Source organism: Danio rerio, chromosome 22, assembly GCF_052040795.2.
Source record: "Danio rerio strain M-AB ecotype USA chromosome 22, GRCz13ab, whole genome shotgun sequence".
Lineage (NCBI taxonomy): Eukaryota > Metazoa > Chordata > Actinopteri > Cypriniformes > Danionidae > Danio > Danio rerio.
The window spans coordinates 26669353-26933525 of NC_141042.1; the positions used below are offsets into that span (position 1 = coordinate 26669353).

At 39.8% G+C, this 264173-nt stretch overlaps 11 protein-coding genes and 1 long non-coding RNA gene across 38 annotated transcripts in view; 6 read left to right on the plus strand and 6 right to left on the minus strand.

Moving 5' to 3' along the window:
* fam20cl (family with sequence similarity 20 member C, like) overlaps nt 1-10748 on the minus strand; it is a 588191-nt gene extending 577443 nt beyond the window's left edge. Inside the window, exon 1 of the mRNA XM_087302077.1 lies at nt 9888-10748. The gene's annotated coding sequence lies outside the window, so the exon portion shown is untranslated. The remainder of the gene's footprint in view (nt 1-9887) is intronic.
* Nucleotides 1-32205, plus strand: part of LOC147838524 (uncharacterized) — a 55435-nt gene extending 23230 nt beyond the window's left edge. Inside the window, exons 2-5 of one of the 2 annotated variants that reach the window (XM_087304489.1) lie at nt 21112-21163; nt 21239-21283; nt 21496-21560; nt 30999-32205. In XM_087304489.1, coding sequence (XP_087160615.1) covers nt 21112-21163; nt 21239-21283; nt 21496-21560; nt 30999-31068 — 232 coding nt within the window. In that variant the 3' untranslated portion in view covers nt 31069-32205. Of the gene's footprint in view, nt 1-21111; nt 21164-21238; nt 21284-21495; nt 22251-22337; nt 22427-30998 lie in introns of those variants that run through there. The other variant, XR_015522091.1, reaches the window with a different exon arrangement.
* On the plus strand, nt 29288-30412 carry si:ch211-12h2.6. The gene is given in 6 exon segments (NM_001089400.2): nt 29288-29358; nt 29473-29562; nt 29701-29748; nt 29869-30004; nt 30141-30244; nt 30326-30412. Coding segments are annotated over 6 exon segments (420 nt in total). The 5' UTR covers nt 29288-29330; the 3' UTR covers nt 30340-30412.
* Nucleotides 32206-42671: 10466 nt separating the features above from the next.
* Nucleotides 42672-55824, minus strand: LOC147838526 (uncharacterized). Of its 4 annotated transcripts, XR_015522077.1 has the most exons (14): nt 55723-55824; nt 53687-53833; nt 53421-53546; nt 52793-52936; nt 52527-52652; nt 51745-51882; nt 51178-51321; nt 50695-51041; nt 50353-50621; nt 50058-50152; nt 49877-49927; nt 47057-47438; nt 46151-46315; nt 42672-44742 (listed from the first exon to the last, which is right to left on the minus strand). XR_015522077.1 is itself a non-coding variant. In XM_087304435.1 (13 exons), exons 1-13 carry the CDS (start codon nt 55778-55780, stop codon nt 44645-44647), a joined length of 2418 nt encoding a protein of 805 aa, XP_087160561.1. In that variant the 5' UTR covers nt 55781-55824; the 3' UTR covers nt 42672-44644. The 4 variants fall into 4 exon arrangements, 2 of the variants coding, with proteins under 2 accessions (XP_087160561.1, XP_087160562.1); XR_015522076.1 differs by having other exon boundaries at nt 50353-51041; XM_087304435.1 differs by having other exon boundaries at nt 50298-51041.
* Nucleotides 55825-76243: 20419 nt separating this feature from the next.
* On the minus strand, nt 76244-89154 carry LOC110438304 (uncharacterized). 3 transcript variants are annotated; one of them, XR_015522082.1, is made up of 14 exons: nt 88826-89154; nt 86536-86682; nt 86270-86395; nt 85640-85783; nt 85374-85499; nt 84637-84774; nt 84069-84212; nt 83333-83932; nt 83092-83186; nt 82909-82959; nt 80703-81084; nt 79792-79956; nt 78165-78377; nt 76244-76519 (listed from the first exon to the last, which is right to left on the minus strand). XR_015522082.1 is itself a non-coding variant. In XM_087304442.1 (13 exons), exons 1-13 carry the CDS (start codon nt 88881-88883, stop codon nt 78280-78282), a joined length of 2274 nt encoding a protein of 757 aa, XP_087160568.1. In that variant the 5' UTR covers nt 88884-88927; the 3' UTR covers nt 76244-78279. The 3 variants fall into 3 exon arrangements, 2 of the variants coding, with proteins under 2 accessions (XP_087160568.1, XP_087160569.1); XM_087304442.1 differs by having other exon boundaries at nt 76244-78377; nt 88826-88927; XM_087304443.1 differs by lacking the exons at nt 84069-84212; nt 84637-84774; nt 85374-85499 and having other exon boundaries at nt 76244-78377.
* Nucleotides 89155-115515: 26361 nt separating this feature from the next.
* On the minus strand, nt 115516-127990 carry LOC110438303 (uncharacterized). 7 transcript variants are annotated; one of them, XR_015522079.1, is made up of 15 exons: nt 127662-127990; nt 125853-125999; nt 125587-125712; nt 124957-125100; nt 124691-124816; nt 123908-124045; nt 123341-123484; nt 123025-123204; nt 122606-122951; nt 122310-122404; nt 122123-122173; nt 119931-120312; nt 119019-119183; nt 117389-117608; nt 115516-115791 (listed from the first exon to the last, which is right to left on the minus strand). XR_015522079.1 is itself a non-coding variant. In XM_087304438.1 (13 exons), exons 1-13 carry the CDS (start codon nt 127789-127791, stop codon nt 117511-117513), a joined length of 2397 nt encoding a protein of 798 aa, XP_087160564.1. In that variant the 5' UTR covers nt 127792-127990; the 3' UTR covers nt 115516-117510. The 7 variants fall into 7 exon arrangements, 3 of the variants coding, with proteins under 3 accessions (XP_087160564.1, XP_087160563.1, XP_087160565.1); XR_015522080.1 differs by having other exon boundaries at nt 115516-117608; nt 124957-125097; XR_015522078.1 differs by having other exon boundaries at nt 115516-117608.
* A 3746-nt stretch (nt 127991-131736) lies between these two features.
* aars2 (alanyl-tRNA synthetase 2, mitochondrial (putative)) lies at nt 131737-167771 on the plus strand. 13 transcript variants are annotated; one of them, XR_015522072.1, is made up of 25 exons: nt 131737-132591; nt 132690-132814; nt 135077-135225; nt 137513-137701; nt 139820-139965; nt 140044-140235; nt 142773-142917; nt 143315-143460; nt 146588-146696; nt 146787-146825; nt 147456-147570; nt 147690-147817; nt 148949-149093; nt 155275-155444; nt 155532-155645; nt 157586-157726; nt 157806-157943; nt 158054-158157; nt 160053-160161; nt 160231-160356; nt 161729-161777; nt 162123-162233; nt 162315-162398; nt 163115-163228; nt 167324-167771. XR_015522072.1 is itself a non-coding variant. In XM_087304430.1 (23 exons), exons 2-23 carry the CDS (start codon nt 135217-135219, stop codon nt 167513-167515), a joined length of 2766 nt encoding a protein of 921 aa, XP_087160556.1. In that variant the 5' UTR covers nt 132535-132814; nt 135077-135216; the 3' UTR covers nt 167516-167771. The 13 variants fall into 13 exon arrangements, 4 of the variants coding, with proteins under 4 accessions (XP_087160556.1, XP_087160555.1, XP_087160554.1 ...); XR_015522071.1 differs by having other exon boundaries at nt 132535-132814; XR_015522067.1 differs by lacking the exons at nt 131737-132591; nt 132690-132814 and adding an exon at nt 133163-133228.
* Nucleotides 167772-171428: 3657 nt separating this feature from the next.
* Nucleotides 171429-190352, plus strand: LOC100536819 (beta-1,3-galactosyltransferase 2). Its single transcript, XM_087304461.1, has 2 exons — nt 171429-171603; nt 187293-190352. Exons 1-2 carry the CDS (start codon nt 171578-171580, stop codon nt 188353-188355), a joined length of 1089 nt encoding a protein of 362 aa, XP_087160587.1. The 5' UTR covers nt 171429-171577; the 3' UTR covers nt 188356-190352.
* A 2308-nt stretch (nt 190353-192660) lies between these two features.
* Nucleotides 192661-193943, minus strand: si:ch211-12h2.8. Its single transcript, NM_001144808.2, is given in 6 exon segments — nt 192661-192748; nt 192831-192934; nt 193066-193201; nt 193293-193340; nt 193515-193748; nt 193892-193943. Coding segments are annotated over 6 exon segments (564 nt in total). The 5' UTR covers nt 193920-193943; the 3' UTR covers nt 192661-192734.
* A 1610-nt stretch (nt 193944-195553) lies between these two features.
* On the plus strand, nt 195554-232924 carry LOC100331460 (beta-1,3-galactosyltransferase 2-like). 3 transcript variants are annotated; one of them, XM_087304459.1, is made up of 3 exons: nt 195554-195606; nt 196244-196306; nt 231739-232924. In XM_087304459.1, exons 2-3 carry the CDS (start codon nt 196293-196295, stop codon nt 232805-232807), a joined length of 1083 nt encoding a protein of 360 aa, XP_087160585.1. In that variant the 5' UTR covers nt 195554-195606; nt 196244-196292; the 3' UTR covers nt 232808-232924. The 3 variants fall into 3 exon arrangements, with proteins under 3 accessions (XP_087160585.1, XP_087160586.1, XP_087160583.1); XM_087304460.1 differs by having other exon boundaries at nt 195554-195602; XM_087304457.1 differs by lacking the exons at nt 195554-195606; nt 196244-196306 and adding an exon at nt 222824-222950.
* On the minus strand, nt 204421-239767 carry LOC148679502 (uncharacterized). The gene is made up of 3 exons (XR_015945672.1): nt 239577-239767; nt 215366-216243; nt 204421-204714 (listed from the first exon to the last, which is right to left on the minus strand). It is a non-coding gene; the product is annotated as an uncharacterized LOC148679502 (long non-coding RNA).
* A 16015-nt stretch (nt 239768-255782) lies between these two features.
* si:dkeyp-98a7.1 lies at nt 255783-261218 on the plus strand. The gene is given in 2 exon segments (NM_001144810.2): nt 255783-255876; nt 258516-261218. Coding segments are annotated over 2 exon segments (1104 nt in total). The 5' UTR covers nt 255783-255847; the 3' UTR covers nt 259591-261218.
* The last annotated feature ends 2955 nt before the right edge of the window (nt 261219-264173 follow it).

The window sequence follows — 264173 nt, forward strand, 5'->3', positions numbered from 1 at the left end:
CTGTTAGTGACAAAACCATCTGTTGCGCCGGTCAATTACAATTTAATTTGTTTAATATATATATATAATTTTTTTTCTTTACATCTCCCACCATGCAAGTACATACACACTTTAAATCCCACCTTTATTTATTCTCATTCTTTCTTGCTTTGTCAGTATATTGTAGTGTATACTGTTTAAAATTTACATTATTTAATAAATAAAGAAATAAATAAATAAGCGGCATTAATTCTCACCCTCTCATGGTTGGTACACACAATGTAGAGCCCTACGGCTGCAGGCGCCACTACTTTCATCTTTCCAACAGAGTTTGTTCTATTTAAAGCGTGAAACTGTGAATTTTTGACTTAAATTTTATTTAGGCAAGATTATTTTTTTACCAAACCAACACAATCTCACGGCAACTTGTGCTTTGTTGCTGAAGCATAGGCCTATAGTGGACTTGTTTTGAAGAACTTCACTTCAAAGGTTGTTCGTTATTCTTTTTATTTAGTAGTTAACTGGCCAACGAAAAATAAATAACAATTAAGATACAAATTATAGCTGACGAAATTCCTTTCCAAAAGATTTTTATTTTTTTTCCCAAGAAACATATATGAATTATATTTTTTTTGTGCCCGTCCAACAGTGCGGTGATGACTTGTTCCACTCCGTGAAAAATAAGGATTTAATTAATTCTTCACTGCTTCACACCTGCTGTTCTTTCATTTCATGTTCAGGCAAGGGAGTGTTTAATAGCAACATTGGCAGAAAAATATACAATTTTAAAGAATATATATTAATATTAAAAAGAAAACATAAAAAATCAATCCTATCAGTGTCATAACAAATGTCTTTAAATAGTTATTAGGCCTAGTTGTCAGCCAGCATCAGTGTTTATTGAGACTGAAGTTAATTAAATTGAGATAAGAAATATTGCTATAGCAACACTCCAATACAAAACTCATTTTATCTAATTTTTAATTGCGACTTGTAAAAAGCATTTACGTCCTCGTCCTTTTTTATGAACCATTTTTCAAAGCTTTAAAGACACCTGACTCTTTGTTTTATAAACACTTTATTCACGACACACACTCTGCCAATTTTAAGTTTTTAAGTCATTTAATTCAAGTCATTTTAAGTCATAAGTTTAGATACAGCTTGCAGAGAAAAGAGAAAAAATATATTTCACATTGCATGTTGCATTTAGTTGGCCTACTGGCCTAAACAAGCTTTTGCTTAAACAAATTTATAATAATTTCTGTTGCCAGTGCAAGTTTTATGCACGCGCTTGAGTGCGGAATAGGCAATAAGAATAGATATATAATTCTGCATCATATCGAAGGAATCATAAGTTTGATCCTATCCTAAGGAATGCCCTTAAATAAAGTAATTAGTTGTCTGCAAGCATCAGTGTTTATTGAAATTTAAATAAGATAAAAAAATTTAATTGAAATTGAGATTAAAAAACTATTGTTATAGCAACATTTGTGACTGCTCTGAAATAACACTTGTCGTAAACGTCACAGGATGACTGATCGTAAAGGAACGTGTCGTCTGGCACATTTGCTACCCACGACAAGTCGAGATTTTCTCAAGAAAAAAAAAAAAAAACGCATGATCTGACATAGTGACTTTCGTAACCGACAATCAAAATCGTGTGATCTGACCTGACTTTGGAGATAGCTGGAATACTCTCCTCTCAGAGGCATCCTTGGTTGCCAATCAGATGGGGGTGCCACCTAAATTTAATGAGGAGGAAAAGAGAAAGATTCTCTGATGAGAACCCTGACCCTGAAGAAAGTCAGAAGCACAGTGCTAACAAAGTGTTTTACAACACTTTTTTTTTTTTTTTTAACTGCCATGGACCACATTATCTGTGATTTGGACATGCTTCCAAACAACTGCAAGCACTGCAGAGGATTTTGCTGCCATGATAAAAGTGGGGCAGATGAGGGACTCTAAAATTGCAACTGTGTGCCAGCCACACATAAGGAAGTATACCAGGGAACTCACACCTCAGTTTGAGGATGAAATCGGGCATCTGAATGCAATACATCATCACCTTCCAATCTGATTTTTCTCCTCTTCCTCTCCTAATTGAAAATCATAAAAAGCAACACCAGAGCATCAACCATGTCTCAGGACAGGTTAAACAACCTTGCTGTCCATTGAAAGCCAGTTGGCTTTAAGTCTGGATTTCAAGGATTTGATTGAGGATTTTGCAAGCAAGAAGGCCAGGCATTTGGCACTTGGAATTTAAGTCACTGTCAGGTTAATCAACAGACTGTTTCAAATTTCTTGATGTTGTGTTTATTTGGTTTGCAGTGTGCTGGATTTTGCACTCTTTTAATATTAATTTGTTTGTTATTTTCTTTTATTTGATTGAAGATTTTGCCAGCAAGAAGGTCAGGGTTTTGCCATTTAAGTAACGGTCAGTTTAAACAAAGAACACTTATTTATGGGTCTCATTGTAATATAATTTTGTGTCTTATAGATTTTTTTCATGTTCCAGTGTATTGCACATTGTATGAGACACCATTGCAGTACAGTCATTTAAATAGTTACACTTTGTGTGTTTAAAAAATGTACAATTTTCAGTGAATATTTGATTACTGTTCCTTTTTTTGTACAACATTTACATTTGAACTATAAATCATCTGCTAACTACAGCCATGGCTGTTCACTTACTAAATACTGTAGTGGACAAAATCAATAATAAAATGCACAGTGTAGGTCAGTACTATAACTACATTGCAGAAAAAGAGTTTGGATAGTTAGCTTGGTAGTAGAGAGCCCATCCTCATATTTTTTTCATGGGGCCCAAAATTGCTTGCAGCACCCCTGTGCGAGGGAAACTGGAGCACCCAGAGGAAACCCACACAAACGCAGGGAGAACATGCAAACTCCACACAGAAACACCAACTGACAAAGGTGAGACTTAAACCTCAAGACCTAGAAAGAACTCTGGCAGCTGCATTTTGCACTAACTGAAGCTTATTAATAGCAGATGCTTTACATCCAGTCTAGAGGTCATAAAAACATGAACTACTGTAGCTTTCTGCTCCTGCAGCGAGAGGGATCTGAATGCAGACCTGGTGCAGTGAAATCTGAGCTGCATCTAATGCTTTTTAATATGCACAATTAAGCCCACTATTAACCCTCAGTAGCCGCGTTTCCACTATCGCGCCTAAATCGAGCGAGACAGGGAGAGCCAAGGTCAGTGGCATTTCCACTATAACTTCTGGGGCCTAATCGGGCCAAAGTGGGGCTTTCTTGGGGCCAGCGGCCGGCCTTTTTCGGCACGCCGAATACCTTGGGCCAAGGAGGGCCAGCTGGGGCTTCGGGGCGGAGTGAAAGAAGAGGCGGGCAGTTTTCTGATCGCACATGAGTACATGCGCCAAACAAATAAATAAATAAGGGAAAGAAAACATCTAGCCCTATAGTCTGGGGTCTTTTTGCGTATGATCACCCTTATGTTTCTCTTTTAAATGTAAGACTGCTGCATAAAATAATAAAGTAGTTTTAATTTATAGTGATGTTCTTTGCTGCGTCCTCCTTTATGTTTCAATAACGCCTAATAATCTTTACACCATAAAAACACAGCAGTCAATAAAGGTTTTCGAGAGTTTTTGTTCAATTTAAAAAATGTGTTTGTGCGCGTTTAGATGCCTGTATGTTTGTGTGAGACCGTGCAAGAGCGCTCCCTTCACAGCTCTGTTGATTCCGCGAGCGGCTTTTTTCTTTATTTATTTTGGAGATAATACACAATATAAATACAACAGAAAGACATAAAACTTAACAAATTACGTGCCCACTTTCGTAGACTTCAAACAATATAGTGTCATATCTTGATATAATAGCCTAACGATATTGAAATATAATTTAAAGAATTATGAATTACAAATATCGGATATATATATATATATATATATATATATATATATATATATATATATATATATATATATATATATATATATATATATATATATATATATATATATATATATATAAAATCGCATTAAATTAACCAATATAAAATTTAAAAAAGCTGGCTATAACAATGTAGGTAGCCTATATACAATACATAAATCAAACCGTTTTAAGCCACATATAGCCTAACTTTCATTTTACAAAGACCTATCTGAAAAAAAAAAGATTTTAGATATTTTCTAAAAACAATAAACACCGGAGAAGGTTTGAAATATTATTTATAAAGTATTTGGATGCGATGATATTAATCAAATCACGCAAACAGAGCATTATTTGGGTGAGTGAAAGCAGAATCTAGCTTACCTTTTTTTCTGTCACCCAGTTCTGTGTAGCACAGCTTTAAACGCATTGGGGGAAAGTCCAAACACAAAATGTGTTCTACATACTCAAACAAGTTTGTTTTTATATGATGTGGTTAAATTTATAAGTGAAACTTTAAATGAAGAGCTTTAGTGAATAGCTGCTGAGCGCAACAAATATGGCTATATTTTATTAGGCTACTCGCTCTTGTGCTGAAACACTAATCACGACGTCTATCAAAACGAGGATGTAATAAAATACATGCCATATCGAGTTATAAAGGAGAATTTCAGTGGCTTTATATTATGGATGTGTGCGCTCACTCTGATGGGTCCCTGCATTAGTGGCGAGAGCACTCGATGCACAATGCCAACAGTCGGTCGGCCAGTAAACAAATGTAATGAATGGAAATACACAGGTCTGTGAGTATAAACATTTCTTGTACTGCTGTACAGTAACGTGTCATTTGTTTGTTTCGGTTGTCTTCATTTTAATGGTTTCGTTTCGTGATGATTCTATGGTGTGCTTCATCTGCCTAAATCTCGCTGAAGTGGGCGGGTTGTGTGACGTTTGATTCGAGGGATGTTCTGTGGGCGGTGTTTGCGTGACGTGCTGTGAGCTACTAGCTGTCATAGAGATTGTATGATTGATATTAGAATTAACCAATAGGATAAGAGGGGGGCGGGAAGGAGAATGTTTACGAACCATAGGATATAGAAAAAGATCAGAACTTGTGAATGTTAATAAATAAGTGCTTAACCATAGAATTGGACTGAGAAGACTTATTTGACATGGTGTCAGAAGTTGTGGAAAGATAGGAGATGGCGAAATTTATTGCACTCCAGAACTTCACCTTCGACAGGCCTCAAGAGTGGGCCGCATGGCGACAACGCTTCACAAGGTACAGGATAGCCACGAAGCTAACGGAGGAATCTGGTGAGGTGCAAGTAAGTACCCTCATCTATGCCATGGGACCAAAGGCAGAAAATGTCTTTAACTCGTTCACGTTTGTAAGAGACGAACAGAAAAATTACTTTGACATAGTTCTGGATAAATACAACGAATACTTCATCCCGAAAAAGAATATAATCCACGAAAGGGCATGTTTTTACAAAGGCCGGGGGAAAAGGCGGAAATGTTCATACGTGCACTCTATGAGTTAGCAGAGAGTTGTGACTTTGGCACACAGAAAACGGAAAACATCAGAGATAAGCTCGTTGTCGGCATCAGAGATAAGGAGCTGTCAAGGAGGTTACAGTTAATGATCGACCTTACCTTAGATACAGCTGTACTGACGGTGAGACAGGCGGAAGACATAGCTCAGCAGGTGAGCCAGCAGGAGGAAGGTGCATCGAGCAGTGTTCAAGAGGTTTTACATAGACGACCTGAAAAACAGAGGTACTGGGATGAAAAGAGACCCGTAAGAGGAAGGAACAACAAAAAAGTTCAGCAGCAATAAATGCGGAAAGTGTGGGAAAATAAAACACAGAGACAGAGTGAAAGGTCCCGCAGCAGAATCGGAGTGTAGAAAGTGTAAAAAGAAGGGACACTGGGAACGTATGTGTTATGCAAGAGCTGTAAACTAGATTAGAAATGAGACACATGTACAGCCGAATGATGAGGATGATACATATTTCCTGGGTACATTAAATAAAACTGGGATGGAGGATATGGAGAACTGGATAGTGAAGTTGAACATGAAAGGCTCAGGAATTAAATTTAAGATCGATACAGAAGCCGACGTAACAGTCATTAATGAAGAGACCTTCAACTCACTTGAGGAGAAAGTGAGATTAAGAAAAACGCTGGCGAGATATGACAATCCAGGAGGAAGGATTACGTGCTTGGGGCAATTTGAAACAACAACAGAATACAAAGATAGAAAGTTTAACCTCGTAATCCATGTCATGAAAGGCGAAACAGTAAATAACCTTCTGAGCAGAAAACAAGCTGTAGAAATGGGTCTGGTGAAGAGGATAGAAAATATCAGCACCATATTTGGGGAACAAGGAACAATGAAAACGGAGCCAGTCAAAATAAACCTAAAAGAACATGCAGAGCCTTATGCAGTTTACACTGCAAGAAGGGTGCCTCTACCATTGCTTCCGAAAGTTAAAGCAGAACTTCAACGAATGGAGGAGAATGGAGTGATTGAGAAAATAACATATCCAGCGGACTTGTGTGCTCCGATGGTGCCAGTAATGAAACCTAACGGAAAAGTGTGCATCTGCGTAGATTTGAAAAAACTAAATGAAAACATTAAAAGGGAAAGATATATATTACCCACGACAGATGAAGTCCTGGCCAAGCTCGCGGGGTCCAAAGTGTTCTCATCACTGGATGCCGAAAGTGGGTTTTGGCAGATACCCCTGCATACTGAAAGCAGCCTCCTCACAACTTTTATAACACCATTCGCGAGATACGTTTGAGTTTCAAACGTCTCCCGTTTGGCATAAGTATAGCACCAGAAATATTCCAGCGGAAGATAAACGAGCTCTTAGGAGATGCAGAAGGAGTAGCGGTGTATATGGACGATCTAATCACAGGAAAAATTCAAGAAGTCAAGAAGAGTACGATGAACGTCTGTCGCTAATTCTGGAGCTGATAGAATGAGCAGGACTCAAACTCAACAAGGAGAATTGTGTCTTCCGACAAAAAGAGATGCATTTCTTGGGACACATAATAGACGACAGAGGAGTCAGGCCTGACCCCGGGAAACTAAGGGCTATAGCAGAGCTATCAGCACCACGGAACGTGAACGAGTTAAAACGCATCCTCAGAATGATAAACTATATGGGACGCTTTATCCCTGATTTGGCAACAGTAGGTAATCCGTTGTTTGAATTATTAAAAGGGAATGCAGTCTGGACATGGGACCACCCTCAGCAAGAAGCGTTTCAAAAACTGAAAGAAAGTCTGATGACGTCACCGGTTCTAGCATACTATGATCCGAGGAAAGCCACAGCAGTATCAGCGGATGCCAGTAGCTACGGACTGGGAGGAGTGCTGTTACAGTTGCATGAGGACAACTGGAAGCCTGTGGCATACTGTTCGAGAAGGTTAAACGATGCTGAAACCAGGTACGCACAAATTGAAAAAGAGTGCCTGGCTGGGGTCGGGGCTTGTGAGAGATTCGAGAAATATCTCATAGGCCTGTTAGAATTTCGTATTATAACGGATCACAAACCCCTCGTGCCTTTGATTAATAAGAAGGATCTGGACACGGTGCCTATACGTTGTCAAAGACTTTTAATGAGACTGAAGAGGTTCACAATAACTGCTGAATACGCACCTGGGAAGACGTTGGTAGTGGCAGACGCGCTGTCATGAAGCCCCATAAACAGTGATGTGCGGAGCAGCACAGCGGAGGAGGTGACCTGTAACGTAGAAGCGATTTTAGCCAGCCTCCCTGCATCCCAGTCAAAGTTAAGTTGCATCGAAGCTGCGACTAAAAGAGATGAACAATTACTGTTAGTAAGTAAGTTCATAAAGCAGGGATGGCCAGAACACGTGAGAAATGTGCCAGAATGTGTCAGAGACTTTTATGCAGTAAAAGATGCGCTATCTATAAGCCAAGGGCTAATAACACTGGGCAAATGGATCTGCATTCCACGAGAACTGACAAGGGACATGCTGGAACGTATTCACGAAGGACATCAAGGGCTAACCAAGTCCAGGGAAAGTGCAAATGTGGCCAGGCATATCGGCGGAAATAAAGAACAGGGATGAAATGTGCACATTCTGCAGAGAAAACAGAAAAACGCAAAAGAAAGAGCCGTTAAAGTCGACCCCGTTACCTGACAGACCGTGGCAGCGGATAGCTACAGACATTTGTGAGAAGAAAGGCCAAATGTATCTGATTGTTTCAGATTATTATTCACGCATTATTGAGATTCTCCATTTGCCAATGACGACCACGGCTCAGGTGATAAACAGACTGAAAGCAACTTTCGCTAGATTTGGCATTCCCGAACAGATCGTTAGCGATAATGGTCCACAATTTACTAGTGAGTTATGGACAGAGTTTAGGGATAGGTATGACTTTGAACACGTCACATCCAGCCCGTATAACCCACAATCAAACGGGCATCCTTGCTTAAGATGACCCGCTCCTCGCTTTGATGAGTTACCGCACAACCCCTCATTCGAGTCCGGGAGTAAGCCCTGCAGAATTGTTAATGGGTAGAAAAATCCGCACCACATTGCCTACTCTTAACAAAAATCTGCTGCCAAGATGGCCTAACAGGATGCAGGTAAGAGAGAAAGACGCGTCTGCTAAAGCGCAACAAACCTTTTACTTCAATCGGAGAAATGGCGTGCGTGAATTGCCACCCTTAAAACCGGGTGACCCGGTTCTGATGAGGTTGAATAGTGAAAAGCTTTGGAAAGGAACCGTACAAATCAAATCAAAGGAAATCACTCCACGATCTTACCTGGTAAAAACTCCAAAAGGAGAGGGCGTGAAAAGGCGGAAGCGTAAACACCTATCCAAGTGCTGAAATAACGGTGCAGACACAACAACTAAATGAGGAAGAGCGCACACAGGAGGCTGGCCAACAAGAGCCGCAAAAGACAATTCAAAAACAGGGAGAAACTGTGACTAGATCAGGAAGAGTTATAAAACCAGTTGTTAAACTAGACTTATAGTTAAAGAAGAAAACTAGGGTCTTGATGTTAATGTTGTGTTGTTGAATGTTTGATTTTTAGTTAAGAGAAATAGTTAAAAGAGGTACAAATGTTTTATGCTAAGTGGTAGTTAATTCTTTGAAAAAAAAAGTGTTTCATTAATAGAAAGTAAAAGGGGGAGGTGTCATAGAGATTATATGATTGATATTAGAATAAACCAATAGGATAAGAGGGGGCGGTGAGGAGAATGTTCACGAACCATAGGATATAGAAAAAGACCAGGGGCCTCATGTACGAAGACTTGCGTGAAAATCTTACTAAAACATTGCGTACGCACAAAGCTGTAAATGTGCGTACGCAGAAAAAAATTTCAGATGTATGAAACACTGCGTACGCCGAATCTCACGCATATTCTTTTGTACATCTGAATGAACGTGAAACTGAGCGCAACATGCACGAGCACAAAACCCCTCCCTGCCTCCTCCCCCGTATGAATATGCTAATGACTATGCTAATGGCAAAACCCAACGAAAAAGCAATGGCAAAAGCAAGCAAAAAGAGAAACTTTGAACAGAATGTGAATTGGAGGTGCTTTCAGAGGTAGACCGGAGAAAAGCGGTGTTATTTGCAAGTTTGTTCTCCGGAATTAACAATAAAAGAAATAAATAGAGCGGGAGAGTTTAGCTGATGCGGTTAACACAGTTGGGTCTGAACATCGCACTGAGTGAATTAAAAAAGAAATGGTGTGATTTATAGGTGTAAAATGTTGCAGCATCCGTAACAGTCTCAGTGGCGCTACTCGTAAGACCCATGTGAACAGGAATTGATACGTTCGAGCATGAACTCGGCTCGAATCCAGCGTCTGATGAACTCCTTCTTGTTTTTTCCCCCGCTACATATCAGATTTTGTCAACTATTTATCACGAGAAAGACAAGTAGGAATCATTAATAAGTTCATATCAATAAGCATCATATTTTATTTGCACATTTCAAGAGTTCACACTTAGCTGATGATTTACAAAGCTTATTTGGCATGCTGTCCCGGGAGAGAGCCCCGAGCTCAAGGGCTCCTCGAGCCCGGGGCTTCCTCCCGTTGGCAGAGCAAGAAGGGAGCCTGAGCTCGGTGGATCTCAGAACTCCCCTGCCGCTGTAGCTAAGGGAACGTAAGGAATTAGACCAGCTTGATTGTTAAGTATGTTGAATGTCTTTGGATGGTGGGAGGAAACCGGAGAGCCCGGGGAAAACCCACGCGGACACGGGAAGGACATACAAACTCCCCACAGAAACACTCACCGGTCCTATCGAACTAGGACCGGCAGTATTCTTGCTGTGTGGTTCACAGTGCTAACCACTGGACCGCCGTGCCGCCCAATTACAGGTAAAGGAGGAGAATAGGGGAGGAGGGGGGTTTCTTCCAAACGAAGATAAAGTGAACTGAAAACTTAGACTATTTATGGTGCCTTAGGGCTCATATGATTGGAAGATTAGTGATTAGCAAATGCGAGACTGGACGTGATAAATCATAAGCACGTGATCCTCTCGAAATTAGTTTATGAATAAACTTCACTTCAAGAGTTCACACTTAGCTGATGATTTACAAAGCTTATTTGGCATGCTGTCCCGGGAGAGAGCCCCGAGCTCAAGGGCTCCTCGAGCCCGGGGCTTCCTCCCGTTGGCAGAGCAAGAAGGGAGCCTGAGCTCGGTGGATCTCAGAACTCCCCAAAATGCAGAAATTAATCGCTCGGGACAGCAGCCGCGTATTCGAAGAAAAAACCCCCCAAAAGGCAGGAAATTTAGAGCTATATCCGGCTGCTGGATATAATAGAAGGAAAGAGGTTAAATGCATGGGCATTAATTAGATAGGATTAATAAGGGTGAAAAGAGGATTCTGATAACTCTTGCTGGAGTTAGAGTTTGAAGGAACCCCTGCGGGGTTCATGGTTTTCGGGGTTAAGAAGAAGGGGAGAATAGGTGGTTTGAAGCAGTGGAAAGAGAACTTTGAGTGAATCTTGTGGGAGTTGGAGCTCTAAGTGACCCCTGCGGGGGCCAGAGTAGAGTGAAGGTATGGAGCAGAGAGTGGAGGAGAGTAGCTCTTACGAAAGATGGAGCTTTGTGAGAGTTTGAGTTTAGAGCGGCCTCTGCGGAGGTTAGAGCTTGAGGGTAGGGTGTAGATAGGAGTGACCTCTGCGGAGGTTAGAGCTTGAGGGTAGGGTGTAGCTAGGAGCGACCTCTGCGGAGGTTTGAGCTTGAAGGTAGGGTGTAGATAGGAGTGACCTCTGCGGAGGTTTGAGCTTGAGGATAGGGTGTAGATAGGAGCGACCTCTGCGGAGGTTTGAGCTTGAAGGTAGGGTGTATATAGGAGTGACCTCTGCGGAGGTTTGAGCTTGAGGGTAGGGTGTAGATAGGAGTGACCTCTGCGGAGGTTAGAGCTTGAGGGTAGGGTGTAGATAGGAGCGACCTCTGCGGAGGTTTGAGCTTGAAGGTAGGGTGTAGATAGGAGTGACCTCTGCGGAGGTTTGAGCTTGAGGGTAGGGTGTAGATAGGAGCGACCTCTGCGGAGGTTTGAGCTTGAAGGTAGGGTGTAGATAGGAGTGACCTCTGCGGAGGTTTGAGCTTGAGGGTAGGGTGTAGATAGGAGTGACCTCTGCGGAGGTTTGAGCTTGAGGGTAGGGTGTAGATAGGAGTGACCTCTGCGGAGGTTTGAGCTTGAGGGTAGAGTGTAGCTAGGAGCGACCTCTGCGGAGGTTTGAGCTTGAAGGTAGGGTGTAGATAGGAGTGACCTCTGCGGAGGTTTGAGCTTGAGGGTAGGGTGTAGATAGGAGTGACCTCTGCGGAGGTTTGAGCTTGAGGGTAGGGTGTAGATAGGAGTGACCTCTGCGGAGGTTTGAGCTTGAGGGTAGAGTGTAGCTGGGAGGAGCAAAGAGTGGAAGAGAGTAACTCTTGCGAGAGTTGGAGCTTGAAGCGACCTCTGTGGAGGTCAGAGCTTGGGGGTAGAGTGTAGATAGGGGGAGATAGGTAGCAGTGAGTGGAAGAGAGTAACTCTTGTGAGAGTTGGAGCTCTGAGCGACCTTTGTGGAGGTCAGAGCTTGAGGGTAGATTGCGGATAGGAGGAGATAGATATCAGTGAGTGGGAAAGAGGATTTGGATAACTCTTGCGAGAGATTGGGGCTCGGAGCGACCCCTGTGGGGGTCAGAGCTAGAGGGTGAGTCATAAGGAGAAGAGAGGTAGTTGAAGTAGAGTGAAGAAGTTTTAGCTTGAGCGGACCCCTGCGGGGTTTGGAGCTTGGAGAAAGAGTCTAGGCGGAAAAAGAATAGGTAACATCGTGAAGAAGAAAGGACTGTGGCCGCTATGGCCGAATCCTGCGAGAGTTGGAGCTCAAGGGGGCCCCTTCGGGTGTCTGAAGAGTCTAGACAGGAGAAACAAGATCATTAGAGGTAGAGTGTAAAATAGATTAGTTGGGAGTGGAGTGTAGAGAAGAAAGGAACGAGAGGCTGAAAAGTAGGGTTATAAGGATAAAAGATTTGGAAAAGTTGGAAGAAGGGAACAAGCACAAATATAATACATATGTACAAACGCAGTAAATGCGCAAAGAACATGTGGATACAAACGTCTGCATCTGTAAATAGCTATTGGTGATTGCAGAAGATGCTAACTGCAATGGCCCTTGAGGGAGTCCTTGGCAAACATGTAAGGGTGCCATGGGTGGACAATTGGGCTTCTGCGGGGTTTGGTTTGGATGACTCTTGCGAGAGTCGAGGCTCTGTTAGACACCTTTTTGAGTTGGAGCCGTGTGAGGAGGTGCTTGGGGGTTGGTTAAAGCCTGTTGGGCTTTCTTGAGGTGGTATTTACTGAGACGTATATAAGATTTGAAAACTTCAGAAGACCAGCGACCAAGGGTCTGGATCTGATGGTGTGAGAGCCCGTTGTAGTGGCTGCGCCAATCCTGAATGAGTGGCTGGAAAAGGGCTCTGGGAAAAAACCTGATAGGCGAAAGATTTCTTTAAGGTGTTTTTGAAACCAGAATCGAGATACTGGACGGTTAGCGTCATCAGTAAAAAGCGGGGCCAGTGGGTTAGCCTCTTGAGATTTTCTAGGCTAAGAGGGTTTGGAATGGGCGTGTAGGTGAAGGAATATTGAAAATGAGGATAGAGTGTCCTCTCTGGAATTAATCTGTTTTGCTTTGTTTGATAAGGAAAGAGATAGTTTCCCTGTCTTGCAAAGCTAGATCTGAGATGGTGGGGTGGAGTAGAGGGTTAAATTTGGATGTAACTGTTAATTCAGAACATTTAAGAAACCCCCCAAAAAATGCTAGATTGAACATAGCATCTAAGGTGCGGGCTGTATGGGAGGAAATGTAACCTTTACAGAGGGTGTAGATGCATGAGGTAAGGATTTTGAGTGTAATGGGTTGTCTAGCATGGTATGGAATTGTTTGAACGAATTCCATGCTGTGAGGTATGCATTGAGGGTTCTGGGAGCTATTGCTTGTAGGATAAGAGATAGAGAAGTTTGATGAAGATTATGAAGTGGGTGGTTTATGGAAATATCGTTACTGAATAAGGAGGGACCGGCGTTGGGTGAGGGTCTGCTTCCGGGGCTAGTTGCCAGAATATCTGCAAAAAGAAATGAGAGAGAGAGAGTCAGCGATTTGGTTTTTGCAACCAGGTACATGTTCAGCAATCATGATAAATTGTTTTTTAGCAGATATCCAGAAAAGGTGTCTTAAAAATGGCATAAGCGATTGGGAGTGGGAGCGCCCTTTGTTAATGCAATGCACTGTAGCTTCGTTATCGCAGTGAAAGAGAATGCTAGATGTAGACCATTCGTCCCCCCACCGGATGGCTGCTGCGATGATAGGGTAGAATTTGAAGAGGGCTGAAAAACATTGGTCTTTGGAATGGAATTACAATTGGGTTGGCCATGTTGAGACAAACCAGTGTCCTTTATATTAGCCACTGTAACCTATTGGAGGGGCAGCGTCTGTGTATGTGTTGATGTCAATAGGGGATGCAATCAAGTCGCTGTAGAAAAAGGAACAGCCGTTCCATTGCTTAAGGAAAGAGATCCATAAGCAAAGTTCATCGCGACTGGGTTTGGAGAGAAAAATTGTTTCTTCTAAACCATGAACTTTGGTGGATAATTGATGGAGGAGGGAAATGAAAGGAATAATGCGCATAGCGAAATTTAGATGGCCGAGAATTGGTAGGAGTTCTCGTTGTGTGCACATCTGTTTTTCAAGGAAAATTTGGGATAGAGAAATTATTCGATTGATTTTCTCTTTAGGAAGGGATGCTTGGAATTTATGCGAGTCTAGATTAATACCCAGAAATTCGATTGAAGTACTGGGTCCTTCCGAGATCAGCGAAAACCTGCTGGGTGATCGCTAGGTGTTTGGCTGGAGGAGATGACGGGGGGGAAATAAGAAAATCGTCTAGAAGGTGAATGAGGTATGGTATTTCGTAAATATTAGACAGAATCCAGCATAAAGCTTCTGACATTATGTCAAATATTTTTTGGGCTGCTTTTGCATCCGAAAAATAGAATTGATTTCGCCAATAAATGCCAAAAGGTGCCAGAAGTCTGGGTGGATTGGCATGATTTTAAAGGTAGGGGAAATGTCTTCTTTGGCTAGCCAGGTGTTACGACTGGCTATCTTTATGAGAGAGATCTCTTGATCAATGTCGTGGTAGTTAAGTAAATATTCGTCCAATGGGATAGTGCTGTTAATGCTAGGAAAGGAGCAATTGTGTTGGGACGAAAGGTCGACTACAAGGCGTTTTTGCCAGAACATTTTTGAGTAGCGACACCAATAGGGCTAATGCGCGAGATATTAAAAGGAGGAGCCTTGGAGTTCCAATCATGAAGTTGTTGTCGATTTCTTTTTAATAAGATAATCGACGGTTTCAGGTTCGGAGGTTGCAGACTGCAGGTTAGGACAGTTTGGATAAAGTGAAAAATGGATTGTATCCTTTGTGAAGAGGATGTGGAGTGTAATAGGTTGGATGAGGGTCAGCTTCTGGAGCCAGCAGTCATGATCTCTAAAATAGAAAAAACAAAGAGAATCAGAAATTAAATCTTTGTAAAATAATACAAGTATGGCAGACATGAAAATTGTTTTAGTTTATATCCATGCGAGGTATCTTAATAAGGGCATGGGCGGCTGTAAATGGAAGCGCTTTTGATAATGCATGGTCCGATGACTTCATTGATACGATGTGCAAGGATGGTAGGGGTGGGTGTTCGTCTCCTAACGGGATGACAGATGAATGGAGAGCTGAGGACATGGGATATGGCTAGTCTGGTGGTCCTGGAAAACTGGTACCCCTTGAAGACTGAGCATGTGAAGTGATAGTGAAGTTTAAATTTGTATTTATAACAGTCAAGTGGGAAGTTTGTTTCTTTGCCGTTTTCACATCCGACTGACTTGCTATATAATCTTATATGACGCTTGTAAATCAACACATGAGTCGCTGGCGTATTACAATTGGACTTCTGTGCTTGATGGCATAATGTTTTTCAATAGCTTGTTAATATTTACTGGTTGGGTAATAATCTTTTCAGAAGTTAAATGTCAAATGGAATTTTTTTTTTTTTTTTTTTTTTTTTTTTTTTTTTTTAACTAAATTTACAAGCGTGTCTGGCCTATTCATTCATAAGGTCTTTGCAACAGAGTCAAGAGAGAGGGCGGGACCATCTCCAGTCTTTTAGCTCATTGGATGGAGACGCTTATCTTTACAGCTATTGGCTTAAGGAGTTTCAGTCAGGCCATGCAAAAGGTGCAAAAAGCCTGGCGGCCATTTTGTTGATCAAATTCAACATTGTTTGTGGCTGGAGCTGCTGCTCTGCTGAACACATTCCAGCAAACAATCTGTTAAACGATGGATAGCATGTGTACTGCTAGGAGAAGGTGAGGGTTCCGTTTTATTGCAATAGCTTTGGAGTTTGGCTTATATCTTGCTGGGAAATAAGGTTGAAGACACAGCAGATGCGTTGTGGAGGCTCTTTGAAGTGGAAGGTTTTGGTGTTGTTGTTTAAGCTGTTGATGAAATTGTTGGAGTTGTAGTTGTTTGAAATGGTAGCAATAGTAGTTGTTGTTGTTGTTGCTGTAGCTTGTATATTGTAGCTTGTAGATTGAAGCTTTTAGATTGTATATTGTAGATTGTAGCTTGAAGCTTTTGTAGCTTGTAGCACTTGTAGCTTTTGTAGTTGATGAGCAGAGCAGAGCGTTCTTCCAAATGAAGATCCTGAAGATTGTAGCTTGTTGCTGCTTTAGTTGTCCATGCTGGTTTAGAGTTGGTTCTTCAACGGAGCTAGCTACGGTGAAGCTGCTTCTTCCAAACGAAGATAAAGTGAACTGAAAACTTAGACTATTTATGGTGCCTTAGGGCTCATATGATTGGAAGATTAGTGATTAGCAAATGCGAGACTGGACGTGATAAATCATAAGCACGTGATCCTCTCGAAATTAGTTTATGAATAAACTTCACTTATTGAATGGAAATGTTTCTGATTCACGCATGCAAATTCATCTTCAGATAGGTATATAAGGTTTCCATACCATACAGTTGACCAGCTAAACATTAAAGCACAATTTGCAGCGGTCGCCTGTTTTCCCAATGTAATCTGAGCGATCTACTGCACGCACATTGCTATTAAGACACTATCTGAAGATGAATTTGCAAGCGTGAATCAGAAACATTTCCATTCAATAAATGTGCAAATAAAATATGATGCACAAACTTATTAATGATTCCTACTAGTCTTTCTCGTGATAAATAGTAGGCAAAATCTGATATGTAGCGGGGGGAAAAAAGAAGAAAGAATTCATCAGACGCTGGATTCGAGCCGAGTTCATGCTCGAACGTGTCAAAACATGTTCACATGTGTCTTACGAGCGCGCCACTGAGACTGTTCGGAGAGCTGTAACAGTTTACAGATATAATAATATTGAACGGAAATGTTTCTGATTCACGCATGCAAATTCATCTTCAGATAGTGTCTTTATAGCAATGTGCGTGCGGTGTATCGCTCAGATTACATTGGGAAAACAGGCGACCGCTGCAAATTGTGCTTTAATGTTTAGCTGGTCAACTGTATGGTATGGAAACCTTATATACCTGCTGAACCCGTCTCATACAGCTGCCATTGCAAGGCTCAGACACTTTGTAGAGAGCAATTTAACACAACTGCCTCTAGGAGTCGCCAATGGAAATAAAACAGACACGCACAAAAAATGTGCGTACGCCTGCCAGAAAGCTGCCGTGAAGTTGCGCACATTCCCACGTTCAGTTCATTGTTAGTAAATCCAAACGTGAGCGATTCTGAGCGTGAAACCTGGCGTACGCAAAGTTTTTGTGCGTACGCAGCGTTGATACATGAGGCCCCAGAACTTGTGAATGTTAATAAATAAGTGCTTAACCATAGAATTAGACTGAGAAGACTTATTTCACACTAGCCCGGCAATGGAAACGCGACATGATTTCGGCCTCATTTCTCAACCTCCCGGGCAGAGGTGGGTAGTAACGAGTTACATTTACTTCATTACATTTACTTGAGTAAAATTATTGGGTAACGTGTACTTTTTGAGTACATTTAAATATGTGTACTTTTACTCTTACTCAAGTAAATTATTAGAGAAAAATCAGTACTCTTACTTCGCTACATTTCGCAGCATTCCTCTGTTACTATCAAATGATAATAATAAAAAAGATCCATATGTTTTGTTAGCAAATATCGCGAGACGCCGCATTGGAGCGGTTTTTGTCGCGAGAGGTTGCTATAGACGCGTTTCCCGCTTTCCCGCTTTCCTGTGTGTTGACGAGGGAGACGTGCGAGTTATACTGCGCTCATGCCATAGCCATTTGCGGTTCCGAAAAGGGCGATCATGCTGTCTGTGTAGTGTTTTTATCGGACCAGGTCACCCGTCTTCAAGTTCAGTCTGTTTTCACTCCAAGGTGTCAACAATAATAGTCTGACAATGCAATGCACGCTGTACAATGAACTGACATCACAGCAGCATATACATAAATTCCAGCTCCAACCTGAAAAAAAGTGGTGGTAAGTGTCAAAATTATCCCAATTTGAACCTTATTCATGGTAACTATGCAGGCCCATAGCCAGAGGGGTTCGGGTGGTTGGAAAAACTCACCCCTCAATGACAAAGATCCAGAATTTTTCCCATACATGAGCTCATTTGCCTTATTTTGACTGCTATGTCATCATAAATAGTGAAATTAATACTCTGAAAAAGGCTTTAAGACCAAGCAAAATGCTATATTAAAATTAATTTGAAAACTAATTTGACTATTTTTGTCATTTATGAATTTTCAATCAAATCAAATGTACTTTTTTTACAATTGAGGCTAGAAAAAATTGTGAAGCTCTTTTATTATTGTTATGTTTTATTTTTTATTATTTAAATAGCCAAATTCTGACTGAGGACAGTTGAATGTTCTGGCCAGTTTGTAAGCTAAAGCTACAATAGGCTACAGTTTTAATTTAAAACTTCAACAGATTCCTATTTTGGTAACACTTTATAATAACTACACACTATAAATCATTTATTAAGCATTATCAAATGGTGAAATCATTATCTGTTAAGCATTAACTCCACATTAGTAAGCCTTAGTAAGCAGTTTATAACTTCAGCTACATATGTTCTATTCTTGACTTACAAACATATTTATAATGTGCTTAATAATTGTACTTTCATGCTTTGCTAATGATTTATTTTTCATTACTAAATTAAGTATTGCATTATTTACAAACCATTTGTATTTAAGAGTAGTTGAGGGTTTTTAGAATAATTCAGAATAAGTTTAATAAACTATTGAAATCAACGTTTATATTTCTTTTTATTCAGGCATATATTAATGGTTACTATGTATGTTAATAAATGTTTTATTAACTCAACTTCATCTAGTTTTGTGACCTAATCTAAAGTGAGGACCATGTATGCTATATAAATCCCTTATAAATGACAAATAAAGGCTCAGTTAAATTCTAAACAGGTAAAATGGCATTATTCATTCCTATTCATTTAAAGATATACAAATGAAACTGTACTTTAAAAGAAAAATAAATCTTTGCAACCTAATCTAAAATAAAATAACTGTAGAGTTTAAACATTGCATCTTATTATATTATTAAATTATTATATTGTTGTTGTTTTATCCAGTTTTATGTCATATTTTGACACTCCTGTAATTTGGCAATGTTTAAACTTTACAGTAATTTTACTTTTTAAAAAAGATTGCAAAGATTATTGTTCATTTGATTCTGAGCCTTTAATTGTCATTTATAAGGGATTTATAAAGCATGAATAGTCCTCACTTTAGATTAGGTCACAAAACTGCATGAAGTTGAGTTAATAAAGCATTTATTAACATAGTAGTTAACTATTAGTATATGCCTGAATAATGAAACATATAAATGTTGATTTCAATAGTTTATTAATCATTTACTAACTCATTCTGAATTATCCTAAAAACCCTCAACTACTCTTAAATACAACTAGTTTGTAAATAATGCGATACTTAATTTAGTAATGAAAAATAAATTATTAACTAAGTATGAAAATACAATTATTAAGCACATTATATAGGTGCTTTTAAGTCAAGAATAGAGCATTTGTAGCTGCAGTTACAAACTGCTTACTAACGTTTATTAATGTAGAGTTAATGCTTAATAAATAATGAATTCACTAGATGCTAATGCTTAGTAAATGATTCATAGTGTGTAATTATAAAGTGTTACCGAACTTTTTTTTTTTTTTTTTATAAAAACATTGACATATCAGAGTACTTATTGCAGATTAGAAATGCCTGCATGAAGCTTGTTTGGGAAATGGCTCGGCAAATTGTATGTACCATAAAACTTAACATTCAACTGGTAGTAATGTTTATATAGATTGTCTTAACTTGATCCAAATTTTCATTCATTCATTCATTTTCTTGTCGGCTTAGTCCCTTTATTAATCCGGGGTTGCCACAGCAGAATGAACCGCCAACTTATCTAGCAAGTTTTTATGCAGCGGATGCCCTTCCAGCCGCAACTCATCTCTGGGAAACATCCACACACACATTCACACACACACTCATACACTATGAACAATTTAGCTTACCCAATTCACCTGTACCGCATGTCTTTGGACTGTGGGGAAACCATAGCACCCGGAGGAAACCCACGCGAAGGCAGGGAGAACATGCAAACTCCACACAGAAATGCCAACTGAGCCGAGGTTCGAGCCAGCGACCCAGCAACCTTCTTGCTGTGAGGCGACAGCTCTACCTACTGCGCCACTGCCTTGCCCCTGATCCAAATTTTCAAAACTTTTTTATTCATGTAGGGCAAGGACATTTACATTGAGGACTTTTATATTGTCCCTGTGTGGAAAACAACTCCTAAAAACATTGTTACTGGATTACCGGTGAGTATACTGTATGTACTGTGGTTACTGTGTGAGAAGTAAAAACTAAGTTAAAGGACATAACTGTCCTGATCAATTCTAGGAAGATGCAGACTTGAAAGACCTGTTAGCCTTTCCAGCATGGACAAATGCCAATGGACCAGACCACTTCGTTGTCTGTGTAAGAAAATATTTAAGTATCTAGTGCATACAATGATTGGTATTGCAATGTGTAAAATAAAACACTGAAAAATCTTGGAATAAGCAATAATGTTCAAATTAAATATTTTCACAGCTTTAACATTGTAGATAATGATGCCGCTTCGAAGAGAGATGGTGTTTTTAGACTCTATATATGCAGAGCATGAATCAGGATTTGGAGATGAGGAATAAAGGGCCATTTTTAGGTCTATCAACAAACTAAGACATGTTTCAGCCTTTATGTGATAAATGGCTACGTTCCGATAGCCATTTCTATATATTTCCAAATCGTGTGTTTTAGTTTTGTCACTTTTGGCTACGTTCGATTAGCCGTTTCCTGAACTTCTGGCTATGTTCATGTAGCCTTTTTTATGCATGGTGTTTTAGAGTTGAAGTGAGCTGTTATTGTCAAGATTACTACTAATATGTTTTGTTTACAAGAAAATTGCTCACCAAGTTGATCATGGGACATGGACTGAAAAGACTGGATTTGATTTTCCAGTGAGGAATCAACTTAAAGAATTGTCATTATTTGGCTTTTACAACAGTTACTTTTTTGTACAATATACTAAAATAAAATTGTTTGCTTTGTCGATTTTAGGCTTTGCCACGTCAGACAAGAGGGAATGATTGTGGTGTTTTTTGTACTCATGGTAAGATTTAAATTGAGTTAATTTATAAAAAGGTTTTGTAAACATTGTAAATGACTGTGGGTTCTCTCTTTTCAGTATACCCTCTCAATGGTGTGTGGCATTGGGTTTCAATTCGAGGAGGTATTTCTTTTTATTATTTATGGAACCTTTATTTTGTTGGAGCTTTTATTTATCATAGCTTAAATGTAACTATTTTAGTATATGTTATCTTGTTTTATTCTAAGCAACATTTCTTTAAAAAAAGGGGGGGCATGCAAAGCAAAGCACACCCAACATCATGTATTAACAAAAACATGTTGGGTAACTGTTAGACTAAACAGTCTTTCTTTCAGATGGATATGCCTGTCATTCGCCAGTGGTGGTGCCCTCTACTCATGGAACGATTTCAAATTGATGGGTATGTCAGTTAAATTTTCTTTTAAATCTGTGAAATTTAAATTTGATATTGTGTCAATACAACAAGTTTGTAACACGAATAACAAAACATCCTTAAAATCTATCTTACCGGTGACCAGTTATTATGGATTTTGTCTTGTCTTGTCTTGCTTGAAAGCTATGGGCGCAGATTTGCTTTCTGGACTGAGGAGGCAAGAAGTGTTTTAGATGGAAAGATTCTGCCCCTTTTTAGGGTGGGAAGAAAAACCACATCCAATCTTCCGGCACATGTCCAAGCAGTTCAAGAAAGGGAAAGGAATGACAAAGCATTAGTGGACTTAATTCTCACATTAAAATCAGCAGAGCAGCATTTGGTGGTTTAGATGGTTTCACTTTAAACTACTCCAGACTCTGAGTATAGTTTACTTAAATAGTCAAGTAACAATTTAACTAATATTTGCCAAATGTAATTAATGACTTGTGCATTTACAAATAAAATATAATTTCCTTCTATGGCCCAAAGGATATACTTGGTGGGAAAAGGTCAAACAGGTTTCCCCTAAAACCCTGTGCTCAAGTGCCTGTCTACATTGAGAATGAGCAGTTCCTGTCAGTCCTTTGTAACCACATGAGCGGAGTTCTTAATAGAACCCAAACGCAGCTGACCTACAATAATGAGGTGGAGTTAATTTGTGGATGTCTCTTTCCAGAGGTAATCACAAAACATGAGCATTGCTTATGTTCAGCAGTGTGTATGTTTTATTTTATTAGTACATTTATTATTTGTATATTTGTACAGGCCATCATTCATGGCCTTTGCGAGTTACAAGGCTTGTCTTGGCAGGAGGCTAAAGATGTTTTCCTCCAGGGTCCTGTTTATCACTCAAGGTATGTTTTACATTTTTTGTACAAAAACTGTTAAGTTTTTATGTTAAATGCAATTTCTGACAACAGCATTTATTTTTTATTTTAGTGAAGTTGAGGAATTTGATAGAAGAATTGCCCGAGAAATGAAAAATCTTCCCAACAAGAATGTAAAGCATGTATATTATTTGATGTTATTTTCTACATAATAAATGGTTATTAATCCAATTTTTCTCTGCATTGTTTACAGCTTGGGGACTTGTAGGATGTCATGAAAAGTACACAAAAAATAAAGTTTGTTGAGAGAAAATTACTCAGAGTCCTATAAATTATTTTATGTAAAAAAAAGAGATTATATTCATTCCCTAAACTCAATACTAAACAGTGTGTCAAATCCTTAATGATTAAAAAACAATAAATGATTAATAAATAATGTATTCAATCATAGCGTAATATTTTATAGTAGAAAAATGGTGTAAGTTACAATTTATAAGCAGTTAATTTCAGGTTAGGCGATCTTTCAAACAGCAGGTGGCACTGTCTGAAAAAACGATAGGTCTGGAGGTGCAGGTCTAAGCGCGCAAGTCTGAACCATAGATATATACATTAGATGTCACCTGGCCTATTGTTGTCTATTGGACAGAATGCGTCAATAGCGCCGCCATCTTGATACAGGGTAGCGCTGCTTTGAAACGAATGTGGCCATCCAAAGCCAGAGATATACACATATACACATATATCTATGATCGGGAGTTTTCCTGGATGTTAGTATGTAATTTTTTTTTCTAATTACGAAAATTATAATTTTACATCACTTTTCTACATTGATAGATCAGTGACCGCACGGGCATTCCTGACAAAAAGCTTTTGTTTGTGTGTACAGAAATGTACTATTCACCCTCCCTGTTAAATTTGATCTAATCATGTCCTGAAACACAGCTCCTCTCCTGCTTTCACTTCTCATACTGACGGAGGGAGCGATTCGTTTGTGAATGAATCCCCCAAACGACTCTTTCACTAGCCGACAATAATACAAGTTTCTGGCAGCGCAGCATCTCGTTTTCATATTTCTTTTGCATTGTTTGCTGATTTTATTCAACAAAACTAGCATAAGCTGAGTGTTTAGTGCGAGTTAATGCTGCTTTGGCTTAAGGTGAATGCAGTAAGTGACTGTTATCATCAATAACGTTACCCGATTAGCACAAAAGTTCAGAACATACAAAAACAGAAAAATACTTAATATTACCTATGAAATGTTCTGCCTTTGTGCTTTGTTTTCTTTGTTTACTCGTTACTACACCCGTAGACAGCGCTAAATTCCCGCATCTTCACGTAATAACACTGTCTTTACTAGAGCAGTTGAATGACATTTGTCCTGGGAGCACTGTACCAATGTGGCGGCGCTATTGACGCATGCTCAGGGTCCCTATGCGATATCTAGAGTATATATCTATGAGTCTGAACCAAGTGTGCTGCAAGCCTGCTATTGAATAAAGGTCTCGGCCGTTAGATCGCTCCCTGGGGGCTGGCTGCAGTACAAGTTATAAAGCCCGCCTCCTCCGCGTTAATAAATGAGACTTTAGCCCAAATTAAAAAAATAATTACAATTGCAATGAAATGTCCCGAAAGATGGTTCTGCTCAATTAAGGCACTGGTTATCATGCTGAAATAGGTGCAGATCTTCCTTTTTGTAAACATTTTGTTTTTAGCAGTAATTTAATGCTGGGCGTGTCATCGTGATTGACAGTTTCTCAAAGCAGACCGTCTGAGATTCGGCTGGAGACTGAAGTGTTATTATTCGATTTTTGTATTATTTTACCATGACTAAATGAGTTCAGCAGAAAACTATACCTTTTGACATACAGGATCTGGTGGAACACAGTTTATTTGATAAGGTCAGGGCTTTTTTCGGCCTTTATTAGTTTGCTGATACACGCCTAGCCACCCAAATAGCAAAATACACTAGGGCCAGTTCCGGTTGGATTCTCGCCTGCCATAGACTTACCTCTTGGCCCGGCTTCGTCTGCTAGACCTACTCGGGCCGGATTCCTATGGACACACTGCCCGATTCCGCCCCAAACAAACGGGCCAAATGCGGCGGCCGATAACCGAAACAGCCGCAGCATCCGAGCCGCAGTCGGCCCGCGAGTATATGCGCTGCGGCCGGGGAGCTGGCGCGATTGAATCTTCATTATGTAAAACCTCACCTTTGTTTACGTTATTACAACCATTTGTGTTGATATAACAGCAAACGCAGGCTACTATGCAAACGCAAAGTGTAAGCACTGAGTTTACCCTTTGAATAAAACGCAAACATAACCAAAAAATTATAAACAATACAAGCGATGTTGCAGCAGCTGACATCAGTTATGCATTAATACTGCCAAGGTTTTTTTTGTACAAATTGATGAATTGGAGGGTTGTGATGTGTAAATATCCTGTTGATATTTAGAAATCTTGCTGTATTTATCTTAAGAGCTAGCCGGCAGCTAGCTCTCTGCAACTCTCACATGGTCGCCCACTGAAGCTAAGCAGGGCTGTGCCCGGTCAGTACCTGGATGGGAGACCACATGGGAAAGCTATGTTGCTGCCGGAAGAGGTGTTAGTGAGGCCAGCAGGGGGCACCCGACCTGCGGTCTGTGTGGGTCCTAATGCCCCAGTATAGTAACGGGGACGCTACACTGCTCAGTGAGCGCCGTCTTTCGGATGCGACATTAAACTGTGGTCTTTAAAAATCCCAGGATGTCCTTCAAAAAGAGTAGGGGTTTAACCCAGGCATCCTGGCCAAATCTTCCCACTGGCCTCTGTCCATCATGGCCTCCTAACCATCCCCATATTCAATTGGCTTCATCACTGTGTCCTCTCCACCAAGTCAAGTGCTTATTACATCTTTTGCTTATGTGTCCAAAAGAAAGACGGCCAAAACAAACACCTTTTTCCTTTAGAAAGTTCAATTTGTCTTTATGCAGCTTGTTTTGCATTTGTGTACACTGCTCCAATAAGTGATCACGTTTGCAGCACAAACATACAACTTGAGCCTTTGATCTTAATTCAGGCTCACAGCATTGAATTGATTTATTGTTGGTGACAACCGTTGTTGCAAAACTGTTTCTAATTTTAGTCTTAGGTTGGGATTTCTGTTGCACAGGCTGGGTACTCTGGATATCACCAAACAAGGGATCGGATGACATTTTGACTTGACGTTCAACAAATATAACAATATCTTTAAACCGTGCTCTCTGCTTGCGACTTTCCATTAACTCACATGCAACAGTTCTCCAATTTTCCCTTAATTTGTAAGGCAACTTCATGATGATGGTTTTCAAATTGCTTGGCATCTCTAGCTCCTCCCTATAGTCAATTTCTTCCATTACATTACAGCATCCACGCAAAAAGAGAGCATAACTCTGCAATGAATTTACATCCTCAGATTTTATTGAAGGCCATGCCAAAACCTTTTCTACATATGCAGAAGCTATTTTGAATTCATTGCCGTAATGTTCCTTTAACAATGCTTTAGCTTTCACATACCCTCTTTGTGCATCCATATGCTGACAACTTCGCACAATCTCCCTTGGCTGACCTTGTGTATATTGTTCCAGAAAGTATAAACAATCTCTACAATTTTTGGTTTTGTCTTCTGTTCCATGCTCAAATGCTCTCATAAAAGTTTTATATTGCAGAGGATTGCCATCAAACACAGGTATATCTCTTTGAGGCAGTGTGTTGGATTGTTGTTGTTGTACAAGCAGAGTGGTAATCTCATTTTGTTTTTGCAAGATACTACAAAGGTTCGAAGTTATTATTCCATCACTGTTCTGCATTACACTTGAGGATTGCATTTGTGACGTGAAATGAGGATCAATTTGTGGCACACTGTGAATTTGCTGAATCACGTTCCTTGAGCTTTCTTGCAGGGAGACTTCTATTGGCACATATGCCTCTGCATGAGGGTTGAGAGTAACAGTTCCTTTATCACAATATGCATTCATATCATCAGTGCAGGTTTTGGGAGACTGATTATTTAAAACAGCAATTTTTGCAGTAGCGGCTGCAATCTCTGCATCAATATCCAGCTGTTCTTGTCTATGTCTCAGCTTTTCTTGTTGTACCTCCAAAGCATGCTTTTCCTTTAAAGCAGCTGCACGAGCCATTAATGCAGCTTTCTCTGCCTCTGCCATGATTCATGCTGAAGCAGCAGCAGATCTCCCACTACGTACACTGCTTGAACTTTTCTTGCTGAACGATTTACTGGATTTACATGAGAAGATGTTGGAAATGCTATCATCTGGATTAACATCCTCTTGACATACCCTTTCATCAACACCAGAACATGAAACTTGACTTTCAGTGCTCAACCATTTCTCAACATCATCTACAAACTCACCGCAAATCAACATCTTTCCGTTGAACCATGTTTGTTGTTTTTCCTTTTCTTCACTGGGCAAAAGAACCATCACGGAATTGTGCATTTCCTTTGTTTCGTCTCTCAATTTGATGAATTTCTCAAAGGAACACTGCACCTCCTTTTCATATTCTCGGTTGGACATAAAATCCTTAATAATAGCCATTAAGTTCTTTGCCTTGCTTAGTTTACACTTTCTTGTCTTTTGCAGAGTTTCCAATTTTTCCAATAAAACCTTAGGAGTAAGCTTAATGAGCCGCTTTTCCCTCAAATGCTCTGTTTCAACCTTCTCAAATGGCACAATAGTCTCTGTCTGTTCACAGGTAGCCGCACCATCATCATCACAATTCATTAAACTCATATTCACAGTTGAAATCGTTTGCCTCCTTAGCAACTTTAAAACTTAAGCAACCAATGCATTGGATTTACGCTATTGTGTGCACACAAAGTCATTCATTAAGTAGCGCTACACATACTGTACCTTTGTTTCATTCATTCAGTTCATCACGGCTGCTCCTCAAGAAAGTCCAAAAATGATGCATGATGATCCACCCAGTGGTCAAAAACAGCATTATAACAAACATAATGGCTCTTACAATAGTATTATTAAACTAAAATACAATAGTAATTTTTAGTAAAAAGGTTTTGAACCATACTAAAGTGTAATAGCGTATTTTTTTACAACTATCTTTAAAGAAAACAACTGCATATCGTAGTATTGTGTTTAACATAGATGATCTGGGGCCTCATGTATCAACGCTGCGTACTCACAAAAACTTTGCGTACGCCAGGTTTCACGCTCAGAATCGCTCACTTTTGGATTTACTAACAATGAACTGAACGTGGGAATGTGCGCAGCTTCACGGCAGCTTTCTGGCAGGCGTACGCACATTTTTTGTGCGTGTCTGTTTTATTTCCATTGGCGACTCCTAGATGCAGTTGTGTTAAATTCCTCTCTACAAAGTGTCTGAGCTTTGCAATGGCAGCTGTATGAGACGGGTTCATCTAGTAGGTATGTAAAGTTTCCATACCATACAGTTGACCAGCTAAACATTAAAGCACAATTTGCAGCAGTCGCCTGTTTTCCCAATGTAATCTAAGCTATCTACTGCACACACATTGCTATAAAGACACTATCTGAAGATGAATTTGTATACGTGAATCAGAAACATTTCCATTCAATAAATGTGCAAATAAAATATGATGCACAAACTTATTGATGATTCCTACTTGTCTTTCTCGTGATAAATAGTGGGCAAAATCTGATATGTAGCGGGGAAAAAAAAGAAGAAAGAGTTCATCAGATGCTGGATTCAAGCCGAGTTTATGCTCGAACGTGTCAATCATGATCACATGCGTCTTACGAGGTGCGCCACAGAGACTGTTAAGGATACTGCAACATTTTACAGATATAAACCACATTATTTATTTTTTTAATGCACTCAGTGCGATGTTCAGACCCAACTGTGTTAACCGCATCAGCTAAACTCTCCCACTCTATTTTTTTCTTTTGTTGTTAATTCCGGAGAACAAACAAGCAAATAACACCGCTTTTCTCCGGTCTACCTCCGAAAGCAGCACCTCCAATTCACATTCTGTTCAAAGTTTCTCTTTTTGCTTGCTTTTGCCATTGCTTTTTCGTTGGGTTTTGCCATTAGCATAGTCATTAGCATATTCATACGGGGGAGGAGGCAGGGAGGGGTTTTGTGCTCGTGCATGTTGCGCTCAGTTTCACGTTCATTCGGATGTACAAAAGAATATGCGTGAGATTCGGCGTACGCAGTGTTTCATACATCTGAATTTTTTTCTGCGTACGCACATTTACAGCTTTGTGCGTACGCAATGTTTTAGTAAGATTTTCACGCAAGTCTTCATACATGAGGCCCCTGGTGAGTACATCTCTGGAGCATCATTCACATAGCCTCCTCCTAGAGCACTCGCTTCCAATGCAGGAATCGCTGGTTTGATCCCTGCTTGTAGCTGGACAAATTGTATTATGATAAACTTTTGAATACCTTGGATTTTACCACAGTCATCAGTTGTGTAATGTAATATCTTGTGTAAAAACTACAGTAATTGAGTAATTTGTTTATATTGCTGTTGTTGTATTACTACATGAATGAGTTGGTCAGTTGTGAACATTTGACATTATGGCAACACAGTGCTTTACCACACTTTAACCAGAAGAGGTCCTCATCGAGCTCTGATTTAGAAAGCTTCGAGTAACGAACCTTTTTCTGATACAATTGAGTCGAGCGCTTCACTGGTTCAGAAAGCTTCATTTCAGTGTTTCACGAAGACTTTTGCCCACCACTACAGAATTTCACACGCACAAACTCTAGTGTGACCGTAGCTTTAAACTGTTTAAAAACCTGTATCCGCTGGTCACTCCTCCTCCTGTTGTCCTCTGTGGGACTGCAGACTGGTGTGGCGCACAGGTGTCGCTCATTACCATTCACACCAGTGGCCTATAAGTATGCATCAGTAAAATCTGCATACATAGTGGAAGACAACAGCAGAACCATGGGCTTTCTCAGTTTTTGTCTTACCAGTGAGTTTCTTGTTGGGTTTAACAAGCAGTTTGCTTAGTATAACTTTTGTGCTGCTAATAATGCGATTAGCAGTGCTGGGTGTCTTGATCAGTTCTTCTTTGTTTGTTTTTCAGTGATTCTTCTGAACTCCAGCCTGCTGATCTCAGCAAATGGTGGTCACGGTCATGATCACGATGATTATGAGCACTGCCGGAGGTCTACTAGTAAGTGTTTCAGTATTTGTTTATCACTTTTTTTTTTTTTTTTTTTTTTTCCATTGAAAAATGTTTAAATCTTTGTTTATTTTGCTCCAGTTATAAGCCAGTATAATCTACCAGTTTAAGTGACTATTTATTTCTCAGACTCTGTAACTGCATGTGAGGGCTCTGTTCTGCGTCTGTCCTGTCCTGGTAAGATGAAGTGTCAACATCCATGAAATCAGTGTCTGTAAAATATGGATTTTAAGGTTTGTGGGTGGGTTTATTTATTTTTTTTAAAATAATTTTTCTCCCTCTGTCACCTCCGTGTAGGACATACTAAGATCAAGATCCTTGCTGCAAACTATGGACGTACAGATAAAAAAACCTGCAATATAAATCTTTCACCTCGTCAAGTCCGAAACACCAACTGCCGTTCATCAAACTCTCTGCCCCGTGTGTCAGCAAGGTATAGATTTAACAGTTATTTGTGATGTGCATTAACTAAGATCTGGTTGTCAAGGAGTCATTTTGAGCATGATTTGGCCACAGCTAGAATGAACCAACTTTATTCAAATCAGTGTCATGAATGAACTCTTGTGTAGGTGTGATGGACGTGAGAGCTGCTATGTACCAGCCACCAATGGTGTATTCTCTGATCCGTGTCCTCGCACATACAAGTACTTGACAGTCAAATACTGCTGCAGGCGTAAGTTGTTAAACTGGGCAAAAATGCATAACTGGTGTTTTGCTTGACCTCATTTAAGCTTTGGTCTAATTTCTCTTGCAGGTCGATGGAGCTGATCTTGTGGATTTGGGCTGATTTCTCTGCCAGTGTCTCCTCAGCATTTACTTTTAATAAATGCCTAAATGGAAATTGTGTGTGGGTTTTTTATTTATTTTTTTTAAATTTATATAAATAAACCAAAGATCCGTTTCAGTAAGCCAAATGTTTGTGGTGAAATTTCACCAGACTGGTTTGAGCTGACAAAGGCAACAGTATCTTAGTTCAAAATTTGAACCCCTTGTCAAGCATTGATAGATGAGTTGCTGCAAGTGAGTCTGTTCTGTCTGCTAAGGTTTACATGTTAAGCTCCAAATTAGGACAATAGAATATTGGTCTGAATAATGATTAAAGTTCTCAAACAAAAATAGCTTATTTTATTTTTTTTTTTCAAAAATCCAGACTAAGCTCCATACGGTTTGTGGAAACTGCTCTGTGATATACCTATTGTACTGTTATTCTCTGAAAGTAAGCACCTTTTCTTTAAAGCTACTGTAAATGAAAAACTTTTTCCTGATTTATGTATGCTGAGCTCTCTGAGCCTCGCTTACATGAGCTGAAAATATTTTTGCTGGTACAAGATCATTTAATCTTAATAACTGGTCTCTGGCTAATTTAATCCAAGTTAATAAATTAAAATGTCTGGATGAATGAATTGATTGCTGTCTGTGTTGTGCAGGACTCTTCTTTGGCTCTTGGCGAAGGCGGTCGCTCTTCTTCCCGCTCCGTCCCATATCTCTCCTTGCTAGCACCTCTTGTCTCGTCTTATTCTATCTCTGAGGCTCTCCTTGTCCTGCTTTCCAAACGAAAAAGGAATTATGGATTTGATCAACTGGTCTCTGAATGCAATTTACACCATCTTCTCAACTAGATCGCTGGGCTCCGGGGAACCTAGCTGTCCTGCGGGGATGCTCGCAGCTGGATATGTGATGGACGGGTGGGAGAAGTGGAGAGTCCTCTGTCTAGCTGCTCTGTCTCTGGAGGATATTGAAGATATCTACCTATTCGGAACTTTGATAACAGGGTTTCTGCTGATGGGCTTATGCGGGGCCCTGGGATATCGGAAACTGATAAAAGCGGTCAGCGCAGCTCAAAACCCCACTAGGCTGGCCGGCTTGATTGAAACACTGATGGGTAGGGTCGCGAATCAGACTATGGTCCTTGACCGCAAACTGGAAACCATCGAGGTGAAGCTAGCGGCTCTGCAACAAATTTTGGCCAGATCAGGAGATGAGTGATGGACATTAAATATCTGTGAAATTGGCAGATATTGACCTAAAGTTGAAGTATCTTACTGTCTTTTTTTCGGCTCTCCTCTTACTCCTGCCAGACGGCCTCGGCTGGAAGTAAACAACTCCCTGGGATAAGCAAGATAAGCGGACGCTCTGAATTCCTGCCACTGTCAAGGACACCTGCGGGACTCTGGACTATGCAGGCTCACACACACACACAAACATATCTACAGATAAGCATTCACCACCGATCCCCATCCAAACGCCTTCTATGCTTTTACCCACGTGGGGCGTGGGCGGGGCTGTGACTTGCGCCGGAAATGGCTGCTGGGCCAGTTGGCTGCCCGCACTCAACGGATTGTTTTCCATTACCCCTGTTCCCATCCCTTCTGTCTATGTTGTGTCTTGCCGGTGTGCTTATGCTAAGATAGGGCTGTTTTTCTCCCTTTTCTCACTTTGTCCTAATCAAGGGCAAGCTGAGGGGGTGTTTTTTAGCCTAACTGTCCAAATGTATCTTTCTTCGTTTGTAAATGCTACCTCCTAAGATCTGTCTCCCCTGAAAAGTTGTTTGTGATGTTTTGTCTATGGTCTGGGGGGTCCAATTTCGCTATACGAAAGTGTAGTGACAAATAAAGGCTTGATTGATTGATTGAATGATTGATTGACGGAACTGATTTTACGAATGGTGTGAAAAAATTTTCAATATTGAATAATTTACAGTCTGTACAAGAGAAAGCAGCGCAATCGAAAAAGAGTTTGATATAACATTCTGCTGATAACATATTCTCTGTATTTTAATATCTGTTCTCTGTCACACAAAGTCACAGGTGTTATAAAGCTGGGTGGTCTGGTTAAGCAGACTAACATGAGTTTATATTTTTGATCAAAAAATGATTAAATTGATGCATGAAACCAAGTTACAAAACATATATATATATACGTGTGTGTGTGTGTGTGTGATTGGGAGAGGGGTTGTGTTGCTTGTGTTTGGAGCATTGTTATGTGGATTTGTTATTTACATTTTTATAAATAAACCTACATTCCCGTTTGTTTCTGTCTCTTTATTTACAAAAGGTAAACATTATTTTCCAACAAAATCTTCTCTAATCTTCTTATATCTAGGTTTATCTAGTTCCTTAAGCATCCACTTCTAACTTTAGCCTGCCAACATCACTATCCTCCAAGGTTATTGACTTCTTTTACCTATCACTGCTTTGCGCTCTGCAACAGTTATTGTTTCGCTCGTTATAATGTTGGTTGTGGGTCTACTTTTGTGTGCAGAAGGTTCTGGAGGAAGTGGAAGCAGAGCTCCGAGACCTCCAGATGAAACGCAAACAGCTGTAGGCAAAAGTATTTAGATGCAGCTTTGATAATGTAAGCTGAGACTGCATATCTCAGTGATGCAATGTCAGACCCAATGCACTCAATTGAGCTAGTGATGTCACTGAGGGTTAATGGTGGGCTTAGTTGTGCATATTAAAAAGCATTAGATGCAGCTTAGATTTCACTGCACCAGGTCTGCATTCAGATCCCTCTCGCTGCAGGAGCAGAAAGCTAAAGTAGTTCATGTTTTTATGACCTCTAGACTGGATGTAAAGCATCTGCTATTAATAAGCTTCAATTAGTGCAAAATGCAGCTGCCAGAGTTCTTTCTAGGTCTTGAAAATATGATCCTATCACCCAAATTTTAACTTCAATACTCTGTTAATTTTTGTATTGATTATAAAACAGCAACGTGGTGGCACAGTAGGTAGTCCTGTCGCTTCACAGCAAGAAAGTCGCTGGTTTAAGTCTCACCTTTGTCAGTTGGTGTTTCTGTGTGGAGTTTGCATGTTCTCCCCGCATTTGTGTGGGTTTCCTCTGGGTACTCCAGTTTCTCTCGCACAGGGGTGCTGCAAGCAATTTTGGGCGCCATGAAAAAAATAGGGGGATGGGCCCTCTACTACCAAGCTAACTATCCAAACTCTTTTTCTGCAATGTAGTTATAGTACTGACCTACACTATGCATTTTATTATTGATTTTGTCCACTACAGTATTTAGTAAGAGAACGACCATGGCTGTAGTAAGCAGATGATTTATAGTTCAAATGTAAATGTTGTACAAAAAAAGGAACAGTAATCAAATATTCACTGAAAATTGTACATTTATTAAACACACAAAGTGTAACTATTTAAATGACTGTACTGCAATGGTGTCTCATACAATGTGCAATACACTAGAACATGAAAAAAATCTATAAGACACATGTAGGGTCCAGCCAGTTGGTCCAATGACGGTATCCAATGGTGGATGAAGGTTCACTGCATGTTCGGTCTTTCCAGTGCACAATGTTGATTTATATTAAACTTAACTCATATCTGACTCCAATTTTAGTATGAGATGGTTTAGAATATTAATATATTTATCCTCGTTTTATCTGACTCCAATTATAAAACATTGATAAGATTATTTTGTTTTCTTTCACATTATTTTAGATTATGATTGAATATTCTTTTATTTTGTTATTATACCTTATTCTCATTTACTCAGATTCCGATAGCATCTCGAGTCTTGCACCGGCCGGGTATACAATCTCTTAATACAAGCTTGTCAGTCTTGGTCATTAAACAGAGGCGATTAACCACTCTCCTAAAAAGGCAGAACCCTACTTACTCAATTTAGGAGATTTTTATGTGGTCCCCATAGATCTGTTATCTACTTAATCAAGACAAAGTATTTTAATAATAATCGCGCAGGATTATACTATTGTAGATGAAGGCCTAAATATCCACATTTAAAGTAGTTTCAACAATATTTTGTTGTTCTAAATAGTTGGCCTTTTACAGTCCAAGTATACATGAATAAATGCCAATTTGTTAGTCGGATCTCTAACAACATTGAATAGCGTGTAAAACATGTTTTAGTCCGTTACTAACCTGTACAGTGGCTTGTAGTGCTATGGACAACAACATTTATCAGTGATAATAACACGAACTCTGTTTGAATCATTCAAAACATAACAATTTATTAGTCAGGTAAATGTATTATGCCAATTCAATCAGTCAATTCATAAACGATCAATACAAAACATCAAATTATCAAAGATAACTCCAAGATGAAAAAGATGCATTCCTGACTTTGAAATATACATAACATGGAGCTAGCCATGTTATGGGCTGATCTGGTTAGGCAGAATCGCCCTGAGTTTTTCTCAAACCTTGCCTTAAATAATCCAAGAATTCCCTCAAGGAAGGGGGTGTGTGTAAAAAGTCACACCCTTCACAGTGGTTCAAAAGATGCCTGAAGTTATATATTTATTGTGTTGATTATATCTATTTCTGAGAGAATGAGACCATTGTACCAATCGCACTGAGACATTTCAGATGATATCAAACATGATAATTAAAGTCAGTTTGGTTAATCTAAAACATTCAAACATTGAAATGACCATATGTGTGAGTTGGGGGGATGAAGCTGAGTCTCAGCATAGTCAGATGCAAATGCAGCAGGAACTGGTTTTTTACGCATTCCCCCCTGGTGGGTTGTCGAGTCCATTGGCCCTGTCTTCAGCTCATGTTTTGAATTGTCAAAGATATCAGAATATTTGTAATATTTCAATTCTTACAACACAAAATTATATTACAATGAGACCCATAAATAAGTGTTCTTTTGTTTAAACTGACCGTTACTTAAATGGCAAAACCCTGACCTTCTTGCTGGCAAAATCTTCAATCAAATAAAAGAAAATAACAAACAAATTAATATTAAAAGAGTGCAAAATCCAGCACACTGCAAACCAAATAAACACAACATCAAGAAATTTGAAACAGTCTGTTGATTAACCTGACAGTGACTTAAATTCCAAGTGCCAAATGCCTGGCCTTCTTGCTTGCAAAATCCTCAATCAAATCCTTGAAATCCAGACTTAAAGCCAACTGGCTTTCAATGGACAGCAAGGTTGTTTAACCTGTCCTGAGACATGGTTGATGCTTTGGAGTTGCTTTTTATGATTTGCAATTAAGAGAGCAAGAGGAGAAAATCAGATTGGAAGGTGACGATGTATTGCATTCAGATGCCCGATTTCATCCTCAAACCGAGGTGTGAGGTCCCTGGTATACTTCCTTATGAGTGCCTGGCACACAGTTGCAATTTTAGAGTCGCTCATCTGCCCCACTTTTATTATGGCAGCAAAATCCTCTACCGTGCTTGCAGTTGTTTGGAAGCATGTGCAAATTACAAATAATGTGGTCCAAGGCAGTTAAAAAAAAAACAGTGTTGTAAAACACTTTGTCAGCACTGTGCTTCTGACTTTCTTCAGGGTCAGGGTTCTCATCAGAGAATCTTTCTCTCTTCCTCCTCATTAAATTTAGGTGGCACCCCCATCTGATTGGCAACCAAGGATGCCTCTGAGAGGAGAGTATCCCAGCTATCTGTTCAGGTCAGATCACACGATTTTTATTGTCGGTTACGAAAGTCACTATGTCAGATCATGCGTTTTTTTTTTTTTTTCCTTGATAAAATCTCGACTTGTCGTGGGTAGCAAATGTGCCAGACTAAACGTTCCTTTTTGATCAGTCATCCTGTGACGTTTACGACGAGCGTTATTTCAGAGCAGTCACAAATGTTGCTATAACAATAGTTTTTTTTAATCTCAATTTCAATTTTTTTGTCTTATTACAATTTCAATAAACACTGATGCTTGCAGACAACTAACTACATTATTTTAGGGCACTCCTTAGGATAGGATGCAGAATTATATGACTTAAAATGACTTGAATAAAATGACGTAAAAACGTAAAATTGGCAGAGTGTGTGTCGCGAATAAAGTGTTCATTAAATAAAGAGTCAGGTGTCTTTAAAGCTTTGGAAAATGGCTTATAAAAAAGGACGAGAACGTAAATGCTTTTTACAAGTCGCAATTAAAAAGTGATAATGGGAAGAATTCAAAGCAGCAGAGCAGGGCTGGGATGGGGAGAGCCATCACAGTTTTGGTCCAAAGCCACAAGGGAGCAGAGAAAAGTTATGGTGGTGGAGATTTCCCCGAGTGGAGCAGGACTGCTACTTTATAAAGGCTGTTGCACAGGGCAAGCAAGGAGCATGGACCTGCTGGGAGGATATCGTGAAAAGGGCCATATACTGGGCAGATATTTGGCGAACTACGCAGTCACGGCTGAGTTTTCTCGTAAGAGCAGCATACGATACCCTCCCCTGCCCCCGTAACCTTTCCCAATGGTTTGGATCTGAAGACAAATGCTCCCAATGTGATAAAGCTAATGCAGGTCTGCAACTTATCCTGTCGGGATGTAACGTTGCACTGGCGCAGGGCCGTTTTAGATGGTGGCACAACCAGGTGCTAAGAAAGCTGGCAGAGCATCTTGAAAAATGCAGAGTACAAGCAAACGCAACATCAGCATGTCCTCTGCCAAATATTAGGTTCCTAAGACCAGGAGAAGGGGGGCATATCACAGGTACAGAGAGAACAAGGTGCCTGCTCATGCCTGGAAAGAGGTGGGAGATGCGCGTTGACTTGGACTCTCAACTTATCTTTCCATCGGAGATCACACAAACATCTTTAAGACCAGATGCAGTGATTTGGTCAGAAGCGGCTAAGAAAGTTCTGGTGATTGAGCTGACTGTGCCATGGGAGGAGGGAAAGGCAGTGGCGCAGGTACTCAGACTTAGCAGCAGAATGCAGAGTCAAGGGTTGGACGGCGACAGTACATCCCATAGAATTTGGGTGCAGTGGATTCGTTGGGAAGTCGGTAATTCATCTTCTCCACGCTGCCGGGGCATCTGGGATGAGTCTGAGGAGAGCTGTTAAGGAGTTGGCAGAGAAGGCTTTGGAGTTGCTTTTTATGATTTGCAATTAAGAGAGCAAGAGGAGAAAATCAGATTGGAAGGTGACGATGTATTGCATTCAGATGCCCGATTTCATCCTCAAACCGAGGTGTGAGTTCCCTGGTATACTTCCTTATGAGTGCCTGGCACACAGTTGCAATTTTAGAGTCGCTCATCTGCCCCACTTTTATTATGGCAGCAAAATCCTCTACCGTGCTTGCAGTTGTTTGGAAGCATGTGCAAATTACAAATAATGTGGTCCAAGGCAGTTAAAAAAAACAGTGTTGTAAAACACTTTGTCAGCACTGTGCTTCTGACTTTCTTCAGGGTCAGGGTTCTCATCAGAGAATCTTTCTCTCTTCCTCCTTATTAAATTTAGGTGGCACCCCCATCTGATTGGCAACCAAGGATGCCTCTGAGAGGAGAGTATCCCAGCTATCTGGTCAGGTCAGATCACACGATTTTTATTATCGGTTACGAAAGTCACTATGTCAGATCATGCGTTTTTTTTTTTTTTTCCTTGATAAAATCTCGACTTGTCGTGGGTAGCAAATGTGCCAGACTAAACGTTCCTTTTTGATCAGTCATCCTGTGACGTTTACGACGAGCGTTATTTCAGAGCAGTCACAAATGTTGCTATAACAATAGTTTTTTTAATCTCAATTTCAATTTTTTTGTCTTATTACAATTTCAATAAACACTGATGCTTGCAGACAACTAACTACATTATTTTAGGGCACTCCTTAGGATAGGATGCAGAATTATATGACTTAAAATGACTTGAATAAAATGACGTAAAAACGTAAAATTGGCAGAGTGTGTGTCGCGAATAAAGTGTTCATTAAATAAAGAGTCAGGTGTCTTTAAAGCTTTGGAAAATGGCTTATAAAAAAGGACGAGAACGTAAATGCTTTTTACAAGTCGCAATTAAAAAGTGATAATGGGAAGAATTCAAAGCAGCAGAGCAGGGCTGGGATGGGGAGAGCCATCACAGTTTTGGTCCAAAGCCACAAGGGAGCAGAGAAAAGTTATGGTGGTGGAGATTTCCCCGAGTGGAGCAGGACTGCTACTTTATAAAGGCTGTTGCACAGGGCAAGCAAGGAGCATGGACCTGCTGGGAGGATATCGTGAAAAGGGCCATATACTGGGCAGATATTTGGCGAACTACGCAGTCACGGCTGAGTTTTCTCGTAAGAGCAGCATACGATACCCTCCCCTGCCCACGTAACCTTTCCCAATGGTTTGGATCTGAAGACAAATGCTCCCAATGTGATAAAGCCAATGCAGGCCTGCAACTTATCCTGTCGGGATGTAACGTTGCACTGGCGCAGGGCCGTTTTAGATGGTGGCACAACCAGGTGCTAAGAAAGCTGGCAGAGCATCTTGAAAAATGCAGAGTACAAGCAAACGCAACATCAGCATGTCCTCTGCCAAATATTAGGTTCCTAAGACCAGGAGAAGGGGGGCATATCACAGGTACAGAGAGAACAAGGTGCCTGCTCGGGCCTGGAAAGAGGTGGGAGATGCGCGTTGACTTGGACTCTCAACTTATCTTTCCATCGGAGATCACACAAACATCTTTAAGACCAGATGCAGTGATTTGGTCAGAAGCGGCTAAGAAAGTTCTGGTGATTGAGCTGACTGTGCCATGGGAGGAGGGAAAGGCAGTGGCGCAGGTACTCAGACTTAGCAGCAGAATGCAGAGTCAAGGGTTGGACGGCGACAGTACATCCCATAGAAGTTGGGTGCAGTGGATTCGTTGGGAAGTCGGTAATTCATCTTCTCCACGCTGCCGGGGCATCTGGGATGAGTCTGAGGAGAGCTGTTAAGGAGTTGGCAGAGAAGGCAAGTTACTGGGTGTGGCTACGGAGGAGGGACAAAAATTGGGGTGTGGTACCACATTAAGGGCAGCTGCAGGGGGTGGCGGGGACGTCCCCACAAGTCACTGCCCCCCCACCTGGAGGTGTACTGGGTAGGGGTGGAAACATTAGTGAACGGTGATACCAGCTGACGACCCTGCAGCTGACCCAAAAGTGCACTGGAGGAGATGCAGCATGCAGAAATGTCAAGCAGGTATTTAATACTTGTAATGGAAAATCGGTGGTGTATTGGAGTGTTGCTATAGCAATATTTCTTATCTCAATTTAATTAACTTCAATCTCAATAAACACTGATGCTGGCTGACAACAAGACATAATAACTATTTAAAGGCATTCGTTATGACACTGATAGTATTGAACTTTTATTAATATATATTCTTTAAAATTGTATATTTTTCTGCCAATGTTGCTATTAAATACTTCCTTGCCTGAACATGAAATAAAAGAACAGCAGGTGTGAAGCAGTGAAGAATTAATTAAATCCTTATTTTTCACGGAGTGGAACAAGTCATCACCGCACTGTTGGACGGGCACAAATAAAAATATAATTCATATATGTTTCTTGGAAAATAAAAATCTTTTTAAAAGGAATTTCGTCAGCTATAATTTGTATCTTAATTGTTATGTATTTTTCGTTGGCCAGTTAACTACTAAATAAAAAGAATAACGAACAACCTTTGAAGTGAAGTTCTTCAAAACAAGTCCACTATAGGCCTATGCTTCAGTGCCAAAGCACGAGTGGCCGTGAGATTGTGTTGGTTTGGTAAAAAAATAATCTCACCTAAATAAAATTTATGTTAAATATTCACAGTTTCAAAGAAGCCTATATTGAACTGTTAATATTATGACACATTTGAATAAGCAGGACAGGCTTTTAATAGAACAAACTCTGTTGGAAAGATGAGAGCAGTGGCGCCTGCAGCCGTACGGGTGTATATTGTGCGTACCAACCATGAGAGGGTGCGAATTAATGACGCCTATTTATTTATTAAATAATGTAAATTGGTTATTAAACAGTATACACTACAATATATTGAAAAAGCAAGAAAGAATAAGAATAAATAAAGGTGGGTTTCAAAGTGTGTATGCATAGTGGGAGATGTAAAAAAAATATATATATACATACAGTGAGAGTAAAAAGTATTTGATCCCTTGCTGCATTTGTTGGTTTACCCACTAATAGAAACCTGATCATTCTGTACTCTTAATGGTAGATTTATTCTAACATGGAGAGACAGAAAATCAAAAAAGAAAATCCAGAAAATAACTTTAAAGAAAATATATTAATTGATTTGTATTTCATTAAGGGAAATAAGTATTTGATCCCCTAGTATGCATTAGGAGTTCTGGCTTTCACAGACCAGTTAGACACTCCCAATCAACTTGTTACCTGAATTGAAGACACCTGTTCTAACTAATCACCTGTGTGAAAGACACCAGTTCACAGAATCAGACAGATTCCAAACTCTCCAACATGCGTAAGACCAAAGAACTCTCTCAGGACCTCAGAGACAGGATTGTTGACCTGCACAAATCTGGAATGGGCTACAAAAACATTAGCAAGATGCTGGTATTAAAGTAACAACCACTGGTGCAATTGTGAGACAATTTAAGAAGTATAACCTGACCATTAATAGACCTCAGTCTGGTGCTCCACAGAAGATTTCACCTCGTGGGGTGGTAATGATCATGAGAACTGTGAGAAATCGGCCTGCAACCACACAGCGGTAGTTAGTGAATGACCTCAAGGCAGCTGGGACCACAGTTATCAGGAAAACAATTGGCAACACTTTGCGCCCGAAAGTTTGCAGTGCCCGAAAGGTACCCCTGCTTAAGAAGGCACATGTGAAGGCCCGCCTAAAGTATGCCAATGATCACCTCAAAGAGGTGAACTCTACTCGTCATGTGTGGAGGAAGAAAAATGCTGCCTATGACCCCAGGAACAGTGTACCCACCGTCAAGCATGGAGGTGGAAGCATTATGTTTTGGGGGTGTTTCTCTGCCAAGGGCACAGGGCTACTTCACCGCATCAGTGGGAAGATGGATAGAGCCATGTACTGTGCAGTCCTGAGGGACAACCTCCTCCCCTCTGCCAGGAAGTTGAAAATGGGCCGTGGTTGGGTTTTCCAGCTTGACAACGACCGAAGCATACAGCAAAGGCAACAAAGGACTGGCTCAAGAAGAATCATATTAAGGTCATGGAGTGGCCCGGCCAGTCTCCGGACTTCAATCCAATCGAAAATCTATGGAGGGAGCTGAAGGTCCGAGTTGCCAAGTGACAGCCCACCAACCTTAATGATTTAGAGAGGATCTGCAAAGAAGAGTGGGCCAAAATCCCCCCTGATATGTGAGCTAACCTTGTAGTTAAGTACAACAAACGTCTGTCCGCTGTGCTTGCAAACAAAGGCTGTGCCACCAAGTATTAGGTGCTTTTGGCTAGAGGGATCAAATACTTATTTCCCTCAATGAAATACAAATCAATTCAAATATTTTCTTTAAAGTTATTTTCTGGATTTTCTTTTTGATATTCTGTCTCTCCATGTTAGAATACATCTACCATTAAAAGTATAGAATGATCATGTCTTTATTAGTGGGCAAACCAACAAAATCAAATACTTTTTACCCTCACTGTATATCTGTTTGTAGGTGCCGCTGCAATTTCAGACTGATAAACCTTACCTCGTTTACTCAAGTATATTGAACACAAGTGAAGATATTTTGAAGAATGCTGCTAGCTGGCACTCATCGACTTCTAGTAGCCCAGACAACATTATAGATGTCAATGAGTGCAGCATTCTTCAACATATCTTCACTTGAGTAAAGGATGACAGATCTTTCATTGTTGGGAGAACTGGGAACACTAGCTAGTTCACTTCACTTATTAGCTAATATTTGAGTGTACTGTGCTGTGTGAATGTAACTCTAGCACAAACTGAAGCATAAGTGTGTTTCCATTACAGTTTCCACAAAACTTTCACAATATTTTTTGAGTGTTGTTAAAAACTGTTGTGAAATGAAGACATTTCCATTCTAACCATTGTTCTGTGGCTAAAGCTCAACATTTGCTGGTCAGACATTGGGAAACCCCTGGCGCTAGTTCAGTGGATATTACAGTAGGATTACTTAAATCACAGTCAACACACTCTTATATTTCACATTATAGTCACACAAATGGCAGGGCAATGTGCTTTAAACATTACAGGATGCATCAATATTGTTCTATAAAGGCTAAATTGAGTCTGCAGTTTGTAAAACAGATCTTCTCTGTGTTGTTTTGTGTTGTGTTCACACTTATTGTCAGATCAACACACAGATAAAGTAGTTCAGGCATGTTTTGAGTGCATAACAGTCCCGTATCACTACGCTGAATGATTTGACTTCTGTTAATGCAAGGAGCCGGTGTGATGAACAAAGAGCAGGAGTCAGAGATACAATTTATTGAAGACAATAGTTTACAGTTTGATCAGAAAACAGCTTCAACACACTCCATGGGGTTCGCAGGCCGCTCTGCGTACAGTCTCAATTTCACAGAAATGATAGTAAGAGCAGCACACATGTGGTCAGTGACCAAATCAGATCATCAGGAATTCATACTTCCATTGTTTTCTGACATGATGCTGTTTTCTGCTTCTGCTTCCCACATTGTGCACTTCCTCCTGCGAGTGTCGCTGTCAGAGCTGCATGCAAATGAGGGCCGGCTGAAGCCTCCCTATTGGCCTATTAGCTCTAGATTGACAGCTCCCTTCTCCAGCCAATCAGGCGAGGAGAAAAGCTGACGTCACTCAAATGACGGCCAATGCGCACAGGCGAGGACAGAGAAGTGTATAATAATTAACAATCGCTCTTAAATAACAATCTGCAGTGATCACACAACAGTGACAGAGAAGAAGAAAGAGGAGAAACTAAATAAACCAAACACAAAGCAAAAAAAAAAAACCTTACTTAACCCATAACCCTAACCAAACCCTAACCCAACCATAACCCTAACAAACACCCTAACCATATCCTAACCCTAACCTAACTCTAAAAACAAAAAGTCAAGTGTTTAGGAAAGAAAGAAAGAAAGAAAGAAAGAAAGAAAGAAAGAAGCGGTCAGGTTTGTCCTCATTAGTAAAGATGATTACTCCTCTATGTTGTGCATGTCTAACTCTAAACCCTAACCCTGACTGATTATACTTCATTAACGAACACGTTTAACTATCAAACCTTTAACTATCACTAACTTACTCCAATATTTACTGATGTTTCATCAATGAGGACCAAAGATTTTCTCCAAACAAGCACGCACATTATCTAAAGAACACAAGCAGAAATAAGCTAAACATCATCAATAATAAGCTTATTAATATCAATAAACATCTATTAAAGTCATACTCTAAACTACACTTGTGTCCATAACTAATATCTAAATATCCCAGTCTTGACTAAACCGCTGTTATTTAGCAAACGCTGCTGTTCAAAATGTCTCCATTAAACTCCTTCAGCTACTGATTTAAGTTAAAGCTCATTTGCAGAAATCCAGCGCTCGCTTGGAGAACAAGTAAGAAGAAGAAGAAAGCAGAAAGGTGTGAGCAGCAGCACTAGAAATAATCCTCATCAGATCTGAGAAATCCACCGCTGGGCTAAAATATGTCTGTGGCAGGAGGCTCTTATATCTAGCGTATTCGCCCATATAATCCTGCCCCGCCAGCGCCATCTACACCACCCCATCCTATCTCTGTTAAAGAGAAAACGCCTTCAAAACCGGCCCACGACGCCCCTGTTATATGCGCTTATCTCACTTAAACCTGCCTAAAGTCCCGTTAGAGCTACGACCACTGTCTAAACTAGGCTTTCTGTCTTTATAAAGTATTGACGCACTACAGTAACGATATGGAGACTTTATCTTTTACTATTACTCCTACAGCTAGAGAAATAAAGCACACTAGTATGCTAATAAATCCAGCAGTTTGATTGATTAATCTGTGACTATTTCCCTTAATATGACTATTTACTCTACAGTCAGTGCTAACCCAGTTGAAATAAAACACTACGTCCTGTCTAAACGTCAATCAACCTGCTTTCCTTATTTCAAACGATTAATGCTGTCCTGCCGCAGACACATTCTACCCCAGCTGAGGATTAGCGCTAACACTCAATCTCCGGCGTCGCCTGTGCGCATCGGCCGCCATTAGAGTGACATCAGCTTCCTTCCTCACCAGATTGGCTGGAGGAGGAGCTGTCAGTCTAGAGCTTATGGACGAATGGAGACGCTTCAACCGGCCCTCATTTACATGCAGCTCTGACTGCATCCCTCGCAGGAGGAAGTGCAGAATTTGGGAAGCAGAAGCGGAAAACAACAAATGACAAACATCAAACATGGAAGAATGAAACCGTTTCCTGCTGCTGATGGCCTCTACGTCATGCTGAACCACTCGTGCTCTAAAATCTCCTCTAAAACAGGTCCTGTTTCAGGGTGGAAACTGTATAACCGCCCCAACAGATCCCGGCACTCTGTGGAAATATTAAAGAGAGAACATGTTAGTCATGGATGCTCTCGATGATGATACAACACAGAGATTTATTCAGTGGTCTGGTGAAATTCTTGATTCTGATTTGCTGGAATGAAATCATTAAATCCAGTTTCAGTCAGTTATAATCAGTTCTAGATGAATGCGCCACATGCAAACATTAGCCATAACCATTTCATTGGATGTGTGCTTTACCTGGAGGCAATGGGGATCAACCAAGTTGCAAATACGGTCAGAAATGGATGAGGTAGCTAACACACGTTACTATGAGCTATAATATCAAACACACATCGTAACAGACAGAGATTCAGTCAAATCTCCTGCAATAGTACTTTAACTTGTCTATGAAAATGACCATGGAATAAGTGGGATTATCAATGCATTACTGTTTGCTTTTGCTTCTGCATTTAAAATCCATGCGGCAATCTACTGACTATACATTACTTGTTTAAAAAAAGATTTGAAATTTAAAGTGAGAGCTTTTATTTAGAGCCATGATGACATATGGAGGCAGTAATGTCCAGCTGTTTCCTGTCCAACTGTTATACATATTATCCTAATAACACATGTTAAGTTTGACGAATACGGCAGGGTTGTACACTAAAGCTGTATTCCATTGTATTTCATAGACAGACATAGAGTTCTGAATGAGTGAAATCAGCTCAACACACCTGTTTACTGTGGTACAAACCACTTTTGTAAAAGTACATTATTTCATGTATTAAATAAATAAAACGCCACTTTTCTCATTCAAAATATGAACATATTAAAGCCGAAAAGGCTAATTTACATATTTCACAATCATATTATAAGTGGAAATAAGAAATGCAACACATGATGTTTACTCTGATGTCACTTGATATTAAAGTGAGTGCACACACTGAGCGCTTCTGTCACTGTTTAACTCTGTGCATGACGGTACGCTTTAGTTAATGACATATGCACTGTGATGAGCTTTATATTTAGAGTTAATTGTGAAATAAACATAGTAAACTGTTTGTTAAGAGTTACATGTTCTCTGGAGGAAACAGCTGTGATGATGAGAGGAGCGTTGAGGAAACTGTAGATACATGGGAAACCGACTGCTCCTCCATGACCCATTGGGGTACAAGTGATACAAGTGTTTCTACAGCAAAGAACTGCAAATATGCAGATATTATACCAATCTATTGATAAACACAGCTTCTGCTCTCACTCCACACAGCTGTGCTTTACTGATTAAATTACTAATTAGTTGAAAACAGAAGAGCTGAAGTTTGCTGCCGCTTTCTTATCAAATTTAAAGGGGACTGAGCTGATAATATAGAAGTGAACCATTTAGTGGGGCTGAGTGAAAATAAGTGGCCCAGCGGCACCCATGAGCTGCACCATGTGTAGTGTTGTTTTCTCACCTGCTGACAAACTGGGGTTAAATTGTGGACTTCCATCTCTGGAGAAACAGCCATATCCGTTGACCATGTATGACAGCATTCGTCTAACAGCCCAGACATGCGCTTTAACAGCAGAAAAAATATAGCTGAAGGGTTCCCCCTCCTTTTTACGGTATCTCGTTACTCCTGCAAGTGAGAGATTTTCATGTTAGTAATTCACAATATCTTTGCCTTCCTGACATCAGCATACATGCACAGCAGGTTACAGATGAAGGGACAGTTCAACCAAAAATGTCATTCTGTTATTAATAACTCAGCCTAAACCCCTGAGACCTTCATTCAGCTTCTGAACACAAATGAAGATGTTTTAGAAGAAACGCGAGAACTCTCTGACCATATATGCCTTCAGTGGTTTAACTGGAAATCATGACTTTATTGAACAGTTTCTTGTCCTCAGTGTCAGTATATTGCGCACACTCAGAAGAGCTCTGTGCAGTGACGTACACCGCTGATGTCCTCCTCTGATTGGAAGAAAGCACATCCGAGATGATACATCAGGAGTGCAACTGAGAGCAACATGCGTGAAGGCCTCAGAGCTCTCCTGAACGTGCGCAATATACTGACACTGAGGATGAGAACCTGTTCAATAAAGTCGTTATTTTGGCTTTATGTGGAAATAAAAGTATTCTCAGAATCTGACAATGCTCTGATTGATCCACTGAAGTCATATGGTCTGTTTTAAGGATGTTGTGGGTCCGTTTATAGACCTTTGCTGTCTATGGAGACTCAAAGAGCTCTCAGATTTCATCTAAAATGTCTTCATTTGTGTTCAGGGGTTCAGGACGACATGAGGGTTTTTCATTACTAAAGCTATCTTCATATGTGTGAACTTTCCCTTTAATAAGCAGCACTAAAAAGCCAACTCACCCAGAGTGGGGCATCTCCAGCAGCCTTTTGAAACATAAGAACTGTAGCCAAAATCAATCAGCTTGAGCTCCAGGGTCTTTGGATTGACCAGGATGTTTTCTAGATTCATGGACCCATGGAATATGCCATGCTCAATGCAGTGCTGTGCAGCAATAATGAGCTGCACGATCAGCTGCCGGGCAACACTCTCACTCAGGCAGCCATTGTTCTCCGTGATGAACTTCCCCAAGGTTATGTACGAGGACGCGTACTCCATGACCAGGTAGTTATTCTTTCCCTCCATGGCGTACTCGTACAGCTCTATGATGTACGGGCAGAGCGGAGGTTTCTTGAGGATCATCATATGACGTGCTTCTGGGATCACATATGTAGAATATCCATCCTAGAGAAAAATCAAGTCAGGAAAAGGTTAGATGTGAGTGTCTCATATATTTATGGCATTGTAATGTGTCAATAGCTGTGTTTCCATCCAAAGATGCTGATTAAACTCATGTGCAAAACTGGCAGATCATATAAAAGAATCAAGCAGCGTTTCCATCAATGAGTCCAAGAGAATTAAATCATCACTGAATTATAAACTGGCGGCAAATATCAGTCAGAGAAATGAGTTTCGCCACAGAAGACCAAGACCAAACACAATGAGCGCGGTAAATGCGGTGACTTTTAGAGACGGGAGCGCAGACAGATGCTCAAGACAGTTCTGGAGGGAATAATAACAGAAGTAAAAGAATACTGAAGCACTATGATGATGGACTGAGGCTAGAGATGGGTACCGAAACTCTGTACTTTATCAGTATCGCAGCTAAATAATAAAAGATCGAAGTATAGGAACGCTCTGACGTTAACGGTTTTGCTATCGGTTCTGGAGAATTATTGCTGAGTAAACATTACTAACAGTAGAATAATTAACTGACCAACCTTTTCTAATTTGTGATATTCGTCTGCACAGTGGGAAATCTCACATGAGGAATGCTCATGTTTCTGCCCAATAGTACAACGGCGAGTGCGTCAAGTATAAAAGCCTTCACAGTTCTCGGCTATGCACGCCCGTTCAGTGGAGGCTCGCGCTGAGCGCACACACATAGCTCACAACATAAGACTCGGGCGCACAAACAGCTCGTAAGCTTGCAGAGTGGCGGAGAGAACCAAACGGGGTGTATTTCCTGAATGGACAGCGCCAATGCCCATCACAACAAACACAACAAGTTGTTTACTTGTATGAGCAGAAACCAAGCAATCTGGTTAAGCGAAAGCGTCTTTCAAAAGTGCATTAACTGCAGAAAGACAAATGAAAAGTTTTCGACTGCTAGTTTAATGTACATCATACACATCGTTATGCTAGCAGTCAATCACATAAAGTCTCGGTAAATTAGTCTCATATTAATAGTTTAATAAACACACATTCAGTTACAATGAAAACAGTATTTCTTTCTGCAGCAGCCTGAATACATCTTAAACATTAAAAAGGCTTTTACATTACTGTATTTCCAAATATAGCCTAATAATAAACTATTCTTATTAGGAAATTGCATTTTGCAACTAAAAGAAGATATTTTCAACTGCAGGAGCACAAGAAACCAAGAAAGATCCTGACTTCTGGCAGAAAAGGCAAACATGTTGATTTTTCTCCAGAAGAAAAAAGGTTAAAACTTTTCTTCAAACCATTATACATTCTTTTACAGGAAAATCTGTATTTATTTGTTTGACATTTATTGGTTTTGCTTTATGTTGCATAAATGTAATATAAAATTAAGTGTTGTTAATTCTGTTCAATTGTTTTTTTTTCATAAAAATAATAAGATTTATAAGAGAACAGTTAAAGTACTAAACTAATAAGTGTTATCGATAAAAGTAGGAATACCAATAAAACCTTAACGATACCATCCCTAGCTGAGGCCATCTACAATCAACATTTCAGATCTGACACACTGGAGAGCTGCAGACCAACATTAATGACACAAAGACCCTGAACACACATTGATATCATCACATGACCTCCTCTGACACAATCACATGACTTGTTTAATCTCCATGCTAGTGTTTATCAGGTAAAAATGCTCCTGATGCAGTTGATGTACTTTTTTTCTTCTGGAATAAAGTTTATCCTAGTAAGTTATGCGCATGACAACATGTTTGTGCATCTTGGTGTTTTCAGCATTGTTATTGTGAGAATCATAAATGTGCATGAAACAGGTGGATGGAAACAGAGCTATGTTCACATATTAACTCAAACTCAACACTACATGTGACCCTGGACCACTACACCAGTCTTTTGTCATGCGGGTTTATTTTTAGGAAAACTCTAAATTCTGACTTTAATTAAAGATTTAGTTTCAGTATATATTTGTGCATTTCCTATCAGTGTAGTATTATTATCATATGTAGTTTACATGGAAATGTGCAGGACTTAGTTTAAGTTATTAACTTTAAAGCTGATTTTCTCATTATTCAGATGTTTTTCACCTTCCAGATGGTCAAACAGCCGCATCTCCATCAAATATTGTTCTAACAAAGCAAACATTATTGAAAAGCTTCTTTACTGATCTTTCAGATGATCCCCAAATCTCAGTTTCAGACATTATGACTGGTTTTGTGCTCCGCAGTTCATCTGCAAAAGCTGATAACCCCCATTATTAGAAATGTCCAGAAACTCTTTAATATTCAGTCAAAACAGGATTTCTGGAAATGACTAAACACGTCCAGTTTCAGTCTTTTCCATAAAGCGTGTTGTTTACACTTGCACCCTTCAATACACAACATAAAAACATGACTAAACATGGAGTTCATCACTTCTCTTCAGATATTTGAATGCAAACTTACCACGTGGTACAACTCTCCATAATAATCCTTAATCACAATTTTTATGGCAACCTGCAAAGAAAGCATAAAGTCAAAACTTTTTCAACCAGAGAGATGTCTGATCACACACACGCACACACACACACATACATACACACACGCACACACACACACACAAACACACAAATGAAGTGAATGTTACCTTCTGGCCGTCAGATTTCCGTGTAGCCAAATAGACAGTGCCATGGCGTCCCTCTCCCAGCTTCTCTCCAAGCACATATCTGTCAAGTAAAGATCCTGAAGAGAAATACATCACATTTATGACATTGCTCACTCCTGTGACTCTTCTGCTCTAATCTAATAGTGAAAAATTCTGTAAAACTCTGAAAAATAATACAAAACCCTGCAGATTAGACAGAAAACATTATGACAGAAGACGAACCTGAGCTGCTGTCTTTAACTGAACTGCTGTCTTCAACTGATCTGCTGTCTTCAACTGATCTGCTGTCTTCAGCTGATCTGCTGTCTTCAACTGATCTGCTGTCTTTAGCTGATCTGCTGTCTTCAACTGATCTGCTGCCTTCAACTGATCTGCTGTCTTCAACTGATCTGCTGTCTTCAGCTGAGCTGCTGTCTTCAGCTGAGCTGCTGTCTTCAGCTGATCTGCTGTCTTCAACTGATCTGCTGTCTTTAGCTGATCTGCTGTCTTCAACTGATCTGCTGCCTTCAACTGATCTGCTGTCTTCAACTGATCTGCTGTCTTCAGCTGAGCTGCTGTCTTCAGCTGAGCTGCTGTCTTCAGCTGATCTGCTGTCTTCAACTGATCTGCTGTCTTTAGCTGATCTGCTGTCTTCAGCTGATCTGCTGTCTTCAGCTGAGCTGCTGTCTTCAGCTGAGCTGCTGTCTTCAGCTGATCTGCTGTCTTCAACTGATCTGCTGTCTTTAGCTGATCTGCTGTCTTCAACTGATCTGCTGTCTTCAGCTGAGCTGCTGTCTTCAGCTGAGCTGCTGTCTTCAGCTGAGCTGCTGTCTTCAACTGAGCTGCTGTTTTCTGCTGCAGTTTTCCCACTGCTGCTGCCGCCATGTTGGATCTGTGCTGTTTTCATTCGTTTTGCAGCAACTGTGTCCTGATTTCTGCTGTCCTGATCCAGACATCCAGCCTTTCTCTTCTGTCCTCTTGGAACTTCTGTGGATTACAGTCAATAATGAATTATTAATAATCGGTTATTTCAATATTGGCATTTATTTTACTCTGGGATTTAACAAATGGCAGCAGTGCTCCAGTTTTCCAGTATTTCTCCAGTCATAAAGAGTGGACTGACCTGAGCTGGACGCCTCTGTGTCGGCATCTACACTTGTGTTCTCCTGCTCTGCAACTCTGATGCGTTTCCGGTGGGCAGATGGTTTGCCTCCACCAGAAACACTCTGAAAAGCATCATCTGCTTTCCGCTTCTCTCCTCTTCCTCCTAATGTGGATGACAACACAATGAACAATACACTCTTCAATTAATCAATCATGTTTTATTATTTCATGGCAGATTTCTGTTGTGCTATCTGAGGATTCAAATATCTAAATATGGAGAAAATCACATTTAAGAGAGTAAAAGATCATTGAAACAATAAAATAAGCTGAATTAATTCACTGCATTAGCGGATTAGAGCGCACATTCATAGTTTTCTTAGTTTAGTTTATTTTTCATAGTTTAGTTCCTGTGACTAAAATAACTCAAAACAAATGTTCAGATAATATGACAGCTTGAAAAATTAAAATAAAACCAACATCACAGAAGAGTTTTGATCAAATCGTGAATCAGGATATCCCTTAAAATATTGTGATATCATCATATATGTCCATATGGCGCCCCTACAGCCTCCTAAAGCACACTGACCTGAGCTGCTGTCTTCTGCTGCAGTTTTCCCGCCACTGCTGCTGCCGCCATGTTGGATCTGTGCTGTTTTCACTCGTTTTGCAGCAGCTGTGTTCTGATCCAGACATCTAGCCTTCCTCTTCTGTGCTCTTGGAGCTTCTGTGGATTACAGTAAACAATGCATTATTAATGCTCAGTTCTTTCATTGATTGGCATTTATTGTATTTGGGGATCTGTTCAAATGGCAGCAGAGCTACTAGTTTCCAGATGTTTTGTCATGAAGCACTACTGAGAAATACTTTGCACAATACTGCATCGTTCACAGTTTTAAAGGCACAATATATGCATTATGGGATAGAGTAGCGTCCACTGGATGCCCACTTCCGAATCTCTCCAGTAGTAGTAGGTCATCCGGGTACTTCTCACATGCTGTTTGTCAAATACTGTGAATTCAGACATACTACTCGGCTCACGTACTGTCTTAATGTACTGTTTAGTATGGAAGTGTGTGATTTTAGACACAGCCAGTGTGTGTGTTCATGCTAATGACGTCACACATCCTCTATTTCTGCTCTGTTTGTCTAGCGAGGTTTTAATATGTTTGTGTTTTATTTGACTGCACAGAGCAGCATTATAACAGAAGCCTGAAATGTAAAACAGCACACCTGATCACGAGCTGAAGAACCAGACGCGGTGGACTGTGGCATAATAAAAGCTCTGCTGCTTATGTCGTCGTGCACTGTGCCTTTAAGCTGACAAATATATGCTCATACAACTGTAGAAGAGTGTGACGGGAGACTGACCTGAGCTGCTGTTCTCATCGCTGGACGTCTCTGCAGCTTTGATGCGTTTCCGCAGAGCGTATGGTTTGACTCCATCAGAATCACTCTGCAAACCATCATCCGCTTTCCTCTTCACTCCTCTTCCTCCTGATGTGGATTACAGTCAATAATGAATTATTAATGATCGATTATTTCATTAATTGCCATTTATTTTACTCTGGGATTTAACAAATGGCAGCAGTGCTCCAGTTTTCCAGTATTTCTCCAGTCATAAAGAGTGGACTGACCTGAGCTGGACGCCTCTGTGTCGGCGTCTACACTTGTGTTCTCCAGCTCTGCAACTTTGATGCGTTTCTGGTGGGCAGATGGTTTGCCTCCACCAGAAACACTCTGAAAAGCATCATCTGCTTTCCGCTTCTCTCCTCTTCCTCCTAATGTGGATGACAACACAATGAACAATACACTCTTAATCTAAACAATCATTTATTTTTTTATGCCAGTAATGAAGCTTTTCAACTCTGAAAACTGGACTGACACAGTTTCAATTTACTACAACTTCTATGTTAAGCTGCTTTGACACAATCTACATTGTAGAAAATAGTTTGGACTGTGGGGGAACCCGGAGCACCCGGAGGAAACCCACGCCAACACGGGGAGAACATGCAAACTCCACACAGAAACACCAACTGACTCAGCCGAGGTTTGAACCAGCGACCTTCTATCTGTGAGGCGAACATGCTACCCACTGCAACACCGCGTCGCCCTATTTAAATGATTTTTTGGCACAGATAAAAGTGGATAATTTTCACACATACAGTGTATTTCTGCCATTGCTTTAGCAGCTAACTGATTATGTATTATGAATTTTAAGTGATGAAACTGTAGAAAAGTGTGATTCTGTAACGGGAAACTGACCTGAGCTGCTGTTCTCATCGCTGGACGTCTCTGCAGCTCTGATGCGTTTCCGCGGAGCATATGGTTTGACTCCGTCAGAAACACTCTGCAAATCATCATCCGCTTTCCTCTTCACTCCTCTTCCTCCTGATGTGGATTACAGTCAATAATGAATTATTAATAATCAGTTATTTCAATAATTGCCGTTTATTTTACTCTGGGATTTAACAAATGGCAGCAGTGCTCCAGTTTTCCAGTATTTCTCCAGTCATAAAGAGTGGACTGACCTGAGCTGGACGCCTCTGTGTCGGCGCCCACTCTTATGTTCTTCCGATCTGCAACTTTGATGCGTATCCGTAGAGAATATGGTTTACCTTCACCTAAAATACTGTGAAAAGCATCATCCTCTTTCCACTTCTCTCCTTCACCTTTAACTGTGGATTAAAACACAACAAACATTAAACTTTTAATCTAAATCATGATTTTTATTGTCATTAATTCATAAAAAATACAAACATTGACAAAATCACTTTTTAAATTGTCAAATTAAGTTCTTAGCGGTGCAGATTATAAACATCAAACACTGAGTTTTTATACATTTACAGCGGCAGGTCTGTAAATAATCTTCATGAAACATGATCATAATATTCTCCTGCTTTTGTCATATTTCAGGCCCGTAGCCAGAGTGGGGGGGTTCGGCTGGTTTGAAAGACCCACACCTCAATGGAAAAGGTGCAGGATTTGTCCTATACATGAGCTCATTTGTCCTATTTTGGCTGCTACATCACCATAAATTGTGAAAATAACCTGTTGAAAAATGCTTTAAGACTGCAAAAATGTCCACATTTTGAGAAAAAAAGAGCCGCCCCTTTCACCAGGCTGGCTACGGGCCTGTATTTGTAATGTAGTTTGGCTATTGCAAACATAAGACCTGGGTCCTGAGTCACATTTTTGTACAATTGAATAGTCATTTATTATTAGTATAGCTGTTAGTGTATTAAAATGAACATTTTCACTATTATACATTATAAATCAGGCCCGTAGCCAGGGGGCGTTAAAGTGGTTTGAAAGACCCCCTCGTCGCTGACATATGATCCAGAATTGTCCCAAGCATGAGCTCTTAATAAAAGTAAATTAATATTATGCTTTAGAAGGCCGAATTCTGGCTGAAGAAAGTTGAATGTGCTGATCAGTTTATAATTTTCCCAAAGATGACAGACGACCATTTCTCATTTAACTCTTTTTAAAAATTACATATAATATCCTCTTAAGGCTCAAGGTGTTTTTACATGCATTTTTTTATTTCTCTTTGCTTTTTGGGCTTAATGGAACCTAATTAGAATAAACATCTAAGTATCATCTTTTGATATGATGTACTTTTAGAGAAACCTGATGTCCATATATGTGGACTCGTGGTCTAAATTTACATAAACACTTTCTCCTGACTGTTTTTAATGCATATATAACATAGAAAAATGACTCTCAGAGAGTAAAAACAACATTTTTTCCCATTTTGGACAGTTCAAAAATAGGGTTTGGGACATTTCATATGCTGCAAAACAGTTGCAGGATGACACTGTATGTCTGAAACAAAATATAAAACATTCAAAGTATTTTAAACAGCCACCTAAGAGCTAAAATGTGCTGTCTATGAATGTGGCCACTCAAGCCCCAAAAGGTTATAATAAATTTGTATTTTTAAAATAATATTTTTATCATACTTCTTCATTCGATTTATTTAGCAAATGCTTTTGGTACCTCAAAAAGTGTTATTATGATGACCATCCATCAAGCTAATCCAGCTCAAAATAGTGCTTGAAATATCACTAAAGTGCAGTATTATAATCTCATTATTAAGAGAAACATACTGTAAGGCTAATAACTGTAAAAAGGTCTACATTTAGAGAAAAGAAAGCCCCATTTCCCCCAGGCTAGCTAAAGGCCTGTATATCATTATATATTCATTAGGAAGAGTTTGACTCTGACTCAAGAAAGACTTAGTAGGTTATCTGCATTTTACTCTGGTGTTTTATAGTATTAGACTGATGTTGTTCTCTAAAACACTGCATCTGCATTTATATTCACTACCGTACCGTCAGGTTATCGACTTATGATCGCCATATTTTGGCTAAACAGCAGCACCTGAATGTACACACAAACAGGTGAAAGCGACCGCCCGATGGGCTCACGGCAGTGTAATATTGCATGGTTGTATTTATTAATCCAAAATAAGTACACAAGTTATTTTAGAGTTTTAGTATCAAAAATCTGACATATAATACAGGCAAATACGAAACACATGTGTTCTTATGTCTGGACTTACCCATCACGGTCTTACAACTTTCCATTTCCGCTAGAATCTTGAAAGGTCTTGTAGACATCGTCTGAAATCGTTCAACTGTTTTGCTCGATGTGTTTATCGACCGAGAGCAACTTTCACAATCAACCTTCATTTCTGGTTCCAGCAGATTACTGAAGCTGAGTTTGCGCGCGTCTGCAGACTCTCTACAACCGTTAGAACGCGTTCTGCTGTTGCTAAGCAACGAGTCGTCTTTCCTGAGGGTCTGTGATCTTTACCCTATAAAGCAGCGCTTATTATCTTTAATACACAAGTTTCTAAGATCTGTATATTATAAACCTGATCACTCTTTTGATTGAAAGCCTGTTGTATAGTCTGATACGTGTATTTTGCCCTCTTGTGGATTTTCATGACACTGCAGGCAGTGGAAGAGCTTTTTTGACCTTTTCAAAATGGCGGCGCTCAGACCAGACCAGCTAAGACCAGGCTGGAAATGGCTGGAAACCAGCCTGAAAATGGCCAAAACCCCTCTAAAACCAGGCTGGTCAACCAGCTAAAACCAGCCAACCAGCCTAGGCTGGTTTAAGCTGTATTTTTCAGCAGGGATTCGTTGCTCTTTAATCAGAATGTGTAAGTTATACAGTGGAGAAACGGCTAGTGAGATTGATAGCTTGATTCTGTTTCATTATAATAGCTATTCATTTTAATAAGCTGAACTGTTTGCTAATGTATGTGTTGCTAATGTACATATTTATTTTTCTTTTGTTAATAATCATTTTCAAACATATTACTGACCATTTAACTGTTTATTTACAATGAAACAGCTCTAAATGAACATATTTAGTAATTTGGGGATATTTTAGGGGGGAGGGGGGGGGGGTGTTGGGGGAATCCCATATTATGGTGGCCATATCCTTTATTTTCACATCCCAATGTTGACAGGCATGGTTCTGTCCCGTATTTTTTATCATTTTTAAATGTATATTTTTAATCCAAATCATCCCACACACGTTTTATGAAGATGCCTCATTTCCTACTCTTGATTGGGTAATACTTTATACGTCATCGTTAGTTTGATTGGTTTTTGTTTCGTGAGGTGGGCGGGTCTGTTGTGCAGAGTCTGTCAAGTCTTGACAGAGAGTAATGGCAGATGCTTCCGCTAACCCTCCGCGTCTTAAAATTTCAGAGTTTAAACGCAGGCGACTGAAAAAATACTGCAGCGAGTGGGAGGAAACAGATACCTGGCTGCAGAGTGTTGGAAATTGTTATTAAGCCAACTGCACGATTTGTCGGAGAGCGTTCTCTGTGGCTCATGGTGGTCGGTGGGACAACATGCCTCTGGAGAGCAGCATTCCCGCAATGACAGAGCTCGCAAAAATCAAAGCAGTCAGACAGTTCTTCGTACCCCAAGTCTCTCCCGAAGCCGGCATTGTAATGGCAGTGTAATTATTATCAACAATATTTAGGTTAATTGATAAATAATGTTAAAAATGTGACCCAGTCTGTGAAAGCTGGAGCTGGAGTCATTTTTTTTTTGTAATTTACTGTTTCATACATGAAATAAAAAACAGGCTGTGAAAATACTAATAATATATGTATTTAATATTAACTGAGTAAAACAATGTCAACAACTGAAATCACAGGGAAATGAATGGCTACAATCAAACTTTATCTCAGAATTAGTTGTGGCCTGGTTTTCACACACTGGGTCACAAATTGTAATTAGTGCAAATTCTGTAAACACAACATAAGTGGATCATAATCCAATGCAATATTATGATTTGTTTGTTAAGGTTAAGTCAGGCACATAAGCATTAATTTAAAACTTTAAACATTTTATTTAATACACTAATAAACAACATAATGCTGCAAAGAAAATGAAGTAGTAAATTACAACTTTCCATATTTTAAAATTAGAAATAGGCTCTATGAAAACTTTACTACACTGTTAACAATCCTGGTTGCCTTAATCTTTTAAGCTTAATCTTAAGCTTAAAATCTTTTTAATCTTTTAAGCTGAATCAAATTAATCATAAGTTCTGACAGTTCTGACTATTGTCTTCAATAAAATGTATCTCGGACTCCTGCTCTTTGTTCTTCACATCGGCTCCTTGCATTAACAGAAGTCAAATCCTTCAGCGTAGTGATACGGCATATTCATTGTACATATCACTGTCAATTTTACGTTGTCCTGTTTTTTTTTTTTTGCACTGTCTGTATTTTGTCTGTCATTTTATTTGCATCTGTATTTTGTACAGTGTGGAGCCAGCACCTAAGCGTTTCACTCATCATAGCACACATGCTGCTGATGATGTAACAATAAAAGTGATTTGATTTGATTTGGACTGTAATGCTCTCAAAACATGCCTGAACTACTTTATCTGTGTGTTAATCTGACAATAAGTGTGAACACAACACAAAACAACACAAAGAAGATCTGTTTTACAGACTGCAGACTCAATTTAGCCTTTACAGAACAATATTGATGCATCATGTAATGTTTAACCTATCAAAGGCTTTAAGACCAAGCGGAATCTGACATAAGTGAAATCATCTTTCACCACTGACCTGTACTGTTGTTAAATAGAGAAAACATTCCACAAGTAACTTTTAGAAGTCTTGGACCTTATTCTTGAAAGAAAAAAAATGACCAATAGAAAAAAGTGTGAAGCACCAAAAGTGGCCCATATTAAAGTTAATTAATAATTTGGCTGTTGTTGTTATCCATGAATTTTCAAATGTACAATTTTTTACAAAAGAGGCTAGAAAAATTATCAAGTTCTACATCCGGGGTGTCCAAGCTCGGGCCTGGAGGGCCGGTGTCCTGGAGAGTTTATCTCCAACTTGCTTCAACTAACTTGCCAGGAAGTTTCTAGTATATCCAGTAAGAGCTTAATTAGCTGTTCAGGTGTGTCTGATTAGGGTTGGAGCTAAACTCTTCTGGACACTGGCCCTCCAGGGCCGAGTTTGGACACCCCTGCTCTACTTTATTCATTCATTTAGTTTATTTTCGGCTTAGTCCCTTTGTTGATCTGGGTCGCCACAGTGGAATGAACCCCCAACTTATCAAGCACATGTTTTATGCGGCAGATGCCCTTCCAGCTGCAACCCATCACTGGAAGGCACCCATATACTCTCATTCACACTCATACACTATGGACACTTTTAGCTTACCCAATTCACCTGTACCACATGTCTTGCCTCAAGACGGTTGCCGGTTTGAGCCTCGGCTGAGTCAGTTGGCGTTTCTGTGTGGAGTTTGCATGTTCTCCCTGTGTTCGAGTGGGTTTCCTCCAAGTGCTCTGGTTTCCCCCACAAGTCCAAACACATGCGGTACAGGTACATTTGGTAAGCTAAATTGGCCATAGTCTATTACTGTGATGGGTGTTTCCCAGTGATGGGCTGCAGCTGGAAGGTTAATAAAGGGACTAAGCTAAAAAGAAAATTAATAAATGATGCTTTAATTATTCAATATTCAAATTTCCAAATTCTGCAATGGTATCTGGATGCAGCCTTTATGATGCAAGCTGAGATTGCATCAATCAGCAATGCAATGTCGGACACAGTGCACTCAATGGAGTGAGTGACGTCACAGTGACGGGTGGGGTTAGGTGAGCGCATTAAATAGCATTGGATGCAGCTCAGATTGCACTGCACCAGGTCTGCATCCAGACCCCTCTCAAATTCTGACTGAGGAAAGTTGAATGTGCTGCTCAGTATATTTGCCTAATAAATGACATTAGGCCGATAATTTAAAACTTTAACAGATCTTTTTTTTCTAATGATATAGGATGTATTAAATTTGTGTTTTTTTTTTCTTCATATTTCTTATTCTAAATTTTTTGGAAATATTTTTACACATCAAATAGTGTGGTATGATGACCATCCGACAAGCTAATCCAGCAAAAAAACAGTGCTGAAAATGTCTTAAAAGGCAGTATTTAAGCCTAATAAATAAATAAAAAATGAGGCGAATAACTGCAAAAAGTTTCACTTTTTTGGGAAAAACAACCACCCCTTTCACCAGGCTGGCTACGGGCCTGACTAAAGTAACTTACTACAACATATATGAAATATTCTCTAACTTGCCCATAATTATTTAGATTCAACAATTGATCATATAAAATTTACTTTAAAAGGCAAAACACTGTTTTCAGAGCTCAAATATACTTGCCTCATGCTATGTGTATCTCTTCTTTGGATAAAAATATTAAATACTAATTTTAAAAAGAGGAAAAATCAAGAGAATATTTGCATTTTTTTGCAATAGTTTGTTTGAATTTAATTGTATTATCTTTCCATTGTCTAAATATGTTCAGTGACTAAAATATTATTATAACATATAACTGTTTAATAAATCTATTTTCTTAAAATGCACCTAAACGCACTGCCCATATTCACTGAGAAATGGAGGAACATACTCATTTTCAGATGGATGGGTAAAATGGAGGGCTCTTCAAAAGTATGTGGTGACATAACCAATTTCTAATATGGGTTTCTAGAAACAAGTGATGTAACAACTTCCCTCTTGACATAAATCATCACTCTCCGATATGCCAAAGAGCATAGAATCTAATATAACATATATAACCATAGATTCTAGGCTCTTTACCTGTGTTTAATTAAAAAGTGCTTATCTGTTGTCGAGATGGAGATTGGTGACCGGAAGTTCCAAAGGTGGAAGAAAGATGTGCATCTTTGAGTAAGCAGACATTTCACTGTCAGCTGTAGACAAGAGAAGTGTGTCAATTATCACAGAAATGTCCTCTAGGAGTATCAAATAACTACTTTGTTCGCTAGATTTATCCAATATTCCGTTATTGGTCGCCGTTGAGACTCTTGCCAGTACGCGGCTCTGAACAGCTACCGTCACCGAGGATCATCGTGATTATTCTGGCTGTTAAGAGGTGAGAAAAAGACACGTCCTAGATAAGGTAAGACCTATCGTTATTATACGACATCCTTAGAGTATGACCTTACTTAAAGAAACTGTGCTTTAGAGTGTATAACGCAAGCTTTAGGACAAACTACCGTTATTCCTCTTTAACGGACTGTTATGTTGCCTAGTTACCAGACCTGTCAATCATCTCCTCACGTAATCCTCGGCAGCAGGATAATTTTTCATTCAGAAATTAATGGCCAAACACATCTTTTATAAATTTTACATTGCTGTTCCTGATCAAATACAACGTGAAAAACGTTGTTTAAATAGTTTCCAATATTCAAATATCTTTACCAGGGGCGGACTGGGACAAAAATTCAGCCTTGGCACTGTAGCCACACCAGCCCACATGACCACACCGACACAGCCCCACCGACGGACACGCACATTTACTACTTATATTGGTGTACAGATGGTGAAATAATATAAGCAGTACCATACATGTAATAGATATTTAAACATTTAATATATGTGACTGGAAGAAAAACAACCCGTTTAAAACAAATTCATACATACAGTAAAGCTAAATTAAAATAATTTAAAGTGCGTGTGCTGTCTGTTTATACCATTTGTCTGCTATTTATGATAGGAGTAACGTTCGAGGTTACAGAAGTAACCCTTCGTTCCCCGAGGAGGGGAACGGAAGTACCATAGAGTGGATTGATTGAAATCCACGAATGGGAGGATTCGGATCAGAAGCCGCTTGTCTGGAGTGTATTGAACGGGCCAATGAATGAAAATGAATTGGCAGCGTAAGCTTGCGCAGGTGTGCTGCATTGCCAATTATCCCAGCATATAAGCACACCTGAAGCGAGCAAACGCCATCCTTTTAAGCTGAAGAGACTTTCAAACAGCTAAGGGACAGTCATTATGGGGACGGAGTATGGCACTTCCGTTCCCCGAGAAGGGTTACTTCTGTAACCTCGAACGTTCCCCTTCGGTTGGGGAACTTCAGTGCCATAGAGTGGATTGATTGAAATCCACGAATGGGAGAATTATGGAAAGCGCCATAATGACTGCACCTTACCAACGCCCCCGATGAGGGCATAGTCAAGCAAGCGTGACGCACCCACATCATGGGAAGCGCGGTCCTCCAACGTGTCCCTGGCCCTAATTTATCCAACTTCAACAGAAGTCTTACGGATTTAGATATATATTTTTGGGAAGTCGTGAGCATCTAGATAATTCTAGGAAAATACGACAGTACGTTGGGAAGCGTGCAATCCCAATAGGGAGGACGCTGCGGAGGCCATCCGTTACCCAAGGGGGGATAGATGGCAGAATTTACATATGGACTAGCCCTAAAAAAAGGGGGAGTACGCATAGCAAAAGAGTGGTTAGCGGAGAGGGAACACACGGGTCCGCCCAGGGGGGGGGACTTAACCGTGGCGGAATAAGCATATGGGATCGCCTAGTGGGGATCACGCATGGCAGGCACCTATACCCAAAACGCAGGCTGACCAGCGGGCAGACCTACAACGTAGTGGGCCAGCAAGTGACTCCTCCGCTGAGTCAGTGCTGGGGGCCATGGAGGAATCTGCAGGGCTCACCTGACGGGGAACTTTATTGACAGATAAAAGGGCGCACGTATCTCCGTGTTAGGGAAAATGGCGCAGCAAGCGTGTCTCAACACCCTACCGAGTTGTTTCCTCAATCACCAAAGGGTTACCTAATACCCTTGAGGAAACCGGCTCCACTCGCAGATTGTAAAACCTTGCAAATGTGTTGGGTGTCGCCCAGCCTGCAGCTCTACAGATGTCTGTTAGAGAGGCGCCGCGTGTACGCGCCCAAGAGGATGCAAAGCTCCGAGTGGAGTGTGCACGCACTCCCGGGGGACACAGCTGACCTCGACTCAAATAAGCGAGTGAAATGGCATCCACAATCCAGTGGGATAATCTTTGTTTCGATACGGCACTTCCCTGCTGCCGACCGCCATAACAGACAAAGAGCTGCTCAGATGATCTAAAATTCTGAGTACGGTCCACATAAATGCGCAGAGCGCGAACTGGACAAAGTAAAGAAAGGGCTGGGTCTGCCTCCTCCGGGGGCAGCGCTTGCAGGTTCACTACCTGATCTCTAAAGGGGGTGGTAGGAACCTTGGGCACATAACCCGTGCGGGGTCTCAGGATGACGTGAGAGAAATCCGGTCCGAATTCCAGGCACGAGTCACTGACCGAAAATGCCTCCAGGTCCCCGACCCTCTTGATGGAGGCCAACGCAACCAGCAGAGCTTCAGGGACAGAAATCTTAGAGATACTGATTCGAGTGGCTCAAAGTGATCTGCTCGCAAACTCGTGAGAACGAGGGCAAAATCCCAAGAGGGCATGAGAGGGGGGCGAGATGGATTAATTCGCCTAGCACCCCTAAGGAACCGGATGATGAGGTTATGCTTTCCCACGGTGCCGCCAGCTACCGCGTTATGATAAGCGTAGATGGCGGCCACGTAAACCTTGAGAGTGGAGGGCGACAGCCTGCTGTCCAACTTCTCTTGAAGGAAAGAGAGCACAACACTAATCTGGCAGTTTCGGGGGTCTTCTCTGCGAGAGACGCACCATTCAGTGAATAGACTCCACTTCAGGGCGTAGGCGCGCCTCGTGGAGGGGGCTCTAGCCTGAGTGATAGTATTAACCACCGCAGTCGGTAGGTTACCTAAGTCTTCCTCGCGTCTAAGGACCACACGTGGAGGTTCCAAAGATCGGGGCGAGGGTGCCAGATGGTGCCCTGTCCCTGAGAGAGTAGGTCCTCTCTCAAAGGGATCCGCCAGGGGAGGGCCGTCGAGAGAGCTCTGATATCCAGGTCCGGTTGGGCCAAAGGGGCGCAACTAGCAGAACCTGTTCCTCGTCCTCCCTGACCTTGCACAGTAACTGCGCGAGCAGGCTCACTGGGGGAATCCCAGCACCGATAAAAAGTGGTGGAGAGCGAGGAACACTGCCAACAGCTCTAGGCGATTGATATGCCAATGCAACTGGGTGCCTTTCCACTGGCCCGCAGCCGCATGTCCCGCGACACACGGCCCCCCAACCCGTGTTGGAAGCATCCGTTGAAACAACAACATGGCTGGACGCCTTTCCTAGAGGCACACCGGCCTGTAGGAACGAGGGGTCATTCCAAGGGCTGAGGGCGTGGCGACACAACGCAGTAACAGAGACCCGGTGTGTGCCCGCGTGCCATGCGCGTCTTGGGACCCGATCGTGAAGCCAGTGCTGAATTGGTCTCATATGGAGCAATCCGAGCGGCGTGACGGCGGCTGCGGATGCCATATGCCCCAGGAGCTTCTGAAAGAACTTTAGTGGGACCACTAGTTTGCTGTCGAGCTCCCTCAGACAGTTCAGCAACAGGCGAGCGCGTTCCTCGGAGAGGTGCGCTACCAAGGTGATCGAGTCCAGCTCTATCCCGAGAAAAGAGATCCTCTGCACGGGTGCAAGTTTGCTCTTTTCACGGTTGACCTGAAGCCCCAGTAGGCGGAGATGCCGAAGCACCTTGTCCCTGTGCACAATCAATTGCTCCCGCGAGTGGGCTAAAATCAGCCAGTCGTCGAGATAATTGAGTATGCGGATGCCCGCGAGCCGAAGGGGCGCTAAGGCACCCTCCGCGAGTTTGGTGGAGACCCGCGGAGACAGAGAGAGCCCGAAGGGGAGGACCTTGTACTGCCACGCTCGACCCTCGAACGCAAACCGCAGAAATTGGCGGTGGCGTGGAAGAATGGAGACATGGAAATACGCATCCTTCAGGTCTATGGCTGCAAACCAATCCAGAGGACGAACGCATTGGAGAATGCGCCTCTGCGTGAGCATTCTGAACGGCAGCTTGTGCAGACAGCGGTTCAAAACGCGCAGATCTAGGATTGGTCGTGACCCACCGCTCTTTTTGGGTACGATGAAGTATGGGCTGTAAAACCCACTCTCCATCTCGGCTGGAGGAACTGGCTCGATTGCACCCTTCGCCAGGAGGGCAGCAATCTCCTCTCGCAAGACAGGGGCGGACAGGGGGTTGACCCTGGAGAAATACACGCCCGTGAACTTGGGGGGCCGTTTCGTGAACTGAATTGCGTAACCGAGTCTGATTGTGCGTATGAGCCACCGCGAGGGGCTGGCCCGCGCTAACCAGGCAGGCAGAGCCCTCGCTAATGGAGTCATCGCTACAATCACTGACATACCAGCGGTGGGGCAGCGCGGAGTGGGTGTGCTGATCCGGGAATCACGAGGGTCCCCCGGAAGAGCTGGAGGAGAGCGATTTGTTCTGGCTCCGCACCCTGACTCCGGAGAGGGGGCTGGAGGGCTGAGGGAAGGGAGACCGTCCCCCGGCGCTTGTGAGCCACTGGCGAAGCACGTAGAATCTGCGAGCCGGAAGGCAGCGCGTCCCGGACTGGCAGAATTCGTGCTGTCACATCCGGGAAAGGGGAAAAGTGCTCTTTGATTGATGTTTTGGTGGCACTGAAAAGTACCGTTGTAATCGGGGCCCCGCCCTCCAGCGGGGAAAGAGCAAGTATCCTCTTCTCCGGATGGCCTGTCTCAGGGACGCTTCGCGGTCCGTCTGCCGGACTTAACGGCGCCCTGGGCAGGGGGGGCTGCCTGCTTTCGAGGTGTACGCCACGCCCGCTTGGCCGGAGGCGCAGGCGGGGGCGGGGCAGCACTCGTTGGCGGGCGCCCTCGGCAAGGAGCAGCGGAGGTGGATGGCTCGGCGGGCGGAGCGGGCTTACGGCCACGCCGATAGATGACATTGCCCATCGAATCCAACTGCTCTTTCACCGCCTTAAATTCCTGGGTGAATTCACCGACGGTGTCGCCGAACAGGCCAGCCTTGGATATGGGCGAGTCAAGAAAGCGAACTTCGTCAACATCGCGCATATCAGCCAAGTTTAGCCAGAGGTGGCGTTCCTGAACCACAAGTGTGGACATCATCCTCCCCAGCAAACACGCGGCGGACTTAGTAGTCCGAAGAGCATAGTCGGTCCCGGTGAGCAGCTCCTGTAATAAGCTTGGGTTAGACCCGCCCTCGTGCAGCTCGGCCAGCGCCTGCGCTTGGTAGCGCTGGTAGGTGGCCATCGCGTGCAAAACAGAAGCAGCCTGGCCCGCAGCCTTATAAGCTCTGGCTCTGAGGAAGGCAGACAACCTACAGGCTTTGGACGGGAGGCGGGGCAAACCCCGCCACGTAGAGGCGTCACGCGGACAAAGATTGACCGCGATAGCGCGCTCCACTGACGGGATCCCCTCATACCCCCTGGCAGCTCCACCGTCAAGGGCGGTGAGGGCGGAGGGACACGCAGCACGGGCAGAGAAAGGTGCCCTCCAAGACTGCGTGAGCCTACTGTGCACTTCCGGGAAGAAGGGGATGAGAGGCTTCGCCTTCTGGTCCTCTACGTAGCACCCATCTAGTCGGTCCGGCCCGCGGTCCGGCCCGCTGCTTTTTTAGAACAGGAGGCAACTGGGGTAGCTCGCTCTCTTACGAAAGTTAGCCGCGATCTTAGCTGTGCAATGGTCATGGCATCGCAATGACGACATGAACCGCCCGCGAGCACCGCATTAACATGCTGGACCCCCAAACATGCAATGCAGTGATCGTGTCCATCATCTGGAGCCAGGAAACCCCCGCATCCAGAAACGCACAGTCGGAGCGCCATCCTGAAAAGGACGTGCTGCACGACTGTGTTGCTCTTTTAGGAAAGTTGCAACAATACGCACCGCTCTGGAGGACCGGACCCAAAGAACCGCAGGCAAGGGAGAAACCTAGTTCGACCGTCTGCCGCCGCGAAAACCCCCTCTGGACCGGGAGACACTCGTTCGCTCTGAAGTGCTGAATAGCAAGAGGAACCCTCATCGACTCACTCAGAAAGGATCTGAAGCGAAAAGGATGGCGTTTGCTCGCTTCAGGTGTGCTTATATGTTGGTGTAATATTGTTCGTTGTTGTTGAGGGAAGAAGAAGACAGGGTCGGCGATTCAGGTAAGCAAATGCTTTTATTAATTTCAAACGCCACCACACATGTAGCAGTGAGTGTGTGTGTGTGTGTGTGTGTGTATATGTGTGTTCTCTCTCTCCTCCCGGCTGCTCCTTCTCTTCTCCTTAAGAAGGGTGTCTCTCCGGCTCAATCACTAGAATAAACAGGTGTTATTTATTATTTCTGATTGGCCTGCTGATTAGCCGCCGGGCTCTGAGCATGCTCTCCCCCCTCATTGGGTGTTTGATCATGCTTACCTCTCCACATACCCCCACCGCCCGCCTCAGGCTCTCTATGGTGCTGTACTTAGCCTCACTCTTACTGAGTTTGCGGCTAATGTACAGCACCGGCCGTTCCGCTCCTGCCACCTCCTGGGAGAGAACCGCCCCCAGACCCCGATCGGATGCGTCCGTCTGTAAAATAAAGGGGAGAGCAAAATCAGGAGTGTGCAATAGCGGCCCCCCGCAAAGTATAGATTTTACCTTTGAAAAGGCCTGTTGGCACTGCTCCGACCATTGGACGGTATCCGGTCCCTCCTTTTTAGTGAGATCGGTCAATGAGCTGACAAGGGCCGAATAATTAGGGACAAAACGCCTATAATATCCTGCCAGCCCCAAAAACTGTCTCACCTCCTTTTTGGTCTTAGGTCTCGGACAGTTTGCAATAGCTGCAGTCTTATCAATTTGGGGCTGCACCTGCCCGTGACCTAAGTGGAAGCCCAGATACCTTACCTCCACTCGCCCAATTGCGCACTTCCGTGGGTTGGCCGTGAGCCCGGCCCGTCTCAGCGCTGACAATACCGCCCTCAAATGTTGCATATGCTAAATGCTGCGTGAGGGCCGAGTATTTTATCCATCAGGCGCTGAAACGTCGCCGGTGCCCCAAACAGCCCGAACGGAAGCGTCATAAATTGGTGTAATCCGAACGGCGTAGTGAAGGCTGTTTTTTCGCGGGATATTGGAGATAAGGGGATCTGCCAATATCCCTTCGTTAAATCCAATGTCGAGTAATACCGAGCAGCACCTAACCGGTCGAGCAACTCGTCAATACGCGGCATTGGATAGGCGTCGAATTTCGACACAGCATTGACTTTTCTATAATCCACACAGAACCGGACCGAGCCGTCCGTCTTAGGTACCAAGACAATCGGGCTGGCCCAGTCGCTGTGGGATTCTTCTACTACTCCCATTTTCAACATATTACTCAATTCTTCCTGAATCACTTTTTTCTTGTGTTCAGGCAGGCGATACGGCCGGGTCCTAACGACCACGCCCGGTTCGGTCTCGATGTGGTGCTGAATTAAATTAGTTCGACCGGGTAGGGGTGAGAACACGTCAGAATACTCTCGTTGAAGGTGTCGGATATCGATGAGCTGGCTAGCCGAGAGATGATCGCCCCCGGTGACCAGAGCGCCCGGCCGCTGTCGGCCGGTGCTCTCTGGCCCCAGGTCATCCTCATTTGTAACCAGCGTAGCCAGCATCACCTCCTCCGGCTCCCTCCACTTTTTTAACAGATTAATATGGTATATTTGACGTGAACCAGCCCTATCCGAACGAACTACCTCATAATCGAGATCGCTGACTCGTCGTGTGACCACAAACGGCCCTTGCCACTTGGCGAGTAATTTAGAGCTGGAAGTGGGTAGCAGTACAAGTACTTTATCTCCCTGTGAAAATTTACGGAGTTTAGTGCCCTTATCATATCGCCGGCGTTGGTCATCCTGGGCCTTAAGCAAATTCTCTGTAGAGAGCCGCCCCAGTGTGTGGAGTTTTGCTCTAAGGTCCAGAATATATTGAATTTCATTTTTACTATTAGAAGGCTCGTCCTCCCAAGCCTCTCTAACAACATCCAAAACCCCTCTGGGCTGTCTGCCATAGAGAAGCTCGAAGGGGGAAAACCCCGTGGAGGCTTGGGGAACCTCCCGCACAGCGAATAATGAGGGCTCCAACCACTTATCCCAATTTTTCGCGTCCTCGTGAACGAATTTACGGATCATTGATTTAAGCGTGCGATTAAATCTTCCACCAGCCCGTCTGTTTGTGGGTGATAGACGCTGGTGCGAATAGATTTAATGCCCAATAATCCGTAAAGCTCGCGCATCGTGCGTGACATGAACGCGGTGCCTTGATCAGTGAGAATCTCCTTGGGGATTCCCACAGGGGAGATGAGGCGAAACAGCGCCTCCGCAACGCTCTTTGCTGAGATATTACGGAGCGCGACTGCTTCCGGGTATCGGGTTGCATAATCCACCAGAACTAATGCAAACCGGTGCCCGCGTGCGGATCGCTCTAATGGCCCGATGAGATCCATACCAATTCTCTCGAAGGGGATCTCCATAATCGGTAAAGGGCGCAACGACGCTTTTGGGGTGGCCGGCGGATTTACCAGCTGACATTCACTGCACGCAGCGCACCATCTGCTGACGTCACCGTGAATGCCCGGCCAAAAGAATCGGGTCATGAGGCGATTTAGTGTGGCCGCCTGACCTAAATGTCCGGCCATAGGATTAGAATGAGCCGCCTGAAAAAGCATTTCCCGGCGGCTCTTTGGTACTAATAACTGGGTTGTATTTTCTTTTGTCTGAGTGTCTTGGGTCACTCGATACACCCTATCATTAATAACCGCAAAATACGGATAGGAGAGGGGTCGATCAGGCTGGAGGATTTTCCCATCAATAACCTGCACTCTTTCGAGTGCATGTTTTAGTGTATCATCACGCGACTGCTCAAGGGGAAAGTCTTTACATCGGGAAATTCCCAGCCCTTCCCCTGAGTCAGCGCGTGACGTCACTGCTTGGGATTCCCCCAGCTGAGCGTCACGTCCCCTATCCAGCGATTTCTTCTTCCAAGAAGCACCCGCACATAAAACTCCCAATAATCTATTAAATCCAGGCCAATTAGTTCCCAGAATTAGCGGGTGTTTGAGGTGCGGGTTAACTGCTACCTCTACTCTTTGCTTTTTCCCCCGGAATTGAATGTCTATTGCCGTTAGCGGGTAGTGAATTATATCCCCGTGCACACACCTTACCCTTACCGTGCGGCTCATATCCAATGCCGGGTCTTGAAGCAGGCTTTGGTGGATGGAGGTCTGGTTACACCCCGTCTCCACCAAAGCTTGATACGTACCCCCTTTCATACTCACAGGTATCCGGTATAGCCCGTCGCGACCGGAGAGAGACCTGACGCTGTTTTAGAAGCAGCCAGGGGTCGAAACTCCACCCCTCCGTCCTGATAGGCGCACCCCTTCAGCGAGACCGGCTGCGGACCCGCCTTTGCGCACTGCTGTCTGGGTGCTGGTGTGGGCGGTCTCCGCACTCTGGGCCTGGGAACAGGACGGGAGAGAGAGAGAGACAGAGAAAGAGGGGGAGAAGAGAGAGAGGTTATCTCGCCGACCCTGGACCTCGCCACCAGGTGATCCTCCGCCAGCTGGATGGCCATTTCCAGATCGTTCGGCCGGTGGCACTGGACCCACTCCGATGTTCGGGAGGGGAGGCGGGCGATGAGGCTGGTTTTCCTCCAGCTCCATGGAGCGAAAGCGCTGACGTTGCTCTTCCGGGTTGCGGCCGGCCCGCTGGATAATGGCTCGCTTTAGGTGAGCGTACACCAGGAGATTCCAAGCCGGTAGCTGCTGTGCGGCGATCTGTGCTTCTCCCAACAGCAGCGGGATGACTCGTACCGGCCACTCGGCCCGCGGCCAGCCACACGCCTCCGCTAACCTCTCGAAGAGGTCCAAAAACACTTCCGGATCGTCCTCCGGAGCCATCTTCTGTAGCGTGATTGGAGGGTGGGCGGCAGATGTCGGAGCGGGCCGGATCTCCTGGTTCAGCAGACTCCGGATTAGCTCGCGGTCCTCCCGCTGGGCCTCTACGAGGACTTGGAAGCGTCGTTCCAGATTTTCCCAGTGGTGATTTTTACCAGCGCATGATGTTGTTGTTGGTGGAGGACCGTGAGCGCCTGGATGACTTCCGCACATGGATCGGTAGACGGAGTAACCATTCTGGCAGCGAAGTTTCTTCTTCTTCCCGGGCTTCGGCACCACTGTAATATTGTTCGTTGTTGTTGAGGGAAGAAGAAGACAGGGTCGGCGATTCAGGTAAGCAAATGCTTTTATTAATTTCAAACGCCACCACACATGTAGCAGTGAGTGTGTGTGTGTGTGTGTATATGTGTGTTCTCTCTCTCCTCCCGGCTGCTCCTTCTCTTCTCCTTAAGAAGGGTGTCTCTCCGGCTCAATCACTAGAATAAACAGGTGTTATTTATTATTTCTGATTGGCCTGCTGATTAGCCGCCGGGCTCTGAGCATGCTCTCCCCCCTCATTGGGTGTTTGATCATGCTTACCTCTCCACAGTTGGGATAATTGGCGATGCAGCACACCTGCGCAAGCTTACGCTGCCAATTCATTTTCATTCATTGGCCCGTTCAATACTCTCCAGACAAGCGGCTTCTGATCCGAATCCTCCCATTCGTGGATTTCAATCAATCCACTCTATGGCACTGAAGTTCCCCAACCGAAGGGGAACCTGTGAATGTGTATCACACACACACCTTTACACACAAATGGACATCCAGCACTACGTTCAGCATACTTTTATTCACAAATAACTATACTTGTCATTCTCTGAAGTGTTGTTCTTTATTGCCGCAGTCTATAGCAGGGGTGGGCAAACTCGGTCCTGGAGGGCCGGTGTCCTGCACAGTTTAGCTCCTACTCTAATCAAACACACCTGCTTGTAGATTCTAGGGATCTTGAAGACACTGATTAGCTTGTTCAGGTGTGTTTGACTAGTGTTGGAACAAAACTCTGCAGGGACACCGGCCCTCGAGGATCAAGTTTGCCCATCCCTGGTCTATAGACTATGTTGGCTTCTCCTTGTTTCTATGTTGACAGTAAACACATTGTCTGATTCTACGTCTTCTCATCCATTTTAACTCTGTAACTCTGCAATTTTAATATGACTGTATTGCTGTCTGAGAGAATACTTGTTACTCACCCTTGCCTGGCTCTTATTGTGTCCATGCTTTTTGCTGGTCTCTGCAGTCACTGTGTCTTCATTATTTGAATCACTGCTTATGCTAGGCTTGACTCATTCTAGTTTTTAATAAATATGTGCTTATGAAACAATTACAGGTGACCTAAAGAATAAATATTAACAATAATGGCCTATTCTACAGTTAAGTTCAAATGTAACTATGTAGACTTAACTAAGTTTTTTGTCATGTGTTCACCTCTACTGTAGAGTTAACTACAAACCCAAAGTACAGTGTGTAACTTTTTTTTTGTTTTTTTCTACCTCTACCACACTCCTCCCTGTCTCTGCCAGGCCTACAGTAGCATCTTTTCTCACAGCACTGGTATTAACAACACCCTAGTTAATAAACACAGTATAGGATGTAAAGATTGCAGCAAAATGTTACTGACTGCTCTTTACATTTGGCTCTTAACATGTGAATACCAGGGTTTCTGCAGGTTTCTTCAAATCAAATTTAAAACATTTCAAGACCCTTTTAAGACCATTATGAATAAATTTAGACTTATACAGGGCTAAACAAAAAGGATTTTTTCTAATGGTCTGGTAACTTTGGTAAATAGTTTTGTATTAATGGAAGAGCATGTAAAGGGATGTGTTGCTTTATTTTTCCTTCCATGATTAGGGAATTTAATTTGGAGGATTTGCTGAAAATAATGTAACAGCTGTTATAAACTGAATCTCTTTGCAATAAAAAAACTGATTTGGCCAGATTGGGTAGCTTTACTTGGATAGAGAGAAATTAAGAACTGTTTAAAATGATTTAAGACCTACAACACAATATTTCAGTGAACTTAAGACTATTTAAGGCCTAATATTTTGTTTTTTAATTAATTTAAGACATTTTAAGACATTTTAGGACCCTGCGGAAACCCTGTATACAAATTAATACAATTAAGTAATAACAGTAGCACCAAAAGGAATAGAATATAAAAAAAAGCAGCAATATTTGTGTGTACCAGCAGATTTGTACATTTTTAATCCTTCATGATATATAGTTATATGTGAAATCATGCTGAAGTGTTGCTACTGCTGCATCTCCATTTGAGTGTAAAAGGTGTGTGTGTGTGTGTGTGTGTGTGATACACATTCACAGGCTCCTATCATGAGGGTTAATTTATTTTTAAATAGAGCCACAGTGTTAAAAGGGCTCACATGAGCTTCTATTTTGAAGTGTTTCTGGCAATCAGTGATCTCATACCCCTTGTTGATTGTACATGGAAGTGTTTTAGTATCTTTATTTGTATAAGGTTTTTCTGATTCCTTAATTTGTTTATTTTAGTTTGTTGTATAGACCACACCAACCCACAATGATACCCAAAGTGATTGTTAGCACTTGCATACTCAGTACTTGTTGGAAACTCTGTGGAAAGAATAAAGAGTCACAATAATTCTGGATAGATTGAATCCCATTTTCCCTGACAATGAGATGATTGTGTACTGTAACCTATGCATGCGTTTAATGTATTATTTTAAAGACTAGCTATGTATTCAGAGTTTACTACAAATGCATAAAGTACTGTGGCTATAGCTTTAGGTTCTTTTGCATGTTAGAATATATTCCTAGTAGCATACAGCAGTCTGTATAGCCGAAATCATGTTATCTGCTGATAATGACATATTAAAATGTACGGGAGTTCTACGCTAAGCTTACAACTGTTAAACACAATGTACGTCACTGTCACAAACTGTCAGAAGTAGCGTGAATGGCGAGACATTTACTTGGTATGTTTTAGTATAATGACTTTTAATGACTACATTTTCTGTTTTCTTACCTCCTCCACCGCGCTACTGTCCTCCGACACAGCAGCTGAATATTCGAGAATATTTCAGTAACTTTATGCATTTGGCAGCGTCTGATTTTAGAGCCCTTATTTGCACTCTTTCTCTGAGTTTCTCGGCACCGCTTTTTCTTTTTACGGTACATCTCTGACAATTAGCTTGTGTGGCACTTATTGTTTGTTTTACATTCTTGCTAGATTTTGATTACATCCGCGTAACCTTAAATTGGGTCGGCCCCTCTCGAAACCAGCCGGCCATCGCCGATCGGACCAAATGCTCAACATTTATTATTATTATTATTACTATTATTATCATAATATCACTTATGATTCCTTCGATATGATGCAGAATTATATGACTTAAAATGACTTGAATTAAATGACGTAAAAACTTAAATATGGCAGAGTGTGTGTCGCGAATAAAGTGTTTATTAAATAAAGAGTCAGGTGTCTTTAAAGCTTTGGAAAATGGCTCATAAAAAAGGACGAGAACGTAAATGCTTTGTACAAGTCGAAATTAAAAAGTGATAATGGGAAGAATTCAAACCAGCAGAGCAGGGCTGGGATGAGGAGAGCCAACACAGTTTTGGTTAAAGCCACAAGGGAGCAGAAAAAAAGTTATGGTGGTAAAGGAGGTTTCCCGAGTGGAGCAGGACTGCTACTTTATAAAGGCTGTTGCACAGGGCAAGCAAGGAGCATGGACCTGCTGGGAGGATGTCTTGAACAGGGCCATATCCTGGGCAGATATTTGGCGAACTCCGCAGTCACGCCTGAGTTTTCTCGTAAGAGCAGCATACGATACCCTCCCCTGCCCCCTTAACCTTTCCCAATGATTTGGATCTGAAGACAAATGCCCCCAATGCGATAAAGCCAATGCAGGCCTGCAACTTATCCTGTCGGGATGCAACGTTGCACTGGCGCAGGGCCGTTTTAGACGGTGGCACAACCAGGTGCTAAGAAAGCTGGCAGAACATCTTGAAAAATGCAGAGTACAAGCAAACGCAACATCAGCATGTCCTCTGCCAAATATTAGGTTCCTCAGACCAGGAGAAGGGGGGCATATCACAGGTACAGAGAGAACAAGGTGCCTGCTCATGCCTGGAAAGAGGTGGGAGATGCGCGTTGACTTGGACTCTCAGCTTATCTTTCACTCGGAGATCACACAAACAACTCTAAGACCAGACGCAGTGATTTGGTCAGCAGCGGCTAAGAAGGTTCTGGTGATTGAGCTGACTGTGCCATGGGAGGAGGAAATGGCAGCGGCGCAAGTACTCAGAATTAGCAGCAGAATGCAGAGTCAAGGGTTGGACGGGTACAAACAAAAATATAATTCATATATGTTTCTTGGAAAATAAAAAATCTTTTTAAAAGGAATTTCGTCAGCTATAATTTGTATCTTAATTGTTGTGTATTTGTCGTTGGCCAGTTAACTACTAGTTAAAAAGAATAACGAACAACTTTTGTAGTGAAGTTCTTCAAAACAAGTCCACTATAGGCCTATGCTTCAGTGCCAAAGCATGAGTTGCCGTGAGATTGTGTTGGTTTGGTAAAAAAATAATGTAGCCTAAATAAAATTTAAGTTAAGTATTCACAGTTTCAGAGAAGCCTATATTAAACTGTTAATATTATGACACATTTGAATAAGCAGGACAGGCTTTTAATAGAACAAACTCTGTTGGAAAGATGAGAGCAATGGCGTCTGCAGCCGTACGGCTGTATATTGTGCGTACCAACCATGAGAGGGTGCAAACTAATGCCGCCTATTTATTTATTAAATAATGTAAATTGGTTATTAAACAGTATACACTACAATATATTGAAAAAGTAAAAAAGAATAAGAATAAAAAGTTGGGTTTTAAAGTGTGTATGCATAGTGGGAGATGTAAAAAAAAAAGATATATATATATAATACAGATGAATTAAAATATTTTCTTTAAAGTTTTTTTCTAGATTTTCTTTTTGATATTCTGTCTCTCCATGTTAGAATACATCTACCATTAAAAGTACAGAATGATCATGTCTTTATTAGTGGGCAAACCAACAAAATCAGCAAGGGATCAAATACTTTTTACTCTCACTGTATATCTGTTTGTAGGTGCCGCTGCAATTTCAGACTGATAAACCTTACCTCGTTTACTCAAGTTTATTGAACACAAGTGAAGATATTTTGAAGAATGCTGCTAGCTGGCACTCATCGACTTCTAGTAGCAAAGACAACACTATAGATGTCAATGAGTGCAGCATTCTTCAACATATTTTCACTTGAGTAAAGGATGGCAGATCTTTCATTGTTGGGAGAACTGGGAACACTAGCTAGTTCACTTTACTTATTAGGTAATATTTGAGTGTACTGTGCTGTGTGAATGTAACTCTAGCACAAACTGAAGCATAAGTGTGTTTCCATTACAGTTTCCACAAAACTTTCACAATATTTTCTGTGTTGTTAAAAACTGTTGTGAAATGAAGACATTTCCATTCTAACCATTGTTCTGTGGCTAAAGCTCAACATTTGCTGGTCAGACATTGGGAAACCCCTGGCGCTAGTTCAGTAGATATTACAGTAGGATTACTCAAATCACAGTTAACACACTCTTATATTTCACATTATAGTCACACAAATGGCAGGGCAATGTGCTTTAAACATTACAGGATGCATCAATATTGTTCTATAAAGGCTAAATTGAGTCTGCAGTGTGTAAAACAGATCTTCTCTGTGTTGTGTTCACACTTATTGTCAGATCAACACACAGATAAAGTAGTTCAGGCATGTTTTGAGTGCATTACAGTCCCGTATCACTACGCTGAAGGATTTGACTTCTGTTAATGCAAGGAGCCGGTGTGATGAACAAAGAGCAGGAGTCAAAGATACAATTTATTGAAGACAATAGTTTACAGTTTGATCAGAAAACAGCTTCAACACACTCCATGGGGTTCGCAGGCCGCTCTGCGTACAGTCTCAATTTCACAGAAATGATAGGAAGAGCAGCACACATGTGGTCAGTGACCAAATCAGATCATCAGGAATTCATACTTCCATTGTTTTCTGACATGATGCTGTTTTCTGCTTCTGCTTCCCACATTGTGCACTTCCTCCTGCGAGTGTCGCTGTCAGAGCTGCATGCAAATGAAGGCCGGCTGAAGCCTCCCTATTGGCCTATTAGCTCTAGATTGACAGCTTCCTTCTCCAGCCAATCAGGCGAGGAGAAAAGCTGACGTCACTCTAATGACGGCCAATGCGCACAGGCGAGGACAGAGAAGTGTATAATAATTAACAATCGCTCTTAAATAACAATCTGCAGTGATCACACAACAGTGACAGAGAAGAAGAAAGAGGAGAAACTAAATAAACCAAACACAAAGCAAAAAAAAAAAAAACCTTACTTAACCCATAACCCAACCATAACCTAACCCTAACCCAACCATAACCCAACCATAACCTAACCCAACCATAACCCTAACAAACACCCTAACCATATCCTAACCCTAACCTAACTCTAAAAACAAAAAGTCAAGTGTTTAGGAAAGAAAGAAAGAAAGAAAGAAAGAAAGAAAGAAAGAAAGAAAGAAAGAAAGATAGAAAGAAAGAAAGAAGTGAGGTTTGTCCTCATTAGTAAAGATGATTACTCCTCTATGTTGTGCATGTCTAACTCTAAACCCTAACCATGCTTGATTATACTTCATTAACGAACACGTTTAACTATCAAACCTTTAACTATCACTAACTTACTCCAATATTTAATGATGTTTCATCAATGAGGACCAAAGATTTTCTCCAAACAAGCACGCACATTATCTAAAGAACACAAGCAGAAATAAGCTAAACATCATCAATAATAAGCTTATTAATATCAATAAACATCTATTAAAGTCATACTCTAAACTACACTTGTGTCCATAACCAATATCTAAATATCCCAGTCTTGACTAAACCGCTGTTATTTAGCAAACGCTGCTGTTCAAAATGTCCCCATTAAACTCCTTCAGCTACTGGTTTAAGTTAAAGCTCATTTGCAGAAATCCAGCGCTCGCTTGGAGAACAAGTGAGAAGAAGAAGAAAGCAGAAAGGTGTGAGCAGCAGCACTAGAAATAATCCTCATCAGATCTGAGAAATCCACCGCTGGGCTAAAATATGTCTGTGGCAGGAGGCTCTTATATCTAGCGTATTCGCCCATATAATCCTGCCCCGCCAGCGCCATCTACACCACCCCATCCTATCTCTGTTAAAGAGAAAACGCCTTCAAAACCGGCCCACGACGCCCCTGTTATATGCGCTTATCTCACTTAAACCTGCCTAAAGTCCCGTTAGAGCTACGACCACTGTCTAAACTAGGCTTTCTGTCTTTATAAAGTATTGACGCACTACAGTAATGATATGCAGACTTTATCTTTTACTATTACTCCTACAGCTAGAGAAATAAAGCACACTAGTATGCTAATAAATCCAGCAGTTTGATTGATTAATCTGTGACTATTTCCCTTAATATGACTATTTACTCTACAGTCAGTGCTAACCCAGTTCAAATAAAACACTACGTCCTGTCTAAACGTCAATCAACCTGCTTTCCTTATTTCAAACTATTAATGCTGTCCTGCCGCAGACACATTCTACCCCAGCTGAGGATTAGCGCTAACACTCAATCTCCGGCGTCGCCTGTGCGCATCGGCCGCCATTAGAGTGACATCAGCTTCCTTCCTCACCAGATTGGCTGGAGGAGGAGCTGTCAGTCTAGAGCTTATGGACGAATGGAGACGCTTCAACCGGCCCTCATTTACATGCAGCTCTGACTGCATCCCTCGCAGGAGGAAGTGCAGAATTTGGGAAGCAGAAGCGGAAAACAACAAATGACAAACGTCAAACAAGGAAGAATGAAACCGTATCCTGCTGCTGATGGCCTCTACGTCATGCTGAACCACTCGTGCTCTAAAATCTCCTCTAAAACAGGTCCTGTTTCAGGGTGGAAACTGTATAACCGCCTCAACAGATCCTGGCACTCTGTGGAAATATTAAAGAGAGAACATGTTAGTCATGGATGCTCTCGATGATGATACAACACAGAGATTTATTCAGTGGTCTGGTGAAATTCTTGATTCTGATTTGCTGGAATGAAATCATTAAATCCAATTTCAGTCAGTTATAATCAGTTCCAGATGAATGCGCCACATGCAAACATTAGCCATAACCATTTCATTGGATGTGTGCTTTATCTGGAGGCAATGGGGATCAACCAAGTCGCAAATACGGTCAGAAATGGATGAGGTAGCTAACACACGTTACTATGAGCTATAATATCAAACACACGACCAAATCGTAACAGACGGAGATTCAGTCAAATCTCCTGCAAAAGTACTTTAACTTGTCTATGAAAATGACCATGGAATAAGTGGGATTATCAATGGATTACTGTTTGCTTTTGCTTCTGCATTTAAAATCCATGCGGCAATCTACTGACTATACATTACTTGTTTAAAAAAAGATTTGAAATTTAAAGTGAGAGCTTTTATTTAGAGCCATGATGACATATGGAGGCAGTAATGTCCAGCTGTTTCCTGTCCAACTGTTATACATATTATCCTAATAACACATGTTAAGTTTGACGTATACGGCAGGGTTGTACACTAAAGCTGTATTCCATTGTATTTCATAGACAGACATAGAGTTCTGAATGAGTGAAATCAGCTCAACACACCTGTTTACTGTGGTACAAACCACTTTTGTAAAAGTACATTATTTCATGTATTAAATAAATAAAACGCCACTTTTCTCATTCAAAATATGAACATATTAAAGCCGTAGAGGCTAATTTACATATTTCACAATCATATTATAAGTGGAAATAAGAAATGCAAAACATAATGTTTACTCTGATGTCACTCGATATTAAAGTGAGTGCACACACTGAGCGCTTCTGTCACCGTTTAACGCTGTGCATGACGGTACGCTTTAGTTAATGACATATGCACTGTGATGAGCTTTATATTTAGAGTTAATTGTGAAATAAACATAGTAAACTGTTTGTTAAGAGTTACATGTTCACTGTAGGAAACAGCTGTGATGATGAGAGGAGCGTTGAGGAAACTGTAGATACATGGGAAACCGACTGCTCCTCCATGACCCATTGGGGTACAAGTGATACAAGTGTTTCTACAGCAAAGAACTGCAAATATGCAGATATTATACCAATCTATTGATAAACACAGCTTCTGCTCTCACTCCACACGGCTGTGCTTTACTGATTAAATGACTAATTAGTTGAAAACAGAAGAGCTGAAGTTTGCTGTCGCTTTCTTATCAAATTTAAAGGGGACTGAGCTGATAATATAGTAGTGAACCATTTAGTGGGGCTGAGTGAAAATAAGTGGCCCAGCGGCACCCATGAGCTGCACCATGTGTAGTGTTGTTTTCTCACCTGCTGACAAACTGGGGTTAAATTGTGGACTTCCATCTCTGGAGAAACAGCCATATCCGTTGACCATGTATGACAGCATTCGTCTAACAGCCCAGACATGCGCTTTAACAGCAGAAAAAATATAGCTGAAGGGTTCCCCCTCCTTTTTACGGTATCTCGTTACTCCTGCAAGTGAGAGATTTTCATGTTAGTAATTCACAATATCTTTGCCTTCCTGACATCAGCATACATGCACAGGAGGTTACAGATGAAGGGTCAGTTCACCCAAAAATGTCATTCTGTTATTAATAACACAGCTTAAACCCCTGAGACCTTCATTCAGCTTCTGAACACAAATGAAGATGTTTTAGAAGAAACGCGAGAGCTCTCTGACCATATATGCCTTCAGTGGTTTAACTGGAAATCATGACTTTATTGAACAGTTTCTTGTCCTCAGTGTCAGTATATTGCGCACACTTAGAAGAGCTCTGTGCAGTGACGTACACCGCTGATGTCCTCCTCTGATTGGAAGAAAGCACAGGCGCATACGAGATGATACATCAGCAGTGCAACTGAGAGCAACATGCGTGAAGGCCTCAGAGCTCTCCTGAACGTGCGCAATATACTGACACTGAGGATGAGAACCTGTTCAATAAAGTCGTTATTTTGGCTTTATGTGGAAATACAAGTATTCTCAGAATCTGACAATGCTCTGATTGATCCACTGAAGTCATATGGTCTGTTTTAAGGATGTTGTGGGTCCGTTTATAGACCTTTGCTGTCTATGGAGACTCAAAGAGCTCTCAGATTTCATCTAAAATGTCTTCATTTGTGTTCAGGGGTTCACGACGACATGAGAATTTTTCATTACTAAAGCTATCTTCATGTGTGTGAACTTTCCCTTTAATAAGCAGCACTAAAAGCCAACTCACCCAGAGTGGGGCATCTCCAGCAGCCTTTTGAAACATAAAAACTGTAGCCAAAATCAATCAGCTTGAGCTCCAGGGTCTTTGGATTGACCAGGATGTTTTCTAGATTCATGGACCCATGGAATATGCCATGCTCAATGCAGTGCTGTGCAGCAATAATGAGCTGCACGATCAGCTGCCGGGCAACACTCTCACTCAGGCAGCCATTGTTCTCCGTGATGAACTTCCCCAAGGTTATGTACGAGGACGCGTACTCCATGACCAGGTAGTTATTCTTTCCCTCCATGGCGTACTCGTACAGCTCTATGATGTACGGGCAGAGCGGAGGTTTCTTGAGGATCATCATATGACGTGCTTCTGGGATCACATATGTAGAATATCCATCCTAGAGAAAAATCAAGTCAGGAAAAGGTTAGATGTGAGTGTCTCATATATTTATGGCATTGTAATGTGTCAATAGCTGTGTTTCCATCCAAAGATGCTGATTAAACTCATGTGCAAAACTGGCAGATCATATAAAAGAATCAAGCAGCGTTTCCATCAATGAGTCCAAGAGAATTAAATCATCACTGAATTATAAACTAGCGGCAAATATCAGTCAGAGAAATGAGTTTCGCCACAGAAGACCAAGACCAAACACAATGAGCGCGGTAAATGCGGTGACTTTTAGAGACGGGAGCGCAGACAGATGCTCAAGACAGTTCTGGAGGGAATAATAACAGAAGAAGAAGAATACTGAAGCACTGTGATGACAGACTGACGGAGGACTGAGGCTAGAGATGGGTACCGAAACTCTGTACTTTATCAGTATCGCAGCTAAATTATAAAAGATCGAAGTATAGGAAAGCTCTGACGTTAACGGTTCTGCTATCGGTTCTGGAGAATTATTGCTGAGTAAACATTACTAACAGTAGAATAATTAACTGACCAACCTTTTCTAATTTGTGATATTCGTCTGCACAGTGGGAAATCTCACATGAGGAATGCTCATGTTTCTGCCCAATAGTACAATGGCGAGTGCGTCAAGTATAAAAGCCTTCACAGTTCTCGGCTGTGCATTCTTTTACAGGAAAATCTGTATTTATTTGTTTTACATTTATTGGTTTTGCTTTATTTTGCATAAATGTAATAATAAAATTAGGTGTTGTTAATTCTGTTCAATTGTTTTTTTCCTAAAAATAATAAGATTTATAAGAGAACAGTTAAAGTACTAAACTAATAAGTGTTATCAATAAAAGTAGTAATACCAATAAAACCTTAACAATATCATCCCTAGCTGAGGCCATCTACAATCAACATTTCAGATCTGACACACTGGAGAGCTGCAGACCAACATTAATGACACAAAGACCCTGAACACACATTGATATCATCACATGACCTCTTCTGACACAATCACATGACTTGTTTAATCTGCATGCTAGTGTTTATCAGGTAAAAATGCTCCTGATGTAGTTGATGTACATTTTTTTTTCTTCTGGAATAAAGTTTATCCTAGTAAGTTATGCGCATGACAACATGTTTGTGCATCTTGGTGTTTTCAGCATTGTTTATGTGAGAATCCTAAATGTGCATGAAACAGGTGGATGGAAACAGAGCTATGTTCACATATTAACTCAAACTCAACACTACATGTGACCCTGGACCACTACACCAGTCTTTTGTCATGCGGGTTTATTTTTAGGAAAACTCTAAATTCTGACTTTAATTAAAGATTTAGTTTCAGTATATATTTGTGCATTTCCTATCAGTGTGGTATTATTATCATATGTAGTTTACATGGAAATGTGCTGGACTTAGTTTAAGTTATTAACTTTAAAGCTGATTTTCTCAATATTCAGATGTTTTTCACCTTCCAGATGGTCAAACAGCCGCATCTCCATCAAATATTGTTCTAACAAAGCAAACATTATTGAAAAGCTTCTTTACTGATCTTTCAGATGATCCCCAAATCTCAGTTTCAGACATTATGACTGGTTTTGTGCTCCGCAGTTCATCTGCAAAAGCTGATAACCCCCATTATTAGAAATGTCCAGAAACTCTTTAATATTCAGTCAAAACAGGATTTCTGGAAATGACTAAACACGTCCAGTTTCAGTCTTTTCCATAAAGCGTGTTGTTTACACTTGCACCCTTCAATACACAACATAAAAACATGACTAAACATGGAGTTCATCACTTCTCTTCAGATATTTGAATGCAAACTTACCACGTGGTACAACTCTCCATAATAATCCTTAATCACAATTTTTATGGCAACCTGCAAAGAAAGCATAAAGTCAAAACTTATTCAACCAGAGAGATGTCTGATCACACACACGCACACACACACACATACATACACACACGCACACACACACACACACAAACACACAAATGAAGTGAATGTTACCTTCTGGCCGTCAGATTTCCGTGTAGCCAAATAGACAGTGCCATGGCGTCCCTCTCCCAGCTTCTCTCCAAGCACATATCTGTCAAGTAAAGATCCTGAAGAGAAATACATCACATTTATGACATTGCTCACTCCTGTGACTCTTCTGCTCTAATCTAATAGTGAGAAAATTCTGTAAAACTCTGAAAAATAATACAAAACCCTGCAGATTAGACAGAAAACATTATGACAGAAGACGAACCTGAGCTGCTGTCTTCAACTGATCTGCTGTCTTCAGCTGATCTGCTGTCTTCAACTGATCTGCTGCCTTCAACTGATCTGCTGCCTTCAACTGATCTGCTGCCTTCAACTGATCTGCTGCCTTCAACTGATCTGCTGTCTTCAACTGATCTGCTGTCTTCAACTGATCTGCTGTCTTCAACTGATCTGCTGTCTTCAGCTGATCTGCTGTCTTCAGCTGAGCTGCTGTCTTCAGCTGATCTGCTGTCTTCAACTGATCTGCTGTCTTCAACTGATCTGCTGTCTTCAACGGATCTGCTGTCTTCAACGGATCTGCTGTCTTCAACTGATCTGCTGTCTTCAACTGATCTGCTGCCTTCAACTGATCTGCTGCCTTCAACTGATCTGCTGTCTTCAGCTGATCTGCTGTCTTCAGCTGAGCTGCTGTCTTCAGCTGAGCTGCTGTCTTCAGCTGAGCTGCTGTTTTCTGCTGCAGTTTTCCCACTGCTGTTGCCGCCATGTTGGATCTGTGCTGTTTTCATTCGTTTTGCAGCAACTGTGTCTTGATTTCTGCTGTCCTGATCCAGACATCCAGCCTTTCTCTTCTGTCCTCTTGGAACTTCTGTGGATTACAGTCAATAATGAATTATTAATAATCGGTTATTTCAATATTGGCATTTATTTTACTCTGGGATTTAACAAATGGCAGCAGTGCTCCAGTTTTCCAGTATTTCTCCAGTCAGAAAGAGTGGACTGACCTGAGCTGGACGCCTCTGTGTCGGCATCTACACTTGTGTTCTCCTGCTCTGCAACTCTGATGCGTTTCCGGCGGGCAGATGGTTTGCCTCCACCAGAAACACTCTGAAAAGCATCATCTGCTTTCCGCTTCTCTCCTCTTCCTCCTTATGTGGATGACAACACAATGAACAATACACTCTTCAATTAATCAATCATGTTTTATTATTTCATGGCAGATTTCTGTTGTGCTATCTGAGGATTCAAAAATCTAAATATGGAGAAAATCACATTTAAGAGACTACAAGATAATTGAAACAATAAAATAACCTGAATTAATTCACTGCATTAGCGGATTAGAGCACACATTCATAGTTTTCTTAGTTTAGTTTATTTTTCATAGTTTAGTTCCTGTGACTAAAATAACTCAAAACAAATGTTCAGATAATATGACAGCTTGAAAAATATTAAATAAAACCAACATCACAGAAGAGTTTTGATCAAATCGTGAATCAGGATATCCCTTAAAATATTGTGATATCATCATATATGCCCATATGGCGCCCCTACAGCTTCCTAAAGCACACTGACCTGAGCTGCTGTCTTCTGCTGCAGTTTTCCCGCCACTGCTGCTGCTGCCATGTTGGATCTGTGCTGTTTTCATTCGTTTTGCAGCAGCTGTGTTCTGATCCAGACATCTAGCCTTCCTCTTCTGTGCTCTTGGAGCTTCTGTGGATTACAGTCAACAATGCATTATTAATGCTCAGTTCTTTCATTGATTGGCATTTATTGTAGGCACAATATGTGAGACTTTTATAATGAAAATCTCCAAAATCCACTAGAGGAGTGATTCATGAATGATCTCGCTGTGCATTATGGGATAGAGTAGCGTCCACTGGATGCCCACTTCCGAATCTCTCCAGTAGTAGTAGGTCATCCGGGTACTTCTCACATGCTGTTTGTCAAATACTGTGAATTCAGACATACTACTCGGCTCACGTACTGTCTTAATGTACTGTTTAGTATGGAAGTGTGTGATTTTAGACACAGCCAGTGTGTGTGTTCATGCTAATGACGTCACACATCCTCTATTTCTGCTGTTTGTCTAGCGAGGTTTTAATATGTTTGTGTTTTATTTGACTGCACAGAGCAGCATTATAACAGAAGCCTGAAATGTAAAACAGCACACCTGATCACGAGCTGAAGAACCAGACGCAGTGGACTGTGGCATAATAAAAGCTCTGCTGCTTTGTGTCGTCGTGCACTGTGCCTTTAAGCTGACAAATATATGCTCATACACTTGTAGAAGAGTGTGACGGGAAACTGACCTGAGCTGCTGTTCTCATCGCTGGACGTCTCTGCAGCTTTGATGCGTTTCCGCAGAGCGTATGGTTTGACTCCATCAGAATCACTCTGCAAACCATCATCCGCTTTCCTCTTCACTCCTCTTCCTCCTGATGTGGATTACAGTCAATAATGAATTATTAATGATCGATTATTTCATTAATTGCCATTTACTTTACTCTGGGATTTAACAAATGGCAGCAGTGCTCCAGTTTTCCAGTATTTCTCCAGTCATAAAGAGTGGACTGACCTGAGCTGGACGCCTCTGTGTCGGCGTCTACACTTGTGTTCTCCAGCTCTGCAACTTTGATGCGTTTCCGGTGGGCAGATGGTTTGCCTCCACCAGAAACACTCTGAAAAGCATCATCTGCTTTCCGCTTCTCTCCTCTTCCTCCTAATGTGGATGACAACACAATGAACAATACACTCTTAATCTAAACAATCATTTATTTTTTTATGCCAGTAATGAAGCTTTTCAACTCGGAAAACTGGACTGACAAAGTTTCAATTTACTACAACTTCTATGTTAAGCTGCTTTGACACAATCTACATTGTAGAAAATAGTTTGGACTGTGGGGGAACCCGGAGCACCCGGAGGAAACCCACGCCAACACGGGGAGAACATGCAAACTCCACACAGAAACACCAACTGACTCAGCCGAGGTTCGAACCAGCGACCTTCTATCTGTGAGGCGAACATGCTACCCACTGCAACACCGCGTGGCCCCCTATTTAAATGATTTTTTGGCACAAATAAAAGTGGATAATTTTCACACATACAGTGTATTTCTGCCATTGCTTTAGCAGCTAACTGATTATGTATTATGAATTTTAAGTGATGAAACTGTAGAAAAGTGTGATTCTGTAACGGGAAACTGACCTGAGCTGCTGTTCTCATCGCTGGACGTCTCTGCAGCTCTGATGCGTTTCCGCGGAGCATATGGTTTGACTCCATCAGAAACACTCTGCAAATCATCATCCGCTTTCCTCTTCACTCCTCTTCCTCCTGATGTGGATTACAGTCAATAATGAATTATTAATAATCAGTTATTTCAATAATTGCCGTTTATTTTACTCTGGGATGTAACAAATGGCAGCAGTGCTCCAGTTTTCCAGTATTTCTCCAGTCATAAAGAGTGGACTGACCTGAGCTGGACGCCTCTGTGTCGGCGCCCACTCTTATGTTCTTCCGATCTGCAACTTTGATGCGTATCCGTAGAGAATATGGTTTACCTTCACCTAAAATACTGTGAAAAGCATCATCCTCTTTCCACTTCTCTCCTTCACCTTTAACTGTGGATTAAAACACAACAAACATTAAACTCTTAATCTAAATCATGATTTTTATTGTCATTAATTCATAAAAAATACAAACATTGACAAAATCACTTTTTAAATTGTCAAATTAAGTTCTTAGCGGTGCAGATTATAAACATCAAACACTGAGTTTTTATACATTTACAGCAGCAGGTCTGTAAATAATCTTCATGAAACATGATCATAATATTCTCCTGCTTTTGTCATATTTCAGGCCCGTAGCCAGAGTGGGGGGTTTGGCTGGTTTGAAAGACCCACATCTCAATGGAAAAGGTGCAGGATTTGTCCTATACATGAGCTCATTTGTCCTATTTTGGCTGCTACATCACCATAAATTGTGAAAATAACCTGTTGAAAAATGCTTTAAGACTGCAAAAATGTCCACATTTTGAGAAAAAAAGAGCCGCCCCTTTCACCAGGCTGGCTACGGGCCTGCATTTGTAATGTAGTTTGGCTATTGCAAACATAAGACCTGGGTCCAGAGTCACATTTTTGTACAATTGAATAGTCATTCATTATTAGTATAGCTGTTAGTGTATTAAAATGAACATTTTCACTATTATACATTATAAATCAGACCCGTAGCCAGGGGGCGTTAAAGTGGTTTGAAAGACCCCCTCGTCGCTGACATATGATCCAGAATTGTCCCAAGCATGAGCTCTTAGTCCTATTTTGACTGCTATGTCATCATAAAGTGTAAAAATAACCCATCAAAGAAGGCTTACAATAAATCTAAACAATTATTAAGTTTAATAATAATAACAATTATAAGCAGCCCAACGTTTATTCAGAATCTTGGACGTTTTTGAAAAAATACCAATAATAAGGTTTGAAGCCAAAAGCAGTCCATGTTAAAGTTAAATTTAATACTTATTAGGCTATTTTTTGTTGAACTTTCAAAAAGTTAAGCTCTACTTTAATATTATGCTTTAGAAGGCCGAATTCTGGCTGAGGAAAGTTGAATGTGCTGATCAGTTTATAATTTTCCCAAAAATGACAGACGACCATTTCTCATTTAACTCTTTTTAAAAATTACATATAATATCCTCTTAAGGCTCAAGGTGTTTTTACATGCATTTTTTTTATTTCTCTTTGCTTTTTGGGCTTAATGGAACCTAATTAGAATAAACATCTAAGTATCATCTTTTGATATGATGTACTTTTAGAGAAACCTGATGTCCATATATGTGGACTCGTAGTCTAAATTTACATAAACACTTTCTCCTGACTGTTTTTAATGCATATATAACATAGAAAAATGACTCTCAGAGAGTAAAAACAACATTTTTTCCCATTTTGGACAGTTCAAAAATAGGGTTTGGGACATTTCATATGCTGCAAAACAGTTGCAGGATGACACTGTATGTCTGAAACAAAATATAAAACATTCAAAGTATTTTAAACAGCCACCTAAGAGCTAAAATGTGCTGTCTATGACTGTGGCCACACAAGCCCCAAAAGGTTATAATAAATTTGTATTTTTAAAATAATATTTTTATCATACTTCTTCATTCGATTTATTTAGCAAATGCTTTTGGTACCTCAAAAAGTGTTATTATGATGACCATCCATCAAGCTAATCCAGCTCAAAATAGTGCTTGAAATATCACTAAAGTGCAGTATTATAATCTCATTATTAAGAGAAACATACTGTAAGGCTAATAACTGTAAAAGGTCTACATTTAGAGAAAAGAAAGCCCCATTTCCCCCAGGCTAGCTAAAGGCCTGTATATCATTATATATTCATTAGGAAGAGTTTGACTCTGACTCAAGAAAGACTTAGTAGGTTATCTGCATTTTACTCTGGTGTTTTATAGTATTAGACTGATGTTGTTCTCTAAAACACCGCATCTGCATTTATATTCACTACCGTACCGTCAGGTTATCGACTTATGATCGCCATATTTTGGCTAAACAGCAGCACCTGAATGTACACACAAACGGTTAAAAGCGACCGTCTGATGCGCTCACGGCAGTGTAATATTGCATGGTTGTATTTATTAATCCAAAATAAGTACACTAGTTATTTTAGAGTGTAAAAATAGAGTTTTAGTATCAAAAATCTGACATATAAAACAGGCAAATACAAAACACATGTGTTCTTAGTGTCTGGACTTACCCATCACGGTCTTAAAACTTTCCATTTCCGCTAGAATCTTGAAAGGTCTTGTAGACATCGTCTGAAATCGTTCAACTGTTTTGCTCGATGTGTTTATCGACCGAGAGCAACTTTCACAATCAACCTTCATTTCTGGTTCCAGCAGATTACTGAAGCTGAGTTTGTGCTTGTCTGCAGACTCTCTACAACCGTTAGAACGCGTTCTGCTGTTGCTAAGCAACGAGTCATCTTTCCTCAGCTTCTGTGACTTTTACCCTATAAAGCAGCGCGTATTATCTTTAATACACAAGTTTCTAAGATCTGTATATTATAAACCTGATCACTCTTTTGATTGAAAGCCTGTTGTATATAGTCTGATACGTGTATTTTGCCCTCTTGTGGATTTTCATGACACTGCAGGCAGTGGAAGAGCTTTTTTGACCTTTTCAAAATGGCGGCGCTCATTGAATTGCTTGCAGGCGTTTTGTCAATCAATCAATATATGTGTATTTTAGGTGTCAAAAAGAAAAGAGGGAGAAAATAGAAAAATAAAGTGTTTTGAAAACATCATCAACATAATAATGGATAGAATTAAAGTGGTTAAGGGAAGATGAGGATAGGGTTGCCACCTGTCCCTTAAAATACGGAATCGTCCCGTTTTGAATCAATACAGGACGGGTTCTGTCCATATCTGTGAACCCTCCCGTTTTTCCCGGGATTCTCCCGTATTTTACAGTTCTTGCTCTAAAACGCGAGTCTTCTGTGCTTTCACTTTGTTTAGGAATGAAAACACTTATAAATAAATATTAAAAACGGCGCGATTCCATTTCCTTTTGATTACAGGTGCCGTCGCTCATCCTATACAATCCTCACAACAGTCATATAACTTAATGGTCCATGACTGTCAGCTGACGTGCTCCATAGTGATAAACAGATGGTCTGGCTTTTATGTGCATGTTTAAACAGACATACACACATAATTAATGATAATAACATATAAAGATGTCGATCTTGGTGGGGGTGGGGGGGTTCCAAACACAACTAATTTCGTCTTAAATGAGCATAAAAAGTTAGGAAAGCAGTCGAATGCTTTCATTATAAGATTAGATGTGAGCATTTTTAAAGTGACACCTCTTATTTAATCTAATAAAAAAATCTTAAATAAATGAGAGATTCATTCGTTGCTCTTTAATCAGAATGTGTAAGTTATACAGTGGAGAAACGGCTAATGAGATTGATAGCTTGATTCTGTTTCATTATAATAGCTATTCATTTTAATAAGCTGAACTGTTTGCTAATGTATTTGTTGCTAATGTATATATTTATTTTTCTTTTGTTAATAATCATTTTCAAACATATTACTGACCATTTAACTGTTTATTTACAATGAAACAGCTCCAAATGAACATATTTAGTAATTTGGGGATATTTTTAGGGGGGAGGGGGAGTGTTGGGGGAATCCCATATTATGGTGGCCATATCCTTTATTTTCACATCCCAATGTTGACAGGCATGGTTCTGTCCCGTATTTTTTATCATTTTTAAATGTATATTTTTTATGCAAATCATCCCACACGCGTTTTATGAAGATGCCTCATTTCCTACTCTTGATTGGGTAATACTTCATACGTCATCGTTAGTTTGATTGGTTTTTGTTTCGTGAGGTGGGCGGGTCTGTTGTGCAGAGTCTGTCAAGTCTTGACAGAGAGTAATGGCAGATGTTTCCGCTAACCCTCCGAGTCTTAAAATTTCAGAGTTTAAACGCAAGCGACTGAAAAAATACTGCAGCGAGAGGGAGAAAATAGATACCTGGCTGCAGAGTGCTGGAAATTGTTATTAAGCCAACTGCCGGAGAGCGTTCTCTGTGGCTCATGGTGGTCTGTGGGACAACATGCCTCTGGAGAGCAGCATTCCCGCAATGACAGAGCTCGCAAAAATCAAAGCAGTCAGACAGTTCTTCGTACCCCAAGTCTCTCCCGAAGCCGGCATTGAAATGGCAGTGTAATTATTATCAACAATATTTAGGTTAATTGATAAATAATGTTAAAAATGTGACCCAGTCTGTGAAAGCTGGAGTCATTTTTTTTTCGTTTCATACATGAAATAAAAAACAGGCTGTGAAAATACTAATAATATATGTATTTAATATTAACTGAGTAAAACAATGTCAACAACTGAAATCACAGGGAAATTAATGGCTACAATCAAACTTTATCTCAGAATAAGTTGTGGCCTGGTTTTCACACACTGGGTCACAAATTGTAATTAGTACAAATTCTGTAAACACAATGTAAGTGGATCATAATCCAATGCAATATTATGATTTGTTTGTTAAGGTTAAGTCAGGCACATAAGCATTAATTTAATACTTTAAACATTTTATTTAATACACTAATAAACAACATAATGCTGCAAAGAAAATAAAGTAGTAAATTACAACTTTCAATATATTAAAATTAGAAATAGGCTCTATGAAAACTTTACTACACTGTAAACAATCCTGGTTGCCTTAATCTTTTAAGCTTAATCTTAAGCTTAAAATCTTTTTAATCTTTTAAGCTGAATCAAATTAATCATAAGTTCTGACTATTGTCTTCAATAAATTGTATCTCTGACTCTTGCTCTTTGTTCTTCACACCGGCTCCTTGCATTAACAGAAGTCAAATCCTTCAGCATAGTGATACGGCATATTCATTGTACATATCACTGTCAATTTTACATTGTCCTGTTTTTTTTTTTTGTTTTTTTTTTTTGGACTGTCTGTATTTTGTCTGTCATTTTATTTGCATCTGTATTTTGTACAGTGTGGAGCCAGCACCTAAGCTTTACACTAATCATAGCACACGTGCTGCTGATGATGTAACAATAAAAGTGATTTGATTTGATTTGGACTGTAATGCTCTCAAAACATGCCTGAACTACTTTATCTGTGTGTTAATCTGACAATAAGTGTGAACACAACACAAAACAACACAGAGAAGATCTGTTTTACAGCCGGCAGACTCAATTTAGCCTTTACAGAACAATATTGATGCATCATGTAATGTTTAACCTATCAAAGGCTTTAAGACCATGCGGAATCTGACATAAGTGAAGTCATCTTTCACCACTGACCTGTACTGTTGTTAAATAGAGAAAACATTCCACAAGTAACTTTTAGAAGTCTTGGACCTTATTCTTGAAAGAAAAAAAATGACCAATAGAAAAAAGTGTGAAGCACCAAAAGTGGCCCATATTAAAGTTAATTAATAATTTGGCTGTTGTTGTTATCCATGAATTTTCAAATGTACAATTTTTTACAAAAGAGGCTAGAAAAATCATCAAGTTCTACATCCGGGGTGTCCAAGCTCGGGCCTGGAGGGCCGGTGTCATGGAGAGTTTATCTCCAACTTGCTTCAACTAACTTGCCAGGAAGTTTCTAGTATATCTAGTAAGAGCTTAATTAGCTGTTCAGGTGTGTCTGATTAGGGTTGGAGCTAAACTCTTCTGGACACTGGCCCTCAGGGCCGAGTTTGGACACCCCTGCTCTACTTTATTCATTCATTTAGTTTATTTTCGGCTTAGTTCCTTTGTTGATCTGGGTCGCCACAGTGGAATGAACCCCCAACTTATCAAGCACATGTTTTATGCGGCAGATGCCCTTCTAGCTGCAACCCATCACTGGAAGGCACCCATATACTCTCATTCACACTCATACACTATGGACACTTTTAGCTTACCCAATTCACCTGTACCACATGTCTTGCCTCAAGACGGTCGCCGGTTTGAGCCTCGGCTGAGTCAGTTGGCGTTTCTGTGTGGAGTTTGCATGTTCTCCCTGTGTTCAAATGTGTTTCCTCCAAGTGCTCTGGTTTCCCCCACAAGTCCAAACACATGCGGTACAGGTACATTTGGTAAGCTAAATTGGCCGTAGTGTATTAGTGTGATGGGTGTTTCCCAGTGATGGGCTTTAGCTGGAAGGTTAATAAAGGGACTAAGCTGAAAAGAAAATTAATAAATGATGCTTTAATTATTCAATATTCAAATTTCCAAATTCTGCAATGGTATCTGGATGCAGCCTTTATGATGCAAGCTGAGATTGCATCAATCAGCAATGCAATGTCAGACACAGTGCACTCAATGGAGTGAGTGACGTCACAGTGACGGGTGGGGTTAGGTGAGCGCATTAAATAGCATTGGATGCAGCTCAGATTGCACTGCACCAGGTCTGCATCCAGACCCCTCTCAAATTCTGACTGAGGAAAGTTGAATGTGCTGCTCAGTATATTTGCCTAATAAATGACATTAGTCCAATAATTTAAAACTTTAACAGATCTTTTTTTTCTAATGATATAGGATGTATTAAATTTGTGTTTTTTTTTTCTTCATATTTCTTATTCTAAATTTTTTGGAAATATTTTTACACATCAAATAGTGTGGTATGATGACCATCCGACAAGCTAATCCAGCAAAAAAACAGTGCTGAAAATGTCTTAAAAGGCAGTATTTAAGCCTAATAAATAAATAAAAAATGAGGCGAATAACTGCAAAAAGTTTCACTTTTTTTGGGAAAAACAACCACTCCTTTTACCAGGCTGGCTACGGGCCTGACTAAAGTAACTTACTACAACATATATGAAATATTCTCTAACTTGCCTATAATTACTTAGATTCAACAATTGATCATATAAAATTTACTTTAAAAGGCAAAACACTGTTTTCAGAGCTCAAATATGCTTGCCTCATGCTATGTGTCTCTCTTCTTTGGATAAAAATATTAAATACTAATTTTAAAAAAGAGGAAAAATCAAGAGAATATTTGCATTTTTTTGCAATAGTTTGTTTGAATTTAATTGTATTATCTTTCCATTGTCTAAATATGTTCAGTGACTAAAATATTATTATAACATATAACTGTTTAATAAATCTATTTTCTTAAAATGCACCTAAACGCACTGCCCATATTCACTGAGAAATGGAGGAACATACTCATTTTCAGATGGATGGGTAAAATGGAGGGCTCTTCAAAAGTATGTGGTGACATAACCAATTTCTAATATGGGTTTCTAGAAACAAGTGATGTAACACCTTCCCTCTTGACATAAATCATCACTCTCCGATATGCCAAAGAGCATAGAATCTAATATAACATATATAACCATAGATTCTAGGCTCTTTACCTGTGTTTAATTAAAAAGTGCTTATCTGTTGTCGAGATGGAGATTGGTGACCGGAAGTTCCAAAGGTGGAAGAAAGATGTGCATCTTTGAGTAAGCAGACATTTCACTGTCAGCTGTAGACAAGAGAAGTGTGTCAATTATCGCAGAAATGTCCTCTAGAAGTATCAAATAACTACTTTGTTCGCTAGATTTATCCAATATTCCGTTATTGGTCGCCGTTGAGACTCTTGCCAGTACGCGGCTCTGAACAGCTACCGTCACCGAGGATCATCGTGATTATTCTGGCTGTTAAGAGGTGAGAAAAAGACACGTCCTAGATAAGGTAAGACCTATCGTTATTATACGACATCCTTAGAGTATGACCTTACTTAAAGAAACTGTGCTTTAGAGTGTATAACGCAAGCTTTAGGACAAACTACCGTTATTCCTCTTTAACGGACTGTTATGTTGCCTAGTTACCAGACCTGTCAATCATCTCCTCACGTAATCCTCGGCAGCAGGATAATTTTTCATTCAGAAATTAATGGCCAAACACATCTTTTATAAATTTTACATTGCTGTTCCTGATCAAATACAACGTGAAAAACGTTGTTTAAATAGTTTCCAATATTCAAATATCTTTACCAGGGGCGGACTGGGACAAAAATTCAGCCTTGGCACTGTAGCCACACCAGCCCACATGACCACACCGACACAGCCCCACCGACGGACACGCACATTTACTACTTATATTGGTGTACAGATGGTGAAATAATATAAGCAGTACCATACATGTAATAGATATTTAAACATTTAATATATGTGACTGGAAGAAAAACAACCCGTTTAAAACAAATTCATACATACAGTAAAGCTAAATTAAAATAATTTAAAGTGCGTGTGCTGTCTGTTTATACCATTTGTCTGCTATTTATGATAGGAGTAACGTTCGAGGTTACAGAAGTAACCCTTCGTTCCCCGAGGAGGGGAACGGAAGTACCATAGAGTGGATTGATTGAAATCCACGAATGGGAGGATTCGGATCAGAAGCCGCTTGTCTGGAGTGTATTGAACGGGCCAATGAATGAAAATGTATTGGCAGCGTAAGCTTGCGCAGGTATGCTGCATTGCCAATTATCCCAGCATATAAGCACACCCGAAGCGAGCAAACGCCATCCTTTTAAGCTGAAGAGACTTTCAAACAGCTAAGGGACAGTCATTATGGCGACGGAGTATGGCACTTCCGTTCCTCTCCTCGGGGAACGAAGGGTTACTTCTGTAACCTCGAATGTTCCCCTTCGGTTGGGGAACTTCAGTGCCATAGAGTGGATTGATTGAAATCCACGAATGGGAGAATTATGGAAAGCGCCATAATGACTGCACCTTACCAACGCCCCCGATGAGGGGATAGTCAAACAAGCGTGACGCACCCACATCATGGGAAGTGCGGTCCTCCAACGTGTCCCTGGCCCTAATTTATCCAACTTCAACAGAAGTCTTACGGATTTAGATATATATTTTTGGGAGGTCGTGAGCATCTAGATAATTCTAGGAAAATACAACAGTACGTTGGGAAGCGTGCAATCCCAATAGGGAGGACGCTGCGGAGGCCATCCGTTACCCAAGGGGGGATAGATGGCAGAATTTACATATGGACTAGCCCTAAAAAAAGGGGGAGTACGCATAGCAAAAAAGTGGTTAGCGGAGAGGGAACACACGGGTCCGCCCAGGGGGGGGACTTAACCGTGGCGGAATAAGCATATGGGATCGCCTAGTGGGGATCACGCATTGCAGGCACCTATACCCAAAACGCAGGCTGACCAGCAGGCAGACCTACAACGTAGTGGGCCAGCAAGTGACTCCTCCGCTGAGTCAGTGCTGTGGGCCATGGAGGAATCTGCAGGGCTCACCTGACGGGGAACTTTACTGACAGATAAAAGGGCGCACGTATCTCTGTGTTAGGGAAAATGGCGCAGCAAGCGTGTCTCAACACCCTACCGAGTTGTTTCCTCAATCACCAAAGGGTTACCTAATACCCTTGAGGAAACCGGCTCCACTCGCAGATTGTAAAACCTTGCAAATGTGTTGGGTGTCGCCCAGCCCGCAGCTCTACAGATGTCTGTTAGAGAGGCGCCGCGTGTACGCGCCCAAGAGGATGCAACGCTCTGGGGGACACAGCTGACCTCGACTCAAATAAGCGAGTGAAATGGCATCCACAATCCAGTGGGATAATCTTTGTTTCGATACGGCACTTCCCTGCTGCCGACCGCCATAACAGACAAAGAGCTGCTCAGATGATCTAAAGTTCTGAGTACGGTCCACATAAATGCGCAGAGCGCGAACTGGACAAAGTAAAGAAAGGGCTGGGTCTGCCTCCTCCGGGGGCAGCGCTTGCAGGTTCACTACCTGATCTCTAAAGGTAGGAACCTTGGGCACATAACCCGGGCGGGGTCTCAGGATGACGTGAGAGTAATCCGGCCCGAATTCCAGGCACGAGTCACTGACCGAAAATGCCTCCAGGTCCCCGACCCTCTTGATGGAGGCCAACGCAACCAGCAGAGCTTCAGGGACAGAAATCTTAGAGATACTGATTCGAGTGGCTCAAAGTGATCTGCTCGCAAACTCGTGAGAACGAGGGCAAAATCCCAAGAGGGCATGAGAGGGGGGCGAGATGGATTAATTCGCCTAGCACCCCTAAGGAACCGGATGATGAGGTTATGCTTTCCCACGGTGCCGCCAGCTACCGCGTTATGATAAGCGGAGATGGTGGCCACGTAAACCTTGAGAGTGGAGGGCGACAGCCTGCTGTCCAACTTCTCTTGAAGGAAAGAGAGCACAACACTAATCTGGCAGTTTCGGGGGTCTTCTCTGCGAGAGACGCACCATTCAGTGAATAGACTCCACTTCAGGGCGTAGGCGCGCCTCGTGGAGGGGGCTCTAGCCTGAGTGATAGTATTAACCACCGCAGTCGGTAGGTTACCTAAGTCTTCCTCGCGTCTAAGGACCACACGTGGAGGTTCCAAAGATCGGGGCGAGGGTGCCAGATGGTGCCCTGTCCCTGAGAGAGTAGGTCCTCTCTCAAAGGGATCCGCCAGGGGAGGGCCGTCGCGAGAGCTCTGATATCCAGGTCCGGTTGGGCCAAAGGGGCGCAACTAGCAGAACCTGTTCCTCGTCCTCCCTGACCTTGCACATTAACTGCGCGAGCAGGCTCACTGGGGGAAACGCATACTTGCGCATGCCCCGAGGCCAGCTGTGGGCCAGTGCATCCGTGCTGAGAGAGCCCTCGGTCAGGAAAAAAAACAACTAGCAATGAGCGTTCTCGGGGGAAGCAAACAGATCGATCTGGGCCTCCCCGAATCACGCCCATATCAGCTGAACAGACTCGGGGTGGAGTCTCCATTCTCCAGGGCGTAACAGCTGTCGTGAGAGCGCATCGGCTGCACGATTGAGCGTGCCTGGAACGTGAATGGCGCGCAGCGATTTCAGCCGCGGGTGACTCCAGAGGAGCAGACGGCGGGCGAGCTGAGACATGCGGCGAGAGCGCATACCCCCCAAGCGGTTGATATACGCCGCCGCCGCCGTACTCTCCGTCTTGACCAGCACGTGTTGCCGCTCCAGCACCGATAAAAAGTGGTGGAGAGCGAGGAACACTGCCAGCAGCTCTAGGCGATTGATATGCCAATGCAACTGGGTGCCTTTCCACAGGCCCCCAGCCGCAAGTCCCGCGACACACGGCCCCCCAACCCGTGTTGGAAGCATCCGTTGAAACAACAACATGGCTGGACGCCTGTCCTAGAGGCACACCGGCCTGTAGGAACGAGGGGTCGTTCCAAGGGCTGAGGGCGTGGCGACACAGCGCAGTAACAGAGACCCGGTGTGTGCCCGCGTGCCATGCGCATCTTGGGACCCGATCGTGAAGCCAGTGCTGAATTGGTCTCATATGGAGCAATCCGAGCGGCGTGACGGCGGCTGCGGATGCCATATGCCCCAGGAGCTTCTGAAAGAACTTCAGTGGGACCACTAGTTTGCTGTCGAGCTCCCTCAGACAGTTCAGCAACAGGCGAGCGCGTTCCTCGGAGAGGTGCGCTACCAAGGTGATCGAGTCCAGCTCTATCCCGAGAAAAGAGATCCTCTGCACGGGTGCAAGTTTGCTCTTTTCACGGTTGACCTGAAGCCCCAGTAGGCGGAGATGCCGAAGCACCTTGTCCCTGTGCACAATCAATTGCTCCCGCGAGTGGGCTAAAATCAGCCAGTCGTCGAGATAATTGAGTATGCGGATGCCCGCGAGCCGAAGGGGCGCTAAGGCACCCTCCGCGAGTTTGGTGGAGACCCGCGGAGACAGAGAGAGCCCGAAGGGGAGGACCTTGTACTGCCACGCTCGACCCTCGAACGCAAACCGCAGAAATTGGCGGTGGCGTGGAAGAATGGAGACATGGAAATACGCATCCTTCAGGTCTATGGCTGCAAACCAATCCAGAGGACGAACGCATTGGAGAATGCGCCTCTGCGTGAGCATTCTGAACGGCAGCTTGTGCAGACAGCGGTTCAAAACGCGCAGATCTAGGATTGGTCGTGACCCACCGCTCTTTTTGGGTACGATGAAGTATGGGCTGTAAAACCCACTCTCCATCTCGGCTGGAGGAACTGGCTCGATTGCACCCTTCGCCAGGAGGGCAGCAATCTCCTCTCGCAAGACAGGGGCGGACAGGGGGTTGACCCTGGAGAAATACACGCCCGTGAACTTGGGGGGCCGTTTCGTGAACTGAATTGCGTAACCGAGTCTGATTGTGCGTATGAGCCACCGCGAGGGGCTGGCCCGCGCTAACCAGGCAGGCAGAGCCCTCGCTAATGGAGTCATCGCTACAATTACTGACATACCAGCGGTGGGGCAGCGCGGAGTGGGTGTGCTGATCGGGGAATCACGAGGGTCCCCCGGAAGAGCTGGAAGAGAGCGATTTGTTCTGGCTCCGCACCCTGACTCCGGAGAGGGGGCTGGAGGGCTGAGGGAAGGGAGACCGTTCCCCGGCGCTTGTGAGCCACTGGCGAAGCACGTAGAATCTGCGAGCCGGAAGGCAGCGCGTCCCGGACTGGCAGAATTCGTGCTGTCACATCCGGGAAAGGGGAAAAGTGCTCTTTGATTGATGTTTTGGTGGCACTGAAAAGTACCGTTGTAATCGGGGCCCCGCCCTCCAGCGGGGAAAGAGCAAGTATCCTCTTCTCCGGATGGCCTGTCTCAGGGACGCTTCGCGGTCCGTTTGCCGGACTTAACGGCGCCCTGGGCAGGGGGGGGCTGCCTGCTTTCGAGGTGTACGCCACGCCCGCTTGGCCGGAGGCGGGGGCGGGGCAGCACTCGTTGGCGGGCGCCCTCGGCAAGGAGCAGCGGAGGTGGATGGCTCGGCGGGCGGAGCGGGCTTACGGCCACGCCGATAGATGACATTGCCCATCGAATCCAACTGCTCTTTCACCGCCTTAAATTCCTGGGTGAATTCACCGACGGTGTCGCCGAACAGGCCAGCCTTGGATATGGGCGAGTCAAGAAAGCGAACTTTGTCAACATCGCGCATATCAGCCAGGTTTAGCCAGAGGTGGCGTTCCTGAACCACAAGTGTGGACATCGTCCTCCCCAGCAAACACGCGGCGGACTTAGTAGTCCGAAGAGCATAGTCGGTCCCGGTGAGCAGCTCCTGTAATAAGCTTGGGTTAGACCCGCCCTCGTGCAGCTCGGCCAGCGCCTGCGCTTGGTAGCGCTGGTAGGTGGCCATCGCATGCAAAACAGAAGCAGCCTGGCCCGCAGCCTTATAAGCTCTGGCTCCGAGGAAGGCAGACAACCTACAGGCTTTGGACGGGAGGCGGGGCAAACCCCGCCACGTAGAGGCGTCACGCGGACAAAGATTGACCGCGATAGCGCGCTCCACTGACAGGATCCCCTCATACCCCCTGGCAGCTCCACCGTCAAGGGCGGTGAGGGCGGAGGGACACGCAGCACGGGCAGAGAAAGGTGCCCTCCAAGACTGCGTGAGCCTACTGTGCACTTCCGGGAAGAAGGGGACGAGAGGCTTCGCCTTCTGGTCCTCTACGTAGCACCCATCTAGTCGGTCCGGCCCGCGGTCCGGCCCGCTGCTTTTTTAGAACAGGAGGCAACTGGGGTAGCTCGCTCTCTTACGAAAGTTAGCCGCGATCTTAGCTGTGCAATGGTCATGGCATCGCAATGACGACATGAACCGCCCGCGAGCACCGCATTAACATGCTGGACCCCCAAACATGCAATGCAGTGATCGTGTCCATCATCTGGAGCCAGGAAACCCCCGCATCCAGAAACGCACAGTCGGAGCGCCATCCTGAAAAGGACGTGCTGCACGACTGTGTTGCTCTTTTAGGAAAGTTGCAACAATACGCACCGCTCTGGAGGACCGGACCCAAAGAACCGCAGGCAAGGGAGAAACCTAGCTCGACCGTCTGCCGCCGCGAAAACCCCCTCTGGACCGGGAGACACTCGTTCGCTCTGAAGTGCTGAATAGCAAGAGGAACCCTCATCGACTCACTCAGAAAGGATCTGAAGCGAAAAGGATGGCGTTTGCTCGCTTCAGGTGTGCTTATATGTTGGTGTAATATTGTTCGTTGTTGTTGAGGGAAGAAGAAGACAGGGTCGGCGATTCAGGTAAGCAAATGCTTTTATTAATTTCAAACGCCACCACACATGTAGCAGTGAGTGTGTGTGTGTGTGTGTGTGTGTATATGTGTGTTCTCTCTCTCCTCCCGGCTGCTCCTTCTCTTCTCCTTAAGAAGGGTGTCTCTCCGGCTCAATCACTAGAATAAACAGGTGTTATTTATTATTTCTGATTGGCCTGCTGATTAGCCGCCGGGCTCTGAGCATGCTCTCCCCCCTCATTGGGTGTTTGATCATGCTTACCTCTCCACATACCCCCACCGCCCGCCTCAGGCCGGGGAGAGTGAGAACGGCCCACCTTATCGCCAAACACTCCTTCTCTATGGTGCTGTACTTAGCCTCACTCTTACTGAGTTTGCGGCTAATGTACAGCACCGGCCGTTCCGCTCCTGCCACCTCCTGGGAGAGAACCGCCCCCAGACCCCGATCGGATGCGTCCGTCTGTAAAATAAAGGGGAGAGCAAAATCAGGAGTGTGCAATAGCGGCCCCCCGCAAAGTATAGATTTTACCTTTGAAAAGGCCTGTTGGCACTGCTCCGACCATTGGACGGTATCCGGTCCCTCCTTTTTAGTGAGATCGGTCAATGAGCTGACAAGGGCCGAATAATTAGGGACAAAACGCCTATAATATCCTGCCAGCCCCAAAAACTGTCTCACCTCCTTTTTGGTCTTAGGTCTCGGACAGGTTGCAATAGCTGCAGTCTTATCAATTTGGGGCTGCACCTGCCCGTGACCTAAGTGGAAGCCCAGATACCTTACCTCCACTCGCCCAATTGCGCACTTCCGTGGGTTGGCCGTGAGCCCGGCCCGTCTCAGCGCTGACAATACCGCCCTCAAATGTTGCATATGCCGCTGCCAGTCATTACTGTAAATGATGATGTCATCTAAATAAGCAGCGGCAAATGCTGCGTGAGGGCCGAGTATTTTATCCATCAGGCACTGAAACGTCGCCGGTGCCCCAAACAGCCCGAACGGAAGCGTCATAAATTGGTGTAATCCGAACGGCGTAGTGAAGGCTGTTTTTTCGCGGGATATTGGAGATCTGCCAATATCCCTTCGTTAAATCCAATGTCGAGTAATACCGAGCAGCACCTAACCGGTCGAGCAACTCGTCAATACGCGGCATTGGATAGGCGTCGAATTTCGACACAGCATTGACTTTTCTATAATCCACACAGAACCGGACCGAGCCGTCCGTCTTAGGTACCAAGACAATCGGGCTGGCCCAGTCGCTGTGGGATTCTTCTACTACTCCCATTTTCAACATATTACTCAATTCTTCCTGAATCACTTTTTTCTTGTGTTCAGGCAGGCGATACGGCCGGGTCCTAACGACCACGCCCGGTTCGGTCTCGATGTGGTGCTGAATTAAATTAGTTCGACCGGGTAGGGGTGAGAACACGTCAGAATACTCTCGTTGAAGGTGTCGGATATCGATGAGCTGGCTAGCCGAGAGATGATCGCCCCCGGTGACCAGAGCGCCCGGCCGCTGTCGGCCGGTGCTCTCTGGCCCCAGGTCATCCTCATTTGTAACCAGCGTAGCCAGCATCACCTCCTCCGGCTCCCTCCACTTTTTTAACAGATTAATATGATATATTTGACGTGAACCAGCCCTATCCGAACGAACTACCTCATAATCGAGATCGCTGACTCGTCGTGTGACCACAAACGGCCCTTGCCACTTGGCGAGTAATTTAGAGCTGGAAGTGGGTAGCAGTACAAGTACTTCATCTCCCTGTGAAAATTTACGGAGTTTAGTGCCCTTATCATATCGCCGGCGTTGGTCATCCTGGGCCTTAAGCAAATTCTCTGTAGAGAGCCGCCCCAGTGTGTGGAGTTTTGCTCTAAGGTCCAGAATATATTGAATTTCATTTTTACTATTAGAAGGCTCGTCCTCCCAAGCCTCTCTAACAACATCCAAAACCCCTCTGGGCTGTCTGCCATAGAGAAGCTCGAAGGGGGAAAACCCCGTGGAGGCTTGGGGAACCTCCCGCACAGCGAATAATAAGGGCTCCAACCACTTATCCCAATTTTTCGCGTCCTCGTGAACGAATTTACGGATCATTGATTTAAGCGTGCGATTAAATCTTTCCACCAGCCCGTCTGTTTGTGGGTGATAGACGCTGGTGCGAATAGATTTAATGCCCAATAATCCGTAAAGCTCGCGCATCGTGCGTGACATGAACGCGGTGCCTTGATCAGTGAGAATCTCCTTGGGGATTCCCACACGGGAGATGAGGCGAAACAGCGCCTCCGCAACGCTCTTTGCTGAGATATTACGGAGCGCGACTGCTTCCGGGTATCGGGTTGCATAATATACCAGAACTAATGCAAACCGGTGCCCGCGTGCGGATCGCTCTAATGGCCCGATGAGATCCATACCAATTCTCTCGAAGGGGATCTCCATAATCGGTAAAGGGCGCAACGGCGCTTTTGGGGTGGCCGGCGGATTTACCAGCTGACATTCACTGCACGCAGCGCACCATCTGCTGACGTCACCGTGAATGCCCGGCCAAAAGAATCGGGTCATGAGGCGATTTAGTGTGGCCGCCTGACCTAAATGTCCGGCCATAGGATTAGAATGAGCCGCCTGAAAAAGCATTTCCCGGCGGCTCTTTGGTACTAATAACTGGGTTGTATTTTCTTTTGTCTGAGTGTCTTGGGTCACTCGATACACCCTATCATTAATAACCGCAAAATACGGATAGGAGAGGGGTCGATCAGGCTGGAGGATTTTCCCATCAATAACCTGCACTCTTTCGAGTGCATGTTTTAGTGTATCATCACGCGACTGCTCAAGGGGAAAGTCTTTACACCGGGAAATTCCCAGCCCTTCCCCTGAGTCAGCGCGTGACGTCACTGCTTGGGATTCCCCCAGCTGAGCGTCACGTCCCCTATCCAGCGATTTCTTCTTCCAAGAAGCACCCGCACATAAAACTCCCAATAATCTATTAAATCCAGGCCAATTAGTTCCCAGAATTAGCGGGTGTTTGAGGTGCGGGTTAACTGCTACCTCTACTCTATGCTTTTTCCCCCGGAATTGAATGTCTATTGCTGTTAGCGGGTAGTGAATTATATCCCCGTGCACACACCTTACCCTTACCGTGCGGCTCATATCCAATGCCGGGTCTTGAAGCAGGCTTTGGTGGATGGAGGTCTGGTTACACCCCGAATCCACCAAAGCTTGATACGTACCCCCTTTCATACTCACAGGTATCCGGTATAGCCCGTCGCGACCGGAGAGAGACCTGACGCTGTTTTAGAAGCAGCCAGGGGTCGAAACTCCACCCCTCCGTCCTGATAGGCGCACCCCTTCAGCGAGACCGTCTGCGGACCCGCCTTTGCGCACTGCTGTCTGGGTGCTGGTGTGGGCGGTCTCCGCACTCTGGGCCTGGGAACAGGACGGGAGAGAGAGAGAGACAGAGAAAGAGGGGGAGAAGAGAGAGAGGTTATCTCGCCGACCCTGGACCTCGCCACCAGGTGATCCTCCGCCAGCTGGATGGCCATTTCCAGATCGTTCGGCCGGTAGCACTGGACCCACTCCGATGTTCGGGAGGGGAGGCGGGCGATGAACTGCTCCAGCACCACGGCATCCATCAGCTGGGCTGTAGTTCGGCCATCCTGCACCAGCCATCTGCGTTAGGCGTCACGGAGCTGCTGAGCGAACACAAAGGGCCGGCCGTTTTCCTCCAGCTCCATGGAGCGAAAGCGCTGACGTTGCTCTTCCGGGTTGCGGCCGGCCCGCTGGATAATGGCTCGCTTTAGGTGAGCGTACACCAGGAGATTCCGAGCCGGTAGCTGCTGTGCGGCGATCTGTGCTTCTCCCGACAGCAGCGGGATGACTCGTACCGGCCACTCGGCCCGCGGCCAGCCACACGCCTCCGCTAACCTCTCGAAGAGGTCCAAAAACACTTCCGGATCGTCCTCCGGAGCCATCTTCTGTAGCGTGATTGGAGGGTGGGCGGCAGATGTCGGAGCGGGCCGGATCTCCTGGTTCAGCAGACTCCGGATTAGCTCGCGGTCCTCCCGCTGGGCCTCTACGAGGACTTGGAAGCGTCGTTCCAGATTTTCCCAGTGGTGATTTTTACCAGCGCATGATGTTGTTGTTGGTGGAGGACCGTGAGCGCCTGGATGACTTCCGCACATGGATCAGTAGACGGAGTAACCATTCTGGCAGCGAAGTTTCTTCTTCTTCCCGGGCTTCGGCACCACTGTAATATTGTTCGTTGTTGTTGAGGGAAGAAGAAGACAGGGTCGGCGATTCAGGTAAGCAAATGCTTTTATTAATTTCAAACGCCACCACACATGTAGCAGTGAGTGTGTGTGTGTGTGTGTGTATATGTGTGTTCTTTCTCTCCTCCCGGCTGCTCCTTCTCTTCTCCTTAAGAAGGGTGTCTCTCCGGCTCAATCACTAGAATAAACAGGTGTTATTTATTATTTCTGATTGGCCTGCTGATTAGCCGCCGGGCTCTGAGCATGCTCTCCCCCCTCATTGGGTGTTTGATCATGCTTACCTCTCCACAGTTGGGATAATTGGCGATGCAGCACACCTGCGCAAGCTTACGCTGCCAATTCATTTTCATTCATTGGCCCGTTCAATACTCTCCAGACAAGCGGCTTCTGATCCGAATCCTCCCATTCGTGGATTTCAATCAATCCACTCTATGGCACTGAAGTTCCCCAACCGAAGGGGAACCTGTGAATGTGTATCACACACACACCTTTACACACAAATGGACATCCAGCACTACGTTCAGCATACTTTTATTCACAAATAACTATACTTGTCATTCTCTGAAGTGTTGTTCTTTATTGCCGCAGTCTATAGCAGGGGTGGGCAAACTCGGTCCTGGAGGGCCGGTGTCCTGCACAGTTTAGCTCCTACTCTAATCAAACACACCTGCTTCTAGATTCTAGTGATCTTGAAGACACTGATTAGCTTGTTCAGGAGTGTTTGACTAGTGTTGGAACAAAACTCTGCAGGGACACCGGCCCTAGAGGATCAAGTTTGCCCATCCCTGGTCTATAGACTATGTTGGCTTCTCCTTGTTTCTATGTTGACAGTAAACACATTGTCTGATTCTACGTCTTCTCATCCGTTTTAACTCTGTAACTCTGCAATTTTAATATGACTGTATTGCTGTCTGAGAGAATACTTGTTACTCACCCTTGCCTGGCTCTTATTGTGTCCATGCTTTTTGCTGGTCTCTGCAGTCACTGTGTCGTCATTATTTGAATCACTGCTTATGCTAGGCTTGACTCATTCTAGTTTTTAATAAATATGTGCTTATGAAACAATTACAGGTGACCTAAAGAATAAATATTAACAATAATGGCCTATTCTACAGTTAAGTTCAAATGTAACTATTGTAGCGAGCCATGTAATACCACGTCGCCCTGGGCACAAATCCACACCAGCTGGATCTCCCATCAACCTCGGATCGCTCACAGCTGGACCTCATCAGCCAGGGAGAGATATAAGCCAGCCCCACGCAGGAGGAAGTGAGCTTCATTTCAGATGACTCCCTGCGCTAACGCTTGTCTCTCTCTGTCTCTCCCACAGCCGAATCCAGCTCGTGACCGATCCAACACCATCCCTCTCACCAGTCTTCACCTTCTCCCCGGAGCACCTGAGCACGCACCTCTAAGAAGAGCACTCATTCACCCCTTTATCACTTGTAAATAAAAGCACCCTCCGGGGCATTGTTTGTAACTTCATCTACGGTGTTTGTGTTTTCCCTCTGCCTCGCTACAACTGGTGGAGAATGCGGGCATTGCAGAGGGAAAAATTCAGAAGAAACACTCACCATTAAGTAGAAAATAACCGCTGAATTTTTCTCTGTGTTTGTTACAGACAGGCATCCGCTCTCTCTCTCTCCCACGCTTCCTCTTGCTCGGCTGTCAACATCCCGTCGCCATGTCTTTGGAAGAGGTACTGCTCCACCTAGCGGAGATCTCCAGTAAACAGAATTCCATCTCTGAGCAGCTTACAGCCAGACAGGATCGACTGGAACAGCAGCTCCGCCAGGCGGCCAGACACCATCCGACTCCCGAAGTGAGTGCGCATCATCATCTCACTAAACTCAGCGACCTGGATGATATTGACGCTTATTTACATACCTTTGAGGTTATTGCCGAGAGAGAAGGCTGGCCAAAAGAAAACTGGGCGAGAATGTTGGCTCCGTTTCTCACAGGAGAAGCGCAACGAGCATATTTTTCACTAGAGACACCTAAAAATGAAGATTACAAAGCGTTAAAAAAGGAAATATTAGCCAGAATGGGGCTATCCACAATCAGCGCAGCCCAACAGTTTTCCCAGTGGTCTTACGACGAGAAACAACCAGTGAGAACTCAAGCAGCTCAACTTTCTCGCCTGGGAAGGCTATGGTTATTGGGAGGAGATCCCTCGGCGGTCCAGGTCGCTGAGAAGGTGATCATCGAGAAGATGATGCGTGCGTTACCCAGACGTTTGCGAACACTCACCAGCATGCGAAATCCTGAGTCACTGGCCACCCTGGTGGAAGCGATCGAGCTGGCTGAAGCTCACATCGCCAGAGATAATGGGGAGAGAGCGGCTCTGCCACCCCGGAGGGTAAGTGCGCCTTGGCGACCGGTGGAGGGCACAGCGCGACCAGGCGGCAGACCAGCGGTCCCCAGCCCGATGGACGAGCCGATGCCCACCGAGCCGACGACGCACTCGACCCCGGCCTGGACAGCAGGGTGCGCGGTTCACCGCAATATCCCTCCCGAAGCTCCCACCCATAAAGTCCAACTAGAGGGAAAAACACAAACGGCCACCTTAGACACAGGAAGCGCCATCACTCTGGTTCACCCGAAGACTTTGAAGCACCGCCAAGAAAGTAAAAGCCTTATTCCAATCACGTGTATACACGGTGATACCCGCCACGTACCCGCCCGAAGAGTGACCATCGCGGCGAAACCAGGCAGCTGGCGCATTGAAGTCGGGGTCGTTCCAGATCTTCCTGTGCCCCTCCTACTGGGCAGAGACTGGCCGGGGTTCGACGAACTCCTCACTCACCACCACGCTCTATCGGCTCGTTCCAAGAAGAAGAACAAGTCACGGGCTCATCGGGACCGCAAACCAGCGCTGATGACCACCGAGAGCGACAGAGGGGGTGAGTCATCAATATCTGCTAATTTATATTTTGATCTATTTCAGCAGATAACCGCAGGAGGTGATTTTGGCAGAGCACAGAGGGAAGATGAAACGCTCAAACACTGTTGGCCACAAGTACGGATCATCGACGGTAATGAGCGACTTCCCAGCCCTCACCCCCTCCCACATTTCATTGTGGAAAATGGTCTGCTGTACTGTGTCGCAGAGAGGCGGGGGGAAAAGAAGACACTACTGGTCGTTCCGAGGACCAAGAGGGAGACGGTCTTGGAACTGGCACATACCCACCCGATGGCTGGACATCTGGGAGCGGCCAACACGGTGAAAAGGATCCGCGATCGGTTCCATTGGCCGGGGCTAGACGGGGAAGTAAAGAGGTATTGCCAGGCATGTGACATCTGCCAGAGAACGTCTCCCCAACGACCACCCCCCAGCCCTCTAATACCACTACCCATCATCGATGTGCCCTTCACCCGAATTGGTATGGACTTGGTAGGGCCTTTGCCGAAGTCGGCCCGGGGACATGAGCACATCCTTGTTATCCTCGATTATGCCACCAGATACCCTGAAGCGATTCCCCTGAGGAAAGCCACGTCATCGGCCATCGCGAAGGAGCTGTTTCTGCTATGCAGTCGAGTGGGAATCCCAACGGAGATACTGACCGACCAGGGCACCCCCTTCATGTCCCGGTTGATGGCAGACCTCTGTCACCTACTCAAGGTAAAACAGCTAAAAACCTCTGTATATCATCCACAGACGGACGGCCTTGTCGAGCGCTTTAACAAGACTCTGAAGCAGATGCTCCGACGGGTGGTGGCAGAGGACGGGCGCGACTGGGACCTCATGATCCCGTACGTGTTATTCGGTATCAGGGAAGTCCCCCAGGCCTCCACAGGATTTACCCCCTTCGAACTGCTGTTTGGCCGCCAACCCCGAGGCCTATTGGATGTGGCTCGTCAAGCCTGGGAACAGGAACCAGCCCCCCAGCGGTCGGTGATTGAACACGTACGGGACATGAGAGAACGCATCGACAAAATCATGCCCATCGTCAAACAACACCTGACCGAAGCCCAGCGCGCCCAGCAGAGATTATATAACCGGCCCGCCCAACCCAGAGAGTTCCACCCAGGGGACAAGGTGATGATACTCATACCTACCACAACGTCGAAGTTCCTCGCATCCTGGAAGGGACCATACACCGTGGTAGAAAGGGTAGGGCCGGTAAATTATCGAGTCCGTCAGCCGGGACGAAGACGGGAAGAACAACTTTACCACGTTAATCTTATGAAGAAGTGGGTTGCAGCTCCAGGTCATCTCGTTGCCTTCGCTGAAGAAACTCTTCCCGTTGTCCACATTGGTGAGCAACTCTCACCAAACCAGAAGGCGGAGCTGCAAGCCTTGGTTGGTCAGTTCAAGGATGTGTTCTCGGAGAAACCGGGCCGAACCTCCATCATCCAACACAACATTATCACCCCTCCTGGCACCATCGTCCGGCAAAGGCCTTATCGAGTTCCAGAGGCTCGCAGGCTGGCTATCGACGAGGAAATCCAGAAGATGAGAAGGTTAGGCATCATCGAACCATCCCGTAGCCCGTGGTCCAGCCCAATAGTGATGGTCCCCAAACCCGATGGCACCCTCCGTTTCTGCAACGACTTCAGGAAACTCAACGAGATCTCCAAGTTCGACGGATACCCCATGCCTCGGGTGGACGAGCTGCTGGATAGGCTGGGTGGAGCCCGATTTATCTCCACCATCGACCTCACCAAAGGCTACTGGCAGTTACCACTCAGTGAAGACGCCAAAGAGAAAACCGCCTTCTCCACACCCGGTGGGCACTGGCAATACCGGGTTCTTCCCTTCGGGCTCCACGGGGCCCCAGCCACATTCCAAAGAATGATGGACATCCTGCTGAGGCCCCACCAGCCATATGCAGCAGCCTACCTGGACGACCTCATCGTCCACTCTGAGTCATGGGAAGAACACCTATCCCGGTTACGGAGGGTGCTCTTAGATCTTCGACGGGCTGGGCTCACAGCTAATCCCAAGAAATGCCACCTGGGTCTAGCCGAAGCCAGATACCTCGGCTTCCACATTGGACGAGGTCTCATACAGCCACAGCAAAACAAGGTCAAGGCACTACAGGAAACTCCACAACCCACCACAAAGACCCAGGTACGTGCATTTCTGGGGTTAGCGGGCTACTATAGATGTTTCATACCTAACTTCTCATCCATAGCCAGCCCTTTGACAGACCTGACCAGAAAGGGGCAGCCGGAGAGGATAAGATGGACCAAGGAAGCCGACGACGCATTCCGAGCCCTAAAGAAGTCCCTCACGTCCTCACCGGTACTGCACGCACCTGACTTCGGCTGCCCCTTCATTCTACAGACGGATGCTTCCGACTCGGGCCTGGGCGCGGTCCTCTCCCAGGTCCACGGCGATGAAGAACATCCTATAATGTACGTGAGTCGGAAGCTGACCCCCGCAGAGACCCGCTACGCAACGGTGGAGAAGGAGGCCCTGGCGATCAAGTGGGCAATCCTGGAGCTAAGGTACTATCTCCTTGGCAGGAAATTCACTCTGGTGACCGACCACGCCCCGCTACAATGGATGGCTACAGCGAAGAACAACAACGCTCGGGTCACCAGGTGGTTCCTGTCGCTCCAGGATTTCAACTTCGACGTTCAACATCGAGCCGGGGCCTCCCACGGAAACGCAGACGGACTCTCACGGCTCTGGTCAGGATGGGCAGGTCTGTCGAAACATTCTACCCCCCCTCTCAATACACTACTCTTCCTTCGCAGGACACCGAGGACCAGGACGACGCTAAGGGGGGGGGAATGTAGCGAGCCATGTAATACCACGTCGCCCTGGGCACAAATCCACACCAGCTGGATCTCCCATCAACCTCGGATCGCTCACAGCTGGACCTCATCAGCCAGGGAGAGATATAAGCCAGCCCCACGCAGGAGGAAGTGAGCTTCATTTCAGATGACTCCCTGCGCTAACGCTTGTCTCTCTCTGTCTCTCCCACAGCCGAATCCAGCTCGTGACCGATCCAACACCATCCCTCTCACCAGTCTTCACCTTCTCCCCGGAGCACCTGAGCACGCACCTCTAAGAAGAGCACTCATTCACCCCTTTATCACTTGTAAATAAAAGCACCCTCCGGGGCATTGTTTGTAACTTCATCTACGGTGTTTGTGTTTTCCCTCTGCCTCGCTACACTATGTAGACTTAACTAAGTTTTTTGTCATGTGTTCACCTCTACTATAGAGTTAACTACAAACCCAAAGTACAGTGTGTAACTTTTTTTTTTGTTTTTTCTACCTCTACCACACTCCTCCCTGTCTCTGCCAGGCCTACAGTAGCATCTTTTCTCACAGCACTGGTATTAACAACACCCTTGTTAATAAACACAGTATAGGATGTAAAGATTGGAGCAAAATGTTACTGACTGCTCTTAACATTTGGCTCTTAACATGTGAATACCAGGGTTTCTGCAGGTTTCTTCAAATCAAATTTAAAACATTTCAAGAACCTTTTAAGACCATTATGAATAAATTTAGACTTATACAGGGCTAAACAAAAAGGATTTTTTCTAATGGTCTGGTAACTTTGGTAAATAGTTTTTGTATTAATGGAAGAGCATGTAAAGGGATGTGTTGCTTTATTTTTCCTTCCATGATTAGGGAATTTAATTTGGAGGATTTGCTGAAAATAATGTAACAGCTGTTATAAACTGAATCTCTTTGCAATAAAAAAACTGATTTGGCCAGATTGGGTAGCTTTACTTGGATAGAGGGAAATTAAGAACTGTTTAAAATGATTTAAGACCTACAACACAATATTTCAGTGAACTTAAGACTATTTAAGGCCTAATATTTTGTTTTTTATTTAATTTAAGACATTTTAAGACTTTTTAGGACCCTGCGGAAACCCTGTATACAAATTAATACAATTAAGTAATAACAGTAGCACCAAAAGGAATAGAATATAAAAACAAAAAAGCAGCAATATTTGTGTGTACCAGCAGATTTGTACATTTTTAATCCTTCATGATATATAGTTATATGTGAAATCATGCTGAAGTATTGCTACTGCTGCATCTCCATTTGAGTGTAAAAGGTGTGTGTGTGTGTGTGTGTGTGTGTGTGTGTGTGTGATACACATTCACAGGCTCCTATCATAAGGGTTAATTTATTTTTAAATAGAGCCACAGTGTTAAAAGGGCTCACATGAGCTTCTATTTTGAAGTGTTTCTGGCAATCAGTGATCTCTTGATCTCTCGATGATCTCTTGATGATCTCTCAGTGATCTGTTGATTGTACATGGAAGTGTTTTAGTATCTTTATTTGTATAAGGTTTTTCTGATTACTTAATTTGTTTATTTTAATTTGTTGTAGACCACACCAACCCACAATGATACCCAAAGTGATTGTTAGCACTTGCATACTCAGTACTTGTTGGAAACTCTGTGGAAAGAATAAAGAGTCACAATAATTCTGGATAGATTGAATCTCATTTTCCCTGACAATAATATGATTATGTACTGTAACCTTTGCATGTGTTTAATGTATTATATTATAAAGACTAGCTATGTATTCAGAGTTTACTACAAATTCATACAGTACTGTGGCTATAGCTTTAGGTTCTTTTGCATGTTAGAATATATTCCTAGTAGCATACAGCAGTCTGTATACCCGAAATTACGTTATCTGCTGATAATGACATATTAAAATGTACGGGAGTTCTACGCTAAGCTTACAACTGTTAAACACAATGTACGTCACTGTCACAAACTGTCAGAAGTAGCGTGAATGGCGAGACATTTACTTGGTATGTTTTAGTATAATGACTTTTAATGACTACATTTTCTGTTTTCTTACCTCCTCCACCGCGCTACTGTCCTCCGACACAGCAGCCGAATGTTCGAGAATATTTCAGTAACTTTATGCATTTGGCAGCGTCTGATTTTAGAGCCCTTTTTTGCACTCTTTCTCTGAGTTTCTCGGCACCGCTTTTTCTTTTTACGGTACATCTCTGACAATTAGCTTGTGTGGCACTTATTGTTTGTTTTACATTCTTGCTAGATTTTAATTACATCCGCGTAACCTTAAATTGGGTCGGCCCCTCTCGAAACCAGCCGGCCGTCGCCGATTGGACCAAATGCTCAACATTTATTATTATTATTATTACTATTATTATCATAATATCACTTATGATTCCTTCGATATGATGCAGAATTATATGACTTAAAATTACTTGAATTAAATGACGTAAAAACTTAAAATTGGCAGAGTGTGTGTTGCGAATAAAGTGTTTATTAAATAAAGAGTCAGGTGTCTTTAAGCTTTGGAAAATGGCTCATACAAAAGGACGAGAACGTAAATGCTTTTTACAAGTAGCAATTAAAAAGTGATAATGGGAAGAATTCAAACCAGCAGAGCAGGGCTGGGATGGGGAGAGCCAACACAGTTTTGGTCAAAGCCACAAGGGAGCACAAAAAAAGTTATGGTGGTAAAGGAGGTTTCCTGAGTGGAGCAGGACTGCTACTTTATAAAGGCTGTTGCACAGGGCAAGCAAGGAGCATGGACCTGCAGGGAGGATGTCTTGAACAGGGCCATATCCTGGGCAGATATTTGGCGAACTACGCAGTCACGCCTGAGTTTTCTCGTAAGAGCAGCATACGATACCCTCCCCTGCCCCCGTAACCTTTCCCAATGATTTAGATCTGAAGACAAATGCCCCCAATGCGATAAAGCCAATGCAGGCCTGCAACCTATCCTGTCAGGATGCAACGTTGCACTGGCGCAGGGCCGTTTTAGATGACGGCACAACCAGGTGATAAGAAAGCTGGCAGAGCATCTTGAAAAATGCAGAGTACAAGCAAACGCAACATCAGCATGTCCTCTGCCAAATATTAGGTTCCTCAGACCAGGAGAAGGGGGGCATATCACAGGTACAGAGAGAACAAGGTGCCTGCTCATGCCTGGAAAGAGGTGGGAGATGCGCGTTGACTTGGACTCTCAGCTTATCTTTCACTCGGAGATCACACAAACAACTCTAAGACCAGACGCAGTGATTTGGTCAGCAGCGGCTAAGAAGGTTCTGGTGATTGAGCTGACTGTGCCATGGGAGGAGGAAATGGCAGCGGCGCAAGTACTCAGAATTAGCAGCAGAATGCAGAGTCAAGGGTTGGACGGGTACAAACAAAAATATAATTCATATATGTTTCTTGGAAAATAAAAATAAAAAATCTTTTTAAAAGGAATTTCGTCAGCTATAATTTGTATCTTAATTGTTGTGTATTTTTCGTTGGCCAGTTAACTACTAGATAAAAAGAATAACGAACAACTCTCGAAGTGAAGTTCTTTAAAACAAGTCCACTATAGGCCTATGCTTCAGTGCCAAAGCACGAGTTGCCGTGAGATTGTGTTGGTTTGGTAAAAAAATAATCTTGCCTAAATAAAATTTAAGTTAAATATTCACAGTTTCAGAGAAGCCTATATTAAACTGTTAATATTATGACACATTTGAATAAGCAGGACAGGCTTTTAATAGAACAAACTCTGTTGGAAAGATGAGAGCAGTGGCGCCTGCAGCCGTACGGCTGTATATTGTGCGTACCAACCATGAGAGGGTGCAAATTAATGCCGCCTATTTATTTATTAAATAATGTAAATTGATTATTAAACAGTATACACTACAATATATTGAAAAAGTAAGAAAGAATAAGAATAAAAAGGTGGGTTTTAAAGTGTGTATGCATAGTGGGAGATGTAAAAAAAAAAGATATATATATATAATACAGATGAATTAAAATATTTTCTTTAAAGTTATTTTCTGGATTTTCTTTTTGATATTCTGTCTCTCCATGTTAGAATACGTCTACCATTAAAAGTACAGAATGATCATGTCTTTATTAGTGGGCAAACCAACAAAATCAGCAAGGGATCAAATACTTTTTACTCTCACTGTATATCTGTTTGTAGGTGCCGCTGCAATTTCAGACTGATAAACCTTACCTCGTTTACTCAAGTTTATTGAACACAAGTGAAGATATTTTGAAGAATGCTGCTAGCTGGCACTCATGGACTTCTAGTAGCAAAGACAACACTATAGATGTCAATGAGTGCAGCATTCTTCAACATATTTTCACTTGAGTAAAGGATGGCAGATCTTTCATTGTTGGGAGAACTGGGAACACTAGCTAGTTCACTTCACTTATTAGCTAATATTTGAGTGTACTGTGCTGTGTGAATGTAACTCTAGCACAAACTGAAGCATAAGTGTGTTTCCATTACAGTTTCCACAAAACTTTCACAATATTTTTTGAGTGTTGTTAAAAACTGTTGTGAAATGAAGACATTTCCATTCTAACCATTGTTCTGTGGCTAAAGCTCAACATTTGCTGGTCAGAAATTGGGAAATCCCTGGCGCTAGTTCAGTGGATATTACAGTAGGATTACTCAAATCACAGTCAACACGCTCTTATATTTCACATTATAGTCACACAAATGGCAGGGCAATGTGCTTTAAACATTACAGGATGCATCAATATTGTTCTATAAAGGCTAAATTGAGTCTGCAGTGTGTAAAACAGATCTTCTCTGTGTTGTTTTGTGTTGTGTTCACACTTATTGTCAGATCAACACACAGATGAAGTAGTTCAGGCATGTTTTGAGTGCATTACAGTCCCGTATCACTACGCTGAAGGATTTGACTTCTGTTAATGCAAGGAGCCGGTGTGATGAACAAAGAGCAGGAGTCAGAGATACAATTTATTGAAGACAATAGTTTACAGTTTGATCAGAAAACAGCTTCAACACACTCCATGGGGTTCGCAGGCCGCTCTGCGTACAGTCTCAATTTCACAGAAATGATAGGAAGAGCAGCACACATGTGGTCAGTGACCAAATCAGATCATCAGGAATTCATACTTCCATAGTTTTCTGACATGATGCTGTTTTCTGCTTCTGCTTCCCACATTGTGCACTTCCTCCTGCGAGTGTCGCTGTCAGAGCTGCATGCAAATGAGGGCCGGCTGAAGCCTCCCTATTGGCCTATTAGCTCTAGATTGACAGCTTCCTTCTCCAGCCAATCAGGCGAGGAGAAAAGCTGACGTCACTCTAATGACGGCCAATGCGCACAGGCGAGGACAGAGAAGTGTATAATAATTAACAATCGCTCTTAAATAACAATCTGCAGTGATCACACAACAGTGACAGAGAAGAAGAAAGAGGAGAAACTAAATAAACCAAACACAAAGCAAAAAAAAAACCTTACTTAACCCATAACCCAACCATAACCCAACCCTAACCAAACCCTAACCATAACCTAACCCAACGATTACCCTAACAAACACCCTAACCATATCCTAACCCTAACCTAAGTCTAAAAACAAAAAATCAAGTGTTTAAGAAAGAAAGAAAGAAAGAAAGAAAGAAAGAAAGAAAGAGGTGAGGTTTGTCCTCATTAGTAAAGATGATTACTCCTCTATGTTGTGCATGTCTAACTCTAAACCCTAACCCTGACTGATTATACTTCATTAACGAACACGTTTAACTATCAAACCTTTAACTATCACTAACTTACTCCAATATTTACTGATGTTTCATCAATGAGGACCAAAGATTTTCTCCAAACAAGCACGCACATTATCTAAAGAACACAAGCAAAAATAAGCTAAACATCATCAATAATAAGCTTATTAATATCAATAAACATCTATTAAAGTCATACTCTAAACTACACTTGTGTCCATAACCAATATCTAAATATCCCAGTCTTGACTAAACCGCTGTTATTTAGCAAACGCTGCTGTTCAAAATGTCTCCATTAAACTCCTTCAGCTACTGGTTTAAGTTAAAGCTCATTTGCAGAAATCCAGCGCTCGCTTGGAGAACAAGTGAGAAGAAGAAGAAAGCAGAAAGGTGTGAGCAGCAGCACTAGAAATAATCCTCATCAGATCTGAGAAATCCACCGCTGGGCTAAAATATGTCTGTGGCAGGAGGCTCTTATATCTAGCGTATTCGCCCATATAATCCTGCCCCGCCAGCGCCATCTACACCACCCCATCCTATCTCTGTTAAAGAGAAAACGCCTTCAAAACCGGCCCACGACGCCCCTGTTATATGCGCTTATCTCACTTAAACCTGCCTAAAGTCCCGTTAGAGCTACGACCACTGTCTAAACTAGGCTTTCTGTCTTTATAAAGTATTGACGCACTACAGTAATGATATGCAGACTTTATCTTTTACGATTACTCCTACAGCTAGAGAAATAAAGCACACCAGTATGCTAATAAATCCAGCAGTTTGATTGATTAATCTGTGACTATTTCCCTTAATATGACTATTTACTCTACAGTCAGTGCTAACCCAGTTCAAATAAAACACTACGTCCTGTCTAAACGTCAATCAACCTGCTTTCCTTATTTCAAACTATTAATGCTGTCCTGCCGCAGACACATTCTACCCCAGCTGAGGATTAGCGCTAACACTCAATCTCCGGCGTCGCCTGTGCGCATCGGCCGCCATTAGAGTGACATCAGCTTCCTTCCTCACCAGATTGGCTGGAGGAGGAGCTGTCAGTCTAGAGCTTATGGACGAATGGAGACGCTTCAACCGGCCCTCATTTACATGCAGCTCTGACTGCATCCCTCGCAGGAGGAAGTGCAGAATTTGGGAAGCAGAAGCGGAAAACAACAAATGACAAACGTCAAACATGGAAGAATGAAACCGTTTCCTGCTGCTGATGGCCTCTACGTCATGCTGAACCACTCGTGCTCTAAAATCTCCTCTAAAACAGGTCCTGTTTCAGGGTGGAAACTGTATAACCGCCTCAACAGATCCTGGCACTCTGTGGAAATATTAAAGAGAGAACATGTTAGTCATGGATGCTCTCGATGATGATACAACACAGAGATTTATTCAGTGGTCTGGTGAAATTCTTGATTCTGATTGGCTGGAATGAAATCATTAAATCCAGTTTCAGTCAGTTATAATCAGTTCTAGATGAATGCGCCACATGCAAACATTAGCCATAACCATTTCATTGGATGTGTGCTTTATCTGGAGGCAATGGGGATCAACCAAGTCACAAATACGGTCAGAAATGGATGAGGTAGCTAACACACGTTACTATGAGCTATAATATCAAACACACGACCAAATCGTAACAGACGGAGATTCAGTCAAATCTCCTGCAAAAGTACTTTAACTTGTCTATGAAAATGACCATGGAATAAGTGGGATTATCAATGGATTACTGTTTGCTTTTGCTTCTGCATTTAAAATCCATGCGGCAATCTACTGACCATACATTACTTGTTTAAAAAAAGATTTGAAATTTAAAGTGAGAGCTTTTATTTAGAGCCATGATGACATATGGAGGCAGTAATGTCCAGCTGTTTCCTGTCCAACTGTTATACATATTATCCTAATAACACATGTTAAGTTTGACGAATACGGCAGGGTTGTACACTAAAGCTGTATTCCATTGTATTTCATAGACAGACATAGAGTTCTGAATGAGTGAAATCAGCTCAACACACCTGTTTACTGTGGTACAAACCACTTTTGTAAAAGTACATTATTTCATGTATTAAATAAATAAAACGCCACTTTTCTCATTCAAAATATGAACATATTAAAGCCGTAGAGGCTAATTTACATATTTCACAATCATATTATAAGTGGAAATAAGAAATGCAACACATGATGTTTACTCTGATGTCACTCAATATTAAAGTGAGTGCGCACACTGAGCGCTTCTGTCACCGTTTAACTCTGTGCATGACGGTACGCTTTAATGACATATGCACTGTGATGAGCTTTATATTTAGAGTTAATTGTGAAATAAACATAGTAAACTGTTTGTTAAGAGTTACACGTTTACTGGAGGAAACAGCTGTGATGATGAGAGGAGCGTTGAGGAAACTGTAGATACATGGGAAACCGACTGCTCCTCCATGACCCATTGGGGTACAAGTGATACAAGTGTTTCTACAGCAAAGAACTGCAAATATGCAGATATTATACCAATCTATTGATAAACACAGCTTCTGCTCTCACTCCACACGGCTGTGCTTTACTGATTAAATGACTAATTAGTTGAAAACAGAAGAGCTGAAGTTTGCTGCCGCTTTCTTATCAAATTTAAAGGGGACTGAGCTGATAATATAGTAGTGAAACATTTAGTGGGGCTGAGTGAAAATAAGTGGCCCAGCGGCACCCATGAGCTGCACCATGTGTAGTGTTGTTTTCTCACCTGCTGACAAACTGGGGTTAAATTGTGGACTTCCATCTCTGGAGAAACAGCCATATCCGTTGACCATGTATGACAGCATTCGTCTAACAGCCCAGACATGCGCTTTAACAGCAGAAAAAATATAGCTGAAGGGTTCCCCCTCCTTTTTACGGTATCTCGTTACTCCTGCAAGTGAGAGATTTTCATGTTAGTAATTCACAATATCTTTGCCTTCCTGACATCAGCATACATGCACAGGAGGTTACAGATGAAGGGTCAGTTCACCCAAAAATGTCATTCTGTTATTAATAACTCAGCCTAAACCCCTGAGACCTTCATTCAGCTTCTGAACACAAATGAAGATGTTTTAGAAGAAACGCGAGAGCTCTCCGACCATATATGCCTTCAGTGGTTCAACTGGAAATCATGACTTTATTGAACAGTTTCTTGTCCTCAGTGTCAGTATATTGCGCACTCTCAGAAGAGCTCTGTGCAGTGACGTACACCGCTGATGTCCTCCTCTGATTGGAAGAAAGCACAGGCACATCCGAGATGATACATCAGCAGTGCAACTGAGAGCAACATGCGTGAAGGCCTCAGAGCTCTCCTGAACGTGCGCAATATACTGACACTGAGGATGAGAACCTGTTCAATAAAGACGTTATTTTGGCTTTATGTGGAAATAAAAGTATTATCAGAGTCTGATAATGCTCTGATTGATCCACTGAAGTCATATGGTCTGTTTTGAGGATGTTTTGGGTCCATTTATAAACCCTTGCTGTCTATGGAGACTCAAAGAGCTCTCAGATTTCATCTAAAATGTCTTAATTTGTGTTCAGGGGTTCAGGACGACATGAGAATTTTTCATTACTAAAGCTATCTTCATATGTGTGAACTTTCCCTTTAATAAGCAGCACTAAAAAGCCAACTCACCCAGAGTGGGGCATCTCCAGCAGCCTTTTGAAACATAAAAACTGTAGCCAAAATCAATCAGCTTGAGCTCCAGGGTCTTTGGATTGACCAGGATGTTTTCTAGATTCATGGACCCATGGAATATGCCATGCTCAATGCAGTGCTGTGCAGCAATAATGAGCTGCACGATCAGCTGCCGGGCAACACTCTCACTCAGGCAGCCATTGTTCTCCGTGATGAACTTCCCCAAGGTTATGTACGAGGACGCGTACTCCATGACCAGGTAGTTATTCCTTCCCTCCATGGCGTACTCGTACAGCTCTATGATGTACGGGCAGAGCGGAGGTTTCTTGAGGATCATCATATGACGTGCTTCTGGGATCACATATGTAGAATATCCATCCTAGAGAAAAATCAAGTCAGGAAAAGGTTAGATGTGAGTGTCTCATATATTTATGGCATTGTAATGTGTCAATAGCTGTGTTTCCATCCAAAGATGCTGATTAAACTCATGTGCAAAACTGGCAGATCATATAAAAGAATCAAGCAGCGTTTCCATCAATGAGTCCAAGAGAATTAAATCATCACTGAATTATAAACTGGCGTCAAATATCAGTCAGAGAAATGAGTTTCGCCACAGAAGACCAAGACCAAACACAATGAGCGCGGTAAATGCGGTGTCTTTTAGAGACGGGAGCGCAGACAGATGCTCAAGACAGTTCTGGAGGGAATAACAGAAGAAGAAGAAGAATACTGAAGCACTGTGATGACGGACAGAGGCTAGAGATGGGTACCGAAACTCTGTACATTATCAGTATCGCAGCTAAATTATAAAAGATCGAAGTATAGGAACGCTCTGACGTTAACGGTTCTGCTATCGGTTCTGGAGAATTATTGCTGAGTAAACATTACTAACAGTAGAATAATTAACTGACCAACCTTTTCTAATTTGTGATATTCGTCTGCACAGTGGGAAATCTCACATGAGGAATGCTCATGTTTCTGCCCAATAGTACAACGGCGAGTGCGTCAAGTATAAAAGCCTTCACAGTTCTCGGCTGTGCATTCTTTTACAGGAAAATCTGTATTTATTTGTTTTACATTTATTGGTTTTGCTTTATTTTGCATAAATGTAATAATAAAATTAAGTGTTGTTAATTCTGTTCAATTGTTTTTTTCCTAAAAATAATAAGATTTATAAGAGAACAGTTAAAGTACTAAACTAATAAGTGTTATCAATAAAAGTAGTAATACCAATAAAACCTTAACGATATCATCCCTAGCAGAGGCCATCTACAATCAACATTTCAAATCTGACACACTGGAGAGCTGCAGACCAACATTAATGACACAAAGACCCTGAACACACATTGATATCATCACATGACCTCCTCTGACACAATCACATGACTTGTTTAATCTCCATGCTAGTGTTTATCAGGTAAAAATGCTCCTGATGCAGTTGATGTACTTTTTTTCTTCTGGAATAAAGTTTATCCTAGTAAGTTATGCGCATGACAACATGTTTGTGCATCTTGGTGTTTTCAGCATTGTTATTGTGAGAATCATAAATGTGCATGAAACAGGTGGATGGAAACAGAGCTATGTTCACATATTAACTCAAACTCAACACTACATGTGACCCTGGACCACTACACCAGTCTTTTGTCATGCGGGTTTATTTTTAGGAAAACTCTAAATTCTGACTTTAATTAAAGATTTAGTTTCAGTATATATTTGTGCATTACCTATCAGTGTAGTATTATTATCATATGTAGTTTACATGGAAATGTGCAGGACTTAGTTTAAGTTATTAACTTTAAAGCTGATTTTCTCAATATTCAGATGTTTTTCACCTTCCAGATGGTCAAACAGCCGCATCTCCATCAAATATTGTTCTAACAAAGCAAACATTATTGAAAAGCTTCTTTACTGATCTTTCAGATGATCCACAAATCTCAGTTTCAGACATTATGACTGGTTTTGTGCTCCGCAGTTCATCTGCAAAAGCTGATAACCCCCATTATTAGAAATGTCCAGAAACTCTTTAATATTCAGTCAAAACAGGATTTCTGGAAATGACTAAACACGTCCAGTTTCAGTCTTTTCCATAAAGCGTGTTGTTTACACTTGCACCCTTCAATACACAACATAAAAACATGACTAAACATGGAGTTCATCACTTCTCTTCAGATATTTGAATGCAAACTTACCACGTGGTACAACTCTCCATAATAATCCTTAATCACAATTTTTATGGCAACCTGCAAAGAAAGCATAAAGTCAAAACTTTTTCAACCAGAGAGATGTCTGATCACACACACGCACAAACACACACATCCATACACACACGCACACACACACACACACACACAAACACACAAATGAAGTGAATGTTACCTTCTGGCCGTCAGATTTCCGTGTAGCCAAATAGACAGTGCCATGGCGTCCCTCTCCCAGCTTCTCTCCAAGCACATATCTGTCAAGTAAAGATCCTGGAGAGAAATACATCACATTTATGACATTGGTCACTCCTGTGACTCTTCTGCTCTAATCTAATAGTGAGAAAATTCTGTTAAACTCTGAAAAATAATACAAAACCCTGCAGATTAGACAGAAAACATTATGACAGAAGACGAACCTGAGCTGCTGTCTTTAACTGAACTGCTGTCTTCAGCTGATCTGCTGTCTTCAACTGATCTGCTGCCTTCAACTGATCTGCTGTCTTCAACTGATCTGCTGTCTTCAACTGATCTGCTGTCTTTAGCTGATCTGCTGTCTTCAACTGATCTGCTGTCTTCAACTGATCTGCTGTCTTCAACTGATCTGCTGTCTTCAACTGATCTGCTGTCTTCAGCTGAGCTGCTGTCTTCAGCTGATCTGCTGTCTTCAACTGATCTGCTGTCTTTAGCTGATCTGCTGTCTTCAACTGATCTGCTGTCTTCAACTGATCTGCTGTCTTTAGCTGATCTGCTGTCTTCAGCTGAGCTGCTGTCTTCAGCTGAGCTGCTGTCTTCAGCTGATCTGCTGTCTTCAACTGATCTGCTGTCTTTAGCTGATCTGCTGTCTTCAACTGATCTGCTGTCTTCAGCTGAGCTGCTGTCTTCAGCTGAGCTGCTGTCTTCAGCTGAGCTGCTGTCTTCAACTGAGCTGCTGTTTTCTGCTGCAGTTTTCCCACTGCTGCTGCCGCCATGTTGGATCTGTGCTGTTTTCATTCGTTTTGCAGCAACTGTGTCCTGATTTCTGCTGTCCTGATCCAGAAATCCAGCCTTTCTCTTCTGTCCTCTTGGAACTTCTGTGGATTACAGTCAATAATGAATTATTAATAATCGGTTATTTCAATATTGGCATTTATTTTACTCTGGGATTTAACAAATGGCAGCAGTGCTCCAGTTTTCCAGTATTTCTCCAGTCATAAAGAGTGGACTGACCTGAGCTGGACGCCTCTGTGTCGGCATCTACACTTGTGTTCTCCTGCTCTGCAACTCTGATGCGTTTCCGGCGGGCAGATGGTTTGCCTCCACCAGAAACACTCTGAAAAGCATCATCTGCTTTCCGCTTCTCTCCTCTTCCTCCTAATGTGGATGACAACACAATGAACAATACACTCTTCAATTAATCAATCATGTTTTATTATTTCATGGCAGATTTCTGTTGTGCTATCTGAGGATTCAAAAATCTAAATATGGAGAAAATCACATTTAAGAGATTAAAAGATCATTGAAACAATAAAATAACCTGAATTAATTCACTGCATTAGCGGATTAGAGCGCACATTCATAGTTTTCTTAGTTTAGTTTATTTTTCATAGTTTAGTTCCTGTGACTAAAATAACTCAAAACAAATGTTCAGATAATATGACAGCTTGAAAAATTAAAATAAAACCAACATCACAGAAGAGTTTTGATCAAATCGTGAATCAGGATATCCCTTAAAATATTGTGATATCATCATATATGTCCATATGGCGCCCCTACAGCTTCCTAAAGCACACTGACCTGAGCTGCTGTCTTCTGCTGCAGTTTTCCCGCCACTGCTGCTGCCGCCATGTTGGATCTGTGCTGTTTTCACTCGTTTTGCAGCAGCTGTGTTCTGATCCAGACATCTAGCCTTCCTCTTCTGTGCTCTTGGAGCTTCTGTGGATTATAGTCAACAATGCATTATTAATGCTCAGTTCTTTCATTGATTGGCATTTATTGTATTTGGGGATCTGTTCAAATGGCAGCAGTGCTACTAGTTTCCAGATGTTTTGTCATGAAGCACTACTGAGAAATACTTTGCACAATACTGCATCGTTCACAGTTTTAAAGGCACAATATATGCATTATGGGATAGAGTAGCGTCCACTGGATGCCCACTTCCGAATCTCTCCAGTAGTAGTAGGTCATCCGGGTACTTCTCACATGCTGTTTGTCAAATACTGTGAATTCAGACATACTACTCGGCTCACGTACTGTCTTAATGTACTGTTTAGTATGGAAGTGTGTGATTTTAGACACAGCCAGTGTGTGTGTTCATGCTAATGACGTCACACATCCTCTATTTCTGCTCTGTTTGTCTAGCGAGGTTTTAATATGTTTGTGTTTTATTTGACTGCACAGAGCAGCATTATAACAGAAGCCTGAAATGTAAAACAGCACACCTGATCACGAGCTGAAGAACCAGACGCGGTGGACTGTGGCATAATAAAAGCTCTGCTGCTTTGTGTCGTCGTGCACTGTGCCTTTAAGCTGACAAATATATGCTCATACAACTGTAGAAGAGTGTGACGGGAGACTGACCTGAGCTGCTGTTCTCATCGCTGGACGTCTCTGCAGCTTTGATGCGTTTCCGCAGAGCGTATGGTTTGACTACATCAGAATCACTCTGCAAACCATCATCCGCTTTCCTCTTCACTCCTCTTCCTCCTGATGTGGATTACAGTCAATAATGAATTATTAATGATCGATTATTTCATTAATTGCCATTTATTTTACTCTGGGATTTAACAAATGGCAGCAGTGCCCCAGTTTTCCAGTATTTCTCCAGTCATAAAGAGTGGACTGACCTGAGCTGGACGCCTCTGTGTCGGCGTCTACACTTGTGTTCTCCAGCTCTGCAACTTTGATGCGTTTCCGGTGGGCAGATGGTTTGCCTCCACCAGAAACACTCTGAAAAGCATCATCTGCTTTCCGCTTCTCTCCTCTTCCTTCTAATGTGGATGACAACACGATGAACAATACACTCTTAATCTAAACAATCATTTCTTTTTTTATGCCAGTAATGAAGCTTTTCAACTCTGAAAACTGGACTGACACAGTTTCAATTTACTACAACTTCTATGTTAAGCTGCTTTGACACAATCTACATTGTAGAAAATAGTTTGGACTGTGGGGGAACCCGGAGCACCCGGAGGAAACCCATGCCAACACGGGGAGAACATGCAAACTCCACACAGAAACACCAACTGACTCAGCCGAGGTTCGAACCAGCGACCTTCTATCTGTGAGGCGAACATGCTACCCACTGCAACACCGCGTGGCCCCCTATTTAAATGATTTTTTGGCACAAATAAAAGTGGATAATTTTCACACATACAGTGCATTTCTGCCATTGCTTTAGCAGCTAACTGATTATGTATTATGAATTTTAAGTGATGAAACTGTAGAAAAGTGTGATTCTGTAACGGGAAACTGACCTGAGCTGCTGTTCTCATCGCTGGACGTCTCTGCAGCTCTGATGCGTTTCCGCGGAGCATATGGTTTGACTCCATCAGAAACACTCTGCAAATCATCATCCGCTTTCCTCTTCACTCCTCTTCCTCCTGATGTGGATTACAGTCAATAATGAATTATTAATGATCAGTTATTTCAATAATTGCCATTTATTTTACTCTGGGATGTAACAAATGGCAGCAGTGCTCCAGTTTTCCAGTATTTCTCCAGTCATAAAGAGTGGACTGACCTGAGCTGGACGCCTCTGTGTCGGCGCCCACTCTTATGTTCTTCCGATCTGCAACTTTGATGCGTATCCGTAGAGAATATGGTTTGCCTTCACCTAAAATACTGTGAAAAGCATCATCCTCTTTCCACTTCTCTCCTTCACCTTTAACTGTGGATTAAAACACAACAAACATTAAACTCTTAATCTAAATCATGATTTTTATTGTCATTAATTCATAAAAAATACAAACATTGACAAAATCACTTTTTAAATTGTCAAATTAAGTTCTTAGCGGTGCAGATTATAAACATCAAACACTGAGTTTTTATACATTTACAGCAGCAGGTCTGTAAATAATCTTCATGAAACATGATCATAATATTCTCCTGCTTTTGTCATATTTCAGGCCCGTAGCCAGAGTGGGGGGGTTCGGCTGGTTTGAAAGACCCACACCTCAATGGAAAAGGTGCAGGATTTGTCCTATACATGAGCTCATTTGTCCTATTTTGGCTGCTACATCACCATAAATTGTGAAAATAACCTGTTGAAAAATGCTTTAAGACTGCAAAAATGTCCACATTTTGAGAAAAAAGAGCCGCCCCTTTCACCAGGCTGGCTACGGGCCTGTATTTGTAATGTAGTTTGGCTATTGCTAACATAAGCCCTGGGTCCTGAGTCACATTTTTGCACAATTGAATAGTCATTCATTATTAGTATAGCTGTTAGTGTATTAAAATCAACATTTTCACTATTATACATTATAAATCAGACCCGTGGCCAGGGGGCGTTAAAGTGGTTAAAAGACCCCTCCTCACTGACATATGATCCAGAATTGTCCCAAGCATGAGCTCTTAGTCCTATTTTGACTGCTATGTCATCATAAAGTTTGAAAATAACCCATCAAAGAAGGCTTACAATAAATCTAAACAATTATTTTTCATGAGTCCGACATCCAGCGGTGCAAGAAAACATACAATATGACAACAGTGAAGTCATCTTTCACTACAAGTAGCCCAACGTTTATTCAGAATCTTGGACGTTTTTGAAAAAATACCAATAATAAGGTTTGAAGCCAAAAGCAGCCCATGTTAAAGTTGAATTTAATACTTATTAGGCTATTTTTTGTTGAACTTTCAAAAAGTTAAGCTCTACATTAATATTATTATGTTTTAGAAGGCCGAATTCTGACTGAGGAAAGTTGAATGTGCTGATCAGTTCATAATTTTCCCAAAAATTACAACAGACTACCATTTTCTCATTTAAAACTTGAACTCTTTTTAAAAATTACATATGATATCCTCTTAAGGCACTAAAGTGCAGTATTATAATCTCATTATTAAGAGAAACATAAGGCTAATAACTGTAAAAAGGTCTACATTTAGAGAAAAGGAAGCCCCATTTCCCCCAGGCTGGCTACAGGCCTGTATATCATTATATATTCATTAGGAAGAGTTTGACTCTGACTCAAGTAAGACTTAGTAGGTTATCTGCATTTTACTCTGGTGTTTTATAGTATTAGACTGATGTTGTTTACTAAAACACTGCATCTGCATTTATATTCACTACCGTACCGTCAGGTTATTGACTTATGATCGCTATATTTTGGCTAAACAGCAGCACCGGAATAACAGACACCTGAATGTACACACAAACGGGTGAAAGCGACCGTCTGATGCGCTCACGGCAGTGTAATATTGCATGGTTGTATCTATTAATCCAAAATAAGTACACAAGTTATTTTAGAGTGTAAAAATAGAGTTTTAGTATCAAAAATCTGACATATAAAACAGGCAAATACGAAACACATGTGTTCTTAGTGTCTGGACTTACCCATCACGGTCTTACAACTTTCCATTTCCGCTAGAATCTTGAAAGGTCTTGTAGACATCGTCTGAAATCGTTCAACTGTTTTGCTCGATGTGTTTATCGACCAAGAGCAACTTTCACAATCAACCTTCATTTCTGGTTCCAGCAGATTACTGAAGCTGAGTTTGTGCTTGTCTGCAGACTCTCTACAACCGTTAGAACGCGTTCTGCTGTTGCTAAGCAACGAGTCGTCTTTCCTGAGGGTCTGTGACCTTTACCCTATAAAGCAGCGCGTATTATCTTTAATACACAAGTTTCTAAGATCTGTATATTATAAACCTGATCACTCTTTTGATTGAAAGCCTGTTGTATATAGTCTGATACGTGTATTTTGCCCTCTTGTGGATTTTCATGACACTGCAGGCAGTGGAAGAGCTTTTTTGACCTTTTCAAAATGGCCGCGCTCATTGAATTGCTCGCAGGCGTTTTGGCTGGAAACTGTTCGCTTATTTCAAGATGTTATAGTAAGAACACAACTTTAAATGTTACTAACTTCTATTCCTTGATAGAAACAAAACATAATTATTTAATAATTAATTCTTTATGTTACAAATAAATTGTGGTGAAAATGCAGGTATCAGATTTGACCCAACAGGTGTAAAAGGTGCATTATTCATTCCCGAACAGTCATGTCAGATTTGTGTTACGTCATCTATATCATACCTACTACAATGCAAACACAGCATTTGGAGGATTGAATTAATCTAATTAGTGACTGAAATGCCATCTTACAGTACATTGCGGGTATTTTTACAATAATTCTTAACGGGTTCCAAACACAACTAATTTCGTCTTAAATGAGCATAAAAAGTTAGGAAAGCAGTCGAATGCTTTCATTATAACATTAGATGTGTGCATTTTTAAAGTGACACCTCTTATTTAATCTAATAAAAAAATCTTAAATAAATGAGAGATTCATTCGTTGCTCTTTAATCAGAATGTGTAAGTTATACAGTGGAGAAACGGCTAATGAGATTGATAGCTTGATTCTGTTTCATTATAATAGCTATTCATTTTAATAAGCTGAACTGTTTGCTAATGTATTTGATGCTAATGTATATATTTATTTTTCTTTTGTTAATAATCATTTTAAAACATATTACTGACCATTTAACTGTTTATTTACAATGAAACAGCTCCAAATGAACATAATTAGTAATTTGGGGATATTTTAGGCCGGGGGGGGAATCCCTTATTATCGTGGCCATATCCTTTATTTTCACATCCCAATGTTGACAGGTATGGTTCTGTCCCGTATTTTTTATCATTTTTAAATGTATATTTTTTATGCAAATCATCCCACACACGTTTTATGAAGATGCCTCATTTCCAACTCTTGATTGGGTAATACTTCATACGTCATCGTTAGTTTGATTGGTTTTTGTTTCGTGAGGAGGGCGGGTCTGTTATGCAGAGTCTGTCAAGTCTGTCAAGGCTTCCGCTAACCCTCCGCGTCTTAAAATTTCAGAGTTTAAACGCAGGCGACTGAAAAAATACTGCAGAGAGTGGGAGGAAACAGATACCTGGCTGCAAAGTGTTGGAAATTGTTATTAAGCCAACTGCACGATTTGTCGGAGAGCGTTCTCTGTGGCTCATGGTGGTCTGTGGGACAACATGCCTCTGGAGAGCAGCATTCCCGCAATGACAGAGCTCGCAAAAATCAAAGCAGTCAGACAGTTCTTTACCTCAAGTCTCTCCCGAAGCCGGCATTGAAATGGCAGTGTAATTATTATCAACAATATTTAGGTTAATTGATAAATAATGTTAAAAATGTGACCCAATCTGTGAAAGCTGGAGCTGGAGTCATTTATTTTTATTTTTTTGTAATTTACTGTTTTATACATGAAATAAAAAACAGGCTGTGAAAATACTGATAATATATGTATTTAATATTAACTGAGTAAAACAATGTCAACAACTAAAATCACAGGGAAATGAATGGCTACAATCAAACTTTATCTCAGAATTAGTTGTGGCCGGGTTTTCACACACTGGGTCACAAATTGTAATTAGTACAAATTCTGTAAACACAACGTAAGTGGATCATAATCCAATGCAATATTATGATTTGTTTGTTAAGGTTAAGTCAGGCACATAAGCATTAATTTAATACTTTAAACATTTTATTTAATACACTAATAAACAACATAATGCTGCAAAGAAAATGAAGTAGTAAATTACAACTTTCCATATATTAAAATTAGAAATAGGCTCTATGAAAACTTTACTACACTGTAAACAATCCTGGTTGCCTTAATCTTTTAAGCTGAATCAAATTAATCATAAGTTCTGACAGTTCTGACTATTGTCTTCAATAAATTGTATCTCTGACTCTTGCTCTTTGTTCATCACACCGGCTCCTCGCATTAACAGAAGTCAAATCCTTCAGCATAGTGATACGGCATATTCATTGTACATATCACTGTCAATTTTACATTGTCCTGTATTTTTTATTTTTTTGCACTGTCTGTATTTTGTCTGTCATTTTATTTGCATCTGTATTTTGTACAGTGTGGAGCCAGCACCTAAGCGTTTCACTCATCATAGCACACATGCTGCTGATGATGTAACAATAAAAGAGACTGTAATGCTCTCAAAACATGCCTGAACTACTTTATCTGTGTGTTAATCTGACAATAAGTGTGAACACAACACAAAACAACACAGAGAAGATCTGTTTTACAGACTGCAGACTCAATTTAGCCTTTACAGAACAATATTGATGCAACATGTAATGTTTAACCTATCGAAGACTTAAAGACCAAGCGGAATCTGACATAAGTGAAGTCATCTTTCACCACTGACCTGTACTGTTGTTAAATAGAGAAAACATTCCACAAGTAACTTTTAGAAGTCTTGGACCTTATTCTTGAAAAAAAAAATGACCAATAGAAAAAAGTGTGAAGCACCAAAAGTGGCCCATATTAAAGTTAATTAATAATTTGCCTGTTGTTGTTATCCATGAATTTTCAAATGTACAATTTTTTTTTTACAAAAGAGGCTAGAAAAATCATCAAGTTCTACATCCGGGGTGTCCAAGCTCGGTCCTGAAGGGCCGGTGTCCTGGAGAGTTTATCTCCAACTTGCTTCAACTAACTTGCCAGGAAGTTTCTAGTATATCCAGTAAGAGCTTAATTAGCTGTTCAGGTGTGTCTGATTAGGGTTGGAGCTAAACTCTTCTGGACACTGGCCCTCCAGGGCTGAGTTTGGACACCCCTGCTCTACTTTATTCATTCATTTAGTTTATTTTCGGCTTAGTCCCTTTGTTGATCTGGGTCGCCACAGTGGAATGAACCCCCAACTTATCAAGCACATGTTTTACGCGGCAGAAACCCATCACTGGAAGGCACCCATATACTCTCATTCACACTCATACACTATGGACAATTTTAGCTTACCCAGTTCACCTGTACCACATGTCTTGCCTCAAGACGGTCGCCGGTTTGAGCCTCGGTTGGGTCAGTTGGCATTTCTGTGTGGATTTTGCATGTTCTCCCTGTGTTCGAGTGGGTTTCCTCCAAGTGCTCTGGTTTCCCCCACAATTCCAAACACATGCGGTACAGGTACATTTGGTAAGCTAAATTGGCCGTAGTGTATTAGTGTGATGGGTGTTTCCCAGTGATGGGCTGCAGCTGAAAGGTTAATAAAGGGACTAAGCTGAAAAGAAAATTAATAAATGATGTTTTAATTATTCAATATTCAAACGGCCAAATTCTGCAATGGTATCTGGATGCAGCCTTTATGATGCAAGCTGAGATTGCATCAATCAGCGATGCAATGTTGGACACACTGCACTCAATGGAGTGAGTGACGTCACAGTGACGGGTGGGGTTAGGTGAGCGCATTAAATAGCATTGGATGCAGCTCAGATTGCACTGCACCAGGTCTGCATCCAGACCCCTCTCAAATTCTGACTGAGGAAAGTTGAATGTGCTGCTCAGTATATTTGCCTAATAAATGACATTAGACCAATAATTTAAAGCTTTTACAGATCATTTTTTTCTAATGATATAGGATGTATTAAACATGTGTTTTTTTCATATTTCTTATTCTAAATCTTTTGGAAATATTTTTACACATCAAATAGTGTGGTATGATGACCAAAATGTCTCAAAAGGCAGTATTTAAGCCTAATAAATAAATAGAAAATGAGGCGAATAACTGCAAAAAGTTTCACTTTTTTGGGAAAAACAACCACCCCTTTCACCAGGCTGGCTACGGGCCTGACTAAAGTAACTTAGTACAACATATATGGAATATTCTCTAACTTGCCGATAATTATTTAGATTCAACAATTGATCATATAAAATTTACTTTGAAAGGCAAAACAGTTTTCAGAGCTCAAATATACTTGCCTCATGCTATGTGTCTCTCTTCTTTGGATAAAAATATTAAATACTAATTTTAAAAAAGAGGAAAAATCAAGAGAATATTTGCATTTTTTTGCAATAGTTTGTTTGAATTTAATTTTATTATCTTTCCATTGTCTAATTATGTTCAGTGACTAAAGTATTATTGTAATATATAACTGTTTAATAAATCTATTTTCTTAAAATGCACCTAAACACACTGCCCATATTCACTGAGAAATGGAGGAACATTCTCATTTTCAGATGGATGGGTAAAATGGAGGGCTCTTCAAAAGTATGTGGTGACATAACCAATTTCTAATATGGGTTTCTAGAAACAAGTGATGTAACACCTTCCCTCTTGACATAAATCATCACTCTCCGATATGCCAAAGAGCATAGAATCTAATATAACATATATAACGTTAACCATATATTGATTCTAAGCTCTTTACCTGTGCTTAATTAAAAAGTGCTTATCTGTTGTCGAGATGGAGATTGGTGACCGGAAGTTCCAAAGGTGGAAGAAAGATGTACATCTTTGAGTAAGCAGACATTTCACTGTCAGCTGTAGACAAGAGAAGTGTGTCAATTATCGCAGAAATGTCCTCTTGGAGTATCAAATAACTACTTTGTTCGCTAGATTTATCCAATATTCCGTTATTGGCCGCCGTTGAGACTCTTGCGAGTACGCGGCTCGCTACCGTCACCAAGGATCATCGTGATTATTCCGGTCAAGAAGTGAGAAAAAGACACGTCCCAGATAAGGTAAGACCTATCATTATTATACGTCATCCTTAGAGTATGAACTTACTTAAAGAAACCGTGCTTTTGAGTGTATAACGCAAGCTTTAGGACAAACTACCGTTATTCCTCTTTAACGGACTGTTATGTTGCCTAGTTACGAGACCTGTCAATCAACTCCTCACGCCATCATCGGCAGCAGGACAATTTTTCATTCAGAAATTAAAGGCCAAACACATCTTTTATAAAGTTTACATTGCTGTTCCTGATCAAATACAACGTGAAAAACGTTGTTTAAATAGTTTCCAGTATTCAAATATCTTTACTGATTTACACTCTTACTGGTCGCGCGAGTCCGCCATGTTTGTAGTTTAGCACCTTTTACCCGCGTCACCTACACCTATTTTTTACGGTCATTGGCAGACATGCGGTCTATAGGTATTTAACATTTTAATACCTATAGGTATTTAAAAATGTTCAACATTGCTTGCATATAACATAATCCAAGTATAATAAATAGAAAATATGTTTTATTGTGTATCATAAATGTAATTAGCATATATTGCTATATCTCAGATTTCTATATGGGTTCTTGAATTACATTTTCATGTTGTCAGCTTTTTTTTGGTCAGTTGGTCTGAACATAGGAGCAACACGGTGACTCAGTGGTTAGCACTGTCACCTCACAGCAAGGTCACTGGTTCGAGTCACGGCTGGGTCAGTTGGCATTTCTGTGTGGAGTTCCTGTGTTCTCCCCGTGTTGGTGTGTGTTTCCTCCGAGTGCTCCGGTTTCTCCCACAGTCCAAACACTTGCACTATAGGCGAATTGATCAACTAAATTGGCCACAGTGTATGAGTGTGTGTGTGAATGAGAGTGTATGGGTGTTTCCCAGTACTGGGTTGCGGCTGGAATGGCATCCACTGTGTAAAACATGTGCTGGAATAGTTGAAGGTTCATTCCTCTGTGGTGACTAAACTGCAGGAAAATGAAATGAATGAAGAAAGTGAGGTGTAGTACACCAAACTAACATTGCTCTTGTTTTAACATGCCTTTTCGTCGTGTTTGGCTTTTTGTGATGATTGCGCATATATACACTAGATATCACATACGGACCCTGAGCATGCGTCAATAGTGCTGCCATATTGGTACAGTGCTGCCAGGACAAAAGTCATTCAACCGCACTAGTCAAGACTAAAGTGTTGTTGAATAAAATCAGCAAACAATGTAAATAAAATATGACAGCAAGATGCTGCACTGCCAGAAATGTGTATTATTGTCGGCTAAGTCGTTCATAACAGTGATTCATTCACAAATGTATCGCTCCCTCTGTTAGAATGAGAAGTGAAAGCAGGAGAGGAGGTGTGTTTCAGGACATGGATTAGACCAAATCTATCTTTGGCTCTGGATGGCCACAGTCCCCCACTGCACTTTGGTTTTGCATTCATGTCAAAGGAGCGCTACCCTGTAAAATGGCGGCTCTATTGACAACAGGATAGGTGACGTAAAGTTAGTTTTTATTAAAAGTTCCAAAGGCCCACCTCAAAAGTAGAGGCGAACGTGCTTTTGCCATAGCAGGTCCTCGCCTCTGGAATGCCCTGCCATTATAACTAAAAGGGCTTCGTCGCTGCCTATTTTTAAGTCTAAATTAAAGACTTTATTTTCTAGGTCTTTTGAAGCATAAGTCCTTCCCTTCAGGGGGTGTTGGGAGTGGGGAGGGGATCAAAACCGTCCCGTTCTTAATCGTGTTTAGTGTTGGTCAACTGTGGTGGCATCTTTTAATTAAGCAAAAATGTATTTTTATTTTTTATTGTTACACTTTCTATGTTCTTTCTTATTATGTGCCTATTGCTGTTACTGTTTTCATTCCCATATTGTTACTTTATTTTTTCTCTGTAAAGCACTTTGTGCAGCTTTGTGGCAGTTGGAAAATGGCTATATAAATAAATTGAACTTGACATCTAATTTAAATATCTATGAAGATTGTGATACAGTTCTAGAGGCTCATAATAATATAGTGCTGTCGCTCTCTACTGGACGCATAATGGACAACATGGGTGTAAAATATTGGCAGCTTCACCTTACTCCCCTTGACTAGGCTTGTTAAGCTGGTTCGGTACAGTAGATGGCGGTAAAGTCTCAAAAACTTACCGTTCTGTCAGGGAGAAGAAGATGCAAGATGGCCGCGCGCATCACAGTCGTGAAATATGTTCACTGTGCACTTCTAACTACAAAATTGAGCTGTTTGTCTTCGGGAATAAGAAGATGCTCTGCTCTGTCATGCTCAGTATCTCGTAGGGAATTCACATCTAAAAGAGTACGGCGGAAGTTTATCGACTTTTTCAGGGAAGGTTATGGACATCGGGTGGTTCCGTCTTCCTCCGTACGCCCGAGAGGAGACCCCAGTCTGCTATTCGTCAATGCAGGAATGAACCAGGTACACAAACTCACATTAGTATAATAACATGCAGAATAATGACAACTAACAGCCATGCCAAAGCTCTGTTTTTGACTCGTACCATGGTGCTACTAAATGATGGTATAATAATTAGATATTATTATTAACTTCAGAAAGTAAAAACCAAACTCCATGACTAATAAACGATAACTCCTTCAAATTATAATTTTTTTCTTCGATAAAAATTGTAAATTTGATAAATAATTAATAATTTTTAGCCTTTTAGATATGCAAATGCTACAATTACACACAAAAAGCATAGTTTTAATACAAACACAACTACAAAAACATGTTTTAAAAGAAAACGTTACCACAAATTAACAGTTGAGGTAAAGTTGGTTTTATATTTGCACATTCGTTTAGTGACAACTTGTGACATGATTACTATAATGTTTACAATGGTACTTTGAATATTCAGTCTGAAATCTCATGTAAGTATGCATTGAAAACAACATTAGCACTTATTTGACTGTGAACAATGTTGCACTTTGATGGCCATTGGCTGCTAATATGATTTACTATTTAGAATTCGCTAATATTTTTGTGAAATTATATTATGAAGGAGGAGGGCAAACTGTATGAAAATAAAACTAACTGTGTACCTCAATAAAACAACATTGGGGTAAAATTGGTGTTATGTTCACACACTCAGACTTTCTCCTTAATATAATTTCAGACAAGTAGCCTTTTCAAATTCTAAATCATTGGGAAATATATTAGCAGCAAATATCAATGTACAACATTGTTCACAGTCAGTCAAATAGTGTTAATGCCCCTATAGCTAAACAATATATGGAGTGTCACTTGTCATAAGTTGTCACTGAACAAATGTTTCAATATAAAACCAACTTCTCGATCAAATTAACCGCTGTTTTGTTTCACCAACCATAGTTTAACTATTGGTGTTTGTAGTTAAGTTGTGATTAGACATTTAAGTAAGTATGCCAAAAACATGGTTACTACAGTTTACTATAATAAATCCTTGTTTAGATTAAAAATAAACAAAGATTTAATATAATATAACTAGCATGGACATGATAAATAAACGCATGAATACAAAAGCATTTGATTATAGTATTTGCATAAACTCTGAGGTATTACACTGTTATGACAGATTATCCTCGCTGATAATGTAATGTAGGGCTGCACTATATTGGAAAAATCTGACATTGCTATATATATATATATATATATATATATATATATATATATATATATATATATATACACACACACACACACACAGTTGAAGTCAGAATAATTAGCCTCCCAGTTTATTGTTTCCTGTTTCTGTTTAAGAGAAATAGATTTTTCAGCACATTTCTAAACATTATAGTTTTAATAACTCATATCTAATAACTCATTTATTTGATCTTTTCCATAATGGCAGTAAATAATATTTGACTAGATATTTTTCAAGACACTTCTATACAGCTTAAAGTGACATTTAAAGCTTTAACTAGGTTAATTAGGTTAACTAGACAGGTTAGGGTAATTAGGCAAGTTATTGTAAATTGATAGTTTGTTCTGTAGACTATTGAAAAAATATATAATTTAAAAAAGAGGCTAATCATTTTGTCCTTAAAATTGTGTTTAAAAAATTAAAAACTGCTTTTATTCTAGCCAAAATAAACTTTCTCCAGAGGAAAAAAATGTTATCAGACATACTGTGAAAATTTCCTTGCTCTGTTAAACATCACTTGAAAAATATTTGAAAAAGATATACATATTGAGTTATCACAATATATTATAATTGAGTGATCACAATGCAAAATACTCAGGGTTGCCTTGTCTCTAGTCCAAATATGTAAAAATTATGGATATATTTATTTTAACTTTCAGAAATAATAAGACAGAAGTCTTTCTGTATTATCCTAAACAGTATTGGTTTATGTGAGTTAAAGAGCTGTAAAATATTTAAACATTACATAAATGTCTTGATTTTTACTTCAGAAACATCACAATTCCTTGCCATAAAAAATAAAAAGATAAAAATCTTATCTTTATAGGAAACTTACAAGAAGACCTGTAGGTTTCATCACACATTGATGACACAGTAACAATAATAAAAAGATTAGTACATGAAGTCCAACATAAAATCTCTATAATGTAATGTGTGTTTGTGATGATGTGCTTTTTTTTAACAGTAACCTCCCACAACCCTTTTGTATTTATATTTTATTCTGTTTTAATTACTTTTTGAGACCCTAGTCTGCTGTAATGATGGTTTTGATGGTAGATGTTCACGATCTGTGCTGTCCAATAGTTTAAGCCGATTCTGCTGGGCTGTGCTGACCCTCGCAGTGAGATGGTCTCGTACCGGCGGGTGGTAAACAGTCAGAAGTGTGTCCGTGCTGGAGGCAAACACAATGACCTACAGGATGTGGGGAAGGACGTTTACCATCATACCTTCTTCGAGATGCTGGGGAACTGGTCATTCGGGGACTACTTCAAGGTTTAGTCAATAATTTCATTCTTTTAATTAGACTTTTTCCCATTTATTATCATATCTGGGCACTTTATGTCTCCTGAATGAGCCACCAGCTTGTCAGTGGTCTACAACTGTTTTGTAAATGCTCCACCATCTGATACCCCATCTGATAATATGTGCTGGAGATTTATTTACTTTGCATGAAAAACATCTTAGATTGATCACTAATCCCACCCAAAACTTTTCTATTATACTTTTCATTATCTTCTAAAAACATTATTGGCTCTATTTTGCTGGTCCATGCGCAAAGCGCAGGGCGCAAACGCTTTCAGGGCGTGTCAAAATCCACTTTTACTAATATAAGGACAGAAAAATCTGCTTTGCGCCTTGGCGCATGGTCTAAAATGGTTGAGCTTATTTTCTAAATGAGTTATTTGTGTGTTTTGAGAATAAACCAATCAGAGCCTCATCTCCTATTCCCTTTAAGAGCCAGTTGTGTCGCGCCATAAGCACATTTGCTATTTACATGATGTAAAGTAAGTATAAGAGGAAAAACGGAGCATTTTACTTGCAAGAAAACAGTTAACCAGAGCATCTGCAGTGCAAGAATGACAGATAAGGCATCTCATAATCTACTTACACTTTCGCTCTCATGGATAGGGAAACCTTGTACACACAGACATCAATTAGTCTATAAATAATACATTTTGTTTAAGCGCAAATATTTGTTTCAAAACTATTTCTAAATTCAGTTTTAATTTCCATCAAACGAATAAATGAACAATAATAGCAAAGTGTGGTCAAAAACCTGAGTTATATCCTTATACACATGCTGTGCCCCATATGGTCTAAAACCTGACAGGTGGGCAAATCTAAGCTTGTTTTTAATAACAAATATAAATATGGATATAATAAATAATACTGCTAATAATGATAACATTACACAAAAGCAAATTGTTATGAATGAACTGAAAAAGCCTCCCGAGATGAAGAAGGCATGAAGGCAGTGGTTTTTAAATTTATGTAGGCTGGAAAAGATTGTTTTGCAATATTTTAATCCTTTATATTTATATCCTGTATATATTCTTATCATATTCTATATATATCCTTAATATTTTAATTCTTTTTCGTATGTAAAGATATTTGCATATTGCTCTACAGCTTGTGTGTATTAAGCAGTGTGTAAGCCAGGCACATAACTAACGCACTCTGCGCTCGACTTTAGACCTGGAATGTTTTGGTCTGTTGAAAAATCTATTATAGTTTCTTAAAATAGCAACGCGGCAGCACATATGAGCGCAAATCCATTTGCTATTTAAACAGTGTGGCGCAAAACGTCAAAACGACTCTTGCGCCAAGCTGAAACTAGCAAACAAGAATTGCGACGCACCTTGCGCCACATTGCGCCGGAGGTATAATCGGGTCCTAAATTTTCACAAAAAAAACTTGTCTTTTGTGTTCCCCTCCAAAAAGTATTACGTTCTTTTCCAAAACTTGTTGGATTTTTCTGGCACTTGACATTCACTCTCAAAATGTATCATTTTCCTATTCAGAAACATTTGCAAATCATCAGCATTGAAGCAATTTTTGGGGGGTTCTCCCAAAACCTTTGTGTTTGACCAAAACCATTCTCCAAAATAACCTCCACATTTGCTCGCAAAAAAAATAGTGTGTTCATTCTTAAGTATTAGACGTTTCCTTAAAAACGTTACATTTTCCTCCTAGACTGCAGCTCTGCACAAGAAGTTTGGCCTGAGGAGAAATGTTCATGCCCAACTGAGCCTGGTTTCTCTGGAGTTTTTTTTTATTAGTGAAGTTTGTTCCTCGCCACCGGCTAGCTTGGTTTGGGACTTGTGGAGCTGTGGATCAATGGATTTGCTCTTCAGTGTTTGGACTTTCAGCAGTGAAAATTAAACCACTCTGAACTAAACTGGACTGACACAGTTTAAATCTACAGAACTATGTTAAGCTGCTTTGACACAGTGTACACTGTGAAAGTGCTGTAGAAGTGATGAATTGAATTTAAATTTTTTTGTTTTGCTGAAGAGACTTTTCATTACTTCAATTATCTTTTGTGTTTTAAATAACCCTCTCTGTAGGAGCTCCAAATTTGAATGTATTTTTTTATAAATTATAATGCAGGTGGAAGCTTGTGCAATGGCCTGGCGTCTTTTAACGGAAGAGTATGGCATTCCTGCGCAGCGCCTGTATGTCTCGTACTTTTCTGGAGATCCAGCTAATGGTCTACCTGCTGATGAGGAGACACGGGACATCTGGCTTAGCATGGGGTGAAAATACTTGTTTAAACTGACAAAATACATTGGTTTTCTGTTGGAGGTTCACTGAATTGTGAAATTTCCATGCAGACTGAGAGCGGATCATGTGTTGCCATTTGGGATGAAGGATAACTTCTGGGAAATGGGAGAGACGGGCCCATGTGGCCCCTGCACAGAGATTCACTACGATCACATTGGCAACAGGAACGCTGCCTCACTGGTCAATGCAGACAGTCCAGATGTAGTGGAAATCTGGAACCTGGTATTCATGCAATATAACAGGTAATTAAATCTTTCTTTATGTAAATGACTGCATTCATGATGAATTTTTTTTTCAATTGATGAGTCAAATACAGTCATATTCATAAAATATAGTTTTATTCAACAGGATAAATTATACATGCTTAAACCCCAAATTCTTTTATTAAAGCGATAGTTCACCCCCAAAATGAATAAATCCTCAACATTTACTCACACTCCAGTGGTTCCAAGCATTTAGAAATTTGTTCTTCATAAAACAAATCTTCTTCAGAAGATAATCTGAAGAGTATGTATATATTATGGAAGTCAATGGCTGCCTTTTCTGACATTCTTCAGTAGATTTTCATTTGTGTTCAACAGAAGAAAGGCAATTAAACAGGTTTGAATCAAGTGACGAGCGAGTAAATGATGACAGAATTTTCATTTTGGGGTGAACTGTTTCTTTAAATAACTGATTAGAAAAAATGTTTTTATAAGTTAATGTAAGAGCTTTACAGATTTAAGTTTAATTGTGGATGCCACCGTGGCGCAGTAGGTAGTGCCGTCACCTCACATCAAGAAGGTCGATTTTTTTTTCCCAGAGATGGGTTGCAGCTGAAAGGGCATCCGCTGCTTAAAGCATGTCCTGGATAAGTTGGCGGTTCATTCCGTTGTGGCGACCCCGCAATAATAAAGGGACTAAGTCGAAAAGAAAATGAATGAATGAATTGTGCATGTGTAATGTAAGATGGTAATGGAATATGTGTATGTATATAGTTCATGTAGGACAATGGCGCCAGTGCACTCGCCACACACCAGTTATTGATGGAGTAGAGAGACAGTGATAGAGCCAATTCAGTGGATGGAGATGATTGGGAGGCCATGATGAGTAAGGGCCCTTGAGGAGAATTTAGCCAGGACTTCAGGGTTACATCCCTACTCTTTATGAGAAGTGGCATGGGATTTTTAATGACCATCCAAAAGACGGCGTCCATTGACAGTATGGTGTCTCCTTCACTTTACTGGGGCATTAAGACTCACACAGACCGCAGGTTAAGCGCCTCCTGCTGGCCTGACTAACACAACTTCCAACAGCAACCTAGTTTTCCCATGTGGTTTCCCATCCAGGTACTAACCAGGCTCAGCCCTGCTTAGCTTTAGTGAGTAACAGGTCTTGGGCTGCAGGGTAATATGACTGCGAAATATGTTAATGTCATCAGGTTATGTTTACCATAATTCTACCATTACACTAAACCCCCACCCCCTATATGCAAGTATTAGACACTGAAGCTTGAATTGAATCTCTTTTTGAACAAACTGTGGCAATACCATTGCTGCATTCCTAAAGTATTCAGTATTTTTTTTTAACCAATTGTTTCAATGAATCAATGAAATCATACATTACATAGATAGTTCACCCCAAAATTTAATCCCACTAAAATGGTTCTAAAATTTTATGAATTTCTTTCCTTTGCTGAACACTGTAAAGTTATTCTGAAGAGTTTAGGGGAAAAGCAGCCATTGACATCCATGGTAGAAACAACAAATACTTTATAAGTGAATAACTGTTTTTTGAGTGTAGTGTCTTTTTAAGACAGGACTTGCCGCCACATACTGTTAGATTTAGGCCCAATCCCAATTCTATTTTCATACTCATACCCCTTCCCGGTCCACTTGGCCCTTAAAACCGAGTGTGGATGGGAAGGCCTTCAAAATTTTTCATTAAGAATTGGGACAGCACGACAACACCGGCACACGTCATCAGATGTCATTGCGATATCGTGCTTCATATGAGATCAGACGATCATGACTGCTGTAGTTATTCCAGTTGCGTTATTTTTTTAGTATTTATCTTCAGGAAATCACTGAAGGCATATATTATGTTATCATAACAATTCAATGTGGCAATAAGATCGTAACTGTACTGTGCATTTACACAAGTGGCCATATTCATCAATGTAAAGACAAGAAAACAACATTAACATTATAGCAGACACTGTTAAAAGCCCATTTCTAGCCACTAGACTTTTCTGACAGGGTATTCGAGAGTCAGAATGTTGTGGGACTGCTGCACAGGAGTTATTATTATGGATTATAGATATCGAAATTTAGCGGAGGTTGTTTTTTCGTTTTTTTTTTTTAAAGCATGCCAGTAAAACATGTACATCGTTATGAATATATTAAAACATATGCTTGTTTGTTGTAAAAATTCGTAATAATGACAAAAAAATACGAATTACTTTCGGGTGCAACTATCTAGGCATTGTGTTTGATGTATTTGGGAAATTTTCTTACCGCTTGGTTTCGAGTGTGGTCCTGAAAAATCTTCATTCGAAGGGCTATCTACACCTTCCCCTTAGCCCTACCCCTACAAGCTTAAGAGAATTGGGTAAGGGAAAGGGCTAAGTGGTAGAGTGGGATTGGGCCTTAATTTTATCATTGCGTATCAACAGCAGGCCTAAACAAGTCAAAATACCAGCACAATAACACACTTGGCTAAATATTTGCTAATCCTTAACAAAAATAGCAGTGTTTTTGGTCAATATCACAAACTCTTTGTCTGTCTCTCTGTGTTACAGGGAGAGCAATGGTAGTCTGCGAGCTCTTCCCCAGTGCAGTGTGGATACTGGCATGGGTTTAGAGAGGCTGGTGACGGTGCTGCAAGGCAAACGCTCCAACTACGACACAGATCTCTTCACACCTCTATTATCTGCCATCCACCAGGTTTTTACTCTTCATTTCCACCCAAACAAATTAAATGTCCGTTTTCGTTTACACACCCTCCACTTTTGAAACCACGTTTTCGACACATTTGAAACCTGTTTGAGCTTCTTTCTTAAACGCAAAAGGAGATATTTTAAAGAATGTTAGATAATAAACAGCCATTGACATCCATGTTTTTTTCCCCTACATTGGATGTCAATGGCTGCTTTTTTCTGACATTCTTCAGAATATCTTGTTTTGTGGTCAACAGAAGAAAGAAATTCATAATCGTTGACAACCACTTGAGTGTTAGTAAATGAAGGAATTAAACTTTTTGAGTGAACCATCCCTTTAACTTTTTACAGCAATAATATTCTGTCTTTAATACCAACATTATCTGTATTGTTTGTGTGTGCAGTGCTCTAAGGCTCCCGCATATCAGGGCAGAACCGGAGCGGCTGATGTGGCTCAGCTGGACATGGCCTATCGGGTCGTGGCGGATCACATCCGAACAATCTGTGTGTGTATCGCTGACGGAGTTTACCCAGGCATGGCAGGCGCTGAGTGAGTTCGACTCAAACAAAGGCAGAGTTTACGGCTATTATTACACGATAAATCACTTTTTATTGTCACATCACCAGCAGAATGTGCGACTCGTTGGATGGAAATGCTACTTCATTTGCACATCTTTTATTCGATATTCCAGTTTTGCACATACATTTTATTCACATCTTTGGATGGAAACAGCTGTAGATGCATCTTTTAAATAGCATATCATTCATGTCATGTTCAATAATTGTAATATTGTGGTAATGAGCATGCACAATATTGATATTGTAAGCCGATGGCTGATAGACATCGTGATGCTGAGCCAGCATCGCGATCCTCCACCCCCATCGCAATCCAGCTCGCGCAAAATACACACTTGGGCACCATTTACTTGAATACGTCTTAGTTTTAAAATAGCATTTTAGAACGAAAACAATCCACATCCACACTGGCGTTTCACCTAGCATTTCTGAACAGCCATCCTTCCACACGATGCGGCTGAAAATGCACATCATGTGACCACAAACAGACACACACACTTGTCTGAGCTCCAGGGAGTCATAATTTTAAAGTGCTTTTAAGAATATTCAGATTGTTGAACTGGCAGTGTTTGTTCATCACACTACCAAATAATGATGACATGTATATATTTCATTTTTTTTTACATGTTAATTTGGTCTACGACACTGAAAATTCTGTGCCCCTTTATAGGTATTTTTTCATAACTCTGTACTTTAAGGCTCCATTTGTTAACACCGGTTAAATTAATGTCAATGACAGCTGCGAAAGACTATTAATATTATGTTATGCTAATTGTTTATTCATTGCCTAAGAGCACTTTAAAATCAAACGTTGTAATCGTGTTATTTAATGGAGTTAATATTGCAGTCGTATTTTTTAAAAAATAACTCTATCATGTAACTGTAGAAGACACACCCTATTATCTCTGACACTTTAACCACCACTTGAGCCAGTTTGCACATTTGCAACAGACACTTTCCTACTATCGTTCCATATCTCTAGAAGAAAAACAAAAACATTTTGCATTTCTGAGTGGGCTTGACAAACCACCTGTAGAAACATTTTTCTTTCTATATGCACCAGACACTTCACTTAAATTCCATTATATAAGGATTCAATAAGGAAAGCATTGTTTAATGTACCATAGTCTTGTGTTTATATTTCTGGTTATGTTTATTTCGTTACACTTTGTTCACACATGTAGCTGAATGACAATCAAACTCAACTTGAACTAGATAATATGACACGTTTGTGTGTGTCATATATATGTATGTGTGTGTGATGATTTGAATGCGTTAACTAACATATACCATTGCGTCTTTTGTAAAGTCTTACCTATTGCACTTTTTATTCATTTTGTAATTTAATTTGTCTACTCTAAACATAAAGTTGAAGTTGGAGTTATTAGCACCCCTGAATTATTCGCCCCCCTGTTAACTTTTTCCCCAATTTCTGTTTAACAGAAAGATTTTTTCAACACATTTCTAAACATAATAATTTTAATAACTCATTTCTAATAACTGATTTATTTTATCTTTGCCATGATGACAGTAAATAATATTTCACTAGATATTTTTCAAGACACTTCTATACAGCTTAAAGTGACATTTAAAGGCTTAACTAAGTTAATTAGGTTAACTAGGCAGAAAAGGAGAAATTAGGTAAGCTATTGTGTAAGAGCAATTCCGTGCAAATGTCAACCTTGCCATAAAAAAGTTTAAGTTTTCAACAAAATACGGAAACGGTTTCTGGGTTTTTTGTGTAAGTAAGTATTTTACAGTACTTTAGAAATACTCAAAATGCATTTGTCAATGTTTTCAAAATATTCTATTTGTTTTACCAATATTCACAATTTCACATCTGTCACATCAGAGAGATGTCACACCCATAACGACACTTATTCCTCATAAATGTAAAATATTACATACGATAAAGCCAATCATTTTTGTTTTGTAGAGAGTCAATAATAATAATAATAATAATAATAATTCCTTACATTTATATAGTGCTTTTCGGGGCACTCAAATCGCCTAACACAATGGGTGGGGAATCTCCTCATCCACCACCAGTGTGCAGCATCCACCTGGATGACGCGATAGCAGCCATTTTGCGCCAGACCGCACACCACACACCAGCTGATTGGTGGAGAGGAGACAGTGATGAAGCCAATTGAATATGGGGATGGTCAGGAGGCCATGATGGACAGAGGACAGTGGGAAGATTTGGCCAGGATGCCGGGGTTAAACCCCTACTCTTTTCGAAGGACATACTGGGATTTTTAACGACCACAGAGAGTTGGGACCTCGGTTTAACGCCTCATCCGAAAGATGGCGCTCACTGAGCAGTATAGCGTCCCCGTCACTATACTGGGGCATTAGGACCCACACAGACCGCAGGTTGCTGGCCTCACTAACACCACTTCCGGCAGCAACCTAGCTTTCCCATGTGGTCTCCCATTTAGGAACTATCCAGGCACAGCCCTGCTTAGCTTCAGTGGGCGACCATGTGAGATTTGCAGAGAGCTAGCTGCTGGCAAAAAAGTCAACTCTTATCCTTTTGATTATCATTGTTTTTTTTTTTGGGTTGTGCAGTTTAATTCACAGAATGTCTACAAAGTATGTTGTGTGCTGTAAACCCGCAGACTTTTTTGTCACATCCATAACGCATGTTTATTTTCCACATTTAAACTACAAAACGTGTTTACAGATTGATATTTTTCTGGTCCCTTAACTCTGTGGTGTGTTGTTCTGGAAATTATAGAGATATTCCAATATAATGTTGTCCTTAAAATGCTGTTTAAAATTTTAAAACTGCTCTTATTCTAGCCGAAATAAACCAAATAAGACTTTCTCCAGAAGAAAAGATATTATCAGACCTACTGTGAAAATTTTCTTTCTCTGTTAAACATCATTTGGGAAATAAAAAGAAAAATCAAAGAGGTGCTAATAATTCTGACTTCAACTGTATGTACAGTAAAGCAATATACAAGTATTTTGAGGGGGTTTTACATTTGTTAAAGTAACCTTTTTTTGGAGGTTAGATCTATATTTTAGGTAATATTGTCAAGTAATATAACTCTTCTAATGTGTAAATGTTCTACAATATGCTGTCTTTGTGTTAGGCTGGTGTTAAGACGCATCTTAAGACGTGCGGTTAGGTTTTCTACAGAGGTGCTGCAGGCTCCTGAGGGTGCACTGGCAAGTCTGGTGCCCACTGTAGCTAATCTACTGGTGAGACGATCGAGATGATTGCACTGGGTTATTTCTGTCATCACTGCAGTGTCTTTGCTTTCATATTCTCCTTGTTTTTACTTTTCTCAGGGTGATGCCTATCCTGAGCTGAACACAGAGTCTGATAGAGTAAGCATGCTACAAAAAAAAAAAAAACAAGCTTCCTGTCTTACAATACTTACTGTTTTTGTAACATTTATTGTGCTACAGATATTGTTCTTTCGAACTTTCTGTGCATTAAATAATGCTGCTTTTTTTACTTCACGCAAAAATAATTATGGTTTGAAATATAAATAAAGTGTCTCAATACAAAATGTTTTAAAATTTGATTATTTTTATTTTCTATCAGAGGAGTTAAATAAAAATATATATTTTGCTATTGTATTGTTAAATAATTTATATCATACTAATGTTTTACAAGTTTTACTGTGTTTTATTTTAATAACCAAAAAACTAGAATACTGAATAGTAGTGCATTTAAATAACGCTATCTAGAAATTATCAAAATAACACTTTTTAACTTTAACTTTTTAAACAATATATTTTAGACCAAGTTGTATTTATTAGAAAAATCTTTTTTTTTTTTAGCTGTAATGAGTATTAACATCAAAATAATGAACTGCTTAAGTCTGCGTAAGTCTTAATATTGGTGTTGTTTCATATATTTTTATGCACCCTTTTCCAAAAATGATGTATGATTTATAAAAGTCCTATCGGATTGATTTAGTGCACATGCTGAATTTTATTCTTCCTCTCCAGATCATGGATCTCATTAATCAGAATGAAGCCCACTTCCTGTCCTCGCTGAAACAGGGTAGGAGGGTGATTGACAGGACTCTCAGCAACATGGACGAAAACTCTTCTTTTTTTCCAGGTAAAATCTATTAAAAACCAGTTACAGTTGGTATAATTCATAATGCATTCCCTTCTCTTTTACCTGAGCAGTGTCTGCAATGTTCTACCTTCTGTGTCTATTGTTTTTCTATCAATCAGCCTCTGTTGCCTGGTCCTTATATCGTAACCTGGGCTTTCCTCTGGATCTCATTGACCTTATGCTAGAGGAAAAAGGCAAGATTGTTGATAAAAAGGAAATGAAGGTGCTGGAAGATGAATATGAGAAGGTACTAGTATTAGCATTTTTACTAATATTAGCCTTTCCATAATACAAAATATGATTGCTGGATGAATAATTAGCTATGTTTCTATACAAAAATGCAAATTACACTTATGCAGAATATCACAAATAAAGCACCGTTATCATCCCATGAAAACTTGTGACTATCTGATAAACTGGTGCCAAATTTCGAAAAAAACTACCTTTGCTGTGGTAGGAGAAGCCACTGTGAGCATTTCTTCATCTATTTTAAACAACTGTGCCTCAGAAAACAAAATGCAATGAATGTGTGGTGGCTTTTGCAGGCAAGAGACACTGTTTAGGACTACTATGCTACTGGGCCCAGAAAACTGCAACAAACAAATCCCGATCACAGCAGTTATCAAACATTCAAACAAAAAGGAAAAACCCAAAACAAATAGGCAACTCGAGCGCCAAAAATAAATAAATATGCACCTCACTTCACAAACAAACCCGAACGCATGATACGTTCACCACGCATCATAAACAAAACCTCCGCCAAAAATAATAAGCACTTCCATTCATAGATATTGCTGCTTCTATGTCTGCATCAAAACGTACTCGTACACTCGCACTTTCAATACAGCACCTAACTTCAAGGAACACTGCTACTTCCTCTGAGTAAGACTAAGTAGCATGAAAAAACACATTTTGTTACAAAACCAGCCTCGAAGCAAACAACCACGCAGCGCACTCTCTACAAACTCACAGCAGCATGACCCCTTGACCTGGAATCACCTGCATGCTGACTGTGTGACAAGGAATGAATGAAAGAGAGCGAACCACCATCCAAGGCTCTCTAAATATCCTTGTATCAGCTGACAGCTGTAATCCAATCACACGTCGCTCGTATAATAATAATAATAAAAAAAAAACTAATGATGACTGTCACACACTCAACACAGTTCTGGTTGGTAATAATACAGAACCACTTTGATGACAGATTATGGCTGAGGGATTTTCGAATGACCAAAACATCATTAAAATTTCCATGATGCATTTTTATTTGGTTTCAAAATACGCCTAAAAATAGGTGGGTGGGAGCATAGCTATAGACTGGTTTATTGATTGTTTATGTGTGTATATGGGCTTATTAGAGTTGTTGTTTTTTTCTCAGTTGGGTCTTCAGTCAGAGGAGGATGAAGGTGAAAAGCTGGACCAGCTGGACCTTCATAGCCTGGCAGAGCTACAACGGCAAAGAGTTCCTCACACAGACGACTCTCCAAAATACTGTTACAGTGTGGGGTCCGATGGACAATACGGTACTAAACAGTGAAAAGATCTTGTTTGAGAATCAGAGAAATCTTTAAAAGTGTGTGCTCCTGACCACACATGGCTCTAAAAGTTTAAATAATGAAGTAAATAGCATGCTTAAAAAACACACACAACATGAAATTCAGTTCTGAAAACACAAGATACACCTGACCGCAGTTTTGTTGACATTAGAAAGGAGCGATGGACAGCACCTTTTTGTTACTAGGCAACCACTGTATCAACAGTCTTGGTGCTGGAGCGAGTGACATATCTTCTGTACCAGTGGATTCTGAAACGTAATGACTGTGATTGGCCGCGAAGATCATCAGTTCACCGAACTCACCACTGTTTACTGACTGTCACCACAGATACAGCAACATTGGAGCATTTAAGCTGCGATTTATCAGCGGATTGCTCATATGTCTGCTTATAGACTAACCAGCTGATCAACTTGACTTTGAAATGCTCCAGTGTCTGTATCTGTGGTTACACTCAGTAAACAGTGGTGAGTTCAGTGAACTGATTTCCTTCACAACCAATCACAGTCATTTCTGTTGAGCATATAAACACAGTGGCAAATCAGCGTTGTTTAAGAAAGTGCTCATTATCGCTCAAATGTTCGCAGGAAATTGCCATTTTTAAACTTCAGTATTTATTGGTACTCACACTAGGTACAGTTGCCTTGAACTGGGCCAAAGCACGCTTGTCCCCCCTCCCGTCTCCCCCGACGGCCTGCGCTCACACCATATGGGGCCCGGCACGCTTACGTCATCGCTTCTGCGCTGTTCAGAAGCGCTCTCTATGGCAAGCCTTTTTAGCATTTAAATCTTTGTTCTGACTCCATAAATATATTTAGAGATATCTCTAATTATATTTTGACTAGTCATAATTGTAATTCGACTAGTCAGAATGACAATTAGAGATATCTGCAATTACAATTGTACTAGTACGAAATCAGATTGGAGATATCATCAAATATATTATGACTAGTCATATTCCTCTATTGACTTCCATTAAAAAATATTTGCAGATATCTCTAAATGAGTTTTGACTAGTCACAATTGTAATTAGAGATATCTCTAACTGAATTTTTACTAGACATAATACATTTGGAGATGTCTTTAATTCGTCATATTTAGAGATATTTACAAATATATTTGAAGATATCTCTAATTAATTTACTAATAGTCGAATTACAGTTGTAGATATCTTGAATTGGATTTTTGACGAGTCAAAACTCAGTTAGAGATATCTGCAAATATTTTTCAATGAAAGTCAATGGAGGAATATGACTAGTCATAATATATTTGCAGATATCTTTAATCTGATTTCGTACTAGTACAATTGTAATTGCAGATATCTCTAATTGTCATTCTGACTAGTCGAATTATAATTATGACAAGTCAAAATATAATTAGAGATATCTCTAAATATATTTATGGATAGTCAGAACAAGGTTTAAATGCTGAAACGGCTTGCCATACGCTCTTACCCAGTAGCAAAGTGGAGATTTCTCTAGTTATATCCTTTCAGTTGTTTGTCATGCATTGACATGCAGTCAAATATTTCGCCAAACAGTCCTTAGCGATGCGGTGACACCCAGTCAGATATTTCGCCGAACAGATCCGCCACTTTTTGCGCTCATAAACAATCATAAAGCTCTCGTGCTGCAGGAATGAGGAGGTCTGCTGAAGGCGCGCAGCTGGCGTGCTATGAGGAGTTCTCGTCTTTAATAAACTACGGCAGTTTGCGATCACTGAACAGTAAGAATGATTAATAAATCCATATGAAACAGCCCCTTAAAAGTCATGTCTCGCTTTCAGTTTCGTTTCCCAAGTGATCCGCGCTCAGGCACAACCTCTTCCAACCGGGCCAGGGCCGGCCAAGTGAACCAAGCTTGATCCCGATTCAGCGCGCTCACACTTCTCAAACAATCCGTGAAACGGGCCTGGGCACGGTACGGATGGCATAGTGTGAGTAGGCCCTTATATAACGTTTGAATATTAACACTGCACTTTGCTTACAGGTAAATAAAAAATATTAAATAAGAATTAACTGTACTTTTAAAAGTGCAGTAATTGTACTGTACATAATAAGCAAAAAACTCTGCTGTACTTAATTATAAACTCCTAAATTATATAGTACTTCTTCAAACAGTGTATAGAGCAGTCAGAATACCAAAAACACTAAGGGTGTGTCTCAAACCGCACATCACCACACGGACCAGAAAGCCTACCATTTAAAATGCTGTCTCTATCGCTAAATTCTTCCAGTGCACTGAAAAGTTCACTCTAAAAACTAAAAAATCCTACAGTGCACATTGTAAATCAGTGAGCATTGCTGCTCACTGGGTTCCCTTAATAGGAGTGTTGAACTGCTAAACATAAATTACCAACTAAACAAACCTAATGACAAATGAGAGACTTACAAAAATAAGTGACTCATAAATAATAAACGTATAAATTATAGGGACCTATAAAAATAAACATTGTTATTATTAAACCAAACAGTAAATAAAAATGGTTAGACAAATATGGAACAATCTAACAAACATTTATAATTAATCGAAATGTTGCCGCTATATAAAACAATACATTTATTGATCTATATTTTTAAAAAACTGTGAAAAAAGTTCTGCTGTTGTTTATGAAATAAATTTTTTATGTTGTATAATGAAAACATTCCCATGTCACAATTAGTGTCCCAATGTGTAGTGAATCAAGCTCCTTACTATCCTTAACAGTGCTCAAATTTGTTGATTCCAGCTGATTGAGATGCATCCTGAAATGCTTTAGAAATATAGTAACATTCCATAACCACTCAGTTACTACGAACTCCCTCAAAACTATTTAAGCAACCACCACTTGAAACTTTTGCATTAACTTTTCTTGTTCCAACTGGACTTGCGTGTTTTTTTGTTTTGTTTTTTTTTTCCAAAAATAAAAGTTTAGTTTTTAGTAATTGGAAGAGCCCATTCACACCAAAAGTGACATAAATATGGCTGAAAGTAATGTGTAAACTCCTGTCTGTACAGTAAACTAACCTTTCAGCTGTGCTGCCCGTCATTATTTTTTACTATAGTGTAATTGGATCATCTAAAGGTCAGCAGCAAAGACATGGCTTAAATTGATCAAATGTAATTTAAATGGGTTAAGGATATTATTCAACACATTTAATTAGAGCGGGTTTGTGTAATAATCTGTATTTTTGTTTAACTTATTCATATGAATTGTTTTTGTGCAAGTCAGATATATAAATGCATGTTCACATTTAGTCTAGAACCACAGTAGCCATCAATGCACAAGACACCTCTACAGTCCTGATCATATCGCAAATCCCTCTCAGCAATCTAAGGCTGGAAGGCATCAAGTTACAGTGCATCCGAAAAGTATTCATAGCGCTTCACTTTTTCCACATTTTTTTTATGTTACAATCTTATTCCAAAATGTTTTAAACTCATTTATTTCCTCAAAATTCTACACACAATACCCCATAATGCAATGTGAAATAAAATTTTTAGAAATTGTTGTAAACTAAAAAAATATATAAAACCTGAAAAATCACATATACAAAAGTATTCACAGCCTTTGCTCAATACTTTGTAGATGCACCTTTGGCAGCAATTACAGCTTTTAAATATGATGCCACACGCCTGGTACACTTGTCTTAGGATTTTTTGCCCAATACCTCTAAAGCTGTATCAGGTTGAATGGGAAGCGACAGTGTACAGCCATTTTCAGATCTCTCCAGAGATGTTCAATAGGATTTAGGTCTGGGCTCTTTGTGGACCACTCAAGGACATTCACAGAGTTGTTGTGAAGCCACCCCATTGATATTTTGGTGCTGTGCTTTGGATCATTGTCCTGCTGGAAGATGAACTGTCTCCCCAGTCTGAGGTCAAGAGCACTCTGAACAAGGTTCAGAATGTCTCTGTACATTGATGCATTCATCGTTCCCCTCTATCCTGACTAGTCCTCCAGTTCCTGCTTCATCCCCACAGCGTGATGCTGCCACCACCATGCTTCACTGTAGAGATGGTATTAGCCTGGTGATAAGTGGTGCCTGGCTTTCTCCAAACGTAACGCCTGACATTCACTCCAAAGAGTTTAATTTTATTCTCATCTGACCAGATAATTTTGTTCTTATGGTCTGAGTGTCCTTCAGATGCCTTTCCGCAAAATCCAAGTGAGCTGGTGGCTTCCGTCTGGCCATTCTACCATACAGGGCTGATTGGTGGATTGCTGCACAGATGGTTGTCCTCCTCTCTCCACAGAAAAATGCAGGAGCTTAGACAGAGTGACCATCGGGTTATTGATCACCTTCCTGACTAAGGCCCTTCTCCCCAATCACTCTGCTTAGATGGCCGGCCAGCTCTAGGAAGAGTCCTGTTAGTTCCAAACATCTTACACTTAAGGATGATGGATGCTTTTTCTTTCATTTTTAATAAATTTGCAACAATTTCATAAATGAATTGAATACATTTTGGAATAAGGCTGTAAAATAAAAAAATGTGGAAAAAGTATCACAAGGACAGAGAACGGGGCTGTTTCTCAATTCCAAGAACACAGAGAACGCACTTGCGTTCTTCTGGAGACTGATCTTGCCAGGTGTCCTCGGAAGAACGAACTCAGGAGATCGTGAGGACAAAGAACATGTCCTGTGAGAAATGAGATGCTGCGTTCTTCTTGATGGTCACAAGACCTTCACGTGTTTTTAATGGAATATTATTTAAACATTACAGCATTCATACAGAGATGTATTGTTTTTCCCCTTTTCAAAATATATACTATGCATAAATCATTATAAATATACATTGCACAATACAAATAAAATAGATTTTAATACCAATTTCAGCAAATAAACATCCTTAATGTGTTTATTCCTGTATTAAGATGTCCATGGTAAGGTTTATATTCACAGTTTCATTTAGGGAAACTCCTGAGGTAAATAAGTCATATCTCTGAACTTTAATAATAAATCTTAATAAAATGCTGCGCTTCCCACCTCCAGTCACAATGACTTCTGGGACTTCTAGAGCGAGATCGGTGCCAAGTCTGCATCGTTGCGTCCTTGATATCAAGAACACATCCGGGAAGTTTCACGCATCCTCTGTTCTTGCAGTCTTAAGTATTGGAACTGAACTTTGGCAGCTGATGATGACGTTACACGAGGACGCAAGATCGCTGAAGACCGCATATTGAGAAACAGCCCTAGGTTGCTGCCTTTGATATCCTAGAATCCTGTTTCATTTATGACAGTGGAGCTAAAAAAAATTTACATGGCGTCTCACCCATGACATTTGTGTGTCATTTTGCGTTTTCAGACAAGCCCATATGAGCTTGTTTACGTAACACCACTCAACACCTCCGTAATCAAATAGCCACATGCTAAAAACCTTGTAACCACATAGGAACACATTAAAAACACAGAGAGCGCCAAAAATACATGTAATACATGTAACAAACTCCTCAGTAACTACATGGCAATTTTTTAAAACAACTGTAAAAACAAAAATAGTTTGACAAACACTCATAAGACTTTAGCAACCATAGAAGTGTGGTAAAATACACTTAAATACTCTGAATACTCTGAACACTTAACCAAACAGCTCGAATTTGGAAATAACCCCCAAAGGAATATGCCATAACCACTCAGAAGACCTCAAAAAATGCATGGCAACATATTTGGCACACGAATGCCAACACAAACAAAGCACCAAAACTACATTTTGTAGCAACATGTTAAGCTCTTAGCATACCTCAGGAACCACCAGCACTTTACAGCACACTCGTTAACCCTTTAACCCTGCTAACATGATAAAAAAAAAACACTTTGTACACCTTACAAACTAATTAGCAACATATTAAAAGCATTTAGAAAACCAAAAAAATTACAGAAATGCTAAAATTCATGTTAAGCTTTAAACACATCAGAATGTTAAAAAATACAGTCAATATTTTGAAGACTGTTGAAGACTGTACCGGGTTGCAGCTAGAAGGGCCTCCGCTGCGTAAAAAAAACATGTTGGAATAGTTAGCAGTTCATTCCATTGAGCCACACTTTATAAACAAGGGACTAATGCGAAGGAAAATAAATGAATTTTGAACACTTGACCACAAAACTTGCATCACAGCTGGTGGTGATGCAGTATAAGATTAAACAAAAAACCGAACTGTTTTGTTCTTTCAGTGTTTGAGCCCTGCAAAGCGTCTGTCCTGGCACTTTACTGTGATGGGGCACTGGTTTCAGAGGTGCGTCAGGGTCAGCACTGCGCTGTGATCCTGGACCAGACCAGCTTTTATGCAGAGCAGGGCGGACAGGCCAATGACCAGGGTTACTTCACCAAGGATGGGCTGCAGGTTCTTGTTCACCTCTTATCATGTCTTATTTTTATTATGTTTGATACTGGGGCAAGATAAAGACACAGCTTGTGGTTTTGTTTTCAGGATGTGTTGTTCCCTGTAAAGTGTGTCCGTCTCGCTGGGGGTTATGTGGTACACAAAGTCACAGCAGCAGAGACTTTGAGAACTGGAGATCAAGTGCATCTTCACGTGGATGAGGTGGGAACATGTTGCGTTGCATTTCCACTGTCACACATGACAAAAATTAATATAATTAGTTTTACTATAATTTCAAATACAGTAAATGCTCAAACATTTTTTTGTTTTCCATGGAAAAAAAATATATTTAGAATTTCATATAAAATAAATAGCACTAACTGAAGATTAGTGTACAAGAATGAAGATTATTCTCTTTCACTCTGTTTGTATATTATTAATATTAAGAGTTGTTTTTTCAGGTTTTTTTGGCATGTTGGTACAGTTTAGTAAAAAGTTTTAAAAAGAAAACGGTAAAAGAGCTGCTAAAGTTAGTTACCCCTTCTATTTTCTCTTCAAACTAAAATTTTGTTTAAAAAAAAAAAAACATTGTTACTGCCTATTTTTAACTACCCAAGTAGGGATGCAACGAATGCCCAATTTCACTATTAACCGAGTTATCAATCGTAAAGGCTTCTTAACACCGTGTTCCTGCATGGAACAAAACTGCAGTAACTAAACAAAGATATGCCAACTGTGCACTACTTTAAAGTTCCAAGCTTGTACACCGAGGCTAATACCCACACACACTGGATTAACTATGGCTGAGGCTATTAACTAAGGGCTGTTCAGATATTGCCTATACGCATATTGGGAGCGACACTGAGTGCAAGGGGCATGACGCGCTCACGCACACTTTCCATGCTGCAAACACACCATAAGTTACGTGACCAGAACTGGACCGATCAGTTAGGGCTGTGCAATTCTCGACATTCAGAACCTATAATCGAACTCATAACCATACTTCTTTCTCTACAGCATGTGGAGTCATGTAACCCCGCTCTGTTAACAGCTGAGGCTGATTTTATACTTCTAGTTTTCAGCAACATCTGATCTCTGGTCAAGTAGGATGATGGCCCATACTTGAGCCTTACTTTGCACTACATTGACGATGATTGGACGTATATATAACGGCATATTTTCCATTACATTCAAATTATTATTTACATTAAAATATTTGTTTAAAGAAGATACAAGAAATGCACTGTTTAAAATGTTATTTACAGCAAATGCAAGAGTTATTTTATTTAAAAGAGATCCTGCTTATTTTCTATTTTAAACATTTATTAATTTATTTTGTTTTCAGAAGTATAAGTTATTTATTTTCACTTTTTATAAGAAAAACGTGGCTGTTGGTTTTAGGCAGTGTGTGTTTTAATTTCAGTTCTTCAATGTTCAATAAATAGTTATAGATGGTAGATAGTGTGTGTTTACTTATCAAGTAATGCACCCTTCATTCAAACTACTCTCACTTCTAATATGTGAGCATATTTACTGTACAAAACTTATCAGTGAGCTTTGAGGGCTTAGTTTTAATAAATAAATAAAATAATCGTTTATTAATCGTAATCGAGTTAAAATGTTCAATTAATCAAGATTTGATTATAGGCCAAATCGCCCAGCCCTACGATCAGTTTTACCAGACAATATAGTAATATAATTAATCAAAAGTGCTTTTTAGACTGAGGTTCAGCTGCTTTGACAACATTTGTTCTCTTTAAAAGGGCAATACTTTGCTAATATGATTTACATTAGACAAACACAATAGTTTTAAAATATTCTTATTTTTATTTATTTCTTTTATTTATTCATTGTCCTGTTGTTAATTTTTCAGTGTTAAATTATTACTTATGTTTAAATACCAAAATCTTCTTTCACTTATTTTTAAATCCAAAGATTTAATTATTTGGTTACTGAGCAGCAATATATAACACTTTAAAACATAAGGAGTTTTCATGTGACTTACTAAACTAGCAGTGTTTTGAAATTAATGAATGGATAATGATCGGGATAACCGTGAAACTGTGATTATTCCTCAGACTATATTCGTACAGCTAAAATCTATGATGGTTGCATCCCTATACCCAAATACCTTTTGGTAAATGTTGCATTTTCAACTGTAGGCTTGGCGGCTGGGCTGCATGATAAATCACACCGCCACCCATGTGCTGAACTTTGCTCTGCGAGAGTTGCTAGGTCCCGTTGTCAGCCAACGAGGGTCTCATTGCAGTGCGAATCGTCTACGCTTCGACTTCAGTGTCAAGGTACAACATCTGAATGGCTGTCTCAATGATTTTATGATTTCCAAAATGGCTAATGCATGTTTTTGTACTTGTTTCAAAGGGCTCCCTGACAGTCTCTGAGCTGCAGAAAGTTGAGGAGCTGGTGCTCAATATCATTCGTCAAAATGCAGATGTGCACGTAGAGGAGGTTCCTCTGTCGAGTGCTAAACAAATTGCTGGCCTGAGGACTGTAGATGAGGTACCTTGGAATAGCTTAATCATCAGGCTTAAGAATCAGCTAATATTAATGTAACAAGTGGTTCTCCACACCCAATGTGAGGTGTTGACAACATTGTGTGTTTGTTCCAGCTCTATCCAGACCCAGTGCGAGTGGTGTCTGTGGCTGTGCCTGTTTCGGATCTGCTTGCTTCAGAAAGAGCTGAGCAAACTTCAGTTGAGCTCTGCTGTGGCACGTAAGGCTGTTTTGCTCCTTTGTACTGGGGTAGCAAAGCAAACTCTCAAGGTCTAAATCTCGGTCAAACCCAGCTGACAGTTGGCCGTTGGGAAGTGTCAGGCCATCAGTGAGCAACTCTAAGGGCTAATTTGTTCGGGGTGTTCCACACGGTGCCTCTCATCGAGTTTTTGTCAGGGCAAGTTTGCCCAATCCAGCATGTAAATTTGATGTCGGTCATCAGCGTTAGAGAGCAATCTAATTGGCAAAAAATTAGAGCACAAGAACAAGTGATGAAACCAAGCAAAGGGGCAACACAAAGAAGTCGCCTGTAATTTCTCACATATTTGCAAACAGTATCAATTATTAGATTATCAGATATATTTGCACCAGCTAATTCCTCCATGGTGAGTAGCGAGTATTAAACGCAGCTTTTATTTAATGTTTTTTATGTGCGCATGTCACGTTCTAGTTTCCCTTTGTGGAATAAGAAAATGGACTACTGCCCCTTAGGGGTGTGGAGCATCAGCTTGTTTCAGTCAGCTGCCATCCGTTTGGTGTGTTATGAGAAGCTTTTTTATCCAAACGAGACCAGACAGTGAGAATGCAAAGCGACAACAGAGACGGTTTCTTGAGCTAGTTCTTTGATGTCTGCTTGGTGCTTCCTGGGCTGCATCTAAAAGATAAAAATAGAGTTAGGAAGGAAGCCAAAAAAAGCCAGATCGATAAGCTTTCAATTCAACACTTGATTAACTGAAAGTTGTGTGATTTTAAAGAATTTATGCTAAACAAATCAAATTTTATTTATTTGTCACATACACTTTCGTATAGTGAAATTGAACCCCCCCGACCGTACACAAACATCACAATTTTCAGGGGAAGACAGGTCACAGGAGGTAGCATTTAGAAAGGGAAGTAAGATACATCTGGAGAGTTAGGCTGAAAAAAAACATACCCTCTAACCTTGCTCTTGAATTAGAGCAGGGTCAGAACAGGGAGAAAAAAAACAGCCCAATCTAGCATAAAAGCACACAGACAAGACAACATTGACAAAGGGAATGGGAACAGGGGATATGGATACAGTGCGATTAGGGTTGGCAGCCATCTGGTCCTGCAGCCATGGAGGCGCTGGTCGCAGACCCGCCCACTCCTCTCGTGGGTGAAAGCACACGAAGGCGTTTGGATGAGGGGATCGGTGGTGAATGTTTATCTGTAGGTAGGTGTGTGTGTGTGTGTGTGTGTGTGTGTGTGTGTGTGTGTGTGTGTGTGTGTGTGTGTGTGTGTGTGTGTGTGAGTGTGAGTGTGAGTTTGAGTGTGAGTGAGCCTACAGAGTCCAACAGGTGTTCTTGACGATAGCAGGAATTTCAGAGTGTCTCCTTATCTTGCTGTCCAGGAGAGTTGTTTTTCTCCAACAGAGGCCATCTGGCAGGAGGAAGAAGGGAGCCGAAAACAGTAGGAAAATACTTCAACTTTAGGTCGATATCCGCCAATTCCCCAGATATTTAATGTCCATCACTCGTCTCCTGATCTGGCCAAATCTTGTTGCAGAGTCGTTTCCAAACGTACCTGCAGGACAAGTTGGCTCTCCTGAGCCCAAACTTCTCGTCGAGAAGATGGTGTCAATTGCATTCAGAGACCAGTTGATCAAATTCATAATTCCTCAATCGTTTGGATAGCAGGGCAAGGAGAACCTCAGAGATAGAATAAGACGAAGACAAGAGGAGCTAGCAAGGATAGATATGGGACGGACGGGGAGGAAGTGTGACCACATTTGCCGAGAGCCAAAGAAAGAAAGTCTGCATTGATGTACCTCTCCAGGGACAGGGTTGGCTACCCTTACTTAAGGCCAAACCATCAATACATTAAACATTTTTCAAGCTAAAAACCAAGCTTACTGTTATGTTCTTGTTTCATCAGGCATTTACTGAGGACGGGAGCAATTAGGGACTTTGTTGTTGTATCTGAGCGACAGATGATGAAAGGCGTTTGCCGTATTGTTGCCTTTACTGGAGATGACGCCATAAAGGTTTGAAGATCCAAATATGTTATTTTGTACTAGTTCAATTTTGTGATGCTAACTGGTCCAGTGTTCCAGGCTAGAGAGGCAGGCCAAGCCTTGCAGGAGGAGTTGGAGTCTCTGGAGGCCCGGATGGGATTGTCTAACACATTGTCTATTCATGAAGCAAAGCGGCTTTCCAAAGAGGTTGGCCACCAAATCAATGTACGTAACTATCCATAATTTCTCATGTTTGATTCTGATCACAATGTGGGAGTTTGGATTTGTTTTTGCAGTTGAAGGCAACATTTATTAGCCCTCCTGTGAAATTGTAACTATTTTTCAAATAGTAAAGTGATGTTTAACAGACCAAGGCAATTTTCACAGTATTTCTGATCTTTTTTCATCTGTATAAAGACTCATTTCTTTATTTTCTGAATATTATTGGCATCCTTAAGATTGTTTTGATTGACTACAGAACAAACCACTATTGCCTAATTAACCAAGTTAACCTGTGTGCACTGTTAAAATTTAATACCCTTTTGTTACTTTAGGGATGAAAACATCCACTAAATTAAACTGCTGTAAAAATGCACCAGATTATTTTTTTTTTTATTTATTTGCATATATCTGTTAATCAACCACAGTCCTGATTAAAACAATGTTTTTAAAAATTACAGAATTTTAACTCTCTAATTGTCAAAGTCATAAACGATGTCACTGATTTGGTGAAAAAAACACAAAATGATATTATATATATAATATTATATATATATATATATATATATATATATATATATATATATATATATATATATATATATATATATATATATATATATATATAAAATTATATTTTCAATTTAAAGTGATTGTGGACTGATTTTTTTTTTCCCTTTATCACAGTCGTTGACATGTGAAAGATTAGAAACAACATTGCCTTTGATGCATTGTTAGTTTTTGTCCAGCAAAGCTAGTGTCATGGTTTTGCAATCAAAAATTGTGGTTATAATAGAAGTCAATGGGGCAAAAACAGCAACAAAGTAAATTAGAGAGAAAAACACTTGCAGCACAATGCATCAAAGGCAATGTTGTTTCTTATCTTTCACATGTTCGAGACTGTGCTAAAAGGTTAAAAATACCTTCCACAGTCACTTTTTTATATTGAAAACAAGTAATTCTCTGTTTTTTTTTCACCAAATCAGTGACATTAATTGTGAATTTGGCAATTAAAGAGTTAAAATCCTGTAATTTTTTAAACAATTTAGTAGTTTTGATCAGGACTGAGGTCGAACAGATTTATGGAAATTGTTTTTTGAAAAAAATATTAATCTGATGTTTTTTACAGCAGTTTAATTTAATGGATGTTTTCATCCCGAACTAAACAAAAATATTTGCCCAGTATATCATTGAGTTTTTAAAAAATATCAAAGCATTTTCCCATTTTCGCAATAAGATATATCACCAAAAATCATTTCATTAGCTGAAACACAGAAAACGTTATGGCCAAATTAAGACTCACCCCAAAATTTTACTCAGTATTTACACACCCTCATGTAGTTTTAAACTTTTTTATTTTATTTTCTGTGTTCCTTAGAAAACAAAGAAGATATTTCGAAGAAAGCTTGAAAACGCTGACGTCCATGGTATTTATTTTTTCTACTATGAAAGTCAGTTATTACAGGTTTTCAGCTTTCTTCAAAATATCTATTAACTTAATTACTATCTATTAAATTAATACAAATAAAGGGAGAGTAAATCATGACATAATTTAAAAAAATTGGGTAAATTGTTCCTTTAATTCACTCTGTAATACTAGTATCTTGGAAAATGTGAAATATTAGGTACTGTCATCATGGCAAAGATAAAATAATTAGTTATATATTATGTTTAAAAATGTGTTAAAATAAATTTTACATGGGAAATAATTCATTTCACTGGAGGGCTCATAACATTGGCTTCAACTGTATCATTTTTATGATGTCTTTTAGGCAGTTGATATCACACCTATGCCACAATGGAAGAGACTAGAGTTGCAGACTCGTCTGAAAGCGGTGCTGAAGAGCAGCAATAACTCCATTCGAAAGTTGGAGATCAAAGAGGTAGATTAGAGTTTATAATGCCCATCTAATTATGCCAAAAGAGGTTCACTAGGTGGTCGTTTTTTGTGGCTCCTATTTCAGGCTGCCTTAAAAGCCAAGGAGCTTCTGGACAAGCACTCCAATAAACCTGTCGTGGTGGATTTGATCCAGACTGACTCTATTTCAGTAAGTACGACCTAACCAAAACTTGTTCATGCACCTTTAACATTTCTCACAATATTTATTTCCCTATAGTATAGGACACAGTAATAAAATACGACAGGAAATGTGTCATATATTCATCTCGATAAAGTCAGGTAACTTTATTATAGGAAGGTACAGTATGTAATGGTCACAATAATGCAAACTTAGTATCTTCTCAGACTTTTTTTTTGGTGGGTTTGCCTGTAGTTTATACTGTGATTTCTGTATTTGTAGGCTTGTAGTAGAGCTGAGTGAAATTGTTCCAGCTCTTTCTGAGCCATAAACAAAAGTCAGTCAAATAAATACGATCACTACTTTGCTCCACTGGGATAGTTTTATCAACCGCCTACAGAACATACCAATAACTTGCCAGTTAACCTAATCAATGTAGTTAAGCCTTTAAATCACACTTTAATCTGAATACGAGTATCTTGGTAAGTATTATGTATCCATATCCTGTCACAGTGGCAAAGAAAAAAAAGAAATGGGTTGTTAGAAATATGTTATTTAATCCCTTCTCTGTTAGGCAACTGTTTTTAACATTTAACAGGAATGCTTATTGTTTTGACTCTCGCAATATATGCACATTTGTAATATTTTGATCGATTCAATACGCTTATTTGTATAGCGCACTTTTCACAATAATTGCAGCTAGTTTCAGTATAATGTGCAAGCTTAATTTGTGTGCCTGTGTTTAGGTGCTAATGAAGACTGTGGTCCAGCTGAGCAAGAGCACTCCAAAGTCCTTGGTCATGTTGTTCTCTCACTGGGAGTCATCAGGGAAGCTGCTCTGTGCCTGTCTAGTACCCAAAGTACAGCAAACACATCACACAACACACTCACACTTAAGCCCCATCCTCTGTGTCTACTGTATGAGTATATTCTGTCACAGTCAGATGAGTTTTTCATTTTATGCTGGCTCTTTCATGCTGTAAAATTGTTTTGGGATCACACTTTAGTTTATTGTACAATTCGCACTATTACCAAACCGTTAACTAAGACGTTTAGCTCAATACACTAGGGGTGTCAAAATTAATTGTCTGTTCGATGCACTGCAATGCAAACAACAACAAAAAAACAACAACAACTCGGTATCTGTTCAGTAGTAATCATAACCGGTTGTTATGTACTGACGTCTTTTCTGTTAACGCGTGATCAGTCATAGGCGATTTAGAGCCGAACAATACTCAAAAAGCAGGCAGGACAATTTTTACTTGGTTTATTTGCTATAAATGCTAAACGTTGCTCTGTGCATGTAAATGAGTTTTGTTTGATACATTAAAAAAAATTGTTTTCTTTGAGCGGTTAAATGTGGGGTGCTTTCACACCTACACTTTTGTTTCGAAACCTGTCTCGTTTGCCCAGTTAGCACGGTTCGTTTGGCATATGTGAAACCAGCAATCGCGCTAGGATCCACGCCAAATCAATCGCTCTGAGATAGCTTGAATGAGGTGGTCTAGGCTCGATTGAAACAAACTCTGGAGCGGATCGATTGCAATGAGAAAGCAATCCTCAAATAGGCTACGTCGCGCACTCTTCTCACCCCTCCCGACCACACCTCTCCTCACTCTTCAGACACGCATTATCAGACATCGCATCTTGTGAAACACCACTAAACCACCACCTCTCCTGACAGCTGAGCAGGACTCTGCAAAATAAACCCTGACACACTGACTTATGTCTTTTTGCCATGACATAGCCATAGAAGCTGAAATGGCAATAAAATTAAAACTCTCTCTCACTCTGACCAATGTGAGGAGAGTTTACTCACACGTGACTTGTTTTAGCTCTTTTGGTCCGATTAGCAACTTCGCAGTGTGAAAGCGAACCGCTCCAAGAGCAAAGAGCAACTATGTAACATTTGTAATCTCTGTTTTGGAACAACTGAATCGATTCACAGGTGTGAAAGCACCCTTAAAGAAACAGTACACATGTTTGATTGCTTGTATTAAAATTTTATTTCGAATAATATATAAATATATTTAGAAATTATACATTTCATGCACTTTTGGAAGCTTTAAAAAAGGCCACTATCCAACACCATTATAGAGCATGGAAGAATCTGCATAATATGTAAAACAAACATGAAAATATATTAAAAAAAGTTTTTATTTTTAGAATTTTGGCAGATTATTTTGCTTGCTTTAAGGAAAAACTCAGAAAACACAATATTTTTGCTTGCTTAAATGATGCTTCTTGATTTAGCTTTTTTTTTTTCAATATTTGGACTAGAAACAAAAAGCTCTAAGTAAGAAAGGGATTTTTTGCAGTGTGTACAAAAAGGAGGGCTTGGAAGTGAGCAAATTATGGAGTCATTTTCAGGTGAACTGTTCCTTTAATGTAACTGCTCTGGTATGAGATTGATTTCATACTCTTATTGTATGGCTCTAACAAGAAGAATTAAGGAAGGAAAAATCCCACCTTAAAGGTCTTTGCACACTGAAGTCGTGAAGAAGAAGTCGTGAAGAAATTTTCCATATTCATATGCAAAAAACCTGTTACAAAAACAAACTTTACATACCTGAGTCTGATGCATATAAATTAATCTATTACGAAAAAACTCAAAACATTTCAGAGTCAGCTCAAGCAGTGATACTTTGTTCTGCTCTCTTTTCCAATGTAGAAAAAGAAAGAGGAATAGGCTACATATTGTGTTCATCCAATACTGCATTGAGGAAGGAGAGTTCAGCTCATTATCAAAGAGATGAGCTGTGATTATCCTATTTATTTCAGGAAATCTGTGAAATTTTGATACATTGCTTGTGATACTTCAATAATTCAAGGACACTTTTTTGTGTCGAAGCAATAAACCGAAAGCGGACCATGCTTTCTATTGTAATGTCTAAGGGCAGTACGTCAAATGTATGGACACACACTCACACGCACTAAAGAAGTGTGCCAGTCATTGAATCCTGCATAGAGGTTTTCAGTTGCATTCTGTATTTAGCTATTTGCTTGTGTGGTGGCTCTGAACTGTCAAAACACCTCTCAAAGCACAGTTATCATATAAAAAGCAAAAAAAATAAAAAATCAAACCCGGTTCAAATATTTTTTTATGACAGACAAAAGTTTTGGAAGTAGTGTGTCAATACAATTGACAACGCGAGGTCGAATTTATTTTTTAACTTTTGAAAACTTACTGAAAATTATTGACGAAAATTTCGGATTCAGTGTGCCAAAACCCTAAGCTGAATTTATACTTTCACCTGGCGCCGCATCGCGCACCTCTGCTGACTGCACGCACACCTCGCGAAACGGACGAGGCTTTTATACTCGCCGCGTTCGCCGTTGTGATATTCTTTAAAATGACAGGGGGCAGTCAAAAGAAGCTGACCTTAAAATCAGGCAGATAAACAGAGAAGTAGAAAGTTCCATGAACTACGACATATCATTTATTTCATTTAGTATTTCTAAGCTAATTATTTTTATTGTTTTTATCAATTATTTTAATGAATATAAGGATTTCTATAACCATTAAAGATTTTTTAAATCAATCTTTGATGCATCACTTGCTTTTGTTCATATCTCGGACAGTTTTACCTATTAAAGTTTATAGCAAAATAAAAGAGCACACTTGCTTAAAAATACAGAAGTTTTTTTTTAGATTTAGCCCGATCCACAATTCACACATTACTGTCTGGCTAGTTTCTGTCCTCTATTATGCTAAAAGGCAATAATGGTCCAACATTACTGACCATTATCACCAATAAAGCCTACAGAAACAGGAATCAGTATATTGTAAACGATAGGTTCAAATATTCCTTTTCAGTTATCAAACAAATAATCTGTTCCTTAATTATAGTTTTGTAACTATTAAATTGTTTTAAATTCACAATTGTATACATCAGTGTAAAAAATCTTTGATGGAAAAACATATACTTGAGATTGTTTACCTGGTCTCCACTTGTGCCATGTTCTCTTGTTTTTTAAAAACTTGTCCTTCAAGTTTTTCCAAATCTTTTAACGAAAACTTTCTCCTTTCCCACGGCTGTTGCTATTTCTAGCCAATAATTATTGATCATCTGGTTATCTCTATGATCAGAATCTAAAGATGTCTGTACAGTCGTACTGTTTCAGACAAAATCTCTTTAAAGTGTTTCATATTAAACTCAAATCAAATGCGGCGCCGCGCTCTGTTCATTCGAGTCTCAAAAAATGCCCTGCTCACCACCAGCCAAAATCATGTCGCGCGCACCCAAAGCGAACATCCGCAATCTCCACAATGACATCACATTCGCCGTGTGCACTCAAGCGAACAAGCGGACACGTTGAGAATAAACCAGGCCTAAGACTTAAAGCCACTAATAAAAGGCTATATTCCTAACAAATAGCAAGCAAAATGGGATCAGTGCTTAAAAAATAAACTGTGAAATCCATCCAGTAGCAGGAAAAACATCAAACAATTTATTTAAACTCAGGATATGATGAGGTTGTTTACACAAGATGCCATACTGGACACACAAAACTCACTTATGGACATTTACTAAATGGAGAAGTTCCCCCCAAAATGTCAATACTGCAACAGAAACCAGGCTGTTAAACAAATATGTTTGGAATGCCCTAATTGTAATGTTATCAGACAATATTTTTTATCTGGAGAGACTTTAAAGGAAATATTTTTAAATGCGAATTCTAGAATTTTAGATTTTTATCTTATGTAGTATTATTTATTGCTGATGATATATATATATATATATATATATATATATATATATATATATATATATATATATATATATATATATATATATATATATATATATATATTTTTTTTTTTTTTTTATATTTTTTTGGATATAGAATATTTACATAGCTATTTATAAAATGTTGTAAACTTGATCTGGTTTGTGAGGAAATAGCCAGAGAAGCTGATATGGCAATACATTGAAAACTCTTTCTCTTTCTAGGGCTCTACTGGTGGCTCGGCGATCGAATGGGCTCTTTCTGTGTGTTCACGCTTGGGTGGAAATGCAGAAGGTGCAAAGGACACCGCTAAAGGTGTGGGGAATGCAGTCAAAGTTGAGGATGTTGCAGAGATCCTGCACTGGGCTGAAGAATTTGCACACAACAAAATCAGAAACGTGCCCCGAACTGACTAATCTTGGGTAATCATAGACCATTTTTACCACAGTGGATCTATTTCATCAAAAATATTACATTTTCTGTGACGCATCTTCCTTTGTTTTAAAAGGATAAGGCACATTTTTGTTTGTTAAAAGCTAATTTTGATATTAAATATGATTAAATTATTTATTCCCATTTTGCGTTCACTGTATAATAGTAAGTCTGGTGTAGAAACGTGTTATTGAATTAAAGATATGATCGAGAATGTTTCATTTTAAAGTTAAACATTAATACATTATTGTGTTTTTTTGCCTTTAATGCATTTATTAAATTGGATGGTACAAATAAGACAGCAAAGCGCTGTGTTGAGCGTAGGCAACAGGATCGACTAAAACCTTTGTAAAAATTTTATTTAAATTGCTTTGTCTGAAAAGTAACTTAATTACTCAATAAGTAATTAAATTACTTGATTTAATACTACTTAAAACATATATTCATATAGTGGGTACAGAAAGTATTCAGACCGTTTAACATTTTTTACTTGGTGATATTGCAACCTTTTGCTAAAATCATTTGTTCATTTTTTTTCCTTATTAATGTAGACACAGCACTCCATACTGACAGAAAAACACAGAATTGTTGAAATTTTTTGCAGATTTGTTAAAAAGAAAAGCTGAAATGTCTGAAAGTTGTCAGACCCTTTGCTCAGTATTTAGTAGAAGCAGCCTTTTGATTTAATACAGTCATGAGTGTTTTTGGGAAAGATGCAACATGTTTTTCACACTTGGGTTTGAGGATCCTCTGCCGTTCCTCCTTGCAGATCCTCTCCAGCTCTGTCTGTCAGGTTGGATGTTAAACGTTGGTGGGCAGCCATTTTTAGGTCCCTCCAAAGATGCTCAATTGGGTTTAAGTCAGGGCTCTGGCTGGGCCATTCAAGGACAGACAAAGCAATTGGCTGCATTATAACAAAGATTAAAAATTTAAGGGGGTCTGAATACTTTCCATACCCACTGTAAATCTCAACAAAGACATTAGATATTTAAGGTTTTTAATCTGAGTCAACAGAAACTTTTCAGAACTTTTCAAATGAAAGACACCACATTTCATACACACCATATATAGACATTTCTTATTTCATTTTTTTAGCCATTATCAATTGTTGGACAAAGTCTAACGCTCTTAATTTTGAACTAAACAGATTATTATGCAAAATATTTGTGTATACCTGTGCCACTTCTCTAAATGTCCACCTTATAATTTTAGGAACCTCACTCAACTAATGTTTTCATAAGCATGTGCAATCCTGATAAATGTAACCTTCTGTTGTCGAAAAAGTTAATTATTCTCTAAAATACACTCACCAGCCACTTTATTAGGTACACCCGTCCAACTGCTTGTTAACTCAAATTTCTTATCGCATGGCAGCAACTCAATGCATTTAGCCATGTAGACATGATCAAGACGATCTACTGCAGTTCAAACTGAGCATCAGAATGGGGAATAAAGGTAATTTAAGTGATTTTGAACATGGCATGGTTGTTGGTGGCAAACGGGCTGGTCTGAGTATTTTAGAAACTGCTGATCTACTGGAGTTTTCACACACAACCACCTCTGGGGTTTACAGAGAATGGTCCAAAAAATAGAGAAAATATCCAGTAAGCGGCAGTTCTGGGGGTGCAAATGCCTAGTTGAGGAGAATGACCATACTGGTGTGAACTGATAGAAAGGCAACAATAACTCGAAACAGCAACCATCTTGCTGTGAGGCGACAATGCTAACCACTGAGCCACCGTACCTACTTTTTGGAATTTAGTAACTTAATTTTTTAGTTATTTTAATAACACCCAACATTGCATCCAGCACAATTTCAATGTACAGTATCTGCACAAAAAAAAGATTTTAGCTCCTTGTTCAAATTACTAATTTAAAATGAGCTGAAACAACTCAATCTTGTTAGTTTTTTTTTGTTTGTTTTTTGGTGGAGGAGGGGGGACAGCTTAATTGTTTTATGTTCAATCTAATTAAATTTGAGAAATCGATTAGGTTAACTTAATTGATTTGAGTTGCAGCAACATGATTGAAGTGTGTGGAGTCCTGCATTTTTTACAGTGTGGTCACGGTGCATGAAATAAAAGCATTGTTCTGTGAGGCAGTCACCTGCATGCTAGAATCACCTACATGAATTATGTGACATTAGAGAACCATCACATTCAGTCGTCGAAGTGACAATCGCTGTTAAGTCACAGATGATCATTTATGACGCCTAATAAAATTAATTGTGATTTCATCAACAGATTTTTTTTTTTTTTTTTGATGATGATGATGATGATGGTTATGGTTTCACTTATATTTTGCGCATCAATAAGTTTTGATAACTTGACAATAAGACTTTTTTTTCCTGTTGCACCACATACCGAGAGAGATTAGGTTGAGTTGATTAGATTGTGATTTGGTGACTGTTGAGGTCTACACTGAATTCCCTGTTCAGCTTTGAGAACCAGTTTGACGTGCTTTGTGATGTGGAATGGTATACTGGAGATAACATGACAAGATACGGGGTTATAAAGCAATGGATGTGGTCAGTATTTGTACCTACCCACAATGTGTCAACAAAACACCCCCTGCACATTTACACCACCCAGCAGCAGCATGAACAGTTAATTTAAGGTTGGATTATAAGGTCAAATTCTTGATTCTGCCATCCGAATGTCACAGCAGAGTACCAGACAAGGCTTTGTTTTTCTATCATCTTTTGTCCAGTTTTAAGTCTGTGTGACTTCATTTTGTCCGAGTGGTGTGTTCTGCAGCTGAGCAACTACATGCAAGTGAAATAAAAAGAAGTTTTAGCCAAAATGTTAAAAGCCTTTCTAAGTTGTTTGTGTAGGCTTGTATTTTACAGTACTTGAAAGATACTTAAGATAATTCTGAACTCTAGTTTATTTGACCAAAATCACACAATTTCACATCCTGAAAGTTTTTCCCCTCATAAATAAAATAAATACATTTTGTAGTTTATAGAGACAGGTCTTATCCCTTTAAATAGTATTATTTCTTCCGTTTAATTCACAGTAAGCTATGTTGTATGGTGTAAACTCGTGTACATTTTGGTCACCTCCATTTAAAATGCAAATCACGTTTACATGTTGATATTTTTTCATATACTTTAAATTTTTAGACGTTTTGGAAAATATAAACAGATGATTCTGTGTACTGTTAACATTCTCTGTGAATTTGTTTCAAGTTTTTTTTTACTGCAAATGTCACATTCACAACACTGCTATGCTTAGTTGTTGTTGCTCACCTAATTCATGTTTAAATGGCTGTGATTCTAACAGACAGAACCAGTTTGGCCATGTAGTGTTTCTTGGTTTTCCCCAAACGATCCTTTGTATCCCCTGAGTGTGTGAGTATGGGTGTGTGTACATTAGTGAGTCATCAGTTTCTGAAATTCTCAAACCAGTCCTTAGACCAACAATCATCACTGTGACCGCAGTCAATCATCCCACAATGAAGTTCAGTCAAATATTCTTTACTCCTCATTTTGATGCTGGTTTTCATTGCAACAGATAAAACAATCCACATAATTGCACATAATTGCTCGCTGAGAGATGCTACCATGTGATTTGTTAATTATACATCTGCTTTGACAGCTGGCATTTATTGGCAGCTATTGTCTTGACAGCAAGTTTTCAACCACATATTCACATACTGATGCACATCTTACAAACAAAGTTAATACTCGGGGGGAAAGTATTAATAGCAGTTTTATCTATCATTCGCAATAAAAACACGGGGATGTACCCTAAGTTCAAAGTAGGCATAGAAATGTTTGACATAATCGTCTGGAAGCGAATGAAACACCCCGCCTGATCGTAAGCTGATATGTAAATCCAGATGTTCTCTCCCTCCCTGATGTCAAGCCGGTCGGGTAACACCTCCAAATATTTTAGCCCATTTTGTGTCCTCTTCAAACATGCTCTTGAGAAACCTCTTGTTTTTGTTACGACAAACTGTTAGACTACATTTAATTTAATAACGTTTACTTTATTGATGCGGGGTTTATTTTATTTATTTATTTATTTTGTAAACGCGAGGTCATGGCAATAGGAATCTTATCCGCAAGGTAAGTTCATCTCTGCTTTTACCTTTTCATGATGTGCTTCATAAAACTAAATATGGACAATAACGTTAGGCAAGAATTTTTTTTATTGTAAATTCTGAGAAGAAAACTTCTTGAAAAGCAGTTCTAATAGTGATGATACACAGGGCAATGTTGCTTGATACTTTTTCTGTTAATGGGCGATACTATTGTAGTCTCACAGTGTCGCTGTATAGTTATTACTGCTCTAATTATGTTTTAAATGTCTGGGTAAAAAACTCAAACTTTCTTCCCTTTTAAACACAATATATTTAATTTTAAGACACATTTAAAATATTTTGAAACAGTAAACATGTCAGGCTAAATAATTTGATTAAATTATTCTCTTCTGCTGTCTTAATTTATGTCAAAAACAGATTTTTTTTATTATTTAAAATGGCATATTTGAATAGGAAAAGCCTTAGGAACGGTATTGTAAAATCGTCAGCTTGGAATTATAAGGTTCTATCTGCGATCTGAATGATATTGAGAAATTGAGCTTCAAAGTTTTTGCATTCCATAGCAAACTGTATGTGTGTAACATTTATTTTTTTTTTAATAAAAAGTCTTAAAATGTAAACAACTTCCCATCCCATAATATAAACAAGCTGTCATTTTATAAGAATATGTCAATAACTTAATTTTGACAAAAATGTCAGATAGAACCTTATAATTCTAAGGTGACGAAATATTTTGATGGTTTTAAAACCTTGAATATTTTAAACCTCGGTATACCTCGAAAACCATTATCCCATGCCTAGATAATACACCGGGTAACTTTTTGAGCAATATTGCTGGGCAATTTTGGCAAATGCTGCCATAAATGAGTTACCAGGTAAGTTTTTTTTTCTTTATTTTTTTATTCATTAATGAAAATATACAACCACAAAGAGAAGATAAATATAAGAGAGAAAAAAAAAACTATAAAGCAAAGAAAGGGGTAAGTAAATTACTATATAAGTATGAAAATAAATTAAATTAAAGAGCTTTACATGAAAGGTATCTAAATCAAATCAGAGTCATAGACAACAGTTCTTCAGTACCAAAAAATCTGTCAAATTTAGTTGTTACACGAACAGTGAGTTAACTTCAATCATAAAATGTCGAAGGGTTAAAGCCATGCATTTTTGTTTATGTATAAAAATGTATCAGGTCAGTTTTTGGGCAACTAATAGGGTAATGGGTGACGAACATGATATTTTTATCAAAGGTTATGATACCATAAGAATCTTATACCGGCCCATGCCTAGTATCATCAGCATAAGGTTTTATTATTTCTTATGAATGAAATTAAAGTGTACCTAAAACAAATTCATTTTAGCCTAACTTTTAATTGCCTTCTTTTAAGTTAGCTTGCCACATCCTGGTCGAGTATAAATGCAGAGCATGTGCTCGTTTAATGACATTAACTGTCAAAAGAGAAATACTGCATAAAGGGCTAAACGACTGATATAATTAGACATGCATAGTAAGAAAAGAAACAAAAACTTGCTCTTGGTGCCCAGCCCATTTCCGTCTGTAGCACAAAAAGTTTAATAAGCTAAATTTGTTTAAATAAGTGAGATGTTGTTTTATTTATGTTTTATAATATGTACAATTTCATCGGACATATTACCCATGGGGGTTCTATGGCTTGGCAATTATCTTAACTTTCTTTTGAAGAATTTGAAATCTTCTTAGGTTTTGTCTAAAAGGGGTTTGAAAGTCCGTAAAAAAAAAAAAAAGTTATTGTGAGTTTTTATCCAAGAATTCTTGCTTTTTTCCCCAGAGTTCTGATATGAAAAGTAACAGTTCTGAGTTATAAACTTATAACTATATTAAGATGAATTCTGAATTCAAAGATAAAAAGTTGCGATAACGATATCAAGCAGAAACTGACTTTTATAGATAGGTCATCCAAAACTACAAATGTCAACATTTACTCTGCTAGGATTTTCATCCCAGGAAGAGCAAACTGCATCCCACAGTTCACTTGAGTTTTGAATTTTGCTTAAGACATTGCATTTTAAATGTGATAACATTTGAGTTTTGAATTGGGTTAAGGTCAGGGGATTGAGCTGGCCACTCCATTATGTCAATTTGTTTTTGCCTGAAATCAAGATCTGGCTCTTTTACTTGTGCATTTGGGGTCGATGTCTTTTTGATACATGCATTTAGGGAGCATTTTGTCTTCGGTATCAGAGCAACATTCATTTTCTTTTCACCTTTATTAATCTGGGGTGTCCACAGCGCAATGAACCATATGTTTTACGTAGGTTTTATGCAGCGGATGCCCTTGCAGCTGCAACCCATCACTAGAAAACACCCATACACTCAAATTCAAACACATACATTACAAACTATTTAGCTCATGTCTTTGGACAGTGGGGCAAACCAGAGCACCTGGAGGAAACCCATGCAAACTTGGGGAGAACATACAAACTCCACATTGAAATGTCATCTAACCCAGCTTAGGCTCCAACCAGTAACGTTCTTGCTGTGAGGCGACAGCGCTACCCATTGCGCTGGCCCAGAGCAACATGACCTATTCAATTATCTTGAAGATGTCAAACCGATCCATGAGACCTGGCAAACCCTACAGTCTGAGAAATATTCCCATGCATGATTTTTTTGCTCCACCATGCCTCAATTTGGTTGCTGGGTGTCATCTGTACATGATGACTATAGACCAAACATGCACCAAATAATCAGCAGATCTTTTTTTCAATTCTAGTTGTTGCCATGTGCTTGGTTAATTATATATATATATATATATATATATATATATATATATATATATATATATATATATATATATATATATATATATATATATATATATGCCTTGACAAACCACTGAACAGCATTCCAGTCTTTTGTATCAAGTGGCAGATATGATTTTGTGTTTGTTTGTGTGTGTGTGTGGTTTTCAACCGGAGCTTTTTGCTCAGTTCACTCACACAGTTCCACTTGCAGATACGCCAGCTCGATCTTACAAGGAAACGTAACCTAGTTACATATTGTCAAAAAAGTGATTTATATCTGGCTACTTTTTGTATTGATGACTTCATTTGTATAAAAATATAACATTTTTAGAAGGTGTGCTTTTTTTAATGTTTTTTTTTCTATAAATGAGCATTTATATTGAATTCCTAAATAATTCAGTCATTTCACATAAATCACATGAAAGGAAAGGCACTTCTCTTTGTACCACTAAATAAATCATACAACACTGTTAACTGCACTAACAATTAATAACCGAAAGGAATAAAATACTGTCCAAATTCAGGAGCCCCAATTTTAAAATGTTGTGTATGCACATATTTGTGTGTATGGAACAAATAATGCCATCCTTGCGGTTTATAAAAACGTCTATGGTGTCAAATATACCTGAGTATTTATTTGCATGTTTATGTGTATTTGCATTTTTTACAGTAGCAGGCACTTTTATCCAAATGACTTACAAATGAGAAGAGCGACAGTTTGAAACTGCTATGACAAGTCTCAGTTAATCTGAAGCTACTTTTAAATCAGTAAATAGTAATATAACAAATGTTGATGAAAACGACGTGCTTTTGAACCATAAAAAATTGGGGGATAAGCAAATTATAGTAAAATGTATGAATGAGAACGTACAAAATAATATGAAGTAACCACTAGATCAAAAAGTTTGCTATGATAGGGTTGTTTAAATCCTTTATAGGCATAGAACGATAACCGTTTTCAAGGTGTACCACTCAAGGTGGAAAGGTCAAGGTTTTAAAACCTCAAAAATTTCTGTAATACCATTCCTAAGGTATGTGTAATATTTTTTATTTACTTCGTTTTTTCCCCATCACAGTCAGTGATTCATTTGAATTCTTTAGCCTGACATGTTAACTGTTTCAAAATATTTTAAATGTTTCAAAAAATAAAAATATATTGTTTTCGAAGGGGAAAAAAGTTTTCTTTTTTACCCAGACATTTAAAAACAACATATTTTAGAGCAGTGTTCACAATACCGTGAGGTTATCATACGGTCAGAATCTTATACCGGTCCGTGCTTAATCCTTTATGAGTTTCTTTCTTCTGTTGAACACAAAAGAAGATATTTAGAGAATGCAGGCTGATGGGACCCGTAAACTTTCATAGATGAAAATAAAAATGCTATGGAAATCAAGTGGTTCAGCAACCAGCATTCTTCAAAACAACTTTGTGTGTTCAGTTTCATTTTAGGTTGAACTGTCCTTTTAGGGTGGAAATTGTTTGTCAGCTGCAAACAATATCAAATATCTACAAGAGACTTGCATGGACATTTGTTTCTGTGTATTTGTGTGCATACAGGGCAGTATATACACAACATCTTATAAATGAGACCCATAGAAATCTCTAGGATATAAATAAGAATAAAACTACCAGTCTGGGTAGTTTCTAGGTAAGAGCTTTAAAGTGCTTGTACTTAGGTCAAGATTTAATTACTTACCTGTATGCGTGTGCAGACGTAAACAACAGCCTCGATTGCACAGTTCATGTATTCCTGAATACTGTATGATGCCAAAAGTTTGGCACGTAGACCAAAGTTGACCCAATGTAACCTTTCATTTGGCCTGACATCCCATCTAACATAAACCTTTTTGGGTTGTTTGTTTATTGCTGAGCTACAAAAAAAAAAGCAAACTGACTTCAATGTTTCAATCAAATGTTGTAAATAAATCAGATTATTTAAAATGTAAATACTGTCACTCGACGGATAGAGGACTAGGCAGAAAACATTGGTGAGCAAATCAAGACAAAAACTAGTGTAACTCCATTCTTATAAATGAGATTGGTTTTGTCTTTACTGTAATAAGTTTATTATAAATTGTTAAAACAATTATGGTGTATTGGTTAATTTGTTTAATCTATTAGTTAATTGTTTTTCTAGTTATTTTTAAATACTGTTAAACAAAAAGGAAATTACCAATGGCAGCTATATTTACCTTCAGCAGTCAAGCCGCAGTCAAGTTTCGTTTTTGGCCCTTCATAAGAAAGAAGTTTGGGCACCCCTGGTCTAAACCACAGGGAAAAACATGTGGAAGCTGCTCAGTCATGTAGTAAAGGGCTTAGTAAGCTTCAAAGAGTGCAATATTTTGTCTAACTGAATTTAATAGATGGTTAAATATATGTATGAGCAGTATTAATGAAGATATAAGCCTATTTGATATCAGACTTGATTTGTTTTGTTATAACTTTCTGCAGTCTATGGCACTCTAAATGTTTGTTTTTCTTTGACCAATTAGTACAGTTCAAAAAATGAAAAATCCTGTCATCATTAACTCACCCTTGTTTCAAATCTGTTAGAATTTCTTTCTTCTGTTGAACACAGAGGAGATATTTTGATAATGCAGGTTGATCGACTTTCAAAAATTCTATGGAAGTCAATGGGTTCATCAAACAGCATTCTTCAAAACATCTTTTGTATTCGACAAAAAGACGGAATTTTCATTTTGGGGTGAACTGTCCCTGTCCTTGCCTCATTGACTAGCTTCCTGAACTGAGAGTTGATTTTAAAATCCTTTTTTCACATATAAAGCATTGCACAATTCTCCCCCGGTCTATAGCCCCTTTCACACAGTGATAGCGGCAAATATCCGGAGAATTTACTGAATGACTTTACCGGTAAACTCAAAAAAGCACTCTTTACACAGATGTTACGGAATTTTTCCGGAAAAGACTGTTCACACATCCATTCCAAAATACAGATAAATTCTGACATCATTAACCAGAGATGACCTCTAAATGGCTGCGCTGGTATTTGTAAACAGTTGATTATATTTAATCAACGCATCAAGCAACTGAAGGAAGCAGAGCTCAAAGGTATACAAACAACGGCTTATCATAAGCATCTTATCAATGATTGTTTACACAGTAGGCATTAAGAAGGAACATATAAATATTATCTGACTAACATCTAGCAGCTAAATGTGTCTGGAAAAATATTCAAAGGCTTTTATTTTCATAAACCACGCGGACATGAATGCGTCTTGAGTGTTCTGATTAGCTAAAGTAGATGTGCACGCGTTCTTTCTTGCAGTCTTCCTTCTGTATTCACACAGCGTAGCATTCTGACAAATTACCGGTAATGTTACAACTTCTTTTTACAGAAAATAGCCTGCATGAATTTACCACTATTTTCAAAAAGGGCCTGGTTCACACTTACAGACTTTTCCGGAAAATTTACTGTAATTTTCCGGAAAGGTCTGTATATGTGTAAGGGGCTTATATCAGTGAACTTATTAGGCCATATACAGCTAGGGTGTTAAGGTCCCGTGATCAGTTTCTTTTTTCTGTCTCTCAGTCTGGCTGCATATCAAAGGTGATCGAGCTTTCTGTGTTGCAGCCCCAAGGCTTTGGAAATCATTGGATGCCTTTAAATCCAACTTAAAGACTTATTTTGCTTTTCTTATGTTTTTTATTAAATATTTTGTTTATTGTAGAGCACTTTGGATCAACTTTGGATGTGTAAAATTGTGCTCTATAATAAAGTTTGCCTTGCCTTGCTTTTAAAGGGGAGTTTGTAATTCAGCCGCAAACAATATAAAAAATCAGCAAGAGATTTCAATGGAATTTTTTTCTGTGCATGTGTGTATGCAGGACAATATATACACAACATCTGAGTCCCTTAGTAAAAATCTCTAGGCTACAGATAACTGGGCTAGAACTGCCAAGTCTGGGGTATGTAAGAACGTTCGAGGTTACTAAAGTAACCCTTCGTTCCCCGAGGAGGGGAACGGAAGCACTATAAGTGGATTTGATTGTTAAAATCCACGTATGGGGAGGTTCGGTTCAGAAGCTACTCGTCTGAAAGAGTATTGAACGGGCCAATTAAGAATGAATTGGCAGCGCAAGCCTGCGCAGGTGAGCGGCATAAGCAATCAACTGAGTATATAAGCTCACCTGGCGCCAGCAGACGCTATCCTTTTTAAGCTGAAGAGACTTTTAACAGGCGGAATAAGCATATGGGATCGCCTAGTGGGGATCACGCATGGCAGGCACCTATACCCAAAACGCAGGCTGACCAGCGGGCAGACCTACAACGTAGTGGGCCAGCAAGTGACTCCTCCGCTGAGTCAGTGCTGGGGGCCATGGAGGAATCTGCAGGGCTCACCTGACGGGGAACTTTACTGACAGATAAAAGGGCGCACGTATCTCCGTGTTAGGGAAAATGGCGCAGCAAGCGTGTCTCAACACCCTACCTAATTGTTTCCTCAATCACCAAGGGTTACCTAATACCCTTGAGGAAACCGGCTCCACTCGCAGATTGTAAAACCTTGCAAATGTGTTGGGTGTCACCCAGCCCGCAGCTCTACAGATGTCTGTTAGAGGGACGCCGCGTGCGCGCGCTCGAGAGGATGCGAAGCTCCGAGTGGAGTGCGCACGCGCTCTCGGGGGACGCGGCTCATCTCGGCTCTGATAGTGAAAGAAAGGCATCCACAATCTAGTGGGAACTTATTTCGGTACGGCACTTCCCTGCTGCCGACCGCTATAACAGACGAAGAGCTGCTCAGATGATCTAAACTCTGAGTGCGGTCCGGATAATACGCAAGACGCGAACTGGACAATAAAGAAGGGCTGGGTCTGCCTCCTCCGAGGGCAGCGCTTGCAGGCTCACTACCTCGTATTAAAACGGAGTGGTAGGAACCTTGGGCACATATCGCGGGCGGGGTCTCAGGACGTGAGAGAAGCCAGCCCAATTACAGGCACGAGTCACTGACCGAAAAATGCCTCCGGGTCCCCGACCCTCTAATCGATATCAACGCGACCAGCAGAGCTGTCTTCAGGGACAGAAATATACTGAGTCGAGGATCGAAGGGATCTGACGCGGCTTGCGTAGTGAGGGCGAGATCCTAAGAGGGCATGAGAGGGGGCGGATTAATTCGCTTAACGCCCCTGAGGAACCGGATGATGAGGTTATGCGTTCCCACGGTGCTGCCAGCCACCGCGTTATGAGAGCGGAGATGGCAGCCACGTAACCTTGAGTGTGGAGGGCGACAGCCTGCTCTCCAACTTCTCTCGGCGTAAAGAAAGCACAACGCTGATCTGGCAAATTACGGGGGTCTTCTCTGCGAGAGACACACCATTCAGTGAATAGACTCCACTTCAGGGCATAGGCGCGCTCGGGGAGGGGGCTCTAGCCCGAGTGACGGTATTAGCCACCGCAATCGGAGGTTACCTAAGTCTTCCTCGCGTCTAAAAATCTCCAAAAGATCGGCGAGGGTGCCAGGTGGTGCCCTGTCCCTGAGAGAGTAGGTGCTCTCTCGAAGGGACTGCCAGGGGAGGGCTATCGCGAGGGAGAGCTCTGACATCCAGGTCCGGTTGAGCCAGAGGAGCGCAACCAGCAACCTGTTCCTCGTCCTCCCTGACCTTGCACAGTAACTGCGCGAGCAGGCTCACTGGGGGAAACGCGTATTTGCGCGTGCCCCGAGGCCAGCTGTAAGCCAGTGCATCCGTGCCGAGAGCACTCGGTCAGGGAAAGAACAACTGGCAATGAGCGATCTCGGGGGAAGCAACAGATCGATCTGGGCTTCCCCGAATCGCGCCCATATCAGCTGAACAGACTCGGGGTGGAGTCTCCATTCTCCAGGACGCAAGGCTGCCGCGAGAGCGCATCGGCTGCACGGTTGAGCTTGCCTGAATATGAATGGCGTGCAGCGATTTCAGCCGCGGATGACTCCAGAGGAGCAGACGGCGGGCGAGCTGAGACATGCGGCGAGAGCGCATACCCCCTATACGGCTGATATACGCCACCGCCGCCGTACTGTCCGTCCTGACCAGCACGTGTTGCCGCTCCAGCACCGGAAAAAAACGGTGGAGAGCGAGGAACACTGCCAACAGCTCCAGGCGATATGCCAATGCAACTGGGTACCTTTCCACAGGTCCGCAGCCGCATGCCCGCAACGCACAGCCCCCCAGCCCGTGTTGGAAGCGTCTGCTGAAACTACAACAAGACTGGACGCCTGTTCTAGAGACACCCAGGCCTGTAGGAACGAGGGGTCGCTCCAAGGGCTGAGGGCGCGGCGACACAGCGCAGTAACAGAGACTCGGTGTGCGCGCGCGTGCCATGCGCGTCTGGGGACTCGATCGTGATCAGCCAGTGCTGAAGTGGTCTCATATAGAATAATCCGAGCGGCATGAAGCGGCTGCGGATGCCATATGCCCCAGGAGCCTCTGAAATAGTTTCAGTGGGACCACTATTTTACTGTTGAGCTCTCTCAGACAGTACAGCATCAGCTGAGCGCGCTCTCCGGAGAGGCGCGCTGCCATAGTGACCGAGTCCAACTCCAGCCCGAGAGAAGAGATCCTCTGCACGGGGGCGAGTTTGCTCTATTCTCGGTTGACCTGAAACCCCCACAGGTGGAAGTGCCAGAGCACTTTGTCTCTGTGCATAAACAATTGCTCCGAGAGAGGGCAAATCAGCCAGTCGTAAAGAAATCGAGTATGCAGATGCCCGCGAGCCGAAGGGGCGCTGAGGCACCCTCCGCGGGCTTGGTGAGGACCCGCGGAGACAGAGAGAGCCCGAAGGGGAGGGCTTTGTATTGCCAAGCTCGACCTTCAAACGCAAACCGCAGGAACTGTCGGTGGCGAGGAAGAGTGGAGACATGGAAATACGCGTCCATCAGGTCTAATGCTGCAGACCAACCCAGAGGACGAACGCACCGGAGGATGCGCTTCTGCGTGAGCATTCTGAACGGCAGCTTGTGCAGGCAGCGGTTCAAAACGCGCAGATCTAGGATTGGCCGTGACCCACCGCTCTTTTTGGGCACGATGAAGTGTGGGCTGTAAAACCCGCTCTCCATCTCGGCTGGAGGGAGCGACTCGATTTCATCCTTCGCCAGGAGGACAGCAATCTCCTCTCGCAAGACAGGGGCGGACAGGGGGCTGACCCTGGTGAATACACACCCGCGACTTGGGGGGCCGTTTCGCGAACTGAATCGCATAGCCGAGTCTGATTGTGCGTATAAGCCACCGCGAAGAGCTGGCCCGCGCTAACCAGGCAGGCAGAGCTCCCGCTAATGGACTCATCGCTACAATCGCTGACGTACCAGCAGTGGGGCAGCGCGGAGTGGGTGTGCTGATCCGGGAAGCTCGCGGGTCCCACGGAAAAGCTGGAGGTGAGATATTTGCTCACTCCGAACCCGAGCTCCGGAGGGGAGGCTCGAGGGGTGGGAGAAAGGAGACCGTCCTCCCAGCGCTCGTGAGCCACTGGCGAAACGGACCGAATCTGCAAGCTAGAAAGCATAGCGTCCCAGACTGGCAGATTTCGGGCTGTCACATCTGGGGAAGTGAAAAGTGCCCTTTCATAATGTTTTGATGATTTCATAATGGCAGTAAAAAGTGCCGTTGGAAATGGGGCCCCGCCCTCCAGCGGGGAAAGAGCAAGCTCCCTCTTCTCCAGATGGCCTGTCCCAGGGGCGCTTCGCGGTCCGTTGCCGGACTTAGCGGCGTTCTGGGCAGGGGGGCTGCCTGCTTCCAAGGTGCCCGACGCGCTCGCTTCGCCGGAGGCGAGTGCGGGGGCGGAGCAGCTCTCGTAGGCGGGCGCCTTCGGCGAGGAGCAGGTATGAATGGCACGGCGGGCGGAGCGGGCTACGGACCGCCGATAAGACATCACCCACCAACTGCTCTCTCACCTCCTTGAATTCCTGGGTGAATTCACAGACAGTGTCGCCGAACCTGGCTGGGGATATGGGGAAGTCAAGAAAGCGGACTTTGTCGACTTTGCGCATATCAGCCAGGGGTGGCGCTCCTGGACCACTAATGTGGACATCGTCCTCCCCAACGCACACGCAGCGGACTCAGTAGTCCGAAGAGCTAAGTCGGCGGCGGTGCGAAGCTCGTAAGCCTGGGTTGGACCCACCCTCGTGCAGCTCGGCCAGCGCCTGCGCTTGGTAGCGCTGGTAGGTGGCTATCGCATGCAAGGAGGAAGCAGCCTGGCCCGCAGCTATGTAAGCTCTAGCTCCGAGGGAGGTAGATAACTTACAGGCTTTGGATGGGAGACGAGGCGGACCCCGCCAAGAAGAGGCGCCGCGCGGATTTACCGCCATCGCGCACTCAACCTGAGGAATCGCCACATACCCCCTGGCTGTTTCACCGTCAAGAGTGGTTAGGGTGGAGGGACACGCAGCACGAGCAGAAAAAAGTGCTTTACAAGACCGCGTGAGCCTACTGTGCACCTCCGGGAAGAAGGGAACGCCCCTCTAGTCGGTCCGGCCGCGGAGCTGGGGGATAAACCATCTCCAACCCACGGCCGAAGCAGCCCGGGAAAGCACGGCTAACATGTCCGTTTCAGGATCCGTAGTGACAGCGCTCACCAGCCCGAAGGGGGCGAGCGGGTCTGGATCATCATCGGACAATGAAAGCCCACCCTCCGATGCCGCGGTGGACATCTGGTCTCCGGTGTCATCGGGCGTAAGGGCTACCATCTGTTAGACGGATCGCTTCCCCCGCCCGAAGCTTGGATGGAGCGCTTAGAGGTGCAGGAGGTCCGCGGGCCCGTGGGCGACGGATTATCTCTCGCTGAAACCCTCAGATCTGCCCGAGTGCCCGCTGCAGAGCAGGGGACAACTGGGGTGGTTCGCCCTTTTGCAAAGGCTAACCGCGATCTTGCGCAACAGTCATGGCATCGCAATGACGACATGAACTGCCCGCGAGCAGCGCATTAACATGCTGGACCCCCAGACATGTAACGCAGTGCCCGCGCCCATCATCCGAGGACAGGAAACCACCGCATCCAGAAACGCACAGTCGGAGCGCCGTCCTGAAAAGGACGTGCTGCACGACTGTGTTGCTCTTTCTGTGAAGTTTGCAACTTTATACGCACCGCTCTGGAGGACCGGACCCAAAGAACGCCAGGCAAGGGAGAAACCCAGCTCGACCGTCTGCCGCTGCGTGTACACACTCTGGACCGGGAGAATGCTCTCGTTCGCTCAGAACCGCTGGTCACAGCAGGAGGAACCCTCATCGACTCGATCAGAAAGTCTCTGAAGCGAAAAGGATAGCGTCTGCTGGCGCCAGGTGAGCTTATATACTCAGTTGATTGCTTATGCCGCTCACCTGAGCAGGCTTGCGCTGCCAATTCATTCTTAATTGGCCCGTTCAATACTCTTTCAGACGAGTAGCTTCTGAACCGAACCTCCCCATACGTGGATTTTAACAATCAAATCCACTTATAGTGCTGGAGTTCCCCCCGAAGGGGAACTATACAGCATTTGCACAAGATTTGTTCAGTTACTTGTATACATGGCTATACTGGCAATACTCAGATGTAAACAACAGCCTGGATTGCACAGTTCATGTACTCCTGAAAACGCCTAAACCATGGGGGGAAATTTGGAAGCTGCTCGGTCATATAGTAAAGGGCTTAGTAAGCTGCAAAGAGAGCAATATTTATAAATTTGTAATAAGGAATAGATGGTAAAATATATGTAAGAGCAGTATTAATGAAGATATAAGCCTAAGATATTAGATATCAGACTTGAATTGCTTTGCTATAACTTTTCTGCAGTGGCACTCTAAATGTTTGTTTTTTCCCGTTTGACCAATTAGTACAGGCCGAAAAAGGAAAATCCTGTCATCATTAACTCACCCTTGTTTCAAATATGTTCGAGTTTCTTCTGTAAAAAAATGCTGTGGGGGGAAAAACAGCCTTTATTTTATCCATAGTATTTTTTGTTCCTGCTATGGATGTCAGCAACTGCTTTTTTCCAACATTCTTCACAACATTGTGTGCAGTGTTTAACAAAAGAAAGAACGATAACGATTTAGTTTACAACCTGCAAAATACCACATATGTACAGTGAAATAACGGTGTACTTTTCTGTAGGTATAGTATAAGTATAAAGAACTTATGGGTAGGTATAACAGGGTGCCCGCAGGGTCTTGAAAAGTATTACACATTGATAAATCAATTAGAAAATGAAGGCCCTTAAAATGTATTAAAAGTCTTAATCACATTTTTACCAGGTCTTACATTTTGTTCAAGTGTTATCCAAAGTGACTCCAAAAAAAGCATAAATATATTTATTTTCTTCCTAATATTAACAACGACATGCTCAATCCATACGATTCAGGCCTGGACGTGTCCGGCCAAGCTTCTCCGTCTGGGTGATGTCTGGGTGATGTGATGCTCTCCACATGTAGTAAAACGGTAGAGCAAAATGTAAGTTTGCATACTCCTGGTTGGAGAAAGAAGAGTTTAAACAGTGGCTGAAGCCATTTACTAAAAAAATTTTTAAAAATAAATACGTAACTTATTCTTTCAAGCTTTGTTTCTTCCGAGCTTATTACTCCATTGATTTATTTAACTTAAACTGTTTATTAACAAATGTTAATTACTATTAAGGTAAATGTTTGAAGTGGTGATGAGGTCTTAAAATATTTTGAGAAGCTCTTTAAAAAGGCTAGGAAAGGTATTGAAATTAATCATTAATTGAATGATTAGGATTCCTGCATATATCCTGTGTAAGGGAACAAACTGTAATGCTTGGGTGATAAGGGGGTAACAACCAGATAGGGGGCAATATGCAACTTTTGCAATTCAGTAGATGTACATGTATAGATGATGTTTTCCCCGTAAAACACCCCGCATACAACCCATCACTGAATAAGGGCAATATTATTAATTTACTTATGCAGGTGTTTGCAGCTTGCAAAAGATTGCAAATTCAATATACTTACACGGTACTTTGCATGTTGCATATCTGTTTGTTATCCTCTTATTACTCAAGCATATGGTTTGTTTCCTCATACATACACTGTAAAACCTTGCTGTAAAAAACAGCAACATTCTACAGTAAAATTCTGTATTTTCACTAAAACAGTGATACTCTGTGAAAAAAAAAACTGCATTCTGGGTAATCTTGTTGTTTCTAAGAAAGTAGTAAGCTATAAATTTACAGAACTCAGAGTTGGCACTCAGGGTCTGTGTTTGAAATCACACTTTCTGCCCTTGTTCACTATTATGCACACTAGTTCACCAACATGGTTTACTTGACAGAGTTTATAAACACAAATGAGTGAATTCAGACACTGATGAACACCTGCTCTAATAATCACGATCACTGAAGGAAAGAGAAACAATAAACACAAACAGTGACTTCAGTTACAGCATTAAATAAAATCAAGTAAAATAAAACACCTTCAGTCTCTGCAGAGGATCATTAAATAACTCCACAAACCGCATCAGCAGATTCACTACTGACTGCTTTGTCTTGCATACAGTTCTTATTGAGAATTAACAGAGGTTTAGGTGTTTTATTTAGTTTGGTGTCACCATAATGGAGTCTGCTTTAGTTGGGCTCATCACCCTTGAATTATTAGCTTTAGTTTTTCTCTGGGTGCTGTAACTTAGAGTTTATAAAACACTCTTGTTATAATGTGATTCAGTATTGCTCTGATTGGGCTAGGTTTAGTAAAATCATAGTAGTGTTGATTGATCATATGAAATAGTTTGTTATTTTCCACAGTTTCAATGACAAGCAGAAATGTGAAAAATAACCAATTGATGTTCCAGTTAAGATTGAATTTAAAAAAAAAAACTGTTATGACAAAAACACACTCAGAGCCCAAGAATCAGATCTCAACAATGGTAACAAATTAATATTTCATGCTGCAATGCATGTTGGGTGAGGCAGTTTCAATTGTGTTTTAATTAGACTCATTATCTTCATTATCTGTTTTACTGTTCCTCAGTAGTGTGGACTCATGGCAGTGTTCAGTTAAAACTGAGGATTTTGCTGTGGGGTTTAATGGGTTTAAGCTGTAAAAACACAGTATAGGGCTTTATTTTAACAGTAATATACTGTAAATGTAAACTACAGGAGTGGACTGCAAAAATGCAGTATGTGGCTGGCAACCCAACTGCGAGCATTATTCAGAAAAATCAAGAAGAAAAAAAAATGTATTTTTCTGTAAAACGTGAGTCAAAATTCTTCTGTCCCTTTTGTGTGTCACCATGGTGGAGGAGAGTAGAGCCGATGTTTGAGTCATAGATGAACATAAAGCACTCCTGTTGTTCTGCATGTTTCTTGATTTAAAGACAGTAGCTGCTGTTGCAGTGAGCGTCTCTATGTTAAATCTAGCTCTACATGCATGTGAGCTACAAGAGATTTGGGTTAAACTGAATGTTTTTAAATTACTAAACTAAGTCATCGTTATAAACGTGCTTGTGTTAAGCATATAACGCATTAGAAATATTTCTTCATAAACTCAAACAGCAGTTGGCCAAATTGAGGTAGTCTGTACTGTGAATGAAATGAGTTTACATGATTTTTAATTCAGTGCATGTATTTTTACAGCAACAGACTTTAAATTAACAGTACATTACTGGCAACTGGAACTGACAGTATTTTACTGGTAATTTACAGGGTATTTTTTACGGTGTACAGAATTTACAAAAACACAGGATGTGGCTGGCAAACCAGCTGGCAGTATTATTCTGTAAAATGAAAAGTTTTACAGTGTATGCATACGTTCTTTATACTTGTACTATACTTACAGACAATTACATCATTATTTCACTGTACTTACGCGATACTTTGTGGGTTGTAAATTAAAGCATTACCAAAAGAACAAGATTAGAGTCACTTGAAAGTGAGTAAAGGATGAGGGCATTTTCATATCCCTGCTGCTCTAAACATGGAATATTTCCTGACAGCTTTTTTTTTTACTTTCTTCTTCAGATGCTGTTTAACTCCGGATCCAGCTTCAATGCATCACATAAAAAGAGGATTTATTCTGCTAGTCGTGCTGACCTTATCTTTGCTTGTTGTTGCTTACATCTATCATAGTCCTTACAACCATTTTAATGTGGTTAATTTAATTAAGTCCTGCAAAACTGAAAGTTTGGCTGTCTCCAAAGATTTCTGGAACAAAATGCACTCAACTACATCCAATAGCACCAAACCTGTTCCACAGCATCAGTATGTGGCTCACCCAAGCAACTATCACTTCATTATAGACGAACACCAGAAATGCAAGCAGATAAATCCATTCGTGGTCTTCATGGTTCCGGTTGCTCTGTATCAGAGAGAAGCTCGAAACGCCATCCGGAGCACATGGGGGAATGAAACCACAGTCCAGGGGAAAACAGCGTTGACTCTCTTTGTGGTTGGTTTGACTGTGGGAGCAGACTCTGAAAAAGCTCAACAGCAGCTAGAGGAAGAAAGTCGACAACACAGAGACTTAATCCAGAGCAACTTTGTGGACTCCTACTTCAACCTGACCATAAAGACCATGGTGACGATGGACTGGCTGGCCACTCGATGCCCTCAAGCGACGTTCAGTATGAAGGTCGATTCTGACATGTATATAAACCTTGAGAACCTAATGACCCTGTTACTGAGACCCGAATTACCCAGACAGAACTACATCACAGGTTTTTTGATGTGGGACCGGCCTGTTATTAGAAACAAAAAATCTAGATATTACGTCTCAGAGGAGCTGTATCCCGATACGAAATATCCTACATACGTGCTAGGAGTAGCGTATGTTTTCTCAAATGATCTTCCTAAAAAACTAGTTGAGGCTTCGAAGGACGTGGCGCCATTTAACATTGAAGATGCATATATTGGTGCTTGTCTGAAGCAGATCGGAGTTAAACCTTCACGATCTCCTGATCCTTCTCAGTTTCGGACATATATGAAGGATCCCAAACACCACGACCTTTCCAAGGTCATCACAACAATCGCAAGGTCACCAAAGCAGATAGTAGAGTTCTGGAAAAGTGTGAAGAGACAGACATGAACAAATGTTTGATTTTGAACATGACATCTTTTACTGTTTATGTTTTTTTGTTTTTGCATAACTTTTATGATGCTAAGGCTGCTCAAAAATGTGTCCCTGGACCACAACATTAGATTTATTTTGGATAGAAAAATTTTTTAGGGGCAGCATGGTGGTGCAGTAATTCAGGGCCTACTCACACTATGCTATTCGAACCGTGCTCAGGCCCGTTTCCTGGATCATTTGAGAAGTGTGTGTGCGCTGAATCGGGCTCAGGCATAGTTCACTTGGCCGGCCCTGGCCTGGTAGGAAGAGGTGTGCCTGAGTGCGGTTCACTTGGGCCTTGGCGCGGTACGCTTGTGTGTAAGTGCAAATCGCGCCAAAGCCTGAAACTGAAAGCGTGACTTTTAAGGGACTGTTTTATATGGATTTATTAATCATTCTTACTGTTCAGTGAACGCAAACTGCTGTAGTTTATTAAAGACACAAACCACCTTCAGCAAACCTCCTAATCTCTGCAGCACGAGTACTCTATGGTTGTTTATGAGTGTCAAAAGTGACTGATCTGTTTGGTGAAATATCTGACTGCATGTCATCGCATCCCAAACGACTAAAGCGAAATAACTGAAGAAATCCCCACTGTGCTGAGCGAGAGCGCTTATTGAACAGCGCATCATCGATGACGTAAGCCGGCACAGGCCCGATTGTAATGTGAGTACAGGGAGCCGTCGGAGGAGATGGGAGGGGGGACAAACGTGCTTTGGCCTGGTTCGACACAACTGTACATAGTGTGAGTATGCCTTAACGCTGTCGCCTCACAGCAAAAAGGTCGTTGGTTTGAGACCCGGCTGGATCAGTTGGCATTTCTGTGTGGAGTTTGCATGTTCTCCCCATGTTCATGTGGATTTCCTAAGGGTGCTTCGGTTTCCCCCACAGTCCAAACACATGTGCTATAGGTGAATTGGGAATGCTAAATTGTCCGTAATTTATGTGTGTATGTCCTGGTGCTCCTGGTTTGGGGTTGAGCATGGGGCTAAATGACCTACATCGTAAAAATTTAAAAAGTTACAAAACATCAATATGGCGCTGCCTAATATTAACTTTGATATAATTGGTCCTGGGAGTAAGGAATATTTTTGGCAATAGCCCAGCTCAAAATTTTAGATTTTAATATTTTATTCCAAAAATCATTCGAATATTAAGTAACAATCATGTTCCGTGAAGACTTTTAGTGGATTTGCAACTGTTATATTTCAAAACTCAATTTTAGATTATTAACGTACAATGCTTTTGGTACTTTTTAGTATTTAATTTAGACAACTTTAAAGGTAATTTTCTAAATGTTTAGATTTTTTCCCCAAGATTTTTGAAAGGTGTATCTCAGTCTAAAATTGTCCTATAACAAATATAGAGTTTGTATAATTTGCGTTTTTTTACTGCATTTGATTGTTGGTTTTTTTTATAAGAGATTTTTTAATTTTATTTTTTCATTTGTTTAATGTTTGGTAATATGTTTCTTGCAGATTGTAGTTTTGTCATTTATGCTGATTGTAGACACAGGGTGGGTTGAAATGAACAAGCCATTACAATTTGGACGTAAGGTCCATATTTCTAATACTGCTTTATACTTTCTAATACTGAAACTTTATTTACTATCAGCTATTTACAGACTGTGACCAGTCTGAAGTCTTAAATATTGCCTTGCTTTTTATCACTCACCTTGTATCTATTGAGTTATTTATGCCGAAATGCTATCTGGAGTGGTTTAAGTTGTCTCTTTATGCATTTAAATTTGAAATTAGCACATTTTTAACCTATATTTTGTATTGTTAATATTGGTCATCTGAATGTGATGTATGGTGTGTTTCCTACATGACCAGAGACTGTATTGTTTGTTTTGTTCCACCATGTGTCTCCAGAATTTCCATTATTCATCATGCTGTCAACTATATGTTTGTTTTAATTAAACTTTATTAATTATATACAGTAACATTAAATAATAAAGTCAATATTATAAATCGTTTTGGATGTTTTTATTTATATTTGCCTCTTAATATTTTTCTTTTTCAGTTTGAAATTAAGTATAAGCTCCTCTTTGATGTGTACAAATATAGACTTGTATAAATCAGTACAGTAAATTAAAGTCTTATTTAGCGAATTATTAATATTGACTACTAAGATTACACGTTTCAAAAGTATTGTTAGTCTCTGAAAATAAAGGTTAATTTGGGGTTGATTAATCTATTGATTATCTTTCATAATATAATATAATATAATATAAAGACTTATTGCAAGTTATTAAAAAACGCTTGACTGTAGTTGTTTCTGCTAAGGGTGGCCCACCCATTTATGAGGTTCAGGGGGCAAACACTTTCACACAGAGATTTGTAGTTTAGTATTTTGCTTTCCCTTAATCATGAATGCTTGTTTTACTATACTGTAGTTTACTATACTATGCTACATGTACGTACATTCTGTAAATCTTAGGGGAAAAAACAATGTGAGGCGGTGTTAAAACTTTTTTAACATCATCAACATCTCAAAGTTAAACTCTTAAACAAAATGCCGTGGTTATTAAGTGCACTTATTTCCTACATTGTCATTTTCATTAAAATGCTTATGGAGTCGATCATCATGAACCACTGTATTTAGTATATAAAAAAAGAGAAATACTAGCTGTTCTAGCTTTTAAATAATTGTTTACTTGAGATTTCATAACAAAAAAAAAAAAACTCATTAACCACAAACACTAATTTAATTCTGTTTTTAATTGGTGTTTTACAAGTATCATTTGACAAGACAGCCTTCTGGACTGTGTATGTATGCTGTTACAAGGTTACTGATGTAGATTTTATGAATAAAATTAACATTTTTTATTGGACAATTGAGATTTTAAGTAATACTAGGAATTGTTTTTTGATATGTCACAGTAAAATTAAATATAAAGTAAGCTTTACTCATATTATTATAATGATTCTCTAACATTTGTTTCTCTACAGATATTGCAGGCTGTCCATGTAGTCACATTTCATTATCTAGCAGCCTAGTTACTTAAACATTTTAGACTGAAACATTTACACTATGGCTGCCTTTGCCAGTATAGCTTTCTGTGTGCAGATTGCCATGTACTTTCACAAGCTGAAAGAAGTGTTAGAGTCCCATCAAAAACAAAATTCAAAACAATGAGCAGTTTGCATAACTGCTGTTGACAAAACAAACAAACAAAAAAAACTACAAATACTTTAACAGTACAATTAGGTTGATAAAAGTAATAATTGTTAATATAAAATGCACTTACAGGCCACTTTATTAGGTAAATTTGTCCAACTACTTGTTAACACAAATTTTTAATCAGCCAATCACATGGCAGCAACTCATTTAGGCGTGGTCAAGATGATCTGCTGCTGTTCAAACCATGCATCAGAATGGAGAGAAAGGTTATTTAAGTTAGTATTTCTCAACCATGATCCTGGAGAAATGCCAGCTCTGCACATTTCCCATGTCTCCTTAATCAAACAGATCATCAGGAGAGACTGAAAGACCTGTTATGTGTGTGACGGCCAAAAGGAGACATCCAAAACCAGGAATGTGGTTGAGAAACAGATTTAAGTGACTTTAACCATGAAATGGCTGTTGGTGCCAGACAGACTGGTCTGAGTATTTCAGAAACTGCTGGTTTACTGGGATTTTCACAAACCACCATTTGTAAGGTTTTACAGGGAATAGCTTAAGGACCAGAAAAAAAAAAAAAAAATTCCAGTTAGCAGCAGTTTTGTGCACAAACATCTCGTTGAAGCCAGAGGAGAATGGCCAATTTAGCTCAAGCTGAGAATATGCAACAAACTCAGTAACTACTCAGCGCAACCAAAATACACAAAACATCCAACCTTGAGGCAGATAGGCTACAACAACCAAAGAGCACACCAGGTACCATTCCTGTCAGCTAAGAACAGCAAGACTGACTGCAGTTTTAAATCCTTGAAGTTGCACACACACAAAAAAAAAAAAAAAAAAAATCCTAGCTGGCATTGCAACTATCACTTAAACTTTGCACTCGTAAGACAGAAGGGAGTTTTACTAGACTTGGTTTTGGGGAGTGAATAATTGCATGTACAACCTAACTGTATTTGAGGCTCAAATGTTACTGCACACCAAACTGTATTAAGCTTAGAGGTCTAACATGAAAATTACCACGGTTTTTATAGTTGCAGAAGTTCATCTTTGTGTCCGGCTCCATTAAACCACAAACAGCCTTAAATCACCTCTGCTTCAGTGACGGGTTCCAAAGACATTTAATAATTACACTTTAAATAAAAACCAAGAGTTCATTAACATTAAAAGCTTTTATTGAACAAACTCCAGTGGAGATGCTGGCAGAGAAAGGACTCTGATCCACAAGATCAACTCCTAGGACCTGCGAGAGAAGTTAAAACAAAGCTTAATGAGGTCACGTAAACACCAGTAGAGCAATTTCTTTGCTTTGTAGAGTAACTTACGCTTGCAGCAGTATTTGACCCTCAGGTACTTGTATGTGCCATAACACGGATCAGAGAATTCACCATTGGTGGCTGGTATAGAGCAGCTCTTGCGTCCATCACACCTACAAAATGACGGTTCATGAATCCCATTTGAGTAAAGACTGGATTCAATTCAGTTCGCTTTTGCACATAATACCCGTAAACGGACCCATTAGAAACCAGATATCCAGTTAAAAAAAAAATAAAACATTACCTTGCAGACACATCAGTCAGACAGTGATATGAATAGCAGTCTGTTTTTTTGATTTCCCTCCATGGATGATAGTCAACACAGGTTGTGCGATCTGTACGTCCATAGTTTGCAGCAAGGATCTTGATCTTAAAATGATCTACAGGAGGCAAGAAAAAAAAAATGCATGTAACAAACAGTATTATTTAACCAGCACTGATTAACCAGATTGTGAAACTTCAGCATCTTACCAGGACAGGACAGATGCAGGACAGAACCTTCACATGCGGTTTTGGTGTCTAAAAATGAAAGTTCCACTTCAGTATCTTAAACTGGGAGATTTTACTCACTGATCAATTGAGCAAAATAACCAATAAACGTTAAGCATTACTCAAATCAGTGAAGTTTAGGTGAAAGATTAAACAAAAATAACAAACAAACAAAGTAACATTCTGGGACATTGAGAAACTCACCAGTAGACCTCCTGCAGTAGTCATTGTCATGACCATCATGATCGTGCCCACCATGATAGTGACCATCATGCCCACCGTGCCCACCGTGACTGTGGCCATCGTGCCCACCGTGACTGTGGCCGTCGTGCCCACCGTGACTGTGGCCGTCGTGCCCACCGTGACTGTGGCCGTCATGCCCACCATCATGCCCACCACGACCTGCTGATATCAGCAAGCTGGAGTTCAGAAGAATCACTGAGAAACAAAAAGAACTGATTAAGACACCTGTGCACTACTCATCACTGAGACATTATTAGCAGCACAAAACTTAATCCAAATGATGATTATTTATTTATTTATTTATTTATTATTTTTTTTTTTCCCCACAAGAAACTCACTGGTGAGAAATAAACTTAGCAAGAACATGATTCTACTGTTGTCCTCCACAGTGCATGACATCTTTACTGATTCATATTTATAGGCCACTGATGTGAGTGGTAATGAGCAACACCTGTACACCACACCTGTATAAGGGTTTGTCTTTAGTTGATGCTTTCATAAAGAACAATGAACCACAAAGCATTCAAGACCTTATTAGTTTAATTATACATTATGGGCTGGATTCCATCTTCTTCATTCTGTTCATTAAACTTAGATATTTAGACATTTTGCAACTGTAAATATATCAAAACTCAATTTTAGATTATTAACGTACAATGCTTTTGGTACTTTTAGTACTTAATTTAGACAACTTTAAAGGTAATTTTCTAAATGTTTAGATTTTTCCCCAAGATTTTTGAAAGGTGTATCTCAGTCTAAAATTGTCCTATAACAAAAATAGAGTTGTATAATTTGCGTTTTTTCACTGCATTTGATTGTTGGCGGTTTTTTAATAACGTAATTTTTAAAATTTGTTTAATGTTTGGTAATATGTTCCTTGCAGTTTGTAGTTTTGTCATTTATGCTGATTGTAGACACAGGGTGGGTTGAAATGAACAAGCCATTACAATTTGGACGTAAAGTCCATATTTCTAATACTGCTTTATACTTTCTAATACTGAATCTTTATTTACTATCAGCTATTTACAGACTGTGACCAGTCTGAAGTCTTAAATATTGCCTTGCTACCCTGCTAAAAAATCCAGCTTAAACCAGCCTAAGCTGGTTGGCTGGTTTTAGCTGGTCGACCAGGCTGGTTTTAAAGGGGTTTTGGCCACTTCCAGGCTGGTTTCCAGCCATTTCCAGCCTGGTCTTAGCTGGTCAGGCTGGAAAATGACCAGCTAAATCCAGCTAAAACCAGTTTGACCAGCCTGGTTTAAGCTGGACATAGCTGGTTTTGGCTGGGCTCCCAGCCTGCTAGGCTGGTCAAGCTGGTTTTAGCTGGTCATCTCCCAGCCTGACCAGCTAAGACCAGGCTGGAAATGGCTGGAAACCAGCCTGGAAGTGGCCAAAACCCCTCTAAAACCAGGCTGGTCGACCAGCTAAAACCAGCCAACCAGCCTAGGCTGGTTCAAGCTGGATTTTTTTAGCAGGGTATTTATTACCCACCTTGTATTTATTAGGTTATTTATGCCCAAATCTGAAGTGGTTTAAGTTGTCTCTTTATACATTTAAATGTGAAATTAGCACATTTTTAACCTTTATTTTGTATTGTTAATATTGGTCATCTGAATGTGGTGTATGGTGTGTTTCCTACATGACCAGACTATATTGTTTGTTTTGTTCCACCATGTGGAACATCAGGAAATTCATCATGCTGTCAACTATATACTGTGTTTTAGTTAAACTTTATTAACTATATACAGTAACATTAAATAATAAAGTCAACATGTTTCCTCCCATCCGAGGGTTGCCCCCCACCCCCCACCCAAAAAAAACAACCACTCTCAATTACAAAAAAATATGTATATATACCTAAAATAATTGTCTACGCAGAAAGAAAACTGTATTTATCATTTAAAATGCATTTAGAAGCAGTTGAGTTCCTCCTTCCCTTTCTCAAAGTGGTTCGGTCCACTGTGTGCTTATTTATTTATTTTTTTCCCTCATCTCACCTACTCACACACACGCACGTGTGTGCGGCTGCGCCTGTGTTAATGTTGAATTTCAGTAAGTAAGTAGGGGGTTTTATCCTTAAATAAAGTGATTCTCTTCAATGTAGTTATTACAGACTCATTCATAAATTAGTTGCGTAAATTAGTTGTGTAATTGTCCATGAATCTGCTTTATTAGTAATTAAAATTACTTATCTAGTTAACGTTAGCTTGTTGCTAATGCTAAAGCCGTTTCCCATGCATTGTTTCATTTGTGACGACTTGGCATAACATTAACTTAACATTAACGACCACAATTAGCATATTGTTTAGCTGTGTATTTGCTAAATGAGCACTGTGCTACACTGAGCACACTAACCCCACTGTATTTATGTATAATCAGTTTCTATTCTTTTTTTAAGTGACTCAATTAGTTTGAAATTTAAATTTTTTAACTCTGTGTTTTTATTGTTGGGATTATGATAGTTTTGTAATCTTTATGTAAAGCACTTTGAATTACCATTGTTTATAAAATGTGCTACAGTATAAATAAACTTGCACTGCAGTGTCATGTATTGGATAAAATGACAGAGAAAAGGGGCATAAGATCATTTTTAAGTGCAGCTAAACAGAAAGTACAACAACTTTACATATTAAGCAATTTGACTTTAAGAATGAGTGCTTATGAAAATACTAATGTCACATTATCAACAACAGGCAAAGGAGAAATAAATGATTGAGGAACAGGCAGAGCAGGGTCAGTCAGATGCACAGTGTCAGGTAAGGTTGTTGTGCTTTATTGAATGGATAATGACAATTCTTCTGAGGTTTTTTTTTTTTTTTAATGTTTTTGGAGTTGTGGCTGTTTAGCAGATTTCACAGGCTCACAGATTTACAATATGAGCTGTAAATTTAACAAGTGTAATGTAAACAAGGTAGTTATTATGAGTATGGAAAATGTCTTGCATTTATTCTGCTTCAGGAGTCAGTCTGTTGACTGTAAACAACACGACAAACAATGCAATAAATAGTTTTGAAGAAAAATTTGCTTTGTTGTTGAACCTGAGAAAAGCTTTGATAATAATCATAATGACGTAGTCTCCATGCTATAATAATAATGATGAAACCATTTTTAACTGTGGGGACATACCTGTATTAGTACAATTCGGTTGTATTATTTGTGTCCCCTTTAGAAAAATGCTCGAAAAAAAATTTGTATTTATTGTCTCCCCCTACTGTTAAATCAGATTTATGCCCATGCCTGCGTGTGTGTTTGTTTTGCCTCTGTGAAAATCAGCATGTGCCCAAATGAAAACTCCCATTTTTATTCAAATCCTTCTCCTGTTCCCTCCCCCGACACTCCCACTTAAACAGAGCTAGACACACCCACTTTCCTCACTTTTTCCAATCTAGAGGTGTAAAAACACCATGCTGAAACAGGAGGGTTTCATGGCCCTTTAAGGTTGTTGAGCTAAAATGAACAGGCAAATGAAGAGGAAGAATAACGTTGCCATTTGAAATTTGTAGCGCTTTTGATTGACTGCCCTCCATGCAAGATCAATTTAATCTGCAATAACCTATGTATTCTGCCATTTCTTGCTGATTTTCTGGACGGACTTGGTCAAAATGGACTTAATAGACCACAGTGTATTTTACCGAAAATCACTTAATGAAAAACAACAAAGAGTTAGGTTCTACTTTTCGACTGTACTGTTCATCAAACGTTTATTTTTTTTTTTCTGAACTATTTTTAACACCTTTTAAAATACTTTTTATGTTGTAAAAAATAACAGTCTTTTGACACTGCATCTCCTCTTCCAAAACCTTTTCATTCATTGTTCCACTCTAGTGGAATGATCGTCCTATTCCCCCTTGGACTGCAGATTCACTGATATCCATTAATTGAAGTTTATTTATAGACTAAAGCTGCGGTCACACTAGGCTTTTCCTCCCATAGACTTCCATTCATACGCACATGAATGCGTCAGACCGGAAACGCGGGGTCATGCGTCAAGTTTCGCAGGTTGCTGCGGTGCAAAGTTCAAGCTTGGTGAACTCTGACCTGCGAAATCGCATCACTTGACTGCGTGAAACATGACATCTCTGGGCAGAAATTTAAAACATGGAGCAATCGCTCACTTTTTAAAATGTCTAATAAGTTTGTTTAATCCCGCCCCTTTTCGTAGCGCCGTATGACAGAATTTCGCATGCACAAACTCTAGTGTGACCGTAGCTTGATTTCGAGAAGATCATGTGATTATGACTGAACACGGCTGGTTCTGCACTATCTATGTATGATCCACCAATCAGGCTATTCCTAACCCACTATAAAGAGCCAGGGTTTCTCACTACAGCCATCTTCGATTTAAAGAATCCCCATTCCACCCCTACTTCTCCACCGTTCTCCTTATAGGGTGGCACGGTGGCCTCACAGTAAGAATGTCACCAGTTCTTGTCTTTTAACAGGCCGGCTGTGGTTTCTGTGCGTAGTTTACATGCTCTTTTAGTGCTCTCGTGGGTTTTCTCCGGTTTCCTCCCATACTCCGAAAATATGCCCTACAAGTGAATTGATCAATCTAAATTTAGTGCTACAGTCAAACTTTCATCCTACAGCATATCTCTTCATAGCATTCATTTAAGTCATCAGCTCTTATCAAGGGGGGAGTTGTCAAGATCTACCTGAGCTCAAAGCTCCCCTCTCGCCCTGCAAACAGGAGGGAGCCCAGGGCTCAAGGACCTTTTGAGCTCAGGGTTCTCTCCCAGGACAGCATGCCAAACTTGCTTATAATCAGTTATCAGCTAAGTGTGAACTCTTGAACCAACAACTAAGGCCGTACTCACACTAGGTACAGTTGCCTCGAACCGGGCCAAAGCACACTTGTCCCCACTCCCGTCTCCCCCGAAGGCCCGCACTCACACTACAATCTGGCCTGGGCACGCTTACGTCATTGATGCTGCGCTGTTCAGTGAGAAGCACTCTCGCTCAGCACAGTGGAGATTTCTCTGGTTATATCATTTCAGTCGTTTGATATGCAGCGACATGCAGTCAAATATTTCGCCGAACAGATCCACCACTTTTGGCACTCATAAACAATCATACAGCTCTCGTGCTGCAGGAATGAGGAGGTCTGCTGAAGGCACGCAGCTGTCGTGCAGTGAGGGGTTTTCATCTTTAATAAACTATGGCAGTTTGCGTTGATTGAACAGTAAGAATGATTAATAAATCCATATGAAACAGTCCCTTAAAGTCACGTCTCGCTTTCATGTCTGGCCAAAGCCCAAGTGAACCGCGTTCAGGCCCATCTCTTCCAACCAGGCCAGGGCCGGCCAAGTGAACCGTGCCTGAGCCCTATTCAGCGCACTCACACTTCTTAAACAATCCGGGAAACGGGCCTGGGCATGGTTCGTATAGCATAGTGTGACTAGACAATGAATGAATACATTAATTAATGAATGAATACAACCTTTCATTCATTTCCTTTATTAACCTGCGGTCGCCACAGTGGAATGAACCGCCAACTTATCCAGCACATGTTTTACACAGCGGATGCCCTTCCAGCTGCAATCCATCATTGTATGGGTAATAAATACAATCAGCTGATGCCAATTTAATTTTAAAACTTTATATTTAAACTAGTCTATTGATCTCACAACGTTGCTATTATTAACTTTTCAATTCAATTCAATTCAGCTTTATTTGTATAGCGCTTTTACAATGTCGATTGTGTCAAAGCAGCTTCACATAAATGGTCATAGTAACTGGAACAGTGTGAATTGAATTGAATTGATTAATTACATCTAATTTAATTAACACAGGCTACATATAATAATTTGACTTAAAAGACACATGTAAAGAAAAATCTGAAGAACCACCAGAACAATAATAGCCTGAGCCACTAGAGGGAGGCAGCACACCAGTGATGTTGACGTAGCCTTAAATAAATGTATTCATTATTTACTCAACATCAATCTCAACACTTTAAGTTTCTTTTTTTGTTGAACATAAAATAAGATATTAAACTGAAAACCTGAAACCACTGACTAAGTAAGAAAAACAAGACCAGAAGTCAAAGTTTACCAGATTTAAAGCTTTTTTTAAAAATGTGGGTTGAACAGAAGAGTCAGAATCAGTTTTATTGCCAAGTGTGCTTCACACACACACACAAGAAATTTGTCTACAGAAATGTATGTCTACATTTGGCTACAGAAGCTTCCAGTGTACATGAAGTGACAAGTGACAACACTATATATATATATATATGTATGTATATATATATATATGAAATGCAGTTAGTCAAGAAATCTGGATGTTGAATTGTATGTATAGATTTGTTATAAATATACAGGTTATACCTTGCTGTCTACAAATGCGAATGTAGTAAGTGTTGCATTGTATATTGATATAAGTTGCTGTATTCAATTACGTATGAAAAAGTATTGCACATTTTTATTGCAAAGTAGGGGAATATTAAATGTTCTGCTCAGAACTCAAATGTTTGAAAGAAGGGAAGGGTGAGTAGCCTAAATGATGATAGAAGTTTCATTTGTGTGTAATAACACTTGACTATCCACATGGAAAGAACCTATATGAGGATATTTGCGTATATATTAAACCTATGCTGCATATATTCACATATATGATAAAATATATGCTGCATATGTGTGTATATATGCCACATATCAAAATTGAGTTGCATATATGTGCATATACAGGCAATTTATGGTAGGTCTCCTGCATTGCTTCTTTATATCCGCATATACAGAGCATCTGGAAAGTACTCACAATGCTTGACTTTTTCCACATTATTTTATGTTACAGCCTTATTCCAAAATGGTTAAATTCTTTAATTTTTCAAAATTCTACACACAATCCCCCATAATGACAATGTGAAAAAAGATCTTTTTGAAATTGTTGCAAATTTATTAAAAAATAAAAACCTGAAAAATCTCATGTACATAAGTATTCACAGCCATCATTCTCCAGATCATTCTTGATATGTTTCAGCAGCTTAACTGGAGTTCGCCTGTGGTCCATTCAGTTAATTGAACATGATTTGAAAAGGCCTACACCTGTCTATATAAGGTCCCAAGGTTGATAGTGCATGTCAAAGCACAAACCAAGCATAAAGACAAGGAATCGTCTGTAGACCTCCGAGTCAGCATTGTCTCGAGGCACAAGGCTGGGGAATGTTACAGAAAAATATCTGCTCCTCTGAAAGTTCCAATGAGCACAGTGTCCTCCATTATCCATAAGTGGAAGATGTTTGGAACCACCAGGACTCTTCACAGAGCTGGCCGGGCATCTAAGCTGAGTGATCGGGGGAAAGGGCCTTAGTTTTGGAGGCGATCAATAACCCGATGGCCATTCTGTCTGAGAGAAAGATGAATGCAGCAATGTACTACAGAAACAACCTGAATGTACACCTGCTGTACAAGTGCTCTTGTTTCCAGACTGGGGCAATGGTTCATCTTCCAGCAGGACAATGACCCAAAGCACACAACCAAAATATCAATGGGGTGCCTTCACAACAACTCCATGAATGTCCTTGAGTGGCCCAGCCAGAGCCCAGATCTAAATCTTATTGAACATCTCTGGAGAGATCTGAAAATGGCTGTACAACGTTGCTTCTCATCCAAGCTCTCTGAGCTTGAGAGGTACTGCAAAGAGGAATGGTCAAAAATTTCCAAGACAGGCTTGTGGGATCATAATCGAAAAGGTATCAACAAAGTATTGAGCAACGGCTGTGAACACTTATGTACATGTGATTTTGTCAGGTTTTTAATTTGTAATAAATTTGCAATGATTTCAAAAAATCTTTTTCACATTGCATTATGGGGTATTGTGTGCAGAATTTTGGAGAAATAAATGAATTTAATCCATTTTGGAATAAGGCTGTAACCTAAAAAAATGCATTTCATTTTGTCAGTGGCTAAAAACTTACTCTGCTTTACCTCAATGGAGGCAAGTAGGCCCAATACAAAATTCTGAATGGACAAAGTTATTCTACAATAGCAAGTCTAAATAAAAAAGGCAATAGCACACCTTTCCTGAATACACACAGGGTTGTGTTTTTTTTTTTTTTTTTTAAAGATAAACGACACGTTTGCACTCCAAATTATTTAGAGATAATGATTTAAAGCAAACTCTTTCGTTAAACTACATCCTGCTGTATGCCGGTTCTGCCCTGTTCTTGTGAAAGTGTTGCGTGCAGACACGTCTTTTTTCCTGGTTTGACGTGCGTCACTGCCATTAATCATCCGCCTCCTCAGCAGGTCTGATTTTGGTCAACTGCCAAACAACGTTTTAAACCTTTGTATGCCAATTTAAACAAAGTTACACGCTGGTAAAATGAGTGTAATTTATGCATTTTTCAAATGTATACATGTGTCAAAAACCTTCATACCAAAATCATTATTATGACATAACTTTAATGCTCAGCGTAATTGAGTAGTTTCCTCTTTTTTAAATTTGTATTTAATATTTTTCAATAACATACATTTGGGTGTACTAGTTTTTGAGTTATTGAAAGTTATTTTGTTAGATAAGCTCCAGATTTGGTTTCAGTACTGACTGATCTAATGTATATGCACAAATATAATATTGTTTAGCTTCCTATTAATTTTATTTTTTTTAAAGAGAGATTCGTGAGGGGTGTACTTATATGTGCTGAGCACTGTATGTTCCTATGCCTGTAAATAATGAAGTTTTCTCGATCATCTATTGTTATCAAAATAACATTAAAGGTAAAATGGTTACATATGAAAAAAAAACTATATATATATATATATATATATATATATATATATATATATATATATATATATATAGTATACTTTCCCAGAGATGGGTTGCAGCTGGAAGGGCATCTGCTAAGTAAATAAGTTGGTGGTTCATTCCGCTGTGGCGACCCTGGAATAATAAAAGGACTAAGCCGAAAAGAAAGTGAATGAATGAATATATATTTACTTTTCACTTAATTTACCAGGTTATGTGTAAGTAAAATGTTTATTTTACTCATATTTATTCATTGGATTTTTAATTAGTTTTAATTTGTTGTGAAATTAAAGAAAAAAAACTGAATATTTCAAAACTCCCAGTCCAGCCAATCATCATCAAATCATCTTATACTCTTACTGTCTTACATCTTATGCATCTAATACTGTCTCTCACTATTTCTCTCTCTCTCACACACACACACACACACTGCATTGACATTTTGTTTTACATTTTGTTGGGAAAATCTTTTTCATTGGTCTAAAATAGAATAATGTCTATAAAAAAACAATTGTACTTGTCACGATTACCAGCGATCGTATTCCATTAGATCGCTGGTTCTCACTCACCATAACTATGGTCTACACTTCCGCCTTTTGATGGACTACATATTCATACATGCACTCCGGTCACACTCACACATGCTCACTCATCTAGACTGATTACATTCACACCACCTGAGGATTGTCAGAGACAGACTGCACACACTATTTAAGCCACACACTCACCCATTCAGTTTGCCGAGTCTTGTTTACAGTCAGTAGCACTGCACCGTGTTTCCAAGTCTTGTTATCCTGTATACTGATCTTAGCCTTGTTAGAATCTTTGTCTTTGTCTGCCACCTGCCTTTTGACCTTTCGCCTAGTGATGGTGAAATTAAGCTTTCTGAACCAGTGAAGCGCTCGACTCAACTGTATCAGAAAAAGGTTCGTTACTCGAGGCTTTCTAAATCAGAGCTCGATGAGGACCTCTTCTGGTTAAAGTGTGGGAAAGCACTGTGTTGCCATAATGTCAAATATTCACAACTGACCAACTCATTCATGTAGTAATACAACAACAGCAATATAAACAAATTACTCATTACTGTAGTTTTTACACAAGATATTACATTACACCACTGATGACTGTAGTAAAATCCAAGGTATTCAAAAGTTTATCATAATACAACTAGTCCTGTTCCAAGTGGGGATCAAACCAGCGATTCATGCATGGGAGGCGAATGCTCTTGGAGGAGGCTATGTGAGTGATGCTTCAGGGTTGCACTCGCCAGCTGGTCTCTGTTAAACACAATACTACGATATGCTGTGGTTTTCTTTAAAGATAGTTGTAAAAAAATACGCTAATACACTTTAGTATGGTTCAAAACCTTTTTACTAAAAATTGTATGTAATCGATGCCTAATCTCTAGCTATACACTTTACTATGAGGTTGTTTAAACCTTTGAATCAAAATTCGAAGTAGTCACATGGGTATAGGCGAAAATGAAGCTTCGGACGTCACTGATCACGTGATGATGGCAAAACGAATCAAGTTCCGGTACACTGCTTCACTGCGAGATGTATTGTTTTTTTGACACATGCTTCGAAGCCTCGGCGCACAATGTCACATCACTACTTTCGCCTGTTACTGATTACGATTCTGGATTGCCTTCACATACCCGTTTGCACCTGTATTGACCATTGCTTGCCTGACGACGAATAAACCTGCATTGGGGATCTTACATCAGTTGTATGTGTCACTCCCCGTCGTTACAGTACTTCGAAGCAAACATTATATTCTCTAAACGACAGCATTTTTAATTTTTGTTTTAGAAAGAAATGTCATCAATACTTACAAATGGTGATCATTTCTATCCACTTGTTCAGTCGTGAGGTATGAAATACTGTTTCCAGGTCCAATCCACTACTCTTTTGAATTAAGAAAATATTTGTTTATGACCACTTTTGAGTCATTTCACATCATATTAAGGTGAATTTTATATAAAATCATGGTGTACACAACCATCTCTGGATTTTTCAAAAATAAATCACTGGTCATCGCATATTAGGCATGTATGTGTATGTATATATATATATATATATATATATATATATATATATATACACACACACTCACTCACACACATTTGAAGTCAGAATTATTAGCCCCCCGTTTAATTTTTTCCCCAATTTCTGTTTAACAGAGAGAAGATTTTTTTTTCAACCCATTTTAAAACATAATAGTTTTAATTACTAATTTCTAATAACTGAAGTATTTTATCTTTTTCATGATGGCAGTAAATAATATTTGACCAGATATTCTTCAAGACACTTCTATATAGCCTAAAGTGACATTTAAAGGCTTAAATAGGTTAATTAGGTTAACTGGGCAGGTTGGTGTAATTAGGCAAGTTATTGTAAAATGATGGTTTGTTCTTTATCAAATAAATATATTGCTTAAAGGGGCTAATGATTTTGTCCATAGAATATTTTTTCCACACACACACACACACACACACACACACACACACACACACACACACACACACACACACACACACACACACACACACACACACACACACACACACACACAAATGCAGAGACTGTACAATGGTTTAAAGTAACAATTTACAAATACTCAAACAAAAGACTGTATTTGAGTAGGTTTTCTCAGAAATTGTAATTTACTAAGTAATTTTAAAAATCTGATCTTTTACTTTCCCTTGAGTACATTTTAATGCAGTATTGATACTTTTACTCCATTACTTTCCATCAACCTGCAGTCATTACTTTATTTTTTCTTGTCTATGGGGCTTAGAAAAATCTGTCCTGTGATTCGTGCAGTGGTGGAAAGAGTACTGAAAAAGCATAGTCAAATAAAACTACCATTACTTGCCTAAAATATAGTGCAAGTAAGTCAAAAGTATCTGTTGTAAATATTACTCAAAGTATAGGTAAAAAGTAACTCTTTCAAAAGTACTCAAGAGTAGTGAGTAATGAGTATTACGCTTTAAAAAACTGATGCATTTACTTGTAATTTGTGGATGAGTGTAAACGTAACATCTGCAGTGCATTTAGTTATTGCCCAGCTGGAACACAACGTCATAAGACGGCAGTGTTGTCAGGTGACCAAACGTCTATCCAGCGTCTAAGAACAATCTTATTTTGATGTCCAATAATGATGTTGATATTTGGTTGATTTTAGGTTGTGTTGGAAACTAACCAAATTCCAACGTTAAGCAAACATCTTAAACCAACGTCTTACTGACATCAAATACTGACATTTATTCATCAGTTATGGCAACCAAAATCCAACGTCTGATAGACGTCATAGTGTTAATGTCCACACAACGTCAAGTTTTAACATCATTGACATTATAGGAGATTGATATTTGGTTGGTTTTAGGTTGGATATTGAATATTTACATTAACCTGACCTTGAGTTCTCAACCCGATTTTCTTTTCCAAATAAAATGCAACATCCATCCATGTTGACGTCCTTTGCCGCCTTGGTGTTTGAAGCCATTTCAGTCATCGGTAGGTAGTGCTATTGCCTTACAGCAATAGAAGGTTGGCGGTTTGTACCTCAGCAGGGTCAGTTGGCGTTTCAGTCTAGAGTTTGCATGTTCTCCCCACGTTTGCGTGGGTTTCCTCCAGGTGCTCGAGTTTCCCCCACAGTCAAAAGACGTGGTACAGGTGAATTTGGTAGGCTAACAATTTTCAGTAGGCTAACAATTTTCAGTGGGAAAATCTAGCTAACTGCCCCCACAAGACTCTTTTCCATGATTCATGAACATTTGATGTAAGATAATTACAAACTTAAGAGATTTCACCACATGAAATCAACAAGCAGTCTAATGATTAAGCCTAAGTATGATGATACGGGGCGTGGCCCTGCCCTTCATGGCAGCTGCACATTGGGTCACCACGATGCTACTCTCTTAAGGTTTTGGGACTGCTGAAACCACACAAACTTCCGCAAACCGACTCTCAGCAGTCCGTCACCTCGGTAACTCAGGATGACAGCCACTCATTCATAAGTGAATGCCAAAGACATCACCGAAGTGAGTCACCACCCAATCAGGAGCGCCGTGCTTCCCCCAGGCCAGCCCGGCGAGGCAAACTCAAGACTTCAGCAAAAGTGCAAGGAACACAAACAAATGTTGTCTCTTGCTGATCTGGTGCAGATTGATCTTAAGCAGTTAAGGATAAGCCATATCTTTGCTTTTGTGGTTTCTCAGGTGTTATTCTAAGATCTTGTAAGAAGTACTAGAATTAATTTGGGACGGTTGTCAACGACATCCTCTGAACTGCCTCTGTGTGTATTCTGTGTGTGTGTGTTTGTTTGTTGTTTGTTTATCCCATAGTTAGTTTCATGTCTTGTAGTGTAGCTCAATAAATCTTTGTTTTCATTTTGTAACAACTGTGTTCTTGTTTATGTGCTTCTTAGTCATTGCCTCGAGTTGTAGATCTGGTTTCCTCGCTAGAAGTTAACCCAATACTGTGTTATGATATTATCGTTGGCCACTACAATAACATTAACAAGATTAGTAAAATGCAATGTCTTCTATTTGCTGGACAAATGGTAGAATCTTTTATTCTGATTCAATCTGACTCAATTGAGTCGAATCAAGTGAATCGAATCATCAAGATCTGATTCATTGAAATGAACTAATAAATCCCTGATCGATCTTTTAACGTAGGTTGTCTTTAAATCTATTTAGGAGCAATTCTGCTGAATCATATTATATAGACACTGGTGGGGGTGAAACATCTTTAGACATCATTAGCAGTTTCTTGCCCAGTTTTATAGGGAGTGGATATGAGAATTTGACGGTTCACACAATGTGTCATGTCAGAAATACATGAACACACATGAGCAATGCCACCTTTAAGTCTCAGAATGGGGAGTGTCAGTATGAACACAGGGCAGATGCAATAGAGCGCATTAACCCATTTTTTAAGTACCACTGGCTCAGAAATATTTTTTCAATGGAATTAAAAAAAAAAAATAAACCAAACTATCCAGCTGTTCAAGAGGACCCATAGTATACTAAATACAGACCAAAAAAGACTTAATGGTCACTAGATTTCTAATGCTTAATTTTAGCCCTGATTTTCACTCGCCTACAGGTTTTGTAAACACACTGACAAAAGCTGGATATCAGAGGCAAATCTGTGATTGTTCACATGAGCGACAAGCACACAGTGTCATTTATCAAAAATGCGATCTGAGACAAATGCAGATGTAGTACAGACACCTGTGTAATATTTGGTATGCTAAATATCTATACATGTCTGCAATTCTGTCATGCTCGGTGAAGCTGTGAGCTGGTTAACTTGCAAATCAGGTTGAAAATCTAGTTGTGCAGGCATGAATTGACAGGAGAAATATCTGGACTTGTCTGTAATTCAAAGTCATGCTCTGTGAATGAGTTCTGACTGAAAAAACACATTAGCGAAGACCAACAGCCAATGAAAGAACAACATACAGTACAGCGGAGAGTTCGGGGAGAAGTTATAGACCACAATATCCCTGCAGGTCCTTAAACATTGCCTTTTTTTAGGGGGAGTACTGTGGCTCAGTGGTTTGCACTGGAGTTGGAATGTTTTCCCAATTTTGGTGTGAGTTTCTCCAGGGCCCCACACCAACACCAATGTTGGTGTGGAGCTCCAGTTTCCCCCACAGTCTAAACCAGCCTGATCTCATGAGGAAGCATAAGTATTTTATGTTTTGTGAGTTTAGTGGCTAATTGCCGAGTCGTATGAAAATGTACAATTTTAAAAAGGAAGAGTGGCACCCAATCCCACCCCTAAACCCAACCGTTATTGGGTAATGAGCAAATCGTACTGAATTGTACGAAAAAGATCAAACAAATTCATACATATTAGCCTCTAAATCAAAAAGTTACAAATTGCCGTGAGATTGCGATGGTCTAATTATGTGCTATACAGGTGAATTGAAAAGCTGAATTGGCCATAGTGTATGTGTTTGAATGCAAGAGTTTATGCGTGTTTCCCAGTGCTGGGAATGTGTCCGGTGTCTAAAACATATGCTGGAATAGTTGGCGGTTCATTCCGCTGTGGCGACCTCTGAAATATAAGGAAGGAAAATGAATTAATTATCTTTTTTCATGCAGTGTGTATCCTCCTTTCACAGATCAATCATACTGTGTGAACACAGCAGCAACTGAATGCCACCTAGGGGCCTGCGTGCACTTGGGGCCCCTGCGAGGAGGGAAAAAGGCCAATTTTGGGATGTCTATTTAGGCTAAATGCAAATAGCATACCTTGTTGTGATAAGTCAGTTGAGTAATTCCCGCACATCAGCGTTTGATTGGCAGAGACAACATAACTAAAGAGTGCAGCACGCAGCAGCTTGAATGGAGCAGCTCGTAAAGCGCATGACAACATGTTTTGACACGAACGATCATGAACCCAGTTTGAATCCAGCATCTGATGAACACATTCTTTTTTTTTCCTCACTACATATGAGATTTTGCCTACTCTTCATCACGGGGAAGACAAGTAGGAGTCATTATTAAGTGTGTGTATTATGGAAGACTCAGATTAATAGAACTGGATTGGAGAGGTGTTATATCCAAATCATATGCATTAAAAGTTTGTAAACATACTCTTAAATATAAATTTTTTGTACTGCTTCAGTGAAGTTAAACAATTATTTTAAAATCCATTTATTTTCACTAGTTGTATTAGTATTTTTCTTCCATAGTGTGCTTTAAATGCTTTAAAAATAAGTTGAATCTTTGTAGACAACAAATACATGTAATGCAGGGGCGAACTGGTCATAGGGAGAATATTTTGTGGAGAAATATTATTATAAATACATACACACACACACACACACACACACACACACACACACACACACATATATATATATATATATATATATATATATATATATATATATATATATATATATATATATATATATATATATACATTTGACGACATAATTATTAGCCCCTCTGAATTATTGTCCATCTGTTTATTTTTCACATTTCTAATCATAATAGCTTTTATAACTCATAATAGCAGTAGGTAGTGCTGTAACCTCACAGCAAGAAGGTCGCTGGGTCGCAGGTTCGAGCCTCGTGTTTCTGTGTGGAGTTTGCATGTTCTCCCTGCGTTGGCATGAATTTCCTCCGGGTGCTCCGGTTTCCCCCACAGTGAAAGACATGCGGTACAGGAGAATTGGGTAGGCTAAATTATCCGTAGTGTGTGTGTGTGTGAATGTTTCCCAGAGATGGGTTGTGGCTGGAAGGGAATCCGCTGCGTAAAAATGTGCTGGATAAGTTGGCGGTTCATTCCGCTGGGGCATTCCCGGATTAATAAAGGTACTAAGCCGACAAGAAAATGAATGAATGAATGATGACAATAAATCATATTTTACTAAATAATTTTCAAGACACTAGTAACAAGGAGTGTTAGAATCCATGTGCAGAAGTTTATTAAAGGGGTTGGGCAAAGACATCAACAAGAAAACATTCTGCGATTTCAAACAACAAACACAGCGGGCAAATCCAGACGACGTAGTAAGAGTGCAGGCAGAAGTAACACAACAATCAGTCCAAAACAGATCAAGAGGGCAAAGACAAAGAACGTGAGTGAACAAGGCAGGCAGGGTCATACACAGGATAGCAGTCATGAAAGTCACTTGGAACAACGCTTGGTAAGGCAGGTAAACTTCACAAGGAAGCATGGTCTGAGCTCTCGCTGAAATACAGCACAAACAGGAAGTAGCCGCAGAGAGAGCGGAGCTGAGTCACATGTCGGGCAAGGGCTCTCTCTGCTGGCGTGGCGTTACAACACTTCTATACAGCTTAAAGCAGGGGTCTCAAACTCAATTTACCTGGGGGCCGCAGGAGGCAAAGTCTGGGTGAGGCTGGGCCGCATAAGGGATTTCACAAAAAAAAGTCCTCAAATGTCATTATTAACAGTTTTAATTATTTCTTCTGAACATGAAGTGTCCTGAACATTAATAGAACATTGAGTGAAGATTATGAACAGTTCTTCTGAACATGGCATCTTTTGCCTACTCCTTGCTGCCAGAGACTTGACAGCGCTTCTTCTCACAAATCTGAATCACATTTGGCTTTAGAGCGGAAGCAGTTGAGACCCTCAGTATGGCTTGGGGGAACTCACTCAAAACTTTCATTCCCTCACTCACTGCAGAGTGGATGTGCGCGTACTGAAGAGCGGTGTTATCGCGCGCGTACTGATCAGCTGTGTTGTCGCGCGCGTACTGATCAGCTGTGTTGTCGCACGCGTACTCAAGAGCTGTGTTGTCGCGCGCCTACTGAAGGGCGGGACCGAAGGTGTGCCGCGTCGCGGGGGCACTTTTGATCATTTTGGAAGGGCACTTTCTATCCAAGACTAAAAAGGGCATGTGCACTGCACAGGTTGAGCCCTATGTGTGCACGTGCCTGCCCTCACCTAAAAAAAAGGCGTATATATGTATAAATAAAACACCCCCACCCCACTCCAGTCACATCAGTCTACCAGTCTGTATCTACCTAAATATATAAGATGCAGGCTGTAGCTAGGTAGGTGGCAGGCTGCAGATAGGTAGCTAAGTGGCAGGCAGGGGCGGGAACAGCTTACCTTGGTTCTGGCCGGCGCGAGATCCCGAGTTCCCGCCCGTCACAGCGTCTAACAAAGGGGCGGGGTGCGTGGTGACGTCACCGGCATCCCCGCCCCTTTGTTTACACGGCGGGCGGGGAATGCCACTGACCGCTGTGTACGGATAGAATCAGCGGAGCGGGGAGCGCTCTCTCTCCCCGCTCCGCTAATTCTGTCAGTGTACAGTGGTCGGCGCGGGCCACAAAATATTGCACTGAGGGCCGCAGATGGCCCGCGGGCCGCGAGTTTGAGACCCCTGGCTTAAAGTGACATTTAAAGGCTTAACTTGGTAACTAGGTTAACTAGATTAACTAGGCAGGTTAGGGTAATTAGGCAAGTTATTGTATAACGACAGTTTGTTCTGTAAACTATTGAAAAAACATATAGCTTAAAGGGGCTAATAATTTTGTCATTAAAATGATTTAATAAAAATGAAAAAAAATGCTTTTATTCTGGCCAAAATAAAACAGATAAGACATTCTCCAGAAGAAAAAAATTATAAGACATACTGTGAAAATTTCCTTGCTCTGTTAAACATAATTCAGGAAATATTTAAAAAAAGAAAATTCAAAGGGGGCTATTAATTATGACTTCACCTACATATATATATATATATATATATATATATATATATATATATATATATATATATATATATATATATATATATATAAAATGTTTTTATATAATGCTGATAATAGAAGGAACAACAAGTGTATAACATAAATTTGTTAAGGAATAAAGTTTAAATGAGCATTTCATTTTAGAGCATTTCAACATTGTAGAGAAAATTTAGAGACATGTGGGGCTTTAAAAAATTTATCAGACAAAGAAGTGGGCCCCGAAGTGAAAAAGTTTGAGAATCCCTGATTTAAACACTTTCCTCCCATAAAATCTGCATGTGTACAGTGCATACGAAAAGTATTACAGTTTTTTACAATGGTTATGACAGTTTTTTCAATACATTTAACAAGTTTGCTAAACTCTTAACGCAGCAACACACCTAAAACACACAATTGGCAAAACAGTTAATTTCATGCTCAAAATCACACATTATAAACTAAACCTCTAAACTTCTTTTCAAAATACAATAATAAACTAACACACTACACTATATCTAACAAAACACTGCAAACATGTTCCAAAATGACATTATTGTTCAAAACACTAACACATGTTCTCTTTCAACAGAAACTTTCAGTCAATCAGAAAACACTGACAATAAAAACACTATCCTCAGCTGACATTACAGAAACTGCATCAGTTTATGTGTCAGCTCTGCCCTTATATTTTAAGACTCTCTACATTTTCATTTTGTTGGGTTTAGTAAATGCATTTTCTTTTTTTTACTGCAAAAATTCAATACAAAAATAAAGAAATAAATTGCTTTATAAAATTTACAGTTTATGTAAAAAAATACAGACACAGAATTTTTTATATTTGCAAAAGGACATCACTGCAAGATATACAAACAGAAAAAGCACTGTAATTATAATTAAAAAACTAAATAATTTTCTATTCTGCCTGGTCTTCTGCATTTGCCCGACTTCTTCTCTGGCCCGGCATGGTAACGATGGCCCTTTGGCCTATTATGTTTCTCCTACGGCGACGCCTTTTCGCCAAGTTGAAGCTAGCCTCGTCAACATAGATAATTTCATGTGGGACTTGATTGACCTCCAATTTCATGACTCTCTAAAAGTAATTAGACACAGTGTAAATGGTTCATCGTACTATAACTAATGTATGTACTAATAAACGCCAGGTTTATAGAGTCGTTTACTGCAAAACACACTGTGCATAGTAAAGTAATCACTGTATTGCATAACCTTACCTGGACGTATTGGTGACAGAGTTCTGTAATGTGCTCACTGTTCCTTTCAAATACCTCAGTTTTTTAGAACATACAGTATGATCATACAGTACGATCATGTGATTTGAAAAACCACAACACATGAGTGTGCTTTCAAGATGGGAATCATGTTCATATGAGAGCTGGGAGCATATATATATATATATATATATATATATATATATATATATATATATATATATATATATATATATATATATATATATATATATATATATATGTGTATGTGTGTGTGCGTGTGTGTGTGTGTGTGTGTGTATATATATATATATATATATATATATATATATATATATATATATATATATATATATATATATATATATACAGGGAATATGTTTCGCTTTGGCTTTAGCCTATATAGGTTCTGTTTAGAACATAATGTTATCTGTTTTGACATACTGTGTGAAAGCATTGGTAAATTGAACTGTAAAATTACATTGTTTTGGTTTTAGTTGAATTTGTGTGTAAAAGAAGTTCAAGCATTTTAAATTGGTGTTAACCGGATGCATTTTGTGTCAAAGCAACAAGAAATGTGTTAATTGTATAGCCCACGAAGACGGATGTTGTGCTAACTGTGTTAAGAGTTTAGGAAACTTGTTAAATGTATTGAAAAAAGTGTCATAGCCAGTGTAAAAAACTGTAATAGTGCTTCACTTTTTCCCCCCACATTTTTTATGTTACAGCCTTATTCCAAAATGGTTACATTATTTTAGTTTTTCAAAATTCTACACACAATACCCCATAATGACAATGTGATTTTTTTTTTTTTAATTGTTGCAAATTTATTAAAAATAAAAAACCTGAAAAATCTCTTGTACAGAAGTATTCACAGCCTTTGCCGTGAAGCTCTAAACTGAGCTCAGGTACATTCTGTTTCCACTGATCATTCTTGAGATGTTTCAGCAGCTTAACTGAGAGCTCACCTGTGGTAAATTCCAGCCTGATCTCACGAGGAAACATAATTATTTTACATTTTGTCAGTTTAGTGGCTAATTCGTACGAATTCGTAAAAGTTCAGTCATACAAAAATGTACGATTTTAAAAAGGAGGCGTGGCAGCTAACCCCAACTGTCATTGGGGGATGAGCAAATCTTACTAAATTTTAAGAATTAGATTGTACGAATTCATACGAATTAGCCACTAAATCAAAAGGTTACGAATTGCCGTGAGATTGTGTTGGTAAATTCAGTTCATGATTTCAGCACATGATTTGAAAAGGCATACACCTGTCTATATAAGGCCCCAGTCAAAGCACAAAGGAATTGTCTGCAGACTTTCGAGACAGGATTGTCTCGGGGCATAAGGAAATGGAAAAAGTTACAAAGGTTTCTTTATCTTTTAATTTTGCAACTTAATCGTTCTCCAGCTAATCCTTGTTTACTGAATATATATTTCAGCCTGTGCGTACAGCTGGTTATCAGTTCGTTGTTTGTCCTTGTTCCTGTCTGTTTGTTCCTCAGAATTCTTTGCAGTCTGTTTCGTCAGTTTTTGTTGTGGCCTGTGGCTCTCTTTTGATTTGAACAGTCATTCTTTGTCTTCGGAACATCCAGTTGTATCCTTTGATACATTCTTTCATTTTTTCATTAAAGTGCTTTCGATTGGATCCTCTCTGTCTAAGTGTCATGACAATATCAATGTACAGTACAAATGTGATGCAAGCACAGAAAAACAAATACACTAATGCACATTCTTTATTCATCATTTTAAAGTAAATTAATTAGTATTATTTCTTTAGGAGAAGTAGAGTGTGCAAGATTCTGTCAAACAGTGCTGAGAAAAGGAGCGAAATTAAACAAGATGATTAGATATTAGGCGATGCAGTGACGTAGTGGGTAGTGCTGTCGCCTCACAGCAAGAAGGTTTCTGGTTCGAGCCTCGACTGGGTCAGTTGACGTTTCTGTGTGGAGTTTGCATGTTCTTCCCACGTTCCTGTGGGGTTCCTCCGGGTGCTCCGGTTTCCCCCACAGTCCAAAGAGTGAATGAGTGTGAATGAGTGTGTATACATGTTTCCCAAAGATGGGTTGCAGCTGGAAAAACGTTGCGTAAAACATATGCTGGATAAGTTGGTGGTTCATTCTGCTGTGGCGACTTCAGATTGGTTAAGGGACTAAGCCGAAAAGAAAATGAATGAATGAATGATTTTTCAGTACTCTTTCCACCACTGCAACTGTACTATACTGAACCATTCCACTCAATTAAAGCGAGCTATTATGTTGAAACTGACTGGCTTGGTTCATATCTTGTTACACATTAACAAAGATTCCTTGTAGGAAAAAATTAATCATTTCCACAACTGAAGCTGTTGTAATCGTGGCAGCCGTTTTGGAAGCATGTTGTATGAAGGAACTCACTGGCACATTAAAATGATCAAAGCAAGTTTGAATCTGAAATCTTAGTCGCCACATTGTCTGGTCATTGAACTGGCTCGAGGGCTTATACCATCAGAATAACAGAGAGCGAATTGACTTGACTATTTTGACCAATATTTTGTGGGCAGATGTTCGGGTACTCTTTATGGGTTTTTACAGTATTTTAAGCAGGAAAATCTAGCTAAATTTCTGCACAAGACTCTGTAGGGATAGTTTACAGTTTAACCCAAAGAATGACCAGTCTGGTAGATGAAGAAGAGCCGGAGTCAGAGATTTAAATAAATAAATCAAGTTTACTGAAGATAGTTTGCAGTTTCATTCGCAGAAGCCAGCTTCAACACTCGCAATGAGTTCCTAGGCCGCTCTGCTTACAATCACCAATCAATAACAATTATACTCTCACATAACGTCATTAACTGCGTCATACATAAAGGTGTTCTAACCTGATTGGTTAAAACACAGATAGACTAGGTACATTTCCACGTGAGGTTCGTGCGTACAATTCTGAACAATATCTAAACATAAACGTCAGACACCCTTTAGACTGATTAGAGCTGACTCCAGACCTGTGAAACAGATCAACAATCAAATAGAACACACACACTTTAAGTATAATCTGTTTCTTATCCAAGGCTGAGTATACCGTCAGCCGTCTTTATCAAAACTGGTTAAAAACTGGTATAATCTACATTCAGGCTGTTATATTCTTACTACACAAAGTCTATCTTGAATAAAAAGTAGAATCACTTTAAAAGATTTAACCGTAAAACTATAGCAAAATCACTTTAGACATTTTAGACAGTATTAACTCCTAGAAATACCAATAGAAACAGTTGTTTCCAGTCCTCAGTTCCACTCAAGATCTCCATGACCTCTGACCTAGTTTGCTGGCTCCTGAAAATAGGTATAAAGAGACTGGCAAATGCACTGAACATTCTAATATTAAGCAATGTGTTAACTTATTCATTAATTAAAATCAATTCACAGTTAAATACTAAGAAACAGGATGATGAAAAGGATAAACGTTGGTCCATGATGAGATGGACTGGAAAGCAGAAATCCGAATCCTTCAACTCTTTTCCATGACTCCCGGGTCATGTGGATATCCTGACTGCAACCAAATGTACATTTCACAAAGACCTGTCATACTTACATTCATTGACACAGAAATTAAACTTTGAGGGTTTTCGCAGGTAATCCATGATGTATTGCTATTTGTATGCTTTGAGAAATGTACTTGAAAATTTTAATTCTGATCTGAGAAATGTATACCTCAGCAACTGAGAAGAACTGTAATAAAGACTTAGCGTACATTATGAGGTTACAGATTAGTGTAAACTGGTAAAACTGGTTGTTTTAATAAATTTGTTATTGATAGTTATCAGATGCAATGCTTTCCATGTAAACATTCTCACGGATACAGAGACTTTTTTCATACTGTACAGTTTTTTTACAATGGCTATGACACTTTTTTCAATACATTTAACAAGTTTGCAAAACTCTTAACGCAGCAACACACCTAAAACACACAATTGGCAAAACAGTTAATTTCATGCTCAAAATCACACATTGTAAACTAAACCTCTAAACTAATGTATACAATACTGTAATAAACAAACACACTACACCATGTCCAACAAAACACTGCAAACATGTTTCAAAATGAATTAATGATTCACAACACGAACACATGTTCTCTTCCAGCAGAAACATTCAGTCAATCAGATCACACTGACAATACAGTTTTTCTTGATTGCTTGGATGTAGTTGTCAACTGAAACTCCACATTTTCAAAACAGTTAACACACAGGCCTAAACAGTGGCACTCATGGTCAAAATGACACATTTTGCTTGCAAAAGGCACATACCGTGTCAAAACATTTAAAATATGCAACAAAAGCTAGTTTTACCTTCAAACAACACAACTTGCAAACAAGTATATGAGCTCTTTCAATTAATCATTACACAATGGACAACAAAATACAAAAAACAGAACTCAGTGCACCACCATTGCTTGTCATTGTAGCCTATTGCCAATGCCATTTGTTGTCTTTCTATTTGGGCTGTCAAATTTGCCTTTTTGCAAAGAATTGAATCCAGAATAAGAAATGCTTTGATTACATTTACAGTTTTTCTTGATTGCTTGGATGCAGTTGTCAACTGAAACTCCACATTTTCAAAACAGTTAACACACAGGCCTAAACAGCGGCACTCATGGTCAAAATGACACATTTTGCTTGCAAAAGGCACATATCGTGTCAAAACATTTAACATATGCAACAAAAGCTAGTTTTACCTTCAAACTACACAACTTGCAAACAAGTATAAGAGCTCTTTCAATTACAGTTTTTTACAATTGCTATGACACTTTTTTCAATACATTTAACAAGTTTCCTAAACTCTTAACACAGTTAGCACAACATCCGTCTTTGTGGGCTATACAATTAACACATTTCTTGTTGTTTTGACACAAAATGCATCCAGTTAACACAAATTTAAAATGCTTTAACTTCTTTTACACACAAGCACAACCAAGAACAAAACAATGTCATTTTACAGTCAAATTTACAAATACTTTAACACAGTATGTCAGAACAGATAACACCATGTTCTAAACAGAAATTATATAGGATAAAGTCAAAGTGAACAGCTGTTCTAATTGTGAATTGAAACACAAATATATTCCCTGTATTTTATTCAATTGCCAATGAGAAACATCATATTGCGGTTATATAAATAAATAAATAAATGAATAAATGTATATATATATATATATATATATATATATATATATATATATATATATATATATATATATATATATATATATATATATATATATAAAACCGCAATATGAGTCTCTCATATATATATATATATATATATATATATATATATATATATATATATATATATATATATATATATATATATATATATATATATATATATATATATATATATAAAAAAAAAAAAAAATATATATATATATATATATATATATATATATATATATATATATATATATATATATATATATATATATGACAGCTGGTTCTCATCTAGAAAGCACACTCATGTCTTGTTTTGGTTTTTCCAATCACATGATCATATGTTCTAATAGAGGACTCTTGAGGTTTTTGAAAGGAACATCAAAGAACTCTGTCACCAATACGTCCATGTAAGATTATGCAATACAGTCATTACTGTACTATACACAGTGTGTTTTGCAGTAAACTACTCTTTAAACCTGGAGTTCATTAGTACATACAGTAGATATACAGTACAGCATTTGCATACACTGTGTCTAAGTACCACATGAAATTTTCAATGTTGACAAGGCTGGGGATGTCGCCATAGGAAAAACATAATAGGTCAAAGGGCCATAGTTACCGTGCTGGGCCATTGAAGATATCAAGTGTAATGTGGATGAGAACATGTGGCAAAAGACCGGGCAGAATAGAAGATTACTTTGTTATTTTATTATAATTGTGGTGCTTTTTCTGTTTGCAGTGATGTCCTTCTGCAAAAAAGGTCTGTACTGCAGAAATTCTGTGTCTGTATTTTTTTTTTACATACAGTTTCTTACACTGGCTATGACACTTTTTTCAATACATTTAACAAGTTTTCTAAACTCTTAACACGGTTAGCACAACATCCGTCTTCGTGGGCTATACAATTAACACATTTCTTGTTGCTTTGACACAAAATGCATCCAGTTAACGCCAATTTAAAATGCTTGAACTTCTTTTACACACAAACTCAACCAAGACCAAAACAATGAACCTATATAGGCTAAAGCCAAAGTGAACAACTGTTCATATTGTCAATTGAAACACAAATATATTCCCTTTATACATACATATATATATACATATATGTGTGTGTGTGTGTATATCTCCCATATGAACATGATTCCCATCTAGAAAGTACACTCATGTGTTGACTTTTTTCAAATCACATGATCATACTGTATGTTCTAAAAAAGAACTCATGAGGTTTTTGAAAGGAACAGTGAGCACATTACAAAACTTCATCACCAATATGTCCAGGTAAGGTTATGCAATACAGTCATTACTTTACTATGCACAGTGTGTTTTGCAGTAAACTACTCTATAAACCTAGAGTTCATTTGTACATACATTAGTTATACAGTACAGTAAAGCATTTACACTGTGTCTAATTACTTTTAGAGAGTCATGAAGTTGGAGGTCAATCAAATACCACATTACTGTAAATTATCTATGTTGACGAGGCTGGCTTCAACTTGGCGAAAAGGCGTCGCCGTAGGAGAAACATAATAGGCCAAAAAGCCATTGTTACCATGCTGGGCCAGAGAAAAAGTCGGGCAAATGCAGAAGACCAGGCAGAATAGAAAATTATTTAGTTTTTTTGTTGTAATTGCAATGCTTTTTTTTCTTCTTTTGCAAATAAAGTCTGTACTGCAGCAACTCTGTGTCTGTATGTATATTTTTACATCAACTGTAAATTTTTTAAGCATTTTTTTCCTTAATTTTTGTATTAAATTTTTGCAGTAAAAGAAAGAAAATGCCTGCATTTACTAAACCCAACAAAATGAAAATGTAGAGAGTCTTAAAATATAAGGGCAGAGCTGACACATAAACTAATGCAGTTTCTGTAATTTTAGCTGATGATAGTGTTTTTATTGTCAGTGTTTTCTGATTGACTGAATGTTTATGTTGGAAGAGAACATGTGTTTGTGTTTTGCACAATTATGTCATTTTGAAACATGTTTGCAGTGTTTTGTTAGACATGGTGTAGTGTGTTCGTTTATTACTGTATTTTGAAAAGAAGTTTAAAAGTTTAGTTTACAATGTTTGATTTTGAGCATGAAATTAACTGTTTTGCCAATTGTGTGTTTTAGGTGTGTTGCTGCGTTAAGAGTTTAGCAAACTTGTTAAACGTATTGGAAAAACTGTCAAAGCCATTGTAAAAAACTGTAATCATTACACAATGGACAACAAAATACAAAATACAGAACTCAAAATTCACCACCATTGCTTGCCATTGTAGCTTATAGCCAATGGCATTTGTTGTCTCTATTTGGGCTGTCAAATTCGCCTTTTTGCAAAGAATTGGATCAAGAATAAGATGTGCTTTGATTGAATATATATTGAATTCATGACATTTTTCAAACTGTGGCTGAAAACTGAAATACTGTATATAAAAAAACAGACAAAAGTAATAAAATACTGTAAATATTAGAAAAAAACACATGTAAACTAATATACAGTCATAACTATTGGGAGTATAGGACAGCCATATTGACCTCCTCTATCAATGCTGGCACAGAACAACACAGACCTTCCATCGTTTATATAAGGTTTGCAGAATGATGGCTAATTGAAGATTTGTGCTTCAGTGATTTCATACTGATGTTGGTAGTTTTTAATAGTTAGGAATAGATGGTTTCTGTTTGGTTACCAAAACTAAAACAATGGAGCTTGGACTGCTTGAATGACATCTGTGTTAACTGTTTGGAAAAATGGTAGGGAAAATGTGTCAACCCAATGAGAAAGGGTTTACACAGTTGCAAGACCTGTCCTCTGCTTTGCTGGGATAGTAATAATGAAAATGAAGAGGTACCTAGTTTCTTTAACCAGGTCAAAGCAAACTAGAAAAACTGTATATTGAATTCATGACAATTTTCAAACTGTGGCTGAAAACTGAAATACTGTAAAAACAGACAAAAGTAATAAAATACTGTAAATATTAGAGAAAACACATGTAAACCAATATACAGTCAAATCTATTGGGAGTATAAGACATAGCCACTATTGACCTCCTCCATCCATGCTGTCACAGAACAACACAGACCTTCCACCGTTTTATAAGGTTTGCAGACTGATTGCTTTTTGAAGATTTGTGTGAAGTAGTGTCAAACCGGTGCTTCACTGAATTCATATTGATGTTGGTAGTTTCTAATAGTTAGGAATAGATGGTTTCTGTTTGGTTACCATAACTAAAACAATGGAGCTTGGACTGCTTGAATGACATCCGTGTTAGCTGTTTTGAAAAATGGTGGGGAAAATGTGTCAACCCAATGAGAAAGAGTTTACACATTTGCAAGAACGGTCTTTTGCTCTGCTGAGATAGTGAAAATGAAAATGAAGTGGAACCTAGTTTCTTTAACCAGGTCAAAGCAAACAAGAAAAACTGTAAAAACACTATCATCTGCTAAAATTACAGAAACTGCATTATTTTAGGTGTCAGCTCTGCTCTTATATCTGAAACCTCTCTACATTTTAGTTTTGTTGGGTTTAGTAAATGCAGGTATTTGGCTTCTTTTGCAGCAGAAATTCAATACAAAAAATGTACAACCATCTCAGAGTAGCTTTATAAAATGTACAGTTTGTGTAAAAAAAAATACAGACATATAATTGCTGCAGTACAGACTTTATTTGCAAAAGGACATCACTGCAATATATACACACAGAAAAAGCACCGCAATTATAATAAAAAAACAAAAACTTCAATAAATCTTCTATTCTGTCCAGTCTTCTTCATTTGCCCGGCTTCTTCTTCTCTGGCCCGACATGGTAAGTGTAACCCTTTGGCCTATTACAGTACGTTTCTTACATGGCAACGCCTTTCCGCCAAGTTGAAGTCAGCCTCGCAAAATAGATCATTTCATGTGTAACTTGATTGGCCTCCAACTTCATGACTCTGAAAGTAATTAGACACATAGTGGATATGCAGTACAGTACAGTATTTACACTGTGTACTAATGAACTCCAGGTTAATATAGTAATTTACTGTAAAATACACTGTGTATAGTACAGAAATGACTGTATTGCACAACCTTACCTGGACATATTGGTAATGGAGTTCTTTGATACGCTCACTGTTTTTCTCAAAAACCTCAAGAGTTCTCTTTTAGAACAGATGGTCATGTGATTGGGAAAACCTCAACACATGAGTGTGCTTTCTAGAGGGGAAGCAGCTGTCATATATATAAATATATATATATATATATATATATATATATATATATATATATATATATATATATATATATATATATATATATATATATATATATATATATATATATATAACCACAATAAGCTGTATCTCATTGGCAATGGAATAAAATACAGGGAATATATTTGTGTTTCAATTAGAACAGCTGTTCACTTTGACTTTATCCTTTATAAGTCTGTTTAGAACATGGTGTTATCTGTTCTGACATACTGTGCTAAAGCATTTGTAAATGACATTGTTTTGTTCTTGGTTGAGTTTGTGTGTAAAATAAGTTAAAGCATTTTAAATTTAAGTTAACTGGATGCATTTTGTGTCAAAACCCCAAGAAATGTGTTAATTGTATAGCCCACGAAGACGGATGTTGTGCTAACTGTGTTTAGAGTTTAGGAAACTTGTTAAATGCATTGAAAAAAGTGTCATAGCTATTGTAAAAAAAAACTGTAATTCACTTCTGTTGGTGCAGCCACTAATGTTTAAAAATCAGAAAACTAAGTAAAATTGCAAAATGTTCTTGCTTATGTCTACTTTATCTTCAATAGCTCATTCATTTTAATCGAAAGACAAAATTAAGGCGGTTAAGATTAATAAAAGTAAATAAGACCCATTCTGGTTCCTTCCTTGGAACTTTGTTATTTCCTTAAGCCACTTAACTTTGACGTCACAAACTAATTTTTCTTCACTGATAACCCAGACCAGCTATAAACTTGAGGTATTCTACCTCAAGTAGGCATATGGTAGTCTATAAAATCACCATGATGAATAAAAGCTCAAAGAGGTAAGAACAACCATTTGCTCATTTTATGTCTTTTTTTTTTTTTTTTTTGAACTAGTGCATTAAAATGTATTTTGGGAGGGGGCTGAATATTATTCTGATGCAAACATATAAAACAATTATTTTATTAGTCATTTTACCTTTTTTGTAAACTTGAGAAAATACAAAAGAACCTCATTTTTTGAAATGTTTAACTTAAGATTGTTATTGCTTGTTACTAGTAGCTTAAAGAAATTGTTCGCCCAAAAATAAAAATGATGTCCTCATCTATTTACTCATCCTTCACCTGTTCCAAACCTGTTTGAGTTTCTTCTGTTGAACACAAAATATAATCTTATATTCTATTTTTGTTCCTACTTGGGATGGGCTGTTTTTTCCCAACATTCTTCAGAGTATCTTGTTTTGTGTTGATGTTTAAAAACATTTGAATGTAAGCGAATTACATTTTCATTTTTGCGTTACCGTTTTTCTCAATTGCTTTGACGCATTTTTCAAAACAGACTCTAAACTCATTTTCTGAACGGTGAGTGCAAATCTTAAAACGGCTTGCTGGAACTTTAGAACTTTATTGAATGTCTGCAAAATGTCGTTTCTTTCCCAAAACATTTCATTCATGCTTCAAAAGAAAGTAATAGTGTCAGAAATGATGGTGTTTTTTCACCATGACAGTCAACCATGGAAATTAAGGTTTACAGTTTTTCAATCGCTAAAAAGTGCTCACCCAAACTTCAGATACTTTTTCTTAACACAGACTCACTGTTACAAAACAGTTGGCCAAGTGGATAATTTTCTTCTAAAAATACATTTCATTAAATGTATACTAACTCTTCATTTCAAAATAAAACACATCTTTCTCTGCACACACTAATTTTACTAAAACACTGAAAATCTGACTCAAAATGACATTTTTCTTTCAAAGAATAACACTTGTTTTCACTTCATAAGGTACAGTCAATCACGTCAGTCAAGTACACCAGGTTTCAAAATACTGGCTATTATTGATATTACCAAAAACTGCACAGACTTTTATGTTTCAATTTTATAGAAAATTGTCAAAACATGCAATTCACCATATTGACACTAAACTTCTTAGTTAAGAGCTGTGTCCACATGTACAGTAATGTTCACATTCAAAAGCATTCCAGTAAAAAGCAAGTCCGTTTTATTTTCCTTAACTGTTTACAACAGGAGGCACAGTAGAAACACAGCATGATAGAGCAAAAAATGTTTTACAGTATTACTTACAGTGAACAATTCATGTTCATGAAACACACAACAGCATTCTGAAAAAAAAAAAAACAGCAAAAAGTCCAGATAAAAAAGGCAAGGGGGTCTAACGTCCTCCTTTTGCTGTATAAGTGTACGTGTAATAGAAAAAGATTACTCCTGCCACTCAGTCTAAGCCAGACTGGAATCAGCTGTGGTTGGCTCAGTTTACTCAACATAAATTAGCTGTCTGTCAATTATTCAGTTGTTTGTTTATTATCAGCTGAGATGTATTTTTGATATTGATATTGTTTTTAAACTGACATAATTGCAGAAGCAATTGTTTTTATACTGTATCTAAGGTTTGGTATATTGTTTTTACTGTTGTGGGATGTTTTGTGTTAAAGGGTCACGAAACACCAAAACACATTTTTTGAGCTGTTGACAGTCGTATATGTGTCCCACACTGCTAAAAACACTATTAGGACACCTATATTTCACTAAAAAGTGTAAATTGGTTGTTTTTGCGTTATTTCGAGCAAATTCGTACTTCCTGTTTGAAACCAATTCCAATTTTCTTCCAATTCCAATTTTTTTCCAATTTTTGAAGCTGCGTCACGGTCATGACATAATAGCGTTGTATTCCAGCGTGCAGACTGGGCGTCTGTGCCAGAGTGAGTCTTATTACGTCTTACAGTGTGATGCATTAATGCATGAGTAAGGCTTGGTTCAAACCAATCAGCGCGCTCTATTGTGCAACTTCATTAATATTCATTACTGTGTTTACACGACAGAGACGCCACGTTGTGTTGGCAAAACAAGCGTGAAGTGTTGCTTTTATAGTTTGCTGCAGTTAAGTTTCGTTTTCATTTTCTCTCTGTGAGAGCTCAGACTCACGTGTGGATTAACAGTGTACGCGACGCTCGACAACAATAACTTACGTGTTTAAGGAGGATTATTGTTTACCTGAGAGCTGTTCTCATCTGCAAACGCTGAGATCGGATTTGCTTGTAATCTTCTCTTCATAAAGACGCGGCTCTAGTTGCTGGTGATTGTTCTGTCTCTACAGATTTGGTAAGTGAGCGACTAGTGCTCTTTGTTTATTCAGTTTGTTCGTATCGAACTAAGTTAACTATTGCACCGTAACATGTTAGGACCACAACCAAACTTTAACCTCGTGTAGGGTTTTTAACCACATTTAGTGACCGTAATAACACACGCGGCTTTCTGACGCTACCTGCCATGTGCATCTAAGTTTGGGGGAAATGCAGAGGTTTTTTTCTCTCATTCGCCGTGCGCTATCAAACATTGCATGAAAAATACACGCTTAGAGCAGTTCCTCAAATCAAATATCTCGTTTGTTGCGAGGGGCATGAATGAATTCCCTGAATCAAAGAGCCAAACTGCAGTTAAAGTCCAACATTTAATAATTTGGCAAGTAATTCCACTACAGATGTCCATGTAGGTTAAACACCTTCACTTTCTACTGTGTGTGAGTATTTTGACTGAAACTCGCGTGTGCCCAAATAGACACTCCCACACCCTCCCACTTTAGTTCCTCCGACACTCCCCCCTAAACAGAGCTGGACACGCCCACTTTTCTGACTTTTTCCAAAGTAGAGGTGTGAAAACACCCTGCTGAAACGAGGGGGTTTCATGGCCCTTTAACATTTGTTTTAACATTTTAACATCATAATTTTGTTGGGAAGTATAGTTTGTCTGATAAGAAAATGTTAGCATTATGGAAATGTGTTCACTGACGGCATATTGAGTAAAAACAACATGAAATGTGTGATTATGGTGTGATTGTGGTATTGCCACAAAAGACCGATGCTGTGCTAATTGTGTTTAGAGTTTAGAAATTGTCACAACTAGTTGGACAAACGCTGTTTAAATGTTATTAGGAGTCAGTAGTACATAGATAAAAAATATATGAGCATTTGTATTCATACAGTATATTTATTTGTGTATAAATGTATTACATGCAAAGTGCAATCTTGATTGTCCAATTACTGTATTACATATTTCATATTTCTTTTGTTAGCACACACACACACATACTACAAAATATCAACCATGAATAAACAAATTCTTGGTGGACATTCTGTCGCTCTTGTTGGCCTTGCCATAGATCTTTCAAAATCTTGTTACTCCAGTTTAGGATTGTGAATGTAAATCAATCAATCAATCAATCAATCAATCAATCAATCAATCAATCAATCAATCAATCAACCAACCAACCAACCAACCAACCTATCTATCCATCACCGACTCGGTCCCAGTTATTCCCCTCGCTGGCCAGCAGAGGTCACCATCACCGGACTATTGACATTACGTCATACACATACGTATTGCCGTGTGTATTGCCGACACACCTGAAGCACATCCAATAATCACTCACCACACACATATAAGCAGCACTCACACACAGCCTAATTGCAAAGTCTTGTTCTGCCCCGGCTAACAATACTGAGCGTTCTCATCCTTGCCTGCTTTCCCACTGTGATCCTGCTTCGTTTACTGACCCAGCCTTGCCTGCCGCGTGCCTTGTACTCCAGCCTGCTTACCGACTCTGATACTAGCCGCCTGCCTCTGACCCATGCCTGCTTACTCATTCTGTGTTTACCAGCCGCCAGCTCAACAACTACTTACTACTGTGTTTGATGTGAGTTTGCGCACGCACAACATCTGTGTGCTATTTGTTATTAAACTGTGTTTAATAAAAATACTGCAAATGGATCCCTCTGTGTCAGCCACTTCACATCTATCTATCTATGCTACCAATCTTGATTGGCAAATAAATAACATAAATTGTATTTAGGTCATTTACCAATTCAGCAGACATTACAAACAATGTCAATGTCATATGTATGGTGTAAACATGTTTCATAATTGAGTAAAACATTTTGAGTGTGATGGCTTTTACGATGAAAAATGGTTGAGAAGTTGTTAAGTTTGACAGTTTAAATGAGAATCAACTTTTCAGTTTTGTTCAACAAGCCATATGCAATTAGTTTTTGTCCAAACTACAGACAATTGTGTACTTACTGTTTGCACACATGTGCCACAGCATATGTAACTTGCTTAAAGATATATGAAAATGCTGCACTGAAGGGAACAATAAGCCAATTGATTAGAGAGCTAAACTTATTGTTTTGAAAAATAAAAAATTCAATCGAGAATTCAGTCAAAGCAATTGAGAAAAATGGTAATACACTAAATTTTATATTTGTGAGATCTAGTTTTATCACATAGCATTTTTTGACAAGGCGTATAGTCTAGAATGAAAACAAATGTCCAGTTTTTTCTTAAGAACAAAGCCTTGTTTTCTTCTCTCCTAAATGTCACACTAATGGGAAAGAACATACAAAAATCTCATACCTTAAGTATGTATTTGCATACGTTCTCACTCAACACAGAAGAATTTGCTTGTGCAAGTGATGCATATAATTTGCAAATATTTAAGGAATGCAACAGAATGACAGCCACCTTTTGTATTTTTTAGTTTTACCAATTTTTCAAAAATCAGTTTTTGTTCTCGTACACTGACTCTTAGCTGAATTCGTGAGCCCAACGAGAGGAGACATTTGGAACAAAACCAAATAAACTAGCCTGACAGATGCTCACTGATGGCCTGGTGCTGCCCAATAGTTGACTCTCAGCTTGGTGTTTCCTGGTCTTTAAAATGATTACTGGGTCATTTATTTTGATGGTCCGTTTGTTCAATTTAAATTACATTGCATCAACATGCCAACTAATTCCCATTAGATTATAGAAGAAACTCAATACAGAGGAACATAACACAACCTACTACCAGCTAGGGTTTCTAGTTGTTATTGCAGAGCAACACAAACAGCACGCAGAAGTCTATATGCACAGCTACATGCAAGTCATGGCCTATGGGTCACGGCGATTGCTTGATGCAGAAGTATAAACCAGCCTATAAGGGACCAAAAATCCCCCGCCTCAGCAGGGTGTTTTCACACCTCCAGTTTGAAAAAAGTCAGCAAAGAGGGGGAGTCCAGCTCTGTTTAGGTGGGAGTGGCAAGTGGCAAAAGAGGGAAGGGTTTGCTAAAAATTGGGAGGTTTGGTTCGAGCACACATTGATTTTCACTTAGGCAGAACAGCACACAGATGCAGGGGATTTCAGCTGACGGCTGCATCAAAGTAATCAAGAAAAACAGTGATGCCGAAAGCTCAAAGACGTCACGGAATTCACACAAAGATCTAATCACGGTGATGTAGCTACAAAATCTATGTTCAAACTGGAAGAACGAATTTGCAAAAACAACCAATTTTCACTTTTCAGTGAAATATATGTGTCCTCATAGTGTTTTGAGCAGCGTGGGACACATACAGTTGAAGTTTGAATTATTAGCCCCCTTTAATTTCTTTTCTTCTTTTTTAAATCTTTTCCAAATGATGTTTAACAGAGCAAGGAAATTTTCACAGTATGTCTGATAATATTTTTTCTTCTGGATAAAGGCTTATTTGTTTTATTTCTGCTACAATACAAGCAGTTTTTAATTTTTTAACACCATTTTAGGGACAAAATTATTAGCCCCTTTGAGCTATATTTTTTCTCGATAGTCTACAGAACAAACCATTGTTATACAATAACTTGCCTAATTACCCTAACCTGCCTAGTTTACCTAATTAACCTAGTTAAGCCTTTAAATGTCACTTTAGCAGTTTAGAAGTGTCTTGAAAAATATCTAGTAAAATATTATTCACTGTCATCATGGCAAAGATAAAATAAATCAGTTATTAGAAATGAACAGAGTGAAACAGAAATTGGGGAAAAATAAACAAGTGGTCTAATAATTCACGGGGGCTACTAATTCTGACTTTTAACTGTATATGACTGACAACATCTCAAAATATGTGTTTTGTTGTTTCGTGACCCTTTAATGCATATACAAGTGTGCAATTTAGACTGTGATAAAATTGCAACAATATACATAAAAAATATAAATGGTTTTCCTTTGCACCTTCACATAGAGATACAATTGTGTCAAAAGGATTTTGTTTATGCAGATTTGTAAATTTGACCTTAAAAGCAGTGTTATGCACACCATGCCAGTATGTGGAGATGTCAAGGAAAACACATCTGTTCACATATAGTCAACTAATCAGACATTGTTGTGTTAGTTGTCAAACAGTCATGCATGTCTATAAACTGAACATGTATTATGTGCCAACCTGATTTTGCCAAGTAGCACATGTTACTGGATAAATATCTATGTTAATCCTGGAACAACATTCCAGTCATCCAATCAGAATTAAGGGATATGTTTATAGTTTATGTTAAGTTTAGGTTCACAGTTAGGGTTATGCACTTCTACATGATTATTCAACTATTATTCCCCTTCGATTTGGGAATGGGTATGGATTACATTTCAGAACCAAAATTATGTTCCAGGATCCATAGATGTTAATCCAGGTTCACATCTTACTTTGTAAAATCATAACATGCTGTAATATGCAACGCAGGCTCATTCTGAAAACATAGTCCTTTAGACTTTTCTGGAGACCGCGAAATATGTACCGGGGGTAAGTTTTTTTTTTTTTCAGTTCTGTTTTCGCGAATCCATGAGAGGTGGCTGTGTATGCTTTTTGAGATCTCAAATTTCTCATTTGAGTGCCATTCGCACCTGCTGTTCTCGCGTGAACCCACTAGAGGATGCTGTCGGCTGACTGTTTGACTGACTGACTGAATGACTGCCCAATCGACTGACCCGCCCACCTAATTCCCAAAACCCAATCAACAATTTTCAAAAGCAATCCGAAAATAGAGCCCTCGTCTGATTTTTACCACGTTTTATCCCATTCTCACCCAGTTATTAACTTGTTTATTTTATTTTTTGGATTCTGTTTTTGTCCTACCTGCTTTCTGAAACCGTCATGGTCAAGTCCTCTCTAAGTCTCAAGACCATCGACGTACATGGCGAGCTAATGGCACAAACTGGCTACAGGAAGAAAGCCGCCCATATGGTGGTAAGCTGTAAGCTGGTAAGCGTGAAAAGGAACAGCGTTACAATGCGCGGTAGCGTTTATTTTGAAGAGAAAATGCAGCCATACCTACCTCTGGTTACATAATTTGCGGTCTCCAGAAAGGTCTATAGGGCTACGTTTTCATGATGAACCTCAGTTGGTAATATGCATGAGCATGATGTCACTATTTTCCTAAATATGTTGTTGTTTATTCTAAAACAGAAAATGTATTGTTTTCAAAAACATCCCCTCTTAAACTCATTGAACATATTGTTGAATGTGAAATATGTATAATATGTTTTCCATTTTTTGTTGCAAATGGTCATAAAAAACACATTGGTAACACTACAATAGCAGTACATGAATAATGAGGTGGTAATATGCTAAACTAATAACTAAACATCACTTTATTATGGACTAAGGATAAGTTAATGTATGCGCTAATCATGAACTAACTTTAACTACAGCATGAGTCACATGTGTTCAGGTGTGAATAACGGCAACCATAATTACCTGTTAGTGTAACCGTCGGATGTGACACTGACAACAAAGTTCGGATCCACATGCAGATTTATTGGGGAGGTCAGGCAAACAATGGTCAACACTGGTGCAAACAGATGTATGAAGACGATCCAGAAACCTGGTCGGAATAACAGGCAAGAGGTTAGAAGGTTGGCGGCAGACAGGGATACACAGATTAACAAGGCGAGGGTCAAAACACGGAAAAACAAGACAAAGTAAACGCGTTGTATTGTCACTTTCACTCACTCAGGCAGGATGAGGAACATGTGTGTGAGCGGAGTGCATGTATGTAGTTGTTGTCCATGAAATTGCAGTTTTATAGTCCGTTAGTATATAGTCCGCAAGTTTTCCAGCGATCTATGGGGTTAAGATCGCTGGTGATCGTGACAGTTAGTACATGTTTGTTATTTAATGTATTAATTACCCCATTACTTCATGCTTAATTTAACCATCATGAACTCATAACTCATGATTTGTTAATGTATAATTATATTATGACCTCACTTGGAGGGGCACATCATCATTAACCCATTCTTACCTGCTCATGAACTTCTTATGCACGTCCAACTAGGGCGGTTACACTGAATAACAGTAGAAATGTGTCCTGTCAACATCAACATGAACAGTTTAAACACAGGAGTTCATGGTTAGTTGAGTTAATGATGATATGTCACTTCAAGTAAAGTCATGACATAATTATACATTAACAGCTCATGAGCTCATGTTGGTTACACTTAAACTTAAATGTTAATTAATACATTAACAACATGTACTAACAAGTAATTAAGGCAGCTGTTATTCACACATGAATTCTTGTGACGCATGTTGTGGGTAAAATTCATGATTAGCACATACATTAACTCATTATTTATTTATAATAAATTAATGTTTAGTTTACATATTAATACATCATCATTAACATCAAGTACTGGTATTGTAAAGTGTTACCAACATATTCTTAGAATTTGGTTATTAAGTATGAAGTTGGAATATTTTCTATATATAGTTACAGTTATGACATGTTTTTTTAGCATTTCATTGAACTTTTTCATTTCTGTTTCTTTCCCAGGCACAATCTACGTCAGAGTAAACAGTTTGTCTTCTTGCTTAAACTGACATTCTCAGTTTGTGCCATCATGTTTGCCATTCATATCTATGTCATGCCTGTAACGCCACCTGCAACTTTCTATAACGATATTGTAAAGCAGATACGGTCCTGCTATATGATCAACGAGAGTCGTTCCACTAATATTACTCAAAACACAACCACTGTTGGACCAACAGCCACCAAACTCCCTTCACTGCGGTATCATGTGGCTCATCCACTCAACTATCATTTCATTATGGATGAACCTGTTAAATGCAGTCAATGGGATCCATTTGTGGTCCTGATGGTACCTGCAGCCCCAAATCAGATTGAGGCTCGAAATGCCATCCGGAGCACATGGGGGAATGAAACGACAGTCCAGGGGAAAGCAGTGTTAACTCTGTTTTTGGTGGGTTTGACTGTAGGAGGAGACTCTGAAAAAGCTCAACAGCAGCTGGAGGAAGAGAGCCGACAACACAGAGATTTAATCCAGAGCAACTTTGTGGACTCCTATTTCAATCTGACCATAAAGACCATGGTGATGATGGACTGGTTGGCCACTCGATGCCCTCAGGCGACTTATGCTATAAAGATCGACACTGACATGTTCTTAAATGTAGAGAACCTTATGACCTTCCTATTGGCACCAAACACACCTAGAGAAAACTACCTGACGGGGGTGTTGCTGTGGAACCGGCCCGTTGTGAGAAATAAAAACTCTAAATGGTACGTTTCAGAAGACATGTATCCCGATTTAACATACCCCACATACCCACTGGGAACCGGATATGTGTTTTCCAATGACCTGCCAGAAAAAATAGTGGAAATTTCCAAGGAAGTACAGGCGTTTAATATAGAAGATGCATATATTGGAGCTTGTCTGAAACGTTTGGGTTTTGAACCCTCATCTCCTCCAGACCCTTCTCTGTTTAGGATCTATATGACGTATAATCGAGAGGAATTCCTCAAGATCATCTCCACAGATGTAGGATCCCCACAGCAAATTCTGAACATATGGAAGGATGTTAAGAGCCCCCCAAAAAAGATATGATCAAAAATTAAACAAGTCCAGTTTTAGGTTTGGAAACAAATGTTGATGCTGGCATTTTCCATTCATAAATTCACTGCATGTAACGGTGTTGTAACAAATAAAGGCTCGTCATCATAATCATTTGCATTCTTTGCTGCAGATTCTAAATGTTTCTACAATGTAAAGTCTAGGACAAGGATGTTCAACCTGTGGGGTGCGAAATTAACAACCCAAGCTCATTCTGAAAACGTAGTCCCGCGCACGTTTCTGGAGACAGCGGAATACGTCCCGGGAGGTACGTACTGCTGCATTTATTTATTTTTTCAAGCGAACGCTGCGGGGCGGTGTGACGCTGTTCCCCTTTCGCGCTCGCCCGCTGACCGCTCACCTCCTTGTGGAGGGCTTTCCCGCTGCAATCCGTTTGTCCATTCAGCTCACCGTGTAACGTCGGCAGGCTCGAGAGACGCAGAGAGGAGGAGTCGACCACGGCGATCGGTTTCGAGTCCGGGGGAAAGCAGTTCCAGCAATCAGGTAAGTTAAGACAAAAACAGAATCCCTAAAACGAAGTGAACGAGTTTCGTGACAGGGCGAGAACGCGGCGAAATCCGAAAACGCGGTGGGATATTAAAAAAAATAATAAAAAAATAAGGGCTTTTATTTTTTTGGACGGCTTTTGTAAATCGTTGCTCGGGTTCAGGGAAGCGAGCGGGCGGGCGGGTCGATCGGTGAAATTGGTTGGGTTGAGGTAAAGAGGAGGGCGGTCAGCCGATTGGCCGGTTGACGCGAGAACAACGCGGGCGCGAACCACGCTCGCGAGAGACGTTCGAGATGAGAAAAAGCGCACAACGGCGGCCTTTTGCGGAATCGCGAAAACAAAAACTGCAGCCGTACGTACCCGCCGGGACGTATTCCGCGGTCTCCAGAAACGTCCGCGGGACTACGTTTCCACAATGAGCCCGGGTTGGAATTTAAGGAGTGCACTCCAGTAAATTATGATGAGGATTTTTATGTGTTCACTAGAGTGAATCTGATTAATATTTGCTCCACATCTAACTATCAGGTACCTGTAAAGTTAATGCGTTTGAGTAAAACATATACAAATAAAATAGACCAGGTGCTTTTTAAAATGAATGATGGCGAATGAAAGTAAAACCAAGTCAAAAACAGTGCATTTCTGAATCAAATCAGTAGAATGCCCTTCTGTATATTTCACTACTGACCACATTTACATGGACATCAGTAATCTAGTTATTTGCCTTAATAGACAATAATATAATTAATGTTTACGTGAAGTGATTTTTGAATGTTGCATCCACAGGCTATCCACGTTTCCTGCAGATATTTCATGTAATTTTGGGTGACTTTAACTGCAGGTCAGGAGTTTCACTTTCACTCATGAACATTTTATTCATGCCCCCATGACAAACTGGGGTATTGGACGCAAATAAGGTGTAAGGACAGGGTGAAAGAGTGTTGCTTTAATGGAATTTAAAAACGTTCACTGAATGGAAAGAAAAAAACTTGCGCATTTTGCAATATGTCTGCGTTCCTGTACTGACAGCCGCGTGTGTGGATCTTGACGGAAAATATGGCGAAAAGTCCTACATGGCGGTAATAGTTTGATTGTGGTGTTTACTTCAATAATGCCACTAATATATGCATACTCCACATTTTAATTCTATTTCTGTGTAGTTCAGCTATGACTTTAGTCGGATTAAGGTAACCGAAAATCGCTGTTTACATAGTAGACTCCAAATCAAAGTATTGGCTTAATTGTAATAAGTGGAAAAACTTCACTTCAGAAAAAACTTCACTAGAGAAAAAACAGTTAAACAGACCACCTACAGCGCAAGAAGAGATTAGCCTCCTCATTATCTGCTTTCACTTTCGCGCTCGTGGATAGGGAAACCTTGTACGCCCAGACATCAGTTAGCCTATAAATAATTAATTTTGTTTGTTAAGCGCAAAAATTTGTTTCAAAACTATTTCTAAATTCAGTTCTAATTTACAGCAAATTAATAAAGGAACAATAATAACAAAGTACATCAAAAGCAAGTATTCTACAGCTCTCATTGACATTGAGCACGTGCACGTCTAGAACGTGCTGATGTGAGACGTCTGCTTTAGCCAGTCAGAACAGTCAGACGCGTTCACGTCCTTTGAATATTTTTCCGGACACATTTAGCTGATAGAAATTCGGCAGATAACGTTTATATGTTTATCTTAATGCCAACCGTGTAAATAGTTATAGATAAGATGCTTATGATAAGCTGTTGTATGTTTACCTTCAAGCTTTGCGTGTGCCCGTGAAACAGCCCGTGAGCGCCAGAACACACATATCATGTACATCTCGACACGGCAACAGGTTTTTCAGCGCTGTGTCAGCGATCTCTGGGTATTCTGCCATTACTTTAATCCAGAACACTGGCAGAGTTGTTCTCTTGAACACTGTTTTAAGGCCGCCGTCATTTACGATCTCCAGCAGTTGGTCTTCTTCTTGCACGGACATGCTGGATTCAGCTGGTTTGTTGACAAATGGGTCACGTATCCATTCCCTAGCGGTTTGTGGGTCCTTTGAGGTTGGGAAGTAGCGCTCAATCTCCTTTAACAGCGAAGACTGATGATCGTGCACCAGCTTGGTGAGTGAGGGGGCAGGCTCAGTCTCACACAAAATCCCCGCTAATGTTTGAAACATGTCCAATATGCCTCAGTTTGGCTTTAAATGCAGCTACTTTATCTGCCAATGTAATGGAGGCCAGCTAGTGTGTGCTCTTTAGCCTCCTTGGTAGAGCAACCGACTCCCATGCGGAAGGTCGCCGGTTCGATCCCAGCTCTGGTCGGGTTGGGTGGCGTAGGACCGGCGGGGTTACACCAACTTAAAGATAATTAATTCTTGTGTGGCCCGCTACTGATTGATCCACGCGGCCTGGGGGTTGGGGACCACTGCTGTAAATGACATCCCAATCTTAATCTGTTGGTTAGCCTATCTGTAATTAGACCCGATATAAAGAAAAATGGCAGAAATCAGAATTCAGCTCAAATTCGGTTCCAAATTCAAAGTTGGTGTTGGGATTAAATATCTAAGCTGAGCCCTGCCTATTGGTGCATTATGTTCTGTAGAAAATAGATAGGCATAGGCAGGTTTGTATGGCAGCATTGTAGCTCAGTGGTTTTCACTGTCGCCTCACAGCAAGAAGGTTGCTGGTTTGAATCCCAGCTAGACTAGTTGGCATTTCTGTGTGGAGTTTGTATGTTCTCCCCATGTTTACGTGGGTTTCCTCCAGGAATTCCTTCATTTATTCTGTGGCGACCTCTGAACTAGAGACTAAGCAGAAGGAAAATGAATTAAGCAAATGTGTCAAAAGGACAATGATTATTCCATTATGCCCCCATTTAAATGATCTTAATTTATTCTGCACGTTTTACTTTTTGAATGATTATGTGTGAAAAGGTGTTCACACAGTGCATCTTGCGAGTGACTATGTTCAATTGTACTAACCCAGTGAACTGTATTTCTTTTCATTTTTAACAGTCAAGTTTCAGTAATATACAACATTTCCTCTAGCAGTGCCACTTTCAGCATTAAGATGCAGTTTTTATGCAAAGTCAGTTCACAGTCTGTATTCAGTGTGATTGAAGAAATCTCTTTCTGTTGAGATGCCCTCACTCTCTGCATGCAAATACAGCAGTGAAATTAACTTTATTTGCATTCAGAATTGTAAGGACGGCTAAGTTTTTCTATAATATCAGACCCTGAGAACTGTTGTGAATATCCACGAGGCAAGATCATAAATCTCCAGCACCAAAACAACAAACTTTCTAATTTGAGAAGAGGATCAGCTAGGAAACCAGTTGTTCAACTGTCTCAGTCACCCACCCTGAGGCCCTTCTTCTCTCTGCCCTTGACTTTACCTTCTCCACCAGAGCAGCCAATGACCCAGACCCAATGTTTTTTTTTTTTACAATCGTATTTGTTGAAACAATTAAAGAAATCTCCACGATGGTGTTTTCAAGACTTTCAGGAAAAAAAAAATTGTGTGAGACTGATAATCGCAGCCAGAGGAGAGCATAGGGTCAAATTCACTCTCAGCCCCATAGACGCTGCATTACAAACACCTTGCATAAGCAGTAATTCATTTTTTTTGTAATTTGACACAAAGATGATATAATAAATTCATAAATGCATATAAATGTTCATTCAATTAAAAAAAAAAATTCTAAATATTAAAAACTTTTAAGGACTTTTATGATGACGTTTCATAACAATTTTGTGAAAAGGGACCATAGCTTGCCTAATTACCCTAACCTTCCTAGTTAACCTAATTAACCTAGTTAAGCCTTTAAATGTCACTTTAAGCTGTATAGAAGTGTCTTGAAAAATATCTAGTCAAATATTATTTACTGTCATCATGACAAAGATAAACCAGTTATTAAAAATGATTCATTAAAACTATTATGTTTAGAAATGTGTTAAAAAAAATCTTCTCTCTGTTAAACAGAAATTGGAAAAAAAATAAACAGTGGGCTAATAATTTTGACTTCAACTGTAAAAAGTAAAAACAGTGAAATTGAGACCACTTTACCATTCGCGCATATACATTTAAAATGACACCAAACATGAATATATAGTCACAAAATTTTAAAAACTTGATCTGCTCTGGTGGAGAAGGTAAAGTAGAGAGCAAAGACAGCTGAACAACTGGTTTCCTACAGTAGCTGATCTTTTTCCCAAAAAGCTTATTGTTTTATTGCATAACAGTTCTCCTGGAATTCCATAGCAGTTCTTGGGGTCTGATATTATGGAGAGACTTAGCCATCTTTACACTTTAAAACAAAGGTGTCAAACTCCTGGAGGGCCATAGCTCCGCACAGTTAATTCCAACCCAAATAAAACACACCTGATCAAACTAATTGAGTGCTTTAGGCAATGTTTAAAACCTACAAATATGTGTGTTGAAGCAGGGTTGGAACTAAACTATGCAGGATTTGACACCCTTGCTTTAAAATGACCAAAGAGTTGCAATAATATTTTCGATTTCAAGCTTTACTCTTCTGTAGTTACACTTTGTACTAAGACTTACGGAAACTAAAAAGTTGCTATTTTATTCACTCAAAAAATGTTCTAACTGCTTATTCAAAATGGGCTTAAACACAATTTTTGAGCTTTTAAACAAAATTCTGGAGCAGGGGGACAACTTCCTTTTTCTATGTTCAATCAACTTTGAAAAAAAAATGTTTGAAAAACCATTAAGTTAGGCAAGGCAAGTTAATTTATATAGCACAATTCATACACAGTGGCAATTCAAAGTGCTTTACATAAACAGGAATAAAAGAGACAAGTATAAAAAAAATCTAAACAAATAATAAAGTTGATTAAAAACAGATAATAATAATAATAATAATAATAATAATAATAATAATAATATTAATAATAATAGCTTCAGATATAGATTCACCCTGCTTTGACTAAACTCTTGGAATTTCTAGTTTATTTGATTATAAAGATCTGAGGGATCTATTAGGTTTGTATTCAGTGAGCATATCTGTATATTGAGGTCCTAGGCCATTTAGTGTTTTATAGACAAGTAGAAATACTTCAAAATCTATTCTGAATGTAACTGGGATCCAGAGGTGGGTCGTAATGAGTTACATATACTTCGTTACATTTACTTGAGTAAAATTAGTGTGTAACGTGTACATTTTAAGTACATTTAAATACGTGTACTTTTACTCTTACCCAAGTAAATTTTTAGAGAAAAAAAATCAGTATTCTTACAAAGCTACATTTGGTGGTGTTCCTCTGTTACTGTCAAATGATAATAAATATTATCCATATGACCGCATTGGAGAGGTTGTGAGGTTGCTTTAGAGACGGGTCTCCCACTTTCGATCAGAGCGTGCGTGCCTGTTGGAGTAATGGCTGAATTTTAGAAAGATGTGGGAGTTTATACTGCGTTCCCGCCGTGTCGCCATGTGCGGTTCCAAGAAGGATAGTCACACTGTCCGTGTAATGAGTTTATCGGACGAGGTCACCCAGCCTCAAGTTCAGTCTGTGTTTTTACTCTAAGATGTCGACTGGAATAGTTTCATAATGCAATGCATGCATCGAACTGACATGGCAACATATACATGAATGACAACTGCGACCTGAAAAAAACACATAGTGGTAAGTGACAAAACTATCCCAATTTGAACCTTGTTAATGGTAACTATGGGATAACTAAAGAAACTGCTGTTTAATGGAATATCTGATAAGCCATGCACAAATTAGTCATTTAACCATTAAAAGTATAACATTTAAACATTATTTTTACATAACATAAAATGGTATACACACACACACACACACACACACACACACAAATTACATATTACATATAAATACATATTACATATAAATTAAAATTACATATAAATGTAACTAACAGAAAGATGATTTTATCAACACATTATAGCTTTAATAACTCATTTGTAATAACTGATTTATTTTGTCTTTGCCATGATGACAGTAAATATTTGGCTAGATATTTTTTTTAAGATACTATATTTTTTTAAGTGACATTTAAAGCAGGTTTACTTATATTGGATAGGTCATGTTTTATATTTTACAAAGATGTGTTTTGCTTTTGTTTTCGTGTAAATGTAAATAATTAACCAAATGTAATGCTCTTTATGATTTTTTTAAAATTATCAACGAAAATACAAAAAAGGTATTCAACATATCCAGTAAAGCAGGTTAATTCGAAAAGTTAGGGTAATTAGGCAAATCATGATGGTTTGTTCTGTAGACAATCAAAAGAAATATAAGAGGCTAATAATATTATTGTAATAATGTATATATTAAAAATATAATGTTTTAAAAACATTAAAAACTGCTTTTATTTTAGCTTATATAAAACAAGTAAAACTTTCACCAGAAGAAAAATATTATAGGAAATACTATGAAATTTTCCTTGTTTTGTTAAGCACCATTTGGGAAATTTATTAAAATAAAAAAAAAAATAAATAAATAAATAAACAGGAGGGCGACTAATTTTTTCCTCAACTGTATATATATATATATATAGAGAGAGAGAGAGAGAGAGAGAGAGAGAAAGAGAGAGAGAGAAAAGTAACTATTAACTATTTACTTGAGTAATTTTTTCATTAAATACTTTTTTTACTTTTTCTCAAGTAACTTTTAAGATTGTTACTTTTACTCTCGCTTGAGTATACAGTTTGGAAACTCCACCCACATCTGCTGGGAGCCAGTGTAAAGACCTGAGAACAGGTGTGATGTGCTGTGATTTTCTGGTTCTGGTCAGAATCCTGGCCGCTGCATTCTAGATGAGCTGTAACTGTCTGACTGTTTTTTTGGGAAGGGCTGTGAGGAGGCCGTTACAGTAATCCACCCTGCGGCTGATAAAAACATGAACAAGCTTCTCTCAGTCTTCACTGGAAACAAAGCTTCTAATTCTTGAAATGTTTTTAAGATGATAGTATGCTGATTTACTGCTTTGACGTGACTATTTAAACTTAGATCTGATTCCAGAGTCACACCAAGATTCTTGACATTATTTTTTCTTGTTTGACCTTTAGGGTTAAAGTACACATTCACCTTGAGAACCTCATCTCTGTTCCCAAATGCAATGACTTCAGTTAATGTAATCAATTTGTGTAGGGATGACATAAAGGGATTGTGTGTATTTGTAGGTCAATATGGCTAGGAACTTTACTCTCATTCCAGCGTAATAAGAGTAATTTGCTGTCATATCATGGCTGCAGTGGTCACAATGACAACCAACACAGGCTCATTCTAAGCTCATCCAGTTTGTCTAGTTAGCTTCCCATGTACATCGGTGGACTTGAGACGCATAGAGGAGTTGACCATGAAAATGGGGTTTGAGTCTGGTCAAGAACGTTTCCGGAAAGCAGGTAAGACAAAACTGGGTACAAATGTGGTAAAAATCAGACGAGGACTTTTCTTTTTCTGGATTGCTTTTAAATCTGTCAGTTGGGTTTGGGGAAGTTGGTGAGTAGGTGAGTCAATCGGTGCTTTTTAAAACACTATCGCTGCATCCCAATCGGCATTCTTATACTACGCCCTAAAAATATGTACTTTTTTGTGAAGGAAAAGCTTATACTTTTGAATGTGCAACAGAAGAGGATGCAAGCTTTGGGACATACTACCTCTTTAATAGATTGCTGTGTTGCTTAGTTATGCCCCCTGTCAATCATCTACATTTCTGTCGTATTTAACTTTCTACCTTATTGGAGAAGCAGCAGCAGGTTAATCTCCCATTCATGAGTCTTTCATGCAGAGAAATCTCCTTAGGTCTTTAAATAATTCTGCATTCAGACATCCAAACACGTCTTTATGTAAGTTCAGTATTGCTGTTACAGATGAAATATAACACAGGTGATGCCATTTAAATACTTTCCAGTGGGCTAGATATTGACTAACAGTCATTTCACGAGTTCACACTTGCATTCGTTTAAGTATAAAGCATATTTGGCGTGCTGTCCGGGGGAGGGCTCTGAGCTCGAGGAGACACCCCAACTCGAGTTATTCCCCTTATCAGGAAACAAAGAGGAGTTGGGATTCGAGCGAAGTATCTAGCCCAGCCCCAGAACGCTCCCCCCGGAATGCAATGCAAGAGGTGAGGTGACGGGGTGGTGGAGGGATGCTAAAGTCGTGAGATGCTGCAGGTAAGACAGCTTTGGTATATATAGGGGTTGCTCAGAAACTGATTTGATGATGGGATAATTGTCAATGACGTATTCGATACTGAAACTTCTGTGCATGCTCCTCCCGAAATTTGTTTACAAACATCACTCAAACATCTTTACTGAAGCCTCTCTACTTGACGTTTGGTCTCGCGTGTCCATCAATGTTTGTAGTTTATTTACACTTTTCACACGTGTTTGTAGTACTACTCAAATTTGTGTCATGGGCAATGTATTGTGGGCAATATCAGCGGTTAGAGTATGGATGCTTCTACACTTAATTCTTTTGCCGGAAATAGAAAACCATCCGGGATCCCCTGGCATACTCTTTTCAACATACAATGGTTTGGGACATACTAATTCTATTTTCAAATACTATTTAGGATGGATAGTATGCGGATTGGGACGCAGCATATTAGTTTTGTTTAGTGAATGGGGAGGGTGGGTCAGTTGATTGGTCAGTCAAGCATTAAGTCAGTTGACAGCGGATCTCTGGTGGATTTACATGAGAACAGCAGGTGCGAAAGGCACTCGCGAGAGAAATTTGAGATCTGAAAAACTATACACAGTGGTCTCTGGTGGATTCACGAAAACAAAAACTGCAAAAAAAAAGTACCTCCTGATACATATTTGGTGCTCTCCAGAAATGTTTGTACCGATACATTTTCAGAATGAACCTGGATTGGATATAACCCAGTGATAGCGCTTTTCATTTTCTGTCGGACTTAGTTCTTGATGTAACTACAGAAGAGTCAAGCTTTAATTAAGAAAATCAATGAAAATCTTTGGTCAATTTAAAGTGAGATGCTAAAGGTCTAATCCTATTAAAGGATTTATGCTAAGCTAAGCTAAGCTAAATTTGTAAACAGAGTTGTAAAATGGGAATTTTTTTTGTGTTGCTTAAAAAAAGAATCAGATAAGCCTATGATTGACTACACTTAACAGGGTTTGGCAAGATAGGAACACACAGTACACACAATAGGGCGGGGCACACAGCAAGAGAAAGCAGGTGTAGCCGGGACTAGGTGGTAAAACAAGATATATGAGGCGTGGCACTAAGATGAGTCTGAATGAGCTGAATACTGGAGGTAGGGCGGGAACCAACACAATGACAAAATGATAGAGAAACAGACAGAGGAGCAAAATAAATCTTGTTAAACTAAGACTACAAAAAGGGGAGGAGATATTAAAAATAAAATATTGGAAGCAATAAAAAAATCTGCGCAACACGGTGGCTCAGTGGTTAGCACTATCGCCTAACAGCAAGAAAGTCGCTGGTTCAAGTCCCGGCCGTGCGCCAGTTGGCCTTGCTGTGTCGAGTTTACATGTTCTCCGAGAGTTCACATGGGTTTCCTCTGGGTGCTCCGGTATCCCCTCACAGTCCAAAGACATGCGCTATAGGTGAAAAAATAGAGATAGGAAAACATGTTTTTAAAGGTTTTTTTGCGTTCCTTCGCAAAGATGTTTTTCTACAAACACTTCCTGTTCACTTCTTGTAAACTGTCACGTTTCTGCTGAAATTCTCCCGTATTTTACCATTCTATCCCACTATCATCCTATCATTAAGTATTTTCCCATATTTCTGATATATTTTTAATCTTGAAAGCATGCTGACATTAATATTAAAATCTGCATTCACTTTCTTTACATTAAAGCTGTGCGTCGATCATCACCTTTCATATGCAACCATTTGAATCAGTGAATGCCTGTATAAGCGATGACTGACAGACGCTCTCCGTGCAATAAACTGATCCCATATCAGCTCCTGTACACGCCATTTACAGAGGAACAAAAGTCCAGGACACTTTTGGATTTGGGTGTATGTTTAAGCAGACAAATACACTGAATATGTAAACATCTCCGTCCTGCATGTTTTATTTTAAACAGCTAATTTCCTCCTAAATGAGCACAAACAGTTTTCTGAAGTAATGGAATGCTTTCATTATAGATCTTAAAGAGACTCCTCTGTTATCAAACTAAACATAACGAGAGATTCATTTGCTGCTCACTTGTTTGATAACAAAGGTGTCACTTTAAATGGCGTGTACAGAAACTAATCTGGGATCAGTTTATCCCTGTTGGAAAATTTTTTGGAAAATGGTTTTAGCTGGTCGACCAGGCTGGTTTTAGAGGGGTTTTGGCCACTTCCAGGCTGGTTTCCAGCCATTTCCAGCCTGGTTGTAGCTGGCCAGGCTGGGAAATGACCAGCCAAAACCAGCTATGTCCAGCTTAAACCAGGATGGTCAAGCTGGTTTTAGATGGTTTTAGCTGGTCACTTTCCAGCCTGATCAGCTAAGACCAGGCTGGAAATGGCTGGAAACCAGCCTGGAAGTGGCCAAATCCCCTTTAATACCAGCTTGGTCAACCAGCTAAAACCATCCAACCATCCTAGGCTGGTTTAAGCTGGATTTTTCAGCAGGGATTGTACGGAGCACATCTGTCAATCAGCGCTTATACATGCATTCACTGATTCAGAAGTTGCACATGAAAGGCGACGATTGACGCAAAGCTTTAATGCAAAGAAAGTGGGATAGAATGATAAAATACAGGAGAATTTCGACAAAAACGGGAGGATTTACATCAGGGGTCACCAACCCTGTTCCTGGAGAGCTACCTTCCTGCAGAATTCAGTCCCAACCCTGATCAAACACACCTGAACCAATTAATAGTACCTAAAGCAGCACTTGATAATTACAAACAGGTGTGTTTGGTCAGGGTTGCAACTGAAATGTGCAGGAAGGTAGCTCTCCAGGAACAGGGTTGGTGACCCCTGGTTTACATGAATGAAGTGAACAGGAAGTGTTTGTGGAGAAACAGTTTTGCAAAATAATTCAAAATATCTTTGCGACAAAACAAAATTTTTGCTAGGGAACGCATAAACCTTAGAAATATGTTTTCCTATCACTCAGTTTTTTTTTCTTCCACCAATTTTTTCCCCACCATCACATCCCTTCCAGGACTTCCACCATGTACATCCCTACACTATCCCTGAAAAACCATGTGCAGCTTTACTTTCTGGAAATAGAATCATTCTGTATGACGTATCCGCCTTTTGAGAAATTGGGACATCAGGAAATCAAATCAACAATAAAAACAACAGTATTTGACCAGGGTGCACAAAATGTTGCTTAGAAAATTATTAAAATAAATAAAAATGATTACATTGCATTAAACAGAGGACCAAAAGGGTAGGAAAATAACAGTAATGTCCTCATAATTTACCATCTCCTTGTAAGACCCATGTCACTATACATAATCTGTCACCTTCTTATAAGGTTCTATCTGACATTTTTGTCAAAATTGACTCATTCAAAGATTCTTATTCAAGAGTCCACACTTAGCTGATGATCCATCAAAAGCTTGTTTGGCATGCTGTCCCGGGAGAGAGCCCTGAGCTCAAGGGATCCTCGAGCCCAGGGCGAGAGGGGAGCTTGAGCTCAGGTGAATCTCAAAATCTCCCCGACTGCAGTAGCTAAGGGAACACCTAAGAAGAAGGGAGCTAGACAAGTGCCTGATTTGCTAAATCTGTTAAGCATTATGTATATCTTTGGATGATAGGAGGAAACCGGAGAAAAAGTGGACAGGGAGAATATACAAACCCGTTACAGAAACACCCACCAGTCTGGCAGGGACTAGGGCCGGCAGTGTTCTTACTTTGGAGCCACCATGCCCTGAGCTGTGGTAAAGAGAGAGGTAAGGGGGTTTCTTCAAGATGAAGATAAACGTGGATTGAAGACTGTGGTTCTTTATAGTAACTTAGGAATCATATGATTGGAAGTTCATGATTAGCTAATGCGAGACCGGCTGTGATAAATCATAATCACGTGATCCTCTCGAAATTAGTTTATGAATGAACTTAAATGACAACTTATTTACATGTATGTTTAAATGTAACTTATTTATGTAATGTTTTTTTTTTATAAGTTGTTAACAGTTTAAGACTTTTTATTTAAAAGAACAAAAAAGGTTTTATCTACAGTCGAACTCTAGCTTGGCTCTACAAGGTTCTTTCTGTGAGCCAATCAGCATTTCAAACACCCGAGGTTTCTGTTGGCAGCAGGAAAAACCAAAATGAAACACTACGTTTTATTTAGTCAACTGAATAATGCTGCACCACACACTATTGAGAAGAAACCTGAAACAGAAAAGATGTGTGCAAATGATTAAGAAGCATTTTTTTCTTGCTTCATTTATTGACTGTTATTTTTCCTTATGCATGTAATCTGACCTGTCCACCAAGTTACCTTTACATGGACACACACACACACACACACACACACACACACACACACACACACACACACACACACACACACACACACACACACACACACACAAACACAAACACCTAACAGTACCTGACTATATTGTTTTAGTTTTTTGTTGTTGTTTTGTTATGGTTTTTTGTTGATGTTTCTTTGTATTTGTATGATCCCAATTTAAGTATCTTTTTGCATATTCTAATAAAAAAGAAGCATTTTTTTGACAGTGAGATGAAACATTAATTTTTTGAAAAAGAAACAATTATTAAAAAATCTAATACATTAAATCTGAGATGTTTTTATTTGTGTATAAGTGAAACATTTTCAGTGTTTATTACACTTTGTTAAACAACTCAATTGCTCATTGTCTGTTTTCTTTGAACCCTTTAACTAGCCCACCAAGAAATAAAAATGTTTGGATTGCATTTCCTTTTAATGTTGCTAGATAACACACTCAATGCGTTTTTTTTTTTTTCTCAACACATCCTATGCTTTCTAAAACATCAGCATTTATCAAATTGTTGATATGTCGGTTTATGGTAAAAGTGCTGGAATGAATAGATATACCATGTAAAATCTGAAAGTATGAAGTGAAAGACTAATTTATTTAAATAAAATATTCAAAATAAAACATTTTTAACACTAAACCACCTTTGTTTTTTGAAGTATACCGTAACTATTTCAGATTCTCATTTAACATGTTTTCTTGTTACAATAAAACAAAAACAAATGTAGTTTTATTTTTTATTTTGATGTTTGATTTTGTTTTTTGTGAACCAACAATGCTGTGTGTTTAGTCATTATTTAAAACTTTAAATGACTTTAGTTATTATTTGAAACATGGTCAAGGATTTGGTAGAGGGGCAGTCAAAAGGTTAAAGTCTTTAACTTTGATATTAAGTCTTGAAGAGCAAATGCTTAATTTAATTCATGTGGCATATACAGTAAAGCAACTATCTAAATCTAAAGCATATATTTCAATAAATATTAGCATATGAATGACATAAAATTAACAGCTGCACTGGATAAAATATTTAGCCCAGCCTTGTATGCTCAATTTAAAAAATAAAATATTCATCCTAAAACATCAAATGAATGTTATAGAAAGAAAACAATTTCTTTTCTCAAACATCAACATATTGTTTCAACACAATTTTTTTAATTAAATGAAAAAGCAAACTGATTGTATTTCTTGAAAAGTAATGATTGGATTAATTATCTGCCAGAGAGAAGCTTATAATTCAAATCAGAAAATGACCTTTCAGAGTCAGAAGGTTCTATCAGTACCTGTTTTTTTTTTTACCCCAATTTGGAAATTTAAGAGAATTATGATCATATATAATTAGAGTACATTTAGGGTCTCCATCATGTTTTTGTATGAAAGAGAACTGTTACACACATATTTGCAACAAGAATCAGTCCAAGGCACTCGAGTAAAGTGAAAAAATTAAAAAGCCTTTATTCACATGGCTAGATCTCTAAAAACCAACGCGTTTCGGCAGAAGTCTGCCTTCATCAGGGTAACAGTGATCAGGTGCGTCTAGAGTCTCTTTTGAGTACTACGGTCACATGACTCATTTAAACATCTCAAATGGCACTCAAATAATTTAACAAGCAAACTCTACTACCATCATAAATTCGGCATAGATACACAAACACCCACTTGCATATGTGGGAAAAGAGAGAGAGAGAGAGAAGAAAAAAGAATATATATATATACATACATACACATATACGTATATATACATACACATATACATAGCCTACATATATATATATACACATACATACATACATACATACATACACATACATGTATACAATATATACACATACATGGAAAATACATACATACATATAAACACATACATCAATGTATAATGACGATCTGTAAAGCATCTATAGAAAAACTCATTTAATCATTCATTTTCTTATCGGCTTAGTCCCCTCATTAATCCGGGGTCGCCACAGCGGAACGAACCGCCAACCATCTACTTTCTACGCAGCGGATACCCCTCCAGCCGCAACCCATTTCTGGGAAACTATAGAAAAACTGTTTTACAAAAAAGAAGAGAAATCTAATTCACCATTCAAACCTGGAATATGTGTATATATTGTATACATGTATGTGTATGTATGTATGTATGTATGTATGTATGTGTATATATATATATATGTATGTATATGTATATGTGTATGTATATATACGTATATGTGTATGTATGTATATATATATATATTCTTTTTTCTTCTCTCTCTCTCTCTCTTTTCCCACATATGCAAGTGGGTGTTTGTGTATCTATGCCGAATTTATGATGGTAGTAGAGTTTGTTTGTTAAATTATTTGAGTGCCATTTGAGATGTTTAAATGAGTCATGTGACCGTAGTACTCAAAAGAGACTCTAGACGCACCTGATCACTGTTACCCTGATGAAGGCAGACTTCTGCCGAAACGCGTTGGTTTTTAGAGATCTAGCCATGTGAATAAAGGCTTTTTAATTTTTTCACTTTACTCGAGTGCCTTGGACTGATTCTTGTTGCAGATTTGATGAATCCCTTACCCAAAGAGCACCGACCATACATTTGAACTTACCCCAGAGCGCTTTTTGTTTTGTTTTTTCTGTTACACACATATTGTTTGCTATATGGAAAGCAAAAACTTTGAAGCTCAATATTACAACAGAGATAGAACCTTATAATTCCAAGGCAACGATTTTTGTCCTAATATGTTACAAACACACACACAACAGCAATTACAAGAGTAGAGGTAGTGGAAAGGTAAGAGCACAACAGGAACTGGTGTGACCACTCAAATAGACAAGGACTACACACAAGCTATTCAAGTGGGTGCGGTAACAGGACACAAGGACACAAGCCCTGAGGACTGCTGTGCAAAGCTTGTTTGGAATTTTACCCATAAAGTTTGCATTTAGTTTGAGCAAACTCTGAGTTTTTAAGCTCAAGGTGGTAGGGTGGTTTTAAGGTTTTATGGTTTCATCATTAAAAATAAGTTGTTTTTTTTTTCCTTCACTCTTATCAATTTTTTAAATTACTTTTTCCTTTTCCTTTTTGTATTGGTTAAAATTAGTAAATTCAAATTCTGAGCATGGGACAAACTAGTTACTAACTAAACTAATTATTTTTTCACAAGTACTACAAAAGTATACTTCGCATGGAGTTCATTTTCAGTCGAAATAAATAATAAAACTGTAGTCTATCTGTGTTTCTGTTTAAACACAATTAGGACATGCTGTATTTTACTCCAATACAACAGAAGTCTATGTTAATGTTAAAAACAGGACAAACAGGTTTGGCAGGAAGCTTAAAGTTAAAAGCACAGAATTTACTAAACATTCATTTATTCATTTTCTTTTCAGGCCCCTTAATAATCTGGGGTCACCGCAGCAGAATGACCCGCCAACTTATTGAGCATGTTTTACATAGCACATGCTGGAATTTGTCAGGGAAAAGTGTTTTCAGTTTATGCACTCTTTTATTGGATAAAAAGTTGATCCTACACAGTGATGTGTGTGTGAGTTTTTATGCACATTTTCAAAACCTTTTTTTTTTTTTTTGCAGATGTCCAAAATGTGCATAAAAATAGTTGGATGGAAACACAGCTAACAAAAGATACTAAAAGCAAGTCAGTCTGCCTTGTTTTTCAGGGAAGAAAAAAAAAGTGTCTTCCCTGACTCAACCTGACACCCTATAACGGTGCATATTCATATACAAAGCCAAAACAAGAGGTTAACTGAACCTGATGTTTACAGCAGTTAGACAAACATGAGGGCTTAATGAGATGTAAAACAGCTGAAGTTTGACATAAAAAAAAAAACCCACATGAAAATAAAGGCAGTCGTAGTCAGTAAAGTAGACAAAAGCTTAATTTAGCTATGGGCATTTACTGACAAAGTGCAAATTACACCTATAAAAACATACTCAATTAGCAGGATGCAAATTATCGTATCTCCAACTACACAGAGCTGATATTCATAAAGTGCGGGTGATTGACTAATTTCGATATCACACTGAATGGTATTCAAAGTCATTGGATCTCACTTGTTTCTACACCGAATGACTCTCTGGGCTAGCAGTCAATTGCTGCTGTGTTCCCGCTGCATGAAGAATTGATGGCAAGGGGTTCCATACTATGTGTCTACTACTCAAAGAATTTAAGTCTTTCTGGCTCACAAACTGTTTCACAACCAAAGGCATGGAAGGTAAGAAATAAGAAATGAAACACAAGATCACACGTTATATCAGAGTTCTTGCATGAGATGGTATTCCATACTCTCAGAAATAAAAGTAGACAATCTGTCACTGGGGTGGTACCTTTTCAAAAGGTACAAACTTGTATCTAAAAGGCCCAAGTTAATACATACTATTACTATTAAGTACAAAAGTCTTTCTCTTAAAATTTAGGATTACTAATATACTCTTTTGAGGTACCAATATGGACCCTTTAAGTACAAATTTACCTTTTAAAAGGGTACCACCCCAGTGACAGCTCGTGTAATTTATTTCTGAGAGTGTATTGTGGTACAGGCTCAGGCCCCGTTTACACTAACACATTTTCGTTTTAAAACTCATGGCGTTATGCCATCCGTGCACACTACACTAGAGTTTTTGAGCGTCAAAAACAGAGCGTTTTGAAAATGCTGAAGAGGCCATTTTCATTTGAAAACTCTGCTGCTCCATCTCAGTGTGGACGAAGGAAAATGGAGACATCTGAAAATGAAGGCATAGCTGCAGACATTTACCTATTTGATTGGGCTTTTTCCTTAATATTAAGTAGCCAACACACAGTTCATTCCTGCATCCTCTCCTTGTAAGTTCAGACTTCGCAAGATTGATATGAAAAACAAACTCCCGGATACACATCAGGTAAATCTTCAAAGGGAACAGTGTACTTTATAACCTCATTCACATCACCCTGGCTACGTTGTTTTTTAACAATACAATGAAAACATGATATGAGAAACTGAGTAGTGTTTGTGGTCACGTGATGTGCTTTTTAGCGGTGCATTGTAGAGTTGTTCAGAGATGCTAGGTGAAATGCTAGTGTGGACAGAGTATGTTTTCATTCTAAAACGCTGTTTTGAAAACTAAAACGTATTAGAGTAAACGGGGCCTCAGTCTAATGGGCTATTCACACATTATATCTGGATTTGAGGGTGAAGTCTGTCTGCCTGGCGACTCCAGTTTTGTTGCAAAATGGCTGACATGGATTCTATTGAGAGATTAGCTGCACTTTATGTGCTTTAGGAAGGCTAAAACTGTTTTCATTAGTACTTCCAACTAAATCATCCCTTTTTGATGACCTGTTGCCCTTTGTCAGCAGGAGGATTTTCCATTCAGAACACAAAATACAGGCACTACATCATAATCACGCCCTATAGAACAAGCTCCTGATTGGTTAACATGGTGCAAATGTCCAACAAGGAGCATCAAATGCCCCAAAACCAGAGTTTGGTGTCACTGTATTCTAGTGACATTTTTGAGGAATGCAGTAATGTAACAAATTACATTTTAAATTTGTGTCATTTGATTACATTTACTTAAGTCAGCGTAATTGTGTTACTTATGTTACAAATATCGTTTTTAGAGGAAAAAAATGCTTCTTTTAAATCACTTTTTTCGCTGCAACATCAGTTAATAGGCATGCACTTTAAACCATCTACCACATGGTGTTGCCATATGGCAACATGATATTATAATCATTTCCCAGCCACTGTTGGCTAAACTAAGGTCTTGTCTGTAACCAAATTTTTTTGGTTAAAGACAAGACCTTAGTTTAGCCAATGATGTGTTTTGGTTAAGTCACATGACATGCAGTGTTTTTCTGTGGCACGATATTTGACAGACTGGCGTTTATTGTATGTAGTTGCTGAATGCAAATGTAAACGTCAATAAAAACAAAGGATCAACTCATGTCAGATCCATAAAAAAATCTGAAACATCACCTCCAGTTAGTTATGATGACATATTCACTCCAAAACGTTTTTCTCAAATGAGTTTTTTTGTAAATCGATCAAATGTACTGTATATGTCGCCAAATGGCAACACTGTCCAATAGTGGAACGTGCAATATTGAAATGGGTTAGCTAGCTAGCAAGGTCAGCTGTGAACTTTCGGTATTAAATCAGCGTATGAATTTTGGTGCCTAATTTCTTAGCTACTGCAAGAACGTATGGGGTGCATGAAAAAAGGCTCACATAGGCGTTGTGTCACAGCATCACTAAACATTTCATTCTAAACAACTTTGAGGAATACGGACAGGCGATATCAGGCGATTTTTATTGTCGCTAGGGAACAGAAGCACACAACGCGCGCAGTATAGCACATTCAGCCTGGTTTTCCAGCGGTTTTCGGTGAGCGAGAGTGACACTCTTTAGATCAACACGCATGATCACGTTCATCCAATTTGCTTAAACTAAGCATTCTAAACATATTTTACAAGCAAGGATTCTTACACAGCAACTGTCTTTACAAAAGTTGTGTGTAAGGGGGAAACATGTCAAACTTAATGACACATTTTAGGCCTCAAAGGCAGAGCCTCTCTCGCGTACTTTAGGTGTCACCCTCGGGCACTCGCTTATGCTCGCTCCCTCTGTTTTCGCAGCACTTGCTATCTCTGTGACGGTGCTGTGCACATCAGTTCCCCATATTCGTCAGAAGTTGACGCCCAAATTGACACAGGTAATAAAATGATTAATCTTCAGTCATGTTCATGATGTGAAACACTATCAAAATGTCCACCCTTGATATTAGACTTCGATTTTCAATAGTGATTTTAACACTTTAATATAGGAAGTCCTTGGCTATGCAGAGACCATTATTAATCAGAAATCAAGTGTACATAGTTTCACGTTTGGAAATGCAGTCTTGAATTTACAAACAGTCGGCAAGTACCAAAGAACAGATGTAAAACATGATCAAATGTAGTTCTCAGTCCCGCTCATATTCAACTCGTTTAGTTTTGCCTTCATTCATTTTTGATTTCCGTTTACAAGTCATGATTTATTTACAACACATTTTTAAAGATAATAGTTTAACTAACTCATTTCTAATATCTACTTTTTTATCTTCCCCATGCAGACAGTTGTATTCAGACAAAGTCACTTTAAGTATTTTATAGTTTTTTATTAAGATTAAAGTGTAATTTAGACTTATTCAGTTAACTACGAAAGTTGAAATAATTAGCCAAATTATTTTGTCACTGATATGTTGTGTAAATCAAAAATATACATTAAGTATTTCTTAAGAAGGCTAATAATACTGACCTTATTTTAATTTTAATTAAAAACGGCTTTTATTCACAAATAAACAATAAGAAATAGGACTTATTAAGACTCCAGAATAATATTTCTTTTAGGAAACACTTTAAAATTTTCAGAAACATTATTTTAAATGAATAGGAGGGCAAAATAAATTGACTTCAATTGAAAGTTTACAGGTGCAGCAATGTGCCTTGATGTACTTGAATGTTAGAAATGTGTTATCCAACACCAGTTTGACGTTACTTGTCAAATGAGTGAACAAGGAAGATTATTTGGAGTTTAAGTTATTTAATATTTTGTTTATAAAGACTGCAGGGTGATGCATGAAAACAAATGACTTCGAAAAATGTATTTTGTGATGTATATGTTAAAATGTGCTCCTAAAAGTACGTGGCCCCTGCCCGCCCCCCACAGGTTAATAGTAAGCTAATGTAATTTCATAATGCATATCTTAAATTCAACAATCCAACAAACGATCAAAGGAAATGTATCAATACAATACAGTATAAATTGATGTTTACTTTAATCTTTAATTATATTGTTCTATTAAAATGATTTTTTTTTTTTAAATATTGTCAAGTAAAATATTTTTGGAGTCATCCACCATCATTTTGTGTCACGTTAGAGTGATCAAAACAGGAACAAAAAGGTGCGGATCCAAGTGCAGGTTTATTTACAATCGTGCAGCAAACAGAAAAACAAGGTGTCCGGTGTTCAAAAATAACAAAGTAACAAATAAACAGCAAAAGAAGAAACTATGAAAGAAACAGGATCAGGAATAAGATGAAGGTAACAACAAACTCGACATACAAGACTTCAAGATACTAATGACAAGATATACAAACGACGCAGTAACAAACAGAGGTGGAATGGTTGTATAAATAGTCCTGGAAATCAACGGTAAACAGACACAGCTGTGATGGCGGATCAGTGTACGTGGACTGGGTGTAATGTGCGTGGTATATATGGACTTGTAGTTTTTGGGCGCTGTAGTTCATACTCAGTGTCCGTTGAACTACAGCACCCTCAGCTGTTCACTGACAGTCATGACATTTTGTGGCTAAAAAGTATCGGTTCAGGCACCGTTTTGGCACCGGTATCAAAAAAACCCAAACGAGACCCAACCCTACACATAATCTACTTTCACTTTCGCTCTCGTGGATAGGGAAACCTTGTACGCACAGACATCAATTAGTACATAAATAATTAATTTCGTTTGTTAAGCGCAAATATTTTTTTTAAAACTATTTGTAAATTCAGTTCTAATTTCCAGCAAATGAATAAAGGAACAATAATAACAAAGTTTGTTAAAAAACTGAGTTATATCCAAATACACCTGCTATGCCTCATATAGTCTGAAACCTGACAGTTTTTAATAAAACAAATATAAATATGGATATATTAAATAATTCTGCTAATAATAATAACATTATACAAAAGCAAATTGTCACGAATAAACTGAAAAAGCCCCCGAGATGAAGAAGGCATGAAAGTATGGTTTTTAAATTTATGTAAACTAGAAAATAATATGTTTTGTAATATTTTAATCCTTTATATTTGTATCCTATATATCCTTATTACATCCTTAATATTTTAACTCTATTTCATTTGTAAAAATATTTCCATATTGCTCTACATCTTGTGTGTATTAAGTAGTTTGTAAGCAAGGCGCACAACTAACACACTCTGCGCTTGACTTTAGACTGGCTTTGTTTTGATCTATTAAAAGATCTATTATAGTTTCCCAAAATAGCAATGTGCCAGCAATGCGCCTCAGAACGCCTTCCTTTTTACACCAGAACGCCTATGGGCGCACATATAAGCGCAAATGCATGTAAACAGCATGTGTGGTGCAAAACATCAAAATGACTCTTGCGCGAAGGTAAAACTAGCAAACAACTATTGTGTCGCACCTTGCGCCACATTGCGCCGGTTGTATGATAGGGCCCAATGTTTGACCAAAAACACAAACAGAAAATATAAAGGCAGCCAAATTGCCACTTGTTCGGTTCAGTTTGGTTCAGTTAGGTTCAGTTAAAGCACACATTCAAAACAAATTTGAAGAGCTTCACAGCTTTCAAATGTATTTTTCTTTATCTCACAACAACCAGTGGTAGTAATTGTTGAAATGAAACGTAATATCAGCAAGCTGGTAGCAGTAAAATACATTTAAATAGATTTCAGAGCCACCCCAGGCTGTATCACTGCTTTAAATGTTCATTGGCGTGGAATGAAAATAGAAAACAAAGCAGACAACCAGAAATACTGGTTGTGTTACATTTTTCCCTGCTTTTGTCTCTCAATTCACAGTTAAGCCTGCATGACAATGACGGGACAACAAACAGTACAACAAAACTTGCTAGTTCATGATTGCTCCAAACGTCTATGTAAAAAAACAACAACTAGACACTGTAACAGGTTTCCAATGGATATAAACGCATCACCCTTCACTTCCTATAGTCAAATTTATTCTGACAACAGCACGGCTCCCAGGTGTATTAACTACTGTTACTCACAGCAACAAACCTACTCTGCATAATGAGCGTAACACCTTAGAGAGGATGCTCCCAAAGGTTTTTGTGGCGTTCAGTTTTGAGGCATCATTTAACTATCTTTTTATTTATCGCTTATCTACCAAATGAGCAGTACACTCTAGGAAGCATCCGTTTCAGCGGTGAGTTTGAGAACTTCCATCATGATAAAACAAGTAATTTGCTTGCCGGCACCGCCTCCAGTTAACTGGTTGTGAAGTGTGACAGACCAGTCAGGTAATTCAGGAAGAGATATTCTACTTGAAGCAATAGTAGCACAGCATGATGGCTGTTAAAAACGTCTTTCACAGGTAAGCTCCTCCATCTTTTTATTATTTTTTAAGACTTTTACATGTACAATCCCTTTTTTTAATAAACATAAAGAAGGTGATTTTTCCTTGCAATGCAAGTAAACAAAATCTAATTAAATCCTTTGGCTCGGAAAGTAAACAGGTGACTTTACCTGGAACTGAAACGTAAGACAGAATGAAGATTGAATCATGATTCATACCATTGTATGGGATTGTACCTAACATTCATTGATAATTTAAGATAAAATAAATTATAAATTACCTAATGTGTTACGTGTGTAAATGTGTTTCATTTGTTCTAACTACAATACATCTAAAGGATTTCAGACGACAAATGGGTTTTTCTTTTTTAATGTACTGTAGACTGAATAATTATACTATCATAAATTGATTGTACGTTAGATTTGTTTGTATATTAGATAAAATACACATTTTCACACTCTTGTGAAGTCGTGATTATGGGCTTATCACATATTGTCAAAGCAGCAGGAGGACAAATCTTGGCTAACTCCCATAGAACTCTTATTTAAGACCAAATGTACTTTAGAGAGCCTATTTAATATTGAATTAAATGTTACATTCCTTGGCGGCACGGTGGCTCTGCATTGTCACCTCATGGCAAAAGGTCGCTGGTTGATTTCTGGCTGTGCCAGTTGACATTTCTGTGTGGAGTTGGCATGTTCTCCCTATGTTCGCATGGGTTTCCTTCTGGTGCTCTGGTTAACTAAATTGGCAATAGAGTGAAAATGTAGCATCTATATGTTGCCAAACATAAACATTTGTTGCTGTTTTGTCTGAAATTTTGGTCCAATCCATGTTAATTTGTTTGGGAAAAAGGCTTCAAATGATTATTTAGGTGAAAATATTAAAAACAAAATAAGGATATTGTTTTGGAGAAACGAAAATATACAGCATTCTGTACATTAATGGCTTTAATTTATACTAGGTTATTTCTTAAGAAATGTATCTGTATATGACATGGGCCTGTTGTTGGTTAGAACATTTCTGCAGTGGTTTGAATGTGCCAAATTGTAAAAATAGACTTTTCAAAAAATAAATAAATAAAAATAAATAAACAATATCATACAATATCCAATATCCTCCTCCTACAACTACTACTACTATTACTATTAATATTATATGTAGGATTTTTTTTTTCATTTCTAAAAAAATAGCCTACTGTTAATTATATCCATTAACGATTTATATGATTTATACATGATATTAGAATACGTTTTAGCGATTTAATTTATATAGAATAGTCTCAATAATATTTGTAAAGGAAACATAGGTCATATATGTTTTAATTACATATATTTCAATAAAAATGTAAACAAGTGCATGTTTTGACCAAAACTAATATTGCATTTTTTTTTCTAAAACAAAATAGTTTGCACAAAAAAATTCTGGGCATTTTCTCTGAAGAATTTCTTACTCTGCCCCATTTAGAGCATCATTATAGAAGTTTTACTTTATAACTAACATAGTTCAAACAATGGATCTGCGACATAGACACTACGGTTTTGGGAAACACTCCTCACTACATCGTTCTTTTTCCAAACAATGCATCGTGCTATAATAGTTCAGCAACTAGTTATGTCGTTGTTTGGGAAATGCACCCCTGGGAGAGAACCCTGAGCTCGAAGAAACCCAGAGCTCCCGCTTGCTCAATTAGCATGTAAGGGTGTCTGAAATCAGTTAGGACTCGAGAGCTCCACCTGGTAAAATAGGACAAGGAGGAGATGGGGTGGAAAGGGCAATTCTTCCAAAATGAAGACAAGGTAGTAAGGTGAAATTGCTCTATTTATTGTAGACTTGCATCTGTCTGATTGTATTATTGCTGATTACAAATGAGAATCCAGCCGCAATCAATCATATCACATGCTCCTCTCGATATTAAAAAAATTCACTTTGTGGCTAAATAAAAACAAAACTGTAATAATCTGTTTGTTGAGCTTCCTCTTTTACTACTTCATTATGTCATTCGGAAATCCGACTTGAATCAAACCAGTCACAGAATAAACAAAGAATTAGTCACTAAATCTGATTACACAGAAACGCGCAGAGGAAAGTTATGGGTTGAAGCATTTACACAATGATTTTTTTTCTCCCAGCTCATGAATAGTAGGATGTAAACATTAGCTTTTCAATGAAACAATCTGTAGTTGAGCTCAAGTAGCACAAAGCATGCTAAAGGTAAACATTCCATCATTTTCTTTTCGGCGTAGTCCCTTTATTAATCAGGGGTCGCTACAGTGGAATCTAACCCAACTTATCTAGCATATGTTTTACACAGCGGATGCCCTTCCAGCTGCAACCCATCACTGGGAAACACCCATACTCTCTCATTAACACACATACACTAAAGACAATTTAGCTTACCCAATTCACCTGTACCGCATGTCTTTGGACTGGTGGGGGAAACCGAAGCACCCGGAGGAAACCCACATGAACATGGGGAGAACATGCAGACTCTACAGAGAAATGCCAACTGAGCCAGCCGAGGCTTGAACCAGCGACCTTCTTGCTGTAAAATGATCCCACTGAGCCATTGTGACACCCTAAAAGTAAACATTGGTTCATTTGTTTATTTAAGTAATACAGAATTAATTTTGTTTCTGTTTCTTTTTTCTCTGCAGTTTGGCTCAAGATGGAGGTTTCTACATTTGTCACATTAAAAAGGCCTTCGTACTACTGCTCACATTGGCATTCTTGTTGTCTACAATTGCTTATATGTCTGATGTCTCTTTTGAGGACATTAAGCTACCTCATAAATGGCTTTTTAAAGTCATAAATAAGACTCACGGGGTATTTAATCAAACTTTGGATGACGGTAAAGACCGCTTAGCACCATTGGCCAAGCAACAAATTCAGCAATGGGGCGCAGCTATCTATCATGTGGCTCACCCAAGGAATTATGATTTCATGCTGGATGAACCTGATGTATGCAAGGAGAATCCATTCCTGGTCTTGATGGTTCCTGTTGCTCCCAATCAGATAGATGCTCGAAACGCCATCCGGAGCACATGGGGGAATGAAACCACAGTCCAGGGGAAAGCAGTGTTAACTCTGTTTTTGGTGGGTTTGATTGTAGGAGCAGACTCTGAAAAAGCTCAACAGCAGCTGGAGGAAGAGAGCCGACAACACAGAGATTTAATCCAGAGCAACTTTGTGGACTCCTATTTCAACCTGACCATAAAGACCATGGTGATCATGGGCTGGTTGGCCACTCGATGCCCTCAAGCGAATTACAGCATGAAGATCGATTCAGACATGTTCTTAAATGTTGATAACCTGGTGACTCTCCTATCAGCTCCCAATACACCCAGAGAAAACTACATCACAGGAATGGTGATGTGGAACCGGCCTGTTGTCAGGAGCAAAGACTCAAAATGGTACGTCTCAGAGGAGCTTTACCCCGAGCCAACATACCCTACGTATCTTCTGGGAATGGGATATGTTTTCTCTAATGATCTGCCATCAAAAATAGTGGAGGCTTCCAAGTATGTAAAGCCGTTTAACATAGAAGACGCATATATTGGCGCTTGCGTAAAACATTTGGGTTATGCACCCACATCACCTCCAGACCCTTCTCAGTTTAGAGCCTATTTGGGACAATATGTCCGAGAAGATTTTTTCAGGGTCATCACAACAATCCTCGGATCCCCACAACAGCTAATAGACATCTGGAAGGATATACACAGGCCCACATAACAAAAGGAAACGCCATGAACTATTGTGGATTTACGCTTAAGACATTATTAACGCTCAAGATATGAGACATGATTGAGCTGCAAGCGTGTGGACCTCTTGTTTTGATGGAGTGAGATGATCCTCCGAGGAGGCTTTTACAGGATTTACTTTTGAATTTTGGTTTCAGAGGGATACAGGTTGTTAGAAGCAGCATTAACTGTTATGACGTGATTAAAGTCATTAAAAAGCAGCATAGAGAAACACCAAGTGATGGTCTGTCTACAGAATGACAGTCTAGCAATATGACAACAGCATGTATTTACCTAATGCGACTTTTGGTTACATAGTTTGCATGTTCTCCCTGCGTTCGCGTGGGTTTTCTCCGGGTGCTCCAGTTTTCGCCCACAGTCCAAAGACATGCCATACAGGTGAATTGGGTAGACTAAATTGTCCGTGAGTGTGTATGGATATTTCCCATCGATGGGTTGCAGCTGGAAGGGCATCCGCTATGTAAAACATATGCTGGATAAGTTGGTGGTTCATTCTGCTATGGTGACCCCAGATTAATAAAGGGACTAAGCCAAAACGAAAATGAATGATTGATGAACTTTTGGTTCACATGTTCTTTAACTACTATGTACATGCATCAAAAAGATTATTTGCTAGATAGAACTCAAACACAGAACGTTCCCCTAATTTTTTCATATGGTTCCAGTTTGGTTATTTTTTTGGAAACCATCTAAGAATGCGTTGGGAATGTGCTTTGTATGTTCTGGGAACCTTCCCAGAATAAAGCAGTAGCAGTTTATGTTTAAAGCTAATTTAATTAAGAATGTTCTAAGAATGTTCTTTAAACCTAGAGGGAACATTCTATTAAGGTTTAAAAAATATTTTAAAAGAGAAGCAACATTTATTGGTTGGAAATGCTGTTATGTTAATATTTTATTGCTAAACACCTCCACTGCTATTCAGGTGAAGTTTAGGAAATGCTTTATTTCTATGGGTTTTCTATTACATATCTACGTACATTAGAAGTGGATTGTATCACATTATTTAATTTATATATTTATATTAATATTGCATCATAGTTAACAACATTAAAAATCAAGTGGGTCCCAATTAAAATATATGCAGTGTTATATTTTTATAATTATACATACACTATTAACAATTTCCTGCAGAATCTACAGTAACTCACTGTAAATTAATTACAACTAAAATACTATACATCACCTGACAGTAGTCTTGTCGCCTATCCAAGCTTTAGGTTTTAGGATCATTTGGTATCAGAAGTGGCTTGTATGAAAGACAAAGGCCTCTAGATTACGCCTATTTTTCCTAAATAAAATATGATCATGTCTTGATTTTCTAATTACTTAATTAGCACAGTAAGGTCTGACTTTGCTGAGACAAAAGTCTTGTCACTAAACAGTATTAATGTACAGTATAGAATATAAAGTCATGGTGCAGTGGAAACAGAATTAATATTGAGTATGACACCCATGAGCTTGGAGGACTGCATCCATACATATCTGCAATGACTCAAATCACTTATTAATAGTCCTCTGGAATGGCAAAGAAAGTGTTCTTGCAGAACTCCTAGAGGAGTTCATTTTCAACTCCTTAGGATTCAGTTTCAATTTCTCCTCCTTCATCTTACCTCAGACTTAATATTCACATGTGGTGACTGGGCTGGCCAATCCTGGAGCACTTTGACCTTCTTTGCTTTCAGGAACTTTGAAGTGGAGGCTGAAGTATGAGGAGAGCTATCCTGCTGACCTCTTGATGCCTACATACTGAATGTAACCCCAAACCATGATTTTTCTTTTACCGAACTGACTGATTTTTGTCAGAATGGGTCCATGTGGGTTCCAATATGTCTTCTCCAGTATTTGCACTGATTAGGATGCAGTTCAACAGATGATTCATCTGAAAAATCTACCTTCTGACACTTTTCTAAATGATCAACTATTATTTGCTGCTTTTACAACTAGGATCGATGACAAGACTTTTGTCAAGAAGTCTATTTACATTTACAGCACCATTTGTCTTGCTGTATATGTATTTACAAAATTGTATGCATATCTTTACTGTAAAATATACAGTAATTTTCACTGTGCAACTTTAAAACACAGTAACATACTGCATTACTGTCCTACAGTAAATATAGTTCATATTACAGCATAATACAGTTCAATCCGCTGTGGCGACCCCAGATGAATAAAGGGACTAAGCCGAAAAGAAAATGAATGAATTTCCATATAATATTAATTTTAACTGAAATTTTAAACTGTGAATATTAAACTTGCCATGTATGGTTCGAGTGCTGGCTGGTTCAGAAGGTCTTGCTATGCAAAGTGTGCAAGTTCTCCCTGTGTCTGTATGGGTGTCCTCCGGGTGTTCCAGTTTCCTCACAGTCCAGAGACATACTGCACAGGTGAAAATAGGTGAATTGAATGAACTAAATTAGCTGTATTGTGTGAATGAGTGAGTGTTGGTGTGTTTCCCAGTACTATGGGTTTACGGGCCACATAAAAACATGTCAGAATATTTGGTGGTTCATTCCTCTGTGGTGACCTCAGGGACTAAGCCAAATAAAAGTGATAAAAATTAATCTGTGTTTTCAAGGATACTTTTCATAACTGTCTGTTGGGTTGTTGTATAGAAATGGTGTCATAATATACAGTTGTGGTCAGAATTATTAGCCCCCCTTTGATTTTTTTTTTCCTTTTTTTATATATTTCCTAAATTAAGTTTAACAGAGCAAGGAAACTTTCACAGTATGTCTGATAATATTTTTTTCTTTTGGATAAAGTCTTATTTGTTTTTATTTTGGCTAGAATAAAAGCAGTTTTTAAAAACCATTTTAAGGTCAAAATTATTAGCCCCTTAAAGCTTTTTTTTTTTCGATAGTCGACAAAACAAACCATCATTTTACAATAACTTGCCTAATTACCCTAACATGCCTAGTTAACCTAATGAAACTAGTTAAGCCTTTAAAGTCACTTTAAACTGTATAGAAGTGTCTTGAAAAATTATCTAGTCATATATTATTTACTGTCTTCATGGCAAAAAGAAAATAAATCAGTTATTAGATGTAAATGTGAATAGTATTATAGAGCAGAAATGAATTTCTTTTTTCCACAAACCAAGTTTTAGGTCACTCAGTCAAATGTCTTGACTTTGTAAATATGAGTTAGTGTTTTATACTTTGATGTTAGTATGAATATTCTGTAATATTTATTTGTAATTCATTTCTGGTTCACCTAAAACAATCACCTCAGATTTACATTTCTAAATAAGAAAAGCCCCATTGGCAGAAAAGATCTTTTGACAACTCAAAGAACAAGAAAGTCAAGGAATGCATGTAGAAAATATAATTTCGGTACAAGAAAGCTTTACAATTCTTGCCCAGAATAAGCAGTCATATTTTAGACCATTAGCATCACCTTTGGTCCTCAGAAAAACCAACAGTTTTTTCTCAGTGGATTTCGGTTTATCGATCATTTTATAGACAAAATGTTGTGGTCCTCCTACATGGGTGATGTTAAAACATCTCACAACGTTACAGTATATAATGTAGACTCATCCACACTTAAACGGAAAAGCTTAAAGGCTTATTTCTGGTTGTAGAACTGTTTACTATTTCACTGAACGCTAGGTATGCACAACTCTTTTTTGAATATATGGCTCCATCATGTGGTCGTAATAAATATTATCTAAACGGCATTGGCTTTATTTATTAAATGCCATGATAAAATGTTATATATTATAAGTTACAATGCAGGAATTTGTAGTGTCCAAATAGCATTGATTGCCATTGTTTTACTACAGTAGGCTACAATGGTTAAGTGTAGCAAAAACCATAGTTGACTTGTGCTAGTATAGCTATTTATATAAACATTAGTGCTGTCAATCGATTAAAAAAATTTATTAATCACACTTTTTTAAAAATGAATCGCGATTAATCGCATTTAAAAGACTGAAACTTGTAATTTTGGCTATTCGAATGTAACATTAATGTACACGCAAGACAAAAGCTATTTAAATTCAAAATATTATATTTTGTTAGAATTTTTGTTTAACACAAATTTCTTCATGTAAACAACATACCCACAATAAACCATCAAGATCCTGGCTTGACAGTCATATTTATTACAGAAATAAAAACACAGGCATGTTAGAGCCATTTGAATTTTTAAAACAATCAATGCCAATAAAGAAAACATTGATTTCCATGTTAGATTGTAAGTGGACTGCAAAAAAGGGATTATAGATATAGAAAATGGAAAATTATAATAACAATAATAAAGTATTGAATGCAAGCAACTAATTGCAGGGCTGGACTGGACTGGGACAAAAAAATTGGCCCTGGCATTTTGGGCCAGAGCGGCTCACTAAATCAATCGAAATGCTGCCCATCTGTGCATGCCCTTGAATATGTTTACCAACTCCCATTCTCTAAAAGCACAAAAGCCATATATAGGAAATAACGAGAGTTGACAAATTAAAAACTTACATTTTTATTTATTTATTATTATAAGAAAATTATAATCCACACTGGAAATGTGGGTCCCTGTGTGTTTTGAAGGAGCCTAATAAAT

Coding starts and splice junctions, on each gene's coding strand:
- LOC100536819 (XM_087304461.1), top strand. CDS start 171,578: ATGGCAATAGGAATCTTATCCGCAAG. Junction 171,604..187,292: donor ATAGGAATCTTATCCGCAAG/GTAAGTTCATCT, acceptor TTTCTTCTTCAG/ATGCTGTTTAACTCCGGATC.
- LOC100331460 (XM_087304457.1), top strand. CDS start 222,907: ATGGTAGTCTATAAAATCACCATGATGAATAAAAGCTCAAAGAG. Junction 222,951..231,738: donor ATGAATAAAAGCTCAAAGAG/GTAAGAACAACC, acceptor TTTCTTTCCCAG/GCACAATCTACGTCAGAGTA.
- LOC147838526 (XM_087304435.1), bottom strand. CDS start 55,780: ATGTCTACAAGACCTTTCAAGATTCTAGCGGAAATGGAAAGTTGTAAG. Junction 52,937..53,420: donor CGATGAGAACAGCAGCTCAG/GTCAGTTTCCCG, acceptor CATCCACATTAG/GAGGAAGAGGAGAGAAGCGG. Junction 49,928..50,057: donor GGAAATCTGACGGCCAGAAG/GTAACATTCACT, acceptor CTTTCTTTGCAG/GTTGCCATAAAAATTGTGAT.
- LOC110438304 (XM_087304442.1), bottom strand. CDS start 88,883: ATGTCTACAAGACCTTTCAAGATTCTAGCGGAAATGGAAAGTTTTAAG. Junction 86,683..88,825: donor AAGTTTTAAGACCGTGATGG/GTAAGTCCAGAC, acceptor TTTAATCCACAG/TTAAAGGTGAAGGAGAGAAG. Junction 83,933..84,068: donor CACAGAGGCGTCCAGCTCAG/GTCAGTCCACTC, acceptor TGTAATCCACAG/AAGTTCCAAGAGGACAGAAG.
- LOC110438303 (XM_087304437.1), bottom strand. CDS start 127,791: ATGAAGGTTGATTGTGAAAGTTGCTCTTGGTCGATAAACACATCGAGC. Junction 123,205..123,340: donor CACAGAGGCGTCCAGCTCAG/GTCAGTCCACTC, acceptor TGTAATCCACAG/AAGTTCCAAGAGGACAGAAG. Junction 122,174..122,309: donor GGAAATCTGACGGCCAGAAG/GTAACATTCACT, acceptor CTTTCTTTGCAG/GTTGCCATAAAAATTGTGAT.
- aars2 (XM_087304428.1), top strand. CDS start 134,968: ATGGCCGCGCGCATCACAGTCGTGAAATATGTTCACTGTGCACTTCTA. Junction 155,445..155,531: donor TCACCAAGGATGGGCTGCAG/GTTCTTGTTCAC, acceptor TTTTGTTTTCAG/GATGTGTTGTTCCCTGTAAA. Junction 157,727..157,805: donor GCTTCGACTTCAGTGTCAAG/GTACAACATCTG, acceptor CTTGTTTCAAAG/GGCTCCCTGACAGTCTCTGA.